We start from the raw sequence: 282,850 nt of genomic DNA on the forward strand, positions 1-282,850 counted from the left end.
AATAAAGAATTTCAATTTCTTTCCTACATAACAGCTGCATAAGCAAAGGTATGGTAACTTCTGCATACTGGCTGCATCTTAGCTGGCATTCAGAATATCATTTTATAGAGGTGTTCTTAAATGAAGGGTTCCTATCTGTCACTGCTTATTCTTGTGCTATCACAGACAAGTCACACAGTGGCTTTAGAAAGCTGTGACAGATTTGAAAGTACTGGTGGGATTCTGCTATAATACCATTTTTGAAAGGACTCTGTTCCAAGTCAGTGCCTTCTTCCTCCAGGGTTGCCTAGCATCAGTGCAGGAATTCTTTTGCCTCCCTGCTAGGTAGCAGGCAGATTTTTATGATCCTTTTTATTATTCTCTTGCATCTGAAACAGATAATAGATGTGGGGTTTTTTCATTCCTTGAACCAGAGCACAGTAAACTGGTTTATAAACTTCCAGTATATGTTTAAAGACTATTTGGAGATAATATTCATCATTGAAGGCAATGGGCCAACACTCTAAACTTCACTTGTTGTGTGTTTTGTTAGGGAGGGGAGTCCCTTTTTTCTTACACTAAATATAAAGATACTATAGTTACTACACAGTTAAATCTTCATTCTATTGCATTAATAAATGTGCCACTAGGACAGCATGTTAAGTAACTTAGCTAATCTTAACACATTATACAGGATTTATACTGTAGAGGAAAATCTCTGGAGAAAGCAGTGAAACAATCTAATGCAGAGAATCCAGATTTATTGTAGTCTCTGATTTTGTGGCACAGAGGGGCAAAAAATTGTAAAGGAGGAGAATTTGCATCAGAATGACTGTAGTGAGGTCTGTCATTGGTAATACAGGTGATCCTTTCTGGAGTCTTCCAACATTCCCTGTTTCTAAAGAATCTTTATTTCATTGTAGTTTCCAAATGAACCCCCCATTATAAAAAGGCTCATTTTAAAATGTCAGCAAATATGCACTGACATTTGAAGAGCATAAGGAGTGTTTCAGTGCTGCAGGTCACACGCTGTCCCTGTCCCCCCTTAAAGACCCTTGTCGTGCCCCTGAACCCGTCCAGGAGTCTCCCAGGACACAGAGAAAGGGACTGTTAAAGGTCTTTGCAGGGAGGCCCTGCAAAATGCAAAGTGGTCCCCACACGTGGAGAAGAGATGATGTACATCTTAAAATTCCTGGGTATACTGAGACTTCAGTTGAGGATCTTGGTATTGAAAGGTGAATTTCTATTGCTTTGAGCTGCTGGAAAATGTATTGTTAACATTTGTCTTTCCCAGGCATTCATGTGCAACAAAGAAACAAATTTCTTTGTGTTCTATCAGCTCTGTACGTCCATGTTCTCCCAGATCTGATCTGCCCAGGTCACATTACAGCTGCAGGTTACATTCAGTACAAAACATTATTAGTTGGCCACTTTGGCACACTATCTATCACCTGATCACAAAGCAGTCTCTACTGCTTCAGCCAGGACAAAATGTATTTTACATTAGTTGTTTCCTGTAGTTAAATCTTCTTTACATATATCTGGATATCAGTGAATTGCACTAATACAAGGACCTGTCAGACAGGCATTAATGCAGCAAAGAACTCATGACTTCAAATTGCTATATTTCAGTAACCCTTAGAACCCAAAGGCAAACATTTATTCATGCTCTAAGAGAATAAAGTGACTTTTATCTCACCAGTGCTTCTTTTTTCACTCCATTTCTCCTTTATCCCTCCATTTCATATTTCCAGCTTTTCCCAAACACTGAAGCCTGTTGTCCCACAGATGAAGATGTCTCCATAATCCATAACTCACAGTTCTGTAACCAAGCAGTATTTTCTCTGCAACCAGCTTGACAGTGCTGAAGTTCTCTAGTAATCTCTGCGTGCCTGTGCACACCTAGGGACTTAAAGACTGAGCACATCACCCATGAAACTTGAAACATTCAACAAATGAGTTCAAGTGAAAAGAAAGGGCAAAAAAACAAAAAAGAAAAAGAATATTTAAATATATTAGAAGCTCAAGACATATAGATTTGACAGGGGGGACTATTTTTTGCTACATTAGTGTCAATTAGTTTAATTTAACACGTATTTGGATTAGAATGATCTATTATTTTCAGAATCAGATTTCATGTGGAAATTTAAACCAAATATACTTGCTTTGACTTTAGGCAAAAATCCCTTTGCAGCAATGAGAGAGAATCTTTCATGCAAGGCTATTGTTGTCACCTCCATATAACAAGGAAATACCAGTATATTTGTGTCTCTGCTGCCTCCTTCAGAACAAAAAAAAAAGCCATTTAAAGATTTGTGTCCGTCATCCTCCACTGACTCACAAACTTCCAAAGTGCTTCGTTTTCTTAACAGGAAGAAAAGTGGAGCTCTCCTGTCAGTTTTGACCTCCAGAAACTTGCTTTTGCTCAAAGACATTGCTTCTCCTGTTAAACTTAACCTGGTGTTGCTACAGGCAGTAGCTAACAGTGCACAACAGTAAATTTTGTTGATTCCATTCTTGAGTCTCATCTTTTATATTACCTGCTTACTGAAATACAGGCTGAGAACACTGAAATGTCCCATGGGGAGATTATATGGAGACATCTAGAGTGACTGCATTAACCACAAAATTAGAGTTGTGCATGAATGGCATAATCCATTTTATTAAAGTGATTTTCTTATTGAGGTTTTAATGTATTTCATACATTTCAAAAGGAAATTACAATATTTGAACTGAATTTTACAATTAATTAGAAACAAAGTACATAACTCTAGATCTCAGAATCTTCCTGGTGTACATGAACTATCCTGGAGTCATATGTTAGGCAAAAAGGGAGGATTAAGCATCCCAGGCTTTAATCTTTGGAGATTTTGCTCCTTAGTCTTATTACCCACATAATGGATAAGCTCTCTAGGATACCAGCCCTGTCTTTGCATTTGTAAACACAGCTAGAAGCATGCAGCTCACCCTTCACTCTATCCAGTACGTGCTATTACGAGACAAGCAATCATAAGAAGAAGTGGAGAAATGTCATGTACTTGAAAAGGACTATCCTAGACAATCTTATGGAGAGGCTTTATAGTTTTAATCTGATATCAGCTCTGCTCCTGTTCCTTGTCTTCTCATTTATGATTGCCAGCACTTTCAGACAGTATGAGGAAACATAGTAATGAATTTAGTGATCTTAACAAGAAGAGACCTTAGGAGACATGCTTAACCTAGTTTAATAGAAACTGAGATTTTAGTTTGGCTTGGTTTTTTTCATTTAAAATTTTATCAAAGTAGAACAAGATTTTACCTGTGATGTTAGCCAGTCTCATAGCTTCTTTATTAGAAGCACAGATCCCTAAGAGCTGATAATTTTTCTTATCTCCAGATTAGCTACAAAGGCAGTTGCTATTTTTTTAAGAAAACCCTCATTCTTTGCTCTTTCCATTACTCCCCTGTGCTGCAGTTGCTTCTACTTTTCTAGCTTTTGATACTTTAAAATTTGCCAGCTATTTTTCAGATAACTTCACTATCACTCCTTCTTTTTTGTCACTCTTCAACGTCTTAGAAATTTAGAAATCCATCTTTTCCATTTGAAAGGCTTTAGCAAGTTGTCAGTGACCACAACCCAAGAATTTTCTTTTGACTGTGAAATAAAATCATGCTTTACTGAATCAAGTCACAGACTGCCTTATAGATTATTATTTTATGAAGAATCTGATCCTGATATCCTCTTTCTTAGAGCACAGAAATCTGAAGTACTTAGACTAGCCATAGCCTTTCCTTGGGGAAAGCACTGTAGGCTTTGAGAAAGGATAGAAGTAGATACTCTAAATTAAGACAAGCATCTCTCCTTACAGTTTTTTAAGTATTCCTCTCATTGTTTTCATGCAAGCATAGCCATCTCACTTATTACTGAAACTCCATGGCACCAAAAACATTAAAAATATCCTTTGGTGTATTCCTTGCTTTCATCCATTTGCTATTAATCTCTTATACTCTGAAGTAAACTCTTGAGAGAGAACAACATGTCCTCTGCTCTTTTCACACATTTAGGTCATCCAGAGTCTTGTTTTTGCCCTTGTTAAACTCTTCTATCAATCAGCAGTATGTTCTTTTTAAAAGTGAGTTTACTGCCATCTTGAGCAGTAGACTGACAGCCCTGGTGACTGATGTTCATTGTTTATGTTCAGAGAAGTCTGAGCAGTGGCACATTTCTCTCTATAGACCTTCCTCACCTCCAATGCAGCGAGAACACCTCCAGGCAGTGAGATACTCTGGTCTCTGTGGTCATTCACTGGCTGGCATTGAAGGCACACGTTGGCAGGATTGTGTGGATGAAGCTTTTTTTGCAAAGGAGGTCAGTGTTCAGAGCTGCCAGGCTGGTTCCTTTTGCTTCCTGATACATACCTTTTTGAATTCCAAAGCCAAAAACTGCTGTCTTTATTGTGTGGTGAATAGCAATGTACTCAAGAGCAACTTCTTCAGCCTTGTACCAGAACACCAAACTTACATTCTGTTGCTTTCTTCTTGAATTACTAGCATTGCAAACACATTCAGGTCTTACAGAATAAGCACATTTTTCATCTTTGGAAGCTATATAATCACCTCAGGAGATCATAGCATGCACTTCAAATATCTGATTGACTTAGCTAAAGTAACAAAGAACACATAAAATATACCAGTGTTTATTACTGACTTCAAACTTCACTTACTGCTGAAAGTGCCTGTGTCATGTGTCAAGTTATGAAAACTCTTTTTAATGATTTTGGCAATTTATTGTTTTGTAAATTAATATTGGAACTGCAGTGGATGAAAAGGTGCCCTGTCAGCTGACACCTTGATTAGCAAAGAGCAATCCATTACTCCTTACACAGCCTACCGAACTATTTTTGACACTGTCTTCTCTGACAGTAAAGGGAACACAACCTAGCATATCTCCACTCACTTTGCATAAATTCCAAGCCTTACAGCCCGTGTAAAGAAATACAGAGTGACAGCAAATGCATGGATAAGTCATAAGATGGGAATTCTGAAGAACTGGATTCTTAGCTGGGCTCTTCTCAAGATTTCCTCTGTCATATTGGATAAATCAATTTCAGTTCTGTATAGCTCATTGCTGCAGCCAAGTTAAATTTGTCAAGTATATTAAGGTATGTAGGCTAAATCCAAGAGTGCCTAAAATTGCAAGATGGAAAGTTCTTTGCATTTGTCAAGTATTGATTTTCTTCTATCTATTTATGTTGAGAGAGCATTTTATATATATATATATATCTTTTACTATAACAGGAAATAAAAGCTTTGAAATACCTGGGGGGGGGGGTGATGGTTCATGATGGTCTACTGAAAATTGCATGTATTGTGTTTCTTTGCTGTTAATAACATAATTTATGAGATTTGCAGAGATGTAGAATTCCACTTCACAGACAGTACTTTTAAAAGTGATTAGGGGTTGATTCAGGACAAAAACCCAACTTGTTTAAATTATCTGGTAAATGAATAGACATCTGACCCCCATGGTCTTCACAACATAGATTCCCTGGGAGGTGCAGCCTGTGGAAGTGCTCTATGGGTTTGCTTGTCCCAGAAGTTGGGAGCCCAGACAGAAAAGCAGCTGAGGATTGGATGCCAGACTGTTTGTACCTTCAGCTCTGATCTGCCCACCAGATGGGATGCTGAGGTGTTCAGGTACCAGGGACCAGACTAAAAATCTGACAGTATCCTGGTCACATCACAACTCTACTAGATTTTTACAGTTACTTCAAGCCGATGTGAATGTAGTACGTATCAGTCATGTCCCTGCTTGTTCTCTTGTGCATAGATATTTATAAGTCACAACGATAAATAAGAGGGAATTGACCAAAGGATACTGTGGAAAGGAGTTTTACAAATGCTAATTTATATTGCAGCAACTTCCTATTAGTCATAAGGGTGTTACTCAGCAGGGACATAGAACTGGGCAGAAGATAGTTGTGATAGGGGTTAGTTTAGTAGAAAAACTGATTTTTCTCTGCTCAAGCTGGCTAAGACATTAGAAAGACTTCTGACAAATTTGGGTCTGCCATCATTTGTGGACTGCTTTGGTCTGGAAAGTGTTTTTGTTTTGCTGGTGAAACTCTTCCCACCCTGGTGGCGTGGCAGAGGAGCTGTGGGGCTGTGGGCACTCAGCTTGCCTGCTGCAGGAGTTGCAGGATGGCTACAAACATTACCTCATGAGATTAACAAACTAGCACAGGCACTGAAGAATGGAAATTATGAGAGGGTAAAAAAGATGGGAATGAACTTTATATTAGATATATAAAGTGTGTTTTGTTTTGATTTTGTTTTAAAAATCCTTAATCAGGCCTTACCAAAAAGTTAACATTTGTATACCAGTCACAAATTTATGAGTGCTGGCTTCTTCCTGGGCACCTGGGGCTGTTAAAATATCCAGTAATAGATTGAATTAATCTTGAAAAAAATAATTCTAGTTTTTACATATTGGTGACATTCATTAGATTTCACAGAAATAAAATATAGTGTTAATTCAATTTTATAATGACTGGACCTCAGCTGGGTGACATTACTGGAGCTACATGAAAGTCTGGTTTATGTAACTGGAGTTTCTAAAGCCTAACACGGTGTAAGACAGAGGTAGATGGGCATTCCAGAAATTATTTGTAATGTTTTTATTGATGTGTTTTGCCAGATCATAGGCTGAAATAACTCAGTAAGAAGTCTGAAGTCTTCTGACTTCTAGCCTTGCTTTACTAACAGTGTAACTTTTCATCCAGAAGAACTAGTTTAAAACATTTGTGCCTAACTTCTCCATGAAAAAGAAACTATAAAAAAAATCACCATACCAGAAGGTTATGTGTTTGAAATCAGGACATCTAAAACTGAAATTTCTAGAAACAGGAATTGCCATTGATATCTGTGCATGCTATTCAGAAAATCACTTCTTTTTTTTGCTATTTTAAGAACAAGAGTAGCTTATGTTTAAATTAGGAGATTACTTTCCCTACAATGTTTTTCAGGGTTTATGGATTTGTCATCAGGATTTCATGGCTGCTGTGATGAATTGCCATTAGGACACTATCCTCAAAAGAACAAAGAAGAGCTTTCATACCTGAGTAATTTTGGAATAGGAGCATTTCACTAAAGTGAAATGACTGCTAAAGAGATATTTCTTACTGTGTCCAGACATATTTTTTGGTTAAACATTTTAAAGCTTTCTCTTCCCTTTGACACAGAAATGAAGACATTACTCTGCATGTAGTGCACATGACACTGCAGCCTTTAGTCATGGAGATCTGTGTGTTCCTATACAAGTTCTAGGCCTGAGGCAATGTTATATTTAAAAATAAGCACAAGTCTGTAAGGATGGATCTCTCTCTTCCAATCTAGCTTCAGCTTGAACATTTATTCCTTTTTGTGGTTTTGGTCTGTTCACTACCATTTGTTATGGTGCACTTTCCTCAACAAGACACTGAGAATTATATGACTGATGCATATTTAAAGCCCTGTTAGTTAATGCCTGAAAAGACAATGCTGTTCACACCAGCATTACACATTGTTCATACCAATACAGCTTCACTCCTGCATTACATATTGTTCATCCCAATGCATCTTCATAGTAAAAAAATGCAGCTAGATCATCAAGGAGTAGCAGTTTTTCATGGAATTTCGTAAGTATGGTATGAAATATTATTTTAGTCCTGTGAAGGATGAATAGCTTGTGTTTAACAGGACTATCCAGCACTGACCCAAACAGAGAATGGCAGCATTCTGTGAGAGATCAGCTGGCCTTATAGTTCCCAGTTATTATTTTCAGCATTTCTTGTTTCATGCCGTTTATTGGAAGAGACGAAAAGACATTCTGAGAGATACAGAATTATAGAACAGGACAAAATGGGATTATACTGACATGGAAATAGGAGCTATTTCATTTTCTGCAGTTACTGGATCACTTGGGTTGTTGTTAGCAGTAAATGGACAACATTGCCACTTTACCACTGCAGATGAAGTTATGCAGCCATTCTAGCTGAGCCATACTGAGATAGTCTTTTGTTTTCTAAAAATAATCAGCTTGTTAAACTGAATCATATTTGTGATTGCCACAAAATGTCGTGTAGAAAATCTTCTCCCAGTTACAAAAAAATTGGGAATTGGTTGTTTTGTGTAACATCTATATTGACATCAAACCATCACTGGCCATTGTTTTTAATCTGATGTATGTAATTCTCACAACCATGGACCACAGTTAAGTAAAAAAAGGCTTAGGTGGCAATCATATGTCTGGATTACTTACCAGAAGATAATGAAATTTGTAAACAGCTCTTAAGTTCATTCCCACTGTTATTCACATACATAGGGAAAAAATAACAGTAGAGTTAATCAGGAATGATGTAGAACATAAAGTAGTTTTTTATTGGGTTGCTGCTTTTAGGCATTTGCATGCAAGTGTGTATCTGGGATACTCAGAACTGCTGAGAAAGGGAGTGCATTGATAATATTATTATGATCATATAATTCCTGCTATAGTAATAAGAGACATAAATCTGGGTCAGGTTCCTCTGGGCTTGTTGCTATTCAGACATAGGTTTACAGTTCAGTAAGAGGTATAGCTGCTCTTCAGATACAGAATTAGATATATTTTGTGATTTAATGTGTTCATATTGCTTATTAATTCAGAGTTTCACACTAATTATTTGCTAGTTAAAAAGTTTGCTGTTGATGGCTCAAGTGGGGTCACTGGCTTTTTTATTTGGAAGGATGTTAAATAAAACTTTAAAAAGAGAACACAAGGAATGAAACCAATTCTACAGTTTTCCCAGGATCCAAGATGAAAAATAACATGAAAAATGTTATTCAAACAAGAAGACAAAACCAGTTGTGCCCACAATGTTTGATTACAAAGTCCTACAGCTTGACACATTTAATTTAATACTCTTTAACTGGGGAAAAGGAAAGATGTGCATAACAATATTATGCATGGAAATTGTCTTTGCATTACTTTCAAATAATCAATATTAAGAGGAGAAGGGAGAAAGGAGAGAAGACAGTCCAGACTGTTTACATCATTTGTTTTGTTAATGTAGTGCTTCTAAAACAGAAAGAGAAAAGAAGATAAAGAAAACAGACAATTTCTCTGGCTTTCTAGTAAGAAAATCCTGAGACTCTGTGCTCTGTCACAACAGCTGTTACACAGATAGGCTTACTGAATCAAAGTCTATGTCGGGGTGGAGAGATTACCCTGACTACCAGTGTTGGGAGATAACCATCACCAGGGTGACAGAAGCACAGAGAGAGAGAGAACAACTGCAAGGACAATAAACTATGTGCATGTAGAGAAATTTCATCTTTCTATGCATAGGGAATGAGTTTGCTCTTTATCTCCCTGTGCATTTTTCTCTCTCGTCCCGATGAGCAGCTCTGCATTCCCAGGTGCCTGCAGCATGTCTTACAGGAAGGGTTATGATATCAAAGTATGGGAATAGCCCAGGGTATGGAAAGAGTCTCAGAGGCACACAGACATCAGGCCACTCTGAATGCTATCTGGTACAGCAAATGTCCCCAACTTCTCACCATTATCCTTGGAAGCAGTAAGACTGCAAAGATCAGTATAGGTATCTGTTCTGTTCCAGGAGACCAAGAGTTTCCACTTGTTCTCTATTGCATTTTTTTTTTTTTTTTGTGGCAGAGATTTCATAGCAATTACAGATTTTTAAAATTCATTTGTGTGATAGATAAACGAGAGAGAATGAGACAGAAGGGGAAATCAACATGCAGGCAGCAGCAGCCGATTATCTGGGTGTCTGTCAGCCAGAAATACTGCTCCAATCTACACAGCTTTCCCCTAGAAGGTTTCCCACTACCACTAATCTTTGGCAATGGCTGATGGAAAGCCAGACAGACTGTACCTCTCAGCATTTTCTCAGCAGCTCTTAGAACTAGGTCTTCAGAATACCACCCCCTGGTCTATGCTTACAGTTCTCTTTTGCCACCTGGCACTAAAGCAGAATTTTATGGTAGGAATTTTAAACTTAAACCAAAGTGTTAAAATAGGACATCTAAGAGCATCAGATCAAATCTAGCTTGCTCTCTGGTAGCAAAACTCCTGTTGAAAACTGATAATTTCACCCAGGTAAAGGTCATATAGGTCAGGGAAGAGAATAATAAAGATGCATAGACATACTGATGTGGACATACAGTTGGCACATCTACTTTTCCAAGAAGAATGACAGGTTGTACAGGAAAAAAAGAAAATCTGTGATATAAATTTACATTTCTGTCCTGCTAATAAATGGGGCAATGAAACAGCTGACTGCTCCCAGGTGCAGATGTGAGAGTTATTTACTTTCTAATCCTTTCCCTTTTAGCTCTTGCTGGACAGGAATGAAAATTCCTGGCATTAGATATTAAAAGAGATGGAAAAAGCACAGGAACCAATTTACAGGGTTTCACTTGACTAGCTTTCTTCATTTGACTCCTATTAGCTCTGATAATGTATCCTCACCATTAATCAGTTAGGGAGAGAAGAGGTGATGCTTGTTTTTTCACGTGCTCAGGAGGATGTATGTACACCATAGCAATCTTATTGGAAAAAGCTCAGTGCCTCAAAATGTCTCCTTCAGGACTGACAAGGCGCAGAGGTAACGACCCTGAGCACTGGGACAGCCTTCAGCAAGAGTAGAAGGTTTGGGAGGAATGTCTGAAATAAATATTTGAGTTAATAGTACCTTCAGCATAAACTCTATGGAAGTAATTTATGCCTGCCATAATCCCACTAGAAATAGTGGGACCAAAGGATTGTAGAGGCAGTTGATATTGTTAGATGGGAACTTCTTCCAAGGAATGAAATTCCCAGTACAGAACCCCAGTGACAGCAGTCTAATAGCTGCTGGGGGGGGTAACAAGAGCTTCTTCTGGTGAACTCATGCTCTGCCTCTTCCTCTTGGCTCCTGAGGAGAGGAAACAGGCTCTGGGCTGAGCAGCCCTGAAGTCTTCACCTCTTGTGTCTTGCACTATAAAAATCAAATTGTTTGCCCTGATGGGCCTATGCAAATATCAGAGCTTGATCAGTATGGAGCTTGTAAAATGTTTCTGCATGTTATGCCAGTCATTAGTCAAGCCTGACAGCTCCTCTTTGCTGGGTCATTACACAGAAGTGTAAAAAAAATACAAAAGGTGTCGGTCGATTTCTATGAGGTTTGATGCAAATGCATCAACACTAATGTATTTTTAAAGTGTAGACAGTAAATTGCAGTAGTTGGTTTCCATAGCAATGCTAGTGAAATCTGTGATTTTGTCACACAAAAATATGTATGTCCATAACGAGTGAGAACAATGGTCCAGCTTGATCAGTGTCACCAACAGTATCCTAGACAGGTTCCTAGGGCAGAATATAAGAGTAGGCCAGTGCCAGGAAATGTATACCAGCTATAGTGGATCAACACCCATGGGTCTGGAGTTCAGAAACTCTCTGAATTAGGGGTGGTTTGATTTTAATGGTCTCTGATGGATTTTTCTTCCATGAGTTTATTCTATTGCTTTCTATTTAATTTTCTTCAGCAGTTGTTTCTCTTTGTGCCACATCACTTCAGGAATCATTACCAATATATACATACCAGGAAGGAGATAGGTTAGCCAAAACTCAAGTCTGTTCTAAGACTTCTAGGACCACACTTAGCTTTTGCTAGCAGTTAAAACCCGACCTAATAGACTTGCCAGAAATTCATCTCTCTGGTTATTAATTAAATTATGATCAATCAGACCTGAATAGAATAGAATAGAGCAGACCAAATACTCCCCAAAAGCTAAGCTTACTCACAGGAATATTCTGTATTTAGATTATTTCCAGCAGCTCTAAGCCCCTTGAGGAGAAACTAATAAATTTTCATGTTCAGATGAATACTGACAATGAACAGAACTTCCACCTTGCCTATATCTACCTGATCTTAACAGGGCATTTACACCTTCTCTGCTTCATTCCTGCTACCCTGTACACCTGAACCAATTTCAAAGGAGGTTATAGAACAGAATCTGGCCCCTGCATCTAATTAAATGTTTGCTTTCCGTCACTTACTAGACATGTTTAATTAAGACCCCAAATTTGTTCCTGCATGTTTAGAGAAAAATTGGTTTTTCAGCCACTGCATTTTAGCCAGAACTACTAATGAACCATATAGAGCCTATAAGATGGGATAGAAAAATCCTAAATTTAAATACTTCATAGTATGGAAAGAAAGGAAAGGAAAGGAAAGGAAAGGAAAGGAAAGGAAAGGAAAGGAAAGGAAAGGAAAGGAAAGGAAAGGAAAGGAAAGGAAAGGAAAGGAAAGGAAAGGAAAGGAAAGGAAAGGAAAGGAAAGGAAAGGAAAGGAAAGGAAAGGAAAGGAAAGGAAAGGAAAGGAAAGGAAAGGAAAGGAAAGGAAAGGAAAGGAAAGGAAAGGAAAGGAAAGGAAAGGAAAGGAAAGGAAAGGAAAGGAAAGGAAAGGAAAGGAAAGGAAAGGAAAGGAAAGGAAAGGAAAGGAAAGGAAAGGAAAGGAAAGGAAAGGAAAGGAAAAAGACAGAACCACAAACAAACAAATAAAAAACTAAAACAATTTAATTTGCTCTTCCCAGTGCAAGAAATAGTTTTTTTCAAGGGAAAGTGTCCCAGCAGATTGTGAGCCCTCACTCTGCTGATGTAGGTAGCTGAACCTGTGTAGCCTCACTAGATTCTTACTGAAAAACACCCTCTAAAACTGCAGCATGTTTCCCCATCCAATCTGATTTGGGGACGTGTTCATAGTGTGTTCAAGGATTCACTGCCCAGTGTTTGCAATGGATTTTATAATCTGAATTACCTGGAATGTTACCTGTTTCTGAGTGAGTGGCTGCACAATCTTTAATAAGTGAATGAATAATAAATAACAAATATAAAGTTATGAAAACACATCAGGTATTCTTATTTCCCTGCACTCATCTTCTCTCATCTGCCAGTTTGGTCTGCATACAAGGAAGTTTATCCTAAAATTCGCCTGTAAACAGTCCTGGGCTGATGCATAATATATGAAGATTTTGGTCTCAGAGAACATTTCAGTAAAATATTTGTGTGACTGCAGTATGTTAAACCCACAGCTATTTTACTACTCCAATAGTTTGATTTGAGAGGAGATCATAGGAATAGATGGCTGGAAAGAACTTTTGGAGCATCTGGATAGCTGATGTTAGGAAGCAAGCTCGCATAGTTTTGCTCAGTTGTTATATCCTTTGTTTCAGTTGACTCTTGGGATGTGTGTCACCAGTGCAGTGGGAGCTTAAGAAAAGCTTACTATCCATGCTGTGTGCCTTTCCTGGCTTTTCCTGAGGGAGCAGGGCAGACTCTCTAAGATTAGCCACAGTACCACTGTTTTAATATGCTCCATCTAAGGAAATTGTGATTATTCATGAGAAAGAAAGGATTATTCAAAGTTACTGCACAAGCCTGGGTCTTCAAGTATCTGCATTTTCACTGTGACTACCTGCAATTCACAGAGTTTCCTGATAGATAAAGCTTCTATTTTCAGTAGCACTGGGTGAATAAATATATTTCAACTCTTGTGTGCTCAGATAGTGTAGCAGCAAGACTAGATAAATACCTCCTGTAAAGTGAGGCAAAGCCTTCTCCATTTTTGGCTCACTACATTCATTCCTTCCATGTTACCACAAAGACTGCTATGATGATTTAGGTTGCATAGCCTATAAGAGATAATGTTTGAGGGAATAAGAGATAATGTTTAAAGCCCCGATCTTTATAACTTTGTCCTTTTAAAGATTTTCAGGTTTATTTCAGGTTTTGGAGAGATTGACTTACAGCTACAGACAAAGGACATCAGGTTAATTTCTCCCAGCAATGTCTGTAGACATCCCAAAATCACAAAGCGTTCTGTAAGGAAATCAGCTGTTGTTTTTGTTCCATCCAAAGGCAAACAACTGAATCAAATTAAAAAACAAAGCAAAAACCAAAATTCCCCACCAAAACCAAACAGAGAAACATACATGATACATTATGAAGTCTAGGTATGAAAGTCCTGTGATTAATAGAAGTGGAAATTGTTCAGCACTTTGGTCTGTTTCCTTGTGAGTAAACAGCAATAAAATCATTCTGCCTTTATGATACACTGGAGCATACAATAGGTCTAGTGCAAAAGGCTTTGAATTTTTTATTTGTTTTTTTCTTTTGGATATGAAATTGCTACTTAAACTGATTTAGCCAATTGGAAATGTTGTATGGCTTTAAATACTTATTTTCTATTATGTTTTTCTCAGCCCTCATGTTCTCATAAAACTGTTTAGTGCAGAGAGCTGCTAAAACCGGGCTGTGCAAAAGGTACTGAATGTCTTACCTTTGGATAGCCAGTTTTGCTTTGAGACTGTTCACCAAAACTAAGGGTTAGGTGGCATCTACATCATTCGTTCATGTTGAGAATTAGTTGCACAATCCTAACATCATCCTAAGATCCCTTAGACCCCTAGAAGATGAGAACTGGAGGATTTTTGTGTGAGGTCAGTAACACTTGGGAAGGTTTAGGCGTGTGGGGAGTATTTGTCTGGCAGTGGCAGTTGCAGGACTGGGGTGAGGTGTATTGTCAAAGTGAATACAACAACAGCATCTGTGAGTCCTGAGAGTGAGCACAGCAGCGAGCTGGGACACAGCCAGTTCCACAGCACATAATGCATAATGGCTACAGATCAGAACTTAATTTCAGCAAACTGCAAATAATTCTTCACACTGCAGCCATTGCAGTCCTTTTTTAAAGAGTTGCCAGGAACTCAGAAAATGTATTATCACATCCCACTTACATTTGGGCAAGCCACTTAGAGTCTGGTATTCAAGATTTGAGGTTTGATGCCTGCAGATGCAAATAGGTCTCCCGTTGTGCATCCTGTCTATTTAAATTGTAAACTTCTCAGGGTTGGAATTATGTCCTGTCATATGTTTTTATACTACCTGGCAAAAATTTTCTAATTTTGTTTGAAATCTCCAGGCATTATTGTAATGAAAATAACTATAATTATCTCCAATGGGACAAAATCTGAGTGTCAAATTGAAATTGAAATACTAGAATGGACATAACAGTAGACAGGTGCCTACAGTGCATTGAAAACCCTTTGTATCATAGACACTTTAAAACCATTAAACTCTCCATCATCATTTTCCTGAATTACCCAAAGAAATAAGTTGACAGCTAACAGTTGATACATCCTTGTATCAGGTTTCATCTAGTTTCTAAACTCAACTATCCAAAATCCACATAAATGTAGAAGAATTTTCTTGGAAAGATTTCTACACCCCTAATTTATAAACCCCCATCCCCGAAATAAACTGATTCTCTAGAAGTAGGAAGAAAAATTCAGTGAAAAATAGAGAGCTGTGATGTGGAACCCAACCAATGAATCCTGGAACCAAAAATCTTCCCATCCATTTATGGTCTTTTCACATCCAGATCTCAAAGTTACTAGCAATACATCTATTTATTGATAAAATGCTACTGAAAATGTTAAAATTTTAATTTTCCATAGTTATTCAATGTTGTGCTGGAAGCTAACACAGAGCAATGCAGCTGTACATTGATTCCACAAGAGTGAGATCCTCAGTGCCTTCTGGAAGGAAAACAGTAACAGGAAAAAAGTAGAGAGGAGGGAAATGGAAGAGGAGTTCTCTCCTTGTGTCATTGGGTGGACATATGAGATCAAATTCATGTTTAGGAACAGAAAGAACAGCAACAAAAAAAACCAAAAAACAACAACAATTTAGATGATCAATAAAAGTGAAAGGAGAGAACAGTTTTAGCAGATCTGCTTTCAGGGTTTAATTCTGCTTCTAGAAGGAATGATGCCAAGCAGGTCACCAGGATTCCACTAGAATGGGAAAAAATATTTTTTACTAGCATGGAGAGCTGTGAGGATACAATGTTCAAAATGAGCATGTAATAATGCACATATATTTTCTGAGTGACTTCGATACAAGACATTAATTGTATTGTAGTTCTGCCTGAGTAATGCAGACAATAGTCTGCATTATTACTTTTAATAAAAACTGGGTTTAATTGTATTAAACACAATTATATTATTTTTCTGCCTGAGCAATGCAGACAATGGAATTCATTATTACATTTAAGCGAAAATGTATTTAATTTTCTAGCAAGCAATCTCATTGAAATTGAAATAGTCTACTAAAATATTTTCAAAAAACAAATTATCTTTGGCTGCAATATTTTTGCAAAATACAGCTGTCTATATTCAATTAAGTTAATTTCCTTTTAGGCCAAACTGCAGGAAGAAGTGATTTTCTTCTAATTTTATGTGGAACTGTTTCACATTCAATCTAAACATTACCTCTGTTTTATGCTCTAGTTATGAGCTTTCTCTATAATAAGAAAAAGCAGGAGTATCCATGTACATATGGAGATATATTTACAAAATTGTTCAATTAGCCAGTTCAGCGAGGAAACAACAGAGTTCTATGGTTGGGCTCTTTTCCAGGAGAAGAAAGCAACAGAAAAGAATAAAAGTGCATCCCAGGTGTCATGTGTGTCATATGAGTCTGAATGCAGCCAGAATAAATGCCTAGATCCAAAAATCTGGAGGGCCCAGGAATCTGAAGATCTCCCAAATCCTATCGATTAGACAGTAGCTGCATAAAGATGTATATATATTTAAATATATCATGGAGGAAAAGGGTGAATAGACTCATTTAAAGACAGTTTATTTACAGGCAATAACTGTCCATGTGCACAGAAACAAATGTGCTTGGGTCAAACAAATTGCCTGGGTGTGGTCACAATATCCACATGAATTAAGATGTTTATTTGTGACTAGAGCAGGGCACATCTTGGCCTATGTTCCTGCAGCCACTGCTGGGTTACAGAGTCGCTCTCTCTGTTCTGGGTGGACAGCCCAGTATTGAAGTAACTCAGGCAAAGAATAGCTTGAAGGTAACATGACCATGGCTGGTTTTCCACTTTTGATCTCAGCAGGAGCTCTGATGAACCTCTTGTTTGGTTTTTTTTCCACTCTCTTTCTATCCATCCCACTTCTCTTCCCACTGATTTAGATGCTTCTTAGAAAGGGAAAGGAAAGGTAGAGGGGAGGGATTTTAACTTTTAACTGTTAAAAGTAACAGAAAATATGAAATCCAAAAGTATAAATTCCAATTAAAAAATCAGTAAAAAATAATGCATTTTCTTTTGGAAGCTCTCACATAGGTACTTTGCAAACAAATGCAGAACAACTTGTTCCTTATGCTTGCATTAAAAAACTGGAGAAGGAATGGTTTATAAAAAAGTTTTATAATTATTTTATTTATAGTTTGGTAGAATCGAGGACTTTCTGATGTGGATCAGGAGCTCATCATGCCAGACATTGTAAGCACAGAACAAAAAGCTGATCTGCACCTCATGGAATTTATTATCACTGTCGAATTTTGGCAATAGCAAAATGAATCTAGCTTGGAAAAGCAGCCTTTGCTAACGTATGTGCTACATCCTTATTTTCTTAGGATCTAATGATAACTATCCATTGTGAATCATTACAGCTGTTTTTCTTTTTTCCCCATTGTCAAAGTAAACCTACTGGATAGGCATGCTTTTTATGGGCAGCAAAGGTTAGTAGTGAGATTTGTTGGGGGTCAGAAAAGTGGGACATTTCTACTTAAAATTCACATCTTGCTTCTGCTTGCTTTGCAGTTCTCAGAACTTCATGTGCCATCAGATTTATTGTTGGAAATCTGACTCAAACTTGATCTTCATAAAAAATTATTCTAATTACATATAAAAAAAATTCTAAACAGCTCAGCTTGCTTCTTCCTGCCAGGCAACCCATGAAGCAGCAAATTACTTTGGATGGTGCTGCATGTTCATAACCTAGCATTTATATTTGTCTTAAACCTTAAAAAAGTGGTCATGTGTAGCCACTCTTGCCTTCAGGAACTAAGGAAATTTCTTTTTGTCATGAGATAAAGGCAGGCTGAGCTTTTTTTGCTTTTCTGAAATCAGATGAAACCTTGCAAGTGATTCTGGAGGAAGAGAGAAGGGTCAGTACCAGTCCTCCTCCACAAGTCAGCTGTATAAATCCAATGTTGAAGGGAGAGAAAGAATTTTACTTGTAGGTATGAAATGACACAAAGGAAAATGATATGTGAAATTTAGGTAGTTACTGCAGTTTTAGTAATGGGATCATTAAAGAACACACTACAGTTAGTAACACTGGTGCACTCAGAAAGTCTTGGAATGCCAGATGACATTTGTGTCATTTTATGGTAAATGAGTGCCATCTACTTAACAGCAGCAGGAAAGCAAAGTCTGAGATAAGAAAAATTCTGAAACAGCCTTCAGCCCCACTCTTCTCACATCCCTCCACCACCATGGTGGCACTTCACAGTGGAGATCCATGGATGTACAATTCAGCAATTACCTTTCATGATTGATGGGCTCTTGTGGCTCCCTTCTCCTTGTAACCCTGCAGCCTGGACTGTGACAGTGAAGAGTCCATTAGTGTGACCCTGAGGACCTGTAACTTCTTCACTTGCCCAGGAGGGTTTGAAATGGTGAGTTTCACTCTGTTTCTCATCCTTCATCTCAGCAGAGATGAGACTCCATGCAGAGACAAAATGCATGTCGAGTCTATCCCCCTGCAGCCCTCACTGCACACTGTATGCTGGTCTATATCTCCAGCTCCTTCATTCCTCCCATCTGCCTGACTGTGCATGTCTCAAAAAGGAGATAAACCTGGAGTTCAGTCCAAGAGCCTTTGAGGGAAAGATGCAGAGCAGAATACAGCTGCCAGCACTCTCAGGTAAAGGGAATTTGAAAAATAAATATCAGAAACTAGCCTACAGTACCTGAATAGATTTCAGCAGCATGGAAAGAGTCTTGAAGTTGGTGTCAGATAGGAGAAATCCCAGATCTCACTCCCACACACTTGCAGTTATGGTGAGGCACTGAAATTGAAGATAGGCACAGCTCCTGCCTCCAGCATCACAGCTTCCTACTCAGCAGAAGAACCAGCCCTTTGAATGAGAGTTAAACCAGTTCCCAAAGTTTTGCAGCAAGGCAGAGATTCTGAAGCAAATCTAAACTCTGCAAAACTAAGAAACACATTTCTTGTCATCCCTGGGATGATGTGACTCCAGGGTAGTTTCACAGCAGCATAGGCCTCATCACATCCAAGGTTATCGAAGAAGAAGAGCAGAAGACATGACAGGCACCATGGGAGAGCAGGAGGGATTCCAAGCAAGGCACAGGATTCCAGAGCACCAGGTGATATTTCAGTTTCTCTCTTGCTTTGGCAGCATTGTTATCAATGACAGACCATTCTAGTATTTTTCTGTGCAAACTTCAGACAGTGTGCAGTAAAGGTTTTGAAACAGTTTCTTACAACAGAAACAGTCTGTCCTGTTGTCCTTGGCTGTAATTTTTCTCTCTCTCTGCACTTTCTGCTAGTGCAGCATTTTAGTGCTGCAGTTGTATTAACATAGTCTGCAAAGCATTTCAGTACCATTCAGGTTGAGAAGAGCTATATGAATGTAAAATATTCTTCGAAGAGTAACTTAAACAGAAAACCCTATATTGATTCAGTGCCTCACAAGGTCTTACAAGAATTAATTCAGATAGGCTTGGATGTAAGCCTTTGTTGCATGGACTGAAAAGTGGCTGAAGGCTTGTAAACAAATTGCAAAGATTAATGACACTGCAACTTGCTAGGAGCCTTCTCAAACACATTTTCTGGGTGCCTTGAAACATTAAGTACTTATGCTAACAACACTTTTGAAGTGGGGACTTACTGTGGGAGGTCACCCAATTTTGCAGATGGGAAACAGAGGAGCCTGGAATGTCTGTGCAATGCATCAGCCAGGATTTTGGTAAAAGTTCAAATCCAGTCTAATACTCTAGTTTCAGGACCATCCTTTCTGATAATTTTTCCATACATGCCTTTAGAGATGCAGATACTAAATAATTTTTATTTATGTTTGGTTTGAATTAAAATATTTCTCAAGCTTTAATATCAGTTAAACCAAAAATTAGTGGTAGTCTCTCTTCATAACATTTCCATCATTTTCACTGCTCTTTTGAGTCATACAATATTTAACATTATTGTATTAGGTGCATCTTATAAAGTCTGTTTTCCCTACTGACATTTAGAGGAACATCAGAAAGAATAGCAGTGGACAGTACCCTCTCACTAACACTGATTAGGAAATGCTGCTTATAGAAAGAACATGAAAGGAGACCTATACCAGCCCATTGTATACAGACCAAAGATTAACTCAGTGTTTAAATACACATTTTATGTTAATAGCTCATGGTGTGCTTACACTTTATCAGTTTTTATAGTCACTTTTTAAACCTTGTAATGATTGATTTTGGTTTCTTCATTCCATGACTGCAAGTTCAACAGTTTAATTACCCATCGAGTAAAAAGATGGGGGTTTTTATTCCAAGTTTGTTAAGCTATTTAAGTTAATAATCACAGTTTCTTAAGTTATAAAAGTTAGTGCATAATCATTCCCTATTTACCTTCTTCATATGTTTGACATACTCTCTCAGTCTCTCTCTTTTGATGAGACTATGTTCTTTTAAGACCAACAGACTTTTGGACAAGAGCATGATCAAAAGTGTTTTGGAAATCAAAATGCATTATGTCAAAAGGATGAGACATGCCCAAAGATCTCAAGAGTAGATTACTGTTGCTTTACTGAATCTGCTTGAGAATGTCACATTTATCCACATCTGTTATTTTATTCTTTATCACAGCTTCTGTATATTTGCTTGGTAAGAAAATCATACTTTTTTTGTTTGTAGATTTCACAGCCTGCTTATTCCCCACCTGCACAGATGCCAGAGGTTCTTTAAAAATGGGCGTTCTTCTTGCCACCTGCTCTTTCTCTGGAATAAACACTAATTTATTCAAGAGTTCACTCAGAGCAGTTAGTAGTTCAGCAGCAACATTGAGAACTCTTGGGTTAATACCATCTGCTTCTTATGGTGTTTGTTATGATACATTTTATTGATCTGCTCTAAAGCCCCTTCTGCTGACACTTCACTTTGAGGCAGTTTTTCGGACTCCTTTCCTGTAAGTAAAGGCAGAAATGTCTCTAAGCCCCATGTGGATAACACTAATGCAAGCAGTTCTCTCAGCCTTTCTGCTATGGCCACAGCATCCTCCAGTGCTTTCTCCATGGCTCAGCCATCTGTCAGCCCTACAGACTTGGGAAGGATGCTTGGTTTTCATGTGTTTTAGAGAGACTATATTACCAATTTCCATGCCTTTAGCAGATTGCTTCTCAGAATCAGTTTTGATATAGGTTATTATGTTTTGACATTTTACATATCAGAATTTTTACACATTGCTTTTTGAGGGATGTCAGTTTACCTATAATCGCCTTCGTTGTTTAACCACATTCTCTTTTTTTTGGCATTTAGATGATTTTTATACAAATAAACATTTATGTTGAGGATGCAATATGGTGCCCTTAAAAGCTCTTGAAGGTATTTTACCTTTCTTATTACTCCTCTTCATCCTTTAAAAAAATTTCCTGGTTACCACAGTTTCTATTCTGAAGTTAATTTTTACTGCAGTGATTTTTTTCCACTTCTATAAGGTTGCTGAATCTGAATCTGTGGTAACTGTTCTTCCTTTTGAAGACAGTTGCTTCAAGGGACACTCACCAGTAATTTCTAAGAATATAACTTTTGCATAGTGTTTTACCTTGACACTTAGCAAACATTAATGGCAAGGGAGAGGTTTCATTGCAGATGTGTTTTCAGCCCTTGCAGGTTCTCTTTTCACAGACAGTATTGCATAACCAGCATTCCCCTCTTGATCATGATGTCAAGACAACTCATAATATTCTCCCCATTTAACCATGAAATTTTAATGTGAAGAATTTCTGTGGTGCAAATTTAGAGATTTTGGGTTTTAATGTTAATTTATATTAACCATGTACACCAATAATGTAGGCTTTCTGTCCCTGTGTTTTCCTCAGCATAAAGCTTTGGTCTCTAATTTGCTCTTTGATTTTCTAGAGTTCCACTATTTATTGCCCTTCCACAAAGTGCCTGAGATTTATGTCATGCCAATTCTTTCACTCATAGCTGTAGGTTTTCCCCATAACTCTGCTGTTACTTCTCCCAGTGCTGCTGTTATCCACATGAACATTCACCAACAGCTCCAGAAAAACATTCTCTAGGTAATTGTCCAGATGGCTCATGAAATTTGCCACTTCTGCACCTGGCAGAAAAGTCATCATGAATAATGTAGTTATGTGGAGACATTTTCTATAAAACATATAGTTTTTTAAATAAACAAATTAGGAATTATAACTGGGTTTTTTGCCAAATCTTGTTGTTACAGAGAGTGTTTATAAGTTGTTTCCTAAGAAGCATGGGACAAAGAGTATTGACTCAAGAACACAAGGATGAATGTTTACAAAGCTACTTGTCTTCATGCAAGTGTTCCTTCTAAGCTACTATTTGCCACATTTTTATAATAGTTCACAATTGGTAAGCTGTGAATATGTGATCACTTTATACCAACCTAGTGTCCAGTGGTTTCTTTGCTTTATACTAGATTTCTGTGTGTCCAGTCTCTTGTCTTTGAACTGACAGCCACATTTCAGGTCTTTGGTTCAGAGTTGGAAGGCTTCCATTTTATTCTGTAATTCCTGAGCTACTATTAAAGTCCGGTCATAATCCACAATCACCAATTCTTCATAGGCTGCACCTTCATCCTGCCTGCCTGTTCCAGATTGATGGCCCCTCTTTACGGGACAATCAGCACATTCCTGGTCAGAGCTGAGTCTGCAGGGAGTGCCTGCAGTACACAGAGAGTTCCTGTAGTAGGCAGGGAGTGTTGTGATGTTACAGACACGCACCACACACACAGACCCCTTGCAAGAGCGAACTTACTGCGTGACAAATACACAGAACGTCATTCATAGACAGAACTTCCATGATGCAGTGCCAAGCCTCCGTAGGGACTGCTATAAAAGCTAGTGCAATGCAGTCAGAGACACTGTAGTCAATAAAAAACTTCTATTATTATCTGGTACACAGCTGTAGAATGATAAATTCAAACACCTTCCAAATCCAAGATACAACATTTACATAGAGCTTTATATTCATTCAATGTTCTGATTATTAATAATAATATTATTATGGGGTCTAGTGGTTTTTTGTACAGTGTCTTGGTCTTTTTTTTAGGTAGTTGAATGTATAATTGAACAAGTGACTTAGAACTTACCCCAGGAAGAATCTCAGTTGTTTCATTGGCATTGACAGATCTCCTGAGTGGGATGATAACAACCAGAGGCAAACGCTGTCATAAACAGTGATTTTACAGGGCTTACAGAAACTCACAAACAATTCAAACAGTCCTGTAGCATTAGTAAAACCTCTTTCACCAGCAGGAAAAAATGCACCTTCTCACATGCATTTGGAGACAATAACACAGTCTAAGATCCATTAAACATTAATTCCTCTGATTTCTTGCATCTAGCTCTATGCAGCCTTGCCGTCTGTATTCCTTACTCCATCATTCTGTGTTCCTGCAGTCCTTGTATGCATAAAGCATCTGAGCAGTCCCCTTGCTTCCTTCATGCTACTTTTTTCTATCACAGAAGATAGGAATTCCCTTTTGCTTTGAGTCACTCGCTGTGAGAAAAAGGAATTTTCAGACTTAACTGCAGCCTTGTTCCATTCTATGGCATAAACCCACATAAAAGATTAAGGAGGATGACTCATGTCTGGGTAAGTTTATTGCTTTACAGAAACTTAATAATTCTCTTGGAAAAAGTATTGCAAAAATGGTTGGAAACTCAGTTTTAGAGAAAGATGGTTCATACCATGCCAGGAAGAAAAGGACTCCATGGTGACCCAGCATGCTCTGGAAATCATTTTCTATAAGACATCAGAAAAGCTGTGCTTTCAAGCTATGCTAAAGCTCCTCTTTCATTTTCTTCTAGTGTATCTTTTGGAGTACATACATTAAGTACATGCAGATGAAAGCATTAGAGATGTTTCTGGGTCTTTGCTGTACACTTCAAAGGTACAACTGTAGAATTTACAGACAAAAACAGGCCAGGGTACAGTAATGGAGAGGATAATATTGCAAACATATAAGGTCTCAGTCATTCCTTCATTTGTCTTCAGCTTGATGGAAGAAGGTCTACAATAAGTGAAGGATGGTCCTGCTGTAATGAAGCTGTCAGCAGTAACGAAAGTCGTTTGTGCATGGCCTAGCACACTAAATTACTGCTGACTGCCCTCAGCACAGCTCTCATCAATCCAAACACACCTCTGCCTAGGACGACGTGGACCATGGGGGAAGATATCATTATTCTCTCAGGGATGCCTCTGCTGGTTCTTCATCATCTCCCATCCCTCCTCTACATAAGTTATCATTGATCAAGTCCTGTTATTTCTTCAGGTATAGAGCCATGGTACATACAGTAACACCATTACTCTTCCCTGCAATTCACAGACACCTCTAAATTATTTCTTGCCCTTCCAAATGAGTTATTGTCCAGCATCTAAGCATCTAAGCACTTCTTTTTTTTCCACTTGTGCCCTGAATATCACTGTTGAAAATAAAAAGTAATACTCCACTTAAATCCATGCTTCCTAGAATTAAGTCAATCACTGTATCTTCTCTAAAACGGATCATTGGACCACTTCTAATTAGCTTTCATTAGTGGTTGTTCATATACAAATTTCCTGCACAGTGGGCCCTGAACAAAAAACACATCCAAATGTTGCCAGCCTGAATGCATGGGCAACCTTCCATGTCAAAAAATCAGGGTGGTCATGTGGGTATCAGAAAAATAAATTTAATCATCTTATCCCTTGGCTATAAATGTCAGGAAAAATCACTGAGAGAGAGGAAAATTTGTTCAAACGTAATTCTGTGGAATTAATTTTTCTGCAAATGAAAGAATGATGATATTTTGTTTACATAATCAGCACTCTCTAATTATATTCTTTCTGATGAACTCATCACACCTTGACATTTATTTTACATCACTCGTACTGTATCAGTCACAAAATTAAACCAACACTGAAATGCTTACCCCTGAATCTGTCTCTCATGGATTTGCCTGTCCCAGGATGGTTTCTTCTGTAAAGCTATAAATGGTATAAATTCTGTTGCACAGCATATTAAGAGGATTCACATTTCTAGTGTTTACTAAGTAAACTTATGTTCAGTGCTGTTGGAACATCAGCTATAATTTTCACTCTGTATATAAAGACTGGCTACTCCATATCATCTCCAGACTATCCATCCCTCAACCCGTGCTCCCATCCTCAGGTTCTGCACAACACTACGTCCTGCCTGTGAGTCATACAAGGTTCTGGATTAAAGCAGTAGCAAGAGGATGCTCTGTCTGTGAAATATTTTCCACGCCTTTCTATGCATTTTTTCAGAGCTGCATTCAATGGATAAACCCCCATTTGTAAAAGGTTAGGCACATCAGTGTAAGTTTTGCAGAAAAGTTGAACTTTCTGATTCTGGTGAAAACCTGAAGTGAACATTCCATAAGACATCCCAAAAAGCTGCCCTTTAACAGGAATCAGAAGAGATCAGAACAACAGTAAGGTAATTTTTGTTGCGCATCTTAAAACTGGTCATAAGTCAATGACTTTCTTAAGATATTGGCAGAGCATGGAGTACCCATAAAAATAAAAACCACATCTTATATCTGTATCTTATTTGTATATGCAAAATAAGCACTGTCTTCTGTATAAAAGTGATTCACACTCAATATTTTTTGTGATGGCAACTCAGTTTTATAATATCCATCACTTCTAACTTGCTGCACTGCTAGCTCTGTGTCTTTAAAATGGCTCTGTTACCTATATCAAATGAGCTTTTAGAGTCCAGCACTAAAAGTTATTAGTATCTTGAAAAAAACTAACACTTTTCATTTGCAAATGTAAACCTGGCTCTATCATAAACAGCAATGAAAGGAATATATCAGGGAGAAATATGGGAAGCTGCCAGGTTAATAATTTGGAATATTGCGATGAAAATGTTTCTGGAAAAATGTATTTGGTTACTTACAAGAAGACATTCTTTTATCTATTAATATTTTTAACTATTTAGCCTTCAGATTTATACTCAGGTATAAGTCATTAGACACAACATCTACACTTACAGTTATGAACCAGGTTGGATGCCAAAATGGTAACAGAAGAGTACGGAAAAACAAAAGAAATATATAGAAAAGTATAAAATAGATTGTGTTCTGCGATTGTGTGTTTATGAGAGGATGTGTGTATATATTAATGTGTACATCAAAATGAAATTATTGTGTGCACAATTTTAGGAATTTTATCAAAGATTCAAGGGTAGGAATTGACAATTAGGAAATGACAGGACTAAGGGAAAGCAAAGCTAGTTTAGGCTCTAGTATGTATGCATCACGAAACATCTCAGTTCCATGATCACTCGCTTTTATTTACAGAGAACTGTTGTCTCAATCAGTGCTCAGAATTCACTGGATGTACCTAATGAACAGCTCTTTAATATTTGATTTTCTTCTTATTGTTCAGTGTGTGCTCTTAGTTCTTATTTACTGCATTACATTTCAACCCTGCCCTGAATACACAACTGTTCATTTCCTCATGGACTTTTCTATGGTGCTGATGACCAAAATCTAAGTGCTTTGCAAACATTAATGAATTTATCTTCTCCAACCCAGGTGAGGTGAAGGCTCTCATTATCCTCTTATTGTAGACCTAAAACTGAGCCACAGAGGAGATCAAGTCAAACAAGCCACTTACACCAAGCACACTATCTGGGATATGTAGCACTCCATTTTCAGAGTATTTAGCAGTCGATCTGATTTTGTATGCTGAGAGCACATCCCTGATTGACTGCAGCTATAGTTGTGAGAATTTTACAGTCCTGCCAATCAGGAAAAGTGTCTCATGCTGGGCACCCTGGGAACAAGGAACAAACTGTTAATGGCCCCATCTGAAAACCCCACTTGGATTTGAAGTCACTTGCTAAGCAACACATCAGAATTCATCAGAAAAGATAAGACCTAATTCTTGAGTTCAGCATATGTCTGCTTTAGCTGTGAGACTTTATTTTCTTAAATTCCTGCCTCAAAAAACAAGCAGCTTCTAAAAATGCACAACCAAAGAAGGAAAATTCCATGCAAGTTACTGTCACCATGCAACAGGGATTTCCCATACTTTTTTCCAAAAACGGTCGATGTGTTTTATCTTAAGTCATAGTTTAAATGGCAGACATCTGGAAGTCAATTTAAGACAGCCCAGCCAAGTCTTTTGACCTGATGTAGTCTAATTAGAAAATCATTGTTGTGGAGGGAAAGACAGGTGTATCACCTGGACAACAGAAGCTGACTGGAGACACCTATCTTATGAGCAGTTACAGATACATTTAGTTTTCGGCCCCTTTTGCATCTGTGACCTCAGAAACACATCTTTGTCTCATGTAACAGATGAGAATGTGCAAAGAGTCTCTACCATGTAACATCACCACTTTTATCATAGAATCAAAAAGTAATTGAGGTTAAAAGGGTTATCAACCTTTGCCATTTTAAGAATGCCCTCAACTAGTAGCAATTTAGAACCTTGCTACTACTAATTTCTGATTCCATTCAGGACTCATTCTCTGGCCTGCTGATTGCCAAATGAATGAGCAATATTATCTATCCATTTTCTATCTAAGTACCATAAGTGTCTCAATTACCTGTCTAAAGACAGTCCCACATAAAGAACCTGCACCTACAGCTTTATTGCTCAACACAGAGCACTGGTAAACCTTCATAGTCAGTGCAAATTATCAGTAAAATATATGGACAGTTTTTCTAGGGCTCATGATAATGTTAAGTATGGTTAAATATAAATTATTATATAAGACTAAAACATGTCTTAGTGCAGCATCCGGATGACAAAAGGTAGTTTCAGTGCTACTAATACAAGTCTAATCAAGAACAGTCAGCTGAACAAAGCAGCCTCAGAGGACATTTTCCAAATGACTATTTTAATGTCACTTAGTAGATTAAAAACAAAGGGCAGCATGCTTAGTTTTGGAAGGAAAGATATAAGTAATTTCTAACACTCTATTGACCGCAATTCTTTATGCCACTGCAAGGAGTTGTCAGAATGAGCATTTGAATTATTATAAGCAATATACAAGATAAATTGATCTATTTCTCTATTTATCTTGATCATAATAATACTGGTCAGTAATTTTTGCTGAAGAACAGAACACAGTAAACGTTGTGAACACACCCAGGAAAAGCTAAGAGGTACAACAGCCTAATGAAATAGGGCAGAGACTGAATGATCCTGCCAATAAAATTACCTAAGGTGTCAACTGTAATTTTAAACCTGGATTTTCTTTTAGTTTTTTTTCTCTTGCTCTTTCTTCTCCAATTTTGCCCTACTCCATCTATTCTTGTTTTATCTTAGTGCTAAAATACTGCTTATTTTGTAAATACCCAAGGCAAATACTTCAGAGACAAGTGCTGTTATTTCAGTGATGAGATGAGGTAGTTTCTAGCCTGAGACAGTCACACAGATGAGTATATAGGTATTTAATGACCATCCTACAGAATCAAAGAGTTCATTATGGACCAGAATGACTTTCTGTATCTCCTATGTCCACTGGATACATAAGCTCTGGGAACAAAAGTATTGCAGTGCTCTGAGTTTCTTTGTTTTCCCCTATGCTTTCTTTACTCTTTTATCCTCTTCCTTTCTCTGTAGTATATTTGTTGCTCCTAATTATTTTCTCCAAAATTTCATTGCTTTTCTAGTCTTTCCTTTTATTCTTTCTTTTCCAGGTTCTTTCTCACCTTCATTTCTTTCCTTTTCTTTCTTTCTGTTCTATCTCTTCTTTTAAAACTTTTTTTGCTCTGTACTCAGTTCTACCCTCCTGTAACCTCAGTCTCTGAAGTCCCCATTCCCATCTCTTTTTCAGTATAACCTTCCTTCTAGATATGTTCTGTTCTTCTTTTGTAGTTTTTCCTGTCTTTCTTCTCTGTGATCCTACTGACCAGTGGCCATATAGCTAAGTGCCAAGTATTCATTATACCTCCCTTTCCTAAGTGAACCAGATTCTATTTATGAGTATTATTTGTATTTCAAAAGAAATGAGACATCCTCAGTGATCCCAAAGGCCTTGAGGGGTAGGAATAGTGCATCTAGGAATACTACATTAACAAACAGTGCTCATGCAAAACAACTTTCAGTCAAGTAAACAAGACCTGCAACAAGAGAGGGATTTTAGAGAGACCAAATATAAGTGATTTGAAAATTATTTTTGGAAGCCTAGGGAAAAACTCTGCCAAATTTTGACTGGACTCAGATGTCCTACACCTTGATCCCAATGCCTTGAATATAAGGCCATATCTGTCAGTCTGCTACGATTTGCTCTGTCTACTTCTCCTTCAGTTTGGATTATAGCCTTTCTAATGGCTTCTGGTTGTGACTGTTACAAGGAAGAACAGGATCTGTCTTTCCATTCTTGCATATGAATCTCCTTTCTTTAAAGAAGGATCAAGTCCCCATGAAGAAGTCTGCACATAGCTCAAAGAAATAGACTGTTTTCCTGTGTTTGGATTTTAATTGTAACCTAAAAGTGATGAGAATAAAACAAGTGGCATGTGTAGTTCATGGTTAAAAATTCACAGCTAACCACAGCAAAACTCAGAGAGCGAGTTCTCTCCCTGGAATGTGTGACCTTCCAGGTCAAACACTTTCTCTCTAGCCCTCCCTTCCACAACTGATGAATACAAACCTTACTGCAGAGACAGTAAAGTTCCATGCAAGTAACTGCTGACTAGGGAGAATGGCAATTTGTGATGAGGAATGAAAGACACTTCTTCTGTGCTTACATGGAAACAGTCAATATATTTTTCTTCTGTCATCAAATGGCAACTAAACAAGGCTGCTTTTCTAGCCACCAATTTTTCAATACAACATCGCTGGTACAAAGATAAAATGAAGCAAACATAAAATGAATCAAATATATGTGTAACCATCTTTAAGACCTAATAATTAATAATTTCTAACCTGTTTTAGAGCTCATCCCTTATCAGCTGTAGGAGTTATTATTTAAGGGTGCAATTGCAACATCAATTCAAACTGAGCTTTCAATTGCTAAAGTACTTAAATCTTAAGGAATCTTAAAGAATGTGATAGAGTTAATAATTTCAAAAAGGAAAAAAAAAAAGGTAGTAAGATTTGTTTTAACATATTTTTATATTAGCAGAAAACAAAGAACAGCTCACAGGCTATAAGCATCCCTTCTCAAGCAGCTAGACCCATTCAAACTCAAGGTCCATACCTTTACTTTGGGTGCAAATTGCCAAAAGTTTCCTTATTTCTTGTAATTGTGCCCTGCAGTGTTCTAATGCTACCTGTACCATAACTGTAAATTTTCACATGTGATCCTAGCTGCAGGAGCAGCCACTATTCTGTGAGACATTTAATGTAACAATTCACCCTGTGTTCAGATATTCTCAGCAGTTTCAGCTGCAGAGGTATAAGACATTATTAAACCTCACCTAATTCAGTACCACACGGCAAGGCCAGCAGAAGGAAAGGAAAGGAACCAGTTGTGTGGGTGATCCTCATCTACTGCAGCACAAGGAAAACATTATAGCTGAAAACACCCGTGAAAGCTGTCTGTGCTGTGCCAGCTGATTTTGCCCTGGAACAGGAGAATAACAATAAGGGGCTGGGAGTCTGTACCAGCTCTCATTATGCACTGAGCTGTGCAGAGCAGATGATCGCAGAGGGAAGAGATGTGTGCTGACTTCATGTTTTCTCTTCTGGATTTCATTGTCCCCATGACTAAACTGAGATCTTGTTCAGAATGAAAGCACCAACGTGCTTTCCATGCAAGAAAAATATAATGCATAAATGACCTTGATTTTGTATAGGTGTAGACTGTGGTTTGTACTGCAGAAATCACTCTGAAAAGTTAGTTAAATGCATTGCAATTTTGGGTAAAATGTCAGTTAGATTTATATACTTTTGAAATGCTTTTGTAAGTACTTTGTTGTATCCCCAGGTAATAGAAATTCTTGTAAAAGACAGTAGCAATCTTGACAGGTTTCCAAGATGTCAGCCTGTATAAGAATGAAAACTAGCATACAGTTTGTGTCAAACTGGTCAGTGCCACCTGCACCCAGACTCAAGATAATAGTTAACAATTAGAAAATGTATAGTTTAAGAATTGTATCTTGTTTTCTCTTATTCCCATTCCTGCTCTACCTTAGCACAATGTAGTCTGCAAAAACTCTCCTCTAAAAATCACATTGTGAGAGGTTTTGATAAGACAGCACTTTGTTAGAACATCTCTCCAAGGAGGACCAGAGGGAAATACACAAAGGGTTTGCATTAATGCATATGAATTCAGTAATGTATGGAGCTGCCTTTCTCCTAGGATGTGGAAATTCAAACAATGCAGACATGGCTGATGTGACTGGAGCTCACAAACTGTACCTAAGTTCCCAAAGCCTTGGAGCTTTCATTTACTAGTAGGTCTAAGGGGTTTTTGCCCCTCTCAGTTTTCTTCATCAAACTTGAAGTTCTGACTTCTGGAGATTGCTGTTGAAAGGTGTCAGTACTGTGATAAAATGTCCAGTTATTCATTTCACTGTTTGCAAATTGTTTCTACATTGAAGATAGATAGTTCACAGAAAGATGCATTTTTGTACATTAATAGTAAAGAGCTGTAAGCATGAAGGAGAAATTATTTTAGTAAGACTTTGACTCTTTACTGTGCTCAGCTGAAGAGAAAATATGTGACTGAGAAATCCATTGTCTGGCCCCTTCTCAAGGCTATCCAGCAAAATCACTTGGTTCCATATTTTCCAAGTGCACTGTCTGCAGGGTGAGATTTGGCACTGGATTTTCCTAAGCAGTTGCACATTTGCAACTGCCCATGAAATCAGTGTCTGTAGTGTCTTGGAAAAGGTGCACAAGATTAGAGGATCTTTTGAAGAGTCAGAAATTTACTTAATTTCCTTGTGAGATGGAAAAGGAAGGCAAGCATAATGACACAAATACTCCTCATCTCATTCTAAGATGAACAGTTTATATCTTAATAAAAGAACCATGAGCATTTCAGATGAACTGTAAAAGTGAAATTCATTGACAGTTGCTCTTTAGGGCCTAGTTTCCCTCATTGTTACATAAGCAGATTCACCTCAGGTGCAAAAGACCTGTGTTTTTTCTCATGGAAATTTTGTTGTGACTGGATGATTCTCAAATTGCAGGACAGATAACTCTGGATATAGAGGACACAGAGTAGTACATTAAGGCCAGTTATTTCCTTTATCTAGCATAAATAATTTCATTTGGCAGACGTGTTTCTGGATCCAAATGCTCCTGAGATGCATGCTCATAGTGTTGATATCTTTTGTAGCTTGAGAATCTTTTTCAGAGTGCCTGCTCAATGAAAGTAGAGATATTTAGGGATAATGCTATCTAAAATTTTAAGTAAACAGTTTATTCTTCCTATATGTATGCAGAAAAATATGTGCTCATGACATTTGTTTAAGGTATGTCTATCCTATAAATTATAATTGAGGAAATACCCACAAAACTAAGAGTATAGGATGTGGTTTTATCTTGCATCACCCCACATACCATCTTGATGGTTTATGAAGCCACAAATGAAATTCAGAAGATCATTCCCCAGGTAGAAAATTTACTTCAGGAAGAACAGGGCTTTAGCTGCCACCTTGGTAATTTTGCAGAAGAATTGGGGTCAGCAGTGGGAGCAGTTGGCTTGGCATGCAAACCTGCAAGTGAGATTGCAGTTGTATTGTGGCACATCAGTATCCTTCCCTGCACATTACACCTCCTGAGGTCAAGTCCAGTCTTCAATAGTGTGGCTTTCATCTCACTCCTCAAGAATGTCACTTCTCAAGAGTGTCTCCACAATAGAGATGCAAACCTATCTGGCCAAAATCCAGCATACACAATAACTTTTTATTGAGTAATCCACTTTCGACATTTTTCATCATTATTTTTCTTAAAGATTGAGTATCTTTGAATGGTGTTGAAGTTGCTGTCACATTCAACACTAGAAATGGCAACTTAGTTGTTTAAAAAAGCAATTTTACTGAGCTAAGTAGTGAAGTGCCAAAACCACCCAAGGGCTCCAATGGAATCAGCATAAAACCAGTGTAAAGCTGAAAAGCAGAGAGTAATTTATAAAGGCAGAGCAATTATCAGAGACAGGATTCCATCAAGGGCATTGCAGCACAACATCTTGATCCGTATGGTAAATTGCAAGACCAGCTTTAATGACCACAAAAGGCTGGGACCTTTGTTCTGTATTTTTGGAAATGTGGAACTGTAGCAGAGCAGCAGCTGCTTGGTGCCACCACACTTAGTTAAGATAGATCAAAGTGATTTCTGTGATACAAGGACATTGAAAAGATGGAGAGAAACCATGCACACAAAATAGCTTATGCAAATTGCCTCTGGTGATGTTTCAAAATGCAGCCTGGGTGGATTAATCAGTGTTAAAAGAAATAGCCAGCAAAATAAAAAATACTGTGATGTGTCTAGACTTCTCTTCAGGGAAAGAATATTTTGGTCCTGGGCCATATCTCTTGATTTGTTTATGGAATTACAGGATCAGCTATCATTAAGCACTGTTAAAAGATGAAAAGCTCAGTTTGGAAGCTGGGAGCTTGGATCTGGAAGGATGAGTAGTGGCAGGTTGCTTGATTTCTGGAGCCAGTTTTCAACAGCATCTGGAGTATATCATTAAATTTATCCCATGTGGACAGCTGTTTGCATCAACCTAATAGTGGTGACTATATCCCTGTGTTTTTGTACACCTGACAGAAATATGCTTGCATTAAGTATTATCTGATAGCTATGAGGACTTAATATTCATGGGATAAGACTAGTGGAAGATGATGTCCTTTACCCTACTTCTGTTGGTGCCATATGTTTCATGTAACATTTTGATTAATCGATATGTATGAAACAGCAGCTCTGACATGACTCTAATTAAGACAGCAATATGGGACAGATTCTCATTTGGCACAAGTGGGTACTGTTCTGTTGACTTCAAAAAAGTCATCCCCTATTCATACCAGAGCAGTATTCAATCTCACAGTGGGATTGGAGTAAAAAGCCAGAATAGGCTGAGTCAGCCTACTATATCTCAATCCAGAGGCCACCTGTGAAATAGTAACAAACCCTGAGAGCACAAATGTATGGCAACCCTGGATGATGTTACATGCTCAGCCAGGCAGCATATGATCCTGCCATCAGCTAAGAAAAGCATATTTGCTACTCAGTTGATATTCCTATTTTTTAAGAGCTAGATTTGACGGAAACAAATATATCCAAATTAATGTTATATTGTAACTGTGTTAACACTGTAGGTAATAATTCCAGTACATAAACAGCGATTGTTGTTGTTGTGGGTTGGGGTTTTTTTTGTTTTGTTTTGTTGTTGGTTGGGGGGGGGGGGTTTTGTGCTTGAAGAAGAGGTAGCTCAGGCCATGGGGAAAATACTGTAAGCCTTTCATCTCATAGTTATGATACTGGAGCAGCACTGAGGTATGTCAGTTCTTGCCATTTGATAAATGATTTAGAGACTGCAGAAAATCAGTGATCAGCTAGTAATCTTGTCAAGTGAAAAGCTGTTTTTTCTTGAACCTTCTTTATGTTTGATCAGTGTGCCAATGCCCCAGAGAGGATGAGACCCTTGTGGCTGATCAGTCTGTCAGTGTCCCATTATGAACAGCTCACTATACTGGAGGCCAGTTCAACTGACTTGTTTAGAGACACGCACCAACAGCACATCAGAGGCAAACCCTTTATTGCAATTCAGGAAGAGAGAGTCCCTACCTGAATCTCCCCACTCCTAGCTGAGTATGTTATCCACTGCCAGGAACTGCTAGCACCCTTAAGGGATGGAATAACACACTTTATTAATAAATACACTGGCAATACAAAATTGTGCTATCTTGAGATAATAATTTAGTATACACAGAGTAAGGTTATTAACCAATAGGCATCTCTACGGAGGAGAATATCAATTCAGCCTGTTAACTGATTCCTGAAGTTATCATGGAGTCCTCCCTAATTTCTCCCCACCCTTACCTCACTTTTATACTATTTCTTTACATTTGGGTGGGGCTTGAGTGACTAGTCATACATGACTTGTAACTGACAGGTGTAAAATTCTCTGGTTTCACTCTTTAAGATGCAGTCAATGAAATCTAGAGAGCAAGCTCAGTGAGGGGCAGTCATACCTTGGAGGCAGATAACTTTGGCTTTAACTCCAGGAATTCAGGTGTGCACTGACATTGCAATGGGATTACAATGAAGAAAATTAATCCAAGGACAGTAATTTTGCCACAGTTGCTGGTTCAACAGCAAGACCTGTACCTTGGCTGACAGCTGCTATGCGATTTGCTGGCTACATGGTGCCATCATCACAGGAAAGATTGCAAAAGAGCCTGGCCATGGTGTTTCCATTCCACTCCACTCTCCATTTCATCTCTCTTAGCACGTTATTAAGGATGCAGGCTGTGGGGGGGCAGGGGGAATCCTTGAAGAGATTTTCTGCATGCCAACTGCTTTCCATCCAGGAAGTAGCAGCTGCATTTTACTATAATTTCTGTGCTCTTATAGCTTTTGTTAGAATGTGAATTTAACTTCCCAGTTTTCTCTAATTTTACTGCCACTCATCTTCCCACAGATCTCATTGCATTTCTACAAATCTATAGATCACATCAGAAAAATTTGTATTATATAAGTCTCTTACAGGAAGCCTTGAAAGGAATGAAATCTGATGAGAAGTTAAACTCTTATGTTACCTTGACATCTTGGAGTAAGTCTGCAGTGCCATATGTATTTGTGCTCCACTGGGAAACCAGCTTGAGATGAGCCAGATGACAGTGATGTCTACTACTAAAAACCCTACAGTTTTTAGGGGTGAAAATTAATTGATAATATCTCTTAAGAGAGTGGAAAGGGCTATTATAAAGCTGTAACTATTCCAGATACTGGCAAAATCTTTAAGTGGTTAAGCTTAAACAAAAAGTTTGGGAATACTGAATTAAGATTGTGAGCTTAAATATCTTCTCTCTTCTATAATGAAAAAGATTAATATCTGTGTCTAGACCTAGATAAATTTAGTTAGGATAAACTGAGATATCTTGTTCAGATTGTGTTCAGACACATCCACATCTTCATCCTCACTTAAAGTCAGTAAAGCAACTCCAGAAAAATCTGCCAACTTGTAGCTTGTGGTCCTTAGACTTGGCTTTGTTGCATACTGTTCAACATCCTATGGAACAAGCTAAATTTGCAGAAAATCAGTTCAATTTCTCTTCAGGACTTTGCTCATTTGTTGTAGTTATCCGTTTTTATGACTTAGTTATGCCAAGGTCATAACAGGTAAATTTACACCATGGTAAGCTTCATTTCCTCCTTCCATGTTGTCAAGTACAAGAAGGTCATCATGGAAGGAAATTAAATGGGGGTGAAAGCAGAATCTCATTCTTCATTACAGTGTTACAAAGACGTTATTTTTCATTATTATTTTTTTCTATGCAACACTTTTAAATGCAAGCAGTTCTGCTTGATGGCTACAGTGAAAAGATTCAAGATGGCAACTTGAAAAAGAAATCCCTACATCATACACCCTCACAACAAATTTGTGTTTGCTTTCTGTTTTTCACTGGTTTTCTTTGAAGTAAAGCAAAATTATTTAGACTGAAAGTGCCGATTTCTTTTTGCATGGAATATGAAATTCAGAAATGCAGAGTAGGTCCTGAAAGAAAGTTCAGGTTTTAAAATTATTCTAGACAAGTTTGCAGAGGTATGAAAATCTCTCTTCTGTAAAATTGTTAGATTATGTGTTAGAGTGTGATTGTAAAATGTTGAAGCTTTTCATATGTTGCCCCCCTGCCTATATCCAGGGACATTTAGAAGGGCATTACACAGTTTTTCTGAATTCATTGTTTATCCTTGGATGAATTTGATTCGAGGAAATTGTCTGAGAGTAAAATCTAGCCATCCCTGACCTTCCAAGGAAGCGTGTCTTTGTTCCAAAACAAAATCCTCATTAAACAAGACTTGTTACAAAAGCACAGCTTGTAGAACCTACAAATGGGGGGGAGAAGAAGAAATCCTTCTAAGCAGCCTATGAGAAGGTTGATTCAAGGCAGATTATAAAGAGTTATGGGCTCTCATTTTCTCTTCTGCTTATACAAGTTTTGCATCATTGTTGTTGCACCTTACCAACACTAGACTAAACCTGATGAAAATAATTAAGAACCAAGTTTAAATTGCTTCAAGATGCCACAGATGACAGGTACAGCACAGGTGCTAAAGTGATGTACCTATGGTTATCTATCACAAGCTGAAGGAGGAAGAGTTAATTTTAAGGGTTTAGATGTGGAGGATCTCTGTATGTGTGGACACCCCAACATCTGCCTACACACTTCAAACTGCAAACAGAAAAAGAAGCAGCTTCAGAAAAGAGTACTGTGGGTGGGGGCTGGGGGATGATGCCTAGGGGACTCCTGTAGCTAGCTGTGACACTGCCCTGTAACAGGTTTGTTCTGGAGGTATCAGGTCAGCCCAGGCTGCAGCAAAAGGAAAGGTGCTGATGCTCACAGGCCAGAGAGGGAGGGAATCTGCCTTTTGCTCGTGTCCTAAGAGCTCTGCATGCTGGCACCAGGGACCACAGAGCACCCTGTGGGCTGTGCCCCGTGCAAGAAGTAGAAGGGGACACAGCTCTAGCTAGATTTCTTAAAAAATATTTAAGGCTAAATGTTATTAGGGAGAGAAAGATGAATGCAACAGGCTAATGTGTAGTATTTATGAAGAACTCATAATTGCATCAGAGAGTGAAGGCAGCTACAGATTCTGTGTCCTCAGCCAGGTAGTGTGACAAAGTTGCTTCTCTGAGTGCCATTTTCCATGGATCATTACGATAGGCTAGACTAGATAGAAATCCCAAGAAGCCATGACTAATACCAGAGTTCAGTTATGATGAGAAAGAAAAGTAGACCAAGACTTTGATCTAAGGTGGAGACTGCTGAAGAAAAAAATGTGGAAAAAGAAATCTTTGAACAGCTCTTGAACATTCTATTAACTCAAGAGAAAAAAAAAACAAGGACATTAATTCTTGTGAAAGGAGATAGTAGCAGTCCTTTAGGAATGCTGGACTAAGTGTGTGTATCTTCTACCTTTTGTTTGCAGGTAAGTGTCAATCAGTGCAAAGAGCTGAAAAATCAAGTATTGCTGATGCAGGATTAATTAAACTTCACGACTTCATGAGATCATTGCAGTCAACGGGGGAAAAAAAGCAGCTCTACAGAGGCATTGCTATTTTTTTTCCAGATAACCCAGAGGTCATTCTTCTTACCTCTCTTGTGTCTTTAATGGTAATGGTAGGATGCTTGCACAAGGGGCTGAACAAGCAGTCTTCTCATGTCCCTCTTTCCATTTTGATTTGTCATTTTCCAGAAGGGATGCAAATGTGCTTTGCAGGCAAACTGAAAATTTAAGTGTGTTTGCATTTGACTCTTGGAAAAAACCCTTTAAAAATTATAACAAATATCATGAAACTAGGAAGATGGGAGAAGGGAGAGTGGGGAAGTGGAGAAACGCATTATATTGAGACTTTTTATTAGGAGAGGTATGAAAACACTTTCCCTGTAGACAAGATGCTTCAATCATCAGACTCACCAAAGTCTTTTTGACCACTGTGTTTTATCAGGCTTAGAAATAATGCTTCAGGAATATCCAACACAGGTGATGTTATCAGAACTAGATAAACCAAAAAGCTCTTGCATTATTGCAACAAATGTATAGTAAGAATGGGGCTACAAGTAAGGATTTAGGCAGCAGGGCTTGCCCACTCCTTCTCCAACTTTGACTCATCCATTCTGGCAGTCTGATCTGCAGCAGCCAGAGCAACTCAGGCTTATTAACCTTCAGCTGGTGTCCCTCTCCAAGGACCAGAAGGAAAAGCAGCCTTCTGTCCTTTCTGTGTTAAAGCTACTGACAGAAAGCTGCTCCTGCACCTCTCAGTTCCTACCTGCTGTCATAGAAAAATGCCACAAAGGAAACAGACACTTTTACTTCTGCCTCATACTCAGGGGAAGAGAGGATATTCCCTCTGCTGTTTTTCTATCTTAAAAAAACATTTCCCCTGTCTCTCCACATGTAAAAATTGGACTTTTTATTCACTACTGTACGTAGAAATGTAATATTTCTGTTTGCAATTCCAATTTCACAGTTGAGCAGGATCTGCAGAGACAGAGAATTCTAATAAAATTGCAGAAACATTTAATGCAATGACTGGCAGATGGGGAAAGGGTTTGTGGCAGCTCCATTTTTCTGATTATGTTAACAAAACATGGCATGTGCTTTTCTAATACATAGACAACGATTCCATTTACTATTTCAATCTGATGACTGAAACTCATCAGGTGACTTTTTTGAGAACGTGTTTATCACCTGAATGATCTAATAATACAAAAGTAGTGATTATTCTTTCCTCAAATTAATGTTCCAGATTTGAAGTTTAATGAAGTTACATGAGGTAATTTCAAAAATTGTCTAAGTGCAACAATGTAATTTCAGTAAATTATTTATGCATACTTGATTCAGCAATTAGAAGACAGCAGCCTATAGTGATCCACACTAGGAAGCTGTTTAAATACAGATAGGTTCAGTGCACTAATTCAGTAGGGGGATAGTACTAATAGAAAAAATGGAGAATCTCTGCAAAGTCAACTACATGAGATAATGCATAAAATTTTCAAAGTTTGTTCCAAACTGCTGTTTAATAGGAAACTAGTCTGAAAGTCTGAACATCTGCATAAAATCTGCCTAGCTAGCATCTCTTATAAACCTAGTATCACAAATCCTGGATCAACTATTCCAAGTTCTTCCCATTCTTGAACACGGACATCTCAAATATCACCTGTCCAATGTGTCAGGTGCTCATTTACCATGTTTTCAGATTTGTTGGAATTGGAAATATATATATCTAGTTTTGTTACCCTCAAAAATTGCATCTTTTAAGACAAAATTATAATTATCAGGTAGGGAAAATTATCAAATATCATTGAGAGAGGACCTGGAGAAGGCACTGGAAGTCAGGCTACACTGGATCACACAAATGCAGACCTCAGAGAGAGCACATGTGTATTGGTTTTTGTTTGTTTTGCTTTATGTTTTTTCCTTTGCCTTCCAAGGCTGAATCAAAGCTAATTTGTAATGCATGTTTAGAAACCAAGTGAAAATTACTTCAGCTGACTTTAGCTGACCCCGATGAGTTTCAATTATTGAAGGTTGCAAGGGAGTTATCACATGATTTGCCATGTGATTTATTCCTATCAATTATCGCGAGGTCTCCAAATGACTGAAAATGTGAAGATAGTTCTTGAGGCACAGTTTAATTGGTGGTGCTGAAAGTCTGTGTTATGATCCCTCTCATTTATAAACTCATTCTTTCTCCCTCTCATTCCCAAATAACACCACTGCAGCTGTGGTGAAGCTGGCTAGAGTCTAGGAGCATTATCTTCTATCTCTAATTAGTGGCCTTTTAATAATAGCACAGAGGAGTTAAGGGAAATTTGCCTCACATTTTATTTAATCTGGCCCCATCCTAGGCTTACATATCAGACTTCTGTTTCTAGCACTTCCAAGTCTTGCATGAAAAGCATTTGAAACTATATTCCTGTTACCAAGGAAATACCTTACTGAAAATAGGCCCTGAAACACCACAGACCATTAATGCAATCAAAATAAAAGCGGGAATCATCGTCCTAGTGATTCACAAGCCCTCGTCGCCTTCCTAGACAGGACTTTTTCACCACACCCCTGCTCTCTTGGCTCACCAGCAGGGCCGTGCTGGAGTCACATAGTGAGACGGATCTTCTGATGCCATCCTTAATCCTCCCTGCCTTTTTCTTACCCGGTGTGACACTGTCAGGCAACTCTTCATTTCTCCTCGGTAATCATGGCTCTGTTCACTTTGCTCGTCTGTCTCCCCTTATTACGGACGAGTCCTGCTGTCCTCCCAGCCACCACAGTGCAGCAGCCGGGGCTGGCTCCTGTGACACTTTGGATCCTCACTGAGCACAGATCGAGTTGATGCACTCTTTGTCTTTCCTGGCCTCCGCATGTTATCTAGAAATGTAGCTATCTAAAGACTGCACCTTCTAATTCAGCAAATCTGCTCCCTGTGGAGGAAATTTAGGGGTGTGTTGCAGCAATTTATGCCAGCAGCTGAGGAGGTCAGCTAGCAGTGCTGGCATAAACTGGCAGCAAAATAGGCTTGAATGCTCCGAGGCAAAAAGCCAGTCCTGACTGATGTGGAATTTGTATAGCCAGTTTTAAGGCTATAACAGCCCTCCCTGGGAGTCCTTTGTGCAGTGTGACAATCAGGAATTAGCGTGGCTGGGCTGTTTGTACATGCCAAGCAGGCTCAAGGTGCACGGCGGGCTGCCCAGAGTCAGAGGGGAGAGGTGTCCCCTCCTTCAGGGTGTGCTCTGGGCACAAGCACAGTGGGAATGTCCTGCTGGGCTGTGGAGTCCTGTCGCTGCACCCATCTGTGCACGTTCTTCCAGTCCCATTGATCACACGATGGCAAGAGAGGGAAGTCAGAGAGATTTATGCTGGTGGCTTTTCTGTGAGTGTGGGGAATATATGCCTACTAGCAGTCAGAAGAAAGCCAGGAAATGCCTTGGTTTGGGAACAGAAGGAGCGATGTGGTATCAGGGTTGCTGCCTCTAGAATTACTTTCCAGATTAGAAAAAAAACCTGACATTTAAAACTGACAAAGCCTGTCTTTAAACTGACATCCGAAGCTTGTAGGTCTGAAAAATTGTTTAGAGCAGACTGTGAACTGATATTGCAGGTTTTCACTGTGCACTGTAAAACAATGAGCTAAATACCAGCAGCACAGCAACTCTGTGGGAAATGGTTTTTTTTCTTTCTGGAAGAGGGAGGATTCATAATATCCTTTCAAATTGATGAAAATAGGTTAGTGTGTGATATAAAAATTACATAGGATTACCATGCATGAGGGAAATTGCATAATACATTATCTAGTCTTTAAAACATTGCAATCTGATTTTATAGGGCTTCCAGACAGAAAAAGACCAATACAAAGAAAAATAAATTAAGGCATACTTTCTGCTGCAAACATTTATTTTCACCTTTTTTGTGTGCTGTTTTTCTTTCTGTTTGGGCTTTTGGGTTAGTTTTTTTCATCATGGAGATGTTATTTCTTTGTTTTGGCTTTTTTTTTTTTTTTTTTTTTACTTTCATGGCATTAGCAAGACTAGAAATATCACAGGATTTTGTGTTTATGAAATTTTCATTGTTCTCAAGTGGGCAGTTCAGATATCTCTCAGCTCTTCTGAAATTGGACTGAACTAGACCTTTTGAACTCACCCTATAACTGTGCATGAAATGATAGAACTATCTCCTAGCTCCAAAGAGCCATGGACAGCCCTGATAATGATTTCCCCATCCTTTCCAAGGTAAGGCTGAAGTAAGAATTCTCTTTCTTGATTTATATTCTTCTTAGGCATTTACCTTCTTCCTAGACAATCTGTGCTTCTTATCAGCCTTGCATAAAGGTCTTGATAATCAAGGCTTCTGACCATACCCATTTAAATGTAGCACTTCTGTAGCTTTTACTCTGAGTCAGTGTGTAAAGATGAGTTTTCTCCACCTCAGAAATATTTTATGGGTTTTCTAAAAGGGAGGTGGAATATGATTTTGAAAGGTATTGTTTTCATCTTATGCAAAGTTCACCATGACAGTCGGCTGGTAAGGATCAAAGTTTCATATGGCATGTTGAAAGGTCAAAGCGTGTATTAAATTGTGCACTGGAAAATCAAAGCTTTGTAATTTACAGGCAATAGCTCAGAAATTCATACTTGAGGAGCAGGGTCAAAAGAAAGCTCTTATCCCTCTTAATTCACTTGGCAGCACAGTTCCTTTCCGTGTCATAGCAGTGCCTCCTGCTGCTGCTGCCGTGCAGGGCTGGTGATGTTTCTCCTGAAGATTTCAGGGCATGTAAGGTTCTGTGCTCTCCATCTGCCTCCTGCTATGGCACAACTGTTTCAGGACTTGAGAAAAAAAGTACTTTTGGAAATATTTGACAGAAATTTTTCTGTATCTCAATATCCTCTTGGTAACATGGATAAAATATTGTCTGTAACATGAAACTTGTAAGGATTTGTGTTTGCAAATAAACTGCTGTATTTTTAGAGATGTCTTTGTGAAGAATCTCAATTACATACTTCCTTTATCCATGTATACAATAAGTACATCATAAACAATAGAAGTTCTAAATTTAAAAAATCATTTCAGTAATATTGATTTGCTTCCAAAATATCTTCCAGCTTAATTGTAAAAATTTGAGAGGATAATGGGTTATAGCTGCCTTGATGACACAGAATAGTTGCATTGCTTTGGTTACAGCATAGGCATGGGTATGGATTTAGTTAAATTGTTCCATATCCCATATGCATAGGTTTGGTTTATAACTGATTTATATGGATTTGCCTCAGTTCAGTTATTGAATTAACTGGATCCATAAAGGATTTTTATTACTTTTAACTACATCAATTTAAAAAATAACCACAAGTAAACTTGTGCAACATGCCTTTATAGACAAGACCTAGGACTAGGAAAATTATCTTTTCTTTTGTACTACTTGAGGCTTTGGTCTTAGCTCACTTGTAAATACTCTTCTGTCCATGAAGGATAATTTTGAGAAGTTTGAGGAGCCATAGGATAAGAGCTCAAAATCGGTCTATAATTCCAATGATCTCTCTCCTACTATTGTTTTCAGTGCTAAATGTAGTGCTTATTAATGCAAAGCTTTGGTGAGAGCCTGGCTAGGGACACTCTGAGGGAGTGGACATGTATTGTCTGCCTTTGTCACCCACAGAAATGCAGAAGTGCTTCATCCTGAGGCTGTTACCTTGCATCCCTGTTCTGCCCTTGTTACTCAGCTCATACTTGTGTGTCATTGGAGTTCCATTTCTGTCCTGTCACAATCTGGAGATATCCACAAGCTCTTGATACTGCTGGCAGAGTGGAGACTATTGGAGACAAACCAGAGGAAAGCTATAAAAGCAGGAGTAAAAAACTGAAAGAGAGCAGCCTTGGATTAGACAGAGTGTGGCAGAGTGCACTTACTATCCAAGCTCTTGTATAGTCGTGCTACAAAATTTCAAGGTGCTTCACTAGATATAACAGTGGTTTTAGACACAGCAGTATAATTTTAAATTTAATGTCCTGGATGTTCATCCTTACAATGTTCATTGAAATTAATGTACGTTTTTTGAGTATTAAATAAATTCTGACACCAATTATTGTCCACCAAGAACTTCAGAATTGTCACTAACCAACTTAACTGTGAGGACAATGAGGAAAATCACTTTATCTCTGAATGTGGAGGACCCACAGGAGAAGTGGATAGCTTTGACTGAGGTATGCAGAAGCGAGCTGTGAATACAAAGTCTGATCAATTTATTATACTATTAAGCTTACATGGTTCCCGTATTTATCCTGCTCCTGCAGGGACAATGTGCTTTGAGTGAAACACTGTGAGACTTGTAGTCACCCCTGCTAATTTGGTGTCACAGCAGAGAAGTCAAGCACAACATGGATGCTCAGATTTTACCACCCCTTATCTCTCCTCAACTAGAGATTTGAAACCTACTGACGTGAAAGGCAACCCTGCCCACCTATAATTAAGCAAAACTTTATGCCACGGAGGTTGTCCCAACACCATGTCATTTCAGATAACCCTCATTCACAAAAACAAATTTCAAATTGTTCAAAAACAAATTGCAGATTTCTTTAAGAATGAATAGAAGGAAGCACGGCCCAAAAAGCTAAGTAGTAATACCAAGAATGTTTTCTAGTAACAGACAGAAATAATGGAGCAGAGGATGGAAGGGATTTCTGTATGTAGCAGTCATTTTGAACATAATTTCAGGGTGCATTCTTCTCATTGATCTCTGCTTAAACAAGCTCAGAAGCCAAAGGATTTAGCTCAGAGGTGAAGTTAATAACTATTCTTCAAGATATTGTTCCAGACTACAGTGCCTACCAATTAACTATTATCAATTCAGAAAAGGAAATAAGCTTCTACTTTGTCTAGTGAATGAAATGAGGGGCTGAAGCAACCATTTTTATTGCTGTATTTATATGAATAATATCAACATAAGGCAGTCAAAATGAAGACAATTATCTCTTCATTTTCAATCACCAACTGTACAATGTCCCTGGGTTTTAACATCCGACTCAATCCTATTTCACTATTGCAAACATGAACTAGATACCAATTGATTTTTAAAATGAATGTGCTACAATTCAACAATAGCTTCAGGGCAGTGAATCAAAACTACTCACATGCTTGTGACTCTGTCTCAATAGTGGCTGAATCCCTACAAAGAGGATATCAGCTCTAATAATGCACAGCTGATCAAGGTTTGGTGTAGACATCCCTGTGCATCCCAAACTCACCCTCAGCATGTCTGAATTCCCTTGGTGGACAGAGACTGCAGTTTAGCAGCAGGACAGGTTGTCAGTTTTGATGAACACAGAGATAGATCAGATCTGTGTAAAAAACATGATAGTATTAAAGCTGCAGATCAAAGCAGAAAGATCCTCAAGTCTTCCTAAAGGAGCTAAACATCTTTTGAGACAGAAACAAACCTCTCCAGACCTACATTTTACCACTAATAAGGCAAAAAACTTTGTGTTCCTCAGAAAGCCAGAAAAGGCTTTCAGAACAGTAAGAGTAGACCTTAAATTATAGGCTTTTTGCTGCATCTCAGCACAGCATGTCCATGTGCAATTTCTTCTCAGCAGCCCTCTGTCACTTCCTTTAAAATAACAGTCTGGAGCTGTTCTGTGAAATTGTTCAACCTTTCAGAAGCGTGATGGTACAGACAGCTGCTTCTCCCCTGTCCTGTGTGAACCTGCCCCACTCTGCCTCTCCCCATCTCAACAAGCACTACCTGCTACCAGGTCTACCACAATTTCACTGGAACTTAAGTCATTTGCATGCAACATGAAATAAATTGGATGGGGAAGACTTTATAGATGCATTTTCTGTTTCTTTTCCAAAGGAACCAGAAAGAATAGGTACTGTGCTTCTTTCAATGGAGAAAATTCATCTCTGAATTCACCAAAGTTATTTCCCTTGTGACAGGACTAAATTTAGCCCAAAACATACTTTCTTCTTACTTTGCAATCAGATTTATTATGACTTAACACTTGCTTATAGAAATGAATTATACCTGCTTGACTTTTTTTTGTAAACTCACATACTCCACACAAGTATATAGAAAAGAAACCTTATGTTCATTTCTCTGCTGCGTGTGGCTCTTTAGCTCCACTGTCTGGTGGTGATTTAAAATTTTATAAAGACAACTAAAATAATTTATTTTCTCATCTAAGTGAGATGTCAGTGTTATGCTTCACAGGATAAGAGTACTTAAGGTGCCTGGGTGGTATAGCTGCCTGTCAGTTATAGTAGATGAAAAACACATATTGATGTTAAATGCTTCTTTGCTCTTGAATTAAGCATGTCTAACATTTTACTTGTTATATTAATTGGATATTAACTCAAGTTATAGAACTCAGATCTATTACTTCCAGAGCTTTGTGTATTATGAATCAAAATCTTGGATTGTTACATTTAAGGAGAGGAACATTCAGAAACTTAAGAGTTGCCCTTTAAGTATTTCCTTGTCCTGCCTTTCCTTTTCTGTTCTTCAAAGAATTATCAAGAGCTCATAAATGAACAATTTACAAGAAATTAGTTCCATTCCTTTTTCCATCCCCCTACTGTTTAACTTCTTTTGATGAGGGTTTGATTCTTTTTTAGCCCTTGCTCCAAGCACGTGCCCATATGTATTCTGGCAGGTGGTGAGAGGCAGAAGACAGAAAGGTTTTAACTTTCTTCTTTAGATCTGGTACTCAAGATATCATGGTGAGAACCCTGGTACACACAGTTAGTCAGGTGGGCAGACAGAAGTCGACTGAGTAAGCAGACTGCCAAGTGTCCTGAGAAACACATTTTCTTTCAAACCAGCACTGCTGGCTTTGAAAGAAGTACTAGGCAGCTACACAGTCTTGACTGTAGAAAAGATGAAGTACATTCAAAGCCAAAGCCTGCCCTGCTGACTTTCTTCTATCAGAGGACCTGATGAAAAGGCATAGTCTGAGTTTGATTCACATGCACCCAGTATAACAGCTTCAACCCACAGACGTGGCAGAAACATCACCTGCCTTCTTGCAGCTCTTGCCAATGATGTCTTCATGTTCTGCAGAGAGCATCTGTGTTCCTCAAGCCAAGACCTCAGTTGATTTGAAATCTAGCGAATGTAGAGCAACATTTTGTGAATGTTTTCTAAAAGGAAAATGAAAAGCAAATATACAAGGCATGTGATATCATCCCTTGTAACTTTGTCCACCCTCTACTCCCATACCATATGACATGTCACTTTGCTCTTGAGCTTTTGTTACGCCTAAATACATTAGAATGCCTCAGCTGACAGAGAAGCATGTCTTCCTATACCTGTTTATTTGCTACAGTTCAATAAAAAGAGAAATGTTATGCTTGGAGGAAACTAGAGGAACTAAATTAAACATGACAGAGAGTCCACTACTGAATTAAAATTGTTACAAGAAAGGCCTCTTGTAGTTTCAAAGGAGTCTTCCTGGACTTAGATGTAGTAAGATAGGATTTTTTTTTTTTTAATTGTGGGCTAAAGGATTCAATGGGACCATTTTTCAAAACCAGTCTTCTCTAGGAGTTACATGGGGATAATATTTATTTTATTTCTTAACAAAATACTCTTAGAAAAGTAGACACATATTTGTAAATAATCATTTGAATCTGATATGTTGTAGCTATAGGTAGGATTATTCACACACCATTTATTTATATTTTCACAAAATAGTTACATTATTCAATGCATAACTGCAGGTTTGCTCTAATCTATAGAATAGTTCCTCACCCTTCACATTTGCCAATTAGTTTTAACTGTGGGGTTTGATGTGGAGTGTGGGATCTTCTGTGCAAGATGTCCAGCCTCTCATTACTGCATTTATTGAATGTCTTGGTCTCCAGTTCTCAGACCCTGCTACTATCAAACACCATTCTCTCTTTTGAAGCTGACAGCTGCCTACCAATAAGAGACAGGTTTGATTTTTTAGATGAAGATATCAGATTCAGCCTACAGGTTCTCCTTCTTGCTGCCACATTCCTACACTTCTCCCCAGATCTGGGGTCCCTCTGATGGCTCAGGCTCTCTCTGTGTGCCCATGCTCTGTGCTCAGCTGGAAGGTGCTGCTCTGCCCCCAGCATTGGGCTGTGTTTTCATCTTTCACCTGCTGAGCAAGGTATGCACAACGTAGCTGCTGCTCCTGTCTCTTCTGCTTCTCTTCCAAATTTCCCTCCTCATCTTTCAGCTCTAAAGCCCACAGAGGAGGACTATGCAAACACCCTGACAAGTGTTCATGAATTTATTTCTCTGATAGCTCAGGAGATTCTTGACTTACCCTTCATTTTTTTCTAAACAAAAGCACAAACAAGCTAGGAAACATGTGGAGGGAGCAGAAACCATTTCTGAAGCAGAAACCCTCTCCAAGCCCCTGGAAGGAGCCCCATGGAAGACAGTACCTTAAAGATAAGAAATTGCTTACTTAGAGTGACAAATACCAAGAAGTATTTTGCCCCCCCTTGTAGAACCCTGTGTTATCTTTCTGTAATATTAGTGGTTCATTTTCCTTTTGTATTATTGGTTAGTTTCTCAACTAAGGTCATTTGTAGATTGGTTAGTTTTAGAATTCCCTTGGTAATTGGTGCAAAATGGAAAACCCCAAAACATATAAAAAACCCCTTAGAAACCCCCCCACCCTTTTGGATATGCTAGACTGGATCCCTTCATAGAATAAACTTCATGGAACTTTCCTGTCTGCTTATGTCGATCTCTGTCTCTGCTGGCTCAGAAGGCACTTGGCAAGCAAAATTCTATCTGGGCAAGCCTTGCAGACGTGCCTTGTTGCTGAGAACTGCTTAGGCAGTTTTGGGGGCTCGCAGAGGCTCCCCAGCACCAGCGACAGAAACCTGAGGACATTTATTGATACCCATAAAAATAATGTGTCAATCACAGTGTTTACAAGTCATTTTTTGGGCTACCTTCTAATCTCTGCCTCAATTTAGGACCTCAAGGGTTAAACTGGGGATGAGTTTCAACCTTGTAGTCCGTTCTGTTTGTAGGTCATTTTAAAATGTCAGCACTCATACTGCTAAATTATTAAATCTGATCTTAAACAGTCAAGTGCTTCCCAGTTTTAAAGTGGGCCTTTCAGTTCACCTACAAAATATGCCTTTTTTTTTTTCCCTGACAGATGAATAATAAGCATACAGGAAAAATAGCTTTTATAACTGACTGGTTGAACTTGAAAGTGTATGTTTTGTATGCATAAAAGTGTACACAGGCCAGCAGCGTCAAAGCCTTAAAAGGAAAGACCATTATGTCTTCTGCTAAATGCAGCTATGCTGCTAAATTGCCTGTGATCCTAGAGAGCAAATCTTGCAAGAATAATCTATGTTTTCCTACTCAGTGGTAAAAGTCAGGTTCCCTTGAACACAGACTTCCTACAGCACTCCCATCTCCATTACCTGACATGCAGTTTTTCAAATATTAAAGCACTTTTTCAAACTTTTTTTTGCCTCACAAAGGACTACTTGAACCTGTGTAAAATACAAGGAAAATAAAAGACAAACTAAAAGGATATGCAAACCAGGAAATATTCTAGCTACATTGGCCATGTCAAACAGCATCAGACATGCAGAAAATAAGACTTATTATATTAGCAAGTTTTAACACATTCCCACTGAGTTTTTGAGTTGTTGTTGAGACTTGTTAAGCTGAGCTACTGTGTGATCTGTTACCTGATTACAGCCTGGGCATTCCTTTCAAGTTCCTTTATAAGGCAACTTTATTTGAAATGGGGCAAGGAGTCTTCCAGCCCCATATGAACAAATCATAACTATGGAGGATCATAGATATAAAACTGTATCAAATGAATTTTACTGTCTGATGGTTGCCTGCTGGTTGTTTAATTTTTGCTTTTCAACAGAACTGTTGGGATTTAGTCCATGATGTTGGAAGGCAAATGTCCACCACTCCAAAGCTACTTTGCCAGCCATTCAGTCTTAGGAAAGACACTGAAACTGTTATGAGTACAAGAATTCCTCTTTCATCCTATAGGCTCTCAAGGCTAATGCTAAGCCAATACCACACAACATCATGCCTAACTTTTGGGACCCAGCTGTAATTTTTATACTGTCATTTAATAATCAGTTTATACCTCCTGCTCAGCATGAAGACATCTATTTCTTTGATTTACAGACCAGGATATTAAGAACATAGATCCATGATATACTAGCATTGTTTGCAAAATGACTCAAGTGTTTAAAACAAAGTTTTGCTAGCTAACTTTTTTTTTTAACTTGGAACATTTTAGTGATCAGATTTATAGAGCACCCCAAAATAGCTAATTCTAATTACTATTAGAATGAGGGTTGGGAAAGCAAGCCATTGCTGCCACAGGGCAAGAATGACTGAAAAATGACAGGCAGAAAAACCTGAAAACAGCTTCCTCACAGTAGGAAACATCTATTTTGGAACAGATTCACAATTCATGTTTACTGAATTTCCATCTTGTTCTGAAAGTTGTAATTCAAAACCAGTCAAAACCAAATGCTATTACAAGTTTATTTGATGGACTGGAAAGTAGATGGATTTCACTGACAGGTGCATGATGAATGAACTTGGGAAAAGAAAATTAGAATAACAAAGTCCAATATATTGCTTACTTCTCAGAAGATAGATGCTTGTAGTCATTTATATTCAAGATTCACAGGCAGTAAATAGCCTTAATTATTTAAATGAATTTTTGTCTATTTTAAGGTTTCAAGCAAGTCATGTATTAAAAAGTGACCTAAACATTAGATTTAGATACGAATTTTTACAATACCCAAGGACTCACCTGCACAGGAAAGAATCCTACTTAGTTAAACAAAAGTCTGCTTCTTTTTTTTTTTTTTTAATCTGTACTTATGAGATTTTCTAAGTCACAAAGTTTTAAACAAAGCTAGAATCTGTTATTTCAAAATTCTAACTTACAATATAAATGCAAATAACATCACAATCAGAGGAATGAATTCATCATAAACAGTGTCTTTATGGAAAATGTTGAAGAAGAGCACTGCAGATAAAGGAAGAAACTCTCATTATGCCACTTTGAGAGTGTGTGATTGTAATAGTTCTTGACATCAACCAGCTATAGATCTTATGGAAAACCACACAGGGAGTAAACACAGAATCTCTCATCAGAAACAAACTGATACTTAAAACTCTTGCAGGAAGCACTCAGAACAAGTGTCCTGAAGATGCAGTTTGAGAAGCTGTGGAAAGGAGCCCTCAGTGTTCTAAAGGCAGTGACCAGACAGGGGACACATTTTTATATCATCATCTGTTTTCCTGTCAGTACTAGACCACTCCAGGTAGACCCTCAGCCTCCTGCCTCCAGTGTAGTTGTTCTGCCAAGCATTTTCCTCTTTTCCTCTCCTCTTCACACAGAGAGGAAGAGCCAAAATAATACAGAGGAGAGATTATACAGTCTCAGAACAACAGGAGAGGTTTTGTGCCCTGACATACATATGCTGTTCCTGGGACCAAAGCCCTGACCTGAGAGGCTGGAAGAGATTTGTGTGCCACACATGTTACACATGGGTCACCTCACAGGGACAGAAGGTGACCAGAGCACAAGTTGCACAAGCTGTGCCTGACTTTCCTCTCAAAGTAATTCTCCCATTCAAGAGAAGGAGAGGACATTTCAGACACAAAACTTGGTGAGGTAAAAGAGAAAACCACAGAGATCAGGAGTCTCCCAGTCTAACAGGCGTATGCAAGATATTGGAAATTCCAATTTTAAGGTACCACGTCAGAAGGATCACGGTTAGGGGTGCTGGAGAAGCCCAGTTTGAAGTTTCATTTGATGTCAGAATTAGTTTGAGTTTTGTTTTATTTTCAGTTTTGTCCTTTTTTACAGACTTGTTGAGTTGCTTTCTCTTAAAGGAAAGATTTGTATTCAATGAATAGATAAAACTCTAAACTAAGGAAAGATCTATGCTCCTACCTAGGTTATCTATAACTCCTTCAGCTCTTAAAAAAAAGATGTTACCTTACATAGCTAACATTTTCCTCGATATGTCTGCTTGTGTCCCAAAACCGAGGAGATAACATCCTGATCTTTTCCTCCTGTTTTCTCCTCACACTCTAGAAGTGCCCCCAGTGCTGAGTGGTTTGGGCTGTCTGTATGTTATATTATGCTCAGCAGGTTTGTCACTGTCTGCAGCATTTTCCTCCAGTATCTTCAGATTTCCAGACCACAAACGTATTCATCAACTGTTGTGGAATATATGATAGTCATTATATGATGTATAATAGTGTTAAAAATGGAAAGCCTTAGCCATTGTCTATCCAGCTGTACAGGGGATAAACCAACCAGTTTATATGTAACACAAAACAATTCCAGCTCTGGTTTATTATCTGATATTTTCCTCTGTTGAAGACTCTCCTCCACGACATATTTGAAACAGTCTAAAAATTAAAAAAAAATTTAAAGAAGCTACCAAAACAAGTGTGCTAAGGCATTTATAAACATCAAGTGAAAACCAAAATTGGCCATTATTACATTGAACACCTGGAATTAAAAAATTTCTCAGACTTCTGCCAAAAAAATTATTAGCTCCTAAATAAATATTGTTGAAATGTATTTAAAGACACCATTTGCAATTCATATCTGATTTACTTTCTAATGAAACAGTTCTCAGAAAAGTAGTAATAATGAAATGCAAAATTCATCTGTTACTGATACTCAGAGTGATACAATGTCTTCACATTCCCTTTCCCTACTTATATCCAGAGTCTTTATGAAATCCTGAGCTTCCAACAGCGTTTCTCACATTATATTCAATTTGATTGAAGGAGGGGTTGAAGGAGGCTGAGGAATTAATATGCATGTAACAATAACATTGATTTAAAGAGATCCTGTGAAATTATTTTAGTAAATTTGATTCATTGTTTAGAATAGACAAAGTTCATGAGTAAGGCAGGCTCTATTAGAAAGGTTTATCTGCAGAGACATGCAGTAGATTTCTAATATAGAAAATATCTCTTTAAATGTCGTGTACAACTGCCAGAAACCCACTCTTGAAACACATCTCCAGACCTTATCCAGCTGAAACTGCATACAGCATGCAGGATAAAAGTACACTTTTTATTTCAGGAACAGAGCCTCAGAAAGTTGAAACATATGACCTTGCTCAGATTTGAATGTTCTTTGTAGCAGTTTTATCATCCCCATGGTCTTTGCACCCCAGTTGGTAAAAGTTCAATAGAACTTGGTTATTATTTATACTAATCACATAGAATAAGTGTTAATAATTAAAAAGGTTGATATTTTAAGCTCAAATCTTTCTTCTGATTTGTAGTGCATATATGAAACAAATACACTGAGCAGAGAGAACAAACCAGACATTTGAAAATTGTTTGGACACATTGTTTGAATAAAATCTATTATTCCTTTTTTTATAGCACCTGTGGACTAGTTGCATAGGAATTATTAACTATTTGCATAGCTTTTTTATGCTCACAGAGCTATTTCTAGAAAGAAAGGGTCATGGGTATACACGTGAAAACATTTCTATCACATTTATGCAATTGGCTTGAAAACAGTGTGGCTTTGTGGAAAAAAAACAGCCAACACCTGTGACTGACACTCTTTAGTAACCAAGAAACTAAAGTGTGTTAATAAACCACTGAATTTGTTTCAAGACATAGGTAAGAAGGAAGTCATTTCAGAGATGAAATTAAATTGAAAACATCTAGAGTTCTGGCTGGATTCATCTGTGTTCACATCTTTTCATATTCATAAACCTTTGGAGGTAATCTAGGTAGCAAAGTCAAAACACTTATTTCATCCTGCTGTGAGGCAGGGACCTTGTTCATCCAGTCAGGTGAACAGTAGCTAAAGTATTTGATGACAAGTCAGGCTCAGAATTGAAAATTCATTGGAAAGCCATCTTATTTCATTATTCTCCTTTATATTCCCTTGTGATATTAGCTGGATATTTTCAGGCACAAAGATATTCCCCAAACCAGGTCAAGGACACTGCTGAGAGAAGCTAGCATTTGGCAAATTCTGTTTGACCAGCTCTGCAGATTCGAACAAATCCAAGTCTGTTCATGAATAATCTGCAAATACAGAAGGAGGCTAAATTTGTCAAACAAATTCTTAACTCTACATTGTTTGCCCAAAGCTACTCCCTTGTTCCAAATGCCCATTAGTCTCAGCTGGTGTTCTTTATGTACTCACTATAGGAAAAAATCCATACTGGGAATAATTGAGGTGCCATGAACCTCAGAGAAAAGAAGCTTACTGCAAGCTTCTGTGTGTGTATCCATGGATTTGACCCTGGTGAAATGCTGGTGCTTCTGCCATCTATCACCTTTATACAACAGGAACAGTTTCACTTGAACAAAGGAAAGTCACTCTGAAACAAAGAGGTCTCAGACCCTGTGGCTCAGCTATCCCAGGACTTTTCCCTTATGTCTGACCCTCAGACCCAAAGGCCAGTCAGCCAAGCCAAGCAGACCCTCTCCATATCTCAGTATGTGCAGCAGTGTCCCACGTGTCTAAGTGTGCAGTCAGCCACCCATGTTTCAACTGGCTTCTCCAGGCACTGTCTTATGTTGGAAAGCCAGTATCCATCAGCCTGTATCTGTCTGCTGAGGAGGGACACAGACCACAGGCATCCTCCTTATGTTGGTCCCTACAGTGATTGAAGCACAATATATGACACCCAGTATTCATGTTTCTTATTTTTATTATTTTTTTTTATTTTGCTCATGCTTGACGGGCACTAGGAAAACTAATATTTTTATTATTTACTGCTATGGAGCTCTCCAATGCAATTTTAAGTTGGAAATGTATTGCTTCAACTTTAGCAGTGAGTATATAATCCATCTCTCCTTTTTCTTACTTTGTTTCTTCTCATTTAGCTAGGATGTGACTCTAATTTGGGGTAGTTTTCTTGCCTTCTGTGATGCCTGGATAATGTCTTTAATTTGGGTATTAGACTGATTTAGTTAATTGATCATAGTACACTCTCAAGGCCTCACTAAAGCTTTCATGGACTTCTTACATAGTACTTAGCATAACTGTTCAACTGGCAGAAAGAAAGTCTTATCTTCTCTCCCCAGAGGTAACTAATCTAGCCTCTAAATCTAGTAAAGCTTGCAGCAACTATTGAAAAACTACACAGAATGTCATAAGATCCACAAGCAAACTTTTCCTTTCTAGTTTTCAGTTACTGATTAAGCCTTGTTTTCTATTTCTTTTTTTTTTCCCCAGTAACAAATGGTGACTGATGAAAGCTTTTCACTGCAAATCAAGGGCATTCATCCTGTTTTCTGTAAAAATTGGGGTAGTGACAAATCCACAAATGCTTTGCCTGAATCTGTTCTTTGGAAGAGCTACAGCTTGGCCCAATGTATGTGTTTGAACACTAATATATTTTATCCACAGCATGACACTAAATAAGTTTAGGAAGAAGTTTAGCCTAGTGCTTAAGCAGACTAGACCCCTGCTTTCTCTGGTTTGGCTCTGCCACTGAGGTTTCAAAGGTAATTTGCAATTTTGGAGGCATTCATTGTTTAAAAGCTAAAGGGTCTCTGTGTTTGGAAAGCAGAATATAAAATGCACATGAAGCTAAAGATCAAATTTTAAGGCTGCTCTAAAGCTTCTTCAAAGCACTGCCACTGATTTCAGCAATCTTTGTGTCATTTTCTCAGGCCATTACTTTTGTGCCTATCAGTTGGTAGCAGAAGACAGATGAAACGAATGCTTTGGACAGGCAGCACAGTTAAGTGGAGCTACAGGTCAGAAAATTTATGTTCTGACCCTGCATCTGCCACCGATGCAAGCCCTGACAAATCCCTACATCCCTCTCCATCTCAGAGGTAAAATGGGATGATACTTATCCACCTTTTAAAGCACTGCACTTTGTGCTCCACCAGCAGTAATCATTCTATGACTGGGAGGCTCAATTATTTGAAATACTTTGAGATGTAAGATGTTCTGAAAGTATGAAGTGTTATCATTAATAATAATAATGCAAGTGGAAAAAAAAAATTTCCAGTAAATTAACACAGGACCACAAATCAGTTCTGATCTTGTGGGTTTTAAGCATAGCATTTCTTCCCAAGGGCTACAGTATGATCTTTCCCCCTTCATTCATTTCAACCAACAGTTAGGTTCAGATTGCTTTTTAAATATTTAATAACTGCTCGGGACATTTTATTTTATGGTGATTCCACATCATGCATCCCTGGGCTTCTTAATTCAGCACCAGATTTTAGAACAAACAAAACCAGTTAATTCCTCTGTGTGTAGATCAGACAACCAACCCTCCCTCGGAGTCTCCTGAAGGTCAAGTGAAACATCCAAAGGGGATTTTTTTCATTTTTCACACCCTTCTTTCCACCCACCATCAAATCAAGCAAAGCTTCTCTTAATCATTATCAGGGAGACAAAAAGTTATAGTGTAGAGCAATGGACCGGAATTTCACACTCCATTTGCACAATAACTCTGAGGGCTGCTAATGTGCTGTTTGCTTTTTAGCAGGCATCTCTGCAGTCATCACTGAAATGCATTTTGGCGCTGCTCCCAGGGCAACTTAACTATTTATGACAGCTTGTCTTGAAGTGCCTACATGAACATTAGGATGTCCACAGCAATCTGCAAATTGACCCATCCACATGGCATTTGAGATCAGATAGAAAGAGCTTTAATAATGTAATGAAAGTTAGGGTAGACATCATTTTTGATTTATCTTTTTTACTTTCTCTCCAATTTTCCATCCCATCTTTTGGCCAGGATATGTCAAATTATTAAATCCTCCCATATTAACTGAGGCTAATGATCTCTCACTTGGACTGTCTTTTATTACACATTCAGTCAGACAATAAAGGGGAAATATAAACTCTTACCCTATGTAAACCATTTTCCTCCAGAGAGTGAACCTGCTCCACCAGACCCAGCTGTTTGCTTATTGTCCAAGTTGAGTGATGCATGAGTAATTTAAAAGGCAGACATTCTTCCCAACAGCTTTTATTTTCATGCTGCTCCAAAGTTCAGAGGTGGATTTTATTCTTCAATCTTTATTTCAGCTTTTTTTTCTCTCCTAGAAGCAAAGCCACCTAATAAAACAACATTTTCAGGCACACCTAATAAAGAAGAAAAAAACCCATTCAGCTGAGACCCAACTTCAGCCTCCAACAGGAGTGACAAGTTATGTCTGGAAGGTTCACCAGGATGAGAGAGGTCACAGCTCCCAAATCTGTTGCTGATTTATTCACAGAGCAGCTGGAGTTAAGCTACCTCACCTCATCAGGCCATACTTTCTCTCTTAAAGATTGATGTGTACCAGGAGCTGTGAGAGAGGCAATTTGCTACAGAAAGTTAGAGCAGAGGAAGATAGAGAAAAAGAATGGGTTACTTCCCATCTTTGCACCTTTGTTTCCTTTAACCTGCTTTGACTGTAAGTACTTTCTGTAGATATTGGCTTTAAATACATGGCTGTGTAGTGCACATTGGAATTTACCTATGATCCATCTCCTGAGGTGATAATTCTCTCTTAACAATATTCTCACATCTGTCTTTGCTAGGACTTTTCCTTCCATGGATACCAGTCACCTTTTCCCTCCAGTTCTCAATCTGATTAGCATAATTAAATAACATTAGAGTCACTGATCCTAGCTTGCTCCCTGAAGTTTGTTGCTTTTATTCTAATGAAAAAAGGGTCTGTGTATTGCAAAATTGTCAGTTTTTCTTGTTATCAGGAGATTCTAAGAAAATAGTCTCTAATAATGGTCTTTTTTTTATGATCATAAGCTACAAACACACATGTTTAAGTCTGTATTTATCTAGATGATTTTTACAAGGGTCCATAAAACATCCAGCAAAATGTGACTTCAGGTTCTGTAAGACCTCCATGTCCAACACTGCTGCAGATATGTCCATAATCTGAGAAATACAGAGGCATTCAGGAATAAAGGGAATTTTATTACCATAACCCCGTGTATATTTCAAGGTGTGACCAGTTTCCAAGTTAAGGGGTAGGTCTGTGAAAGCAAAGTAGAAGAGCAGTGTGCTTTGAGACAGACAAGTTACCCTTAACTTGTTCTGCCATTGCTGTCTTTGGTGCCACTCCACCATTGCTGGCATCACCTGCAACACAAATGGGCTTCATGTGACTGAGAATGGGAGTGCTGTGGTTAAAATGCTCACCAGAAGTCTGGTCTAGTTTTTCTCTTGTTCTTGTGACAAGAAGGCTTGCACCAGTAATCGTAGGGGCTGGGAGAATTCAAGGAAAAGGGGTTACAGTGTGGTCAAAGACAAACACTACTCAGAGTACCATGGCAGTTTGCTGTGCATGACTTTAAAAAAAAAAACAGCCAGAAAGCTGGTAACAAAAATGATAACTCAAAAAAAAAAAAAAAAAAGCATTGGTTTTGCTCTTCAGAGAGAAACAATTGAATTTTATTCACTATGGAAAGCTTAATTTATTCCTGATTGTATGTGTGCTACAGAAGGCTAAGCAATACACGGCTCCTCATGCCTGAAGAAAGATGGCAGAAATTCATAGAAAAAACCTCAGCTGAAGGCAGCTGAGGAGACAGGAGCCTTGGGAGGGCAGGGCCCCTTGCTGACACCCTCCACAGGGTAGGATCACTCTCATCAGCACTTTACAGCTTTGCACAACTAAAGATGCTCTTATACCATTGCTAAAAACAGTGTTCCTGGTTTTTGAAGAGTAAAATATCAGTCTCTTCAGCCTTGTCTTACAATGGGCTATAAGCTATAACCATTAATTTGACACAGATTTCTTGCATGAAGTGTCTTTTTGTAAAGTTTCACTGCATTCAATATCCTAGAAAAAGACACTTCTGAAATGCAGTATTGGTCTGGAGAAGATCATGCTGGAAAGGTTTGGTTGGTTTGCAGTTTTTTTGCTTCAGTTTTATTTGGGTTTGCTTGCTTGTTTGTTTAAAGACAGATGGGCAAAGAACAAGAAACAGAGTTAAGAAAAGGAAATTGTTGTTGCCTTAATCTCAGACTTTCGACAAGAGGCAACGTTTCCTGTGATTTAGTATGGCGGATGGAATTGTATCTTCTGAGAGAGAGTGTAGATTACAAAACTTTCCTTCCTTATGGCTGCAGACATTAGTCAGCCCTAGCTTACTCAAGACAGCAGCAGGGATTCATTCCACAGCTGTAATAATTCACAAAATAAAATGTTTGTTGGTTTTGTTTTTTTTTTTTCCCAAAGACCTGATCTAGTGTGGGTAGTCTCAGCAATAAAGCTTTCATTGCCTAAGGAGTGGTGTATGAAACAACAGCTACAAAGAATTCATCCCATTCCTGTCTTTCTGGACTGACAAATATGAGATCTATTGTGTCTGAACAGCATTCTTGAACTTAGCAATGTGAGTTGTAGTGGCTAGTCAATTTGCTTTGGTTGCTTTCAGTCTGTTTTAAAGGGAAGTGTGGCCTGACAGATTTTATTTGGATTAGGTTTTGGTTTTTTACTACTGAGCCCTTGCTACTCCAGAGAAATCACTCCAGCAAGCCAGGCTAGTCAGCTCACTGCCTAGTCTTTTATACAATGTCCAAAGTTACAGAGAAGATAAAGGTAGAGGAAATAAGGAAGATTGTTTCTCACATCTGAATAGAGTTTTAGTTGCAAAGTTTACATCTCCATCACATGAAGAATCACTTTCATTGGAGAGTTTGGAGCCTGCCAGGTGATACATCATTAAGACAACTCTTAGATCATCTCTTGGAAGACAAGGCAGACAGCCATCTCTGTGACACTCATGGTTTTATAGACCTCAAGTCATCTCTTTTTCCAGGCTCAAAGAACCTCTGGACTCACGGTCACTCATCAAGCGAAAACAAATCCCAACAATTTTCCGAATATTTTCTAGTTCTATTATATATTTTTTAAGATGATCAGAACAGGGCTGCACACCACACAACTGCAGCGTGGATTTCTAGAATGGTACAATGCTTCTCCCTATTTCATTCATTCACTTGGCCCTAATGACTAGAATATATTTAAGACTGTTGCTCAGCGCTGCCATAGTTTTCCCAAAACTTCTTATTCTGAGTGAAACATCTCAATCTTGCATGATCACAATAAGCTTAAAGCCCATCCTTTTGTATAAGTCAATATCAGCCATATAAATAGTGAATTTTATGTCATGAAAGGAACTACATAAATGAGAAACTTTGTCATCTCTCTGAGGCATACCCATAACGTCAGCTCAAATATGCTCCAACATGCTCTCATGTTTTGATCTATTATTTGAAGGTCATTCTCATGGGATGGAAAGTATATATATATGTGTAAATAAAGAATAAAATACTTCAAAAAAACATTTTTTAAGTTCATGTAGCATTCATGGAGAATAAGGGCTGACAGTTCTGGGTGAAGATGAAGACTACTACTTACAGAATGGAAGTAGAGCAAATCTTCCTTACACAGCCTGCCCTCAATTAGAGCCGGGTGAATATTTTAAAAGTGTTTTAGGTTCCAGCCTTACCTCCTCATTTATAGAAAATGGATCTGATACCTGTAAAGGACCTTCATCATATCTCTGGGACACCAAGCTGACTCAAAGGTCTGCTGGTTAAGCTCAAAATAATATCGGCTCATCTTTTCTGTATGAAAATTTTCGTTAGAAAGTTGTGGTTATCAGCATGCTCAGATTCCTGTTATTGTCCATGTGAAATTAGAAAAATAAAATCCTTCTGGAGCCCATTCCATTCCATCTTCACACTTTATCAAATCTGGAAGTAGCCAGTTTTAATGCTGATTTTCCACCTGTCAACTTTTGCAAGTCCACCTGTGCACATTCATAGTGTTTTGCCCATCTTTCCTGCATCCCTCTCTGCTTTTCCCAAAACATGTAGTATGCATCAGGCTTCCCTCACATGCAGACTGGAAGAAAAATGCACTCTGATCCTGTGACTCTGTGTAGGAACAATTCCCATGGCCAGCTGATGGTAGTCTCCACCCACTGCTCCAAGAGCCTCAGGGACACCAAGAGCTGCCCCAGCATCAAGTGAATGCAGCTAAGCCCTTATTGTCTCCTTTGGACCTCGGTAACTTTTGAGAAGATAGGACTGCTTGCTTCTGCATATAGATTTAAATTCTTTTTAGTCCTGAAGGCAGCAGTGAAATTAATAAAATTCTCTCAATTTTTTAAAAGATAAAACACTTTGTCGTGTAGGTGTGCACTTACTGTGCACAATTTGAGCAATTTAAATTTTTATAAAAGATAGATATGTTTACTGGTTCTTGAAATTGACAATGTCAAAATGTGCATGATGAAAAGCATGAAGGCTATATATATATCTAGAACTGAATATAAAAACAGCCATGAAAAATATGTGAGTATAAATGTTAAACAAACCCTTGCAATCCCCAATTTCATAGTACAACTTTGTCCTCAATTTATGCAAAAACCTCCTTGCATTTTATAATCTAAAATCCAAGAGGTGATGACATCTCACTTGAAAAAAAAAGCCGACCAAAAAAAAAAAAGGGGTGGGGGGGGGGGGAAGATAAACTAAACCAAACTAAATTTACACCAAAATGTAAATGTGCTACTTAATTTAAACTATTAGAAGCCATATTCTTTCAGCTGCTGAAAAGCCTTTGCAGATAAAGACAGGGGAGGTGAAGGGGGATTAAGTACTGAAAGAAACTAAGATGCCAAAAGAAATGTAGAGCCTGTGTGGGGATCAGGGACTCTTTTCTCAGCAATGTGTTCATAAATTTTATCCTGAGTGTATATCGTGAGCAGATAGTCAGGGATTTAATATTTCTGGCAGTAAGCCAGCAGCATGTTAGGAAGGTTTTGTATTAACTCTCTGTATACCACTCTGCTGGTGCACCTGAAATCAACCTGCACAGTGCCTTGCTCCATTCCAGCTCCCCCTACCCAGTGCTGTTGGATCAGAGGGGGTTTATACAAAGCCTTGCTACTCCAGCCCAGAAGGTCACCAGTGACTGCCATCCACACCATAAGTCTCACTTTCTTCTGAAACACCCTGCAGCCTCTTTTGCTAAAGCTCTGCTCCTTCATGCCAAGTCCCAGTGACTTTTTGACTTTTCATCCCTGTTGCTTTCACAGCAGCCAGTCCTGTTCCTCATTTATCAGAGGAAGAACATTGGAAACCACTCACCCAGGCTGAATTTGAATTAAAGTCACTTGAGCCATTCAGCCTGTAAGAACTATTAATCTCACCTATCTGGAGTTCCCATTAATTCTCTAGACAAGAAGTTACTCATTAAAGTTATGCATATTATAATATGCTATCTCATAGCATCAAAATGCTGAAGTGATGAAGGCCATATAAGTAATCTGCAATATGGGGAGAATGCTAGCTCATAGGAGTATGAAAACTGAATAGCATTATATATTTTGTCAAAGCTGAGCTTGGAAGTTGCCTTGTTGCTTTAGGAATGTATTCTGAATATTTCCTTAACCACAGGCATATCATTCATGTCATAGTGCCAGATTCAGTCACTTAAGGACTGACAAATGTATTACCCTGAAGACAGTTCCAATGATTTCAATGGGGGCATAGATCATATTTTGGGTTTCTGAACTACAGTGAATTCACCTGTCTGCACAGTGAAATGTAAGATAGTGCCTAAAAAGAACAGGAATTTCCAGTTTAAAAAGTTTGCAGTCAGTAACATGATTCTCTTTGTACTGAGGACTAACTTTGTTTCGTTAGAACTCCAGTAGACCTCACCCATTTAGGCATGGAGAATTGTCAGTATATGTGCTTCCATCAGGGCTGGTTTCTAGGTCACCCAGCTTAAGGTACAGCCTAATTGCACAGGGAATTGTCTAATCAAGATGACTGGGCTGGAGCAGCTTGGAGGCATCAAAGCCGACTCCCTGCCTTAGGACATGGTTTCCAGCCACAGGATTACTGTGTTAGCTATGTTTAGCAAAGCTGAACAGAGTGAGTCACAGCAGAAATTACTGTATTTGAAGTGAAAGTCCTACTGAGTGATGTTTTGTTAAAAGAAATGCTCAAACTTTGTATTTGAGAACTGAAGAAAGCACCTTCTGATTTTGAGAAAAAGTGAAAGAATATAGAAAAGGAGAAAAACACTTGCCATGAGACTGCAAAGATTTTCAAAAAGAAATACATCAGTAACTTTTTTCCCAGTTCAAATCCGAGTAAAGGTTAGTTGCAATACTTTAGCTTAGAAGTAAGCACATAAATAAATTATGAAACTGCACATATTCTTTATAATGTTTTCATATGAAATTTTAATAATAAGACCATTCTTCCTGCCTTCTTTGTCAGTAAAGCCTGTCTTTGGCCAATGCATGTTTTATTATTTTGAGAAAAACAATTAGCTATTTAGCTGGAAGTGCGAAACTCAAGTGTCACTGAGAGGAGAACGGGAAAATCTTCTCTCTTAGGAGCAAGCAATCTAGTTTTTAACAAAGACTGAATACTAAAACTTTAGCTGAAGGCAGCAGAATCTAGCTTATACACACTAATGGTTTTTGTCACCTGGATTTCCATTTTCCAGTCATCAACTCTTCATTCAGCCTCTTTCAAAATCATTTCTTAGTTATATGAAACACTGATTCCTGAAACATAAATTTTGTTATTTATCCTCAGGAGGCAGCTCAGCTAATTCTGTCTGAATCAACGAGTGGAAACAGATTCTACACGAATCAAACAGGTACCCAAAGATTTTTCTAATGATATGATAATTATCTGGTGTTTGTATTTTGTATGCACGTTCTGTATGCATGTACAGCAGTGAATGCAATGTGTATGTGCCCGTAACCACAGGAGAGCAATGCCCTTTAATGGACACTATTAGAAAAATGCAAGGCTTTTGTCGCCCTCCTTATTAGTTGGAGGTTCTCCACCTCACCATTTATATTTAAGAAGTTGTTTCAAAGCTAGGTTTATACCACCAGTGTCTACATAGGGCCTAGGTAATGTTTACAAACTTAATAAAATATATAGTGATCATTTTGTTTGCCATGGCAAACCCATTACTGGGGAGTGCTCATAGGAATCCAAGGGAAGGCTGGAAAGCTTTATAGAAAAGGAAGAAAAGGAGAACATTGAAAACAAATAAAGCTGAATAGACTCCCCTGAATTACCCAAAGTGAAATTTTGGCATGGTACAATTATCCACCCACAAATCAAGTGCACTATCTGCAATGAGAGCCCTTCTAGACTCTGCTAAGGTACAACAACTTATCTACCACACAACTGATTCTGTGTCAGAAGGAAAATGCCACCTACAGATTTCTAACATCCATTCAGCTGTAAATGTTCTTTCTGGGCCTCCTCAGTCAAATACTCTCTGCCTGAGCCTGGTTATCTAACAAGATTTGATGAACGTATGCTGCAAGACAGTACTGCTTAAGAAAAAATGTTCTTGATACTGTTACAAATGTTCCACAGCTGTGAATTTTCCCAAAAGAGAAACTATCTTTACAGTAACTATTGTGAAAAAATCCTGACACATGTTAAGGTTTTCATATCCTATTTATTCCACAGTATCTTTCAATCTCTTTAAAATTCCCTGCTTGCCTGCTCGCAATGTATTTTGCAGCCAGCTCCATGAAAGCACTGTCATTTCTCCTTCTGCCTTTCTCCTTAAGGCTGCTGGTAACCATATTGTATTAACCTATGTATACATTCAGCTGTGATATGGTTCTCCACAGACACTACCTTGATACACAAGAATTCTCATTTATGTAAAGCAAATATATTAAGATTAAAGATGCATCCTCATTTCTCCTCACACACCATACTAATTTAATCAAGTATCTTTTTTTAATTACCTCTTATTCTGGAAAAAGAAAAGTTATACTGAATTTGATGAAGTCTTGAGATATATGTCAAGTGTAGGCTGGAAACAAACTTTTGTAATCCTAGGAGTTCCAGAGTGCTGTGCCATGCAACTTAAAATAGCACCACCAATGAATCATACTAGTTCCTTTCAAAATGATGTCATTCTTCAGTCCAGTGACATTATATAGTACCTTTAAGGAGACACTTAGCAGGATAAACTACTTGCAAACAAGGTCCCTCACCTTCTTGGGTTCCAAACAAATAATCTTAGATTTGTTGACTATTTCAAGATCAATCTACATAGCCTCAGAATAGCAGAAAATTAATTCATCAATAGGAATTGACCAGGGTATGATCCCAAAATTGTAGTTATATAAATTTTAAAAGCTATTTTGTGTGTGTGTGTCTGTGCACACACATAGGTGGATGGATAATTATGTGATGGTTTAAGATTTGATCCTTGATGTGCCTGATCATGAAATTCAGAACTTTTCATTTCAGTGCAAAGAAAATCTAAGAATACTGAATCTATTAGAACTGAGGAAATCAAAGGCTGAGATGACACAGGCAGAGGATTGGAAATTATGGCTCCTTTTCTAGATCTCTACTGCACTGAAAATTCAAACCCATGAAAATGGAATTTTCATGGGATCTTTTTACATTCCTTTAATGTCTGGGTTTGAAAAATATTCCCTTATAAAGGATCAATCCTTTGTACACAGTGTGTGCATTGCCATGTAGATTAGAGGGAGAAGAGAAAGGAAGAAAAAGAGAAGCAGTATAAAGAAGATAAACTCAATTTCCCTGAGAAGGAAAACATCACCTGTGAACCTCTCTGTGCACCCTCTGTGCTCTGATTGGAGAACTACTTATTTCCAGTGTGACTGCTTTAGAGCTTTCCATGAACATGCCATGGGATGGCAAAGAGCAGCCATCCCTAGACATGATTATGCAGGCTTTCCTTTTCATGAGCAATTCATTGTATACACTTTCAATTTGCTGTCAGTATTAAACTTTTGTATCCTGCTTTAAAAAGAATGAAAAATGCTTTAAAATGTGTGTGAAAAGCTAAAATACCTTTATTAAATGAAAGATCCTCTGAATATCTATAAAAATTGTGGATAATTGCCATGTCTTCCATAAAGCATTAAATTGTCAGAAAAACAATTATTCAACTTAGTGGCTCAAGCACCATGAATAGCAGGATTTGGATATGAGTTCTTATTCTAGTTCATCCCAGTAATTTTATTCACTTAAGCCTATTGGAGTGAGTCAAGAAATCTCCTGGAAGAAAGGGTTTGTGAAATGTCTGGCACTTGCTTCTTCTGCTTGGACACTCTGGGGGTCGAGGAACAGATGTAGAATTTGACCAGGAAAAAAGGAAGCAGGAGAATTTTCAGAATGCTGTCAACATTCATGACTTATTAGAAGTCCTGCTTGAGATTGAGTTGTATATGAAAGTTCAAGATAGATCAACTTTGAGCATGAGCAAGCTGAAAAAAAAGTTCAGCCTGATGCAGGAGTTCATTGAAGTCTCATTTTAAAAGTTCTAGATAGGCATCTTATTATGGCCAAATCAGAGTATTTCCAGACAAGACCTCTGAACTAAGGCATTCAAAGCACCTAAGGACTTTCTGAAAAATCTATCTCTTTGGACCTCAATTTCCCATTCCTTTTAAATATGACTATAATCTAGGAAATGCTTCAATTCAGGAGTAAAATTAATTCTCTGCAACTTTCTCCCCTACTATATGTACAGAATATATGTTGATTTCTTCATCAAAAAGCAGTATTACTAAATAAAGCCCCAGATAGAGATCATTCTCCAAACACAGAAGCCATTTCAGTGGCAGCTTTGTATTCATTCTGACCAGTGGTTTGAAGCTCAGAAGAACTTGTTTTTCTGAAGTTCTTCCATTATGCTTTTGATAACATAAGGCCATCAGCAGAGAGGCAGCTGAGAAAATGGTGAAACCCAAGGTGAATGTCCTAACCACCAATGCCATGCCCTTTGGTGTCTAGATTTTTAAGCACTAATTGAGAACAATCACTTCAGAAATTATATTCTTCTATTCACTCATTTTGTGTTGATCCAATTGGATCAACAAGCAAGTAAATTGGTTTTCTGTACTCGCTGCTGCTGGCCCACCTGTCTCCACTCCCCCATAATTCAGCAAGCAAAGCAAGAAGTCAGTTATTTGCACAGCCCCATGTGAAGCTGTTCACACCAGGCATAGTGCTTGTGTTTCACTGCCTAAATTGTTCTTAAAGTTCTTCCTTTCAGGAACCAGACCTCATAAACCTGTAGGATGCTACTGAAATGGCTTAAAACCAGTAGCTATTAAAACAAGTTGGAGTATTAATCAAATTGTCTCTGATTTTTTCCATTTGGAAAGCAGAAAGGTACAGTCTCCTTCTTATAACTGTGTGCCAGTGTATACCAATGAGCTTTTAGCCAAATTCCATGGTCTGTCTTTCTGCATATGCAATTGTTTGTCTTGCATTCCACCTTTATGGGCACGTGTAAAGATTTTTATGGATTATTATGGATACGATACCAGTATCCATAGACCTCACTCTCCAAAACCTATTCTATTCTATTCTATTCTATTCTATTCTATTCTATTCTATTCTATTCTATTCTATTCTATTCTATTCTACAACTTATTCTATCAGCCAAATATTATTCTATTAACAGAATATAATTCATCCTACTGCAATGGGAAGCCACGAGCTGGAGCAATCCTTGTCAGATCTGGCATTGTCATTCCAGCTCTTTCTGGGGCTCATTTGCCTTAGCCCTCAGTGACAACAGGACTAGATGATTTGTGAAGGTGCCTGATGGGTCCAGCTTTTGACACCTATTTCAGGACTGCCACTTTCCCAGGGGCCTGCAGCACAGTGCTCTCAGCCCAACACTACACAGTTCCCACCAGTCTGAACCAATTTGTGGCTCCTCCAAGTCTCAGAGTAGTCTCTGACTGCTCTTTAACCCTCTTTTCAGGAGCAGAAGCCCACAGAGGCACCTAGAAGCCATAAATCCTTTCTGACAAATAGGTATCCAGCAAGCCTCTGATAAATGATGCCTATCCATAGTGACACTGGCCTTCTGAATGGATAATTAGTGATATTGGATTTTCTTGGGTTCTGTGTGGGTTCATCAAAAACTTCAAGCTGGCAGTTTAAGTTCATTCCAGTTTCAGAAAAAATAACAGTCAACAATCTCAATCTTGGATTTGATTCACCAAATCTCTTGTAGAAGAAGTAAAACAAATGTAAGAGAAAGATTTTTGTATAAAATTCTTTCTCTTTCACAAGGTTTTGTTTCACTGGCTTAGTTTTAGTCTGAAACCAGATGCACCTAGACGTGGCAATGAGTACTCTGACCAGTTAACTCACAGAGCCTGCCTCTGGCACTGTGTGCAGTTAAAACTCCACACCATGGAAGTTGACTCTTCCCCTCAAGGAACTGGGAACACACATTGTTTGGAAAGCCAAAGAAGGCAATCACAGTGCACTGAAACATAATGAACAAAACCTCATTAGTCACATCTGTCTTCAGGACAGCTCCCAATAGTAGGAGGAGGTTGCACTCAATATCAGCCTTCTTCATCCGAGTACTGGAGTAAAATCAGCAGGACCATCTTTTCCCTAAGCAAATTCAGATGTTTTAGACAAAACAACTTCTTGTACATGTTGCACTCTATCCCTGCCTGACACCCCTATCCTGCAGACAAGGACAGAATTAATTTTCCGTTCTCCATTCACAGCAAATAAAGAATACAATGTTCGCTCTGCATCATTTTCATCTTTCATCTTAATTATCACTGCGGAGACTACAGAAATCATTATCTTTATTATGATGAATGTCCAATTAGCATTTCCCATATAAATTTCAGATCATGAAGGAGGCTGTAATGGATAATGGAAATTCCTAATGGTCTTTTTTTTTCCTAGCTGAAAAATTGAGGTGCTTAACAAAATGAAATTTAATCTGAGCCATTTTGAAACAAGTCAAGAACTTTAATTACTTGACAGGGAGGAGGGAAAGAAGAGACTGAAACTAAATCTTAAAAATGGGCATATTTTAAAAGACCTTGCTTTTCCAGCCCATTGCTCAAGCTTTCTCCTCCAGATAACTAAACACTTGTCTGGCTGTGCTCAATAAGTTTTAAACTATTGTGAAAGCTGATAGAAGCAATTTCTTTTATTAGTTCTATCATTTACTAAATAAAAAAAATTATTCCAAGTAAACATCCTGTTGTCTCTAATACAGTATTTTAATCGATTCCCATCCATCACATGTAGTGTGAAATTGGCAATAATTACATCATTGCCATTGCAAGGCAGTAAGAGACACAACTCCTCCATGGTGCTGGGTGAGGCACAGAGGTGTGGGCAGAGATATGACAGTTGAATTCCCTTAGGATGGTTTTGGGTTGGGCAAAATTAATTCAGCTGGCCATTTCAGAAGTGTCTCGAGTACTATTTGCACATAGGAGCAAACAAATCATGGGGTCCATATAGTCTAGCTTGTCATCTCTAATTATGAATGGTAACTATTTCCCTGAGCCAGGAAAAAGTAGACCTTTGCAGATGCCCTTCTATCTAAGCCAGCAGAAAATTTTAGTGACACAAAGGAAAACTATACCTGGTCCAAAAATGAAGTAGGAACCAGCTGTCTAGACCCTTTTGCTTTTTTATCTCCAATTTCCTTCTTTTTTTCCTAGAACATTTTTAGCCCTTCTTCTAGCCCATGTCGCTTGGAAATAGCTCTTCACACTTTCCAAGAGCTCTTATCCCACGGCATGAGTGAACACACACACCTGCACACACACACACCCCCCCATACTCTCCCTGTCTCCTTCCCTCTTCCCCCCACACTTTCCTATCCTTCAATAGGTTCCAAGACAGAGGTTCAATATCTTGATGAGATAGAGGTGCTGCATTGGCTTCATGAATTGCAGTGAAAGGACTTGGCAACCTTGGGATGATCTCCTTCAGAAAATGCCATTTCAGTCAGCAGCCAGGGTAAAATTGTTCCTAGGAAGTAATGACTTACAGCATAAAATTTCTCTTTTATAGCAAAATATTCTGTTAATTACCAAGCAAATTGTCTTCATAAGAAGGTATTCTTTTCTAAGAAGAAGCTGTTCAATTATTTGTAGTGTGATTCTCTGTAGCCTGTTCAATTTTTGTTCTGGTTAGGACAGGAAACAGAACTCTAAGAATTTTTACTTGGCTTTGATACTAGTGCAGGCTGCTTGTCCCACATAGTTCTGTTGCATATAACAACTTTTGATATATGTCAATCATTTATAATTCTTTTTAGGCCTTCTTGGGTCCATTAAGTGGAGGAGTATAATTATTAATGTTTTGTTACTGTATTGTAGTATGGTATAGGTCTAAGTTCAATTCTGGCACATGTGGTAGATGCATGATATTGAATTAGAAGAACCTTATAAGCTCTAGTTATTCTAATTTAATTCTGTGTGTTTATTATTCATATAAATGTGTAATTCATTTCTGAAACCTCCTTTAAGCTTCATCTCAATCATGTCTAATGGCACCAACAATTATTATTCATCTTAAAAAGCACTTCTTCATATCTATTTGCATAATAATTTTCACTATTTTTCATTTGTTTCTCTCTCTGAGAAAGAATCAGGGAGGATTATTTGACTGGCTCTGATTTCATCCTTTTATATTACCTTGTTTCTTTTGTTTTCTGCAGCTGTTGAATAGACACCATGCCTCCTTACTGAGGAGATTTTTTGTGTTTCTAATAATTCTTTTAAGCTCTTTTCCTGACCCTTTTTTATATGCATTTGGGTGTTAAGAAGTATAGTCCATCTTTTAGGTGTTTATGAATTTCCTTAGTCTAGGGTCATGTCTCCACTGCTCCATAATTACACACGACTTCACCCTTCCTTCACTTATGAATTCCTTACAGGTGGGAGATCTGTGTTTTGGATGCACAGTGACAGATTTACAAAAGCTTCAACTGCCTTAGGAGTCACTCAGATCAGAATCATACATATGATGTACGTAACTGAGCTTTACAGAAAATAATTGACATCTTTACAAATTAACCATGGGGAAAGCAAGTTAAGATAATGAACTCCTGTGGATCGTTTTCACTTCTTTTTAGACTGTTTTCTAATGACACTGTGCAGCTTTGCTCTGTGGACCTTTTTTGCCCACTATTCTACATCAATATAGTTAAGAGAAAAGTAGAATTATCCAAGATTTAAATTTTGCTAAGTTTCATGACAACAATTAGTGAGGCAACTTATTAGTGCCATTTAGGCTGGTAAAACTGTAGTCTTCAGTGAACACCAGGGAAAGATGTTATAAATGACTTAAACAGAAAAATATCTTGTCTGGGTAGTGAATTCCCTGCTGTCTACTTAAGAGCTCCTTCCAGTTGAAACTTGATTCACTATTTCACATTTCATTTTTTTTCCAATTCATTACATTTTCAGTTCACTCCATGTCTGTACAGATTGTCCAATGTTAAGTATAGGTTATAATATTTCTTTGTCTTTAGCCACTGAGATAAATTATTTTTCTGAATAAAGCCTCTCTCTATGGTAAGGTTTCATTATCGTTGGCCAGAACAACATGGATAGATGGGTATAACAGAAAGGACATGAGCTCTACAAACAAGGAAGAATATATAACATTAATTTAGGGTCTGGTTATTAAATAATGAAGGAAGATGGCTTTATAGATCTATAATTCTAAATTATGGTCTCTTAAATGCCCATCAGAATATATGAGAAATTGAGACAGTTTTACTACCCTAGCAGATAAATAACCCTACAGTCAAACGTTCCTGATGGAAAGTGCAGGAGCAAATTGATGGATGGACATCTGCAGCACAGCAGCTGATTTTTCAAGTTAAACTCATTAAGACACCTTAATAGTGATTGGCAAGTTCCCTCAAACAGAATGGCAAATAGGTGAACAGGAGTCTGCTTAAGAAGCTGTCATGTCCCTGATTAGGAGTGAAAGCCATGTCTAATCTGTTTGCTGGTAAATCTGCTTGTTGAGAAAACAAATTTAGCTATTTCACATAGAAAAAAAAAGTACTCCAATGAAGCCAGGTGTTATCTGAAACATTCTCAGCTTAAGCATCCTGGGCACACCTGTGTGAGACAGTTTCAAAATGCTTGGAGTCTACAAGTAAAAAAAATCTTACAGACTGTGCAGCCTAATGTTTAGAGCCAAGGGAAAGAGCTAAGAATCATTGCATTTGTTTACATCTCTGTCCCCTCTCTTTTCTTGACATTTTGTTGTTCAAGCTTGTCCCACTGTGAAAAACAGCCCAAATGATGACAACCTATCTGTGCTTTGATGAGAAATTACAAGCTTTAACCTGTCAGATCCTGTTTCTATGCAACTGAAGCGAAAGGAAATTTATTACTGACTTTCATGGGCACAGGAACAGAACATTAAGGATTTTAAAGTTGCTTCATCCAAAATACTTAAATATACATAAGTAAGTGTAAAGCAGACCACAGTGAAAGCTATTTTGTTGAGAATGGTTGGTTCACCATACTCAGTCTTCAGATGCTTGAAGAAATCTTCTCAATGGCTTTATAAGCAATTTTTTCTTATAAACCATCTTTAGTAAAAGAAAATAGTTGGCCTAATAAAAAATATTTTGCTGCTTTTTTCCCATCAGAATAATAGTATTAAAAATAACAAAATGCCTTTACATCACCTTAGCACCTCCCTTGAGCAACTGTGTGCTATTCACACAGGCATATTTACATGTGGAAAGAAAAATTTTATGGTGGAGACAGGGAAGATACTACTAGCAGGGAAATTGTAAAGAGTCTAGTTCTTAACAAGTGTCAGACAATTTTGAAGATGCCTCTGAAACAATTTTCTTCATGACTCCAACAGCTAATAGTTTACTTATGTGCTGGAGTGCAATCGGTTTGGATAGCTTTAACAGTTTTCATTCAACTGAATGCACCCATAGATATTCTCCCTATCCATATTTTAATTGTAGCTAATTTTTGGCCCACTGACAAACATTTTACTGCTTTCTTCCCATCAGAATAGTGTGTCAAATAGCTTTTCTCTCTCATGGAATGCCAATTGAATTTAAACATTTTATAAAATATGTATTTATAGGAGTGCAACATGGTGACTTTTTCACAATATTTAACAATAACCTGTAACAGAAACCTCTCTAACAGGTGTCTGCTGTGTCAGTGTAGGAGGGCATGCTCGTTAGCAGATGATAATAAGATCATCTTCCAGTAGTTTGATAATTAAGATACATTTTTGATGAACTATACAATTTGGAGAAAGAATTTCTGTCCTGTGGAAAGCAATATGAGCTCTTTAATGAATGCAAGCAGCCTGGGTTTTCATTGTATGTTTCCTGGGAAAGCTCATACTGCACACAGACCCCTCACTCTTTGCTTCCCCACATAAATCACACTTTTCTGAGGCACAGGATTTGCCTGGTTTTCTGAAATTCCTGCCAGATGTCATTTTACTTTGTCACTCGAGAACATAAACAATCTGGTGCAAGCCAGGCAGACTTTTCCCTCTTTTTTTTCCTGACTAAAAAAACCAAGTACTGCAGAAATACCCCTGTTTCACAAAACTATACCAGTGAAAACCTATTCTATTTAATATGAAAAAATGCTCATTTTGTACAGTAGCTGCTAATAATTATCTATCAAAAAAAATAATCTGATGCCTTAAAGTTAGCCATCATGAGGCAGATGGTCAAATATTTAGCAGAATATTTTTCTTTCTAGAAAATGTTATTTTCTAAACCTGCAATTTTCTACAACAAATATCTGATAAATTTTCAGGCATAAAACCTATGTAAAACATTTTGTGCCTGTCAGCCTGAATCTGTATATTGTATCTTCCTAATAATATTGTTCATAATTTTCAATAAAAGAATGATTTGGGAAGGATTCTACTTTAACAGTCCAAAGCTAGAAATATATCTGACCATAAAAAGCATTTAATAAAAAACATGACTCTTTCAAGCAGTCTTCTCTAGTTGTCCTTAGTGAACTTGCACAGGATGCAGAATCATTTTATTCATATGAGAGAAATGAAAAGATACAGTGTTATTCTAAATATTAGGTAAACATTAGAAAAAATTAGGTAGACACATCATGCAGTGGGTGAGCAATTGTCCCATGTTTTTAGTGCAAAGGGTTATAATAAATGGCTTTCTATCAGCTTGGTGAGCAGTCACCAGTGAGATTCTTCAGGGCTCTTTTCTAGGGCCAGTTTTCCTCAACTTCCTTATAAGAAGTTTAACTAAGCCAAGTGCCAGATTCTGCACCTCTGTAGGGACAGCCTGGGTGTAGGGACAGACTGGGGAATAAGATGCTGAGGAGTGACAAAGGTAACTTGGCTTGTTCAGCCTGGAGAAGAGGCTGAGGGGAAATACTGCAGTCTACAACTCCCTTACAAGGGGAAGCAGAGTGGCAGGAACCAATCTCTTCACTTTCTTGACCAGTGGCAGGACTCGAGGACAGGGCATGAAAGTGAGTCAGGGGAGGTTTAGGTTGGGTATCAGGTAAAAGTCACCCAGACGGTAGTTGAGCACTGGAACATGCTCCCCAAGGAAGTGGTCACAGCACCAAACCTGACAGAATTCCATAAGAGTTTGGACAACTCTCTCAGGCACATGGTGTGACTCTTGGGACAGTTCTGTGCAAGGACAGGAGTTGGATTTTGATGATCCTTGTGGGTCTTTGCAACTCAGGATGCTCTATGATTAGTTGCAGCTTAAGTTAGCTACCTGTTAATAACTGTAATTTGTTCTTGTAAGTACTTGATACCCAGTTGTTACAGATTATGTATCAGCCCCAGTATTATACTCTCCTCTGAAACAGGAAGCTCAAAATACCGTGCAAGACTAAATAAATTATATGTCCTATCACTGCATTGAAATCAGTAAGTGGCTAAAACCTGGTATTTCAAAACTAAGCAAACACTACAGACAAGGCATCAACATGAATAACAGGCTGACAGCTTTGACTTTAGAATGCAATATCATCCTGGCAGCACTCACAGCCAGCTAGCCATTGCTTCTTGCTTTGGACTGGGAGCTCTTTCAGTGAGTTCAAAAATGAGTCTGATCCTTTGCCCATTAAGCCTTTTGCCCATCAGACCTGAATAGCCCACATAAAAAACCTCTAATAACCGAACTCAGCATCAATGGTGAGTTAATGGCTAGGGGGATTATGTTGGTTTTAAGACTGGTCCAGAGCAGTAAAATCACTTCCTAGGAAAAAAAAATTACAATAATAATTACAGAAACAATAATAATATCCACTTTTATAAAGTTTTTATCTATAGACATCTGGATAATTTATAGTCCTTCATATAGTTTTAATATGTAGAAATCAAAGTACTTTATAGGAAAAAAATGTCTTTTCAGTACTATTATTTGTCTTCTCTAATAGCCATGCAGTGCACCAGCTGAAACAGACTTTTTGGTTAAAGGCAACATAACTGAATTCAGGTTGCAATATTTAATCCATAAATAACATAAATAAATAATGCCACTACTGTGGAGTAGGGAGACATCAAAAAAACCATAAAACATGAGTAACTTAAAACCCAGTTGACCAAGCAGAATTTTCACTCAGAATGTGATTACTAAGTGAGTCTGGTTAAGCAAAGTTCTATTATTTTATATTTTCTTAGCTTCAGTATGTTTTGCTCGGTTGGTTTTCTGCTGAAGAGAAGAACAAGCAATGTGAAATCACAGCAAGAAAGAATGACTTTGTGATTTTGCCAAATCCAGGATTTTCAGACAGCTCTCAAGGATGTTTAATTTCACTTCAAGGTCAAAATAGTAAAACTTATGAAAGACAAATTGCACATCTTCTTACAACTCAGAGCTGTGTGAGAAAACTCTTGCTTTGCTGATCTACATCAGCTTCATTTCATGACTTTCAAATATCTTCAAAAAGCACCAAAATTTATTTGAACTTCATCTAGACCTTAGATAGCCAAATTGAATCTTCTCTTTCTTCTGTCTTCTTTTCAATCTTCATTAACCACCATGTAAAACCATAATCCTAAACAATAAAGAAACAATGAATTTTTAGACATGCATGTTCCTTACAAACCTCTGATCATAAATGGGAACTGGAATTATTATCCTAGGAAACCTTATGTTACCACTCAGTAAATAGTGATCACCTGCTTTAAAATCTCGTATGGATTATAGAGTTTATTCACAGTAATATGAGCACTTCCCAAGGATTCTAAGGAAATTTGAAAGCATGCCACCCTGATGGTATCCAGAAACATACAACCTTTGCAGAAAATGTGTTGTGACCTGTCAAAAAAAAACTTGCACTGCATATGGTTAACATGGAATTCTCTTTTTTCCTTAGAGGAGCAATAAGAAAGACAGGTTTCTCTTTGTCTCATTATTGTCAGCTTCAGTGCTGGTGAATCACAGAGCTTCAGTAGGTATTGCTATGGAAACCTACAACTAGTACTGTAAAACTTATCTTTGTTAACATATTACACTGTTTGCAAGATCCTTTTTCTGTTCAGGGAGTTTAAGGGATAAAAGAAATATCTTCAGATCAGTCTCAACAGGAAATCATGTTCAGACTTGTTTTTAAGTCAGTAGGATTCTGGTTTTCTGGACACCTACCCAAAATGAATTTTTTAGCTTTGAGCCATATCCATTACTAAGGTCCTAATTTAACCCCGACATTTTATTTGCACATCTTTCAACATGTTTCAAGACGGAAATAATTTGTTGAATGTGGACTTTGTCTGATTTGTTATCATTTGCTACATCCAAATCTATTCTTGGCTTTGTCATCACCTTTAGTTACTGTCCACAACTGTAAGGTTTTGCAGCCCTGGAGGGATCACATGGAATATAAATGCAGTGCTCTACACTCTCATTTCTATGAAATAATATGCACATAGTAGTGTTATACAAGTAGAAAACCTGCTGCATCCACAAATTTTCCGTGGTTCAGTCTGCTAAAACTTTAATGGGCACAGTATGGAAACTCAATTAATACTGGAAGTTACACTGACTAATGTCACCCAAGTTGCATTCAATTATTTTTTCATAACACCTTTTGTTTAATCTCAGGCTAACCTAAAAGAGTGGGGCCAGTGTCTTTCCCCTTTTACCAGTCCTTTGGCAGGATGGCAGGGATCTGCTGGACAGTCTCAGCACTGGCATAGAAACAGCTGCAACCCTTTTACCTTTCCTAAAAGTGGTTCTGTTGCTCTGATGCAAACTAATGAATATTGAAATTTGACTGTTTAATAGATTTTGCTTCACAGTAGCCTCATTCAAATTAATCATCTTTATCTTTAATTTGTTTTTATATTGGGATTTCCCATTAATTTTTCCTGGGCGCTGGGTTCCTGATCTCACAAAAGAAAATGCCATCATGCTAACAAAAAGCACCATAGGGAGCGTCTGCCTTACACTTTGTTACTATAGAATATGGTGGAATAATGCACAAAAAGAGATCCCAAAATCCAAACACAAGCCTCCCCCAACCTTACCTTCCTTCAGAGTTTGGTTTAACTGGATCACAATTACACAATTCTATCCATAAATCTTTACAGGTCATTAACTCCCAGTTATTGAAGGGAGTGAAAATCCAATACTACCATCAGCTCTGCCTAGGAAATGATTAGCAGAGGACCTTTAACACTGAGCTGTCAAACAAATATCCAAAAGGGGTTCATGTTATCTTTTCCTATAAGCAGAAGCTTCCGCATAGTAGGAAAAAAAAGTTTAATTGCAGAGAAATAGCAGCACTTTAGCTTCTATTCTGGTTTCAGTTAGGATAGAGTTAATTTCTTCTCAGTAGTTGTTACAGTGCTGTGTTTTAGATTTAGAAGCAGAAAGGGGTTGATAACACACTGATGATTTCGTTTTTGGTAAGTCATGTTTTTCCTAAGTCATAGACTTTCACTCTTTGTCTCATACTCTGCCAGTGAGGTGGTCTGTAAAAGAAACTGTGAGGGAGCACAGCTGGGACAGGTGACCCAAAGTGACCAGAGGGGCATTCCAGTATATAAGCTGAGGAAGGGTTACCTGAAAGGGTGGCTGATCTGGTTAGAGAAAAAAACCCCAACTTTTAGACACACTAACAAAAACTATGTGATACCAATTAAGCCCAGCTGAAAATCTGGTTCTATGGGATGTGCAGTGCTTCAAGAGAACAAGAGTATTGTTTAAATATAATGTAAGTTCTATGTCTGACATATGTGCAAGGTCTAAGCTATCTGCAATGTGGAGAATTTGTCTTTTGCCTTTTTATAAAGTTCTCTCTGATTGCTCCCCTACTGGGTTGCTATTGGTTCAGCTTTATGCAACTCCTTCCTTACCAATTTATTGATCTCAGCAGCAGCAAGGCTCTTCTCAGGCTCTTTGATTGAAAGCTGATGCCTGTTAATTAAACCCCATATAAAATGAAAGATGACCCCAATTTGCATGTAAAATCTGCACATTTATTCTGAGATTCTTGATATTTTATGTAGATTTCTCTGTCTAGTTAAGAGCTCGAAAAGTCACAAAAGAACTTCCTTTTATTTTGGTGGTAATTGATTGCTGTATGTCAAAATGTGCAATACAGCTATTAGCAATTTTGGTCCTGAGATTTTTCCCAGCATATTTTACTCCCATATTCTATTTCTGAATCCTCAAGTTTTAAGAAGTTACTTACGTACCTCGAAAAGTTTAAATATTATTTATTTCCGACATAAAATGATTGTAGGAAATTGTTTTCTGCTGAATCCTTGACTCATTACTTAATATACTCATCCATGTCTTTTTTCTGTGATTTATAATTGGGGACACAATTTATATTAAAATTGACACCTGTTAAATACATTTATACACCTTCACAAAGGTGTAGTACAAGAGCAGAAGTGAACACTTCCATCCCCCACATCAGGAGTCTGGTCACCCCCTTCCAACTGGTGGACAAGGAATAATACAGAGAGTATGTTGTAACAGTGGCTCAGAGGAACTTGCAGACAGGCTTAAATGCCCAGGAGAAATATCTGTGAGTGTTCAGACCAAAAATCCATGTACCAAAGTGACACAGACTCTAATTTCCCAAGGCGATAACTTTGGCTCCAATTGCACTTCCAAGAACTGCTGCTCATTCTCCTCCTTAGCCAGGCATCCCATTGAGCTACTAAGTTACCCTGACACAGCTGCTGAGGTACCTGCTCTATATCAGGTGAGTAAAACCAGCTGTAAAATAATCCTCTGGGACAGCATCATAAGGCTCCTTAGGATGGAGCTCCTGGAAGGCTCCCAAAAGCCCTGCATGTAATGATTCCAGCCAAGGCACCACTCTTCAGGGCCTTGTACCTGGAAGGTACTATCAGGAAGAACGAATCAAGCAGCAAGAGCTCCTTCTAAAATTTCGAAGCCAGGTTAGAGAGGGTAATTTAGCTATGAAATTGGTCCAGGAAAATAGTCCCCTGGTTGCCTCACCTTGGGTTTCTGCAAAGAACAAGCTTAGTGCCATTGAAAGAACCTCTTTGCAGCAACACTGAGTCTCAGAATGGGGGGGAGAAGAAAGGGGGTTAAATTTTTTTAAAATTATATTCTAGCTAAATGTTCAAATTATATTTTTTAATCATCTCATAATAAAACAGAAATCTTACATAAACAATTTGAACAACTGTGACATATGGAACAATGACTGATGTGTTATGTATATAACACACATGTCAGTCTTGGGCAAGTGCTTAATTCTAATTTCCTTTCTCAGCCCTGTAGCCTGTTTTTTGATTTTTACAGTAACATTTGTATTTTTCACCGATTTTGCAAGCTTAATATTTTCTGATGACATACGTTATAGTTAATAAAGTGATAGTCAGAAGCTCTTGAGTAATTTGCCCAAGGCATTTAGCAATAATTTGCTTGTTCTGTAACCTAATAACCATTTTACCTTCAGGGTACAATAAAACAGAAGTGCTAATTCAGTAGTGTTAAAGAAAGACTAATTATACTGAGGACACATCCTCTTCTGAGCTTAGTCACTTGTGACCTATTGTGAAGCTGCCATAGAAGAGCCAGGCACTCTCCTGTGCTGAATTATTCATGGGCTTATCTGCTTCAAGGGGCTGATGGAAGCATTGTTCATATGGTTCTGCTCATCATCTGGCTACACTCAGCTCAGCACAATTTAAGAAGTATTCAAGTCATGAACATCCAGATAGGGAAACATAGATTCATATTCTATGTGATGTTCATCTGATTTTTTCAAAAAAGTCAATCTATTCTGTATAAATGAGACATAATGTGTGAGAAAACAGTGAGAGGGAAAATCTCAGGAGCAAATGCGTCAATGGATTATCATCATAGGCTGTACTAAGATGAAATTAGCTGTTCAGCTAGAAAGAGAGCCCAAAATCTCCCCTAATTTCATCCCTACAGGTGTGTAAAAGTCCCTTTAATTCATGAGCCATTTATTGTCATCATCACAGGAATCCAAGGACTGCACAAACAAAAAAAAGTCTTCTGAAATTGGATTTATGTATTAAATAAAGCTAAAATGTACATTACCAGCTTCAAGCAGAAAACCTCTAAGTTATATCAGCAGCAAAACAGGATTCCTTCACACACTGTCACATCCAGTGCACAGCAGGCCTTACTTGAGACGCCAGGAGGAAATTCAGTCTCTGTGTACATTCAGTTCTTGACTCAAAAGCTGAACCAGGTAAGTATGGTACAATTTTGCTTTATATTAAGGGATGTGAGTGCCCATAAAAATAATTTCAGATGGTACCAAACAGTCATAATGTAATAACACACTTAAATGCTATTAGTGTTGGATAAAGCTAAAAGCAATAATGAGGAGGAACGCTGTTTTACTGCACTGTGTTTAAGCCACCCAGACTCAATTATGCAACTTTATTCCCTGTGAAAATTGAAGCATAAGAAAGAAATCTTTATTCCCTTATTGTGCAGGGCTTTCTGTGTAAAAGCAACTGAGGTATTTCCTTGACCATGCAGAGTGATTTAAATCTAGCGAGTTGCTTCACATTTTTATACACACTTTAATTTGAACAGGATGAAAAGTACTGGGCACACGTAAACCCTTCATTTTAAGCCTGTTAACACATTGTGTGCAAGCAGTTTACTGATGCTGCCATCTCGGGCATCACACTCTTTAGTTAATCAGTTCTTTCCAGAGGCAGCCTGAAATGAGAGGCAGGCAGGAGGGATCATCTGTTCCTCTCAAATCTCACATGCTGCCCAGAACTGCTACAATGAAGAAGCCATCATTTTAACACATGCACAAACCTTTTTTGTAAAATGTGCTATCTCGGAGAGATAAGGGAGATAAAGCTACAGACTCAGTCTGAATAGAGTTCCAAATTGAATGGCAAACCAACAAAGTTCACTCTACTAGAACTGTTTTCTAGCTCAGATAAACTGAATTGGAAATGTGGAGGCAGAGGAGGAGGACTTAGCCCCAGTGGCTACATATGTCTGTACATATATATGTATAATATTTATATCACAGTACTAGATTTACAACACATTGAGCTGGTATGTTCTAAAACAACCCTTATGTTTAAAAATGAGCTAAATTCTTTAGCAGATGCAATCATACAAATGCAGCTGTCTGAATGTCACCCTATGTTCCAAATATAAGCATTTATATTTATTATGGTTCAAGGAAAAGAAAAAGAAAAGCTCAAAAAATAAGGGATTTTTTGCTAGGTGTTGGTGTGTCTAAATACACAGCAATCCAGCAAGTCAATACATACCAGTTGTACCTTTCTCTCTGACTGAACTGACTTGCACTTCACTGTGAAAATGTTAAAACTCCTTCTCATTGACCTTGTTTAGTTTTGAATTTGTCCTATTAACAGATTCTCTGTTAGCCTCCTAATGAAACAAGGCACTCACTAAGAGAAACAGTAGAGGGTTTCTCTATGAAATTTCAGAGCAATGCATAAAAGAACTGCTCCCACATGGTGAGAGAGGAGAGCAGATGCTTCCTTATGCACACAACTCTCATGATCAAAGGTGTTTTATAGGGAGAGCAATAAAGGAGCTTGCAGCAGAGAATAAAGCAAGCAATGGAGACCTCTTTGCTCATCTGGTTTTTCTACTCTCAAGGTGGACTAACACGGCTCCATCTAGATATAGTCATGTCAGAGTAACAAATCAGGGTTACACCTTTGTACCTTGATGGCACTCTGTTCCAAATAAACATCACAAATGTGAATACTATTGCACTGTATCACGTACAAACCTGAGGCTCTGCCACTACCACAAGGGTGGGGCTAGGGAATAAGAGGGGTCAAAACAGAAATCCAGAGATACATTGTTCATGGCTCAATGAGGGAATAAATATCCCCTTCTTTTGAAGCATCCATGTTGGATTTTGCCAGGCACACATTTACCTGAGACTATAAGTTATACAAAGGTTACTCTTCTTTCTGTAAAGAGCAACGCCACAGATGTTCACATGCTGCATGATGCTGCCTCAGCTCTGTAGTTCCCCCTCTCAAATCAGAGCTCCGTGTGTAGGAAGAAAACATGATGGACAAAAGCCCAAGTAAAAGTAAAGTCTGTCCTAGTTCAACCTCTTTTAGTGCAAAATGTCTTGAATATATAGTCAGCACCAATACTTGCCCTTATTGTGAAAACCCAAATGAAAATTCTTCAGGAAAATACCTATATACAAGGATAATAATAAAGCTTCAGATCAAAAATTCTTGTGTATGGGAACAGACCCATGAGATGTACATTGCAATCCAAAAGGTTCTATGATTAGAAATCTTCTGTAGTCTTGTATGATCTGCAGATGAATTTACATTCCTTCCATATTTTCCCTTAAATGAATGCTCTGCAGCTGGAAGCTTATCTATCCATCTGTTTCTGTACATACAGAATTAACTTTATGGCCAGAAAGTGCCAAGCTCTGCACATTTAGTGCAAAGGTAATGGAAGGCACACTAATGCTTCCACTGCCCACACTGGATTACCAGACTACCACTGCCAAAACTCTTCTGACATTTGTCACACTGTCTCCCACATGCTTGCAATTGTGACATTCCTCCTTCCAGCACTGACTCTCTCTTTACCTTTCATGGGTACATTCAGCACGCTGTGGGTACCTCAGCTGGCTGTTTTTGTCACTGTGTTGTAGCACTTTATAGCTGGCCACTTCAGTGCATTTGGACAGATAGTCAATCATAGATTGCAGATGTTTCAGTGCTCTATTCCCTTATTTCTTAATCCTGGTGGTTGCATTGGTGTTTTGGAATAGGTTGCTATATGGTCTCTGTGTCCAGACAATGGATCTTCTTTGAAGCCTCTGAAGAGGCTTCCCAGCCTTTCTCTGTGTGTTTTCCTGCAAGGAAACAAGGGCCCAGGAGTGAGGTGGAGGGGACCCATGGCCCCTCCTGGCAGAGAGGTGCAGTGCCAGATCAGATCAGATCAGGCCATGCCACAGAGGGCATCACAGTGTAGGTAACATCTTCCTGTGCCATCAAAGCACAAATTCAGCTCCCTGTATGCCCCAGTACCTCCTGGGGCATGTGCCTCCTGCAGGACCCTTACAGAGCATCCTTCCATGATTTTTCTGTCTCTTTTCTGTCACAGTCTTCTCATTACATGTTGAGTCCTGCAAATGCAAAACATAAGTGAGCTGTGAGGACAAGTGAGTTGCTCTGCTGATCTTTTCAGCTTCACTTTGAAAAATTGAACAGCTGTATTTTGTTTGCTTTGTTAGAAGATTATATTTTTTCAAATATAGGAAATTTTTCATGAATGAAAATTTGTGAAAAGCTGCAGGTGCATAAAATTTTATTGTTCTTAGAAAATAGAAACCACATCAAATAACTCAGCTGACCAGTCAGGCAAAGGAGATTATGAGCTTTCTGTGGTGATTACTCTAAGGAATGGTTGTTATGAGCAACCTAAGCCGTTTATCAACTGAGTTATGTCCATCAAGACCACTCCTCCTTAAAAAAAACAGCTGAAAAAAAAAAAGCCCCAAAAGCCAATCAGTGAAAAAAAAATACCTGGCTATCTGCAATTAAAAAAACAAACAAACAAAAAAAACACCTAGCATCTCACGTCTGCATTTCCTTCCTAGGCAGGCTGATCTTCCCTGACTGGAACATTCTGCCAGCCAAAGCCTGTTCAGAACATATCAAATTTACTTCACTCCTTGAGCCTTGCTGATTTGAGCTGCAGCTAAGTAGAAGGTATTTATTAAAAAGATGCAAATAAACAAGCATTACTCTAAGTATTATTATTATTGCTACTATTGGTGGTGTTGCTGTTGTAATCACCATCATCATGATTTTCACTATTAACATCCATATCATTGTTATTAAACAAACTGCTATTTATTTCTACCTCCATAGTTTTTAAGAGCTACAGGCATGGATTAGGAGTACACTGTAGCAGCTTTAGCCAGTCAAGCAAAGTGCACAGGGGTGTTTATGGCCCTATTCACACCTGTGCCCAGCTCTGCAGGAGAGGGATGTAGGGGGATGTCTAACTTTCACGCTTGGTTCCCTGAAGAAACAATAATTTTGTATTTGACCTAAAAGTCAAAGGGGTGGTAAATATTAGTGAATGGATCAAGAATGATTTTCACATGAAAATCTCACTGTAAATACTTCGCAGTGATGAACAGATCAGTATTTTAAAATGTCTGCTCTGACAACTCTTAATAAATTACAAAATGGCTGAACTACCCAGAGCTGCCACTACCAACCTGTGCACTTACAGCAGGAAATGTTTTATTGCCAGACAAATGGTTGTATTTATGCAAGAGACCACAGCACCTTGTGAGAAGTAAATCACCCATGTCTATACCAGCCCCTTCTCCATCTTCCCTGAAAAGAAATCTTATCAGGGCACCAGGTGCTGTGTCAGCCCCTGCCAAACTAAGAAGCGTTTGAGGTTACCCAGCACCAAAGTTAAGCAGAGATTCATATTATATGAGATGATGAAGCCTTTTCCAAGAGGTCCTTCATCTTATGCCATCAGCTGTAGTCTAGACCCAAGCATAAGTCTTTCCATGTGGTCTGAGATTTCACTGTGAAACAAGGGCTGTCACTCACATACCTCCTGGTAGATTATATTTTCACTGCAGGTGATTGCCTGTCAGGCACTGCTGAATTTACAAAGCCATAAATGAAACCTCCTTCAATCTCTTTGTGATTGCAGGGACGTTTCGTGTTGCAAATGCCACATTCTTAAAATGTGAGTGTTGCTGTCCCTGTTTCCTGAATCTGCCTTAGCCATTCTGCCCAATTTTACATGGAAGGACATGAGCAAATGAAGCAGTTGGCACGTGACAGGCTGTGATGCAGACCCATGGCTAGTAATTCACTAAAGGGCAAACAGCTTCAAATACCTCACATTTACTTCAGTCTTAGGCATACATGTGGATAGTTTCTGAAGAAAAGCTTACTAACTCCTGTAAATTGTGAATCTGTTTCTTAAATGTACAGACTGATAGGGTGGTTCAGGTTGAAAGGGATCTCTGGAGCTTTCTAGTCCAACCAACTGCTCAGAGCAGGGCTGTGCTCAATCAGGTCTTGAAAAACTCAAGAATTTTTCTGTTATATATTGGTATGCAATTCTGCTGCTACTGTGAGGCTGCATATTGACAATATTTGGCAAAGATCTATAGTCAAAGAAATTGAGAGTATCAATCAACAGAGGTAGAACATTATTCTTCTCATCCTGAATTCTGTCACAACATGGGACAGTAAATATAATGAGTGCAGCAGCAACACACAGCATATTCTTGTTATCAAGAACAGGAAAATAAAAAGGAATTGGAAAAATTATGACTGTCATGAATGAGTGGTTTAGGTCACTTAGAGAATCATCATCAAAAATATTAACAAAGGCAGGTTTAATACAAATTTGAGTGTGACAAATTCTGATGGCAAGGTTCACTCTGTTGCTACAACATGGATCAAAGATACAAAGGAAAAAAATATTACAGTCAATTTTGAATGGTTTGCACAGAGACTGTAGATGCTAAAAAGTAAGGATGCAAAGGGTAAGGGTAAGGGAGACCCTCCCATTGAGGCACAAGGTTCAGAGTTGGCCCCTTTGTTTTCCAAACTCCTGTTAAGGATTAGGTGTGGCTAGGTCCAGTCCTAGTCTCAGACTTGGACAATGGCATATATTTAAAGGATTTAGCTGCACTTTATCATTTACTTTAACATCTACAAAATTATCCAATTTACTACAGTTACAGGAGGAACTCAGCTATAGTTCAAGACAGCAGCATCCACAGTTGGATATACACAGTAAATGTTCTACAGGCTGCCTAAATTGATTCACACACAGACACACAAAGATACAAAGATATACGTATGTAAATGTACAAAGGCATGCCAGTTAAAAGTTCCCTTCGAGTTCAGAGAAGTTCTCATGTTGAATACCTTTGAATTTCTCAGTAGTCAAGGGTTGAGCCTCAAGGAGTAGGGTATGAGGCCAGGCCCCATCATCAGCTTTTGGGTAGTTCTGAGTATTGCAAAACTGAGAGATTGAAAGCTCAAAGAGGCATCCCACTCAGAGAGAGATGCTGGCACAGCCTGCTGTGGTCCAGGAGAGCTCAACAGGCCTAACTTAGGAGCACTGTTTGTAGGATCACAAGATCACCTGTCAATCTCTGTCCTGGCCATAATTCAAGATGGTAACTTTTTAGAAGTAATTATTTTAGAAGTCCAGTAACAGTGGTATCATTCCTCTTGTGCTATGATTCAGGCAAGCAATGCTCTCTGAGGGTGACTGGGTATCTCCTGTCCCTCTCTTTAGTTGGGCAACCGAAGTTGCTGGTATGGACAGTGCTGTCCCCACCTTAGTCATGCAAGATTTTCTGATAAACTTAAGGAAAACTTCAAGAACTGCGACTTCATGGCCCCGTGATGTCCCTGAGTCTCACTTGCCACTAATACTGATCATCCTGACACTTTACTGCTTCATGTTTTAAGCCAATAAATGTTTATTGTGTTCATAGCCTTAGAGGACCATGGAAATGCATTGCTACTGATACACTTTGGGGCAAAGACGGATTTCATCATAAAATAAAAACAGAACCATAACACCAAGAAAAATCTGAAAGAAAGCACAGAGGGAAACAGACATATCTTCTACCTTAGGATCCTGGCCTGTCTTTATTTTCAAGTCACAGAAGTTAGGAGGTGTGTACTTGACTCCACCTTATAGGATATGCACTAGCAACAAAATCATTTCTTTATTAAATTATGAGATTTGTGTTTCTGTACAGAATACTTCAATAATATAAACCACCAGCTCAGAGACTTTGTGACCAGGATACATAACACCCTCCTCTTTCATCTTTACAATAAATTTAAGGCTTTTCCCTGCAGGTCTTAATAAAGTAGGAAAAGCTCATATGGCTTTCCCCTAATTTCTTTAGCATTTCTCAGTGGATATTTATTTATGGGAGGCAGCTGTCACACTCAAAACATGCTAGACATTTCCTCCACAAGAGAAAAACTGCGAATGTGCACACAAAAACCTGCCTTTCTCTTTCATCTGTGTTCAGACCACTAGGCAAGCAGCCAGCCTGATATGCATCTTATATAAGAACTGGGCAGCAGTGGGTGTTTAGTTGGCAATTAGTGATAAGGTAAAGAGGTGAAATCACCTACTTTACTCAAGAAAGTCTACCTATGAAAAGACATTTAATTTCATTCTTTTCAGTGGTCCTGCTGGACATTTTCATTTTCAACTTTAGTTTTTATGATGTCTTTCATCACAAAATATCTTCAAAGACACATCCAGCTGCATAAATACCTTCATCTTGGTATGAGGTTCTGCAACTATTAAATGACATGTATAAATTACATGACAACTGTCTTCCTGTACGTATTTATTGGAGTAAATACTGCACACCAGCACAGTGAGATATCAAAAACAGATAGAAAGAATTTAAGGGTGTCACTAAAACTCATTCTGCGTTGCATTTTTGGGACTTGAATTTTTATACTGAGAGCATTTTCTCTAATTATTTAAATGCTGTGATGAATATTCATTGTACACAAATCGAGTTGGACATCATTTCCATTAGGTTTCTACCTTTCTAACATCAATACGTAGTGTTTTGCTGATTCTGCAGGCTGAAACCATTCATTTCTCTTTAATTTTGATTATCATGCAGGACTTATAGGTTTGTGAGGAAGTTAGCCCATAGATCACCAATAATATCACTTTACTCAAAAAGTTGAGTTTTTCTGGTTAGTAGCGTGCAGGCAAGCAGCAGCTCTGCAGATTTAGGGCTTAGTTTTTAACCAGAACATTTTTTGTATTTGTCAGATGAGCAGATTTAATTTAGAAATACAGAAAGGCAATAAATCTAGATCTCCAGGACATTTTACCACATTTTTGCAGAAATGCATGATGAAAGATAATATTTTCCAAGCATCTGATGTGCCATAATATTTCTCATTTTACTGATATAAACAAATGGCAAATATTTTACTATTTAGAAAGGTATTAGACTTGAGCATCCCTAGCAACTTTTTCTTCATTCAATTTAAGCAGATTTCCTACAGTCAAAATGTCATTCACAGGTTCTGAGTTGCAATTCCCAAAACAGTAAATAAAACAGAGCCAGAAATGCCAAATGTTACACTGTGAACCCACAGGTCACTGGTTTGCACTCAAGGGACTCAAAAGTCTAATTTTTCTATCCTGTTAGGGAATATGAGGAAAAGGAGTAAGTCTGCAACAGGGGCCAGAAGACTTTGCAATGCAGTCCTCAAAACATGGGTGATTGTGTTAGGAACATAATTATTCTCTTAAAGGTTATAGTAATTACATCTCTAATTTTGTTTGAACGCAGATTAATTCACTCTGCTAAGATCTATGAGAAGAGAGACCTCCCCAGAGTTCATTAAGAACTGTTGGAAGAATTTTAATTGCGACAAGGTTATGCAGAAACATTTCTTCCTACAGAATAAATAAAATAATGAGAAGTTACTAGAAATTTCCTTTCTCTTGTAGAAGGATAATAATTGTGTGCCCCATGAGAGTCACTTTGGTGTGTATAAGTGCAAAAAAGATACAAGTTTTCTAAGCAGGTTTTACTGGATGCATGGAAAGCCAAAAATAGCAGTCTCAAACAGCCTAATAAAAGAGATGGACATACTGAAAAATAAGAGTATTTTCATGAGCAGCACAACCCAAAAGCACACACTTGAGAAATTAAAATGATAGTCCATATTAGACAGTTTCATCTTCAAATTGACTATAATCCATAATTACCATTTTCTCAGTATTTCAGTAAATCAGGATAAATATTTCATCAGAGATATACCTGTCTCTAGGAATTAAGTCTATAACATTTGGCCATTAAAAGTAAGAAGAATTTTTTTTAAAACAGTATTCTTTCCAGTGACACAGTTAACCCCCAGTATACTTTTTTATCATTTTCACAGAGACAGAAAATACTGTAAGGAGAGAAAGCTAGTCAGCAAGCCTTTCATTTCTTAAATTGAGTTGATGTTTTACTTTCTTAAATGAATCTAGGAATGAGAAACCAGACACTTTGACAGTACAATTTTAAAGACCTGAGCTATTTCATTTGAAGACCAATGTGTACATGTTGAACATCAAAAGGATTTCCAAAGCCTTGTACAGAGCATTAGCTTGTCATAGGTGACATGAGAGAAATTTCATCTGTTGCTTTTTCCTTTTGCTTTTTCTCAAGGTGTCCTGCTAGAACAATGACCACACAGAGCTATCCTTGTTCTCCACAGGGGAACAGTGACAGGTGGGTCTTTTCTATTATATGAAGAAAAATATTTCCCTCTGCAGTGGCAAGTACCTTCCTTCCCCCTTCTAAATAAGAGTTGGCCGAGATACAATCCCTCCCTGCACAAGATTGTATAAAAACAAATCATTATTTCTAAAGTATTTCAAGTACTTCTGCAGATATCCAAGTAACAAAAAAGATGCTCAATCTGTTAATATCCATATTCTAATTGGATACCTCATTTGCAACACTGGAGTTGCACAAAACATGTATAAACAAAACAGCAATTAACCTTTAGTTCTCTGTAATTTTTCTTCTACCCAACATGGGTCAGTTACCATAGAGATTATACCTACAAGATCTGCAGATGTGACTCAAAACCAGCTAGAGTCTTCATCTCAGCCACATCTCAGTATGGCATCAGGATAATTAAAAATCTGCTAAAAGAGAAATGAAAGTGCATCTGAAACACTAAGAAAAAAAAAAAGAAAAAGAGAGAAAAGAAAAATTAGAAAAAACAGTTAAAAGGAAAACTGCTGGGGTGAGGAAAGGACTTTGAAACATTGGCCAAAAAAGTGTCCTTTCATCAGGCAAGGTGTCCTGGCCAGACCTCAGAGTCTCCTCTTGGAAGTCAATGCACTGTGAACTTTTAGTGCCTCATGTGATTCAGAGCTCAGCACAGAGCAGGGCCTGCACTATTCACCAGCTCAACTCCAAGTGTTGGGTTCCTTAGAGCTGAACCACACACAGCAAGGCCAAAAACTTATTCCATGCAGCAATTATTTTCAGCTGCCTATGTGTAGAGCTCTCTGGAATGGTCCAGGGAGTACACTCAAACCCTAAATTAACTGTTCTAGTCAATGCCTTATGAAGAAAATATTAAAATTGGCAGGAATTAGCATCTTGTCCTGATGATATTTTCTCAAGGGCTTTCCTGCAGTTTCCTTAAGAGCCAGAAAAAGAGCAAAACCATTGTGTAAAGAATGAAAGAGAAAAGAGACTTCAGGCTTTGATTATCGTCCTAATTTAAGGTAGGATTGCATTTTAGCTACCCTTCCAAAATTGTCTATATAAGCATTCATATGATGCACTGACCAGAGAATTTGTATAGCACCTTCAAATGGAATAGCTTTTTGTTCAGTTACTTTTAGGCATCATCTGAGAGGCTTTGTTAAAAGTTCTTTCTGCAATGTATTCAAAAGGAAAGTTGTCTGCACGGTGCTCACCATGATGGCATGGAGATTTCACTGAGATAAGAAACATGGGCTTCAGAAAAGTGCACAGAATCCTTGGAAAACACACACAATCTTTTCCTCTGCATTAGAAAGGAAATGAAAAGTAGTGTGTGTGTGTCCCACAGGTTGGATCATTACCATAATTTTATTGGAATTATCATCATACAGTTCATGTAGCATCACTCAGGTTAATGCATCACAAAAAACTTTACAGACTGAAGAACATCTAGAGAATTAAACAAATCATAAAACAGAAGAAAGTCAAATACAGAGAGAGCCATATAGAGGAGCTGTATGAGTGTATAGTGGTACTCTCTATGTACACAATGTCTTCTTGCTGACAATTCCAACTTTCAGTGATCTGGGACTCTGAGGTAGGGAGATCTTATTTCTTTCTTTCATCTCAAAATAACTCAGTCAGAAATACAACCCACATTATCTGTTACAGCCAGTGCTTCGCACCAATGTACTGCATTACCTTGAAGTTAAAGCAGAAGAGATGAGAAAAAAAGACCTGAAGAGATAAAAGCATAGAGAAAGCAGGGGATTTTTACCCAAAATATGAGCAAAGTTATTGATTAGATAGAAGTACAAAGCAGAATCTTGGAGAAAAAGCCTGATGTATTTTGCTTTCTTGGGGAAAAGATGAGAAGAAAGTGCACCATAATCCCAGAACTCCAGAAATGCTAATAGGTATCTAGAGGAGCAAGAGTCAATGGGGTACCCCAGCAAGGGCATGGAACTCAGGTGATTTTCTTTGGTTGCAGCCACCCAGAAAGCATTATGGAAAGGACTGGAGCCTAATGCATCCTTCCTGGCTCTTTTTTCTGAGATTATGGCACTACAAATTATTATGAGTTACTGTTTGTACAGTACTCTGGCCATGTAAATCACTGTTTCTTTGTAAGTCATATGCATTATTAATGGTATCATTCCCATGAAACCAAACATCTTTATTCTACTGGGCAAAGCATGTAGAAATTAACAACCAAACCAGAGCAGCATTTCTGTAACAGAGCAATGCCATTCTTGCCTTTGAAATGAGGCCAGGCAGTAATCCCAGCTGAAGCTGGAGTACATGACATGGGAGGTTGAATATCACTCATGCTACCATGCTGTGTCTGTGTGCAAGAGACAGAAAGTGCCATTACCTCCACTTGTGCATGAAATCCTATTCAGAATGTTTCAGTGATATGGATAGGAAGGGTAAACCTGCCACCTGGGATTGCTTAATGAACACTGTAATTAGCAGCAACAATTAACTAATTGTTAACCTGACAGGAGACACTGCAGAAGCAGCCAGTCTGCCAGCCTGTCTAATCCTGAATGCTGTTTTAAAACCACCAGTCTTGCAGCATATTAAAGACTTTTATTTGTGGTTGGAATGTGATGGATAGATGCATTTTTCCTAATGCATCTATCTTAAGTGGCATACAACCACTGCCTTAAACAATTTCCAACAAAAATCACAAATTAGCAGTTTGCCAGCATTGACAGCACTTCTGATCAAAGGTAGATTTTTTTTCTCCCTATCTCCTACTTTCCCCCAGGGGAAAAATTAAAAAAAAAAATTTAAAACCATCCAAAAAACCCTAGCCAAACAAACAAATAAACAAATAAAACACAACAACCTGAAGGATATTGAGATCCTAAGGGTCAAATTTTTAGAGTAAGAGGAAATTTTAGAAAGATCAGAGCAGACAGAGGTCCAGTATCCTAAAAGTGACTATGGCTTTTTAGAGCAACAGAATGGAAGATAGTTCCAGACCATGAAAGCAGCTGGTATGAAATTATAGTCTCACCCTAGGTGCACAGATGGAAGTGCTGATCCTCAGGTCACCATGGAAAAACCTGCAGTCCCTGACCCTACCATTAATTGCACAGTGGCACTGAGCCCCCTACTGTATCATTGAGCCCAGCCTGCTGCTGGGGATCTGCTGCAGGATTTTCTGGGCCCTCTGATCTTCGATGCTTCTTAGACCAAGGCCCAAATTTTATAAATACATTGTAAATGTAAATGCTTGTCAGCATTCTTGAAACAGATGGTTCTATTTTAACTACAGCTAACCACAAGCAAACTTCACAGTAGCTACTGTCATAATATGTAGTAATCTGGACCTTTGCCATGAAGGAATTAAAAGAACAAGAATTTATGAAAAAGTCATTTGGGCTTCTACCTTACTTGCTCCAGATTTTTAGTAAGACTCGGATCTATTTCTGAATTAATAAATTATAAAATGCTGGTTGAAATAAGGATACACAGCAATGTTAGCTGTTAGATGTTAGCAAGAATTAAATAGTTTCTCATTTCTCTTCATTTCCTAATAATTTCTTCCTTAAATTTTACTCAGACACACATTAGTCAATCAATTAGCAGAACTGTATTCCTCCACAACTTGGCTTTTTAGTCCACAGCCACCTCCCACTGTTCTACTCATCTCTTCACAGCTGCTTCCCATGCTCCAGGCACCATATCCCTCTCAGAGTGCTGCCAGCTTTAGCAGTCAGGATGTCTGAGGCCAAATGTGTTGTGTTTCTTTATAAGCCAATAGACCTTCAGCACTTCTGTGAGGCATTCCAGTGGGTTTCGAGTCCCTGTATTCATGTCACACAAAAAAAAAAAAAATGCAACTTCTCTCTGAAAACACAAGTAGAGGAGGAAGATGTATAACATTGAGAAGGAAAGAAAATTTAAAATTCAGTCGACATAATGTTAATTACAGTATCTCACCCAGCATATTTAGATTATTTCTGACTTGTTAACACTACATAATGGAATGGCCTAACATTAAGTTTAAATTTGGCAGACGTTCAGTGGTACAAAGGACTAAAATCACCATCCCAGAATGTTCAATGCATTCTGATATTCCAAGTCTAGTTCTAATTATACGGCAGGGATATTTGTAGTCTGCAGAATTCAATGTAGCATACAAAACCTTAGCTGGCTGAAAAAAACTACCTTAGGTACCAAAAATAGCTTAGCTGTGGCAACAGAGGTGTCAATTATGGTTAATTTACACTTTACCCAGGCAATCTTTGCTGCATTAGGAACACTCTTTCTGATGAAGCACTTACCAAAAAATGTGGTCCCAGGAAATCAGTCCAAGGAGAGCTCATGGAAGAGTCCTGACTAGGCAAGATTTTGCATCTCAACTGATGGACCCACAGACCACTGGTGGGGAATCATGAATCCTTCACTCTTACCCTCTACAGCAGCCATCACCTACAGCCCAGCTCCCACTGTCTGGGCCTCTCTGCCTTTGCAAAGCCAGGCAATAATGGGATATGGCCTAAGCCATGGCCCCTCTTCATCACCTTACCTTCTGATTCCTGATCCACCTCCTGCATCTATCTAAAACCATTCCAGGTTCTTCATATTACAGCACAATCTGACCATGATGTCTTCTCTGAGCTTTGACACCTGGTTCATTCAGCAGCACACATTCCTGTTCTTACTGTCCACAAGCCCCAGTCTGAACATTGATATTTTCACTGAATCATGACAACAAGCTGACACCAGACAATTCCTTTGGTGGCACTCACACTGGAGATTTCCTCTTCTGAAGGGCTAGATGGTGTGAATTGCCCATATGCTTCAGCAGAGGCTTTTTAGGCACCCTGGCAGGCTGCTTCCTCTGACTGCTTCAAGCTCCACTATACCTGAACTGACAAACTGAGAATCTGGGTCTTCAAGGATATCAAGAAAAGCCAGCACCTTCAACTGGCATCAAATTTTCTCAAAGTGCTGTAAATAGATGCCTTTTGTTTGACTTGTTCTTAGGAGTAAGATGACATCAGTGAGTTTTACAGAGGTTAGAATTCTCTTATCTACCCTTCAGTATCACTATATGTCCTATATTAGAAATTTCTAATAGGGAATGCACATCATCACTTTATCTGATTTTACCCCACAATAACAATAAAACAAAAATCTGGACCACCTAACTATGTGCCAAGAGCACATCACTACTTATCTTTTCTATTTTACTGTGTAAGCCTAAGATTCTTTCATTGCCTAAAGTACTTTTTACAGCTTATCTAGCTTCAAATGTGCTTTGAAATACAAACCTATGGCTTTGCAATAATGACACTTTCACATCTTCTGATCACTTTTGGGAAATCAAAACTGAAAAGCACATTTGAATGGCAACTTTGGGTCATGTGCCCATGCAGTCAAATTCTTAGCTGAGGCTTCAGGATGCTGAAAGGCACAACAAAGACAGAAGAGCTGTTTCATTTTGTAAGATGTACTTGGAGGACAAGAAAGTTGGAAATGGCATAACACAGTTATTCGAGGATAAACTGTTATATAAGAAAGAAGCTTTAGAGAGGAGAAGCAGCAAAATTTAATACAAAAGGCTAAGAAGGGATAGAAATTTTTTGAAGTTTTTCTTTGTGTTCTGAGCATCTTAAATCAACAGATCACAGTATCGTGGACAATGGAGATTTTTATTCTTCATTCCTACTCAGAAAAGGCAAGCAGACACATTTTATTTGTCCAGGATTGCATAGCTATTGACAAAGGCAAAAGAAGACCCTAGCAAAGAATCCATAGCATGATGAGGGAGATAGAGGCAGATTTTCCTGACTCCAAGTATGGTGGTGTACATCACCTCACCACAAAAATTTCTGTTTCCTGAAAACATCAACTGTTTGTTGGGAAGCAGCAAAAATTAAACTTGAAATAATTGAGATGTTTTTCAGTTAACTTTTTTGAGGGTTCACACAATTAAAGTCAGATTCTTCTGAAAGTATTTCAAGATGAACCTCCATTCATGGCTTGAATGCAAAGCAATAAGAGTTTGCATTTTTAAATGGAAAAATGAATGGCATCCTTTGTAACTAACCTCCTCATTAAGTTTTCCTCCTTCTTCCTTTGGGCTTCCCAATTCACTAGTTTACGTTAAGTTAAGCTCACAGTGCAGCACACTTGAACAATCTGTATTTTCATCATCTTCCATTGGAACTCTCAAGGTCAATCTACTAATCAGTTCATTTTTCTCAGAGATCCACAAGGGTTGATTACCCCAAGGGCATCACTAATTAATATTCAGATTTGAAACTGAAGACAGTTAAGTTTGATGCTAATTAAAGCTGGAAAGTTTCATCCCAGAAGTCCACAATGAAATCAGTTTTAGTGTTAGAATGTGTTTTGCACCACCTATTTTTTTTTCACTTTTACTATTTCAGAAACTCTTTCTGGAATCAAATATGCCAAACCTCTCTTCTGTCCAGTTTAATGGTCTGAAACATATTTGTTTAGCTTTAAAAACCTCTGCTTTTTCAGAAGTCATCAGACACCCTACACATCTTCATGCAATCTGGAGGGACATTTGTGAACATCTAGCAATTTCTGCACTTTAAATCGTTTGCAAAATGTAGAGTTTTATCTTGCAGCCTTGCCCTTCACAGGAGATCTTAGAGGGCATGAAGGTGTTTGGAGGATGAGAGAATTTTTCTTTTACCTCACCCAAGCAAAATTGGATATTATGTCCCTGCTACACATACAAAGTTCACTGAAGACCTCTTGTAAATCCTGTAAAATCAGTGGGAAGACTACCATCTATTTAAAGAGACTTCAGCTCACATTTTACAGAGACATGAGAAAATGAAGATTTAAGCATAATCATATTTTTAGATATCTTTACTGTATGGAGTTCCTGCCTTTTCTCATTTACCCCCAGATACACAGAATAATTAGTCTTGATACACTTCAGGAACTATCAATAGCCTATTAACTCGTCATTTTCAAATTTATACACAGGGCACTGCATCACCCTCCTGATGTCCTGCTATTTTCTTTTCTTGATAGGGCCAGGGTCTCTGAGGGACAAAGGATTGGAAGCAATGTGCTGCACCTATTAAAATTAATTACATGCAAACATTAGAAGCCAGACACCCATTTCAATCATGAAATATGGATAAAGATTTGCTGAAAGCCATTTATATTAAATTACTTTTGTGATAATATTTAACTTTTTGGTATTAAATATTTAGTGCCCTTCTGCTTCCCCAATATGATGCACCTTAAAAATCCCATATTTTTGACAGAACTGTAGAAAGTTGAACAGGCTGACTATTACCTTCAATGCTAATCTTTGAACCAGAGATGGAAAAATAAGTCAGAGCTATGAGCACCTGCATGATGCAGAACTGGACTAGGTGCCAACCAGTTGTGGCCAAATGCAGAACATAAAATTTCAGAGACAGATCCAGACTCATTTTCATGTTACAGCCAAGAAGAAGCCAAGATAAAGCTTGGTGCCACAACAGCAGCACCATTTATCTCAACTGGGAGCTCTTACCATAGTACAGTCAGGATTGTCCCCTGCCCTGCCCTTACAGAGGAAAAACCCTTTCCCTCATTGCTTTTTTCCTTTCTGCTCCACAGTAATTCAGAGGGAAAAAAGCCCCAAAACATCAAAAGCAATTGTGCATTTAGACTCGACTTCTCTTTCCAATTTAGGTAAACTTGATATTGACTTCAGCTTCCCGGGTAGATAACATGGGAACTCTCTGTGTACCAGCTGCTTCTGCTCCTAATGATCAAAACCAATCGTTCAGATTATGTTTCAAAATACAGCAAAAGAAATGCTTCAGCTGCTTGTAAGGGAAAGACTGGAGTGGGATCAGCAGTTATGGCCTTGAAATATTGGCCTCTGAACAGCCTGGAGCAACAATATGATACACAGAAAAGCACCCAGCTGCTGGTTGTGAGCAAAATCTCAAGTCAAAGACCATGCAAATAAAACCCAACTTATCGCTGGCAGTAGCAAAGATTATAGAAGGCACATTCACTATGCTCCACAGAGGTGCTCAGTCCTGGGGAGTGAGAAATTAACCACAGGAATATTAACTATCCAGGGAAGTGGATGGTACTTGCCCTCTTGCTAAAGAAGTGTATTTGGCTAGGTGGTTGAAAAGTTGGCCAGAGCAGTTTAATCATGCCTGTGGCAAATATTCCTTGTGATTCATAAGCATCTATGTATAATTCACATTTAATTTCACCTAAATGGAAAAATAAAAAAGTACTGTATATGATTGAAATTAGTTCCTTCCCCATTCACTCACACTGAAATGGGCTGCCAGGTTTTTTCCTCCTCTCTCCAAAGATAAAGAAAAGCTGGATATAGCTCTAGAGAGTAGTGCAGCACCTTTTTGGAAGTATCCATCAAGTTTCTTCATTTGCTCAAGTGCTTCAAGGAGAGTTTAGACTACACATTCAGTTATTGTCAGTGAAAATCAGAGGAGCAGCTCAGTTTCTTTTTTCTGCATTCAGCCAAAGCTCATGGATGAAAAACAGGTGCTTGAAGTTGAATTCAAGCAAGTTAGGCCAACTGGCAGAGTGCACAGCCCACGGAGTTGGCAGTTCTGGTGCAGGCACCCATGGCTACTGATATAAAAGCCCATTTGGTCAATGCTGTGCATAAATTGGGTTCCTCAGCTTTCAATGGCAAGCTCTCACAGTGCTTCATAGGAAAACCCAGCTAGTGAAGAAAGCTACAGCACATTAGTTCAGCTACAGGGGTTATGGCAAATGCACCTACCAGTCTCCAGCTCTGTACATGAGCTTCCCAGAGGATGTGAAATTAAGTTCTTAGTCTTGGTCTCTATCCTCAACATGTTCAATGGCTTGAGGCCAAAATAAGCTAGAAGCTAGGCACCCAGAAAATGAGAAACACACACATGCTGTGTTTAAAAAAAAAGCTTTAAATGACTTGCCAACTTCCTAATAGAAATCTCTTACAAAGATTTTTTTTCACAATAGATAAAGCAATGGAGAAGCAAGCATAACACCTATGTCTGTAATACATCAGGCATCTGCCAACTCACAAGAATTTCCTTCTCTTCTGGACACTCCTTATCTTATTGGCTGCACATTGTTTAACATCTCCAACACACAACAAAGGCATCTCACACGAAATGATTTCACGCCCTGGCTAAGCCTGGCTCAGACCACAAGCAGGACCCATGCTGTGCTGTGAATGAGGCTCCATATGGAAAGGTACCACCTCTGCATCATCAAAGCACACACTGTGAGGCATAAAAGGACAGCTAAGATTTCAAGGGCAAGTTTGGTCACATCTACGTTTCTTGCTCAGGTTAAGACCCTGTTATTCTAGCTGTCCTACTTATATTGCCCAGATGGTGCAATGACCTAGAGTGAAAAGGTGAACAAACACAACACATCATGCAAATCCACCAGTTTGGGCTTGAGTGCCACCTAGGCCCCTGAGCTAGTATAAAAACATAACATTTCTTAATACAACATTTACTGGTTCTTGGTTAGGGGAATTCACTATCTTAATGTTATTCCTGTTTTGTATGAGGCTTTTCTCAAAAGATGCTACCCAAGAGTGTGAGCTGAAAAGCAAGCTCTCACTGATTTCTGTGGAGGCAAGGCCAGATCTCCTGTGAGAATGATGATCCCTCAAGCATGTCAATCTGCTCCTTAGGACCTAAACCCAATCCATAAAATCAAAATGTTTGTAGAGGTGCCTTTCCAAGCATGGAATAATGTTGATAAAACCTTGTTTGACTAAAATGTTTAAAATTTAGCTTGGAGGGTATACACTGAATGCTGCTGCTGGATAGGATCAGAGCTTCCTGTTCCTCCTGTCCTCCATTCCCTAGGTTTTCCTTTGTACCATCTCTATGGTGTGTCATTGTGTTCATAGAGCAGCGAGTAGAAAATGGCCTGGCATCCTAGGAGTCTACAAATTCTTACCACAGAAATAGAAGGTAATAATTATGCCTCTGCATGTACTGGAGCAATTGAGTCCAGGGGATTTATCCATAGAGGAAAAAGGTAGTACACTGCCTGGCTATGTAAAGAGTTTTGTGTTCTACTGACAGTACATTAAAAATAATAAGATGTTGTCTGTTCAAAACTGGAATTTATTATGAGCATCTTCTTTCCATCCAGTAGTGTGGGCCTAAATGTTGAGCTGCCTTTCAGCCTGCTGCAGGTAGGAGATAGCAATCCTCACACCCTTGGCCTCATCCTCAGAACCATCATGCTATGGCCAGCTCTTCTGATCAGGCTCTGCCAGATTCCAGCAGCTCCTTAACTCTGCCACTGGGTATTATTTTCTCACTGGGTGAGTGCAAGGCTGCTGTAATTGCCCAGTCCTAGGCTGCTAGTGTCCAAGGTCAGGCTGAGAGCAAATGATCCAGTGTAGGCTCAGCACTGGCAAAAGCACAACCTGGGCTTGTCAGGTAGCAAGTAGCTTTGGCTGTGAGTGGTGTACCTTGGCAGAAGGAATGCCAGTCATTGGAGGCTGGTGACATTTTGCCTGCCACTATCTACAGATGCTCATTTGTTACGAGTACATGCTGCAAGTGGCTCACGCTTTGTAGCAATCAACCCTTTTCTTGGATTTAGGTGAAATGGTCTGAAAAGGGACAAAAAGGGACAAAGGTTCACGGTGTGGGAGCAGCAGTTTAAGAAGTGGTTTTGATGCTTGCCCAAACAGCCATTAAAGACAATAGAAGTGTCAATCCAAAACTGGCAGAGTATTTCTAGTGCTTTGAGTGCACAAAACTGTGATGGAAGTGACAATCACATGATGCCCCAATCATCTTTTCCCATTGGAAAAAGCTTAAATGCACAGTCATTTTCAAGAAGATAAAACTGGTCTAAGGGGAAAAGGTTTTGTTTGAGGGCTTGAGTGGTGTACTGAACAAGTCAAAACATATTTTAAAGCAATTGTTCATAGCCGGTGCTTGTATTAGAAATTTCCAGGGGAAAATGAACCATATCAGGAAGGCAGAAAGCATTAAAAGCATAGACATGACTTTAAGCCTCTGTTGAGAAAATAAAGCAAACTTTTAAAGAGTGTAATACCTGACATAATTCCATCCTTTCATGAAAACTAACCCCTAAATAATTTTGGTTACTTCAGTTCCAGAAATGGATGAGAAAGAAAGAATTTTAATCCTCAAAATAAAATTATACTTTCTAATCAGCCTAACAAAGATTTCAGACCCAAATGCTTTTATACTATCACTTTAGTGTTTCTAAAACACCTCATATTTTGACTTAATTATCCTGAAAGACTATTCCTTCAGATAGCCTCATCAAACAAGGGCCTTCTAAATCTATTACTGTTCTTCTGTTGACTCTGGCAAGGTATTCCTGAACCTGCTGCCATCTTCACTGAGCTTGCCCAGGTGTCACTGTGGGGCACTGTCCAGTGAATGGCAAAGGAATAGATGCCCCCATACGTCCTTTGTCTATGTTGCTATAGGCACAGCTGTGGATGAAGCACACAGCAGGGATAGGCAGGTTCTTACTTGATTTAATACAGCAATTTTATGAGCAGAAAAATATTCTCATGTAAAAATGCCTTTGGCAGAATCTCACCCTGCAATGCCAGTCCTCTTTTCCATCCCCTCACATCTCAAACAGCTGTGGTGCTTGCTCGTGTTATTCTAATGCCAAAAATGTTTGTTCATATCAGAGAGATTTTAAGGATACAAGCAAGTGTGCATGTGTTTGTGTAATGGTTTTGAAATATTGTCCCCACTGTCAGTGGAAAGGGACTCAACTTTAAGGAAAAACTAAGTGCCAGAAATTGTCTTCTTTAACACTCCACAGACCTCTCCTTCCCATCCCGTGTCACCAAAATACACTTAAAGGATCAAACTGCAACTTTGTAGGATAGCAGGTGCTCATTTTACAGATTTAATAAATTAAAAGCCAGATCCAATGGACAATGGGTCTGGTAATGTCAGACGTGAGTTGCTGCAAATGCATATGATAGATCTGGGCTGTTATATGATCATTATTTTCCAAGAACACAGGCCAAGAACTCAAGTTAAATGACCAGCCATGGCAGTAGTGAAATAAGAGTTTGTCAAAATCAGTAGAGATTGAGCTGAGCTCAATAAAATATATTTTATGGCTTCAAGCAATAGCCCAGGTTAGGGGGAAGAAAAAGGTCTGCGTTTATTCAGCAAAGGACTTGTAGTTGTATTATTGCTAGTGGATTTGGAAAAAATAAACGTTGCAGAACTGCCTGAGTCTCTGGTTGTCCACTGTTGAACCGGGCTCTTAGTCATATAAGTCAAGGTGAAGTATTAATGACCTTGATCCAAGGAAGCAATCCATCACATTCCTAACTTTGGTTTTATAACTAGTCCCATTGGAATCTATTGTATAGATCCAATACTTAAAGGTACACATAAGTCTAAGTACTCTCCTGACTAAATCTTTCAAATGAGGAGTTAATATTTTTAAACAGGATACAAGATGAATAAAGTGATTCAGACCAGGCAAAAATGGAGACCAATAAGTGCAATTGCAAAATGTTTCTAATTATGGGAGGAAGTTCAGAGGCACTAAAAGAATGTAACTCAAAATTCTAGATACAAACATTAGATATTGTACATGAATTGCAATACTGAGCAACAATGTAGCCAAAGGATAGCTTTCCCCAAAAGCTTGGACATAATATTGCCACTGAGGAAATTAATTTAATTAGATTAATAAGAGTATGAAAGTCCCCTTGAAAACATGACTACTCACATATATACAAATGCAATTATTTTGTGTTTAACTGACAGGGGAAATTTCTATGTCAAATTAGCAAGGAGAAGAACTATTGCAAAGCAAACAACATGGGAAAGAGCTAACTGCACAGTCAATGCAGCAAAGATCCTGTGTTCTGTCTATGACTCAAGGAATGAAATAGAAAAGTTAAGAGCTCACACCGTGAGCTCCCAGCAGTGTGACTGTTTATGTGCAACAAAAGGACTAAATAAATACAAGGAAATGGGGAGAAAAAAGTTCCATCAGCAATTTTTAACCATATGGTTTTTAAAGAAATAACCTCTCATGGAGCTTTAGCTCCACTTACTGGCTGTAAATTAAAGTCCTCATATATACTCAAAGGACAGCTCCCAAATAATTTTTACTGCCTTCAGTCTGATCTTCTTTTTCTTCCATCTGAGCTCCCCTGACTGACCTTGGTGCAGCTTAAATATGAGTCACAGCAGTCAGAAGAAGTCGGTGAACTCTGCATGACCGACCACACCAGCATTCACCACATTCCTGGTGCTCTGAACTCCCCAAGGCTGCCCAGCTGCTTCTGAGTGGGTCCACTCCTGGCAAGGCTAAAAGGGATACTGGGATGTGGAACACAGCAGAGGCAAGGCAGAGTAAATGCAATTGTGATTTGTGGAGGAGAGAGATCATGTACAAGTCTTTGTAGAGTTGCAAGATATGAGTATTTATCTGCATGAAGCAGTGGCCCTGCCACCTCACTGCCAGTGTCTTTTTAAACCTACTACAGAGGGTGCCTGCCTCGTATCACAGAGCGTGGAGACTGCTAGGCTTATCTGGCTTGGCTCTTCCTCGGGATCACAGCTGGATTTGCAGATTGAGTTACTTTAATCCTCCTCAGTCTTATCACAGAGTGCCTGGGGAGTGTGTGAGCACATATACTTAGGAAGAACAAGAAATGCCAGACATAAGATGAGCTGCAGTGTCCAAACGTGGGCATGGAAATAGCTGGAATTCACTGAGTTACCCATGCACTGAGGCAAATGGCAAATGGTGGACTCTGTAGGAGCAGGTACAGCAGTCCCTATAGATGGCTGATCAGAGAAGAGCAGGCCTGAACTTACACCAGCAATATTCAGGGGATCTCAGCAGTTACCCATTCAGGCATGGGGAAGCACATATGATCCATAGAGTTACAGAGGATCTCACTTGAAGAAGGAAGAAAAATTCCTTCCAAACTAGGGGGAAGACAGGCTATGAGTGGTCCATTTACGGGCATTAATTAAATTTGAACAGCAAATGGCAAAAATTCCTTTACAGAGGCAGAAAGCAATCAAAGGAGGACTCAGAAAGCCATAAGTCAACTGTCTGCCAAAAAAACTATACATTCACACTACCCATAATATCAGATCATCAAGAAGGGAAGCAATGTTCTCAGCCAGTCCCTTATTCTTCAATACTGTAGATTCTGGGCATATGAATAGCTTCCCAGCTGCCAATTTTCACAAACTTTTTCTGACCATAAGCAGGGTGAAATAGACTGGGGATTTCCCTACATATTTCCTAGCCATGCCCCAATTCTTCTGGGAGGAATCTCAGGAGTGTGAATTAACCACCTGCTGTTGTTCTTGCTCACAGTCATGTACTTCACCCAAGCGCCTGCTGCCCGTCACAATGTGACAGATTGCAGAGGTATGTGCAGGCAGTGGGAAAGGCAGAGGCACAGGTGGTTGAAAACACTGTTTCTGTGATCATTCTGAGTCTGCAGGGAGTCAAGGCTACCCCTTGACCTGCTCATTTGAGACATAAAACATTGCAGCACAACTATACTAGCAAAGCAGTCATCTTTAGGTCAGAGTTAACTGAACCCAACATGACCTTACTTCAGCTTATTTTTCTAGTGTAGAAAAGCCAAAGGCATAATGCAAAGTAACACACTTTAAGAGGGACTACCTTAGAAAGGTTACCTCTTCATTTAATCATACATTTCATTTGTTGCTCAATTAACATACCTCATGCATTTTCATCCCTCTATTATAGCTGCAGTATCTTTAGACCTGGAGCTGTTCAGCTCTCTGCAAGGCATTTACTGTTATCTATTCTGATAGGTAAATCATTTTCTTTAATACAGGCTGTCAGCATCTATCCTTTCAAAGGAGATGATAATTTATATGGTATTTTATGTATGCCAGGTATATATCACAGTAAAAATACCCTTTTTTGTCTCCTTAGCTCCCTGCCTGCCCTAGGGTTGAAGATCTGCCAGGCTGTGTGCAGGTCCAGGACCCAAGATGACAGCACAAATCCCCATCTCTACAGTCTCCTGCTCATCAGAGCCTTTGGTCTCTATACACCAGGTATCACCTAATTTATCCATGAGTAAGTGCTGCAATATAAGTTTAGAAATTCAGAAGGAATGATCAGGAACTTCATAAGTAGACTGTGTCTCTAATACATCAAATTTTTTCTGAGCACAGGGTGGAAGATTTTGTTCATTCTTACAATAGCTTTCCATCCTGACTGTATTGCACCATCCATCAGAGATACACATGCAAAGAGCTCCTCAGGCACTTCAGTCCAGCTCAGGTCCAGAGACAATTACCTACAACTTGTACAGAGCTTCTTGCTAAGCTGATCACACTGCTTTCAGGACAAAAACCATATCTCCAGGCAGAGTTACTATCCTACTTGTGTGTAAGAACCTACTTAGTGAGTATGTGCAGAGACCTCAGTCCCATGCTCCAGTGCCATGAAGGTGAGATTTCTGCTGTTCAGGATCTCAGTGAAAAGCATTTTTAAGGCATGTGAGTCACAGCTTTTGTGCAAAGTGAATTCTGTAAACATAGAATGGCTTTAGTGCACCTCTCTTTTGCCTCTCCAGATAATGCCCACCCAGCACTTCACATTCTTTACCAGTTCATACACAAAACAGCTGGTGCCTTCACTGTTTGTCACTGTAAGTACCTGAATCTTAAAAGCAGTGTTGCAGAAAAGATGAACTGGTTTTGAAACACAAATACTGTGTGTCCATCCTTTTGGGACACAACTTTCTGTATCTTCTGTATCTGTCGTCCATATCTAAGAAACCACTTATTAAACAGTAAATGTACACTGGTGTAAAGATACTTTGCACAAGCAACTGCAATGTTCAGTTGACTCAGTTGATAAAGTTGAGATGTTCCTGGTTTTTGTGAATGGGAGAGTGAGTTTAAGCACCCCTGCCTCCATACCTGGAGCTCAAGGTCTATGTCTTATGTCCTTTTCCAGTATGGGACAGAAAGAATTTGTGCTGCTACCTCCATAGGGAAAATCATTCACAGCAAAAGTCAGGAGAAAAAAAAATAGAGTCATAAGAGCTCTTCTAATTGAAATACATTGCCATAAAGAACAAGGAGAAAAAGCTTTGAAACTGGAGAGGCGTTTGCTTGCAAAGAAATGTTTATCCATTTAATATAAAGCCTCGAAAATGAAACACAATAATTTACAATATTATCACAAACTGCTGAATTATCTAAAATACACAATAAAAAGTCACCTTGTCGTGTGAAAAAATAACATTGGTTTCCTGATCTTTAGAGCAGCCAATTCCTTCAAGGGATATCTAATTTTAAAGCATATCATACCTTCCTTCAGCTAAAATGGCTCTGTGCAAAATTTTAAAAATGAAAAAACCAAACCAAAATCAAGCTACAAAAAACTCCCACCCATGTCTTTTAATAATCATGATAGCTGAATACTTTAACTGAAATTTCTGATACTTCCATACTTCTGAAATGGAATAATTACACAGAAAGAGAAAAAATACATCAAGAAATTGTCTGTCAGTTTTGAGGTAGAATGGGATTTTTGGTTTTGCTTTTTCCCTCTTCCTTCCCTATACATCGATTCTGGTGTTTCAGATAAAGTTAACAGTCATGAAAGGGAACTAGTCAGAGAACCCTCAGGAGTAAATGGATACCTATATCCATTTATCTCTAGGTGAAAATTAGTGAAATAGATTGAAGGATACATAGTTCACAATTTCTGTGTAATTATTTGGAGTGGGTTTCTTCTTGTTCAGAAATTGAGCTCCATGTCTCTCTGTTGCTTAGTCCTACAAAGAGTATCAGAATGGTGGTGCTGTACTAAAAGAGGCCTTGAGTTGAGCAAGTGTACAGTTGCTCATTCCAAGTAGTGAGCCTTGTCTAACATCAAGTGATCCATTCAATTTATGGCAAATTCAGGTGAGATTGCAAAAGACTAGGGGATTAAAAATCAATTTAACACTTAATTGTAAATTTGAAAATAATTCTTACTAGGTCCTGAGCTTGATGTATTTGACAAACGATGGGGGCATAGGAGATAGACTCTCAAAGATCACAATCCATTTCTACTTGCTGAGGGTGGAAAGAAAAAAGCCTGTGGCAAAATAGTGGCAGCACTATTCAAGAATAGGTGAAGATCAAAAGATCATGGAGAAAGACCTACATTTCTTCTTTTGTCCAAAAGATTCATTCTCCTGCAGTAAAGGGGATAGATTTTTGGATTCTACCTTCCTTCCATGGGATTTATTGCCTGCTCGCCTACTCCAGCATCATAGACAGCACCACTGCTTTCCCAGCACACCCACTCCATGAACAGCGTGCCTTACACAAGTACAAGGGAGGAAAAAGAACTCAGTATGAATTTAGGGTCACTTTTCCATGAAGATTGATCAAAAATTTTATTATACAAAAGGATGCTGGATTTGCTTTTATTAGTATTGCTAATGTAGAAAATAAAGTGGGATGTAGATAAAATAACCAAGAACAGGAAAAGAAATCTGGGCATGTATCTTCTCTATTCCTTAAAAAAATGGTCTTTAAAAGCTCTTAAGCATATATATAATTTAAACTTCTGAAAAATTCAATGCCAGTATAAGGTGCTGTTTTACACTGGCCTGCTTTAAGCTCTAGGTACCTGTAAATATCTCTTTGTTTAAGGAAGTTTAACTAACACAATATTTAGACATCTAAGAGGTCTGTAAATCACAAGCACATAAAATAATCCCATGAGATGGATGCCAGATGGCCCATGTTATGAACTGACTGAAACTTTAGATCAAATTTGCAAACATACTGTTTTCACTGACTTCTCCTCCCCAGCATGATACTAGGTGATATTCATTAAAACTGGCAATTGAAGTGAAGGGAATAATGCAGAGGTAGTTCAAGAGAAGGCTTCAAATAGCTCAGAAGCTGCAGCAAGCACGAAGAGACCATCCTCATATCCCACATGACAATGCACTTTGCAGCAGTCTTGTCACAGCCATGCCACAGCACCAGGAGTTCTGTCAACTAAATGTGAAAGCTCTTTTCTTTCTCACTTCTCAGTCATACTTAGGAGTAACTGTGGCTCTGCCTCCTCCAGGCTGAGATCTGACAGCCAAAGTAGGGCTATGGAATGAATCTCACTTTTCTTTCTGCTTAACTCTCAGCGAGTTCTCCTGTCATGACATTGGGACTTGAGTGGTAGCTAAAGCTTGCAGTGGCTCTCTGCAAAAAAATGAATTTCACTCTTTGGTACTGTATACTTTTAAAGTGACTGATTTTGCCCTTCATCCAAGAAACCTGTTACAGAATTATTAACATTGGAAATATTCATGTTGGTATAAATGACATGTGAATAGAAATGTGGGTATATAAAAGCACCTGGAGAAGAATGTCAGAGCAAGTGCCAAAGGATTGGTTAGCATTAATTGCCCCAGAATGCTGTATCTGTGATTTTATGCTAATGACCAAAGACAGGAAGAAAAACTTAACATAAGGTGAAGATGGAGAACAGTGCTGGAGCCATAAAATACTCAGGTAAGGAAAAAATGAAATTTACGAATTTTATCAAAAACATATATGAAGACAAGAAAATATAAGGTAACAGGTACAAATACCTGGAACTCTACATAGAGGCATGTGTATTTCTCACATTCCTTGTTTTTAACTACAATATGCTACCACTGCAGAAAGATTCCAGAATGAGTCTGCATATACTTCCTCCCTTTTTCATAATAAGTTATTTTCTTCATCCCTTTATTATCTGATCTCATTCTGGCTTACTGGCATACCTTCTGGGATGTCAAACAATGAAAGTAATATTTCCAGGGTGTAATATTTACGCCCTCTTCAAAAACTGGACTTTCTGATCCACTTGTATAGTTGCTGTTTGTTGTGTGAGTCTTATAACAAAGTACATAAGCAGTTTGCAGCATATAGAGCAGACTTTCTTTGCTGGTTGTAGCAGGAAGCTCTGCCCTGGAATGGGGTCAAACAACTCAGACAATACCCTATTTGCAAGGCTATAAGTGGTGGACTGACAGGGGGGTGTCATGCTGAGTTTGGTGTTGAATTCTACTAAAATCAATCTGATGTATCAACTCCCAATATTAATATCCTGATGGTGAAACAAAGATTTGGCAGATAAACTGCCAGGCTGACTTGGAGACAAATTGTCACCAAAACTGCAGGATGAACAAAATCAATATGACTGGCAGTCATATCACTTTACACCATAAAAGTCCAATCCACTTTCATATGATCGGTTCTTCTGACATATTCCTTTCTGGAGAGTGTGTATGGAGTTTTCTCCCTTGAAGTGGGGACAACCCTTCAAGGATACTCCTCAAGGCTGAGTGAAAGAGATCTGGACACAAGCATTAATATAGTGAGGTACATCAATCTCTGCTTAATAATTACTTCTTTTTGATAGCTTTAGTATTATTGCTTTGATATAGTGCATTATACTATACTATACTATACACTAAAAGTAGTTTTAGCTTTTACACTGTGTAGCAATTAATTTAGATTAATATTTTGGTCTAATAATTTGTCGTAATAAATAATTTATTTTATAGACATATCTGATTTCCCATCTTTACTTAATCCATTGACACTCTAGGGCTAATATTGGATTCAGCTATCCCCAGACTCCTCTCTGAGAAGGAGTTTACAGTGCAGGGCATCCTCTCTGCACCTCATGGTGCAAAGGGACTTCTCTAATAAACTTTGTCTGAAGCCCCCACTATCACCCACGCCACAGGTCTGATGTTTCTTCTCTAAAACAGGGTCGAAAAAAGAGTGAATTCTCAAAGTTGCTTAAAGCATATTCTATGGCCTCTGGAGTGATGGGCATTTCTTCACTAGGAATATTTCAACACCTGAGACAGATCTAGGGCCACTACAGCTCTTTGCAGCATTGCTGGAATAGCAGTAGCAGGATACTTTGTCTCCTCTTCTGGGAGGATTTATGGGTGCAACCCCCAGCCCTGCCCCAGCTCATTGTGAGCTTTTAGGTGAGATGTTGGCACAATCATAGCATGGAGTACACACCTATCCTGAGAATTGACTCTGATAACCTGCAAGACTGCAGTGCCTGCAGTAACCTTGCCAGAATAAAATGTGCAATGTACAACTTCTACCTGAGGCAAGTTTGGAAGAACTACTGTTGGTCCAAGAACAGTGAGTCTTTCTTTTATCCACACGAGAGAACATATAGCCCAAATTCAAGTTACAGCTGAGTGAAAGACAAAGAACTACACACAATAGGTAGGTGATGCCGAGTAGCTGGCAGGGACAGTTTGTTATCATGCCTCTTGTGACTAGTAGCAACAAACAGGTCATTCTCACTTCAGCCTCATCTTGTTGGGAATGACACAGAATTTAAATTTTTTATATAACTTTAGTCAGGGTTCTGTTCGCCTTTGGCCAGGGGCAAAGGAATTGAAGTTTCTTTTCAAAGGAGAGTTTCACCACTCCAGGCCCAACGAGCTTAACCTCTCAACAGACTGGGAAGTACAGACAATACACAAAAGATAACAACCATTAACGAGCATCAAACATCAGCCTGGCATGGAGACACCTGGAAAAGACAGATAAGAGACCAAAGAATGAGAACCTAATTAACATCAAAGGCGAAGGGGTCAAGAACCAGTAAGAAACCAAGTACTAAGACCTGTGTAACTTGGGACCAATAAACATTGAACCAATGAATTTCTCTGGGTTTTGACTGAATAAGTATGTGAAAGATCTAGTAAAGAGCATTTGTGATGGAATGACTTTCTCTGCACAACCCAGGCAATGTGTAGATGAAATTATTTCTGTTGCACTTCCTGGCCAGAAAGACATCCCAGCCAGAATAAAGTAATGTCTTAATTCTCTAACACTAAAAATTGTTGTTGGGGAGTTTTTGTTTTTCCGTAGTTTTGGTGACAATCTCATCAACAGACAAAGCTGCCAGCTGCCAAGAATGTGGAGGCAGGAGAAACACTCTGTCCCCCACTTTGTGTGGCAAGTGGCTGAGCTGCAGGAGGCAGTGAGAGAGCTGCACAGCATCAGGAAGGCTGGGAAGGAACTGGTTAGCTGGTTCCAAGCACCGTCTTGAAGTGGAATCAGCCCACCGCCAAAACCTCCTTCATGGGCATGCACAATAACACACAAAACTGCAAGCTTCCAACCAAGGACCTGCAGGAGGAAAAGAATTCCCCTGAAGCCCAAAGTGCCCTTGCAGAATCGTTTGATTCTGCTCTGCAGACACGAGGAAAGACTCATCACATCAGAAGAGACTGGAGCTAAGTAAGGCAGTGTGATCTCCTCGTGTAATAATCACCACAGCTAAGAAAAGGCAATGGGTGGAAGAAGTAGACAACTGTCCTCTGAGAGCTGCATACCCACTTGCTGACCTGACACACTCTCTAGAGAGGTGTGATGCAGAGGCTTCTGTCAGGGTTGTCACTGAGAAACCATTGAGCCTGGTACAGTCCAGACTATTACCCACTGCTCTTGCTTCCTGTGGGTGCCAGTGACACAGCCAGGAGCAATATGAGGTGGGTCAAGGGTTACAGGGCTCCGAGAGTGGTGGCAAAGGACTCTGGAGCGCAGGTAGTTTTTTCATCAGTCCTGCCAATCAAAGGAAAGGAGTTTGAAAGGGTCAGTCAGTACTGAAAATTCAATAAAGGATTATAGGACTGATGCAACAGCCTACTGAGGTGTTTGCCTACTGAGACCATGGGAATTGTTCTGAGAAACCTGGTCCACTGAGGGGACAGATGGGGTCCACCTGTCACAGAAAAGGAAGAGGATCTTGAGTCATAGGCTTGCCAAGATGGTGAAGAGGGCTTTAAAGAATTGATGTGAAACAGGAATCTCAATTAATCCCTCTCCTACCAGCTTGGAGAGGGTAGACAGGTCAGTGGTAGAGTACCTGAAGAGCAGCACTTGGCCATTTCACTATCTGCATCTACTGCAGTTTACCAAGTTTGAACACCATGTTGTTTTTCTTTTTTCTTCTGCCCCAGACTAAGCCAATAGAGAGACAGTATGTTCTTAGAGAGCAGCAGGGGCCATAGAAGCAGATGGGGACAGGCCTGTTCCCTGCTAATCCTGGTACACTCTTCACAACATCATTTCCTGAGCTTTGCCTTGTGCTGTTAAAGTTCCTGCAGGCAAGGGAGAGAGTATTGCTTGTAACATAAGCATACCATGTAAGTTGTGACTTCTGTCTTTATTTCTAGTCCAGGTCTTTGAGTCATAGAATATATGTTGGTTCCCAAGGCAAGAAGATATTCCTCAACTGCTTCAACAGTCACATTTTTTGAAAATAAATCTCGTCTTTCCCCCATCAGCTCACAAACCATTCTCTCTTTAGATTATTGTATGTTATTCTTATTATTGTTCAAACCAAGCCAGCAATTTATTGGCACCATAAACTGGAAGACTGACATAGAGACCCACACAGAGTACTCATTTTGTATGTTCCACCACACCTGGGCCAGACTGACTGCATCCTCCCAGAAGTAAAGGCTGTTTTGCTTGCTTTTGTCAGACCTTTTTCAATACAAGATTATACAGAGTTATACACACCACCCCAGTGGAGCAGCTCTCATGAGGAAAGCCCATACTGAGTATCATGGTATGCTTTCTGCAGGATTATCCAGCCAGTGCTGTCTCCACACTTCTGCAGATTTTCCATGACCATAACAGAATGGCAAATCTAACAGAACTGCTTTCATTTCTTATGCATTAGGAACATGGCCATTGTGCAGCCTAAGCTCCCTCTTTTTTACACACTTGAAGACAGCCCCTTCAACTTTATTCTGAGAAATATGACAGAAGGGAGAACACCAGATGAATTGCCAAATGGAGAGGAATTAAACTATGCCAAGTACTAACTGGAATTTACTCACAGACACATACACCCATGTCACAAACTGTCTTGCTGTAATATTTTTCTACTAGAACTAAAAGTAGTGCAAGGTGCGTTATTGTGCATCTCTTCATGGATCACAAGTTTCCCATGTACTCACTCCAGTGTGTCCAGCTGTTTCTGATTCCTTGGTACATCCCAGCCTGTCTGCTCTCTGTCAGCAGTGCAAGTGTTAATGCATCAGATACAATAAAGCTTCATAAAAATAGTATCCTAACAACTAAGATTTATTCCTTGGGAGGCAGGTAACACTTTTCTTTATTGTTTTGACTAAACTCCTCTGAGTTCTCTTAAAGTGCTGCTGATTTTTTACACGGCACCCCAGCACCAGCCATTCATATGTAGTGGGCATCCCTGTGTCCTGCATCCCTGTGTCGTGCAAACAAAGAGCATTTGCAGGTCTGTAAGTGTATTAGAAATAGCTGGGCTTTCAAAGCTGGCCTTGTTCGAATACATAGTCCATCTTGTAATTGACTGTCAGCTTGATTTACAATGGCAGTTGTGATGGGCTTGGAGATTTCAATCCAAGAGGCTCTCTGAAATAAGTGAGGACAAAAGTCAATCCAGTGAGGCAGCACAATTTGTTAATATCATCAAAGAACAAGGAATGGTTTAGGCAACACAGCAAGCCAAAACAAAATGCACTCAAGACAGAAGAAGCCCAGACAAAGACAGTTCACAAAACAAATCATAACTCCTGTAGAAATTATAGAAGCAGATAGAGGAATGAAGGTCAGGAAGGGGGAATTAAAAAATCATTCTATTCAGAAGAAAAGCAAGGAATAAGCAAGAATATTTAAGTTATGATGATTTTGACCCATCAGATGCTTTATATAACTTGTTTAAGAAAGCTTCATAAGAATCTAAATTATATATTTTGGGTGTGAATTGGTGGCATTATGAATCTTCCAGGCAGTTTGCTTCAGAAATATTGTGCTTGATCATTAAGTTTTTTTTTAAATCCTGAAACTCTGGTTAAACATTAAGAAGACAGGTAAAGGGTAAGGGAAGAAGACGCTGATAGAGATCTCCATGTTCCTCGGTTGGTCTCTGGAACAACAGACATTACCTTCAATCCCCAGGCTCTGAACACCTTGGATTTTGCAGTTATTGCCCCTCTATTTTTAAAGTGAATAGAGACACTCCAGACAAACTAAGGTTAATCAGAACTGAGAGGACTGAGGGAAAATCTATCTTTCACCTATGGCAAGAGATTGTCAGCAGGTGGACAATGTTAAAACCTTGTTTTCCAGACACAATTTTGTTAAGTTTTACTCCTGTGTTTAGGCTAAATTTCTTTGTTTAGACTGACACACCTGAGATTTTCACTGAACTAGAATCAGAAATATATTGATCAGATGTAATAAACAGCAATGAAATGCAAAACAAAGCTGACTTCAAAATGTATCATATATTTTATACAGAAACATATATTAAAATAGAGCAGTTTTTGAAGGAGACACAACAAATTAAAATATGAGTTGTGATCTTGATTCTTCATGTAGACACAACTGACTGATTTGGATAAATTATTACTTTGCCACAGGGATCCTTCCATCTCTTACTTCTGAGTTCTGTGCTTTGCTGTTAGCAAACAAATTGTTAGTCAGACAATTAGCCACATCAGCAAGCAGCTGCCTGGTAATAATACTTTATGCACGCCAGTATTGAACCTGACATTGCAAACCACAAGTGCTGTGGTCTGTCCTTAGGTGTGTCAATCCTGCTGCTCAGGCACATTAACCCCTTTGTAATTGAAGAATGCTCAGACAGGCATTTGGTTCAAAACCAAAAGCTTCTCCCAAGTGAAATACAGATAAATCTCCAGTTATTAGCAATGTAACAAAGTCACCTCTGTCCTCTTGCTGCAGGAGAACAAGGACTTTTGAATGTTTGCTTGCAGTGAGCAAGAGGACCATATACCTATGGCCAACATCCAGACCAAAGTTCTGCTCCGAGTGCTCCAATTACTTTCTTCCCTTGTATAGCTAAGGCACTTTTCTTCACTCTTTGAAAAGGTTTAATTATTTCTGGTTTTCAAACCATTTTTTTCTGTTGCGAAAAGATATCCATACTGGTTTTAGTAACGATATTTACAGAAACTCTCTCCTTTTTTTCAACTAAAATGGAGTATGTTTTTTAAAGAATATAACTCTGTTCCAATTTCTGTTGAAAAATATTTTACCTTGGAAAATCTGAGGAAAACATAAAACAATATTTAAGTGAAAATATGTGTTTCAAGTAAACCAACATACAAAAAGACAGATGGTGCTTTTCATCAACCTTAATTGTCTTTCCCCTCAACTTCACTCCTGTTTTCCTCATCTTCAGATCTTAGTAAAAGCTTCTTCAAACACATCATCATCCTCCTCCCAGTACTTCACTTCTTGATCTCATCATTGTAATCTCTCTTACCTTTCCATTCATATGCATCTCCTAAACTCAGCTTGATACCTCTTTCCTGTTTCCCTGCTACTGTCAGAGTGGCTTTCAATCCTGCATAAAGCAGGATTCTATCTTTAAGTCTCTTTTACAGGTTCTTCACATATAACAGCTGCGCTTCCCTGTTGCACAAAATCAGATCCATTAATCAGACATTTTATTATGATTCCCTTGACTTAATCTGATGAATTTTCTCTCTGGACATTAACACTTACCTGGAAAATAACCTATGGGAGCTCATTAAAACTGTGCTTTTTTGCCCTTCTTCCAGAAGAGACTGTAGTACAATGATATTAATTAAAATACAGATATATCCTAAAATCTCAAAAACATTCCCTATAAGAATTGTGCTCACAAAATTCCATCCATTTACATTCTCCAGAATCTGGATTTATATTTTGGCTGTCAGAGGGCTGTAGCCCTCTTGGGATTGTTGGTTTAGGACTCTGTCTGGAGAAAAAGAGGAAGTGCTGCAGCTGCATAATGCTCCTGAGATAAATCACTTAGCACATTTTCATATGTGGATGGCTTTATTAAAGTCATTTAATTAGGGTCAGAAATGTTGAAGTTCAAAATCTCCAGCGAGTTTAAAAATAAACCGAAAATTAATATGGGATTTGGCAACAGCAGTTGTCAGGGCACTATTAGAGAAAGGGACAATGCAAAAGAGATTTAAATATGGCGTTTTGGTATGATAGAGAACCAATGGAAATAAGGAATTAAGAAAAAGAATAGGAAAGATGATATGGCTGAAACAGAAGATTCACAATATTGGAAGCCTTTGAAATCAACCTGCAATGAGCAGACAATAAATATTATATCATTGGTGTGTTGGGATCAGGGAATTGACTTAAACTAGATTAAAACACAAAGAAGTAAGTGCTGTCTCCAAAGTAGCTGTTCATTGAAATGACAAAAAAATCAATTGAGAAAGGATAAAACATTGAATAGCTGGAGTTCCCTGAAAGATGAGATGCAGCAAGAGAAGGTTTCTCTGGTAAAGCTTTCTTTCCAGATTTCTGAAGACTCACTGCTTTTCAATACAGAACTCTGCTCCACAGGAAACTCCACTCCTCAGGACTGTCAAACCCACAGTCTGGGTAGCAAATGCAGTAGTTTGGAAAGTTTCACTCTGGTACCAAAGGAAGAAAAGGCAATTGTTTCTACTTTGTGCCTGCCCTGTTCAAAGATGCAACGTCTTAGACTGAGAAAAGCTCCTGTGAAACAGTGAAGTATTTCAAAAGATGACAAGGGAACACAATGTAAGAAGGAAGGGATGACCAAAGCCAGCTTTCCTCAGAGTAGTGGAAACCTTTGAAATAAACTTGGAAATTATATTCACCAAGTTCAACTAACATTTATATGCTGAGTTCTGTATAGACAAAATCATCCTTTGAGTTCTACATCTTCTTTGGATCCATCTGTTTCTTGACGACTACTTCCAAATTCACCTTTGAGTCTGGGATTTTACGTGCTGAAAGAAAGATGAAATGAGAGATATAAACTAATGCATAGCCTCAGTAGAAAGCTCCTGTGAACATAAAGGAGGGAAGACTGAGGGCTGGAGATTTGCTCAGTGTTCAGGAACAAATCCAAAATTATGTTACTGGCATCAGAACTCCTATTCAGTTTTTGCTGCTGTAACTGAGAGCAGAATCCAACTTTATTTAGCTCCGGCCAAAATTCTTTCATTATAAATGTGTGTGCCTATTTTGTGTGGTCTAGCAACTTCAGAGAGAGACTCTACCTGCACTGTGGGAATCCTGTCCTTGAGATGGAAAACTAAAAATAATCTGAGGCTTCTGAAGCATCAACATTCATATGCTATCCTGCTACAGGAGTCATTGTTCTCCAGCTGAGGTCAGACTTCTTTTTGCTAATAAATGTGAGCCAGCACCCTATTTTCTCACCTTCTGTTCCATCTTCTCTCTGTCAATCTGTATGAACTACAGTAGAAAATCCAAAATGAGAAGGCAATGCTAGAAACATACTAACAAAGCAAAGTTCTCCTGCCGAGGCTTTGAAAGTGAGAACCAGGAAACAGAGCAAGTAATAAATGTTACAGTGCCCTGTCCCTAATGTCGGGAGAAACACAATGCACTGGATTCCTTGCTCCAGAGCCTAATTGTCTCTTAAATGCCTGCGAGAATTTGCAGTTGCACAGCAGCCAAATGTCCTGTAGGACAGCCCTTACCTGGTCAGTGTGCACATGCTGTTCTGCCACCCCACTGCCTACCAGGGGAGCATCCCTGTAACATTTGGGAGCTGCACACCTCCAGCATCCTCAGAGGGAACTGTTGGAGAGAGAGCAGGGAAAAGACACTTGTATCTGCCACTCAGAAACAATATACCACGTGTGAGCTTGATTGCAGACCTACCATATAATTTTTTTTTTCCTAGCTGCTGAAAACATTTTTACTCTTCTTACAAAAGAGAGTGGAGTTTATTCAGCTCTTGTGAAAATCCATTGACTCACGTTAGAGATAAATTTGCCCCTCAGGACTCTAAAGAAAGCAGTCAGAGTATTCTGGCATGCAAAGAATCATTCCTGCTCCTAGAATCCATCCGGAGGCAGAATGTTTTCTCACCCACGCAATGAGCAAACTCTGCGGTTGGTACTGAGTAGGAAGCAGAACAATACCTCTGCAGCTTCTCCCTTTCACTCTGCTTTTTTCCAATTACCATCCCACCTGACTCTATGGGAGCTGTCTGTCATGTGCTGTTCAGCCCTCACCAGACATGGAATGGAGGAAGACAATCTCCTGGCTTTTCTCCCCATGCCTGAGCCAGCCCTGGTCTGTTGCCTGAACAACACCAGAATCAAGCTTACCATCAGAGTGTAAAACTGCAAAGGTTCTCTCAGCTGACAGAGTCTGTGGAAACATGCCATCAATCTTAACGACCTCCTATTGGCAGTATCTGGGATCATCCCTGCTTGCCTGCAAGCATTTATTGAGGTCAGTAAAAGCACTCTGACATTTATGTGTTGTTTGCAAAAGGAAAGGAGTGGCTAGACATTACATTGACTTACAAGACTTACATTGGAGGTTGAGTCTTCATTTTATCAGGAGCTATTTGAAGAATGCTATTTGAAGAGTCAAACAAGATTTAGTGAGACAGTTCAGGAGGGATCAATGGAGCTTTATTTCATATAGTCCTAACTTGAGAGCCAGGATTCCTTTGCCTGAAATTGCTGTCAAGCTGTTTCTCAGCAGAAATGTGGGGTTTATGTAGTTTGCCACCATCTTCTCTCCTTAAAATCCTTTATCTGACATCTCAAAATTCCAGCCTTTGAGGATGCATTATTTGACTTTTACATAGTGACCTCTCTGATTCATCAGGATGCACAGGGAAGCCTGTTAGTTACACTAAAGCCCAAAGCAACAGTACAAAGTAAGCTCAAAAGCCAGGGTTTTCTTTGATATATCAATAAGAACTACAACATTTCCATGGAGAAGTTCCTATCTTTATTTACCTCCCAAGCAGCCCAGGCAATGGCAGCCCTCATCAAGTTGTCAGTACCCAGAACAGCACTCTGTCATTTCCCACCATCACTGCAGAGTAGCACAATCGGGTCAGCAGACAAGAGCATCTGGTTCCATCACAGCAGCAGCAGCAGCTCAGCCAGGCTGCTCTGCAGCTCACTGAGGCCAAAGCTTGCAGAGTAAGCCCCCTCCAGACTTTTTTGTTTGTCCTTTTGAACACCTCAGAGTGGCTATGCCAGGCCAGCCCAGCCTCCTCACCACGTTGGTGAGGTTTAGTAGGTTTTCTTTGCTCAAAACAAGGAAAAGGAGACAAATCAGGTTATCACAGATAAATAACATTTTCTTCATCTTTCCTCCCCAAAGTGTCAGAGTGCAGAAACTGGGATGTAAGAGCTCTCTTGTGGCTCAAGTTCTCTAAAAATAACAGCTGGGTTTTTATCAAGGAGCTGTAAAAGTCCTTTAACTAACATGAGGCTTAAAATATTAACTCATTGCTGAGACCAGACTGTAATTCTCCTGATTCAGCAGTACTCACTCAATGTGTCTGAAAATGCTTATAAATTTAATCACTAAGAGCCTGTGTGGATGACAGATGGAGATAGACAAAGTGATGATGACAGGGGTGGAGGGTTGAGTATTCCTTTTCCCTATTTGTTTCTTAGTCAAATCAATGGCAGCCAAATAACACTCTCCAAAATCCCCCACCTCTGCACGTTCAGGACAGCTACAGGATGTAACAATGGTATGCAATGTAACTCAGGGCTCAGCTGGTACTTTTCACATGAAATGAGGAAAGAAAATATAATTGGAAAGCTTGATGGCTGCATGATGCTTATTTCTTATTTCTCCAATTGCACCTGAGAGTTAATTGTGAAATTTTTCACTTAGAAAATATATATATATGTTACAGTAAAAAAAACCTACTTACCTGACTATAGAGCTTTTGAAGAAATAGAAAGCAATGAATCCTTAGTACTCGCCTGTAGGAGTATTTTAAGTAGTCCTTTTATCTAGCTATTATTCTTGGCCACTTTTTCCAATAATTTTATTTTTGTACCAGAACAAGAATCTTGGAATCCAAAGTCCTCTTAACAAAGAGTAACTGTAGCACATGAAGCAGCAACATAATCTCTCTATGTTTCATTAATATTGCCAGCCTCCTACTCTTGTAAGAAAGCAAAGAAGAAGCAAACCAACCTACATCTTTTTTTGGGCCATATATATCTTCATCCAGGTCTTTTGGTGTGGAAATAGAAATGCCTAGTTCCTAAGTTTTCACTCTTAAAGCACTGGCTTTATTCCATGGTCCAGCTTTGCTGGTCTGTTGTCTTTATCCTCTTTATTCTCTATGTCAAAAACACTTGTTGTAGGGGCCCAAAATAGCTCTATATGCTTTTTCCTATTCTTCTTTTTTTGTTACATTCTCCCAGCTTCTTCTTCTGTATCTGCACATTCATTATCATTGACCCTGTCATCTTCTCCATTTCATTCACGGTGAACACATCCATCATAGAGTTATGGCAATTGTGTCTCTTCATATCCAACAGCTGCATCTCACCCCAGCAATGCCTGCATTTTGCAATCTGTGTTTATGAAAATTCAGTAGTAATGGACTATAGTAAAAATTCTGTGGCTGCTCATAGTGGTTTTCATTTTCTGTCCTTCAACTGATTTTCTGCTCCTGAAGAAATTATTTTCTTTGCCAACTTGGAAGCTAAAACTTTGCTGTTTTTTACAGTATTTTTTTGCTTAGCTCAGAAATGGCATGTTGTTATTGTCCAGACAGGAGCCCCAGGTGGGCTCTAGGCCTGAGACATCAGCTGTTTAAACAAGTGGAATGGCTGTCGTTAATCTCTGCTTCTGGAGCTCATAACAGGAAAATGGAGCAAGCAGGGAATTGGTTCTCAATAAAAGAAGTGTCCTTCAGCCTTGCACAGTTTCATGTCCAGCCACTAGTCAATATATATTGTTCCCATAGATCATGGTAGCAGCAGGTGAGAAATTGCTTGGACTGGAGGCTTGTGTAGAGTGGACATGTGAGGATTTCCCATGCACACTACAGACAAATCAATCTTCTAGAATGGGACTTGAAAGAAGGATCAAGAAAAGGCAAGAAATTATACCAAGGATGTTTGGGAACAGATCCTTTGTGAGGAATATTTAAGACAGGAAAAAGGCCTGGTTCTTGTCAAAAGGGTTTTTCTTGTACTTCATAGATCAATACAAACATGTTAGAGGTATGTCTTTGCAAAAATACTGATAGCTGAGAGCTAACTGCAGTGTCACCTGCCTGCACACCAGGCTTTAACTTGCTTTCCAGTACCAAAAGGAAGCCAAGAGAAAAGCCAAAGAGGCACTTTTTGACTGCCACTACGAGGTCATGTAGTGATAGGGCAAGGGGGATGCTTTAAACTAAAAAAGAGCAGCTTTAGATTGGTTCTAAGGAAGAAATTCCTTACAGTGAGGTTGATGAGACATTGGAACAGGTTGCCCAGAGCTGCAAATGTCCCACCCCTCAAAGTGTTCAAAGGCAGGCTGGAAGGGCACTGAGCAGCCTGGTCTAGTGCAAGGTGTCCCTTACAATGTCCCAGAGGTTGGAACTAGGTGATCTTTAAGATCCCTTCCAATTCAAACCTTTCAGTGGTTCTGTGTTTCTAATGCCTCATTCTCAGTGTCTACACTAAAAATCTGCAGCTTCAGAATCATGTTTCTTATTAAAGGCTTTAGCTACAAGAAAATCACTTTTCTTCAGAAGCGGAGTGAAACGTCAGGAATATATAAGTGCTGTGGTGTTCATACCCTGTGTAAAGGCTGCTATTTCGTGGTCTATCACAATCTTCTCTTTTCACTGCTGGACAGTAGGGCAGGCTAGCTCTAGCATGCACCTGACTGGGCATCTCTGAAGGAATGCTTTATTGGGCCCAACAGCTGTCTTTTCTGTTCAGAACAGAGGGTACCTGAAAGTGGGCCACAATGGAGAATAGAAAGGTTTTAACAGCTTGGACTTTGCTCAGTAGGTAAAAGAGCCCCAACGTTTTCAGATGCTGGGCAGGTTAGAGCAAGAGGCATTTCAATTCCCAGAAGGAGGAAAACACTTCTGGTTATATTACCAAGACAAATAGTGCAGTGAAATCAGTTTGAGAGACAAGAATTGCTCTCGAAAGATTGACTGAGTAAATTTTCAGTACAATTCAATTCATATGCTCCTTTGGTACTTTCTATTTTTTCCTCATAAGCAGGTGGTAGGCAGTGCAGAATGTGGCAAGCTCTTTTATATGATTGATGGTTTAAACTTTTCAATTAAAAGCATGTTTGCAGGTTTGAGGAAATCTTTGGGATGAAGGAGAAGGGAGGGCTCTGTGTGAAGAATAAAGTCTTATTTTCTCTGTCTATTAGCATGTCCATTCCTGTTCAAATTCACTCATTATTTGACCAAGGGGACAAGGCACCACAGCACATTGTCGTTGGGTGGAGGTGTGACACCCATCTCCTCTCCAGAACAGCATTCACAGCACCCTGCCAAGGACACGGAGTGTGAGCTGGAAGTTTTGCCACTGTTGATTGAGTCTAGATGCCACTGTCACACGAGGAGTGAACACACTGCTGTGCTTGATCCTTTCTGTCACCCATCTCATCATTTTCTAAGGGCATGCCTAGGGAGGAATAAACTCAGGGAAGCTTTGTGTCACTGCAGGTCTGAGCATTTTTTTGAAAGTGTAAAAAAAAATATTTCTGCTCTGAAATGTTATCATCCAGTTCCTTTTTCCTCTTTGAGAACACTGGAAATGCCACCACTGGTGTACCTCCTCCTTCAAGATGAGGAATGCCCTGCTTTGGTTTGGCAGATCGGGGGTCACAGTCCCCCCACTGTGTCCCTGCTGACTGCCAGAGCTGTGCATGGACTGAGTAGATGCTGATGGGCTGCTCCTGTGTGCTCCCACACACTGGCTTATTTTACAGATGCTATAATAAACACTGAGACCAGACACCTTGGATTGTTCTGCTGCCTGGCTCCTGACAGATGTTTTGAAAAAGACATTTCACCTCTTTTTGCTGAATTCAAATGATTCATTAAGGATGACATGAAATGAATATTCAGATTCACCGTGATTCTTGAGATAATTAAACTTTCTTTTCCTCACAATTGGTAGTCTGTAACATGTCTTTAGCACGTTTTTTTTGTGGGATTTAGTATCCTTGATACTCAGACATTTATTTTGCCATCTAAGAAATAAGATCGTGATTGGCTCATCATATAAAATTGTATTTTATTATGGTCACGATTGCTGAGAGTCATAACAAGCAAGTTTTTCTTTTATTTTCACTAATTTATTGCAAATTACATGAGGGAGCACCCCATCAAATGGCTGATACCTTCACTGCTTAAACAGTCATGGGATGAAAAATGCCTGCTGTCTGCTAGCAGAAAGAAAAGCAGACTTTTGTAGCCCTGTTGCCATTAGCTGTATTTTGAGCTGTGAGTTCACTGACACTTATTTGTAAGGTACTGAAAAAACACTGTAAATTGGCTTGGCTCCAGCTGTACTTTGGAAGGAGTGCATGAACAGTGTATATCATTCAAACCCACCACATTTCAGAGATGTGCTTTTGTTGTAAATTTGGGATACAGAGCCATGTTAATGCAACTATAAGACTTCCAGACTACAGGGGTTCCTTCAGTTAGTTGTCATGTTCTGTTAATCTAAGGGATGTTACTACAAAACAACCTCTCACTAGCTAAATCTGAATAATCCTCAGGAGGTGCATCTCTTTCTTCCCCTTGATTATAGATATCTTTATACCTTGATCTCCAGTCAAGTGCTTGACTTAAACACCCCAGACTAGATGGAATGAAGCCAGTCTGTGCATCCCCCACTGAGAGCCATAGAAACTGATGTAATCCTGATATCAGAAATATAAAGGCTGTGAGATTTTTAGCAAGATTGCTAAAGCAGGCAGCATACAGAATACATCAGGCTGGATCCACAATTTATGATGCTGAAAATATTTCCATCAGAAGAAGCATTGTTGCCAGGTAGAGGTGGAGTGGCCTGCCTATGTTAACTGTAAATATCTATAAAGAGAAATCAGGTGAGAAGTCCTTGGCATGGGTGGTACTTGGAGCAGGAAGGTGTTTTAATCAACAGAAGCTATCAGGGAATATAAGACACATTATTGTACCATGTCCACCAACTCCCAGCCCCTTGCAGCTTGACATATTCTTCTCAGAAAGGTTTCTTTTGACCACGGACTGTGTTGTGGGACAACAAGCCTGGCCCTTCCCCCTTCTACTGTCTGCACTGACTTAGGTCTGAAACGTGTATGCCCAAGCCTTACCTGAGTTTCCCTCTATGGCAGCAAAGATAAACCCTAAGACATGCAGCAAGGATGTAACATTAAATTATTTTGACAGAGCTAGGATTACTTGCCCAGAGAGTCAGTCAGAAGAAAGCAAGAAGACAGCATGAGAAGTACACTGATAAGGCAGCCAAGACTGGAGTCCAGAGAAGAGTCATCTGAGGTGAAAAGTCAGTAGACTGGGCTTAGAGCATTTTAGAAGAGGCAGACCTGGTAGCAGCTGCAACACTACGCCTTGAATCCTGCAAGACTCAGAAAGCCCCTGTCATTTGAATGTCTGTGGCTGTTGAAGATAAGCTGGACATGAGCAATGGTAATTAGCATCTGCCTATCTTTGTGTGCAGTAACTCGGTTCCCAGTGCCATGGTACAAACACCTGAAAACATTGCTGTTTAAGAATGACTAAATCAACTTTTATCTGCATTTCCATATGTTTCTTATAAATATTCATGTATTTATTTTTACAACACCCTTATTGCTCCTTCAAAGCAGGAATTTAAGAATCTGAACAACATAAACTGAGAGCAAAAAGGGGAGAGGCTCTGACACTCTGAAGGTATAGGTTAATGCCCCAAAAACTCACTGTACATGAAGGTCTATATCAGCACAGAATTGTGCAGTATGGAGAAGGGGGCTTTCATGATCTTCATTTTTTGTAACAGTTTTTAGCCAGAAAACCATCCTTTCTGTGTATTGTCCTAGTATAAACTCTGAGACTGTATCTTACTTTGTTTAAATGAAAACTAGCCTTAGAAGTGCGTAGTAAAGAAACAAGTGAAAAGTTCTACCTATGTATGGCTTATGGCTTGAGCTCTACCTGCATAAATTCATTAAATCTTTACCAAAAAAGGTGATGTGGGAAAGATATTTGGGGTTTTCTTCAAATTACCTCACTAAGGAGACAATCCTCACTGCAGCCTGTGAAATTATTGGCTCCTTACAAAACTCATCATAACTTCAAGCACACCATCTTAGCCACAACTTTGTTCACTTGAAAAATCTATGTTAAGTCTTCAGTGCCTTGATAATCCAGTTTCTTTATCCTTCTTTGGATGGACGAGGGTGTGAAACCAAGGGACTATGAATATTTTTTACCTATTCCTAAAGTTAGATTTCCAGTTCATAGCATTGCCACTAGAATAATTACTTATTAGATTTGTCATTAATTCTAGTTATTTTTAATGCATTAGCATAGAGGCTGTAAGAACCAAGGGAACAGAAACATTGGAAACTACTTCTCACACATCAGTGAAATAATAAAACACTATGAACTCAAAGTGGAGCATGATCTTAAAAGAAAAAAATTGCATTTGGAAAATTTATTTATGTATCAAAACTAATTATTGCAAGTTCCACCTCAGTAGTACTTGAGGATTTCATTACAAGATCTAATTGGACTTATATGTGCTGTAAATTTTTTTTATCTTTTAATTGGTAGCAGAGATCAAAGTAAAGAGAATGAAAGACAAACTTGGTATTTGTTTCATAAACTCATCTTCTGACTTCATTTGTATTTATATGGTTCCTTGGAGCTGCTCGTAGCAGAGGCTTGTATTAGCATGCCAAAAGAGAATCTGCTCCTGTTTTTTCAGTTCAGTGCTTCAGAAATTCGTCAAAGTCATTCAGCCAGTCAGATTTTAATTACCAAAGGATGCTACTTCAAGTCAGTCCTGTGTATCCAGCCTCTCCTTATGCCTTTCTAGAACAGGTTTGGAAAAAAAGACAAGTAGGAGCTGTTGTGCCATTTTAGTCAACTTTCCACAGCATAACCACAAGCCTACTTTCCCAATGGTGAGTGACTCCTTGTAGTAGCTCATCTGAATCAAACTTGTGGGGCCTGACCAGAGCCTTTTTAAACTTCACCCAGCCTGGTAAAGAACATTTTTGGTTGATTCTATCTTAAATGCAGCCAAGCTGAAATAGCTCCTTCAGATCCCATGGATGTAAAAATGACAATGACTGAATTCTGTCTGTACTGCCCAATGCTGTTTTGTGAACTGACTCCCACTAATGCCAACCTGGCTGGCACCAAATCCAGAAGCAGTATAGCTGTTCTGTCATAATGGAATAAGTTAAAAATGAAACATATACAAAAATTAAAAGCCACTTTTTTACAGTACCATCCAACAGTTACCAGAGTTGAACCAATGTGAATAATGGTAAGGAAAATGCCTCTTGAACCGAGGGGGAGACACTTCTGGAGTCAGTGATGAAAAAGAGACCTTAACGCACTTGAGAGGTGGGCTAAGGCAAATGTCATGAAGTTCAACAAAGCAAAGTGCAAGGAACTACACCTGGATAGCTGCAATTCCAGAAACACCTACAGGCTGGGTGGAAAAGTGCTTGAGAGCAGCCCTGCAGAGCACTGGGGGGAAATGGCTGATGAAAAACATGCCATGAGCATCCAGTTCTAATGTCCCCAGCACAAGAAGGAAATGGAACTGTTGGAGCAATTCCAGAGACCACCATGAAGTTGATAACAGAACTGGAGCACCTCCCCTATGAAGACAGGCTGAGAAAGTTGGACTTATTCAACCTGGAAAAGTAAAGATTGTGTGCAGACCTCATAGCATCATTCCAGTATCTGAAGGGGGCCTGCAGGGACGCTGAGGAGAGACTCTTTATCAGGAACTATAGTGATAGGACAAGGAATAATGGGTACAAATTGAAACAGGGGAAATTAAGCTAGATGTTAGGAAAAAATTCTTACTGTGAGACTGGTGAGACACTGGAACTGGTTACCCAGGGAGGCTGTGGATGCCCCAGCTCTGGCAGTGTTCAAAGCCAGGTTGGATAAGGTCTTGAACAATCTGGTCTAGTGGGAGATGTCCCTGCCCATAGCAGCAGGGGTGGAAGTAGATGATCTTTAAGGTCCCTTCCAACCCTTAACATTCTATGATTCTACGTGGATTCTTTCAGTTCAGTGAAAAAATGGGTCTCTTAAATGTTAAATATTTAAGCTGGCAAGTTCAGAGGCAGAATGAGCAACAGCTGCCAAAGAGACTGTAGAGTTCATTTTGTACTTACCAGTCACATGTTCTTGATAGTCTTTCAAAAATACAACATGATTTGTTGTATTTTGCCAAAGACTAGCTTTGTTCTTTCTTTTGTTACACTTTTATTTTACATGCAAATTCAGTATTTATGAGAGATGTATTGCCTGTCAAAGTTTCCACTGGGAGGTATTTAATCTTCCCAATTTTTTGTGTGTTTGAGCTGTGTGTGTCACAGATGTAACACATTCCAGTCCTGGCCACCCAGCCTGGGAGAATGGTTTTATGTGTCCAGTGTCTTCACTTGAACCTGTGAAAGCTGCCAGTCCAACCTTCTGGGTGTCCAGCAAGACAAAGACAGGGTTTTCTTCTAAATTTGAAAATACAACTAACTGGCAAAACTGCACACAAACCAAAGACAGAAGGGGGGAGGGTAGAGGAATGCTCCTTTCAAAGGCTCTTGATCTCCTTGCTGTGTCATTTTCCAGTGCTGTACTTTGCCAGGTAGAAAAAGGAAACCACAACCTTTACACACAGATTTCCAGAGGGCAGAAGACCAAACTGTCATTGCTCAGTTGCTTTGGGAACCTTCAGAGAAAGTGACTCAGGAAAGATAAAATGTAATGCTGACCCAAATGACACCATGATTTGCTCTCTGTGTTGGTTCTGGAATGTCTCCTCCAATAAAAAATCATCCTGTTTCCCATGGCATTTGGACATAAAGTGAGTATCAAGGAGGATTCTTTTCAGAAAGCTGCTTTATTTCTTTTTCTCCAGCTAATTCTAACTCTCACCCTCTCCTTGAGATGGCCCAAGGGTTTCAGTAGTAGATCCTTCCCTTTCTTTTCCAGATATTAATTAAAGAGCTCAATCCTCAATGCATTTATTATAATAAAAGAGCTATGCAGTGCAAAGCAATCTAATTTTCCCTATCTCACAGAGGCCAACAAAATGCCCACTTTGGGGCCTTAATAAAATAAAAGAGCTGCAGAGTTATTTAGAGCCAATCTGAAGATTCACGTGTTTGAGTGGGTCATGGGTGCTTTATTATTTGCTTGTCACTACAAAAAAAAAAGCTTATTCTGTAATGAGTTCCAGGGTGACAGAAAGCAGGCAGAGGCTCTTGTAGGAGCAGCCAACATCTCACAGAAAGTATGTGCAGCCCTGCCTCTGAATTATTAGCTTCTCACAGCTAAACAGCTGCAGAACTGGATGTGGCCCATGAGGCAGATGGGCTGCAGAGCAGCACATTCCTTCCTGAATCTACCAGTAGTGCACTGTACCAGGCCATATAAATGGACAGATGGGAGGAAAGGTTGCAGCCCTGGCAACAATGCTGCAAAGTAAGTCTTGCTCTTACCTGGTATTTTTTCTGTCTGAGAAAATTAAGATTTTTGAGATGTGATCAACTTCACTCAGCATTAGAGTTCAGATGAAGAAACTTGCCTGAAATGCCTCACCTGCAGTGTGTACATTACAGGATACTGGGAAATCCAACTACAATATACAAAACCATAGGAAATCAGACATCATTAGTTCATTTGGTCTCAGAGCTACATGTTTATATATGATGGTAATTCTCTTGTAAAGAAGCCTTTCATTGCATGAAAGTTCCCTTGCATTCATAATCTTCTGCCTGGAACATCCTAATCCTCTGTTTGCACAGGCGTGTCTGTACTTTGAAGTGTTAAACCATTGAAAAAAGTTCACAGACCAACAGTATAAAAATGGCTTTGGAGTTTTGGTATATCAAAATATACGTGGGCAGTGATCTCCCCCTGCCTAGGTAATCATTTTACATCTGTGTAAAATGAACTTCAAGCCTTTCCAGTCTGATTCAGATGAGTTCTAACATCCTTTATGGGTTAGTTCAAATGACAGCATAAGCAGCAAGACAACAGAAAATCAAGCACTGTGATTTGGACAAGCTAGCTCAAAATGGATAAAGCAATAATAAAAAAGATTAGCATTGTGGCTTTCATGCCAGCAGTCCTAATATTATTTACGTAGTCTACAGAAAAATAGAGATATGGGATTGGCAGAGACTGCCTGGGTCATTGAGTCTGGTCCTCTGCTACCACAGGCAACAATATCATCTAATCCCTTTCATAAATCCTGTGACTTGCCAATAAAACACAGGAAACACATGGGAGAACACTGCAGCTGTTCAGAAGAGCACAGGAAAACCCACAGCCTGTTTACAATTAAAAGTGCAATTGAAGTTATACAGGCTTTTAATAGGGATAAATCAAAAACTTTGTATTAGTTCAGCTCCACTCTAATATATTCTGGTGTGCAGGTGGGAAAGGGTTACATGTGAGTATCATGCAAGAGATTCACATACCTCTTTCACATATAGAGAGGTACTTTGAGTTCTGAATTTTGATTTGAGCATCAGCATGGTCAAAAAGTGCCCATGGATCTTGAGTAATCAAGACTGGTTCAAAATACCCCTTAATCTATCACTTGATGTATTTCAAGATGACATTTGAGTAGGTTGCCTGTTGATTCCAGGAACAGCTAAATAAATCCAGAAGTGAGAACAGCCCAACTTAATTCCTCCTTTGCTTGGGATATCAGAGTCACTCATCTATGACATGAAGAGTTCTGAAAAAATAACTGGTGTTTCCAAGAAACTTGTCTCTGTTCCATTTGTGATTCAGACATTTAATTTTGTCTTGTTCCTTCGTAAGTTTCATATAAATAATCTATTGCTACTTCAGTTGGCTGCCCAAAGGGACAAATTCAATGGCAAGAGAAAGGGAGTAGTTGGAATGCTTCCCTGGGACCAATAAGATTAATGAGGAAACAGTTCATATTGTAAACTTCTAAAGAGTGATGTCCAGAACTTGAGCCTTTTGCTGTTTCCTTGATAGTGGCTGATATTTCTGTCTGTATCTTAACAGGGGAATCATGGGTCTCTCTTTCAGAGCTCTTCATGCTGCAGACTTTATTATTATCCAAATTATAAGCAGTAAATAATCAATAAATTTGAACTAATGCCAGAAGAAGAAGTCCAGACTGTCTCTTAAGCTAAAGGGAAACAGGCAGTTCCCTGCTTGTCCCCTACAGGAGACAGTTCTCAGTGTTGCATCAAGCAAAGCAGGAAGGAATACATAGCTGCAGAGAATCTTCTTACCAAGTTTGTTCAGTTTGGACTGAAAAATAGATGGTTTGGGCAACACTAGATCAAAGCCAAGAAAGTGTTTCGGTGGTCTCCTGTTGTCACAAATTCAGAATGAAAAGAGGAGTGAGTTGGTAAGGGAGAAAGTTTAGCCAGTCCACAAACTGCCACTAACTCTGCTGACCCTCAGATGTCTTCACTAGTCACTGTTTCACATCATTTTAAAAAATACGAATTGAGGCCAAGCCTATGCCTCTTCCAAACTGTCATGAGATTACATGATGTCTGCAACATCATTCTAGAGTGAATTTGTTTTTCACTTTTACTATATATTATACTCAGCTTTCCATAGTATGTGTAAGATTGTATTGCAACTGCAGATTTCCATTATGAAAGGATATAATTATACTAGATAACCCTTTGCTTGGGATTCTCTAAATGATGCAAAGATGGCCTTGATGAATCAAGGTGTTGGTCCTCATTCAGAATATATTACAGATGAGAGGTTAGGAGAGAGGAAAATGGCCAGTTTATAGAGTTGAGGGATAATTTATCAGAGAATAACAAAAGGATGTACATAGTAAACACCTCTGGCTTCAGAGCCTGGGAAAAGAGATGAGAGAAACAAAGAAGGAATGTGAGAATTACATGCTTTAAGCACAGCTAGCAACCAAGGCCCCACACAGCTGCTCACTCACTGCCTGCTATGGCACGGGGAGAGAATTGGAAGGGTAAAAGTGAGAAAACCCATGGGTAAAAATAAAGACAGTTTAAAAGGTAAAGGCACATAAGCAGAGAAAAGCAAGGAATTCATTCACTGCTTTCCATGGGCAGGCAGGTGTGCAGCCACCTCCAGGAGAGCAGGGCACCATCAAACCCTGGTTACTTGGGTAAAAAACACTATCACTCTGAACATCCCTGTCCTTCCTTCATCTTCTTCCCCCAGGTTTATAAGCTGAGCATGCTGCCATAAGGTATGGAATGTCCCTTTGGTCACTTGGGGTCGGGTGCTGACTGCATCCACACCCAACTCCTTGTGCACTGCCAGCTTCCCCACTGGTGGGGTGCAGTGGGGAGCAAAAAAAGGCCTTGAGCACTGCTCAGCAGAGCTCTATTATCAACACCCTTCCCAACACAAACCCAAAACACAACCACATGCTAGCTATCGTTCTAAAATGTTAAAAGTACTTTCTTAGAAGCTTTTTTTAATAAGGTTCTTTTGTTCTCGCTTCTATTATTAGAAATTAAGACATCTTCTTGTCTTCAAGGAGGTGTATTCATCACATACCTCCAAAAAAGTACTTTTACTCCCTGACAAACATGATATGCATATTCTCTGTCACTTGCTTAGGTGCATATTTTAATTAATTCTTTCTCTTCGAAAAAGCAGAGAAACTCAGCTAGGTACAGTGTTCAAAATAGTGTGACAAAATCTTCACAATTCCACCAGAGCAGGTGCAGCTGGTGAAATGAGTGCCCTAGAACTTCCATGTCCTGGCATAAAACCCCTGAAAATACCAGATGCTACCCTCCTTTGCTTTGATAAAGGAATTTTTAGACTCCTCTTTCCAGTAGGTGCTGTGCTGATTCTCCTGACCATTACAAATACCAGTCCCTGCTGCCAAAACAGAAAATGAAGGTGAGGAAATAAGTGCTATGGGCTTGAGGCAGCACTGCTCATCCCAGGGTCTGCTCTGAGCCAAGCAGGGATTGAGGAGCTGGTCAGGTGATGAGCTGAGAGGCATTTGTCCAAGGAATCCTGTGTTCTCAGGGATACACAGACAGATGTGAAAGAGCATCTCTAGCATAGGGCCTTGAAATGCAAGAGAGAGGGCAGGTAACCTACACAGCACATACAAATGAGCACAGGGACGGGCCACTCCATACACTGGCTAAAATAACATGGCATAGCCATGCCAAGACGTGGCAGGGCTGATATTTCCTGAGATCAGAGGTAAGAAAATTCTAATTCTAACGAGAACAAAAACAAGAAGCAAGAGAAAGTGAGAATGGAAAGAGAAAATGAGATAAGGTAAGGACGTCATCTAAAGATTCAAGCCAAAGTAACGTAAGCAAACCAAACCAAACCAAAGGTACACTCACCCTCATGCAGAAATCAAGAAAAAACAGTCAATTCTGCCCATGTTGGAGGATAGGAAGACTAAATTAATAAAGGGCAAAAGAAAAACAGGCTAATTCTGGTGTAAATCATGCCTCTGTTCTAGTAGTTAGCAACTGCAGCAACAAATAGCGCTCTGCTCTTCCTCTGTTAGGAGAGAGAAATACTGACAAAATGCACACAGGTAGTGAATGGTCCCCAGTGCCTTTCCTGCAGACTAGCACTCTCTATCCATGTAAAAACACCTCCCACATCAGTGCTACCAAAGACATATTGAGTTGCTCCTGAAGGAATGAGGTGTCACTTTGGCCATTCAGTCATCCACTTCCATGTTCAGTGCTCTCCCATATGAACTGGTGGATAGTAAAAGGAAGGGACTGAGGAGAGAAAATACTTGTCCCTTCCCTAACTTTGAGCCTGTCAGCAACATTCAGCTCTCATACAGTGCATAGACACAGCAGGCTGCTGGTTGTCTCAAGTCTACCTCCTGCTGGGCAGAGTTCATTTCTACCTGAAGTACAATAGCAGAGAGACTATGGGAATGTCACCAAATTACAGCAAGGTATTCACAAGGGAAAAAAAAACATGCTAGTCAGCAAGTGTTTTCAAGACATGTTAACAAATCCAGTTTATCTCACATGCCAGCTCTCCCCCACCTCATTCCCCTTCCCACTGAATAGATACTAATTGAAAATTATGTTTTCAATGTGAAAGCTTTTTCTAATTTGGTCTTGTTTAAAAGCATTTAGGGATCTTATTGTTTGTTGTATTTCAAAGTGATTTGCATGAACTCCCCAGGGAAGCCAACAAAGGGCACTACCAACATTTTGCTGGCAGATAGCACAAAATATTCATGTGCTCAAAGAAACACAGATTCTTGAGGTAGAGGAAACACTGAAAAGCTCCAGTGCAAAACATCTAGGAAACTGTTGTAATATCTATTCCTGTTCAGCATTATTAGCAATCATGATAGACACGGAGCTCAGTTGAAAATATAAATAATTTTTAAATATTTTTCATGGGAAAGGTAGAATTATCTGTACAATATAGACATGCTCCAAAAGATGCTTTCCAGGCTTTAAGTCTCATGTATGTGTCACACTGCCCACTCTAAAATATATATAAATATAAAATATATACACTCCCACGCATTTATGACAAATGGGTATACAAAGTATAAAACATTTTGTATTTACCCAACAAAAGATGTAATCATGCACTCAGGCATGCACTATACACATGCTGATATATTTGACACATGCATGATTCCAGACATTGTGCATATGCACATATTTGTGCATTATGTTATATGAATGTCTTTGCAGACCATGCAAAGCACAGGAACAGCCTGCAACAACCTTACAACACATCTGCAGGACCTGCACACAGCCAGAGATGCCAATAAAGATTACTTATATCTGTGCATTAACAAAACCTGTGTTTACAACGTTTTCCAATTTGTATATATGCAATACATGCCCATACATTCATTTATTTAACAAAGTATAGTACTGAGGAGGGAAAAAAAAAACATTAAGGCATACAGTAAAGTCTTCAGAAGAGAATTTGTTAAACAGAAAGCTCAGTTCCTATTATGAGTATTCAGATTGGTATAAGACCTGGTCTGCATGCAAAAGCTTAGTTGGCACAGATAGGTTAAGAACATAAAAAACAACCCCATTAATTGACATCCCCATGACAACAGAAGTCTTAGAGCTATGCCAGAAAAAAACCTCTCTAGCAATCTAATTTCTCTAGTTCAAGAAATGGGAGAACGAAAAAGAATATTTTGCTTCTTTTTCAGAGTAATTGGAGATTCAACTTGCCATCAATTTTTTTCCATTATAACAAAGGCCTGCATGTACTTAGGATGATTTTTCACATTAGAGTGGCTCAAAGTGCTGGAGGAATACTATTTCATTCTAATCTAGTCAAGTTCCAAGTCGAAAAGAATCATCTGCTTAGAGATGCTATTTCAACCAATAATTGGAGCACAGCAAGTGCTGCATGCTGTGGTTGCCATAGCCGTGTTTACACAGTTTGCTACAGCCCACAGTGTGTCATCCAGGTGGCACAGACCATTATTAAGTGCTACTTGAGCATATATTCCAAGTATTCCAGGTATTTCATCCACAATGCCGTGATTTTTCTGAAGTATGTCTGGATAGCATTGCCGGAACCAACTGAAAACAAGCCTCAGTCCTCAAAATTCTTCTGTTGCTTTTGTCACCGTCTAGCTCCTTCTGCCTAGCCACTGTCATTTTCATACTCTTATCAGCCAGCACAGACAAAAACAGTGCTCCTTGCCATTGCAAATGCCACTGCAAATACACAGAAGCTGTGGAAAAGTTTCCACAGCTTGCTGCCATGTGGCTTTAGCACTTCCAATCTGTCACTGTGCTGCAGAGCAGCTCTCACGTGTTTTCAGAAGCAGTGGCAACAGCTGTCTCACCAGCAGCAGCCTCGGGAGCAGTGGAAGGTACAGGATGTCAAGCTGCTCAGTGTGGCAACTGGGTCAGCATCCGTGGCTGAATTCATCAAGCAAGAGGCAAGCAGTGGGGAATTTCACAGAGTCATAGAATGGGTTGGAAGGGGACCTTGAAGATCATCCAGTTCCCAACCCCCCTGCTACGGTCAGGGACACCTTTAAGCACACCAGGTTGCTCAGAGCCCCATCCAACCTGGCCTTGAACACCTCCAAGGGATGGGGGAACAACATCCCTGAGCAACCTGTTCCAGTATCTCATCACTCTCACGATCAAGATTTTTTTCTAATATCTAATCCAAACCTTTCAATCTGAACTCCGTTCACCCTTGTCTTGTCACTACACACTCTTGTAAATTCTCGCCTCATCTTTCCTGTAAGTTCCCTTCAAGTACTCTAAGGCTGCAATTATGTCACCCCAAAGCCTTCTCTCTTGCGTGCTGAACAATCACAGCTCTCTCAGTCTTCCCTTCATGCTTCAACTTCTGGCCAGCTTGGTAACCCTCCTCTGGACTCACTCCAATAGGTCAATGTACTTCCTGTGTTGAGGACCCCAGAGCTCCAGGTGAGAGCAGAGCAGAGAGGCAGAATCCTCTCCCTCGCCCTGCTGGCCATGCTGCTTTGGATGCAGCCCAGGACAAGTCTGGCTTTCTGGGCTGCAAGTGCACAGGGGTGGCTCATGTCCATCTTCCTATCCCCCAGCACCCCCAAGTCCTTCTCAGCAGGGCTGCTCTCAATCTGTTCATCCCCCAGCCTGTGTGGATACTGTGGATTGCCCCAGTCTAGGTGCAGCACCTTGCACTTGGTCTTATTAGACCTCATGATATTCCCATGAGCCCACACCTCAAGTTTGTCCAGCTCCCTTTGGATGGCATCCTGTCCTTCATGCATGTCAACTGCACCACTCGGCTTGATGTCATCTGCTGAGGGTGCTCTTGAGCCCATCTTCTATGTCATTAATGAAGATAATAACACTCATCTTAATACAGACCCCTGAGGAATACCACTCATCGCTGATGCCCATTGGGACTCTGAGCCATTGACCCCCTACCCTCTGGAGGTGATCATCCAAGCAATTCCTAATCCATCTAACAGTCCACCCATCAAATCCTTCACTCTTCAGTTTGAGGAGAAGGATGTTGTGGGGGACCGTGAACTAGCAGCATGAAAATGCAAAAGCTTGGAGGCAAAATTCAGAGGTGAAACCTGTCCTGAGTGAGCCCAGAGAAGCAGCAGACTCACATTTCAATGTCCCAGGAGTTAGGAATCATGGCATGGCAAGTCAGTGATGACCACCACAGCAGAGAAGCACAAAGCATGCAAACTTCAGCCTGTAGAAAAGTAACATCCAATCATTTTATGTTTTTTCAACAAAGGATGGACTACCCATTATCTGTCCTATTAATTTGTCCTAACCAGCATTGTATACATGTGGAACTTTTCAATGAAAGTAGAATAAACTCAGTATGAACCAGTCATCTGTTCCTTTTCTATAGATGCTCTTTGAGCTAAACAATCAGTGGATGCTATGTCTGCTTTTAAGTCTTCTTGCCAAATATCGTATTTCACAGTCCCATTTTCTTACTCTTCAAGATGTTTTGTCTCTAATATTGTATGAATGTTCCACACAAACAAGACAATCAAAGACTCTGAAGAACGCTGGGTTTTCAATCTTTTCCCAGCGTTGCCGGTGTGGAGAGCGCCGATTGACCGCAGTTAATACGCACGGCACACGCTTTGTCGGGGCTGTGGGAGCTTCTGAACTGCAGAAGAGAGGAGCATTATTTACACGTTCACAAACCATTTAAAAGGATGTTCTACATTTCCCACACACTGCGGCAGAGTAAGCACTAAGAGGGGTACAATCAGACTGCGCACAAAGGCAGCAAACTGGGGAAAAAAAATACAGAGGGAAAGAAAAACCCGTCTCTATTTCTCTAATCCCTTTTTGGGGCAGAACCGGGATAAGTGACTCGGAGCAGGCTGGGGGTAAGGATTTTTGCGGAGGGAAATCGCGCCACCGAGGCCGGGCGCCGTGCGGCTGCCGGCAGCGGCTGCTCCGCGGGGACCGAGCGCCGCCTGCCGGCACGGCCCGGGAGCGCGCCCCTGCAGCGCGGATTGCCGCTCCGACGGGAAAAATGCCTCGCCTTGCCAGGGGAAAGTCTGCAACAAAACCCCATCGCTCTAGAAGGAATCAGTGGAAAATCTGCGGTTGTCTGAAGACAGCAGCTAGGCGCTTATAGCCATGCAGGATACCTTTAGTGTGTGCCAATAAAAAGCTTTACATCTGTGAACATAGCTATGCACGCGTTGTATTCCCCTGTGATAAATGGATCCCATTTTCTGAAAACTCTCCAAAGATTTTTAAGATGGATAGGGTAATTGCTGTACCCCTTCACATATAAAACCTGTTAGTGACTCAAACCCAATTCTAAAAAGTGAGATTAGAAGAAATCAGGATCAATTGCTCATGCAGTGTAAGCCAACAAACGGACTCTATTTCAGTCACTTTATTTTTCACAGAAACCTTCCAGGTTTGGTTCATGGCATTTGGCCACTGTTCCAGTGTGAAGTTTTCATTAAGCATGTATTCTCCTTCTGTCATAATAGAAGTCTTTTCTTGCCCCATCTATGGGCTTTGTCTGAAGCCAGTCCTCCACCAAAGACAGGGCCACTTGTGGGATAGAAATAGTAATCTTTTTCCTCTGAGGAAAACAAAAAACTTCATTAATTTCACAAGTAAATTAATTTTCCTCTGGAGAACCTGCAGTGATTCCAGAGTACTTGATTTATGGGCAGTGCACAGGAATGGGAATCAAATATATAATTATACCACTTCATTATCAAATTTACCACAGGGTTATCTCCACATGCTTGGATTTGCAGAGATTGAGAAGAAAAAAGAGAGAATAATCCTGATTAATGGGCAGATGAACCCTGTTTTGGGAAACGATGAGAGTTGCATTGCAGAGTCTGAAAAAAGTGTGTCTTTCTCAAATGTGCATTTCAAGCTTCCGAGTTCCTAAAGATGCATTCTCAAAAATATCACAACTTTAACAAAGATATCCATGACTAACTTTGAAAATTCTTTTGGAATTACTTTGGGTAAACGTGATGGCCACAAGCACGTGGAGGGGCAGGATGTGGTTAGAGCTCTCTCGGATCTGACAGCAGCCACAAGCTTCCACACCCTCAGACCCCATCACAGTGTGCAGGAATGACATGAATCCACCAGGGGACAGGGAAAGGCACTGGGCCTCAACTTAAGGAAGGGGAGAAAGGTGACTGATGCTGTCACTGCTGCCACTGGCTGAAACACTGAATTGAGAAAAAACAGAAGAAGAGAAATGATTGATGCTGCTGTACATCCCTGCTGTATGTGGTCTACCGGCATGGACTCTGGAGACAGACTGGAGCTTCAAATGCATCCAACAGCATCCTTCGTGCTGCTGGGAAGAATATTTAAGAAAGGTACAGCACTTTGCTTAGCTCAGCCTCAGATTCACATGAGGGGAATCCTCTTTCATTTTAAGTGCCTGTGAAATTTGCAGGATGCTAAAGTGTATTGAGATATGAGAAGAAGACACTCCTACAGCCTTAAAACATTTGCACAATTTATATTTGGTGATTAGAGCCTAATGAACACATGCTGCCTTCATTGGCATGAGTTGAAGATACTTCAGTTTCTGGAATTTGGGAGCATCTTCCTCTGCAGGAAAAGATGCAAGTCACCAAATCACAGGAAAGCAGTCTCCGTCTCCTGCTAGGAGCTCTGCATGCAACAGGCACTTCCCGAGCATCTTCCATTGTAGTTGTATGGGACAGACAAAAAGGGATACAGAAACGAGGCGCTGGGGGAAAGCATCAATCAAGGGAAGAAGGAGTGTGAACAAAGGCCCGGAGAGGAGGGAAAAAAACCCCTGCAATAGGTAAAAGGCCATGGCACATCTCCGAGCACAAGAACGCACCCGTAGCGCGGCCCCGGGCAGAATCTGCGGCGGGGCGGATCACGCAGAGCCGGGCGCTCAGAGCGCGGCGCGTTGTGCGCTCCGCCGTCCCGGTCCCGGTCCCTCCCCACTCCCCCGTTGTGCGCTCCGCCGTCCCGGTCCCGGTCCCGCCCCACTCCCCCGTTGTGCGCTCCGCCGTCCCGGTCCCGGTCCCTCCCACTCCCCCGTTGTGCGCTCCGCCGTCCCGGTCCCGGTCCCTCCCCACTCCCCCGTTGGGCGCTCCGCCTTCCCGGTCCCGGTCCCGCCCCACTCCCCCGTTGTGCGCTCCGCCGTCCCGGCCCTGCAGTGCCACCGCCCACCGCCAGGGGGGGCGCGCGGGCGGCGGCGCGCGGCCGCTCTGGGACTGGCGCCTCGCTGGTGCTGACGACGCGGCCCGAGCGGGAGCGGCGGCCGGAGCGGCGGCGGCGACGGCGACGGCGGCGGCGGCGTCAGTGGCGGGTTCGGTGTTTCGGCGGCTCTGCCCCTTCCCCGCCGCGCCATGCCCACCGTGGAGGAGCTCTACCGCAACTACGGCATCCTGGCGGACGCCACGGAGACGGCAGGCCAGGTGCGGTGTGGCTGCGGCCTGCAAGGCCTCGCTAGGCCTCGGGCTTGCGTAGCGCCGCCGCGGGGAGTTCCGGGTCGAGGCGGGCGCGGGCCGGGGTGCCGGCAGAGGGGCTTCTCGGCTCGCCGCACAACCGGCCAGCCGCCGGGGCTGTGCTCGCGGTGGGTTTCCTCAGGCCCGCGGCGGCTCGGGCCGGGTGGGAATGAGCAGCGCGCCCGCGGATCTGCAAGGACCGCAGCAGCTCCCGTCGCTTTTGCAGCATCCGCGTCGTGTCGGCAGCTCTCCTTTAAATGTGGCGTCGCGGATATTTACCGGTTCTTAGCTAGGGTCAGGCTGTTTTTTGCAAGGGCGTGGGGAGTTTCGCCTGGCGAGTTCAGGCCTTGAAGTCTTTGGCACCGCGCTTGCAGATCTAGCGCACTTTCAGATCTGGAGGAGGTCTGGCAGGCTGTATTGCTAAAAGGCTTGCTGAGGGTAGGTGAAGCCTGTTATGGTTTGAAAGCTGCCCGTAGCCCTTTGGTCTTTTCTTCTTTGAAGCGAGAATGTAATGTCGACCCTCACGACTGAAGAAGATTTTTTTTCTGTAAAATCTTGGCAAGATCTGCCATTTGTTTATACCAGTACTGAATTGTTCAATGGACTTATTGAATATTAGAATATTTCTTTGACTATTACCAATAGAAAATATTATGGTTAGTTATAAGTAGTTTTGGAATTGCATTAGTCCCTCATTTTCCCAAATAGCCCCCTGAAAAAGCAGAAGGTACTTTTTTTTTTTTTCTTTTGGTTATAATGTCAATAAGTAGGTAAGTAGTTTTGCCCTATCTGTATCTAACCATGAATTTTAAACTAAAAGAGAACACTTCTATACAAGGCCACTTAGAAAATTCTTTAAGAGTACCAATAATTGGTAGTTGGATGGGGGCAGGGGTTGTTGAAGGTTTTTTTCATTTTAATTCAGGTCCATTCAGTTTGCTTGTGTGGTTATGCCCTAGTGAACAAAGCATCCTTGCAGACAGTCCAACAAAAGCATCACCTCAGAACCAAAATGCAAACAAAATGTAGGGAACTACGGGGAGAGGTGCAGAGTAAAACATGCTGTTACCTTGCCACTTCAGAAATGCGCAGTTCAGCTCCCTTTGATTCTTGTGAGTAGCTTTTGTGGAGGAAGGAATGGCCATCTTAGGGAGAGCAAACTCCAGCATGCTTAAGAAATGCAGCCTGTGGCAGGGTAGATGTGTAAGAACCTCTGAGGGTAAGTATAGAATGGTGATTCCTGAAACATTCTCCCAGCTTTGCCGCCCTCCAGCTTTTGGGTTCCCAGAGCCAGTGTCTGTGTAACAAGCATAGCTCGCAAGGTTATTCTTCGGTGAACTTTTCTGATGCTTTGTTGCACTGATTGTGCTTCTGGCATATAAAGGTTCTGTGCTAAAATGTTTCATTATTTTGTTAATTTTTGTGAAGGAGTTACCTCTTTGAATCTGTCATTTCATAATCCTGCTCGGTTGCTCCAATTTCTGCACTCTGAGAAGCCATGAGTTCCTTGTTCAGCAGTTTACTTACAGCTTTATTATCTCTTAACACATTATGAATATGATCTCTTACTGCAAAACGTCACCCTATCTCAAATGAAGAAATATTGAGCATGGGCATGAGGACTACCAGAAGTTATGACGTCTAGAGTAGTTTAAAAGACTTGGAAGTACTGAGCTTATAAAAGAGTGTTTCGGCTGAGGAAGGGGCTCAGGTGTGAGGTGTCTGCAAGTGGAATGAAGGTGAGATGTTGAAAAACAGCTATTAGGAAGCTGGCTGAAAATAAAGAGGAAGACAAACATTTCTTCATAATGCATTGTGAAATTTGTCACAGAGCACTGTAGGGTATGAATTGGCTCAAGAACTAACCTAGAGAAGTTAGTGGATGATTGGGCAATTAACAGTTATTAAAAACAAAGGTTTGGACACTGTCTCCAGGTTAGGACATTCCTTTGTTACAGATGGGAAGGGACTGCATGAAACAGAAGGATCACACGGCTTCTGTAGTTACCTGTGGTTTTTCTAGAGCATTCCATGCTGCCAGGTACAGGTAAAACAAACTCCTGTCTGAACTGTACTTTGCCTACATGGTAGGAATAATTAGCATGGAGGAACACAAACGCAGGGAACACAGGCTGCTCTGCTCCATTGCTGCATGAATGCTTTTTCATATGTATTAAGTTTTATATTACGTGTTCTACAGCAGAACTTGTTCTTACCATGCAGCCTGAGAACCCATGTGTGTAATGATGTGTGTTTTCATTGCTAGTTTGTGCTGCCTCATTCCTGCCTTTGCTGCTGAGCACTGCATTGGCCCAACTACAGAGTGAACTGGGTGGTGATGTAGTTCAGCTGAAAGGCAAATTATTCTTTCACTGCTTATTTTTCATCCAGATCTCTATCCCGTTCCAGTTCAGATTCTGGCAACACAGAGCTATCAACAGGCTGTAGGAAGTGCTTCAGGAGCATGGGCACTAAATTTTAAAATGCAGCTTGCTTTAGAGGGTGTTAATGCAATGTACTGCTTTGTAAATTAGTATCTGTATTCACTATGGGACAACTTCCGTGTGGAGTAGTAATGATGATATATGTGGCTCTGGGAAATTTAATGCAAATAAAGCAAAGAAAGTGTCCTGTGCTGTCAGGGTTGCTGTTCAAAGTAGGATAAGCTGTTTTAAGCATTCTTTTTCACAACCATGAGGAAAATTCATCTTAGAAGGTCCTGATTTCCGCTAGTATCCTAATATTCTATTTCACAAACACACAGCTAACCACAACAAAGACTTCAATTAATTTAAAGTTTCAGTCCTGCAGGCACAGAATCAGAAGCACCTGTATGATTCTAGTTGGAGCAGCTTGAGAATATTTTACTGTTGCTGGAATGTTTGTTCCTATATTTGGAATATGTATTTCTGTATTTGAAACTGGAGGTTTCTGGGATTTTATTTTTAATCTAGTTTCCCTTAACAGTTCTTCCAAGCACTGTCTTTCATCCCAACTACCTAAATAGATACCAGAGATTCCAGATGAAGTTAACTACCTGAATAGATGCCAGAGATACTTTAGCACCATATATATTAACAAGAATTCATGATCCACTGCAGTGGCACAGTTACTGGGAAAGGTAATCTCTACTTCAAAGACAATACATGAGCATACAAAAGGCAGAAACTCCTTGAAAAGTTGGCCAAGTGCAGTGGCAGTGATCACAGAATTCCTTGCACTAATCTAATCACAGTGTGCAAGAGGTGTTACCGTTAGGGCCAGCAGCTGGAGTGGTACACACTTGAACAGACAGGATCCAGAATAGCAGTAAAAAACAGGCACCAGAGGCAAATATTACCAAATTGGCATGGTTATATCAGTCTAAGAGAAAAATATATCCCTTTGTAACAAGCTTCTGTAATATAGTTGACTTAAATAGTTTAGGAGAACGGGAGAAAAAAGTCCTTCCTTATCTTCAGAATAACCCAGGATTTTAACATTTATGTATTTGGTTTTGTTCTTTCAGCATAAGGATGCCTACCAGGTGATCTTGGATGGTGTGAAAGGAGGTGCCAAGGAGAAGAGACTTGCAGCCCAGTTTATTCCTAAATTCTTCAAGCATTTTCCTGAGCTGGCTGACTCAGCTATCAATGCCCAGTTGGATCTCTGCGAGGATGAAGATGTTTCTGTAAGAATAAGAACTTTGTAACAAGTTGATACTTTGAATTTATATTTTGCTATTGTTTCCTCTTTTTGTTTAATGGGCTGTGTCTTTTGGGAGGGTTGGTCTTTGGAAAACAAAAATTTAGTTGTATTCTTGCATTTCATTCATTGTGCTTGAGAAGATGCATCAGTTTGCATTTCTCTTTTTTAGCTCCCACCACTGATCAAAGGAATAGCTCTGTAGAAAGAAACTTAGAGTTTATTTGAATAGCATTTACATGTATTCCTATCAAAACACACTTTGTGGTAATTGATTCTGATAAATAATGCTGGGAGACAGAATCTTGTTTGCACCTGAGAACCACAGGGATGTGATTCTGACTGTTATGCTTCTTGAGATGCTTCCTGCTGCTGCTGTGATGCTGTACCTTTGAAGCATCTCCATTTTTCAGGTCTTAAGGGATTTGGACAGATCTTCAAGGATTTTTTTCAGTGCTGGGAGCAAACCCTAGAGTTTATTTCTGCCATATGTACAACTGTAGAACTGTCCTTCCTGTTAGCAAATAAACCTCCTTAGTAACACACATTCCAGCCTTTATTTTGTTGATCATATGAATGATTTTGTGAACAGAAGTGCTGTTTGAATTTGATTTTTCTCCAGTTCTGCCTAGATCTAAGAAAAATATATTCTTTTCATCATAAATATGTCAAAATAAGGGGATTTGGGGTGCTATGTAATTCCTGAAATTTTAAAAAGTTTTTAATTTCTACGTTGCTGACCATTTCAACAGATCCGGCGACAAGCAATCAAGGAATTGCCTCAGTTTGCCACTGGAGATAATCTTCCTCGGGTAGCAGACATACTGACCCAGCTTCTGCAGTCAGGTAGGACACACATCCTGATTGATCTCCTCATGGCACACCTAAATATGTATACAGTTTGGCTTCTGTAAAACGTTTTCCCTTGATTCATAATTTTCTCCTTATATTTATATGCTGTACAGTTAGGCTGCTGGTTCTGCTGAAAGGTCACTAATTATTCTAAACTAAACTGAAAATCTTTCTTTTAAATAAAGCAATTTTTTTGTTCAAGTTCTCTGAAGGCATGGACTGCAACAAATTGCTTTCTGAAAAAGAGTTACTGAATTTCTGATCTGGTTTCTAGAACCTGAAAAAGCCTAAGGGCATTTTGCTCCATACTTTTGCATTTTTGGTGCAAAAGAAATACTTTGGGGGTAAATTCAGAATTTGACCTCAGTAAGTTATAAAGTGCTAAATATTAGGTGTTCAAATTAAAACTGCATAGTTAAGACTTTGAGCTTCTCAGAATATAAGTTTCGGTTTTTTGAGATTTACACATTTCTCCATTTTGTTTAAGAGAGAAATAGTTCCTGCCTCATAGAATTACTGTAGGTTAATTAAGAGTCTAAAAATAAATAACTGTATTTTACATCAATTAAGTGAAAGTTAGCTTGTTTATTAAAATAACTAAATGTACTGATTAATAACTTTCCTTCAAGTTTTCAGTCCTATCAAGTTTTAAGGTTTAGTTTTGGCAGGAGGACTAAAGTGACAAATAGCTTTTTTTTTTGCTTCCAACTTCCATTATCATAGCTTTGAACTTCCTCAGTCTAACAGTTTTTAAAAATACAGGTTATGTTGTTTACAGTTAAATGTGGAGGACAGAACACTTCTTGTGCAGTATTAGCAATCTTTGTTTTTTTGCTCTTACTTTTCCATTTCAAAATGTATGTATGTATATTAATTTTTTTCCCTTTCCAGATGATTCTGCAGAATTCAATTTGGTGAACAATGCCTTGCTCAGTATATTTAAGATGGATGCTAAAGGTAAAGGACCTGTCTTTCTATACATGGCTTTTATTAATACTTCCAGCCTGTAGTGGGATGAGAAGAGGACTCAATTTTGTGTCTTCTTAGTACAGTGCAAAAGTGAGACACACACTAATTGTTAGGTTTTGCAAACAGTACTGAACTTAATAATTGTGGATCTGAATTATGCAGACTAATAAGAGTGTGGATTTTTATGTCAAGATACGTAAAAATTGTCATTTTTAAAGTAGTTTAAAGCAGTTATTTTAAAATATGTCATGGAATCTTAAGAGGGAACTTCTTCTTGCTGCATAAAAAGTCCAGGTTTTTGTCGTCCAGGCTACTGTAACTTCTAAAATAATTTATGTTACCTGATTTATTCTTCTTTCAGGGACTTTGGGAGGTTTATTCAGTCAAATTCTTCAGGGAGAGGATATTGTGAGAGAGCGAGCCATTAAGTTCCTTTCTACAAAACTGAAAACCTTACCAGAGGAAGTGATGACAAAGGAGGTGGAAGAATTCATATTGACTGAATCAAAGAAGGTGAGTGTCTGATTTCAATTCAAACTCAAGTATTGTTCAACCATCCCTTATCATTGGTGTTGCTTTGGAGGTTTGTTTGAGCCTTGTACAAACGTGATCTTGTACTTAGCTATTCTGATACAGTCCAAAGTTTGCAGCATTTTTTTGTAGTAATGTTAAAGTCATGGCTCTTCTTATTTTATAAGAGTGGCTTTGATTAGAATTGGACCCAATCGTTCATATTGGAAAGGATCTTTGAGAGATTGATCAGCTCAATGAATAATGCTCAGCTGAATTCTGATTAGACTTCTTGGTGCTTTTTCCAGTTGCTTTTGAAAACCTCTAACAGAGGAGAGTTCCTGTACTGTCTGGGCAACCAGCTTCAGTGTTCAATTGTCCTCGAGAATTTTTTTTTCCCTCTATCCAGTTGAAGCCTCTAATTTGAGTTTAGTGTCGTTTTTTTCATTCTGACCATATCCACCTCATCAAAGAACCTGGCTGCTGTGGGTGGTGTGTTGCTCTGAAGTGTTGGAAGATTAGTTTGCCACACCCACATACAGCTCTCTTTCTTTAGGTTCTCCTCACAGCTCATGTGCACTAGACACAGATCACCTTGTTGATTTGCCTTCCTAAAGCTTATCAAGCACTTCCTCATACAGGAGAGCCCAGCACTAGGTGCAGCATTCCAGATTTGGTCAGGTGAGGGCCCAGCCCAGGACTTATCAATCCTCTGTCCCTTTGTTTCCCTTAGTCTGTGCTCTTATCCTTAGCCCAGAACTCTGCTTGTCACCCAAGGAATGGTGCTGTCACTTGTGTTTAGCCTGCTGTCCCCCAGAACCCTCAAGTCTTCCCAGCAGAGCAGTTCCCAACATGTGCTGATGAAGGAAAGTTGGTTCATCCCAGGTGCAGGACTTGATATTTGTCTTTGTGGAACCTTATGAGACTTCCATGCATTCCCTTAGCTGAGAAAAATGCAAAAAGTTTTTAAGCAACCAGTAATGAGTAGATACTTGTTTAACATTTATTCTGCCTGAAACATTTGATTTTTTTTTAGATAGGAGTTTGTTCCTAAGTTTAGAATTAAAACTTGTTTCCTATGCACAACTTGATGACACGTGCATTAATTTGTAGGTGCCTTCAATTATACTGAATGTCTTCATGTGGTTCTTCAAACTTGTGTCTTTAAATAACTAAATGTTAAATTTAAATGCTAAATATTTGCATACTTTACCTTTTTAAATCCAGTAGGTTTGATGTGGGGGTTTGCAAATTACCACCACAGAAATATGTTTTCTGTTTTTCTGTTAAGGTTCTGGAAGATGTGACAGGCGAGGAATTTGTTCTGTTCATGAAAATATTGTCTGGATTAAAAAGCTTACAGACAGTCAGTGGGAGGCAGCAGCTGGTGGAGCTGGTAGCTGAACAGGCTGACCTGGAGCAAACATTCAATCCATCAGATACAGACTGTGTGGACAGACTTCTGCAGTGCACTCGGCAGGCAGTGCCATTGTTCTCAGTAAGTATTTGTTTGCTTTGCATGAGGAGTACTGAGGAAAGTTTATGGCTGGAAAGTGTTTGAAAGACCACAAATCAGTACTTCTCCACCTTTAACCTCTAATGTATGCAAATGTTGGAAAACATCCTTAAAGCCTCCAAATGCAAAGATACCTTGTGTTTTTCTCTTCTTTTCTCAAATTTGAGATGTTACAGTGAATTGCTACAAGATTCTCACATTATTTTACATTAATTTGATTATTTCAAGTTTAGTGCCAGGCAATTGCAGCACTTGCAGGCCTGTTCTTGGGTTGCAAGCAATCTTTTCAGCTGCTATTGTGGACATCCTTTGAATTTAGGCTACCTGCGAGGAGGTCTGTATCTTAGGAATAAGAGGGAAGTTTAATAAAGCTTTAAGGTACAACTGTGAGGCAGGCATTTATAAGGGTGGAGGGGTGATGGGAGAAAAACATTTAGCTCCTTCAGACTCAAGAGTAACGTGAATAATGTGTGATTGTTTGTTTGTGGGGTTTTTTTTTTCAGAAAAATGTTCATTCCACAAAATTTGTTACTTATTTCTGTGAGCATGTTCTGCCAAACCTGAGCTCTTTGACTACTCTAGTGGAGGGTCTTGATATCCAGTTAGAGGTAAGCAAAAGCTAAAACATCTTCCAAATAGTGAAATATAAACATCCTAGATAAAGACAGTTATTTAAAAAATCACAAGCTCTTTGCTCAAGTAGTTTTCATTTCTTGGCTTGTAGGAAAAGTAGCTGCACTAGAAAAAACATTTGCTCTATTGAGGCATGACTGAGCATTGCCTTTTAAAGCATGTGTTGTCTGTCCCAAGCTTTCGAAGCAAGATAGAATAAGTAGATTAGTGTAATCATTTTTATATTACTCTAAATTTTTCTAAGCATATGGCATTTACTGAAATGATGGTTGCATAGTTTGTGCTAATTTAGCCTCCTAAGGGAGTGGCTTAATGCCTGTCATTTTGTTTACATTAATCAGTGCTACAGCTTCAGTTAGATCTCTGTGGCTCCCACTTGAAGGTGAGCTGTGCTGCAGATGTGGGAGATGAAGTTTTGTTTACTTGTTGACTAAGGTTTGTTGGGATTAGACACCAAACCTGTATTTCTCTTTACAGACAGGAAAAACAAATTAGGCATGTTCTTCCTTGTATTCCTTCCTGCTCTTTGGGAGGGTTTTAGTTGTAATAGCTAACCTCTACTGTGCCAGCCATAGTGATGTGATAATTGATTTTAGGTTGAATATTAAGCTTGTGTACTTTCAGTTAACACACAAAAACCTTGCTATCCTTATATGTAGGTTTTGAAGCTTCTTGCTGAAATGAGTTCATTTTGTGGTGATATGGAAAAGCTTGAATCAAATTTGAAGAAGCTGTTTGATAAATTACTGGTAAGACTAATTCAATTTTTATTCACGTAAAACACTAAGAAATTAAGTTTTTGTCAAAACAAGTTATTTTTATGTATTAATCTCTTTATCCTTTTTCTGAAGTGGCTATTTCAGAGACAGTCATGGCCACTGGATAGAAAGTTGAACATAATTTTGCAATTTAAAGCCTCTGTAGATAGAGAGCTGTTACCTGAATAATGTTTTTAACCCAGTAAACTCAAGTGTGTTTCTTCTTTTTAAATTTCATAGTCATCAGAGACTCACATTGATCTCATCAAAAGCTGTACAATTCTAAGTAGATTCAGCACTATTTCAGAAACATTGGTGCAGTACATTGTTACTTCCTGTGGTAGTAGTGCCATCATAGTATTTCCTCTGAGCCGAGTCACAGAAGTGTAGGCAAACCACCTGCACCAGGACTTTAATTCAGTAGTTCATCCATTAGTGTAGAGATGGTGGATACTTCTCAAATTGTCAGCACAGATAAACCATCCAATTCAAACACTATGAAAGAGCAACCAGTCAGCATAAATGTGTCTCATGCATTTGTTTTCCTTTTTGTTCTTCAGGAGTATATGCCCCTTCCTCCAGAGGAAGCAGAAAATGGGGAAAATGCTGGCAATGAAGAGCCCAAGTTGCAATTCAGTTATGTGGAGTGTTTATTGTATAGCTTCCATCAGCTGGGTCGCAAACTTCCAGACTTCCTCACAGCCAAGCTGAATGCAGAGAAGTTGAAAGACTTCAAAATCAGGTAATGATTTAGAGGCAAGTGTTAATGTTCTGTTACAAGGTGTTTGTTAAAAAGTGTTAGTGGAGTTCCCCCGGGCTCAGTACTGGGGCCTGTCCTGTTCACCATCTTTATCAATGATTTGAATGAGGAGATTGGCTTTGTCCTCAGTAAGTTTGCAGGCAGCACCAAGTTGTGTGGGAGTGTTGCTCAGCTGAAAGGTAGGGAGGCTGTGCATAGGGTTTTGGACAGGCTGAATCAATGGGCTGAGGACAACTGCATGAGATTTAATAAGGTGGAGTGCTGGGGTGCTGCAGTTGGGTCACAACAACCCCGTGTAGCACTGCAGCCTTGGGCCAGAGTGGCTTGAGAGCTGATCAACAGAAAGGGTTTGTGGGTGCTGTTTGACACCCAGCTGGGTATGAGCCAGCAGGTTACCCAGGTGGCCAAGAAGGCCAGTGGCATCCAGACCTGTATCAGGAATAGTGTGGCCTGCAGGACCAGGGCAGTGATTGTCTGCCTGCATTCGGCACTGGTGAGGCCTCACCTCGAATATTATGTCCAGTTTTGGGACCATCCCTTCAAAATGACACTGAGGGGCTGGAGTGTGTCCAGAGAAGGGCAGTAGAGCTGAGGAAGGGTTTGGAGCACAAGTCTGATGAGGAGTGGCTGAGGGAGTAGAGGCTGTTTAGTCTGGAGAAAAGGAAGTTGGGGGGACCTCATTGCCCTCTACAACTGCCTGACTGGAGGCTGTAGTGAGGTGGGGGTCAGTCTCTTCTGCCATGTCTCAACTGAAAGGACAAGGAAATGGCCTTATGTTGCACCAGGAAAGGGTCAGATTAGATACTAGAGAAAAAAGTTTTACTGAAAGAGTGGTTGGGCACTGCCAATAGGTTGCCCAGGGAGGTAGTGGAATCACTGTCTCAGGAAGTGTTCAGGAGGCACCTGGATGTGGCATTTAGGGGTGTGGTTTAGGTGTAACAGTTGGACTAGCTGATCCTGTAGGTCTCTTGTAACCTTTATAATGCTCCAACTTTACGAAAAAGTGAATTATTATCTGGATGCTAAAGAAGCACAAATCAGATTGATGGAAGACTTATTTTGAGCATTTTTCCTGAAGGGGCAGAAACAAGATTACAGCTTCCCTTTGCTTATGCTTTTATTTCTACAGGACTATGTAAATTTTACTAAGGGTTTGCTTTTAACTGTTTTAGGCTACAGTATTTTGCTCGAGGGTTGCAGGTGTATATTCGACAGCTTCGTCTGGCTCTTCAAGGAAAAACAGGAGAAGCTTTGAAAACAGAGGAGGTAAGAATTGTTCAAGAATTCTGATTTTTTTAACTGAGCCTACTGAAAGAACCATTGGCACATATTAATAGGCTGCAGTCAGTTTTAAGTATGCAAATAGATTTAGGGAGTAACAGTGCTACCATTACTGCAAGTGCACGTTACCTTGTGCTACATTTTGCAAGTGAAGGTGATCTAGTTTAGACTGTTAGCTGCTCTCTGCAGCCACATGTATTTGGTTTAATTGTGCTCTGTGCTTTGTTTTGAAGAGGAAATTTTCATATGTTGAGCAAAAAAAATCCCAGTGAGAACTACACTGGAACATTAAAAGCAACTAGTTAGTGTGAAACTACAAGAACCTTAAAAGCAGCTGTGATAAAAACTTGGAAGTGTACACACCTTTCACTATCACTGTTACTATAGCAATTCACTAGGAAGAGCAGTCAGTTTAATGTTATGACTTTATGAAATGGCATTGGCATAAAGCTACTAGATGCTCAGTGATGTCTATTTTTTTTTTTACAGAACAAGATTAAAGTGGTTGCCTTGAAAATAACCAATAACATTAATGTTTTAATCAAGGTAAGTCCTCACTTTATGAAGGACTAAATTCTCACAGCAGAGTAACCTCTGCAGAAGAAAGGAATAGATTTAAACCAAGTTGTATTGTGTTATTGTGTATTGTATTAGTTGGTGGTAGCTAGCTCAGAGTTGGTGCTGCTTTACTTTTTCTGAAGAGAGGTGGATCTTGCTGATCCTGCAAGCAGCTTCACTTTTGCTGCTACTGCTCTTGAGATAGGGTGTGGACACACTCTTGCAGCACTAGTTGTCCCCAGGAAAAGGCCACCTTGCTTCTTTAGGGGTCTCTGGATTTTTCTTGTCATTTCCCTTTCCTTCAGTGTCAGGGAGGAATACAGAATAGTTCAAAGAGGTGCAAGGAGATGTAAAGGAGGGAGGAGGCAAAGCAAGCTTCTGTACAGAACCTGTTTCCTCTGTAGAGAACCTGTTATTTCTGTACCGAAGGTAGAAGAGATGGGCTGTAAGAAAGAGACTTGCATCTGGAGCCCATGAAACCATTCTGATGTCTTCTAACCCCCTTTCGGTCTCTCTTCACTCTCACTCACCACAAAAAACCAAAAACTTGGCCCACCATGTTGAGAAGCCTATCTTGTACTATCATGGGGATATGTCTTCCAGCAGGAGCCATTGTAGTTCATTGTAAGATGCTTGATGTGCACAGGCAAGGAGAGAAAGCCTGTGCTTTCTCTGTAGATGCCCCATTCCTTGAAACATTCAAGGCTGGATTAGATGGGGGTCTGAGCAACCTGATCTAGTGGAAGATGTTCCTGCTCATTGCAGGTTCATTGAAGGAGATTGTATTTAAGCATCCCTTCCAACCCAAACTAGTCTATGATTCTGTATTTGGTCGGTGTAAGATGCTGTTCTGCTAAGAGAAATACTACTTGAATTTCCTAATAAAGGCAGCCAGATAAGGCAGTAAGCTACTGCCTTCTCTTTCTGCCATGGGACTAAAGGATTTAGAATTACTGGAAAGTAGTGGTTATTCTAGAGTCTCAGTAAGTAGCTAAAATTTTGAAGTGCAATCAACATGAATTTAACTGTAGAATAAACTGTCCAATTCTGCCTCCATAGGATCTCTTCCACATTCCTCCTTCTTACAAAAGTACAGTTACATTGTCCTGGAAACCAGTACAGAAGGCAGATGCAAGGTAAGAGTTCTTCATATAATAAAAGCAAACAGTGGGATTTATTTTGTAAAGAGTAAAAACTAACCTCCCAAGCCGTGTCTGTACAATACAGACAGCATGTGAGCTGAAAGTTTCACATCAAAAATAACACCCATCCTATGGCTGTGGAGAGATGCTCTTAGTCTTGCTTTAGGGATACTAAAGACTGAATCAGCTGGAGGATCTTTTGTGATACTGTTATTCAGGGCATAGTCACTGGCTGCTGCTGGCTTCCAGTGATTAATTTTTGTGGCTGAACTACTATTGCTGTACTTGTCACCGCAGGGGTGTAATGATATGTTTTTGTTTTCTTCTGTCAGTCAAAAAAGAGCAAGTGAAGATACAACCTCAAGTTCACCCCCAAAGAAAGCTTCAGCAGGACCAAAAAGGGATGCTAGGCAAATATATAATCCTCCCAGTGGAAAATACAGCAGTAACCTGGGTAGTTTTTCTTACGGTAAGTTAGGCAGCTTGGAGAAATTTTATCTAGTGACAGTTGTGTCTTGGGGGGGGTGAATAGATACCACATTTGTGGAAGATCAAACTGTACTGTCATGAATTTTTGTTTGTGGTGGTCTCTTCCTAGCTGTTGATATGTTGCAGTGTTTGAATGTTACCAGCCTATGACATGTCATTTGCAAGTTAGTTTCAGTAGTGTTGTAATATCAAGAGTTAGTAGTTGAACTGTTGTGTTCTCTGTTACAATGCACAGTGCACCAATTTCCCATTGAACAGGCCGGTGGCAGCAAGTGGCAGAGCTGGGTCACCTCCTGTCATACCACTGGACCTGTGCTGCATTCCTATTACAGCCACTGCTGATGTTGCAGACCTGATCCAGAAGTTCTGGGAATTGCCAGGTTCACTGTGCATGCACACAGTTATGTCCTCATGCTTCCAGTCACACTGAGTCTGCCCTTCTGTGAGTCATATTTTTGGGTGAAGCACAAGACTGGATGAGTAGGCCTGGCAATGGCAGCAGCTCGTTCCTGTGTGCCTGTAGGCACTTACCTCTGGCAAGTAAAGAGTGTGCTATGACAAATTGTCACCCACACCCACGGGCTGAAAAACTAAGACAAAGCATTGGCAGATATATAAAGCAAAGAGAAAATACAATCTGCAAATTTCTTATTCTAGACTTCAGGTGATGCACCTGTGTCTTTTAAGATTGTAATCCTGCAGGTCTAAAGATTGGGAAGCTTTCAACCAGGAATGTTTTATTGCTTGCTACCGTTTCTTGTTAGTGAGATGCTTCAGTCTCATCAGTCAGCTTCTGATTTCTGTAGCCTTTAAAACCAGCATGCAGTTCTCTCTGTAGATTAATATAAACTGTATTTTAATTCTGTACATGAAAAGAAGTCATGAAAGGCAAATGAGAGTTTGGTACATTTTCAAACAAATCCAAAGAAACTGTATAAACTATTAGGGTTTGTTGTTGGGGATTTTTTTTGCTGTGGTCGAATTTGTTCTTAACAAAGAGAAACACTTTCTGCAGTATACAAATAGTTTGTGTAGTATCCATCTCTAGCTAGGATTTGTAATTGAATTTTGATGTCAGCCCCAGAAAAAAGAATAATATGCAGGTGATAACGTAATGTTAAGGATAGGAAAGGACAGATAGAAAGACAAAGTTCTGGTTTTCCGTCCTTTTATAAAATCACTAGTAGCAAGTCAGACTGACACCTTAAGATTGTGTTACTGAACAAGAGGAAGAGCTAGGCAGCCAGTTTTCAATTCTGTGGTGATGGATTGGCCCAAATATAGTCCTAAATTACAGGGACAGTTATGTATCACAGTATTAGTACTGCACTTAATTTAGATGGGCTTGTTCTCCTGACCTCCTTTTAAAATCAGTGGGGTCCATTTTCTATCAGAAAATAACTCAGCAATCTCAAGGTCCATAAGCAGGCATAGCCTGAGAGACTGAAGTTACCCTTCAGTACTCCAGATCCTGCTGTTCAGTTTGGATCTGTATACAGCATGAAACTTTCCTGAAAAGTTTTAACTCTTATTTCAGAGCAAAGAGGTGGTTTCCGGGGTGGACGAGGAAGAGGCTGGGGCGGACGTGGCAATCGCAGCCGAGGAAGAATCTACTGAGAAGATTGCTAAATCTTCCATGCCCCTGAAGGGCTAAAGTGAAAGTGCTACTCAGCAAGTTTGCTTGGAGCATTGTTTTCTTCAAGGACTGCCTTCCATTGAGACTGACTTAAATGTTCTTTATACCTTTGTATGTATGATCTACTTTTCTAACGGACTACAACTTGTCCATAGTGAAACTACAACTGTATTTTTGGATGCTTACAGTCAGCAGTTCTGGGTTCTTACTTTTGAAGTGTCTTCAGGATTCAAAATTGGAAAAGAGCATAGATGTTTCATCAAAAGCTGCATCTTGACCGTTTGTATATTAACCTAAAAGTCAGATACTCCATAACTGAAACTATATAATTGAGTTTATGTATTAAGTAATGGACAGGAAAGGCATGACAACAGAAATATGTGTTAGATAAGCTTAGCAGCTGAAGTAATCCTTTCCTCATCTGTAACCATATTTTGCAATATGTGGAGAAGAGTATCATTGTTAAATTTGCTTTGATTTATTTTCTTTAATTGAATTGAATTAAATACATGCTGGTTTTCTAAAGTTTGCAACATGGCTGGAAATCTGTTCTGCTTGTAGCATGAAGCAATCTTCTTACTTAGAGATGTGGAGAACGTGGCATTTTTTAGTTTGCACATCTTACTCTTCTCCGTGCATTGTAATACAAACGTGATGTTTTGAAAATTAATTTTTCATGTTTAATATGAATATGTGCATATAGTTATGCCGTGAAAATCGCAGTAAATGAATAGCATAAAAAAACAAAACAATAAATGACGAATTATTTCAGGGATGGGTAAAGACTGATGCAGTGATTAAGCTTCATAGGCTGGAGCTGGACCATAGAAGTTTCTGGCTCTTTTCTGTTTTATGCAGATTTCTGGATAAGTTGGCACTTGAGGGTGGGTTGGTTGGTTGGTTTTTCTTGTTTTGTGATTTTTGTGTGTGTGTGTTTTGGTTCTTTTTTTTTAACCAATAGTTGCATTTAAAAATATATAAATAAAATTGTATTTTGGGTAACATTGAAAAATTCCAGCTACGTAGTTTGATTCAGGTGGAAAAGTTAACAATTCGATGCTATTTTTTTCCATAGCAACTTGAGATTTTTATTTACTGCTATGCACCCAGAAAATACAACATAAGAGCACAATGTTTGTTTTTTTTTTATTTTTGCCACTCAAAATTTTAACTTCTCAGGTCATTCAACATTGTAAAGGAATTCGTATATAGTAAAAAGAAGACACAACAGGCAAAGAATTTTAATTAAGTGTTCCAGAGCATGTTAATGTAAAATATCTTAGGCTTTAGAAGAGTGAATAATACTTCTTATCCTCCTTTTTTTTTGCTCAGCGATATCCACAGCAGGTGATGTCTCCCCATCCTAGTTCCATTTGTATTTGCTTGTGAATCTGATTCAGGTGTTTTCATTAACACTCTTTGATATTTATCACTACAATCAGAAGGCCAGAATACCAAAATTATGTTAAAGTTATAGATATTGTTGATGATGCTAAATTCAAAGTCTGTTTTTGCTTAACTCTGGAGCAACAGGTAGGAAACTTTGGACATTCCAGGACATAGGAGCTGACTTTGTATTTCTCAGTACATGCCAGCTGCTAAACTCTGATTTGGCATTAAAACCATGAAACTTGACTAAAAGCTTTGAAGGAGAAATTTGAGAGGTCAAAATGTCACTCTGAAAATAGGCACTAGATATGTAATAGGCTTCTGTTGGTAGGAAAAAAAAGGAAAAAAAGACATTTTGCACTTGCGGCTATAATTGGTATTTTGAGGGGTTTAATAATGTAATCCCAAAGCCTAAACATAGCTTGTATTTGGACTAGTAACTAGGTACTAGCAGCTTCTTTTCTCACTGAATTTTGAGTGAGTTTTCTTTGTGTGACTCCTGTATTTCAGAGGTGATGTGCAAAGTTCTTGTGGCCTCAGAGATAGTTAGATTCTTTTTTCCCAGTTTCCTATCTAATTTTAACACAGCGAGTTCTTGTGGAAACACCTGTTTGCCATCTTGTTGAATTGTAAATGTTCCCTTACAGCTTTGGAATAAATTCATTTTGTAATTTTGTTTGGCTCATTGCTTCACAGTTACTCTGCGGCATTATGTCACCTTAGTAAAAGAGGTTATGTGGTACCTTATTGTGTAGTTGAATTACTCCTTAGATTGCTCTAGATGCAGAAAGCTGTTTGCCACTAAGGAATAATAAGACTGCATTAACTGTTTCAAGTTTTAATTTAACTTTCCTATGCAGAATGTTGATGAGGAATTTAAGTATTCAGCAAAAGCTGCATGTTACACATCTTATTTGGAAATTTCGCTGATAAAGAGTCAGTCATTGTACTCAAACTCCTCGATGTTGACAGTGTGATACAGTTTGTTAGTACTTTATGAGAGGTAAACTAATGTCGTTACAGCTTGATGGGTGAGGGTGTGGGTGTTAATGCCTTTGAATGGGTCCCAATGTCTCTCCTGACTTTGGGCAGCAGGTTCCTGTCAGAGCCCAGACAGCTCCCGAAACAGACACGGCTCTGCCCAGCCTGAGTTTCTGAGCTTTGGGGTAACACAGCGGGTTCAAGGGGGGAATTTGTGGTAGGGGTTCGGGAAGGCTGGACCTTCCCTGTGCCTCAGGCAGTGGGGAAAGGAAGAGAGCAACACGCGGCCGGGAGTTCAGGATAAAAGGAGGCTGCGCCCCCCGAAACCCCGAGAGAGAAAAGCCCTTGGGCGTGTGCCCCGCTGGACTCTGCCTTGATTCCAGTGAAGCTGCAGGACCTTGTAGGACTCCTCTGTCTCCTTTTCGGACATAAGCCTCCGGCGTTTGTGGGTTTTCCTGACACAACAGAGCAAGAGCCACTTGGAAGGGAAGCCTAGGGTTTTTTGTGGAATCTGTAATACGCCTGATTTGAAAACTGGCAGCAGTAAGGAACTATCATACTTATGCGATATTTTCTCTCGCTGGTAGAAACCAAATCGCTTGAACCACTGGCACACCATTTGTAAACTTGTTTCTACTAAATGAGTTTGAGTTGCGGCCAAATCTTGCTCTTTAATAGGCGCTGGAATTCTGATGTTCCCAAGAAGCAGGACTGCAGAAAGATCGAACAGAACAAAATTTGAACGTGGCACCTTTTAGATTTCTCTCGGTACTGGGGAAACAGGCTCTCGCTGCTGAGTTAGTATTTACTGTCAACTAGAACAGGAAAGGAAAAGTTGGGGTTTTGCTGTGCAACAACAAGAGAAGCATTAGAAGGGAAAAGGCGCGGTGTGTCCTTCAGAGCTCTCTTGAGCCAGCTCCTGGGGGGGCTGGCATTAACGGAGTGTGCACGGCTGCAGGTACGGCTTGGCTTACGCTGAGCACAAACTCGTTCCCTCGAGCCGTCGTGGCAAATGTTCCAGCGTGCCCCGGACAAAAATCACGTCCTATAAATTGAAGCGTTCAGCGTGCCGCCCCACGGCGCTTGTTGGCATTCAACGCCGGCCTTGTGCTCGCCGTCACCGGCGGCTGCCAGGGATGCGGGAAGGCGCCGTTGGCCGGGCCGGGCTCCCCGCGCGGGGCAGTCGGTGCGCGGTGCTGTAACGGTGCTGCAAGGCCGCGCCCCTGCTGCTGTGCCGCCCCTCGGCCCGGGGCTGCCCCGGGGCTACCCCGGCACAGAGAGCGCTCCGGCCTGGGAGTCCCGGCACCGCCTCGGGCACCGGCCCGGGCCCGCCCCTGCCCCGCCCCGCCCCCCGGCGCGGCCGCACCGCCCGCTCCCAAAATGGCGGCGGCGGCCGTTCCGCTTCCGGGGAGTGCGAGCAGGCCGGGATTGGGGAAGATGGCGGCGGCTGGAGCGTCCGGGCGGGGCGGACTGGGGCGGGTATGGGTTTTCTCCGGCTGGGCCCTGGGTCTGTGCTCGCTGCTGGCCTCAGGGACGCGGCCCGCCGCTGCCACCACCCACTGGGTGGTCACCGAGGACGGGAAGATCCAGCAGCAGGTGAGCGGCCCGAGGGACGCGGGGCGCTGCCCACCCGGCTGCGGAGGCGCGGAGAGCCCGTGTCCGCGCCGCCGCTCGCCCACAGCCGCGGTGTGCCCCGAGCTGTGCGGCGCGGGGCAGGGGGAACCTCGGCCCGCTGCGAAGCCCCGCCTGTGCCCGCAGCCGCCGCAGCAGCCGGGCGGCGGAGCCGCTCGCTCCCGCGGCCCCGGCACGGGGGTCTCCCGCGGCGAGCTGGCGTCACTTGTGTAACGTGGCTTGAATCCGCCGGAGCCCCGGGGCGAGGCAACGGGGAGGGGGGGTTCGGTGGGTCTGGGCGAGCCGAGGGTGGATTTCGGCTGGAACTCTGTTCGGAGCAGCGGCGGTTCCTGCCTAGGGGCCGCTCCCGGGAACCTCCGGCACGAGTCCGGGTCCCGCTTTGGTGGCGAAGGCAGCGGTACCGCGGCCCCGGCCCGCAACCGGGACCCGAGCGGGGCCGGCCCCGGCACCCCCGGGGGAGGAGATGTCAGTGAGTTTGCCCTTTTTCACATCCAGCCGCACCCGACCCGGCCGCTTTTCCTTCCTGCTGGAAGTAGGAAAGAGAAACGGTGGCGTGTGTGCTCGGTGCAGGAGCACACGCACGCCCTGTGGGTTTAGTCAAAATGTCTTATTTTGGTAGCGAGCTGTGCCTCACGTTCACTAAGCGGCTTGAAAGAGTCGCTGTGTATCTCATGTTTAGGCTTTTTCTTAGCCTAAGAGCCTTCCTGCTTGCCTTCCTCTTTGTTGTAAAGGGAGCAGCACGAGAAATTTACTTTTGTGTCAGATCTGTCGGTTTCCTTGTGGAGTGTAAGAACTGATCGCTGTAGCAAGCAATGTGGCCTTCCCCCTGTACATCAGTGTTCCTTATCACCTTCCATTTGTGAGGATTTTTAGTCGGGTTTTCCTGTCAAAATGCATTGAGGTCCTCAGACAGGTGCAGCAGACTTTTCTCTGCAGGAAACTCCTGCTGACTTTATAGTTCTTGGGCACTTCGGCTGTCTGGGTGGATCCAAGCACTCTAACACCTTCATTAATAATAAATTAATTAATTACAGCGCTTCCAGTGCTATCTCATCTCCTTTCCCTACTTAACATGGTGGTGCATGTATATGATAATGGTCTGGAAACATCTGTGTGTGTATACTGAGTGTATCTTATAAAACTTGGGTCAGGTGTTGATTTTGATTATTGCATGAAAAGCAGTTGTGACTTGGAAAGAACCAATTGGATAAAATGGCTTGAAAATCTTATTAGCTAAATTCATTACCGATTTTAAGGAATGGCATTTCATGATGCCATCTAACTGATGGTACAGGTAGAAGCTTCTGCTGTACCATTGCTATGCATTAGTCTTTTCTATTACAGTTCCAAATGCTTTGTAAGCAGGGACATTCCTGTGTTCCCTCTGTCAAGTTCTCAAAGCCTGTAGACGAGGTGAGAAACAGTATCTGTAGAATAACTTCTCTTATTTGCATGGTCAAAATTAATTCACCCACTTCCAGCAAGGAAATTCCAATTGTAAATATGTTATTACTTGGAATATGAGGGCCAGATTCTTTGGTACTTGGAACGTAGTGCTGCAAATTGTCCAGTGAGCTTTTTGTAATTAGATGCATTTTGGCATCTGTCACTGTCATGTCCCTGGCTCTCATGAAAATGATTTTTAAATTTGTGGTTATTGCTGTTGCCAACTGTGCGTGGCACCTTTGATTTTCATTTTTTCCACTTACTTGTGTTTTGAGGAATCACTGGACAAATTTTTTAATGAACTTCAATGTTGTTTTAAGTGCCAAAATGTAGTAGTGGTTCAATAGTTAACAGCAAAAGTAACAGTCTCCACCAGTCCAGCAACAGGCAGGAATTGTTGTCCCACTCTACACTGCACTGTTGCAGTCACACCTTGAGTGCTGTGTGCAGTTTTGGGTGCCTCAGGATAAGGACATTAAACTCGTAGGCTGTGTGCCCTCTCAGAGGAGAGCCACCAGGAGGATGGAAGCTCTCAAGGCTTATGAGAAGCAGCTGAGCTCACTCAGCTCGTTCAGCTCAGTTCTCAGGAGACCTCATCCAAGCTTACACCTTCCCCAGGCAAGGCCATGGAGGGGCACGTGCTGATGTTTTCTCTCTGGTGACTGGTGAGAGGATACGAGGAGATGGAGTGAGGCTCTGCCAGGCAAGGTTCAGACTGGACATTAGGAAAAGGTTCTTCCCAGACAGATTGGTTGGTCACTGGAACACACTCCCTGGTGATGTGATCATTGCAGCAAATGTGTCAGAGTTCAAGCAGAGTCTCGGCAGCACTTGGAGGATTCATAGGTGATTTATCAATATTGCAAAATATTTTAGCTCTCCTCCTAATACCAAGAACTTACTGACAGGACAAAAGGCTCAAACTTCACTGCATTCCTTTGCTCTAATTTTTCAGAATATTTTTCATTAAGTTGTTGCATATCATGAGCGCTCATAGGTCCATTCCAACTTGAGATACTCTTGTGATTCATCAGCAGTGAGAACCTCTGGCACGTTGTGTGCTCCAGGCCCTCACCACCTCAGATGGGCTTTGCTGGCCCTCAGAGAGAGGGCAGGGAGCTGAAGCAGGCACCTTCTCATGGGTGCCTGGTGGAGGGACACGATCACACCCCTTGCCCAGCTGGCTCCAGCCTTGCTGCTGCAGCCCGGGGTGCACTTGGCTGCCTCAGCACCAGCTTTCTCCCCTCCAGAGCCCAAATGCCATTTCTGGAACGTTGTTTTTCATTCAGCCCCAGCCTTTGCTGCTGCATGGGGCTATTGCATCCCATGGGCTTGTGGTTGCCATTGTTGACTTCATGACAAGTTGACTCCCTGTCAGCCCATTCTCCACCACCTTGTCTTGCTGCAGCCTGCAATGGCCACTCTGCCCCACGTTTGCAGAGGACACCAAGCCTGTGGTTCTTTTCCATTGCTGTCAGTAGTAAAGAGCTGTGTTAGTAACCATGGGTATTGATCCCTGAGGGATGTTGCTGGTGGTCAGCCATTGTTGGACCTTGCACTGCTCATTGCAATGCTTCCAGCACAGCATCTCTGACGGGAAGGGGCTGCTGGTGGCAAAGAGTGGTGATATTAATTAGCATCTATATTATTTAATTTTGGAAATATTTGCATTCTTAACGTCTGAAACATATCTTAAAAGATTACCAGCTTTTTAGAGAGGTACAGGCGTGGTCTTCTCTTGGATTACTTCAGTTTATCTGAGTGAAGCCTATCTAATTAAGATATAGGCAAAACTTAATTGATAGAAAGATGCAGACATTCCCACTGCTAAATGAGCCGCTATCTGTGGAAATGCAGATGAGCCCCAGTGAGAGCTGACTTCCTTGTAGCTTTGAGTTTGCTCCTGTGAGCTTTGTTTTCCTTGTTACCAAAGCACACTGTGGATGAGGAGCTGACAGGAGGAGTCACAAATCCTGACCTAAATACAAAATAGAGTTGCTGGAGTGTGTTTGAGGGAAGAAAGGTGAGATTATTATACATTATTTACCTAAAATCTTTCTTAGCTGTTTCTCCTTACAGCACAGCAAGGGTGCAAGCATTTGAGACTACATTCAAGCATTCAAGTGAGATTGACTTTTCTGTAACACAGGTATACCCTGGCTCAGACTTGATTTCCTAGTGGTACAACAACCTGGCAGCAGTGGCAAAATTAACCCAGACTGAACAATTTTCCATATATCAGCAAGATCTCCTCTAGTAAACAGGAGTACTTGCTAAGTAGGCGCTGTTGTTCAAGTTTCAAGTGAGCATTTCTAAATGACAAAACAAATTACTAGCAGTGCATATAATATTTCAAAGTCTGAGCCATCAAGAAAAAAAGCTAGCAAGCTGTATCTATTGCTCTAGTAGCTGGTTTTCAGCTCAAAGACATCATTCTCTGGATCAGTTCATGTCCTTCTTTTAGTCTGAGTCTGACTTCAAATGTGTGCTCTTGCAAAGCCAGGGACTGAGTAATCGTCTCTCTTTAATGAGATTATATCTGCTCAGTGCACATGTTTATAAGCCATTTCACAACTCAGTATAAAGTTCAGGCTAATACATAACTGATTTTAGACAGTGCTTGTCTGCCAGTAGGGAAGCTAGGCACTCTACAGAAATATTAGTGTACTTCAAGAAAAGAGAGAAACTCGGCATAAAGAGAGGACAGACAATTGTCAGAATAAATGCAATGCAGAATACAGTCATTAATGGCTTTAATTGTGGGGATCAACTGCTACCATGTCTCAGAGACCAGACATACAAGAGCTGAGGTTGGGTCTTTCTAGAGATGCCTTGGATGGAAGTGATTAAAACTGAGTAAGCTAGTGGGGAGTGCCTTTTTGTGGACTGCTGTAAACTCTGAAGAAGTTAGGTCAGAGTAATTAAACTAAAAGAAGCACAGAAACCTTCCAGGCAGATGATCCAAAGCAGGATTGGGAAAGTGTTGTCAGGAGCAAAGAGCCACTGGCAAGGAATCCGAGTTGGCAAAAAGTTGTTTTAGTTTTAATGTGTTGTCGTATGTTTCAAAGTTCATAAAAGATTATCTGGAGAGCAGAGTCGAAGAGCAGTACTGGGTAGCTTATTTGGGACTAGGACATCCACTGCTCAATGAATGTAATATCTGAATTTGCTGCAGTGTGCTTCACTCTGGCTTAGTGCAGTAGAGAGGGGAGGCAGTACCTACCAGTTGTTCATGTGGTTGCAAATTTGAGTGCAAGTGCACCTCAAGCAGCAGCAGGGCAAGCTGATTCATGGATGGCTTTAGAACTAGTTCATGCATTACTCTGTCTGGCATCTGGGTGCAACATGTGTGCTAACAGGCTAAGATGAGAGCAGTGGTCCACGTGCTCAAGAAAACAGGAAGAGCAGCCATCCAAACCCAAGGAAAGCTGAGATTCCAGTGCAGCCAAATAAAAAGCTATTTGCTGCTTACAAGAGCATCTTCTGTAATACCTTTAGTAGTCTCTCAATCCTGTCTTGAAAATGACAGGTGAATGTTTGCTTTGCTCTTACTCTAAAGGTTTGTTTGGTTGTATGAACTCTTACTTGACTGAATTTCTTGTCCTTCCAAGTCTATTGTGTCCTAAACAACAACAACAAAAACCACGCATATACACAAAAAAAATTTGTTCATTTTCACTGAAGTATGTAAGGTGGAACCATGCCTTCCCCAAAACAGTTGTCAGTGCCTCCTTATGAGGGTGTGCAAAGACAGCTGGGCTGGTTGGTTTGAGTGTTCTGTAGTTCATTAGATGTTATCCAACCCCAGGGTGATGAGCAGAAGCAGGATGGTTCTGAGGCATAGGTAAGGTTTTCTTCAAGAAAAGGAAAACTTGTTCTGGTTTAGAACTTCTGTCTTGATTACCAGAGGACCACAAGCATTCATGTGGTATGAAAAGCTGTAGTTTAAAAACAAAAAAAGTCTTTAGATTTTCTGCCTTTACATAAGAAATTTTTGAATCTGAACGTTTTGTATAGTGAATGGCTGAGTTGCTTAATGTCCTTGTCCCAGGTGGGGATTTAGAACTGCACTTCACCAGCACTGCCTGCTCCCAGGGGAGCACAGCCTGTGTATTTCTGTGTCACTGTGAACCTCACGACTAGATCCGAATTTATAAAAATAGGCTTTGTGGTAGCCTATATGTGACATCAGAAATGCAAATGTTTCATTCAGTGGAGAAGGAGCTTCCACTGCTCTCAGCTCAGCAGTCAGAGATTTGCATCTGAGGTGGAGGAGCTGAGGCAGTTCCCAAGAGCTGCTGAGCTGCAGCTGTTGGTGGCCCTGCTTTCCCTCACACCTGCCACAGCCCAGCAGGTAATCTTCTGCCAGGTTTGACTGCTGGCAGAGAAACTTTAGTGCAAAAATGTCTGGATTTAGCTGGGCATGGTAATACATGGCAAGGTGGTTCAGGCTGTAAGTTCAGAGTGCTGTAGCAGTGGCTCTGACCACGTGTAAGCGTGTCCTGCTCATTCCTTAGCTCCTGGGGTTTTCAAACAGCCTTTGTCCTCACACTTCTATTTCCTGGCCTCTCATCCTGTTTACTGTCACCTTAAAAATAAGGGTTGGACAATCTGAAAAGATGATGTGAATCAGCTGTTCAAAACTGGTTGTTCTGTGGTGAGAATTATGCTGGGTGCCTGGAATGTCTTCCCTGTATTGTGTGCTTCACAGATAAAGGGTAGCCTTGGAATTGGCCCAAGCACATGTTTGCATGAAGACTCCACCAAAGCCCAAAAGAGCAGTCAGCAAGACTCTGAAATCCACTGTTATTTCATGTACTTTCCTGCTTTAAAAATACACTGCTGGATAAAATAATTTCCCTCAAAGTTGAACAGAAAAAAATCAATGGGTTTTCTGTTATTCTGTTTTATGTTATTTGCTGAAGAAATTACTGCTCAGGGTTAATCTTTTTTAGGTATCTTGTAAGTCTAATAATTAGTCTTCCTATCTGTGTTTTCAATATTAGAACACTTGAAATTTTTAGGATTTGGGAGTGAGCAGATGTCAAGAACCAGTCTGCTTTTATGAAAAAAAGTACTTGCTCATTACAGATGTATATCTGAATGATCTCTCCATTTCTTGTTTTGATTTAACTGAGTATATGGCTACTGAAGAATTAAACCTTACCTAGAATATACAAGTTGGAAATTTATTCTCTTAAGTATGACCAGCAACACATTGGACACATGGTGCTCCAAGTAAAGTCTTGTTTCCCTTTGATGCATTTAGATCTATTACCTAGGATATTCATAGCTTGTATGATATCAGTTGAGCAGAGCTATTCAATAATACTACAGCTTTGTTAGGTTTTATTTCTGAAGTGCTACAAGTGTTTAAAATTTGTGTTTTCCCTGTAGCACAGCTAGTATTAATAATATCAAAATATCTAGTGCTGTTTCCTAACAGCTTCTGCAGCAGGAAGCTTTTAAATGGCTCAATACTTATAAAGACTCATTTCAACATCATTTTTCTGTGTGAATTTTTCAGTGACATCCCTTGGAACGAGTATCTTCTGACACTGCCTGCTCTTCTCATTTGGATGAGTCAAAGAATTTATTTTCCAGTTTTGTAGTTTGTCTTGCACTGAAACCCATACAGATTTTTTTGTGGCTTCCTCAGAAATGCTATCATGTTGGAGTGCAAAGTATCTCAAGACAACAAGAATATACCAAAAGACAAGCACCAGTTTTCACATCCTTGGCTCCTACTCAAGACTGAAAGAAGTTGCAGCCTGTTGGAGGGGGGAATTGCCTTTATTTTGTACAGTGACAAAATATCCACTGCCTGTAAAACAAACATGGGGAGCCCATTTTTCTGTACACCATCATTTGATACTTTGTGTTTTCCTGCTTCTTGCTCTAATAATCTGCCTTCTGCAGGTAGCATAATGTTTTTGGGATGTGCAGAGGCACCAGCAGGTGTTGTGATTTCGATGTGCCTGTGCCTCAGTTAACAGTGGGGTTTCCACAGTACTTTAAAAAAAAAACCAAAAAAACCCCTTACTTAAAAATAGTTGACTGAGGCATTCATGGACCCTCATTTAAAAAATTTACTTCCTGGCGCAATGTAACTGGATTGTTGGGAAAAATCTGCTGGAAGGTTTGGCAAAACTTACAAGTCTAATTGCTGAGAGACTTTGATATATGGAGGCAACATAGGAGACTCTAAAACTTCAGGGTTTGATTCAACTTGATGTCTTTTTTCATTACATAAATTCTGTGTGTTTCTTGCTGAATCAGGTTCTTGGTGTACTTTGTGACAGTGAATAAATTTGAACTGTGCTTTATAAAGAAACTTTCACCTTTGGGCAAAGTTGAACAGAGAACTTATTCTAAAAGTGTTTTACTGGCAGGCTTTCTGCAGTGTAACTACAGTAGCTGTCAAAGGTTCAAAGAAAGCTTTTCAGCACAACTTTTTTTCCCCTGTTTACTGTGTTGGAATTGAAGTCAAATTCTTGCATTTCAGTTGCTTCATCTTGCATGTCACAGTTTCAGCACTTTGGAGAAGGAGTAAATGAATGTGGTGCTTTGCCATCAGCCAAACACTTTGAGTTGAAAATGAGTAAGTTGGACAAAGCATCTGTTGTGGTGCAGGAGTCTCCACTCCACACCATGAGGCTGTGTTTGCTGTGGAGGCTGATGCCTTTTCTGTTTCATTGCAGAGGAGCCTTGTGGAGAGTTGCTTACATTTTGAAAAATGTGATCTAAGTCACAATATCTGTATGTTTTTCACTCTGACTCCTGAATCAGGTGATGATGCACAACAGATTTTGCATGAAGGTGTGAAGGTGGCAAGTGTTTGCAAGTCTCACGACATGAGACTGAATGAAACCAGTATCCTCTGAAATCTACCTAGAGTCTTGTTGTGGGAGGGAAGGGCCATAATGAACAGTCCCTAGGTATCTATCAAATACCTTTTGTTTGGACTATTGTATTTCTGACTAAAGAATTGTTTGACAGGTGAGTGAAGCTCTGAGGACCTTTCCAAATCTTTGGTCATCTCTTTGAATTTTAATAGGCAGCAACTCACAAGAAAGTTCTAAGATATTTTATGTTTTTATTTGGGGTATAATTGTCCTGGTTTGGGGATGTGGCTGCATAGGAAAGCAGGAAGATGCTCTGTGAACCTTGAGCTTGGGTTACATGAGAGAAGTGTGAGCATCCATGTGACAAGCCCTGCAGGGCTTAAAGTGTTGTCTTCCTGATTCAGCACATCCTCTTCCCACTTACCTTTACCATTGCTGCTACTCATACCTGTGCTGTGCAAGTTATGCAGATGCAAACCTTCACTTGCAACTTAGTCACTGTATTTTTCATTACTGCTCTCAGTGGCACACACAGTATTGGTGCTCCTCACAGCTGAGTACATCAGCTTTGTCCTTTTCCTGCCGTGGAAATGGCTGGCACTGTGAAGAAAATGTGTTAGATGTAGGGAGGTGTGTTGTATAAAGCTGGATAATGTACTTTAAGTCTTGACAGTGTTGCTGACTGGATCTGAGATGAATAAGTCTCAGTTCAAAAGCCATCTGTCTGTCACTACAGAGAAGGGGATAATGAAGAGCTTTCCAGATGCCCACCAAAGCTGCTGCATCACTCAGCTGCACAGGAGAGAGAGAAAATACAAGAGAAAGTTCAAGAGTTTGGATAAGAACAGGGAGAGATCACTCACCAGTTACCACCACAGGCAGAACTTGAGGAAATAAGTCAATTTATTACAAATCAGATCAGAGTAGGGTAATGAGAAATACAAGCAAATCTTAAAAATACCTTCCCCCAACCCATCCTTTTCTTCCTGGACTTACCTTTATTCCTGATTCCCTACCTCCTCCCCCCGAGTGATACAGGAGGACAAGGAATGTGCCTTGTGCTCCAGTGTCACGTCCCTTCCACAGGAGAAGCTCCTCCATGAACTCCTCCAGTGTGGTTCCTTCTCATGGGCTGTCACAAACTGCTCCAGCTCAGGGTCTCTCCTACATGCCATCCTTCAGGAACAGGCTGCTCCAATGTGGGTCCCCTGGAGGGCCACAGGTCCTGCCAAAAATCCTGCTCCAGTGTGGGCTTCCCACAGGTTCACAACCTCCTTTGGGAATCCAGCTGCTCTGCTGTGAGGTCCTGCCTAGGCTGCACGTGGATCTTCTCCCTGGTGGGCTGCAGGGGACAGCCTGTGTCATTGTCTTCTTCACAACAGGCTGCAAGGGAAAGCTCTGCTCTGGCGCCCGGAGCACCTTCTCCACTGACCTTGGTACCTACAGAGCATTCTTGTTTCTCTTGCATATTCTCACTTTTCTCTTTTCTGGCCACAATAATTCTTTTCCCTTATTAAATGTGCTATCACAGCAGCACTGCCACAGTCTCTGGTGGGTTCAGCCTTGGCCATCAGCGAGTCTATCTTGGAGCCAGCTGGAGTCTTCTCTTTTGGACTTAGGGGAGCTTCTGGCAGCCTCTCACAGAAGGCACCCCATGCCATGCAAACCCAGTACAGCTACTAAAATTCTGTGTTAGGAGCTGTGTGTTTACACACTGGTAAGGTTAACTTTCTACTAGGCTGAAGGATTCTGCTGCTATTAAAAAGTACTTACTTGCTGGTCACCAACTGAGTCAGATGTGGAAGGGAAAAGTCTGAAGACTAAAGAAAAATATCCTTAACTGGGATGATTTCCTGCTGGATCACCATAACTTTATGAATTAATGCAGTGATACTGCTGTTTGATTATTGATTACAGAAACTTTGCTTTCTGCTGCCAGATAATAGTTGATGGGAGTGTGGTGCTTACTGCATTGCTTTCCTTTTAATTCACACACACTGGGTTGGTATCATAGCACTCCAAATTCTCCAATACTAAATTCAGACCTCTCATGAGACTGTCTTACCAAAAGTTAAAAACAAGCCAACTCTGAATATCATTCTGTTTCTGAATGAATGATAAGCCAAGATCTTTCATCTTTCAGAATAAGGTTTTCTAATTGGTGACGCCTGAGTAATTTTCTCCAAAAATGTATGCCCAGATGTTGTTTGTCATTGAAAGTGGAGCTGATTGTTGACTTTGCCCTCAGTGACAGTGTAGTATCATGCAAGCAGCCTTTAGATGTCAAATGAGCAGTGCTGTTTTGGAATGAGTGATGAAGTGCTTTAAACACAGTGAAACTTATTTTCTTTGCAAATTCATCTCTCATTCATTTGCACATACCACGGTAGTTTCTTTACCAAATGAGGCATAAACCAGTGCTACATTCAGTGCATAACTCTGGCTTTGTGTGCAACCAGTTCAAAGTGAAGTAGGGCCTATAGGAGGAAATGGGAAATATGACCATGAATAAAATGCTGTAGACTTTTAATACTTGGACTAACAAATTCATTACTTTTTTTTTAAATGGTATTTTCTGTGCTTCTCTGCATCATGGTGGATGCTTGGTCATCCTTTATTTGCAACAGTTGAATGCATAATCTCCAAATTTATAGGGTAAAAATGGACTAGTGTCAGTAGCACTCATTATTTTATACTCATCTGGTGATATAAGAGAATTAGTTTGCTAAGGAAGAAAATGAGTTATATATACTGTTTGGACTGTATAGGTAGCCACCCATAAAAATGGCTCTCTACTAAAAGAAGCACTTCAGCTTTTGCTTTGGGAAGGAATACTTAGCCAAATTTAGCCAAAACCATACTTAGGGTTTAGTAAAAGGAACAAGTGTTTATTGTCAGAGGACAGGGTCCTCACCCAGTCAAGAATCTTGCAGTGAATGTAGACTTCACAGTCAGTAGTCCAAAGAAAGTAGATTTGAGCTTCTTACCCTACTCACAACCAAGAGAGTACAGCCTAAGATGTAATCTGTTGACAGGACACATTAGGGTGACCAGAAAACATTCTGGAGATGCAGTTCTCTGCAGTAAGAGAGTGTAATAGAAGTTTGTCCAAGCTATTCAGAAAGGTGACAAAAAAGGAAGAACTGGAGCTCAGGAGGTTCTCCTGCACTGTATATATGGCAAACTTTGCATTAAATTGTAACGTCATCAAGTTTGCACAGATGTCATGGGGGTGGACAGCCCATTTAGAGGTTTCAGTGCTAACAAACAGTTAAGTGCTCACATCTTCATGCAGCAGCTGGTTCTGTATCCTGAAAGCTTGAACAGGAACTGAGCAGATCCAGGAAAAACACCTTGATGTAAACCATCGTGTAAAAGTGTGAGATGTTGCCTGTTCTTGCCACCTTGTCTTTTCATACTGTCATCACATACTTCTATTTCCTCATTTCTTTTCTCATGCTCATTGAATCCTTCATGAACTAATTTAGTTTACTAGTTCAGACAAAACCAGGAGGAGTTAGGTTCTGTTCAGCCCAAGTTTGAGTTAGCTTCCAAGAGACCCTGGTGGTTGCCACAGCTGGTGTGCAGCCAGTGTACTGCTCTCACAATGACATATGGGAGGAAAGGGCTGCAAGGCTGAAAGTGAGCCTTTGCATCAGCTCAGCTGCTGCTACACCACCTCCTCCACTGGAGGGACTTTCCCCCACCCAGTGAGACAGCAGAGTTTGGCAGGATGGCAAGGCTGGGGTGTTGAGCCATGGGCTGAAGGTTACTGAGCCCAGCTAGGGGCTGGTGTGTAACTGCTCCATCTGTGACTTGCCTGCCATGTCCCTCTTCATGGGGCTGTGAACTCTTGTGCATAGCTATGGGAGCTGTAGCATGGTCTTGTATAAGAGTTTCAATCTTCACCTGCTTCCCTCTTGATTTTGTTCCTTTACTTACTAATCCTGAAGGCAGTAGATCCTGATGGTAGGCTAGTGTGTTAAATTGGTTGCAGAGAGGAGTTGAAGCTCGACTACTTTATGCCTTTTGAGGGACATGGTGGAGGAGTTTTCAAGTTACAAAACAAAATAGTTTCTGTGATTGCAGTTTAAGGTATCTGGTCTTTCAGCAGTGGGTACTCTTAATAACGTTTGTTGTGGAAATTAATTTGCTTCTTATATTTAGAACTTAGGTGCCTGATGAAAATATGTTTAAAGTTAAAGCATGGGTTGAATTGGGTTCTCAAATGACAATGTTGTTTGAAGTATGGATTTTCATAACGGACATATTACAAAAGTTGACTGGACAGAAAACCTCTGAACAGACAAACTGTGATTGAATGAACATAACTGCCTTCTTTTAAAGTCATTGTAATTTGATGAATGTCTTAGATGATGGAGTGTTAAAATGTTTTGCAGGTGGATTCACCAATGAACTTGAGAAACCCACATGATTTGGTAATACTAATGAGACAAGAAACAACAGTTAACTACCTCAAAGAACTGGAGGTAAAGCATAACATTTAAGTACTAACTAATTTCTGAAAATACAGATTTTTTTTTTCCACAGACTTTATAGTGATAGTTTTACGTGGGGAAAATAATTTATTATTGGCCAAGTTCTCCTTCAATTAAAGGATGAAAAATTTTTCAGATGTCAAAAATTTTTTGCCTCAAGTCTGCCTAACTTGTCTCCGGTTTTATCATTCCCTGTTGTTAGCCATAAATCCTGATATTTTTGCATAAAGTCACTAGATTCTGTTGTACTGTATTTCAGAAGAGCACAGAGCAAATCATCTGTTTTTCTTCAAGCCCATTTATTATTAAGTAGGGGTCCGAGAGCACCCTTTTGAAAAGGGCTTTAATGAACTTTGTAGTGATAAACTGAAGTTTAAATATAACAGGGGTTAGGTAAGCAAACAGCTCACAGCCCTTCTGGCCATGCACCCTTTCCTTGTGCCAGCTTTGGTTTTATCAGATTGGGATAACTAACTAAGTGGAAAGCTAGATGAACACCAGAGGTGGCTTTAGGTGAATGGGAGAAGTAGGAGAAAGACTGGCAGAACACAGTCACACCAGAGGCAGTCCTGCTTATTTTCCTTTCTCATCGGGGTATACTCTTTTTTTGTGATGATAGACATTTTACCTGTCCATAGAATAATACTTGCAAGTTTTTTAGGGTGTGGACTATGGGTTTGGAAATTACTAATGTCCAGTTTGTGGTGTACCATTGATTTTCAACTGAAGCTACCCATTGCAATTTCATGTACAAATTGCTACTAGTGTATGTATCTCTATTATTTCACAGTAACATGTAATAAAATGTGTATGGCTTTAATTAAAAATGCAGGTTTTCTCATTTCACAGGTATGTATGTGCATTGCTATTCACATGTACTCATGTTCAGTTGTACTTAGCACACTGAACAGTTAAGATGATGATGATCACTTGTTAGAATGGCTGGTATTATTTCCACAAGGTCTTAGAGTGGAAAAAAGGGGGCCAAATGTGAAAGATTTGATGTACTTGCAGCAACTATTTCTTCTTTTCCTAAATGGCCTACCATGGATTTGGAATGTTACTAGCCCACTTTTTAGGCACAACAGGAGAAATAAAGGCTCATTCAAGTTGTATTATCTCAAATGAAAGTATTTATATGCGATCAAAATCCAGAAGAGTCCTACAGAAGTTATAAAAGATGAGGAAATATTCCCAAAATTTAATGAGAATTTTTTAGATTTTTTTCAAATGAAATTTGTTTTAAGGAAAAAGTTGGGCTGTTGAATCGTTTGAATGTTGAAAAGTTGGATTGTTGAATCGTAGCAACTATATAGCGTTTGCTTTGTCAGTATTATATGCTTCTGTTTCCTTTTTTTCCTACAGAAACAGTTAGTTGCTCAAAAGATTCATATAGAGGAAAATGAGGACAGAGACACAGGGCTGGAACAAAGGCATAATAAAGAAGATCCAGACTGCATTAAAGCAAAGGTGCCCCTGGGGGACCTAGATCTGTACGATGGCACATACATCACCTTAGAGAGCAAAGATATCCGGTAATAAGATGCTTTAATAAGGTGCTTTGTATTCTAAGATTTTTACTGAATGAGAAAACAAGTCAACAGTACCTCTAAATGCAACTGAAAAATTGCTAGCACTGACTTTGTTTAAATGGCAGTTTTTGTTTTGTGCTGCTGTGGAATAAAATTGAAACAACATCTTGCCACTATTTGTGAACAGGTACAACGTATAAATGCTGTTTCCCCCAAACTGTCTGTGCTAGCCCTGCTTGAAACTTCCTTTCTGTTCCCAGTTCTACCACTGTTACTCTGTACTGATACTACCAGACATGTGAATTAAAGTGAAATACGTCATGTAGAAGGGGGTTGAATTTGCCTTCAAGTGCTTTGTGTTTTGAGCTAGATATTTATTTTAGTAGAAACTGTCTTGACTTAAATTTGAATGAAATTCCATTGATTACCAAGCTGTTGAACTTTCTGGTTATATTTTATCCCCTTTGTTTAGAAAGTAAAGGATGAGCAGACAGTGTACTTGACATTCAGCTTCATTGGTAATTCATCTTCAGGAATGACTGTTTTGTTTTAGTTGTTGTTTTTTTTGAATCATAATCACATGAGTACTTGAGTGGGAGAAGATCAATTTTATCGTCATACAGCTTCATTTGGACTTCTCATCACCCGTATTTGAGATTGGTTTGTTTGTTCCAGTTGAAGAGTCTGCATGCATTGCCATTTGCCTGGCAGATACATCAATAATCATAGCAGTAGTAAACACTAGGTTGACACTGATACGTTTTGGAGGCTATCCAAATGTTGATATTTTCTCTAAAGCAGACAAATTTATTTCCTTTATCCTATAGTCATGACATCCTGATACAACTGAAATCTGGGAATACAACAGAAATGGGCCAATATGCCTAAACAGGGGATTTCTGTAATGATTAAATCAGAGCACTCTCTATATTAGCTACCATACTATCTCTTAGGAACTTCAGCAGTATTTTAATCTGCAGTCTGCTGTGTTATGTTATGTCCTCAGCCCTGAAGACTATATAGACACAAAGTCCCCAGTGCCTCCAGACCTGCAGCAGCCAGACTGTACAAAAGTTCTAGATCTTCCATACAGTATTCACGCTTTTCAGCACTTAAGGGTAAGTGAGCAAATGCAAGTAAGTATTTTTCCCCATGAGGAAGAGGAGTAGAAAACTGCTACTGGCAGTTCTCACTCAGGGTTGAAAGCTATTGTAATCTTCCAAGACTTTTCCACGCTTTTTTAAAACGAAAGTACCTGTGTATCAGAGGTTATACCTATTCCATCTGGTATACAGTTTCTCTTTTGTTATTTTTTGCCCTATTTTAGAGGACATTTTTAGGCAAATTGAGTACTTTGTTTTCATAACACATTTCATTAGCAAATTGGTAGCTTTCATTGGGACTACTACTAGCTTGTGAATTGTGTCAGTTGAAATTTGGAGAGTGCTGAACAAGATCATGAAAATGTATGAAGTTTCAGGATCAAAAATTGTTGGCAGTTTTGTTGGTAGCTCCTAACAAACCCGAGTGTCTATTTGGTATCTGAATGCCAAGCCCTAACCCAGAGGATGAGATAATTGTTCCCTGCTAGTAAAAAGTTTAGCTGCTTTAGAAAGCTACAACAGAAGAGTGGTAGGAAAATTAGTTCTGTCAACAGCATTATATGAGCAGATTTTCTAATGCAGATGCAGCTTTAGTGCTTCTATCTTGATATTTATTTTATTGCAAGTCTTTTCATCAACAAATAAGGATTTTCCTTCAGCTAAACACTAAATGGAGTTTTTTTAGCTCTGTACCTGCGTCTGGATGTGTTTTTGAAAGGAATATGTTTGTGCTTGGGGAAGGAAGAAAGAGAAGAGGTGTAGGGATACGTCCATTGTGTGCATGTGACCTGACAAGCCTGACTTAAGTGCTTCACTGGTCATTAGTGAAATCAGTAGCTGCCAGATGCACAGTACTACCAGAACTGAGTATTTCCCCTGTAGAACTCATAAGCAGAGGCTGCTTTTGGCTGCTTCTACTGTTTTCCTATCTGCAATAGTATATATTATTATCTGTCAGAGGTGAAATTGTTCTATCAATTCCCAGAGATCTTGAAAGGAAGATAAGATTGTAAAAGCCATACATTTTACTGGGAGTCATGCTTTTGTTTATATTTCTCTACTCTTAAGTGTCAGCAAATACCTGTATTCAATTGTTTATTTTAGGGTGTTCAAGAAAGGGTTAATCTTTCTGCACCTTTGTTACCTAAAGAAGATCCAATCTTCACATACTTATCTCGGAGGCTGGGAAGAAGCATAGAGGAAATAGGTCACCGTATTTATGAGGGGCTCATGAAGGTATGAAACTGTAATCTTGCTGGATACACAAAAAACAGTGCTGGAAAAGGCTCACGAGTTTAAATACACTTTGTACAAGCAGTCAGATCCAGTTTTGCACGTGTGTTTTTGGTTTACAGTTCGTTTTCAAAAGGCAAACAACATTTTCTGGTAGGCAAGCAGAGGCAAGAGAAGGCATCAGCAAAGCTACTAAATAGGTACTTACTGTCAATTTTAAGGACTTATGTTGTCTGGCAAGCCACATTCATTGCTTTGTAAAGGTAATAAGAGTTTTTAAACAAAAAATACAGATACTTGAAGAGCAAAGAGGGAACAACAGTACTGAAGTGTCTATGTTTTCTTTAAATGTCTTCCTGCAAAATCTAGGAACCCTCATTGAACTCCAGCTAAGATGCTGATGCTTAAACTACTGTCACCTCTCATTTCACCTCATTTTGTATTTTTACCTGCCTGAAATGCAAAAATTCCGTTCCTTTAATACATTAATATGCTAGTTCAGCATTCCTAAACATTGACAGCTGTTGCCAAATGACAGCTTTCCAGTGGAAGAGGATAACTTAGAGCAGCTGAGCACCACCTTTGGTGCTCAGCTTTTCATCCTGTAGTAATTAAAGCCCCGATTAACCTTTTAGTTCATGTGTTAAGAGTTAGTGCAGTTCATGTGTTTTTTCTCCTTACTGCAGAACTCTTCTTCCTGGGTACTTTATAACATGGCTTCTTTTTACTGGCGAATAAAGAATGAGCCATACCAAGTAGTAGAATGTGCCATGCGTGCCCTTCATTTTTCTTCAAGGTAAGAATTGCTAATAAGGAGTTCTTCTCAGATTGCTTTTCTAGTTATCCTAATTAGTAAATCGGTTTTGGTTTCTAAGACAGTATCCTAAGGAATAATCCACGTTACTTGTTCTTGGTCTGTACTATACTATAGGCATATAAATTGTTGAGACATTTTTCTAGCAAGTGATACATTCATTTGCCAGTCACACATTAAAATATATCCTTGTGCGTGATTATGACACAGTCTTACGTTCCTTTAATGTTAGTTTTTAATTTTTTTTTCCTTTTTATTTTCTTTTGTTCTTTTAGGCAAAATAAAGACATTGCACTGGTAAATTTGGCAAATATTTTGCACCGGGCTCACTTCTCTGCAGATGCAGCTATTGTGGTTCATGCAGCTCTGGATTACAGTGACTTCTTTACCAGCTATTACACTTTAGGAAATATATACGCAGTAAATATAATCTTTATTTTCCAAGACTTGAAGAAAATTAAATATTACGTAATCTTATGGGGTTGACTTGTAATGCTTTACTCTTTTACAGTGTGAATTGTGCTCTACATGAATCTCATGCTTAATGCTTAAGATTCTGTCAAGATACTTTTATTCAAAAGTCTGTTTTTTAGCAAAGGCTTTTATCTACACCTGGAAATAAATTCCAATAAAATTATTCTGCAGCCTTTCTTTAATAGATAGCGTGGCTTGAGTGTCAGAACTAACAGGCTGCTTGTTACCATAAATTAGAATTTAAGTTAATGGCTTCTTTAAAAACTGAGTATTGTTTGTCAAATATTACTGCACCATGACTAATTCTCTCTCTTGGTCATTCTTCAGATGCTTGGAGAGTACAACCACTCAGTCCTGTGTTATGATCATGCTCTACAGGCCAAACCAGGGTTTGAACAAGCTGTAAAAAGGAAGCATGCTGTCCTATGTCAGCAAAAACTTGAGCAAAAATTGGAAGCCCAGCATAGGTAATTAAAGTATCCCAGTGGCAATGCATAGACTTGAACTTCTGTAGTTCTGTTGCAGCGATTATTTGCATTTCAAGAAGAACTGTTTTTAAATTTCTGTATTTCTTTGATTATGCAGTAGAATTAAGTATAAGAATACTTTAAAAAAACCTAGAGTTGGAAATGTGTAATAGTGTAGGAAAAGGTGATGTTTTAGAAAGCATTCAAAGTAAATCTTTTCTGTTTAATTTCCAAGATCACTTCAGCGAACATTAAATGAATTAAAGGAATATCAGAAGCAGCATGACCATTACCTAAGGCAACAAGATGTTTTAGACAAGTACAAGCTCATCCAAGAGGAACAAATCTTGAGGAACATCATTCATGAGACACAGATGGCAAAAGAAGCTCAATTAGGTACAATTTTTTAGTGTTCATTGTCATTAAAGGGGTGAAATATGGCACATACTCAGATAAGTGTCAGGATATAAGTTGTTCATATATTAACATGGCCCTGAGTGGCTCTTGTGTTTTGCTTATTTAAACAAGAGATTGTAGTATAATCTTGAACAGGGAATTATTTTTGAGTCTTTAGAAGTTTCCTCTGGGCTGATGGAGTAAATAAATAAAAAGGATTGACCAAACTGGGGGCAGAGGGGTTGACTGTGTGCTGTCTTTGTCTTCTCAGAAACCACACTTCTCTAGTATAAAAAAATGCTTTGTGCTCTGCAGGGAACCATCAGATTTGCAGATTGGGCAACCAGCAGCACAGCTTACACTGTCAATGGGATCAGCCTGTTCGTTATCACCGTGGAGACATTTTTGAAAATGTGGAATATGTTCAGGTTTGTCTGTGAATTGATACCACTGCTTCAAGTTACACCCCATTTGCTTTATTAGCGAAATAGTTTCAAATTTTTCAGGGTTGACAAAAGGGCTGCATTTGGGGTGTGATAATTATAGTGAGAAATCTCTTAGTCTCTTTCCAGAGTTAAAAGTGTTTTAATGCACATTGCTTTTGATGTTAATACAAGATGAGAGCCAGTAACTGTAGAAATACAGAGGGTTTCTTGTGAAAGGCTTTGTTTTACTTAGAGAAGATAATTACTTGAATTCAAAAACTTCATTTTAGTCCAAAGCCTTAGTTTTCTGTGATTGCATCAAGAAAATTTGGTACAAGAGTACTAAGAAGTTTTGGAAGCAAGGTGTGTACTAATACTGAAAATCCAGAATGACAGCCACCTAAGCAACACCTCTGCTGTGGTAGAACTACAGATAAGGATTATGATTTCAGTTATTTTGCAATGTGGAGTATGTTGTAAAGTTTCCCCTTAACTAGTTTAAGAAATAGGAATAATTATTTTTAATTTTGCTTGTCTTTGTTTTTCTTATTATAATAATTTAAATTCAGATAAATGAGATAATTGTAAAAGTCACGAGTCTTATTGATTCTGACTTGATCTCGAGCTGTGCAATCTAGATAAGTAGATTCTGTTTGTGTTCTATCACAAGTGTCTGCTTGGTATCTTTTAGCATTGTTTCCCTTGATTTGCACTTGTGTTTTCATTGTTGACTTATTTACAGTATGAATGTTACTCTTGCAGGGCCTGAGTGGCTTAAATCCCTTTTTTTTCCTGCTACCCACATTTCAGCTTATCAGAGAAGCTTAACTTCATAAGTGGGGAGGGGAAATAACATGGAAAATTTCAACAAGGAAAGTACCATCTCCTTTATTAAAATGTGTCTTTTTGTTGTTTCTAGTTTGGTGAAGACTCTTCAACTTCTAGTATGACATCCATGAATTTGGATCCTCATGCAAACCAAAGTGTTCACAGCCAGTCCTTGCAGTCTTCCCCCGTGGCTCGTTCTGTCGTTTCTGTGTGGAGTGTGGAGCCCAGCAGAGTGAGTGAAGAGGATGAGCTTTGCCCTTTGACAGAAGAGGGTGAAAGTCAATCCTCTCCTTGTTTATGTGAAACTTCTTAGCGTTTGGGCCACAGTTTTGATGTGTGACTGCACTGGAAAATGTAGTATTTTGAATTTCTTCAACATACAAGCATCTGTCTAGTTTCTCTGTACTGGTTTCCCATCCTTTGAAACTACTGCAGTACAGAGGGAGTTGTTCTGTAAATATCTGCTGCAAGTAAAGTGGTACAGCTAACTCAGGATAGAAATTTCAACTGCTAATGTTAAAAAAAAGATGGAAAATAATAGTTTTAAAGATCTCTTTTTTTTTTTTTTTTTTTCTTCAGACTATCCTTTACTATCCCTTTTATTACCTTGTTCATTACAATACTAAAAATGTTCAAGGCATAATAAAAAATATTTCCTTTCCCCCTTAGGACAAACAACATATTCTCTGGCCTCAGCGGTCAGAATGCATGAAATCTTTCCCCAAAATTCCTGACCCAGAAGAACTGCCAACTTATTTCTTGCCTCCAGAAAACAGAGGATTCAGGCAAGTGTTGATTTTTAAAAGCTGTATTTGTAGATCTTTACTGTATGAGTGAAGAGTATTTTCTTTCTGGAGAGGATGGATGCAATTAGTAATCAGCAGCAGAGAGGTGTTCAAACCTCTCTCTGGCCTTTCCACAGAAGGAAGGCACTTTCCTTGATTGTTGTCTTTGCTATAACAGCCAGATCCAATTTCATAGTGATTCTTGCCTGACTGTTAGTCCAGGGTGAACACATTAAATGCAGACAGAATGAGGATTTAAGCACAAGTCTGAATGTCTTGTGGACTATATCAACAAAAAAAAAAAAAAAACTTAGAGAATGAGGTGAGCATCTGTTTAATAACTACAGTTAACTCTTGTACATTACATACATCTCTTAGCTTTAGTTATGATGACAGAAAATTATGAAGGCCAGAAAACACTAAAAAAGGATTAGGAGTGGAAAACTCCAGCTCGTTCCTTTGGGACAGAGGTAGAAAATCAGCTTAGTCATTGAAGAGTCAGTAATATTTGTTATTATATAGGATAAAATAAATGTGACTGTACTGCAATAGCTAGCTTACATAGATCAATGCAATGTTATAATAACCTAGTCACTTAAATTCTAACAGTGGTAGTGAAAAAAAGCTGTTTTGTTCTACCTAGTCAGTATAATGCTAGTATTGAGCTTGTGTTAAAGGTTCCCATCTACAAACATCCAGCAGCTTCCTTTGGAAAAAAACAGTGTTCATCTTAGAATGGTCTTTATACATCATTTAGCTACCTCTTGATGGTTTTGAAATCAAGTTTTAGTGTAAAAAAATTAAACTTTTTTGTTACATATCTGTTTAGTCCTAAACTTAATAGAATCCTTTTTAGCATAATATGAGAACTTTCTGTTATCTCTATTGCACTGTACATTGTTCTTGTTATTTTGTGCTTAAAAATGGAAATTAGACATTACAAATTGCTTTTCAAGGGAAGGGTGGTCCTTGGGTTGTTCATGTTTGCAGCTCGTGTCTCATAGCAGTCTGCAGTATGAGGCTTAGCAGATTCCTGTATTTCTACATGATGACATGCAGCACATGCTGTTAATTTGTCTTGGTTCTCCTTATTGCTAGAATCCAGCCAATACTGAATATCCCAAGAGATACTGTTGAGCATGGAGAAGCACAGGCACCAGATTGTTCTTCCATTACTGATGCTCGTAATAATGAATCTCTAAACATACTGGTCAAGGAGCTAGACACTAATCTAGATTTGAAATTCAGCATGCCAGACGATCAAGCAAGACAAGTAAGAGATGATTTTCTTGTTGGTTCTCTTCTGGTTTAAAATCCTCCTCTTTATTGCCTTAAGCATGTTATTCAGATCATGAAAGATTTTGATATTTCAAGGTAATCAGTACATCTGAAAAATATGGGCAAATTCTTTCTAGTAGTAATGGAGAAAGGGTTAACTTGTCTGACTTCTTTCAGATGCTGACCAAAAGCACACAACATGGGAAATATAATTTACTCTTTGAAATCATATCTTTCTTTTTAATCTAACAGTCACTTGATACGATTTATTTCCAAGAACCTACTGCATTCTGCCATGCTGGTAACTTAAGGCCTTCATATTGCATTTTGGAGAATTGATTGCTATAAGTGTTACTCTTCTTAGTAAAATATCTTTATCTTCCTTATGCTAAAGAGAAGATTTAATGAAGCAAGTGTTGAATGGCCCTCGTAGATCTTGACTGTAACGTTGATTCAGTAGTTTGGGGAAAAACAAATCTTTGTGTTCCAGGTTTTGCATTCTCGTGTCAACAATGAAACTATTACACTGACGAAGATAGGAGCATTTCTAGATCATGCCATGAAAAAGGTAGGTCAGTCTGTCACATGAGATGAATTCAGAATTCTTACTTGAGATTGTTTTTATAGTTCTAAAGTAGTCGGTGACACACTAGAAAGGAGTTTGCTGCCTGTCACCGAGATGAAGCTAACTTCAAAATCCATGTTTACAAGTAGAGCAGAAATAAATAGAGAAGTATCTAATTTAGCATAATGTGGACCAAACAGCCCTGCAGTTGCTTTTTCTTGTTGCAAGGATATGGAGCAGCAATATATTAGCTAATTCTGGCAGCCATTTGCTTAATTGGGAGAAGTAGCTTGGAACTCCTCCACCGTCTGCCACCCCTTCCTGCATGCCTGCCTTTTGCTCTTCCTCCTCCTTCCCACGACCCTGCTTTTCCCCCTACTCTCCCTCCAAAGAAACCAACCCTCTGTCAATCTTCTGTCAGGATAATTAGCACTCTGGGGCAAAGAATGTACCTCTGTATAGAACCCTGTGGAATGCCACCTCCATCTTGCGTGGGGCCTTTGAGAGTCAAATGACAGCAAGCATTGAGAGAGATGTTGACTTTTTTTGACATGTCAAGCTGATATTTCTCAATTTAACTTTCTTGCAGAAATTGTGTCAAGGTATTCTATGTAGATACTTTTTTTAGTCTAAAATCTGTACCATTTACTATGTGCATCTGTCTTAACCAGGAGAAAAATGAGCAATAGGAGTTGATTCCTGGTATTATGATGTTCAGAACAGTCTTATATTTGTCTAATGTCTTACTGCACAGTGCATGAGTATTTTGGTTTTACCTGTAGTAATCTGTTGCTGTCATGCTAAAAGCCTGAACTTTTCTGTCTGCTGATGTACGAACAGTCTTGTGTCTTGATAAACTACTTAGAGCAGGAATGCCACAGTTTGTATCTTTGTATTGGGGAAGACAAAATGCTAATACTTTGCTGAGGCTTTAGTTAGGGAGGCCCTTGAGACCTGTGAATGGAGAGTAATTCAGTGAGGAGTTTGGAATCGAGAACATGCAAGTAATGTTATGTATGTGCATTGCAAAACAGGGGTCATTAATAATCTTGAAATCACAGATTATGTAAGGTACTCCAAAGAAATCAACATAGAATATTCTATCTTCCAGTTCATCTAGAACCCTAACCATAGTTAGAACCCTTCTGTGGGAGGAGTTTTTTAACACTAACTCAAAGCATTATCATTGTTTTGCTTTCTTAATCCTAGCTACATGTTTCCTACTTAGGCATGCATTTGGGCTTCTGACATGTAGGTAGGACTGAAGATCCATTTCAGATGTTGCTTTTATACTGTAAATGTTTTTAGAATTGGGTAATGCAGAATGATGAAAATAGTAAAAACTAGAGCATGTTTCTGAGTAATTTTGAAGTGCATCTGAAAGTGGATGTTTTACCTACCTCTGTTAACCTGTCAGTATTTTTCAATTTTGCTATTTCTCCTCTAGGGTGAGTGCTTGTTTTTGCTGTTACAGGTTAAAGAGGAGGAAGGAACATTCAAGGTGTATTTGACACCATTCTTTCACCTGCTCTCACTTATTGCTTACTATTTTATAATCTTTAAACAGTTATCTAATGCATGCCAGTTGGCAACTTTCACAAGACAAATAGGTAACTAGATCTAAGAAAAAACAACTCTGAAACCTTAAATTGACAAGGAAAGGTAATGTTAGACACAGGACCTGAAAGCACATCTAACTGTAATTTAATAGCTGCCTGACTTTCAAATTCTAGCATTTTACATAGATGTGTGATCTGTGTTTGTATAATTTTAAGACTCTGAAGTGGCCCACAGGTGCTGCTTCCTGTAGTGAACTAACCGTTATCATTTGTGTATTTTAATGGATTTTGTGGTCATGATACAAAGCATTCATAGGAGTAGAGTGTGAGCAACAGCTGCTACTAAATTACAGTTCAGCCTGTAAATCGTGTCCATTTGAGTAGAATGGAGCAGATTGAATAATCTGCTAATAGTCACAGCAAAGTCTAATTTGTATCTAGTCAACAATGTAGTATGCAAGAGTGAGTTCTGTTTGCTTCTTATTAAAGAGCAGGCATTTCTGTCTTCCTGAGACACCTCTTTGTTTATATCCTTTTCCCTGCCTCTCCTATAGCCAGAAGATCCTCTATGGCTTGTGCTTAATGAAGCTGGATTATACTGGCGTGCAGTTGGAAATAGCACCTTTGCTATCACCTGTTTGCAAAAAGCATATAATTTGGCTCCCCATGAGGATCAGGACATCCCTCTGGTCAATCTTGCTAACCTCTTGTTCCATTATGGTCTTCATTCGGATGCCAGCAGGCTCCTGCTGAAGGCTTTGGCCATCAATGCCTCTGAGGTAAGATGCTGGGGTTTGTGTTGGCTCAGCAGTGAATGTGTTTTCCCTCATTATAGTCTAAATACATGTTACTTGTGTTTACCTGTGCATGCAGTTCTTCTTCCAGCTTGTGATTTGCAATGGATGTTAATTTTCATATAAATTCTTGACTGCACCAGGAGTGATACTGATTGTTGAGAATACAAACATTAAGAGAAGTTTTTTTAAATCAGTGACAGAATTTTGGTCTCCCAAAACCTGTATTATCAACAATGCCTCCAAGGAATTTAATCCAAGTGTTTGGCAACATTTTAACCTAAAACAGAGATCTGTGAAGCTGTCAGCATTGTATCTTGATTCTTAAAACTCTTAGTGTGTATGCCATCAAGATCTTTGACTGTATAGACATCTTTCTGTGATACTTGACTTTTTGTCTGTACGGTTTTATTTGTCCCTAGATTTTGTCTATATGCATAGAGGAAAACATGTCCTCGTTGTTTGGTGGCTTTACTTCCAACCATAGATTCAAACCAGGTTTTTGTGTTTCTGAACAGTAACGTGATAAACGTTCTATATGACCTGTGTCATGTAGACAATTTCTGTATAAGCTGTTTGAACTACTGGACTGGCTAGAACAGTTGTGAAAAGAAAGGGGGGAGGATGGATAGCAGGGAACACCTTTACTCCAGCAGATCATTTTGATCTTAAATTTGAGATGCTTCAGTGAAGTTCAAGTGACTTCTTTCCTGTGCTTCTGCCTCTATAGTTATATTAACAGTTTAAACCTGCCAGGCCATCAGTCACCTAGCACATTAAAAAGCTAAAATCAGGATAAGCTTATTCAATGTAGCATTCAGAAACAAATTTTTAAGTGTTGGAAAGGAATGTCGTCCATTTGGTGACAGGTAGGAATGCAAAAAGAAACTTCAGAAATATGCTTGATTGATGTGCCTTAAGAATAACACGTGAAAACACAGCCTTGGAGGGAGGAGCCTAGGAATCCTTAGGACCATGCTGTGTGAGTAGGGCTTTTCTTCAAAAATACTTTCAAATCCTGCCTCATTACAGTAATGCGTGCTCCTGTTTTTTTCAGGTGTACTCAGTCCTGTTATACCTATTGTACCAGAAAAGCTAGCAGGAGGCATTGTACTTGAATGGTATTTCCTGGAATATAATGGAAAGTAAATACAAATTAAAATTAATTACAGCTACTGGGAGTAAAAGATGTGCTCTATCAGAAAAAGCAAAAAGAAAAAAAGAAAAAACATCCTGTTGCTCAGCTTGCAGCATTTTCTAAATGCAGTTTAGTACTACAAGCTGAGTTAGAAAAATCTTCAGCTACTGCTCAGTCTTCATATTTGTAGACAATCAATGTAAAAAACTGTTTCAGTGGGAAAAACGACTGCTAAATTACAATGCTACAGTCATTATTCTAGCAGCATATTGTTAATTGCAGCAGATTACTTTGTCCAAGTGAAAGACTTTTCAGTCAGTCAATAAATGTAATGCTTTACTGTGTGCCTGTATTAAAGTGTTGAGTTCTACCCAGTGAAAAAGGTGTTCATAGTCTTTACTTTTCAAAAAAATACATACTTTAGGGATAGTAGCTAAAAGCAATAGACAAAAATATTGTTTTACAAAGAATTGAAAGCCATAAATGTGCACCCCTAGGCCAGTGTGGCATTGGTGTTTCCAGTAACCTGGCTTTGCTGAGGTAAATCTGAATACTCTTGGCAAATGCAGTGCATCTGTCCTGCTAGAACACTAGTGATATTTGTACTTTTTTTTGGCCTGCTAATGATTCTAAATTGTCTTTACACATTTCTGTTTAGTCCTGTGGTATTCTCTGCGGTAAGGATTATGTTTCTGATGGTTGTAAGTAAGTACTTAATGCTTCATTTCAGTTTGTGTGTATTTAACAGGTGTTGTTTTTGTTGTAGAAAGATGGAACTCCTAACACAACCCTATGGCAAAACAGCTTTTGGTTACCAGCAATGCATCAAGCTGTTAGCTCTCCATTGTAAGAATAGGGGCAGTGCCTGTTCAAGAAGTTTTCTAAATTCTTTCCCATCGAATTTGGGAGGGTGTGACTTGACAAGGGATTTTTCTAGTTTACTTCCATCTTAAACAATGAACTTATTTATGCTGCAGTGTGTTGCTTTTCTCTTCACAGCCCCTGACTTTTCTGAGCCTAGGAAACGTGTACCTGGCTCAGAACAACATAAGTGGAGCACTGCAGGCCTTCAGACATGCACTGGATTTGACAACCAAGTGCTTGGAGTGTGAAAGCAGCCTGAAGATGATCCGCTGTTTGCAGTTTTATCCTTTCCTCTACAACATCACCTCTTCTGTGTGCAGTGGTAAGCAACTGCTGAAAGATGGACAAATAATGTCTGTCTGCCTTGGGTGCTGGAGGTTTATTTTTCTTCCAAGTTTCCACCCTTTTGCTTTACAGTGCTTTCTACCTTTAAGGATCAAGGTTGAGACATTGTTTTTAATGGGAAAGTTACAGTCCATTAATAATTGCTTGAGGATGACTTCTTGAATATCTAGAGGGCTTCCACTGAGTGCAAATTACTTCCTGACTGGCAGTAATGCCTTTACAGCACCACCAATACCTCTTACTGGTAGAGAAGAATGCTGGATTCAGTATTTATGGAAGTGCACATCTACTGCTAGGCTGCTCAACAGCCCCTTTGTACATCCCTTCAGGTTTACAGTCAGCTGGATTTGTTTCCTTAAAGCTGAAGAATTTGATGAAGAGCTATTTAGTTTTAATTCATATCCTTTCAGTGTGTTCTGTACTTTGGTTGTCATTTTCTGGAGTTCAGTCTTCAAGGAATAGACTGTCTTGTGCCAACATTATATTATTTGAATGGGACCTGTGATCACTGCTCTTAACACTATAAAAATCTGTAAGAATGACTTAGACTATGACCCAAAAAAAAATTTAAGTATTTTCAACAGAATTATTTATTGTCATTAATGACTATTTATATTAAAAAAAAAAATCATAGCTTTTGGAGATGGATTCTTTCATTTTATTCAATCCCACTTAATATTTTCAGTACTTTGTCTGTACTTGAATATGGCCAATATGATACTCATGCACAATCTTGAAGACGATTTATTAACATATTTTCTAATCCCTTCTGTCTCAAATTGTTACTAAGGTATCTTTCCATTTAATATTTTCTTTATTTTCAAATATAAACCTCACCAGATAAATACTTGTGATTTTTAGCATTGCAGGGACTTCCTCTGAGGTTTTTTAAAATTCCCTCTCCGTGAAAAGACATGGAGAAACTTCCTCTGATTTAACATCTAGAATTGTGCTGTCTAAACACAGACCAGAGCCTATCTCCTGATACAATGTGGGTGATGCCATCATAGCTGAGATTCCAGGACTATGCCATTAAAGTAATCCTACTTGTTATGGCACTGTGAGTTTTGCTGTGACTGAGAGCCCATCAGCTGTGCAGAGAAATGCAGTTTGGCTGAGTGGGTGTAGTGAGTGGTGTAGCAGCCCAGCTGATGGATCTCTTGCTGATATCCATAATGTCAATTTGTATGCTGGTACCTCACAATGAATCTCTTAACTTTGGATTGCCCTGCTTAGAAAAATCCTAGGAGATACTGTAAGCAGTAATGGAACTTGCACATTTCATCCCAAGAGACACGCTGTTCTAAGAAAAAAAACAGAACAATGTTAGTTTACTTAAGGTCTTTTAAAAGTCTGTAACTTTTAAAGGTTTCAAGTTATTCTAGTCAAACCTTAGTCATAGCTACTGTATTTCAAAATAGAACAATTAAGCAGAAAGCAATTTAAAAGTACATTCACAGAACAGAAACAGTAACAAGCAGTGGTTGTACCTGAACTCCAAAGTTATCTTTGCAATCTTTTGTTTTATACGCTTTTCTTCCTTAAACTTGTCATAATGTGGTTTGGTTGATTCTTGGCTTCTTGGCTTGCATTGGTTCCTGATCCCAGATGTTCATTTTGAGGTCAGCTGTTACAGCATATGCTGTTTAGGAAGTTTGTGTTTCTTAAATGTGAGGGAAAACCCTTCTCAAAAGTGCTTAAGAGAAAAGTCTTACTTTACCCTTTATTTGCCAGCTTGGCCACTGGTTAGCAAAGTGAGCATGAGTATATTCATCTGGTACACTGGAGTTGGGTTTTGGTCAATAAGGCATTTGTAAAGCTGCTAAATAAAGAGGGAGCTGAATATGCCTTATCATCTTAATGTGCTCATTAAATTTCAGTATTCCATTATTTAAGTATTTTATGCTGTATTTATATTATTTGCCTTTTTCTAGGACCTTTCTTATCTTAATATTTGCTTTTTATTTTTATTTATAATGTCTTTTAGGTCATCTTTCGTTTTAGTGCAAGAAACCTGAGAACATAAACCTGACAAATAGCATAAATATTCTTTATACATTGTTGTGCAGAATGTAAAATAAACATACTGGTTAATTGAGCCTTGATGACATTTTGTGATTTAAGTCCAGACTCAACATTTAAAAATGGAAAGGTAGATTTGCATAAAGTTTTGGAAAATATTTTTTTCTGTAAACTTCAGCTGACTCAAGGAACTTTGAAAGGCTGTACGAAAGTGAGGTTAAGTCTCCAAAATCAGAATTATTTCAGTAATGTGTACTCAGAAGTCATATTTTGCACTTAAAAGTATCCTGAAATATTGGGAGTCCTCTGATCCTTCAGTCCAAGCAAAACAGTTGAAAAGAGATTATTAGTCACTTGATGACATGTCAGAAAAGTATTTGTATCCTTTGAGATCGATATCTTAGGCTGAAAAATTTACCAAGAATTTGGAATGTCAGATGTTTCTCTGGTTTTAATATCTTGTTTTGATGAGCATTCCTTCAGCATTTCTGAAAGTAACAGCAGGAGGCTTCCTGTGCTTTGGGTTGTAGGCCCATGTGTGATAGCTGTGTTTTGGCTTCGCCTGTCAAAAGCCTCTGTTCATGAGAACTGAACTAAGTAGCGAGACCCGGAATTCCTTGCTCTGCTGCCGTGAGCCCTCGGCAGAATCCAGCAAATGGTCAGTGGGAGTTATATGCCAGCATGAGATGGAATATGGGATCAAAAATCTGAATTCGTGGCCTGATTTTTGATTACAGTATGTGCTTGGTGTTTATTTCAAATAAGTGAAATAGGCATTTTCTCAAGCATGTTGGGACGTTTGCTGTTAGCACAGGGCTTTAGAAGTGTGACACACTAACATTGACTTTTTGGATGCTTGCTTATATGTTCCTGTCTGTACTGCTGCCTGGTACTTTTTTTTAGTAACTCACTTCTGGTATAGATAGTTTATATTTCAAACCCAAGTCACTTCATGCACATGAGAATGAGAATTTAAAAATCTCAGATCAGTATTTTTCTATTTAACTTTTGCCTCCTGTATTCAAGTTCGTATAAATTTTTCTTATGGAGGATGTATGTGAAGTGTCCAAAGTTATTCCACCCCTGTCATCTGTGACATGCATTTTAGACAACTGCAAGAGTTCAGGCAGTTGAATCTAATACAGATGCTATACAGCAAGAGCTCATGCAGTGCCTTATTCTCAAATACCTGAGAAAATGACTGGAAGATTTCATTCTTCCAGCATTATCCTGTGCTGATCCTTCTAGAGGTGACTTGGCAGTGTTAAGGGTGTTACTACATCAGCTGTTAGGTTAGTGAGTTCCAGAAGCAGGTTGAGGAACTTCAATGAATGTTGCTTGACAGATAACTTCAGCAGCCATGTCTGACATACAGCTAACAGGACCGAGAGATGGGTGTTAACAAGTGTAAAAAAGTTAAGTTCAGCTCTTAAAGGTGCAGAAATGAAATATTTGGACAGCTTATTAAGCTAGTAGAGAAAGCCAGCATCATTTTTGTCTGGTACTGAATGATGCATTGCTGAGATCTGTCTTGCACACTTTATGGTTTAAAATATTGCAAGTAGCTTTTATCAGGTATTAAGGTCTGTAGGGGACTATCCAACTATGGGATTGTTCCTGTGGCACTTCACTGGCTGATGTAAGCATTCAGATGTTGCCAAGCCTTATTAGAAAGGTTACAGAATAGGAGAACAATATTTTTAGTGTGGTGGACAGCTGGCCATTGAAACATGCTGATTTGTTAGTTGCTGTTGGATTTTTCTCTCTGTGTGTAAACAGAGTTGTTGCCTGAGCAAACAGAAGTCATTTGTACTCATAATATTTTTATCTGACTAGGCATCTACCACTGACTCACAGTTCCATTTGGTTAGGAGCTCGTGCACTTCACATTCTTTTAGAAAAGGCCAAAATTCAGAATCTTATTAGTAGGCTGATGCTGTTCAAAGCATAAAACGTAATTTGTTTCAAGCTTCAAGTTCAAGTCTCACTGTCTTTCATCCTTGGCAGGATAGTGCTTTTACAAAAGGCTTTGTGCTGCTCTGTAGGAAGTCGAGGGAGTGTGAGTTCATTATGAATGTATGTGCATGCCACCAAGAAACCTGAATCCATGTACGTAGAGGCAGTGTTTGTGGAAGCAGTTCATCCTTCTTCCTCAGAGCGAGTTCTGTAATGTGGATCCGCTTTAGGCATGGCTTTAGTGCCCTCTTGTGGTCCCAACACTCTGTGCCACATGAAATCAAAACTCCTGGTTTATTCTGTCTATTCCCCCTTAAAATAAAATACAGGAAAGGTGCTTCAGCTTATATGTGTATGGATTTCCCTTTATGCCCCAGCACATAGGTTCTTATAAGTTAAAGTAAATTAAAGTTAACAAGCTTATACCTTTAAGCGAATTGACCTAAGGGGAGAGATTGACCTGAAAGGAGAATCTCTGCTTATAACTCTAATAGCAAGCTTATGACACAGCAAATAACTTCCTTGAATCAACATCCCAGTTTAAGCTTCTGACACTAGTTTGACAGCTGTAATCACCTGAAGTCCCTTTAGTGATTTGAGATACACAAACATTAAGCAAAAGCATCATATAATTTTCTTCACAATAGTGTAATAAGACACAGGGATGTGAAATAATTTGCATTCTTAAATGCACCTTTCACTTAACTCATTTATTCCCTACCAGTTATGACTGATTTGATGGTCCTAGCAACAGACAGATAATTTTTTTGTTCCCTTTCGTATAGCATGAGGTCTTTTTGACATTTTTATCATAAAAATAGTTGCCTCCTTCTCAAGCTGCTGTATCTTGTTTGTCCAAGGAATGCTTATCACTTACAGTGTTAATGGTGTTACATTAATGTTAATGGAATAAACATCTCCTAAGATCTTTACTCTTGGAACAGTTGAGCTTAGCCCAGAATTTAATGATGTTTAGTTGAAGCAAAAGGCCAGAATCTATACCAATAATATGGGATTCTGAACTGAGCACTTCTGCAGCGTTTAAAATTCAGCTTTGTCTCACCTTGATTTGCATATTGGCAGAATTCATGAGTGCTCCTGAACCTTATTGAGAATACTGCATATATTGGTAGTCTTATTTATCTTTGAGTTTGGTGGGATCTGTGACCATTAGTTTCTCTGTTGCTTTTACCCTCTCTCTTGCCTTATGGTAAAGTTCATCTGTATGAACAGAAGAGTCAACAGCAGTAGGGTTTTTAAACAAGCAGAATTCTATGGAACACATGAACAGCTTGTCAGAGCTCTCAGAAACACATCATGGCAATATCTGCCTTGGTCATTTAGCAGTAGCATAGAGCAAGTGGGTTCTGTGTGAAACAGTGGCAGTTCTAAGATCTTTGTTATCCTTTGAAGTTAAATACTCAATTGCTTATTTCTGCCCTGTACATGCACAGGAGTGCACCCATGTGCCTGTTCACCTTGCAAGTTTCTCCTGGAATCTGAAAATCTAGCTGGATTCTTTCTCCCTCTGGCAGGGAAGATTGTACAGTGACCATCCATCTGAAAGATACGGTGGGTGCCACACAAGTGGACTCTAGGTCACCATATTTGGGCTCTGTAGTGCTAAAGAAGTAAGAGGAGGTTAAATTGTACTTGTGTAGAGTGAAAACATCTTGCAGAATGCTGGCAGATGGGAGATATGGAGAAGGAGGTCTGCTTTTTGTCCTGGTGGAAGCCAACATCCCTGGGGAAGTGAGGGTGTAGGGAAATGTCAGATGTGCTTCTGAGTGGAAGATCTCGGAGAAATCCATGTGAGAATGTGTTCTGTGAGAATAATGTGACCCAGTTATTTTGGGTTTGTGCTACTGTTTCTGCACCACTAGCCTATAAAGGGAAGAAGTAGTTCCCACAGTCCACTTTTGCTGCAGTAATCTTAGAATATTAGTGATATGATCTTGAAGATAGTTGACCAGTTGCAGGCTTCTTGGTACTTTTCGCTCCTTGGAGCCTGATTTATAAATCATACTTTTCCCTGAAAAGTTTTCAGGTAGTGTTTCTTGAGTGGCTGAAGGAAGTTGAAGGTGAATGACCTTGCCCGAACATTGCCGTGACAAGCTTACTTTGAAACCTGTCTTTCCTTTCCATGTATTTTTCTTGTCAAAACTATATAAAAATGTGTAGATGGAGATTCTTAAATTGAAAAATGAAAGAATGGGATACTACGTTAAACGTGGCATTTTTAGCTACACCAGTATCCAAAGACTGTGTACCCATTGCTTATGCAAATTGCTTTCAAGCTGCTGCTTGCTGGAAAGCCATTAAGAATCTTAAAGGTTTCTGTAAACAATGCATGATTCCTTAAGTTTATCTCTGTTGCTCAAATGTCATTCTCTTTTGCATGTGTTAAATATGCTAATGGGTGAGTTTGTTTTGCAGCTTCTTTCATCATGCAAAGTATGTCTTGCTATCCTGTGTACATGGCCTGCTTATTTCCTGCATGGCAGTGTACCTGACAGCTTCTCCCAGCAGTCATCAGTCTCACTTTGCACCATGATCTGTTAAGACTGGTATTCTTGGAATATTTAGTGTTGTGCATCCATTCTGTCTTTTCCCAAGATCAGAAGACCATTGTCTAGCAGAGGAGAGAGGAGAAAATCGTGGCTTCATCTGCTGGAGTAACTGAGGAAATTAGAATTGCACTGTGGAAGGGAATTTAGAACTGTAGGAGAATTCAATGAATATAGAGTATTCAGAGAATTCAGTAAATATAATGTGACATTTCCCATTTTTATCTGCCTTTACAGTGCAAAAAATTCTTCTTCTTAAGTTACCTGGATCTTTCCTTTACTTGAGCAATAACTACGTGTTCATGTAGGAGTAGAATTGTCAGGCACTGCTCGAAGGGAAAAGATTCTCTCTCCAAATAAATTTTCAAAAGTTGATCCCTTCAGTTATCAGATGTATTAACATTTCTCTGCAATGTGTGTGGTGCTTTTCTGTGACAAGAATGTAGAGAAAATTTTAAATTTGTGATTTGTCTTCCTCTCTAGGAGGATCTAGGAGGTTTGAGAGGCTGTCTTTGCCAGTGGCAGTTACTTACATGTAGCTGCTAAAATTTCTTACTGAACCTTAATTGGACAATTAGGACAAGAGCTGCACCTATTAAAAAAGTTCCAACAACTGCATATGTTCAACGGCCTTTTTAGGAGGAATAGTAATTCCCCAGCTACATCTGCAGGGAGATGTAGTTTCACAAACATGTTCATAGTTGAGCTGCTCACACTGAATTAGTGAGTTGGTTAAAGCATGTTTGGAAGAGAAAAGAACATGTGTTCCCCACGTTTGGGAAAAGTGACAATGTGTAGTTTTGTGTCACTAGCAAGTGGCTGAGACCTTGAAGGCTGTATTCACTTGGCTTAAATCTGAGAACTTGTAAAGTGGTGAAGTGTGGCCTCAGCCTGTAGTGAGTCATGTGGAGGTTGTCTCAAAGCAGCATGCAATGCCATGTGCTCAGATTAAAATGAGCACTGCACGCTGAGCTACGGAGTGCCAGGCACTTAACTACCCTTGCTCTGTCTGCTTTATTGATTTGTTTTTTCCTTTTAAGGTTGGTTGCCTGGTTCATGTGAGTTTGTGTTGTGCTCTGACTGTCCTCAAAGCTTTAAATCTATCATCTGTTCTGGCTACTAGAAACTGAAACTAGGACAGTTCAGCATTTCCCTAGAGGAAGAGATTGAAGCTTCTTGAATGTGGCCATTTTGGGGAGAAGAGACATTCTTTCAAAACTTTTTAGTCTTTCTGCAGTAACTATTCTGTAGCTTTGTACTGCTCTGGCAGTGTGAGAAGACTGTTTTCTTGTTGAATTCTAATCTAGAGTGGTTGGCAGTATTCTTGTCAAACATAACTTTCTGCAGGTATTCCTTACTTAAGAAAAGACTAATCTTGATCATCACAACCATCAGCTCCAGGATTTTTTTTTTTTTTAATTCTATTTACAGCAACAATTCTGCTCTTTAATAGATTTGTGTAGAATGTGCCTTGTCAGGCAAACTGCCAAGCACTTAAAAGCTCTCTCAGATTAGTAAGGGACAGGCCTGCCTGGCCAGTTTACACTGGTTTGTTGTGTGTGTCAGTACCTCTACTTTGATGTCCAGTTAGGAGGAGCAATTGCATGGATATCTATTCCAAACAAATCTAGAAATTGTCAGGGATGAAGTCTGACTATGAGTCTGCTTTTGCTGAGCAGTATAGCTTAAAGAGATACAGATCAACATAAATACAGCCTCTCAAAACAGTTTATCAGAATAAAAAGCATGTAATCAAGTCCCTGTGGTATATTGTTTAAATTCCAGTATATGATGCAAACCTTACAAAGTGGTAATCAAGACACACACACACAAGGCCTTTCCTTGGCTTTGGAGTTTCAACCCCATGCATTCAGAGAAGTGGGAAGCTAACATAGTCCATAGTGGAGTTATTAACTCTCATAGAGCTCAACTATATGGTGCTATTTCTCAGTAGAAGGTTACTGTTGTACTTAAAGTTCTTTTTAGGCTTGAGCTCATAGATACTTAGGATCTAAAAAATATGTGAGGTTTAGAGTAACAGATATGTGGAAAAGAGGAAAGATTAGAAAGAGCAGAAAAATGCAGGCCACTGTAGACTTTGCTTATGGTAGCAATACTTAAACTGGGAATTGTCTTTGGCTTAATCATAAACAGATTTCAGAATTGTGTTGTGTACAGGGATGTAAATATTAGAAATGTAATACTCATAGCAAGCCTTGTATTGGAATCTACTGTGGGTGAATGTTTATTGTTAAGAAATTCATAAGTAACTATTTTCTTGTCTACAGTAAAAAAATCTGGCCCAAGGAGAAGTCACTGAGGACAAGCCTTTGTCTTCAGAACTTTTATGTGCTTATTTCTCTTGCTTTATTTTTCTCTCCCTAAAGGAAACAAGAAGAAAAAAAATCATTACCTCTGAGGCACAGACTGAAATCAGACTGGAAGGCTACTTACCTTCCTGCTCTATACATAGAAACAGGCTCCTCTGAAAGAGATATTTTTCTAGTCTTCTTTTATTCACTGACAGACTGGGAAGGTTACATATAGATGTTTAGGTATTTCTATGCTTTAGGCCCTATTCCTGCCATCATAGAATAAGTTTCTGCTCCTAGATGTGCATCATGAAAAAAATAATCTCCTGTTTTAGAGGGTGGAGAGGAAGGAGGAGACTGAAGACTTTAGGCAATCAGTCTCTTTGATTTTCCCCTCCCTGTTGGTGGGGGGAAGGTTGACATTTTCTACTCTCTTACAGAGTAGCCTACGGAATTCTTCGGGATATTTTGCATGCATGTCCCTTGTTAAACTGCATTATATTCTATTTTAAATAGGTTTGTCTTTCTCTTTAATTTTTTCCCCATGTTTTATTTAGTACTGCTTTATATTTCATAAGGAGAATTTTTGTATCTGTTCATCAGGGACTGGTCTGTTACACAGTGGTGTGAGGTATTTCTCTCAATATGATCAAGAAATCTGGTTATATATTGTTGGCATTTGTATGTTTTGAAAGGTTTAATCAGAACTGCTGTGATGAGACAGATAGATAACCTTTAAATCTATAGTTAAGCCAATGTAGAGGCAGCTTTTTTGCTACAAATCAGATTTTGAAACTTCTGACAAGTGAGAACAGTTTCACCATATAAACCTCTTAACTGGGAAGCTGTTGTTGCAATAAATAATAAAAAAGAACTTCTGTATGCTTCGTTTCGTGCACTTTGGTCTAAATTTTGATGGCATAAATTATCATCCTGGTTTGTGCTATGCATCAAATGAAAGCTTTTTACGTAGTGTTTTCTTTGACTATTCCTTTTTGAGCACACCTCTCATCATCTTTGAAGAAGGGCAGCTGGCTATCAAAGGCAGAAATTGATGAAAATCAGCTTTTAAAATACTTCATTTTGCTTTTCATTATTTGTATTCGATACTTCACTTTTTCAATCAGCAGTTTGTCCTGTCCTTTGAAAATGTTTATTTTTGGTCTATAAATTCTGGCTTTTCAAAGGAGGATTTATATTAAAGGAAAAAGCTAAAAATTATCAAGTAGTGTTTTGTGTGTAGGGAGAAAACACATTAAAAGCTTAGTTCAGAATTTGGATGCTACACTCCTTATTATTTTCTGGTGCCCATACAGCTACTTATTTTCATCAGAGTGGGATCTTACTGCAATCTGTCTTTTGTTATCCAGAACTGATTCTATGATGATATATGGGTAGTAGCTACATCTTTTTAGTGGTTTATCCAGTAAACAACTGTAAAAGGCACTGGAGGTGTGCTGGTGTTCCTGCTCTGGAGCCGAGTCGTGCGTGGCTGAAATCAGAGTGATCCTGTTAGGTTCAGAGAGAGCAAGACTGGCCACTGCTTGGGCTGCTTGCTTTTCAAGTCAGCAGCAAGGCTCTGTAGTGTTTTATGCTTCTGCAGGTGTTGTGTACAAAGCCCATCTGCTTTGTATCTTCCCTGGGTCCTGTAGTGCACAGTGGATATATGGTAGATCTGGTGTATTTTTCTTGAGATAAATACAGACCTAGCCAACATTCACAGGTCAGAATTGCACAGCCAGCTAATTCTAATTATAACTTCTGGTTTTCTTCTCCTTTTACTTACCTGTTCTATCACTTTTGGTGATCATTTTTCACTAAAAATTAACTGAAAATTCTTTAGTTGTATTTTTTATATGCTTGTGTGTGTGGAAAGAAGAAATTCCTTTGGCATTGCTCCTGGAGTTTTATTGCAGCACTGTTGTACAGTTTAGCAGATATGGCCTGTGACCTTTCTGTAACATTTTTGATGGCAGTGCTATTCAGTCCTAGCAGTTTCTGCTTTCAGAGCTCAATCATGGGATTCATTTTGAAGTATAAATACATATTTTTTTATTAAAGAAAAGGATTGCTTTAATTTTAGAGCAAAATCTAAAATAGAACCATGTTAATTTATGATCAAGGTAAGCAGAGCAGCAATAACTGCTAAAGTTATGTCTCTTCTGTAGTTACTGCTCATCCTATTGGTTTTAAAACTCACCTCAAAATAGGTGGGTTGGATTTTTTCCCTTAGCAAATGTTTTGCAATCAAATCTATGTCCATATGTGATTGGAATAGCATGGTTGCTGTTAATGTGTCAGAAGATCTTTAGGAAATTACCATGTTCACCTTGAAAGATCAAGGTAATTAGAGTATGCAGTGTGTTAATCACCAGTGTTAACATTGCCAGGAAAGTCAAAGTTCATGTTTTTATATTGTCTAGAGGATGGTCTCCCAACCAGCACTTCCCTGTGACACTGCCTGGCTTGTGAATGTCAGATTGCAACAAAGTCACTGTGGTGCAGAACATAAGACAGTTCTTAAGGTGCTCATTTAGCCCAAATATTGATGACTGGGATCCCAGTAGTTCTAGATGTACAAAAGATTCTGATAGGTGAAGTCTCTCATTCTAGATTGCAAACCCTGGGAAATTATATTGCCTGTGACACAAAGCACTAAACAAGACTGGTTCTATAAAAGTGGTGGGTGACCATGTGCTGGGTTTCAGTTTAATTTCTGTAATTAATATATTTTAGCCTGATTGTAAATATACAATGTCACTCAAGTAGTGAGCACACCCAGATTTTTCATGTGACCACTGAGCAGCATTGGTTGCCCACTGTCATATGTAAAGTGGTAATACCCCACCCCCTCTGACTTATGTGTCTCTGCATGTGTGTAAGCAGTGACTAGCAAAAGCAAAGAGAAGAGTCTTCATTGAAGCTCTGCTGCTGACGTGTCTGTAGATGAGACTTCATCTGCGTGCAGGGATTGAAACTTATTTCCATTAAGCTCAGTGATATGTCATTCCTGCTGTAAAAAGGAAAAAAAAAAAGACCTGTCTTTACTGAATTTCACTGTGGGGAATGCTAGTTTTAAGCATTCATAAAAATAAGTATGGAGTTAATAACTCCTGTTAGCAGCTTGGTTTCAGTTTGTTCTCTACTCTGACAACTCAGGTATTAGAGTGACTTACATCTGTATTAAGTAGAGTTCTCTCTTGGCTGTGTTTACCCATAAAGAGGCAAATAATTTAAGTGACACATATCTCTAGATAAACATGCATTTTGCCTAACCTAATGCAAGTCACTGGCTACAGCAACAGTCCTTGACTCTTGTAATAATTCAGGAGATAATGCAGCTCTGTTTATTCCAAACGGTAGGGGAAAAAAAAATCAGTACCTAAATTTAAAATGACTTGATTTTTAGTTCTGAGGCATTATTCTGCCATTGTAATTTCTAAATATGTACCAAAAAAATTTAAGGGAACTAGTCTGTACAACATTAGAAGTTAGGACTGAAAAAATTTCATAAACCTAGGATGCTGGAGTTAGAAATGCCATATTTTGCAGTCTCTGCACTGAAAAAGAACTAAATGTCAGTAAAAATTTTGTGCTGACCGAAGACACTTGGAGATAATTTTACTTTTTATTTCTAATGCTATTGATTACATGTATCTTTAGTTGGTATATAGGAATCAAACAGTGAAAATACTTAACCTGGCCTCATTCTCTATGCCAGAGAGAACCACAGGAAACAAACAGCTACAGTGGCTGTAGCTACATTTTTAGAACAATCAATGCCTAACTTAATGGTGAGGTTTGATTACTTAGAAGACCTTACTCGAGGTACAGCACTTCCATGTGGTGTTCTTGGGGTGTTGTTTGTTCATCTTTCCTCTTTTCTGTACTTCCCACATTTCTTTCCTTGCCTTAGGTGAGTGGCTTTCAATCTGAGCATCTGGGATCACCCAAATTAACAGAAATTTGCTCTTAGACAAAAAAAAAACAAAACCCAAACACGTAGCACCGGAAAAGTTCATATGTAATGAGGAAAGTTCATAATGGTTTCCAGGTGTGACTTTTGCAACATTAAGTATGGTTCAGAATAAGGATTTGTTACCCATTCATAGATGGAGCAAGTCATAAATGTCAGTTACTGTATTGTGTCTCCCTCCTAATATTTCTCCTTCCTTGTGACTCATGTCAACACTGGGTGCTTCCCTCCTTATGGCAAGTGGATTTCTGCTTAAGAGTTCAGAATCGCCCCATTCCTAAAGAACTTGAGCCTGACTTTTTTTCTAGTTTTTTTTTGCCCTACCAGCTGCAGTAGTTACTGCAGCTTTGGTGGGCATATAGGAGGGGTCCTGAAAATCATGTAGGTGGTTGATACTAAATGGCATGAATTATCTAGCAAATGTTTCCTGCATTTAAAGTTTGGTTTGTGCTAATGCTGTACAAATGTGTTCACACTGGCCAAAAAAATTACAAGTTATAACAATATGGGAGTAGAGTCCTATAATAAACAGTTCCATGCTCTGCTTTTAATCTCTTAGGTCTCAGTGCTTCACTTTAGAGTTTGTATTTGCTTTTTTCTCCAGAGGATTTCCTTTGCAAGTTAGGAACTATTCTGTGTTTTTTTCCTGCATTTTTTCTACATTAACCTGGTACAGACTACTTGTGTTATTTGCACCACTTAAATAAAGGCCTAGACACTTGTTTGTATCAGCACTATGATTTTTGCTTCAATGGCTGGAATTTGGTAACCAGGTCTCATAATACATATGGTAAGGCAGACTCTGATCCACTTCCCTCTGAGCTTTCTTAGCTCTACAAAATCAATAGGAAGAGTGACAATAGCTGCTCTCAGAAAATAAATGAGCAAGAAAGTGATCCTTCTCTAGTAAATTTTTTAGGCTGGAGTAAGCTGAACTTAACACATACAGTGTAGAAATTTTAGACTTCTAAGTTTTGTAATATCACCGTGTCAGGACTTTACACCTAATATTCATATGTGCAGATTTAGACAGCCAGAATATATGTGAAATATATGTGAAAGTAGCTGAGCATTTGCAGGTCACTGGTCACTTTTGTCCTTCACATAACAAAGGTGCTGTAAGTATTGCAGTGATACAGCCGAAGTTCCACAGACAGAGGATGTGCCTGGAGTTTGGGGCTGTGTTGTTCCCTTGCTGGTCTCACACTGGACTTCCTGCTGGGTTTCAACATCTGCCTGACAGAGGCTGTGAAGTTCTGAATTGCAGTGTTTCAGTACCACTAGCTTCATGGTTCACTCACTAGACATCTTCAACTTCCATTGCTTTTTCAATTAGCATTTTTGTCTACAGCAACATCAGACAACTGAAAGCAGCAATTTGAAAAAATTAGGTCACTCAGGTTTCTATATATAGCAGCTCTCAGATCCCAAGAAAGCCAGCACAGTCATTTAGTCTGTTTTTAGCTGTCAGTGTTTGTAAATTAATATTAACGGAGTTGGTGTTAAGTAGAATTCTAAGTGCCATCTTTTTTTTTTTCCCTTCTGTTTGCACTTTCCAGCTTTTAAAATTCTTTTGGGCATTTTTATTTCAATTGAAAATATTTGTCTGGGTTTGAGCCCCTTTGCTTCTTTCTTTATACTAATGATGAGTGGATCTTCAGCAAAGGAAATTGTGGTCATCACATTACTGACTTGTATTGAAATCAGGCTGGGTTGGTGTCAGGTGGGGGCAGCTTAAGTGTTCTGTGTGCACCATTTCTCATAACTAAACTTGAGGCTCTCCATATATTGAAGTGATTGTTTTATCTTTTTTTTTTAATATGAAACCAATTAAGTTATTTTGGCAGAATGGGAGAGATGGGCAGAGGATTGAAGAAAGAATCAATGACTGATAGAGTAGGGAAGGCTGACTATAACTGTGTGGTAGATATTAGAAGAGTTTATAAGATTAACTACTTCTGTTTCATAAATTTCCTCATACCATTGTTTGTCTTCTTACATACAGCAGAAAAAGTAGGACAAGAAATAGTTTTCCCAAACGATTTATAAATCTAGTTTAATTTGTTTGGTTTTGGTCACTCACACCCACACAAACAGAGAAAATAATGGTCTGTTTCTCCTCTAGAGATGACACCTGAGTGTTCCCAGATGGAGAAGCAGAGAGCTAAAAGCTGTGGTTTCACTTGGCAGAGAAGCAGTGGAACAGGTTACATTTACATGAGAGTTAGAACCATCCTCTCATCCCACTGGCCTGATAAAGGTGTAAAACCTAGAATTATTCTTTTGTAACATAGGATCATTGTGTGAAGTAGAAAGGGGTCGCTGATCTACTTTAAGCACATTCTTGTTATTTTATGTTGCTGCTTGAAAAAAATAATGCTTCCCGTATGCCTGGGGAAATACAGTTTTAACTCAGAGAAGGTAAAATGGGAAATGTACTTGAGAATCTAATGCATTTAGTTTTTCTTTTATTCAGCTGTGTGCTTTTTAATTCATTTGGCTGTGTATACTGTTTTCACTCACAAGTGATTGAAATGATGGAAAGGTTTGAAAGCAGTAGCTGTGTACATGGAATATGTTTTTCTCAGCGTGGTCAGGTGTGACAAGTGTCCCCAGTCCGTGTCTCAGCCCCGTAGCTGCGCCTTGGGCTTCAGGGCAGTTCCCAGCCTCTCACACATGTGGAGAATGGTGGTAGTGCCTGTGTTCCCTAAGCACCTCTGCCTGTGGAAAGTAATTAGCATTAGAGAATCTGAGATCTGTAGTTAAAATGTAGTTATTATCATTATTACCAAGATGCAGGTGGCCACCCTTTAAATGTTTATGTGGCACTGAAGGATGTCAAAGGCAACTGCTGCAAGTGTTCACTTTCCTGTTTCTGCTTATTGCTTACTCTACCTTTGGGTTTTTCCCAATGTTATTCTTACATCTTTGCATTTGGTGGAATGTGAACTTGCAACCTGAGCACAAAATTATAGATGTTAAACTTTCAGCTGTATAAACTTCTGATTTTTTGCACAGATTAATGCTCGTAGCTTTTATCTTTCTGTTTCATGAGCTAGTCATGCCAACATACTCTGTCGCTGGCTAGGTCAGTCTGGCATTCCCAGATCAGTCTGCCTTGGCCTTTTTTCTCTTGCACGTGAGCATGGGGACCACTGTGGTGCCTTAAGTGAAAGTTCATGTGGCAGGCAAACCTCATATGGTGCATTGTCACTAAAACATGTCTTGGGAGTGTTCATTGGAGTGGCTACCTACACATGCTGATTTCTCCTGTGCAGCCTTCCCTTGAAAAGTAGCTGATTTTTCTTGCATTAGTAGTTCACAGCATATACCTAATACCATAGTTTCCTGTAACTGTTTTACATGATCTCCCTTGCCAGTAGGCAGATCAGTTTTTTAAATCACTGAATGAATCTTTCATACTTGGTAGAATTATTCTTTTAATCCATAGGTTAAAAACATAGAAAATCTACAGAAAACTAGAAGATGGTAGCTTCCACAATACAGCTTCTGCACTTGTATCCAGCAGATCCAGCAGGAGCTTTTTCTCATGGTATATCAGTAAATTTCTCTCTTTCAGGTCACTGTCATGAGAAAAATCCAGATGGCAGTTATGGCAAGGAGAAATACTTTGATGACCACTATGAGTCAGCTACAGCAGTGACAGAAGGACACTCTGAGGGAGGTACAGAAGATCCAGAAGTCCTTATTCAGAGTTCAGCAAGAGATCCCTCTTTCTTGAGACTGGAAAGTAAGTCAGCCTTACAAAATCAGTTCTGGCAAATGAAATGGTTTCTAGATTTTTCAGAAGAGCTGTCTATTTTTCACTGAAAAACTGTGTTTTCCGCTCTCTGTCCATAAAGTAACAAGTAACCCATAAACTAGTTTCATTCTCTTCACTGTTCTTCTCCAAGTACAACGGGGATGTTTATTTGCACTGAGGAGGTCAGCATTAACTAGTTTTCTCTTTTTGCAGTGTGCAGTGAGTAGTCAGTGATACTTGGGTTGTGCAAGTGGAAAAGTCGGGTCACAGAAAAAGGATTCTTTTTGTACAATTTGTAAAAGCACAGGGAAAATAATTTTTGAAGTTTGTTATGGTGTTCCCTCTTAGACACAGTCACTGCAGAAAGCAATGGTTCAGAAGGAGTGGAGGGTTTAGAAGACGATCAGATGTCTGAAGAGATGCTGGCTTTGGTGGATGAGTTTGAAAATTCTTGGCCTCAGGAAGGTTTTGAAGGGGCACTGGAGGTAAAAGGTCGTCGGATGGACTTGCAGGGAATCCGGGTCCTGAAGAAGGGATCTCAGGATGGACTTGCTAGCTCCTGTTTTGGGGACTGTGGTGATGATGATGATGAGGCTGAATGGGTAAGTTTGAATGAGTTTACCTAGGTCTTGTACTAAATGTTCTGGAGGATGGGAAGATGAGAACAGTTCAAGGGGTTTAACACTGGGAGATACAGACTATGAACTTCCCCTATGAGCCTAAAAGATGTAGTTATTGATGGATGGTGTGAAGTGAACAAGTAGTTTCAATCCATCAGCAACTTCTTGCTGACAGTTAAAAATTAAAAAAGATTTTAACCAAAAGTTCTGGTTAGCATGAAAACACTGAAATCCCTCTTGTTGTCGTGTTACCAGTAAAATAGATAATGGAAAATGCCTTTCAGTTCTCCAGCAGTTAAACTGATTTTCTCCAATTTTGGAGGTCAGAAGTTGTATACATGGTTTGCAGGGTGTGATGCAATGAAAGGGAGCAGGCTTTAAGAATGAGTTGAGATGGGGAGGAATGGAGAGAGACCAAGATCTCAGCTGTAACGTCTTTGGGCTGAAACAAGTAGTGCATTGGATTTGATAACAGTCATGGTGTTTCTTACTGTTAACCTTGCTAATACTGTTCTTTTGGTAGATCACTTTTCAGGTCAAACGTTTAAAGAAACCGAAAGCTGAAAGCTTGGATCTCCAGGAGCCAGCTGGGAGAAATTTGGAAGAAGGGACTAATGCAGAAAATGAAAACTTCTACCAAACTGCTCTGGAGATCAGTGGACCAAAGATACCTTCTCCTGGACCAATAGGTAACCTGCTACTTCTAGAGAAAGCCAATCATTTGCAGCTTTTGTGTTACTATGGTTTATTTCCTTTGCAGCCTTTATATTACACTGGTTTATTGCTGAAAATACACATCACAAAAACTACATAGTGAAATGTCTCTTCTAGATGAGTACATGGAAAAATAAGATATCTCTTCCATCTGCACCTTCTTGATGAAGTGCAGCCTAACTTGATGTGTTGAATGAAAACTTTCTAGTTAATTTCCAAAACTTCTGGAGATGAGGTGATGAGAGTGGAGAATGATCAAGGTAGATATTGTAAGTAGGAATTGTGAGAGAGAGAGAGAGAGAGAGAGGACTTAGGTCTCTTTTGATAAACTGAATGGGCAGAAGAGTTAATCAGGATGCGGAATAAAAATTTGTACTGACTTCTTGCTAAACGTAAGAGCTACAACTCAAAGAGAGCTGAAAGCTTAGTCTAATAAAAATAAAGTAAATAAATAAAAATCAAGTGTTCTGCTATAATTGTTCAGTGATATTATAAGAGAAAACTTAGAGACTGTCTTTGAAAACACTGTAGCTACAGAAGAATAGTATTGCACCAACACAGATGAGATTTTTGAGAGGCAGATGCAGTTTTTGCTAGTTGAATAAGAGGAACTGGAGAATAACCTGTTAATATGGTGCCAAATAATAAAACCCAAGTAATTGACCCCCCCCATACTTCTTGTCTTACCTTTCAATGGATCTAAAATCTTAATATTGTGGGACTGATATGTAAGCAAAATTCTACAGTGCATCTTAGTCCTTGATGATTTGATGACCTGGAAAGTGATTTCACATTTTGAAGGCTTTTACATTAAATCTTTAACAACCTCCTTTTTTTAGCAACTAACAAATGTAGGTTATTGAATTAAATATTTAAATGGGAGGAGGGAAGGAATATGTGAAAAAAGACTATCATTTGTGACCACACACCTGTCCTTTCTTCAGTGTTTATCTTCTTTCCCTCTGAGTTACTTTTGTGGCTTTAAAACATAGCATCCCTTGATTGTAAGGTAATCTTCCCAACATTCCTGTGAGGCAGGATCTGCTGACATCCTCTTTGCAAGAACTAAATAATCAAAATTTAAGTAAATTGAAGATCACCTGGAGAGTTCTCTGTAGAATGGAGAAATGATGGTAACTGTTGTATGCTTCACTCCTTCCCAGACTACTGAACTTTGTCTGTAGGATTTCCATACCTCTTTATGTCCTTTGCTCTTCATGCCAATGAGAACTTACAATCATATAGTTCACAGTGGTAGTGATGAGAACTGATCATTTCCCTTTGAAATTTCCCGTTGTATCTTGAAATTAATTTCCCCTTTATCACAATACTTTTCAAAATACATGGTATTGCAGACTTCTTTGTTATTTGCAAAATCTGATGAAGTGGTTGACTGTAACTTGGATGAGAAATAGACATTGCATCCAAATGGGCAAAATTTCATGCAACTAGAAATAAATACTGAAATATTGTCTACACAGCTAGTTTGATAGACTGGAATGTTGTTAAACTTGGCTTCCCACTGTGCAAATCTATGGCTATATGAAGGAAAATACAAAGTTTTCTTATCTTCCAGATAGTTTGGATGTTTCTGATACAAGAGGAAAATGTTTGCTAACATTTAACGCAGGCAAATTTCCTAGGACTTGATATAGTATCCATCAAATTTGAGGGAAAGATTTCAGTAGGCTTTAGTTCAGATGTGAAGATCAGATTCATGTTTCTCTTAATGATCTGTTTGTTAGCATAAAGTAAGTTATTTAAACTTTCCCTGCCTTGCTTTGCTTCTCTGCAAAATGGGAGAGCTGAAGTGTAATTGTTAAATAGTTTCAGGAAGGTTTCTATGTTGAGTGTAAGAACACAGTAAGAGCCACTGAGTGTCTTAGGCAATACTCATTGAACAGTATTGGCAGTATTTTTTGCCTGGAATTGCCAACAGATAGACCAATCAACTTTTATTAGTTTTTAATTGTATCTGTAGAACATTATTGATGGCTCACAAATTTGGTTTAAGGACATTTAAGTAGCGACATGACCTGTAAACAAGATTGGCAATTGTTCTTAATCTGCACTTTTGGGAAAAGTGTAATGAAACAGATTTTCAGACTTGATCTCCTAATCTGTCTTGCACACAATCTGGTTCTGCCTGTGCATGCTACCAGTCCCATTCAGTCTGTTTAGATTCAGGAATTTTCTTAAAGAAATGTGTCTTCAAGACAGTGACCTTTATAGTGTAGAGGATCCACTGGCATAAAGTATTTTAAGAATAATTGTACTGAAGGAGAATGTCTTTATCCCTCCAGAAAATTTCTTATATATATATATATTTTAAATTTTTTTTTTACTTTCTCAAGGAAAAAGGCGTGACTACCGTAGCCTTGGCTGGCCAAGTCCTGATGAATGCCTGAAACTCCGCAGGGTAGAGCTCACAACTGTAGCCAGCACGTGGCTTGCTGTTTCTGCTAAAAACATTGAGTGAGTATCTTGGATATGAGCCCTGAGTAACTTACTTACACAAAGCAGGAAGTTACGTGGTCTTCAGTGCTTGTAAACTGAAGATTTCATATTAGTAAGAAAGAATTTCCAGGATTTCTTAGAAGTTTGAAAACATCATGTGGAATTTCATCAGTTAGACTTGAAAAGTGCAAGTGCAGATGAAAGATCAAATTTCTCTTGCTCCTTGAGCTACTCAAATGAGATTCTGCCAAGTTCTGGGTAGTTTACTTTCACTAGAGAGCTTTCTAATGACTGTTCTGTTCTCTTAACTAATTTGACTTGTTTTATGACATTTGTAGCATTACAGAACACATTGATTTTGCCACACAGCTGCAGGAACCAGCCGTGGAACCCCTTTGTAACCCAAACCTCCCAGCCAGTATGCATACTCTGGACCACCTGCAAGGTGTCTCTAGTCGGGCCAGCTTGCATTACACTGGAGAAAGTCAACTGAAAGAGGTATGCCAGAGCTGAAGGCTGTCACCAAAAAAAGGCCATACCATGGCAGATTTAAGGTGCATTTAGCTCAGTGCCTTATCTCCAGAGGTGACTTTGAGTGAATGCCTGGATGAAACTGTAAGAACGGTGCAGCATGAAATTTTACCAGAATGTTTTCCCAGCCATCTACAGTCTGGCCTGAGGGAAATCCTAAAATACCATTAGTGTCTCTGTATTTATAGCTCTTCATGGGTGAATTAGTCAAAGTAAAGTCCAACTCAGCATACTGAGAATTTCTAGTGTTCTTAGTATTCAGTGCCATGGAGTTACAGCACTGTTTTACAGATAGTATCAACTCAATATAGCCAGTGATATTTAGGTTGAAGCGGGTTACAGCATTTGTAAAATGTGAAATGCCAAGCAAAAAAGCAACCAACAAGCAAGGGGACATCTCTTACCAGGTTCCAGGATCTAAGAACTTTTGCTTCTTCTTCCACAGGTCCTACAGAATCTTGGCAAAGACCACTATTCACCACAGTCACTAGAACAAGTTGGTACTCGAATAGCCAAAGCTTTGGAAAAGGTATGTGTAAAGGAGAAAATTACAAGCCCGGGCTTACTTGCTCATGACTGGCATAGTGGTCAATCCGGTCTCGAATCGTTTGTCTGAAATCCTGCTCAAGGAATGTATTAGTACTTGGACTAGGGATTTGTGTCTATTTAGCATCTGTAATGCCCTCACAGGTATTTTGTTGAGGTATATCCTGTGCTTATACCATCAAGTGTCTTCCATATCTCTCTGCTGAAACTTAAGCTTGTCAAATGTCCCAGTGTTTCCTGCCCTGTAGTGAGCAGCATTGCTGATTATTGATTTATTAAACTGTTCTCAGTTCTCAGCCCTCTTCTTTCTCTTTATGCTACATTGACTTGAAGCTTATTGAAAGTGGAATTAAACCATGTCTCCCTTATCCAGCAACGCTCCTGGCATGCAGTAGTCAGACAGCTGAAAGGGGCTTCCTGTATTTTCAGCCTGATGCTTCTACCTGGTGCAGTGTTGGCCTGAACTGTCAGATGTGTTCAGGCAGAGGTGTGGTACCATGTGCAAGCCTATGCTTCCTGTTCTCCCCAGAGAAATCCAAGCTTCCTAGCCAAAGGCTACTAAGGACCTCAGCTGTGAGCCCAAGGATGAGAGAATTAGGGATATAATTGTCATAGGATCCACAAAGCAGACAGAGATGCCAGGGATTGCTGTTCTGTATTTACAGCTAGTAGGGACAATATCCCAAACTACTATAGAAAAGAGGGCTTAGTGAAAACAGTTTGGTGGCCCTAGCCTGTTGGACCAAAAGCTGTCTGAAGTACTTACTGTGCTTTGAAATTAAAACCAATATAGCTTTTTCCATGCCCTGAAAGTAATGAGTTATCCTCATGTTACAAGATTGTTTCTTTTCACTTTAGATGTATACTAGCTTTTTTTTTACATGCTAGTTTCCCCTGCAGATACCAGGATTTATCCAAATAATCTGAACATTTAGTGCAGAGATTAGATACAGAATTCTCAGTATTTTTCCTTTGTAACACAGGGCATGGGAGTCAGCCAGCTAGAGGCTGGGCTTTGGCCGGCTTCTGGACCGAGCTGCATCCCAGGACATCCTTTCTCTTTCCAGTGACTGCAGGGAGCCTACAAGTCCAATCAGCTAATTTAGCTAAGTTTTTTTCCTTCATGTTGAGTAATGTGTGTGCACATATAGATGCTCAGCATCAGAGAGCTGGTTAGAAGCTGTTGTGGCTGTTGTCGTTGTTGAAAGCTATTTAACTGCTATTCCTTTCCTAAGGAAATGATGTTGCACTTGGAATTTATTTCATTTGGAAGTCTCATTTACCTGGATATTGCATATATGTTGTCAGAAACTTTTTGCTGCTTTTAAATAGTTTAATGCTCTTTTTAAGTGTAACATCCTCTACCTCAGTATATCAAATAAATTGAAAGAGTGAAAGGTAGGAGGAGTATTCAGTAGCACTTTTTACATGACAGTTTTTTGTGTTCTTCTTTTGCCAGAATCAGACTTCGTGGGTCCTCTCTAGCATGGCAGCTCTTTACTGGAGGGTGAAAGGCCAAGGAAAGAAGGCAATTGATTGTTTACGGCAAGCATTGCACTATGCACCCCATCACATGAAGGTGTGTACACGTGTGTGTGTCCACTACCCAGATAAAAGAACATTTTGCTTGTCATGGCAGAGCTTTCACAGACTATTGTTAAGGCAAACACTTGGTATCAGGTGTCTGTAATGTATTAGATATTAGCTAGTTGAGGTAAAACCAAGATTTTCACCATTTGTTTAGTATGGACTGTCTCTAAAAAAAAAAAGATAACTGATGAACGGCTCAGTGGAATTTCTTGCAATTCAGTGGGTATGACACCTCTCTGGGCATCCCAGACTTGAACTTCATCCTGATAGTTAGGACTTTGAGTCTTCATCAGCCTTTGTCTGGACAAATCTTCTAACCTAAGATGTGGAAGTATGTTTTGTGGTTATGCTTTTAGAGAGGGGGAGTATGTCTTCTGGTTGTGCTTTTAGAGAGGGTGGGAGGTGATTATCTAAAGGAATTATTTAAATGCTTGTATCTTAAGCATTTGGGCTGTGAATTTCAGTAGTGCACTCATCCTTGACTTTGTGCAGCAGTTCCTTGCTCAAAAAGAAAAGGCAGTACTTCGGACACAGTCTTGTCTTTAGTGTTTCAGCTGGCTGAAGTGCTCTGTACCCTTCACCTTGCCAGGTGCTGTGCTGAGCATTGTCATATCTGCTCTTAAACACCAAGCTCGCCCTTGCAAACTGATAAATGCAATTCAACATAGCAGACTTTTCTTTGGGACCTAAGCAGCAAATTGTGCAGCATAGAAAAATGTAAACTTCACTGGAATCTTGGTCTTCTACCTTTCACTGAAAATTGAGAGATAAAATAATTCATGCTTTTAGGATATTATTAGGAGGATTTAGCCATTAACAGCAGAAATGCCTCAACTAAGAAATGCACATCCCCTGTGCACATCCTTTGTATGTTTCCTATGGTTCTGTCTCTTTGCATTATCCATTTAAAACAAGGTTGGAACCAAGACCTAACACATAGAGCTTTTGCATATTTTCTGGTCTTTCTGTATAATGGGTTCCTCAGGAAAGGAGTCCTTAGCTGTGTGATTTGTAAGGGTCAGACTATGGATTGGAAACTACAGTTTGGTAAGATTATGGTGGAGCAGTGCTGTTTTCTAGAAGTATGATATAATGTTGTTTGAGATGTATGACTCTGAATTTGTGCCCTGTTTTTGTGCTCCATATTGAAGCTGCCTCCAGAGAAAATTCTGGATTTGGTTGTAAAGATAGAGCTGCAACTTTCACTCACAGTTAGCACTGAATTAAAAGCTGTTTTGTATATTTTGGTTTATCCTCCTCTTTGCTTTTATGCACTTTGGCTACTTTCTCTTGACTTTTCTCATCCAAATAAAAGGTAATTAATTTTCCTGTGAACTTCTCTTGTGATTCTGACTCCCATAATATCTGCTTTGCAAGCATGAATAACTTGTCCAGGACAGATATTCCTTGGCATGTGAAGATCAAGCATTCAGGGATCACGGACATGCAGAACTTTTTATTGTCCTGCTGAAGGCACCTAAGCCTTCCTACTAAGCAGTATTTTGTGCTTTGAAGAGTTGAGGCCCAGCTCCAAGAGAGGCTGTTATGGCTGCCAGGGCTCTACAGGTTTTTCAGTCAGATAAGGTCACAGCCTGGAAATCCAGGAAATAAAGAACATACCATCAGTGTCTAGCTGAGAAAATTTTATTTATAGCTATTACTCAGCATCAGAATAACAATTCTGTGGCAGAGGCAGGACAAAAAATGATGCATCTGTTGCACTTATGGTTAGACCATGTTTTCACTTCCCTGCTGTCCCCTTTGTTCATATTCCCTTTCCTTTTTTGTAAGAGCTGAAGGAGGGTACTCAAACAAAACAGCTTGTCTTGTCTCTAAAGAGTGTATCTCATCTTTGGGGAGAAAAATAATGTAAGAGTTTCTGAAAACTAGGTGTACATACACTTAAATGAGTTGATTTTTGAGTTGTTTTTTCTGTCCAAGAGTCACGTTTGTCACTGTTGTGAGTGGATGTAGATGGGAGTTTTTTTTTGTTTGGGCCATTTAGGCCCAAATGCAGTTTTATATTAAAATAGGTCTGGATCATCAGTCTTAACATCGAAAGAGAAGGAAGTGGGTAGGAACCAGATGGGTGCAGTTTGGTGGTGAATTCTTCTGTTTGTCTTGCTGATCCTGAGACAATTGCAATGGAAGGAAACTGTTGCTTGCTCTTCTCCTCCAGGATGTACCACTAATAAGCCTAGCTAACATCTTCCACAACGCCAGACTCTGGAATGATGCCATCATTGTGGCTACCATGGCAGTGGAAATAGCGCCACACTTCGTGGTTAATCATTTCACACTGGCAAATGTCTATGTAGCAATGGTGAGTGTGCTGTCACCCAGGTATGGCTGTCTTTGGGACACTGCTTACATGTATAAAAGTCTTATTCTCACAAATAATTTTGAAGGAGCAACGCTCAAGAAATTGGGGTATGATCATCAAGAAGAAGTATCTTTAGAAAAACAAAACTTTTATTCCTGATTTTACTCCTATTTCTATTTTAGTACTTTAAGGCCAACATTTTTAGAAGCTGGCATAAGAATGCTGTGTGCAAAGCTTTGTAAAGACAGTAACAAACAATTGGTAATTTGTGTTGTCCAGCCATCTAAATACAGGATATCTTTATAATACTGGAAAATTAATGGTGAATTTGGTCTCTATCTTGAAGAGCTAAGCTTGGAATAATGAGTGAAACCCAACTTGAAGTTGTGGTGAAGAAACAAAAGGGAAGTTCTTTTTCAATATCTGGATTATCAATGCCCAACATAGTTTGCGAATTGAACTGAAATTTCTTCGTACTGTCTATATATACTATTGAAATACACCTTTTTAAAAAATCAAGATTCACAACTCATCTTGATCTAGTTAGTCTTTATGATATGGCCAGAAATTCATATTGTCTCTACTGCATTACTAAAGTTACTGAGAAAAGGAACTTAAGAGAAAAAATAAGTGATGAAACTGACTGAAAACCTCAGAATGTTTTGGGTCTTTTCTCCTCTGATTTTTCCTCTAATGCACTATTGGATGTTGGCATGCTTTCCTAGTTAATAAAAAAGCAGGGTGGCATAGGTAATGAGATTTCAGCTATACAAAAATAGGTGCTATTTCCACATGAATGCTTCTAACTACCAGCCTGGAGTCCAGCTCATCAATTGAAATTGTCTAGCTATTGTATGCTCTTTAAGTTTTGGGGGGTTTTTGTTCAGATTTTACTCTTTTTATTGAATAATCTTTTAAAAATAATTTCAGGTTGTTTCTAAAAATGTTAGCTTTTCAGAAAAGTTGATGGTTTTGCATTGTCCATGATTTTAAAGCTTTGATGTACTCAAATTCTGAAATCTGTTTTTAAAAGTTACTTTCACAGCAAGAATACAGAGGTATATTAAAAAGAAAAGGTGAGAACATTGGTCAATAATTCTCAGCAATAACTTCTTTCCATGGATTATGCAGAATTGAGAAAAAGAAAAAAAAAAAAAACGGTTATTTGTGGGAGAAGGGAAAAAACCCTAAATCACAAGGATTGGTTCAGTTACTTTTGTGCACATCGTGCTGCACAACTGGTTGGGATGGGAAAGGCCTAGAAAATGTGTTCACTGCTTTTAGAATCTGACTCTTTGCACTCTGGTTTCTTTCTTCACAGGAGGAGTTTGAAAAGGCCATGAAATGGTATGAGTCAACACTAAAGCTTCAGCCGGAGTTTGCCCCAGCAAAGAATCGAATCCGCACCATTCAGTGTCATTTACTTCTGAAAAAAGAGCGACGGTCTCCTTAGAGATCAGCATCTTTCTCTTTTTTAAAAATGTCATTATTCTCTATTCTGCTCTTAAGTGTGCTAAGATAAATTGATGAATTGAAATTTTTAACAAGACTGTTAAAAAGAGATGGGATTTGGATCAAGGGTTCTTTTATTATTTTTTTGTCAAATAGAAGAGCATCTTTGGAAAATATATTTCACAGACCATAATTTTAAAACATCCGTGTAAATATTAAACCAAGAAACTTCCATGAGTCCATGACCACCTGTAACAGGACCTAGGCAACTGTTAGTTTTTCCATAATGCTCAGATTGGCATCAGCATCCAAAATAACTTGCTTCATGTCTTATAATCTAAGCCACTGGAAATGCAAAGCACACAACTGTACCAAATAGTAAGAAGAGATAATCAGCAATTCATCCTTGTGAAACTCATGCTTTCTCCAGTCTTGTTCACTCCATACCATATTACTTGCTTTTTTGGAAGGAGAGGAACAGACTTTTAAATATTTATTAAAAAACATGAGAAACATGAAGCATTTTGGAATTCTTCGTTTCTGTTGGGGGAATGAGGAGGAGGGAACATCAGGACCCTAATGTCAAAGTAGTTTTTAATCATACTTGCAGAAAAAAAAAATTGGTAAAATCCCAATGAGATGTTTTATATTTGTCTGTATATTCATAGCCCTCTGCCTCCCTGAGTGGTTGATTTACTAATTCTTTGTTCACTGTATTTCTAGCCGTTTTGGAATAAGGTGCAAGTTTATGCTCGCCCTGAGCCATACTTTCAGCTGCCAAGGAGGAGGAGGGACATGGTGTCAAGGTATCAACAACAAAAAAGTCAGGTGGAAGATTTCCAAATCAGTTCTGTCTTTGGTTGGTGGAGGACATGATTCTCCAGAATCAAAAAGGGCACATATTTGAAATAAAATTGTTTATGAACAACTCACAGCTTCTCCTGTTCTGTGTGTCATGAGCCACTTGCAAGAGTCCGGGTTAGCCTGGAGGAGCTACAGCCTTTCCTTGGGAGCAGACCAAGCTGGGAGCCAGGAAAGCTTTGACACTCCTGATAAGCCAATGATTTCGTGTGTACCCTTGGAAAATTCCTTGAACCTCTGTGTTTGACTGTGGCAGAAAGAAATACAGAAGAGTTAACTAACTCAGCTGTCGTGTAACCCACTCTGCATCTTCTAGTGTTAAACATGCTTCTTAGTGATTCTTTTTAAAGGACTAACAATGCATATAAACTTACTGGGTGTTTTTTTCTCCCTCCAATATTTTCCCTGTCTCATTGACACACATTAAGAGTATGGCAGTGGTAGAAACTATGACGTCAGTGTGATTTTTATAATACTGGAACTTAGTACTTCATAAAAGGATCCCTGAATATTTTTATATATGACTGAGGATGAGCAGTTCTAATGCAAATTTTACCTCTGTTTTATTGCAAGTAATTTCCATTTATCTAGGAACCCTGACAGAGGTATGAGCAAGTGCTACTGTTGGGTAGATTTTTATTAAAATGGGTGAGTGTGTTAAATTTTTGTCAACAGCATGTCAAATTTTATTCTCTTCCCAAGGCTACTGGAAGGCTGAATGTTGTTGGCTCGAGACAGGCATAGCTGTATCTCTGTATAAACTCCAGGAGGAAATCACTTCATGAAAGATCTAATACCTCCACTAGGATCATGGACTGGGATAATGAATTCCAGAGATTTCTGACGTAGAGCTGTGGGAGGGGAAAATAGCAAGGCAGGTGCAAGTAAATGGAAGGAATTTCCATTTGATCTAGGAAAGAAAGAGTAAAGGCTTTTCATTGAATTAATGTGCAGAGTGGCTGCTTTTATTCAGTTTTGTTAACTGGTCTGCTTCACTTTTTTAGTGGTTGATAAAAAGTTGGGAGTCACTTAAATACATCTGGTAAATCTTCCATTTCATGTACTAGTTTTAAAATGTAGTATGCAAAAACTTAACTTGGTACAGAGCATGTACCTTACAGCTTGGATTCCCAGTGTATCACAGTTGAGTGGTTCCCACGTGCTGAGCTCTTTTCTACTGCATCTGTCTCGCTGCTGATGGGAGATGCTGGGATTTAAGTGAACAGTAAGGTTGGTCCTTAAAAACCTAAAGCACTAATATGTGGAGCACAGGTGGTCATCCATGGCTTTGACAAAAGATGGAATTAAAGCAGACCTTTCCTGGATCAGCAAGGATTATGCTCATAGACAATATTGGTGGGCACTTGAAATTGCTCATTGATATTCATGCCAGCTTAAATCTTGCTTACTTCAGCGTTTACTAATTTATTTCTTTAAGAAATGCAGCAAGATGCACTGTACACAGACATCAAGCAAAATGTAGGAAGACTAAGTCTGTGTGTGGTCATAGTGTAAATTGTCAGCAAGGAGGTAGCAGGACATTGCTGTTCTTGCTATCTTCGCATTTTCAGAGAATTTGCCCATTAGAAATGGTTCTTGAAAACTGCAGTAGTCTGACAATGGGGTTTTTCTTCTGAATCTTGGGTAAGTACTTAAATGTGTCCTGCCTTAGTCCCATAAAATTTGTACATACAGATGTTGATTTGCTGCTTGGTTACTGTGTGCTCTCTGCCATACAGCCAATTTTAAAATAGCCTATGCTTCCCTCTTAACTATATTCTCTGAAATTTTAGGCAATTCCTGGATATGTACTGCACAAGCAGTACATCCAACTGAAGTAGGGAAGTAAAAAGGTCTACTTGAGAGCATAAACTTGACCTAATGCTAACAGCAGTGTGTGTCTTAAAGATTTCACCCAGTGGTCAGTCTGCTGGGGAATGCTGGCTTCTGCCCTTGGAGCAGGCTCATGGAACACTCCCAACTCCATGCCTTCGACCCTCCTGTATAAATGCCAAGAAGTGGTGGGTTTCAGTGGTTTGACTGTGTTCAAATGTTAGTCAAAATTAATAATGCTGAGTCCATGAACAGAAAACAAGTTGGGCAGCATGCTGAAATGGAAAGCACTGAATTTTTAAGAGCAAAGGTGTGATTCTCTGCAGAGTAAGTTACCTATTTAGAGAGTACATGTATCTCCTTCCATTTAAGTTATTTCAAAATGAGCTAAGGTGGTTATCTAGACTCTGTTTTTCATAAATGGAAAAGATTCTTATCTTGAGAGGGTGATCTACCCTTCCTGTTGTAGAGCATGACAAATTGCCTGCTCAGAATGCCTGTTCCTTTCCATTGACTGTTGAGATACCTTTGGCAAACTGAACTTCAATATGATTTCTAATAATGAGGCTTGGTAACTCATTCCACATTGACTGGCTCTCCAAGGTAGTCTGATTAAGGGATGACATGACCATAGGTAAATGGCAAAATCCTCTCTTCTCCAAAAAACGGGGGTTTTCTCAGTTGTTTTCAGAGTAGAAATTAAGTACTAATGGGGGAAAAAAAAAAAAGTCTCTTATTTGCTAAAATCCTCAGCATCCTCACAGATAGCCTCTAAGGCTCCTGACTTCAGGGGTTTTCGAGGGAAAATGGTACAGGAAAACCATCAGGCACTTCTACCTATGAAGTGGTTGGATTTGATTCACTGTTGGTGCCTTAGTTGTACTGGTCAGGACTGCACTGATGCCATACAAAAAAAGGAAACACTGAAATGCCTTATTGGCATCCAGTGTGACTGTAGGATCATATTCAAACAAGAGGTTTTAAAATGCATGGAGACTGAGATCACCTGTGGATGCCTTGCATCACCTGTGATAGAAAATGGCCATCAGAAGTTTCTGTTGCAGCTCACAACCTTCTTTCCCTCTCACAGGAAAAAGACTAAAAAAAAACCCGCAACCTCTCCTTAAGAATGGTATGGTATAGTGAAGATGCTAATTAATTCTGTTGCTGTATTGCAATGCTTTTACTTCCTACAATTTGCATTAACTTTTCTGGGTACCAATTTAGGAACCCCCAGATTTGGACCTAGGTCAGTAATGTTCCTACCTCTGTTGCTGTCCTCCTGTGTGACTTTAGGTTTAGGCAGCAAGGAGTTTCCCCTCCTTGCTGTACCTCTCCCTCCCACACCTTGTTTGATGTCTTTTTATAACATAGAACCCAAATTAAAAACAACCTATGAAACAGGGAATAGGCCAAGTTTAGTAGTTTGTATCAGCACTGAAAGAGTGAAAATGCTTTAGAAGAACTTGCTGAGTATTCAGAAAAACACAAGCTCCTCTTCTCCAGAGCTGCTGGATGTTGTTTGGCAGGTTCAGGTGATCCTCCCATCTCAAGCATTACTTAGATGTGTCCTTCTGGAGTGCTGCAGGTTGTCTTGATTCTTAGAGGATCAGCTGGCCATGTTTGAGTCAATGAGACTCTCTTAAAAGAAACATCCTCCAAGAGGCTTTGTCACGTGTGGAATTGGTTTTTTTTAGTTTATTTTTACTCTTGATTTGCTGAATATACTCAAGTGTGCCAGCATTTATTGAAACAAAACAATTTCGGTCTGTGAACACTGAGGCTTTTGAAACTTTCCTATCAATTTGTGGTCTTCTTGCTGAAGTTCAGTGGCTGGTCATCTGTGAGAGCCAACAGAAAGTTGTGCAAATTACTACCACAAAGGGATAGGCAGTGAGTTTAAAGGCAATTTGTTTTCACTATGATTTTTAGGGAATCTGCACAAGAGTGTTACAACCTATGTTCCACACAAAGAAAGTTAAGAAAGTGACAATCCGATTTAAGGAAGAGCATTCTTGTACTTCAAGTTTTTTTCATTTTTAAGTATTGAAAAGCTCAGGATTAATAAGGAGCAATGTTTTGATAAGACTGGCCGCTTAAAAAAGTGTTCCCTTAGACTTTTGCAAGTAGCTGTTTTTTAAAAACTTTTAAACCCAATGATCTACTTCCAGATTCTAGAACAAAAATAATAGTATTCAAGTTCAGTAGTCCCACAGGAGATGCAATGACAGTGCCTCGGAAGGAACGGTTTTGAATGCAGGTGAGCAGGAATTAGCTTTGTGATATTTATAATCTAGGAGTATTTTCTTAATGCAGGTGTTTTGATGTGTTGAGGGTTGTTGTTTTTTTTTCTTTAATCTGGTTTCAGGCTTCTCCTTCCATTTTCAGTCCTTTGGAATTGGGTTGTTACTAGACTAACAGTTTTGCTGTGCATGTTATTTGTGCCTATGGCATGCCAGGTACTTCACGGAAGAGCCAATCTGCTCTGAAGGACGTACAGCCCCAGACGTTGGCCCAAAGAAGAATTTCAGTGCTTGCTGGTGTCTTAGCCAGGGATCAGACAGCTGTTGAGTCAAAGTTTCTGGCCACAGTCCCTCCACGGTGACACCACTGTTGGTTTCAAAATTCAAGCCATCCACGTGTCTCTGAGAATAATACTCTGACAAATCAATGATCATTCCACTACAATTCAATGGCAAATTTTTGCCTGTTCTGCTTGTTGATCATGTCCAATCATGTCCTCTCTCTCTGATAGTCTAATTCTACTGTCGGTTTGGTTTTTTCTTTTTTTAAAGAAATTAAAAATTTCCCAGAGCTACAGCTGTTACAGGATTACAGTATGATAGCACGAGTTACCACTTTTTCTTAGGAGTGAGTTTTGCTGTAGCCTGTCTTGTGATCCATATGCTGAGGAGCAAAAGTTGATATATAAAAGTTGTTAAGGGACACTAACTTGTGGGCAGATGCAATCAAAATTAAATGGAGGGAGGAGCCAGTCTTATCCCACTACTATGCTAGGAGCTAATATAGAAAAATGTTATCTCTGAAAACAGAAAATAGGCTTTAAGGGTGAGACTTAAAGATGAGAAGAAGCTCCAGGTAGAAGCAGCAAGAAAGACAAGGATCCTGCTTTTTGTAGCATCAGAGACTTTCTGTTGGCAGAAACTAGACAAGGTAACAAGGGCAAAGCAGTGACCTGAATGGATAGTTCCTTCTGGTTATCTGGAGTCATCAGAAAACAAGCAGGACATCTGAGAAGCCGTGAGTCAATGCTGCAAAGCCATTGCAGACAGTGGGGCACCTGGCATTGCTGTGCCTTCCTGCACGGTCAGTATGTCCGTGGTGTTTGGATGCCACAGCTGCTCAGCCTCCCTGGCCAAGGGACAAGCCTAAGTGCAGAAACATCCTGTGAGCACTGGAACAAAAACTCTCATGGTCACCTACAGCCAGGAGTTCCAGAGGTCAGTTTCCAGTGAAGAAGTATCTGTTCTTTTTAAGCCTGCTACTTCTTGTATTATAAAAGATCATTAACAGCTTTTTTCTCTCACCTTTTCTGTGGCACGCTTATCTAAGACATGCCTTACTGACTAAACTGAGGCCTGACCAGACTCAGCTTGGCTTTTAGCTTACTGACTTCCTTTGGGAGAGTAGAATACTTGCTTAAAAGAAACTTCAAGACTTTTTTAAGATTGTAAGCATCCATAATCTGGTTTTTTCTGCCTTCTCGGCCTAGATTGAAGTTACCTCTGGAAAAGAAAGGTCAGGATGTGATTCCAGTAACTGAAGTGCTAACACCAGAGTGGCCAATCTGCACCTCACACAGAGAGAGGCATCTTCTGGCCCACTCACTCTTGCCCTCTTTCTTGGGAACCTGCAAATAGTGAGTTCTGTGTCTTGTGTGGCACGGGGACCTGTCTGCCTGTGGGCAGTTTTCCATGCAAGTGGATGGCATGATGGCAGGGTATGTCCCTAAGCAGGGCTGGATGCACACATTTGCACAACAAAAAGTACATGATGTACCCTACCTCAGTCATTGAAGCAGTTCTATTAACTATTAGACTGCCGTAATGAGAATTTGGTCTAAGATCTATTAAATCTCTGTGTTCTCTCTTGATTACAGTAGTGCCTTACAGTCTTTTTCAGTGATCTGAGAGAGGGGAATTGAATGATCTTCCAAACCCTACTTAATTAATTCCTGACTGTCATCATAGGGCAATTTTAATTATTTGGAGCAGCTTAGTCAGCACATCAGGTTGAAAGAGCTCTACAAGAGTTCTTATCCCTGTCACTGTGGGTTTACATGGGCCTTCCTTTGAATATCTATAGCAACATCCCCCTACACCTGGGTACAATAACCAACCTTAGCAGGACCATCACTAAAAGCTCTTAGAAAATTGGGTGGTTGCAACCCAAGTGGCAGCATTTCCTGAGGATCAGATCAGTGCAGCACTGCTACTGGTACCCTGCAAAGAACCCTCAGTCCCTTTTCATAAACAGGGTATTTTGTGCCTTTAGAAGCCTAGAGTGTTTCTTATGAAACACTTTCTCCTAAAATGTTTCGAAGACATTTTGACCAGAAGAACAAACAATTTGCTGTATTTTAGTGTAGGCAAGGCTTGTTGTCTTCAGTTGGAGGACCTGCAAGAGACAAAAATAAGGAAAAAAATCCAAATAGGTGGAAGTTCCTTTAGAAACTATTCAGAAGAGAAGCCAAGACAAACCCCTTCTATTTGCCTGTAGTTTCAAACTTCCTCATTTCTGGGCAGATGAGTAGAGCCTGCCCATTCCATTACCTGTGTGAATCCAGGGACAGGGCTTTTATTTTCTTTCCATCTTTTTTGTTTATTGACTTAGACCTGAGCTTTTTTTTTTTTTTTTTTCTTTTTTTTTAATGTTTTTGACTGACTGCATGGCAGTTGTAGTTCTTTCAGTCTGGGTAGCATGTCCTAGCATATCAGGTTACTGTGATTTCTTAGTTGAGCACACAACCCTTCAAGTGGGTGAAAAAGAAGAACAAGACCTTCTAATGTTGTCAGCATGACTCTATGAAGTTTGAGAGGGGAATGCGAAGTGTAAATGAATTCACAATATTCATTTAAAAGTTGGTATTACTAGAACAAACAGCAAGGTCACAGAAGATAAAACGGAAATGAATTAATCCCTGTGACTTTTTCACTTCCAAGTGTCACCAGCAACCCTTGATTGCCGTCTCAGAGCCTTGCTTGCACACTACTCATGAGATCTCCAGCAAAATGGATCCTGGGTGGCATGGCTTGGTTTTTGCGGGGAGAACCCATGAGTTTTACTTTTTCTTGTTTATATTAATCCCCCCTTACTTGCAGCAAAGTGGCTTTTTCCCAGGGCTTCAGTAACCAGCTGTAGTTCTCAGGCACCTACATTTCTCTGTGCCCCATTTGATCCACATCATGCAGCTCGGCCACCTCTGTGAGTACTGCTGCCAACTTGGAGCAAATGGAGGAGACAGTGAAGGTCGAATGAAGATGGGGCTCTGGAAAGAAACCAGGCAGTGGCATCTGTCAGCTTGTAAGTCAGCTTCCCCTGTTCCTTACTGTCTCCTCCAGCCTCTTAGAGCTGCTGTGTGGGAGGAAAGAGCAGCACCAGCAGCTGGAGGAAAGTGGGAGGAGTGGGAGGAAGAAGAGGGAAGAGCACCTGGGGGCTGAGAGCCAGCCTCGCTGTCTGCTCCCTTTCGCAGTCCCCTCCAGCTGTGTTTGTGTTCCTCACCTAGAGGTATCGTCAGAGGGGCTGAGGAGCAGGTAGTGGTGTGAGCAGTGGCTGTGGGGCAATGCCCACCGCCTCCCTCCTCCTTGCCGTGCTTCTGTCTCTCTACGCCGGGAAAAGTGCTGTCACTGGTACTGAAGTGCTCCAGCACCGTCATGCCTTATTCTCTCTGCCTCCAAGTTAATGAATGGGCAGCTGAAGCAAAGATCAGAAGTGGACAAGGACAAAATTAGTATTGCCTCCTCTCTGGACGTATTTGGACTTGGATGGATGGTCTACCCTACTAGGAGCAGGTAAGATTGTCTTATGCCAGTACACCTCTCCTATCCCATCCCACAGACTGTCCCAGCACCTTCCCGGGGGAAGTCAGTGTGATGTGAGCGTCTTGCAGCTCTTTGCCAGTCTGGGCACTCACCAGGTTCGTTGAGCTGTAGTCCTGCTACTTATTCTCCTCCTCTGCCACCACAGTCTTGGTCTCCATTGACAGAATCACTTTCGCAGGGCCCAGTTTTTGCTCTGCCTTTCTCTGTGCGCCAGCTTTGGCCCTATGACTTCCTTATGTAGTTCAGTTCTGTGCCTACACACCTGCAGCGCTGGAGCCTCCTAGGTACACCCAGAGCCCCCTTCCTGCACTCCAAAGGGTCCTCGTATTGAGCCCCTCGCTGCTGATTCATGGCAGCCTTCTGTCTGTCCCCTGAATTCCTTTCCCAGCCAGGCTTTGCCAGTACGATGTGTGCTGGCGATGGACACTGAGGAACGCGCCGAGGGTAACGCTGGTTCCCCAGTACCCCCAGCTTCGGGGTGAACTAAACACCCCGGGCAGGAGTTTTCCATGCTGGAAGGGGAAGGAGTTGTCCGTGCCGCAAACGTCCCAGTCTGTCTCCGTCCGGGAAGGGGGAATCATTTTCGCAGCCAGGGACAGAAGCCGCTCCCGCCGCAGCTCCGCGGCCCCGGGGGCGGCGAGGGGAGCCCGGGGCAGGCCGGGGGGAGCCCGGGGCAGGCCGGGGGGAGCCCGGGGCAGGCCGGGGGGAGCCCGGGGCAGGCCGGGGGCGGCGGCGGAGCCTGGCCCCGCTCGGCCGGCAGGTGGCAGCAGCAGCCCGGCGTGAGGCGGCCGGGCCGGGCGGGGCAGCGCCGCCGCCGCCGCCGCGGGACCGGGGCTCCCGTCGGGGCTCCCCCGCCGCGCTCTGCCCCCGCACGGGGCGCGGCCCCAGCCCGGTGGGCTCCCCCCACGGACACCCGGCTGCTCCCCGGCACACACCGCGGCCGAGAGGGCGCTGCCCTCGGAGAGCGGCGCCGGGTGGCCGAGGAGCGCCGCCCCCGCTGCCCTCCGTGTCCGAGGTGCGGCCGCGGGGCTCCCGCCTCGGCCCGGGTTCGCCGCTTGCAGGGCGGATGGGGGCCAGGGAGCTGATACGTTCTGGGGTTTTGGGGACGGAAGCCCCTATGGTAGCTCCGTGCGAGCTCCAGGTTTTGCGGGGATGTTCCTGAGCTCCCCGGCTTGGGGCCGCCCGCACTTGGCCCCGCAGCCCGGCTGGAACCCCCGGGTCCGGGACAGCCCTGGCTGCGGGGAAACCTCCGCCCCGTCCCCGCCTCCCCGCCCGCCGAACGGCCCCGAGGGAGGCCCGGCTTCCCCGCGGGCACCGCAGCGCCCCAGCGGCTGGGGGAATCTTCCCTCCCGCCCACACGGTCTGAAACCCGGGGGATGCGGGCGCCGCGAGGGGAAAGGAGGAGGCGGCGCGGTGTTACCGGCGATCCCCTCCGGGGCAGGTGGAGTCCAGCACTGCACTTCTGAAGGGTTTACCCACTTCAGCTCTGTGTTCTGCAAGGGGAGGGTTTGCCCATGGAAGGTTTCTCCGGGCGATCCTCCCAGCCCACGGAACGCTCCTTTGTGCAGCCTCACGCCGATCCGCCCTTTGGGCTGCGGTGTGCGGTTCCCTCGCCTTTCACTGTGGGTTGTTGTTTTGGCCAAAACTTCAGTCACAGCTGGGCTAATCTTTATCTAGTTCACGAAGCTCACGATCGTTGCTTTCCAGATGACCCTCCCCAGCCTTTTTTCCCCCCAGCTTTTTTCACCAGCTCAGTGCCTCACCTCTGCGTGCCCTCCAGCTTCTCATAGCAGCCTGTCTCCCCAGAGCCCAGGGGACAGCCCATTGTCAGGGAGTTCCCTGCTCACTTTTCTGCCTCTGGAGCGGACAGAGACATTATTCAGCACTGCATCTACCCTGAAATGTCTGTAAATCAGAACACAAAGCACCTCAGGCTCTGTCAGTTTCAAACCTTTCGGGCTGGATTGGTGTTCGGAGAATGACACCACTTTCTTCCAAACTGTTTTAAATTCAGTCAAAAATCAAACAGGAGAGTCAAGCTCCGAGCTGGACTTTACCTGGGTGCAAAACATCGGGTCTTCTCACCTGGTGGTCACCAATCCTGCTGGGACAGGTAACAGCTGCCTTTTGGAGACCTAGAGGGGCAGAGCTGGAGAAGTGGTGCAAGCATCCCCACCCCAAGTCCCACCACTATTTGCTAGTCCCTGCTCAGCTCCCTGGCAGGTGATGAGAGATGAACTGGGAACTTGCCCAGGCAGGGTGTGGCACTAAAGGCTGAAGTACAGAAGCCACAGCCATGGTGGGGACTTGTCCTGACTGTGTCTGTGATGTTCTTTAACATCTTAGGATAAACAGGGGATTTCAGACTATAGGATTCTCTGACTGCCCCCCATTTTCCAGCTTGAAATGCTCTTTAAAATGTATGAAAAAAAAAAGAAATCCAAACACTATTAAATGCAAAGAAATCATGAAAAACAACAAGGAACAAAAGCTCTCAATCCTAGCTGAGCACTGCACAGACAGGAACCTGCTCTGACGTACATGAGCACCCCATAGGGATTAACTCTCTCCTGCCCAACAAAGCCAGCCTTCTAGCTTCTACTTTGCAGCACATTTTGTGTAACTGTATTTAATCTAGCCAGATAGGGAGATTAAAATGTACGGGTTTAGTACCTATCTGCAGTTGTCCCCACCCAAAAAACCCTCACAGTCCTGATCCAGGAGTCTTCTGCCTATATGACAGATCAAAAAAATTTCCCTGTGAAGAAGAAACAAGAATCAGGCAGCAGAAGTCTAAAGGAAAACGACAAGGAAAAGCTCTTAGAGTAATTTTCTCCTTTGCTTTCCTGTAGTCAATAGGCAGAAGGGCATCTTTTGCATGTCTACTACCAGCCAGTTAATATTTTCTTACCCTCACCCCTTAAGTGAGGTTCCTAAAGCCCTTTGCAGTCACTGCTTCACTTATTTTCAGGTACCCCCGTGAGACAGCTGGTGTCACTAACCTGCTTATAAAAAGAGGGGTAGTGAGACACAATTGTCTGTGTAAAGCCACCTAGCAGACAATTCCTAGAACACAAATTAGGAGGTGGGATTCTCGGTTTTGACTTTAACCTTCAAGCTAGGTTTCCCCCTTTTCCAAACCTGCAGTGCCAAACCACTGCAGTACCAAATGTGCAACAGCATCCTCCATCTTCTTGTCATCTTTGGTACCACATCAGAGTGGAGGGACATGTAGGCTGCAAGCCTCCAGACCCTCACCTGCCTTTTGAGGAGATTGCCATTTAGAAAGCTGAACCAGGGGATTCATGTTTTTGGCTATTTGTGTTATCCTTCATTTCTATAATGGAGCATCATTGCTGAGGAGAGAATTTCACAGAAATCATTTGCTTTAGGTGCTGCATCTGTCCCATGTTAAAGCACAGTGAGAAGGTCTGATGCTCTTCCCAATGTACCACATACTTTTATTCCAATGTTTTTCCCTGCATCTGTAGGCAATTCAAAATCCCACCATGAGACCACCTGTGCAGGGATACAGCCCACAGAAGGTCTCAGTTGTTGCCACAGCAAGAACCAGCTTAGAAGAATTTTTCCATAGCCATGACAATTAAAGCATAGCATTGCCCAAATATGCTTGTCCTTCTCACCATGGTCCACAAATTTTGAGTTCTCTTGTTTTTTTACTTTCAGCTCTGTCTGGACACAACCAGAGTCTTGGGATGACTGTATGGGAGATATGTAGAGATTGTCTCTCTCTTTCACTGACAACCCATTACTGTGGTACAGCACAGGACATGAGCAGAAGGCTCCATAGCATCTGAGATGGCAGTGAAAAACATGTGACAGAGGCAAGACAGGTATGTCATAACAGGTTTGGTGTTTTCTCTGAGAAAGCCAAGTGCAAAATATTTGCTAGCTTACACTCTACTGCACTTCGAGAAAATCTAAAAATAAAATAAAATAAAATAAAATTTCTCCCTCAGAAGAAAGAGGGGAAATGGGTTCTTGGGAAGAAGGGATTTATAGCAGGGAATTCCTTATGTCTGCATCTGTTCTAGAGATGGAAAATGTTCATGAGCTCTATCCAATCACTTAATTGAAATCTTTTCCCAAACACCACATCTATTTTTTTAAATTCTGTGATGGTACCATTCTGAATGTATACTTTGAGTTCATCCTAAAATAAGATAAAACTATGTTGAGGATGCCTAGTTAGCATTGCAGGAGTGTGGTATGAGACAGCTTTTCATATATGACATAGAAAGTATGGTGGACCAATAGTGAACTCAAAAGCATGCCAGCTAATTTCTGGATGATGTAGCTAATCAGTGTGCCTGTGTTTCATGTGCCTGTGCTCTCCACATATCAGTGCAGTCTAGAAGTCCTGGGGAAAGCACCATAGGTGCCAAACTGGACTTTCCCAAGCCTTTTGTTTTTCACTTGACTGTGTTGAAGGCCCTTGCCCTCTGCAAGAATCTGTCTAGGAGCAAGTGCAAAGTTTGAGTGAGATATCTCTGAGGGTGTTATGGCATGAGATGGGTAAGAAAAGAGGGAGAAAGCATTCGCTGGTAATCAGATTGTGGAAAAGTTAATTTCAGTAATTTCAGAGTTGTGTTCTTAAAAGCCAGCATTCGTTGACATTTGAGAGGAAATAAGAACTTCTCAGTGAAGATCAAGCAGACATCAGTGTTGTTCAATGTGTCTTGAACACTACAGGGGATGGTTTAAAATCCCTTTAGTGCTCCTAATTCCTATGTCCTAAGAATTCCTCCTATTGTCTATCTCTAGAAAGTCCAACAAAGTCTGATTTTCATACTGGTTTAAGTGTCCTGTATCTTGGCTTGAAACCTAAAACCTTCCTCACCCATGGCCCTCCCGTCAGTGATGAGACAACAGGATCACAGATCCTCTTAAGCATCTTAAGTTAAAACCCCTTTCTTCCAGCACTGCTCTTCTTGCCTCCATTTGCTAATTGTGAACATGGGAACTTGATAGCCAGAGACCTCATGTTAGAGCCTTACAGATCTCCAGATTATATGGTCATAATTAAATTGAGGAGAGCAGAGGGAAAGGAATTAGTATCTTTTAAAAAAAGAAAGAAAAAAGAGAACAACAACAACCTAACCCCCAGAAATCAAATCCATGACAATGACTTTAAATGTGTAGTATGTGGTCAGTGACATATGAGTCACTTGAGCCTATCTTTATAAGAGTAGCAAAATATGAATAAAACACCCAGCTGGCATGGTGCCACTGTCCCTGTAGCTATATCAGAGCATAACAGCAGCCTGCATTGTCAGCTAGAGGCTTATTGTCATCAAGGCCAGTAGAAATCCTAGTCCTGAGGCTCAACTAAGAGTCATCCTATACCTCAGCCTCCTATTGCAAGTCTTCCTTGGAGCTGTCTTCCACAGCTGTATTTCTTTTTATACCCCCATTTATTTTCATGGTTCTGAGAGTTTCCAAAAGAAGGAGTAGAAGGTATGATGTCTTTCCTCTCATAGATATATTGTTCACAAGACTCACAGCTCTGCAGTGCAGGTTCAACCTACAATTGCCTAATGTTTCTGGGCTAACACAGAAGCTGGTTGCTGCCAGACTTAGCAGTCCCAGTCCACTTTATGTGATGTTACCATGGACCTTGGCCAGGTCCATCCAGGTTCTCCACTCGGAGGTGTGAGTGTGGCCAGTGCTGAACCAATCCACTTGCTGTCTGCAGCACGGAGAGGTCCTCTGTGAAAAGGAGATTGTGTGTAAAGGGTATTGGCAAAGCCTTTAAAAAGGTTGAACTGGCATCTGTCAGGAATGACGTTTGTTACGGCTGACTCTGCTCCGGATAGATGGATAGATTAGATAAAGCAACCCAGGTGCCCTCCAGCTCTGCCACTCTGTGACAACCCCCTGAGAGCAGTCTGTGCCACCATTAGCTTGATGAGCCATCACAACCAAAACATAAAGGGAAGGCAAGAGCCTATTTTGGTGTGGGAAGAGAGCTTGTAGTAAATTAGTGTACTTGCAAACCTGTGATAGTGTAGATACAGCTATAGCGCAACTGCAGAAGCTGGTAACCTGCCGTAGTTTAAAACCAGGGTCCATCTCATCCTCTGTTGCCAAGGAGCAGACTAGAGGGAGGTTGGAAGGGCAGGATGAGTTTTCCAGAAATGGCTGGTCTTCTATGCTCTGTCACTCTTTACCAGTGTGCTGACATTGCAGCCGCGTGGTACTAAAAGGTCAAATCCATTCAGTTCCCACGCTGTGGCCCCCAGTTCCCCCAGGGAGTCACACAGCACACATAGTTTGCTATTTATGCTAACTCACTCCCACCTCCAGCCCCAGGTGAAGCAGCTATTTCCCTCGGAGAGGAAACCTAGAAGAGGGAAGAATTTCCATGAGGTGCAGGATGAATGGTTGGGAACACAAGCCCAGTGACATTGCTCAGCAGCAGTCCTTAGCTCCCAATCCCCAAAAGAAGGGGTTTCTTCTTACTGGCTCTAAATGGGAGTAACACATGAATTCCCAAAAGAGTGAGGGCATTACACAACCATGAGGCAACTGATCACATGTTCATATCACTGAGGAGAGGAGCCCTCCCCCACATCTTACCAGAGCAGACAGCGAGCAGGCTTTCCTTAATGGAAATCCCTCCACTTCTCCCCCAAATCCCAAGCTCCTGTGTGTGGGGTGTGCTGCCTGTGCATCAGATGGGCGGAATGAGGCTGTCGACTTATTTTTCATTCAAAGATTTAGCTGAAGATAGATTTGAACTCCACAAATATATTTCAAGGGAAGTTTTTTCAGCAAGCGTAGTAGGCTTAGCCTGAAATGCCCACCTCTATCCACCCTTCTCCCTCTGGAGAAAGAAGGCAGCTCAGTTTGTTGCCTTTCACTGTATCTGTTTGTAAGAAAGAGAGAAAAGTTCAAATATGTGGGCTGAACACTCCAAGATAAAAAAATAACAAAGCCGAAAAACCACCATGATCCTCTTAAGCCATCTGACAGCTTGAGGTTCACCCTGATGTTGGTGAAGACCAGTTGGGGAAGGGCTTTGTCCTTTCGCAGCAGTGTGGTGTGTGTGCGTGTGTGTGCAGGGCAGGTTAAAAAAGACTCTGGTTGGGAGCTGTCCCGCATTCCCAAATTTTCAGTCATCTTCTATCACCTAACTCTCATTTTTTCTGAGTTTAGAAGCATTTACAAGTCGCTGATTAATCTCACCCCATGACTACCCCAGTTATTCCTGCTTTATGGTGCTGGGTAAGGGAGCATGACTTACCCAGATCAGGCCATGACAGAAGCAAGAGAAAGCCTGAGGAGCATCTGGTCTCTGTGCTTTCCTATCTGTCAGGTCATATCTGTTCTCTCTGCATGCAAGTTTGGGGAAAATTTGGTGCATGAATGGGTTTTCCCAGGAGACTGGGAGTTTATTTGCATGTGCAGATCTGATAAATTAGGTAGCTGCCACAGCTAGTGAAGACCAGCTCTGTCCTAGGAGGCTACAGAGGAAGATGACCTTCCCCATGTGGCATGGCTGGAGAGATGGGCTGAGCCCGGACCAGGAGGTGGAGATGGCAGACAGGTCATGGCCCTTCAGGAGTGGGTTTCCCCTGTGTCACCAGAACAGCCCTCTGGGAGAAGAGCTGAAGCTCCCTGCACTCAGTATCTGAGGAGCAATGCTGGAGCCTCCTCTGGCCTCTCCTCCCCAAGAGTGAGGAAGCTTTGGGCTAGGCCTGACTCAGCTCAGGAGGGGACAGGAGCAGAGACACCCCCTGGGCAGCCCTACCAGCACCAGGGCTGAGTGGTGGCCACCCCAAGCCCCAGGTGCCACAGCCAGGCTGGGCATAGGAGTGACTGCAACATGGAAGGGCCTTGGAGGCTGCTGGGGCTGCCTCCCCTCACCATGCTGGACACTGGATGGGGAGGGAAGCTCTGACTAGTACATGTCCCTCCATGAGAGAGTAATAGGAAGATTACTGGGATTCCTGCTTTTGTAAATCATCCCGCCTGTGAAGTAGCTAAGCAGAAACATCTAGGAGAAAGAAATGGAAGCATCTTCTTGATCATATGAAGGGTGTTGCCCCAAGACAGAAAAGCTGGCTTTGTGTTCCAGCAATGCTGCAGTCTATCTCTACACCCTTGGGTATGTCACTTAACTTCTATTTACCCAGCTATTAAGTAAGTGCAAAGGGTTTTGTCCTCTTCTCTCTATTATTATCTTTTTCTTTTCTTTCTCTTTTTACATACCGAGTTCCTTGGACAGCCTCTTAATACTCAGCATGTCTAGCTCCTCACATGTTATGGTGCAGATCTTATTTGGTTGTTTACTTCCTCCCATAATATAAACGAAAATTCACTATTTACATATCCTTGTAGGAATACTGAGATTGAGAAAGGCTATTTTGAGAATGACAGGATGGAAGAGAGGGGAAAAAAAGATTTTATTAAAATGCAGTCATTGCCATTCCTAAGCAAGGCTGAGTTAGCATCCTAGAATTGGGCAATAAATGCTACTTTTTTTCTGTGCCCATCCCTTCTTTCATCCATTCTGAGCTGAACCTTTATGCTGCAGTGTATATTCTGTCCTCAATTAAAAAAAAAAAAAAAAAAAAAGGAAAAAAGGAAAAAGCCCACAAAATAAAATAAACCCCTGATAATATAATTCCTCTTCCACTGTCTGAGTCTCTGCACCAGGGAACTGTGAACAATCTCCCAGTGCAAACAGCCCCCTGTGTAAAAATAGCAACACAACTGCAAACTTCAGGGTAATCACTGCCTGATTTCAAAATATTTGTTCTGCTCCTGCCCTGTCCTTTATCTCTCAGGCCTCTATATGTCACTAAAGCAACATTCGACAGCTCCTCGCCAGGTCTGCCTCCTCCAATGTGCTCCATCATTATTAATGGAAACAATCTCCATCTCAGAGTATTTAAAAATATACCCTTTTCTAAATATAGGCAATCTGTGTGTGCCTAACTACTACAGGGCAGAATGAGAGAGACCAAAATATTGACATGCACTGGGTGTGTATAATTTGTTTTGATTCCTGCTCCCCCCCACCCCCCCAGTGCCGATCTGTATATTACCCACACACCTTGGAGGAAAATCTGACATTATTTAGCATGAGGAATGTAGCTGCTGCTTGGAGCCTGGAGTTTCCTTTGTTTATTTTTCCATCCTCTGTCCAAACGGTGTCAGTGAGAGTGGAGCTTACGGAGCTATTTATAGCCTCTCGCCACACTAGGCTGCACCTTGCCAGCAGCAGCAGCAGCAGCCCCCCGGGGGGGAAGGACAGGGCAGTCCACGGGGCAGGGCAGGGCACAGGGCCCCGGGCAAGGAGAGGAGGGCAGGGGAAAGCCTGGAAGGCAACGAGGGGCAGGGAGCAGAGCAGAGAAGGTGTTCAGAGTGGGGCACCGTGGCATGCATGGTGGAGAGGAGCTGGGGGCAGGTGGACAAGGAGAGCTGTCTCCGGTGCTTGACAGGGGATAGAAGCTGTTTTGGAAGAGATTTGAGGAGGGAGATGTCAGGTAGCTATTTCCTGGCAGGTTAGTATGGTGGCTTTGAATGAAATCTTGAGGCAACCCTTGCCTGGGGGAGTACTTGGGAGCTGGTCAGCGTGAGACCTGCCTTTTTAGGAAGATGCAGAAACATCCCATCTCACCCAGTACAGCAAGAGAATCTAAAGGAGGAGGAGTTTGCCCCAAGGGGAGGGGGCAGCAAGTCCATTGAGAGTCATAAATGGGGCTGGGAACTCTGGGCTTATGTGGCCTGTTGACCCAGGGGATTGGGTGCAGACTGTGCTCCACAACCCTTCCGTGGCATCTTCCCTTTTTTGGGGTGCCAAGCTCTGACCTTGGCTGGAGCAGACAGGCAAAACCATGGCATGTGTGTTGCAATCCCCAAGAGGGTCTTGGTGTCTCCTCCCCAGCTCCCTCAGCTGTCACTGAGCCTTTGCTCTCCCCCTCCATGCCTGGCCCTTCTCCCTGGGGATCCTGCCTGCTTCCCGTACCCCACTGGGGATATTTTCCCTTCCCTGTTCGTGGGTGGATTTGATTCATGCCTGGCTTTATATGCAGATACGTGCTGGTGGCAGTTCCCTAAAAGGGGGTGAGGGCAATGTACCCACTGACAGAGGCAGCTCCGGGGCTCGGTTTGCAGCTGTGTTCTGTTGTTGTTAGCATTAATAAGCTTGCCCTTGATGCAGTCTGCAGGGCTTGAGGTGCTGACTAAGGAGCAAAAATCCAGAGAAGGTGGAGAGTGGGAAAGAGAGCTTGATTTGGGAGTGTGTGTGCATGCATGCTCTCCCCTGAGTACATGTCCAGAGCCTAGGGGCACCCTATTTTTCTAACGGGGTGCAGGGAAAAAGCTGCAGTTTCTGCTTGAGGTATTGCTTGAGCTGGCAGGGAGAGCTGGGCTGGCCAGATGGAGGGATGAGAGGGAGGCAGGGAGAGAGAGGCAGGCAGGGATGGGAGGAGGGAGAAGGGAGCTAGACACCTACGCAAACACAGAGTGAGAGGAGATCCTTGGATGCAAACACAGACACAGGCGTCCTCCTCCTCCTCACATGCCCCTGATTCATTTCCACATGCCATACACGTGACATGCTAATTCAGGGCTACTACAGAACTCCAGGGCGAGACAGGAACAGGAGAGAGAAATAAAACCCAGTAAGGCACCAAACTGCAGATTTTTAAAGGGGATTCAGCGCAGCTTAGCCGCACCCCCGCCCCGTGCTCCCTGCGGGGGAGGGGGCAGAGCCCGGGTGTCCTCGCCGACAGCCCCCCGCCTGCTCATGCCCCCACGCACCCCCACACCACCACCTTGCGGGAGTGGCTCCACGTGAGCCCCGCACACAGAGCCAGCACGGAGGCAGCGCACATCCCAGCGCCGGCCGGGACACACGCGGTTACATCAGCGGCACGCTCCGCTCCGCGCCCCTGCGGCACCGCCGCGCTGGGGCAGCCCAGCCTCTGCCCTCCTTCCCGGCACTCAGGGCCTGGCGAGCTCGGCTCTATTTTTAGGCACAGGCACGTAAGCCCTGCGTGCTGGAGGGGCGAATAACTCCGAACAGCACCGTTACAAACACGGACATCCCCAAGGTAAATGTAGTTACCCGGCTGAGGGGCAGGATATGTTCCCCTGCCGCAGCCCGCTTCCCCACCACCGTTCCCGGCGCTTCGTGCCCCTGCCCACCTCCATTCCCAAGCCACGGCAGGCTGCCTGCCCTGCCTGACTCAAACAGTCACATCCCCACTGTAACAAGAAGCTGAAGAGGAGGGAGGATAAAACACAAAATACAGCTGTGGCTGCAGTGGGCTCAAGTAACTCTGGCAATATGACTGCTCTGACCCCACAGGGGTTTACACTAGGGTAATGGATAGGACAGTTCTACCTTCTGTACGTGTACCTTTGCCTGGTTTATACGGTGCTTTCTTGCCATCCACTCTTCCAATGCTGGATCCAAAAGGAATGAACCACCTGGATTCATAATTTCTATCATGCAGAAATAACGTCAGTACAAAGAGCTCTGCAGCCCATCACCAGCCATCTTCCTCCCACTCTCTGTTTAAGGCTGCATCGATGCAAAGACCTGAAGAGTTTCACCCCCTCTCAGGCACCACCAGGTGTGCCAGAGACATGGGCAGGGGAAAGCAATTTTCCTCTTCAGAGCCTCCCCAGCAATGGTAGGCAAGGACTCTCAGCCACTCCAGATGAGCCAAACAGGGGACAAAATCCCTGGACCACACCAGAGCAAGAACAAGCACCCTCTGCACTGCACTTGGGAGTGGTGGTGGCCACAGCAGCAGCACTGGATCTCTCCCCTGCAAACAACCAGTGATGGTGGAGGCTCCCAGTGCCCTTTGGAGTTAGCCCTGATCACCCACAGCTCCCATTGTATCAGGTCAATTTGATGGGGACTCACTGGGCATGACACAATGAACCTAGCAGAATTTATGTCTTTATAGCACTGGGAGCCAAGGATATTTTGGGCTGTATTGTATTCTTAGGATGTCTTCACTAACTGGACTAACCCTCCAGACATTTCTAAGAGGAGCTCCAAATCTAGTGAGGCAAAAGCATCTTTGCCCTCTCCTGGGTAGAATCTTGTGTGTTTTACCTTTGAAAAGCATATTGGAGAAATTTGGGATGCAGTCCTGGTAATTTACTCCTGTGAAGAGGTGGCGGTGACAATTTTTCCACCTAGTGTTGAGTCCCCTTCTTGTTTTGGGAGCCAAAGGAGCTGGCCTCTTGCCCCAAGAAAGGTAAGTTAGCAAGCTGCTTTATTCTGCATTTCTGAGGAGGAAAGAGAAATCTAGTGTAGTGGCTTAGGTCTCCCCATGTGTGAGACCTGTCCCATCAGTTTGCTAGACTGAACATTTTGAACCAAGACCTACGAAGGAGAATACACAGTAATTCAAGTTTAGCTGACATTGCTTGTATTAGAGACACTCTGCTCACTCAGGAGAAGAAACTTGTGTTGGTTCATGCAAAGTACAAGAGAAGAGGGTGGTAAGCATTCAACTGAAATATTCCAACTCAAGTATTTTAAACTGACAGTCACATGAACTAAAACATCCCACAAGCTATATAAGACTGTGTAAGGCTTACTGAAAAACAAGGCTTTCTGTCTAAGGCAGAGGAAACAAAGGTCATTAATAACGCCTACTACTGTTTGTATTTTTAAACTTTTATTATGTCCATTCTCAGCAGCTCTAATCATGATCAAGGTCTTTGTGTGTACAGATATAAAGGTAAGATACCAACCCAAAAATGTTTTTAATCATATAGACAGACAGTTACACTGAAAAGGGTTGCAAATAGACAAGTGTGTCTGTGTGGTTTATGTCTAGCATCCTGTCTTCTCATGATACTATCCATGGGCACCACCGTGATAGCTGCTCCCCCACAAAATAACAAGGAAATCCGTGACCAAAGAATGTGCAACTTCAAGTAGGGACCAAACTGCCTTGAGTGCTTAGTTTGAGCCCTGCATGCTGCCACACACATGCCAACATTGCAGTCTGGGAGTCCTGCCTCTCCCTGTCTCCAGAAACCATGAGACAGCAGTCCTTCCCATATTTGCAGAAACAAAGATTTTATTTTTTGTAATTACATTAATACCTATTCTTCCCTCATGCTAGCAATTTGGTTGATTTCTTGTTTATTGCTTTTCACCTTCTGCCATCTATAATTCAGCCACATAGCCCCCAGGAGGTGGAAAACTAAATCCTCATTTTACAGAGACTTGTCTAGGAAAGAAGGGATATTATAGCTGGAATTGGATCTCTGGCATTCCTAGTTCCTAACCCAAGACACAATCCCAGAGACAGCAATCCCACAACTTGTGATGCCAGGGCTCTTGCTGGCTTTTGGAGGTTTGTTCTGGCTTCTGTCTCCTTGGATTTTGCCATGAATAGCAACTGTAGGATGCGACCTTGGTTGTAAATGAGGTCCATGGGTGGGTTGTGTACTGTCAGTCTTGCTTATTCTCCTCTGGTCTTTAATCGTGTGTTTCCCAAATCAAAGTGTTGTACCCAGATCCTCTCAGGAGTCCCTCTGTGCATTAGGTCATGGGATTCATTTCAGTTTTCAGTAAAACTGGTTCTTGTGACTAAACTGCTACCATAATCGACCCCAGAAAATCCTGTGTTAGGGACTGGAAGGGGTGAGGAGAGAAAAGGCTGTGAAGAATCAGCTCCACTCATGCTCTCTAGCGAGTGTCTGAGCCATATAGGTCAGACAGAAGCCATTTGCTGTGCTGTACCTGCTCCATGGAGGAGCAAGGGACTGCACTTTGCATATGTAGCTGCCTTATTTTTCAGTTTGGTTCAATTAGCTAAACCCTTCTTAAAACCCTGTAGAAATATATATCCCTCTACTGCTGTTTTGGGGGTTTTTTCTGTGTTTGGTGGTGGTTTGTTTTTGGTTTTTTTATTTCTTTTTCTTTGCTGTGTTTCTTTGCATGCTGTCATTCCAGCTCATCCTTCAAACACCCCGGCCATCTCTTCGGGTGCCGTGGGCTATTTTTAACCTCTGTGCAGGTTCGAGCGAAGCCTTCCCGTGCCCGAGTCCCCCCGCCGGGGTGCGGAGGGGGCTGGCGGCGTGGAGCAGGGAGCGAAGTCAAGCCACAAGGGGGCATGTGCTCTTCTAATTCATAAAATGTGCCTTCATTGACAAAAAAAGCTGAACAATTGGTGAATGGTGTGTGCATAAGTTAATGCTGCTGGAGAACACACGGGTAGTGACGGGGGAGCTTTGGCTGGGGGGCTTGTGCCCAGGGAAACAGAGAGATGGAAAGAAGTGGTGGGGGTCTAAAGGGCACCTAGGCTCTCTCTGTGCCTCTCTTCTGCTGAAGGAGGGAGCTGTGGTGAGGGGAGAGTCAGAGAGCCTAATTCTGCTCCCGGATTCCACTGAAAGTAATGACAGCAGCAACTCTAAAGCCAGGAAGATCTTAGTGATAGTCACGGGCTCGAGCTGGCTCTGGGGATTCCTTGTTGGCTTTTTAAGGTTTTGTAGTAAATGCTCTCAGCTGCCAAACATTTTTAATTCCTTCACTAGGTGACAGTAGAGGAGACTAATGGCTAAGAAGAATATTTACAAGCAGAATACCTGTTTCTAAGCAAACTCGACATCAGCATCCATCTCCTAGTCTGGTGTGGCTGAACCCATCCTCACCATGGTAAGTTCCCCCCACCTTTTGCTGTCTCTTCCTGCCCTACAGCACTGTGTTGGGGCTGGGGTGGTTTCACCAAAGGGCAACCAGTGTAAAAGAAAGAGAGAGAGGGACTGAGCACTGAACAGGAAGCACGGACCCCTGGGGATGCTTTAGCCCAGCCCTTCTATGGTCTCAGGTGTGTGAGTATTCTAATGAATTAAAGCACTAGGAACTCCTAAAGACTACTGTAAAGTCTTGCTTTCAAACAAATTTTCCAATGAAATAGATAAAAAAAATATGAGATGAGCAGAAGCTTTTCTGTCTGAGGACCTCACAATAAATGTTTGGTTTAATGGCTTCTTAGAGTCCTAATTTCTCAGTCCAAAATGGAGCCAAATGTGCCAAGAGTCAGTTTATAACTTTCCAGGGCATGAAGTTCAGCCAAGGATGAATTTGACGAAAGAGAATTGATCAGGATGGTCCTAAGCAGTATCAGGCTCGGGGAGGCAACTTCATTCAGCCTGCCCTGTGAGCCCACGCCCTTCTTCTGCAACCCTTCCCCTTCAAGTGTCTGGGCAATGGTGTCAGACCTTCACCCATCATGGGCTGTGACCAGCCAGCACAGTCAAGGGCTCTGCCCCCAGTCATTACAGACTGCACTGAAATAAGTGGCAAGATTGCAGTCTTCCCCTGCTCCCTGTTTTATTTCCTGCTTCTCTTTCCTTCCTTTCTTTGATGGGGAGGAGAAAAGCCAGGCAGTAAGGAGAAGTACCAGTGCTGTCCCTACAGCATGCAGAGGGAGATACTGGATTACTCCATAGTGACAAACTGGTGTGTCACAAGGAACGCCTTCTCAAGTAACCAGGCACGGGAGGACCAGGCCTACAGTCACTACTGTTTAACTTTGATTATTCAGTCTTAAAGCCCCTTCATCTCATTTTTAAAAGGCAGAGAATGCCCTCATCATGCAGGTCAGAAGGTAATGCTGCCCTCTGTGTACATCTCTGCCTCTGCACAGGAACAAGAAAGACATAGGTACTGCAAGGTTTTATACAAAAAGAGACAGAAAAAAGAGACAGACAAAAAGAGGTGAAGCAAGCTGGTTTTACCTGTAGTCTGAAACAGATTAATGTCTTGGACGAGTTTTCCAAAATGGCATGTCTGAAAATTTTGAGTATGATGCAGCAGAGGTAGAAATAACCCTGCAAAGGGCTCTCTATCACTTAAGATGCTCTGACAAAACAGTGGCATGTGTGTATGATAACATTTGTTGGAGAAATCGGCAAAAACAAACTCAGCCTGAAGTATGCTAAAGCCTGGGACATCATATCCAAGGCTGCTGCATAAGGGTCTGCTTTCAGAAGCTAATTCATGAGGCTGACAGCAACACCACACCATTCAACATTTTGTAGTGTATAGTGTGTAGTATGGGCAAAGCTTTGGGAAGCCTAGCTTGCCCTTGGGATGTTTGGTTAGGTGAGATGCAAGACAGTCACCTCTCACGGTGTTACCAGTTTGTCAGGCCTTTGGTAGTACTTTTTGCTTTTGCTAAATTCCAGATAAATCCTCAATCCATTAGACTCCTTACCCTTTGTGCAGACCAGAAATTTCCCTTTGGACATCAAGTTCCAAGGGTAATCCTCCTGCACATGGGAAAAAAGACATTTTCCTTTGACTTGAGGCTAGACACAGCCACTTGCTCGTGTGCTCTCTGTATCCTGTGGCCTCTAATACCCCTAAAGCCATGTGCCATGAAGCTTATCCAGACTGAAAATCTCCTGGTTCCAGGACTGAAGCTCCTGCAGTAATTCCTAATAGTCTTTAAATACAGGATGCCAATTTGATTTAAAAGCTGAAAATAGCAAGATATATCTGTCCCACCCACAGTGAAATTTGGTAACTTACTTTGTCCATCCTTCTTCCTCTCTTCTAATTGTTCTTCTTTGTACAGTTCCTCATTTAGACTGCAATCTCCTTGTGTACAATACACTCTCTTAGACTGAACATACAGCACTGTGTGCACTGAACTGTCTCTTTTCACTATTATTTAGTGCTTACAACATTTGCTGCTGCACAGGTAGTGTGGTAACTCCCTGCTCTTCTAGAAAATTCCTATAGTCACAGGACTGCAATGCTTAAGAAGTCAACAATGAAATGCTAAAAGAACTATCCCTTCCCAACACCATTTTAACTGTGAGCTACTAGAATTAGCTCCTGGAAATGGCATGGCAAAAACTGAGGAGCCTAATAAATAGACCTGAGGCACTCTCTTTGGGTGTGCTATTATTAGAATTACAGACAACAAATTGGAAATCCAGCGTTTATCTGCATCTATTCTGAGTGTATTAACGGTGCTGACTGTAGCTGTATTGATTGTCTGTCAGAGTAGCTTGGTAAAGCTGATATCGTGATACACAGCGAGGTCTATGTTGAGAGATGGCGTGTGGGTTATTTGGTTCACCGGCAGAGGTTTGGCCAATGTGTCTGCAGGAATTGTCAGCAGCCTAGTGGTGTGATCTCCTGGTCACTGGGAGAGGTGAGCTAGGCCATTGCACAGAAGGAATCTGTATAGAAAGGGAAAAGTCAATACATCTTTTTATGTGATAGGTGTAGGCTCAGCACTCAGACAGAGGCCAAGCCTAGCCTGCACTTGTTTGCTTGTGTGACCCTGCCTCGTGTTTTGCCACAGCAAGGGAGACATAAGACTCTGTCCAGGAGTCCTCCATACTCATTTCCAATGTGCATGTAAAGGCAGGTGAGGGCCTTGCTGTGGCACAGCACCCAGAGGGCAGAGTGGAGGTCACACTGCAAACAGTAATGTGTGCAACACAGTTCTGGTTCTCTTCAGTTTCCTTGCTTGCTTTCACCCACTCTCTGCTTCTCTACTTCCTGAAAGGAAATGAAGGAAATTGAATTCCTTCTAAGCAAAGTTTTGGGATACCAAGTCATCCCAAATCTTCTTCAGTTCACACAAACATACACACCCCTAGAAAAACGTAACCTTTTCCATGTCCATAGCCCAGCTCCCCACACTGGATTTCTTTCACTGTCTTCACACAACTTTCCTCTTTATGCTCCTATGTTTGCAGGTACCAGTTAGAAGCTCCAAAGAGGAGCTAGGGAATGACTGTGGAGCAGCCTGGGCCACTGACTACACTTTGGAAGATGGAGAGCACAAATGTGAAGGAAGCACATACGACAAGCAGGAGACTTGAAACAAAGTGCCCCAAAGCCCTGTGAGGTATGGATGTTGATTCTAAAGCTGATCAGCTTCTCCCATTTTTTTTTCCACTGCTGCCATCTACCATATTCCTTTTGGGCTCTTTTTACTTCCTGCAGTGCTTCAGGTCCTCTGAAATCTCTTTCATTGCACCCACACTTTGTACCTCCATATCTTCTAACACTTCCTTTCCATGCAGCTCTGTTTGCAGCACTCCTCCCTTGTTTCCTCCCTCATGTCCATCCCAGCTTTATCTCTCTGCTTCCCACATCACTCTTGAAGGTTATTTGACATACCTGTGGGCAAGTAAGAGCATGGCAGTGCTTTGAAGTGTGAGTGTACCATGTGCAGAGTGGCAGGGATGAGATGAGAGCCAAGGTCCAGCCCCAGGCTGCTCCTGGTGCATCGGGAAGGGGGTTGACAGCTCTGAAAATTCAGAAACTCATTCTTGGTCAAACAACAGTGCCACATGAAGGAAAGCAATGTCTGCAATAGCACCGGGTGGCTCTGGCCAGAGACAGGCTTGGTGCCCAGCAGAATTCCCCTCTACTGCACTTACACAGAAGGAAATGAAAGGTGTTTCTAATTTGTCCTCTTAGCTGCCTACCTAGTCATCATTCTGCACCAGGCCTTTCACCACACTTCTGAGCTAGGGCCTCAGCTCTACTTCCTTGCTTTTTTCTCTGTTGTCTTCTGGCCCTCTCGCTCGAAATGTTTTTGTGCCTCCAGAATCCTATCCTCTCCTTCCTGTGCTCTCCTCTAGACCTTTCTTCCTCCTGCATCAAGCCAACCTACCCTGTCCCTCTTCAGCCAGTGCACATGCCCCAAAGCCTTTCCTCTGTCCACTACCCCCAGAATGTAAAAAATTTAGAAACTTCACAATAGTTTGTGTTAAAGGGATTTTTTGTCAGTGACTTATTGGAGTAGATGACCAAATTGCTTGTTTTTTCTTCGACTGCATTCACTTTCCTTGCTCCAGGTAACCTAATCCTGTTGTTTTTAACTGTCTTCTATCTTCCCTCAGTAAGTCATTACTGATTTTTCCTGACTACTTATGTTTCTAAAACAACATTGGACTGTTTATTTTAGAGAACTCACAAATGTTGGTTTAAACCAGAGATAGTGAGCTTTGGACAAAAGGAGCTCTTGTAAAACATGAGAAGCGTGTATATCACTCTGTTCCCAAAAGCTGTCAAGAGAAGTCACCTGCACAGTGCACGGGTGCTGCTCAGGCTTAGCCAACAGCCCATGGCACCCCGTGATCCACGTGGATCACTTAGTTATTTTCCCAGCAAGCTGCCTGGAAACCTTCTTGCCTCAGCACATCTTCCCTCTCACGTGCAACTCACTTTCTTTGACTCGATAGTTTGCCACAAGCTCGTGTGGGGACCTAAGGTCAAAGGTGAATCACTTATGCAGTAGTGTGTCATCACTGGTGCTGAGCACCAGCAGAAATTAATATTAAAGAACAGACCTGTCTGAACAGGGCCAAAACATCTTTTGCAAAAAAATGATGAGGATGATGATGATGACAACAATAATAATAGTAGTAGTAGTAATAATAATAATATCAGTAGCAATACAAAGACGAATGGTTCATACAATGGCCATGCTTTCAATCTTTCTCTGTTTCTCCCTTGGAATTAAGAGTGGAGCCTCTGTGCACACAAATGACATGTGAGATGCCCATCTCAGGCAGGCTGTGCATCTGCAACTTCTTGCTCAAATGACTCCAAATTTGCCCCAAGTGGTTTTAACCAGGGCCTCTGGGAAGTTCATCAGTATTGCAAAAATCAGATCGAGCATAGGAATATTGGGGTGTGTTGCATACTTCCTCATTCAGTAGAATATGATGTTCATTCTTCACTACAGCAGAGCAATGCACACTCTCCAGGCTGGATCTGAGTGTATACAGTGCTGAAGTATTGTAAGTAATAAATGGTGTACCCAAAAGTGCCTAGCTGCAGTGATGATTAATCATTTAGGCCCTGATCCTGCAAACATGCATGAATTTAATGTTACTACTATGAGTAATCCCCTTGATTTCAAATTAAATTAGTCACAGTCTTAACACTTGGCACGTGAATAAATGTTTGCAGGGCTAGAGCCCTATTTATGGCCTGATCTTGCAAATTATTACTGTCTAGCACTGTGCCTCTGTTTCTGAATATTTTCACCAATGCAAGAAAAAAAAAAATCCTCACTCTCCTGCAGTGTGAACGTTGCAGGATTAGATCTGCTGTTTGGTACGTATGTACAGCTCTGCATAGTGTAGGTCACAGATAGATATAGCTGTGTCTGGCCATGGGTGTGTGCCTTGATGCAAAGCACTCAAAAGCTGATTGCCATCAATGTTTTTTACTGTCCTTTACCACTGGTTCTAAGATTTAGGTCTACCATCTACAGTGTAAATGGAATTTTTCTCCTACTTCTTTTTTTTTAAAAAAAAGGAAGAGAGAGAGACATTAAATCAGTTTTGCTAACTTAGGATGAAGACAATAAGGAACCCAGTAAGCAGCTTGCAAATTTAAGTCACCAGTCTAATCAAATTCCTCTGGGCTGCGGTGTCCTTTCTGTGAAATCAACCTGCATTAAAGCGACTGGGTTGCTGTTTGTGAATGTACCATCTCTGCAAATTACCGCTGCTCTGTTGCATTGTGTTTGTATGAATGGGGGTGACATGTGCTTGCCCACAGGTCCACGTGAGAGAGGTGGGGTGAGGAAGGAAAGATATTTTTAAAATGAATCTAGAGGGAGAAAGTGGAAGGTGCAGCTTCATAGAATGTGAATGGTATCCTAAAATAACCCCTGTCATCTGCCCACCCACCCACTGCCAAAATCAAGGTGCAGCTCTTTCATTTAAAATTAATTCTTGGCCCCAGAGGGTATCGATAGATCAATATCTTGTGCTTCTGATCTCTTGCGGGCCACCCTTCAATGGCTCATGCAAAGGCTAAAAACAGAAAGATGCAACACAAAAGATACTGCAGTCAGCTCAAGCAAAGGGGATATTTTTAGATCAGAAAAGGGAAAGGAGGGGAGAGGGAGAGAGAAAGCAAAGAGAGGGAGAGAGGCTGGTCTAGGGTTTGCAATCTAATTTGGTCTCCCTCTTCCCCCCTCCTTTTTTTTTTTTTTCTTTCTCTTTTTTTATTCCATCGGTGGTATTTTCCATACAATCTGATTTCTGCCCGCTTGGCTGGGGGGGCTGGGGGGAGGGGGGTGGGCTGGCACAGCAAAGCTGGGCTGAAGATTCTGGAGTTTTATGGCTCATTCCAGCTAGTGGCTTCTCTCTGCCAGTTGAATTAATTTGATACTATTTTTGAAAGTCAGTGTTTCTAAGGGAGACCTAATGACGCAATGACGTCAATGCAGGTCAATAGCACACACTGGAGGAACTGACTGTGCTACCGGGAGCCAAGGGCTGGGAGCCCGCTCCAACACCCCGGCTCCCGCACACCAACCCCGCCGCCTCCCCAGCCACCCCCGCTCCCCCACGCACCTGGGGGGCTGTTTGCAGTCACCCCCCGCCCCCCCCCCCCAAAAAAAAAAAAAAATTAAAAAAAAAATTAAAATCTGCGGTGAGAGGCAGTTGAAATAGAAGCCCACCCTCACTACCTGTGAAAGGCAGCGTTATTGTGGCGGTGCAGGCACACGGAGGGAGGCAGGCAGGGACACGCGTGTGCCCGGCCGGGGCCGCGGGCTATAAATAGCGGGGGGCGGCGGGGGCTGAGCGGTTCCGTCCCGCGCACCCGCTCAGGAGGTGCCGGGCTCGGCTCGGCGGTGCGGGGGTGGTGCGTGGGCGGCGGGGCGGGGGGGCGGCGGGGGAGGGGAGGAGGGGGCTGCTGCTGCTTCTCCCTGTCTCCAAGTCAGGCTCTGAACACGAACTGGCTTCTTTTTTTTTTTTTTTTTTTCCCCCTCTCTTTTTTTTTTTTGCCTTTCTCCTGGAAGAGTGCAGGCACACATTACGCGAAACCCACAGCCTTTCGCGATACACAGCTCGAAACGCTCTAGTTTATTTATATAGCCCCTCCACCCTCGGCTCTTCCCACCAGTCCCCAAATTCCCTAGAAATCCAGCTAAGGCGTGGGGAAGAGGAGAAAGCAGTTTTGGAGGGGAGGGAGTTATTTATTTTTGTTTTGTTTGGGGATTGTTTTGCTTTGTTGATTTTTTTTTTCTTTGCATACAAAAATAAGTGAAGAAGATTTTGCAAGGTAGGTTTCTCCGTGCGTGCGTGTGTGTGTGTGTGCAGGTGTTTTCCTTTTGCTTTTTGCAAAGTTTTCTGATTTCAGTTGTTAGATGCTTTTACAAGAAGTAGACTTTTCAGATTTGTTCGGCTGCCTGCCTTGGAAAAGACTGGACAGCGTTGCATTCCCCCTCCTTGTGAAGAGTTCTCTAGGCTGTCGTGTCGTGTGTCCTGTGCATTTGATGTTCCTGCAGGAAAGCATGCTAGTTTGCGAGCTCAAACTGCAGGCAGGGAGCTATGCATTTAAGACCCCCACATACTTTTTATAGAGGCTGCAACTTTCATTTTGTCTCATTTTGGGATGGGGGGAGAAGAAAGGCGTCAAGTCACTTGGGAAACGAGCTTGCAAATGAAATCTTAATTGCAGAGAGGGTCAAAGTCAGCAGCGTTGAAGCTTAAGGAGGATGGGAGGGAGTTGACATTTCTTGCAAAGAGAATTCGCTACCACTGGGAATAGACTGAAAGTCCATAGTGGAGGGGGGGAGAATAGGTAAAACAGTAACAAAGTAAATGATGAGGCAAAATACTAATTTCAGTGATGCAGGAAAGTGAGAGGCTGTTACAAGCTCTAACCACCTGTAGAGGGAAATCTTTATACATAGTAATTTCTGATAGCTGATCTATAGAGAAACTAAAGACAATTACATGTTCCAAACTTTGCTGCTCTGCAATGTGCAAGCCAAGATGCCAAAATTCTCGATTAATTCTTGGTGGCTTGCAAGTTGCAGATACTGTTAGCTTGAGAGAAATGGGGGTTTAGCAGCTGCTGATTCTTAGTCTCCACCTTGGCTGCAGCCATCTGTGGTGCACATCCTGGTTTTCTTTACTGCTGCCACACTCGACGTGGTTATCAAGGGATGTCTTGCCTGAGAAGAGTGGGTTTGATTTATTACTAATTTCAAGCAGGTTTTTTAATTGGAAAAAGTTGGATGCTCTTCACTGTCTGAGGGGAAGGTTTCCAAAGTAGCTGCAGGAACCAGCTGCCATAGCCAGTGGAAGGCATTATTCCCTTCAGAGGATCCTGCTCAAGTTCTGTATAACCAGAAGAGTAGTACCTCGTGCCAACTGACACGGGGTATAATGTGAGGAATGTGTCACACCTTGGGCAGTGCCTTTTCTTCTGAGGAACCTCAGGCCACTCAGGGGAGCAGTGAAGCAGCCTGAGCTCAGAGGGGACGCAACATGCAGCTGCAGGGTGATGACCAAGTGCCTCAGAAGGGTGAGGTGGCAGTGGAAGTCAAAGCCGTGGCAGGTGGTGCAGAAAGTCAAAAGTGAGGTGGTTAGGAGGCAGCATTTTCCCTTCACACTTGCTCATACACTATTTTCACCCCTTGTCATGAAGGACAGATCTGTCAAGAATGGGCTGCTGGTTACAAAGCACTCAATTCTTAATCATAGAGTCACAGAATGGTTTGGGTTGGAAGGGACCTTAAAGATCATCTAGTTCCAACCTCCAGGAATACTGTCCACTTGACCATGTTGTTCCAGGTCCTACCCAACCTGCTCTTGATCACATCCAACACTTAATTCACTTAATTCTTCTGATGCCTGCTGCATCATTGGTCCACCTCCCTTACGGAAATCTGGAGATCTCAAGTTAATTTGGACTTGAATCACCTCTACTGCCATCTGTTGACCCCTCATCTCTCATTTGCCTGTCCAGCTGAGGAAACATGGAAATCCTGTGTTTTATTCCTATGAATCTTGATGCATTATGTCATTGGGGTCATCTGAGGTGTAACACCATGGGGCAGTGCCACTCTCTTGTTTCCTCCACATAACATTACAGCAGCTGCAGTGTCACCTTGGGGTGCTGTTTTGGGTCCAACCCACGCCCTCATAATCTGCATTAACACCTCTGATTTTTGGTTCAACGATCTCTATCATCTTCTGCCAAACCCCCAAGCTGTTCCCAATCCTTGTTTACTGAGGTTTGTGCTTCATCTTTTCTCTGCTCCTTATCCCAACCTTTAGATCTTCGACTGGTCTGGATATCTGAACGTTTTGTTATGTCACCAGGTTTAAAAGGCTTCAGGAGCTCCTCCCTTGACACTTCAAGAAAGCAGTCTGTGGCAGGATGACTCTTGGTAATGGGTTTTCATTAACTCCTTTCACTTCCTCCTCTCTGGCAACTTCTGAAGTCCTACACATGGTCTTCTCCGTACAAACTCTCTTTAACCCAGATATTCTCACATCCACTTCACCTATGAGTCACTGCACTTTCTAGCCTACAATTACATTTGCATAGCTTGTGCAATAGAGGGAATTCTCCAGCTTGCACACTGCTCATCTACCCTCCTGCAGCTTTCCAGATGCTGTGTCTTTTCATGTCAGGTTTAGAAGGACTCTCTGTGCTGAAAGAGCTAACCACTACCTCTTTTTCTGCCCTGTCCTTTCTCTCTACTACCATCTCCTCCTAGTCCAACAGTGAACAGGACTGCATCAACACAGGATCTTACCCTGAAAATGCTTATGTTGTTTAGGTTGTTGTGCAGAAGGATATTCCCTATTAAGACTCCTCCTGATTTGTATGGTCTTCTGCTACTCCTGCTGATTTTCTCATGTTAAACGATGTCCTGTGATGCAACTTATCTAAAGGAGACTGCATAAGATAATTCTAAAGTGAAGTTTTTATTTAAAATGGTGGTCATTTATGTCACCATATAGCATATTAAATGTCAGGTGGACAACCATATAGATGAAAATCCTGTATTTCTTCTCACAGTACTTCTCCGAATGGTCTTACCAAGAATTGCTCAGGAGATCTAGATACAGCCTTCTTCACAGTAAATGGGCAATGAAAGTACCACCTTCTTAGGACAAGCCTTCAGAGAGGCAACCCCACACCACCCTATAAACTCTGGGCACAAGAAGCAAAACTCTTTCTTCTACTAAACTATACATTCTGTAGAAGGATTGGACAAAAGGTCAGTGCAGGTGAGGTAGAGCAAAACAGTTTATTTCTTGGACTCCCTTTTACTTTATGGAAAAATGAGCAAGAGGACACAAGTCCACAAACTGTCTGTCAGAAGAACTGCCCTCTCTCAATTTCACTGCAGACCTCTCTGAAAGACACTCCAAAATTCAGTGACACCTATGTGCAGTCCCACTACCCAGTCAGTTCACTTCTGCTTTCTAAATTGAAAACCTAGTATCAAGCCAAGATGAGTGGCTCCACTCATCCTCATACTCATTGGACTATTTTTGATATTCTGTGACATTTTTCCCCTTGAAACACCAGGATTGGGAATAAGATTTAAAGATTTTCTCAGCCCTCATATCTGCTCTACTGCAACACATTCTTGCAGATTCTTGTTGTATAGAACCTTCAACTCCTCCTGCTTTTAAGGCTCAGGCACCAGTTTCCCATTGACTCCCACTGTGAGTATGAGGCCGTGCATCTTGCTCTTACTGCTTGCTTACCTTCCATTTCTCTTTGTACTACCCAAGATCTCCTGCCTATGAACTTGTCTGTCACTTACTGTAATCCTATCAAAATTATCTGCACAATAGTTTATTATTAGATTATAGTTTATAATATAAATAATGTGTTCATTCCATAAGATAATTTATAATGTAACAATAATATTTCTGCAAAATATAACTATTCCAAAATATAAAACCATGCTGGGACACAAGTAATTTCCCTCTGTTTTTCATGGGACTCTGTTCTGTGCCCTTCCATCTGAATTGTAACATCATGGGGCAGGTACAGAGTCTTGTTCATTTTGTCCAGTACCTGTCACATCACAGGTGGGTAGGTAACAATGACATCATCTGGCATTATTTTTACTTTTTGTCCTCCCTGAATCAGGATCCAGCTTTATTTTAATGCTCCAACCTGCTTTCAAGTGTTGGCTCCCAGCTAGAATGTTCTACATTGTCACTTTTTCATTCTGGGTTTGCACAGCATAGAGTAGGATGGGAGATTAATCTGAGATTGCCAGCATATGATAATGAAGCTCATGTTTGAAAGTTTAACTTGTGACGCATTGCTAATGTAAGGAGCAATCAGCTGATACAATATTAACGTTAACAAAAATTAACACATTTCTAAATTTAGCTAAATACTCATTGTCAGTCTTGAACAACAACTCAGAATAGCTTTTACATGCAAACCTTGAACTACTCAGAAAATCATTACCTGGAATGTAATTCAGACTTTGTATCTCTGTTCATATAGTCCTATAATAATTGCAATTACTGCAAAAGCAGCACAAAACAGTGATCTGTGAGGTATTTGCATAAGTATATGGGTTTCATCCCCTGGCTCTGCAGCAGGCATTTATAGCAATATGATAATAGCCTGCACTTCTCTGTTGCTGATCCATGGATCTCCAGATATTCTCCTAATACTCAGTGGGTTATGCATGATACTTCTCCATCCAGTTCACATCATGAGCTGGGTAAGTATTAATACACATCTCTTGTCATTAAAAGGATGTAATACAGCCACAGCAAGGACCAGAGACAGAGCTGCTGCCCATCCTGTGCTTCGGAGGGGACAAAATGGAGAGAACCACTGTAGTTCCCCTACCTGCATTTGGCCATATAGTGGCTGGTGGTAGTGGTTTGATCAAGTGTGTGCAATGCAGTGATGTTTCTGAGGACCATCTAAAGAGCCTACACTCTTCCAAGTAACGAAGTGTCGCCTTCTTCCTGTGAATTTCATGGCGTGTCTTGTCTTCTCAGTGATAGCTGTTAGTCCAGCAGCTGCCACAGTTTTCCCTAGGGGAGCTGAAGCATGTCTTCATGTCAACAGTAAAAACTTGGAGATGTTTCCACTCCCATGCCCAGTCACGTGAATTACCTCCTCCCACTTCATGACCAAATAACACCAGGCACTAATTGACACAGTCTCTTATTTGGCAAAGTAAAAGAATGTGAAGTCCAGCTCATTTCTATTGAGAAGATGCAGCATCTGGGGAAGTAAAAGCCATTGATGCTTGCCCAGCTGGTCCTCCTGGGACTTCCACAAGTTCTGTACATACTGATGGTTTGCCAGTCACAGTTAGGGAACCAGTGGCTTAATTTGTAAACTGTGCATAGAAAACACAGCTTAGGTCCAAGAAGAAACAACTTGGATCTTGGTGCCATTTATAGGGTTGCTATTAGCACACAGTGCATAAATGTTAACTGAGGATAAAAAGAGATATTCAGACAAAAAGTCATGTATGATCTAGATCTTTTGATCCATTTGTGTTTTAATTTTCCTTCATGTTATTGGAAACTGCCAGATGTTTCTGCTTACTGAATGTGGATTTCTGGAATTTGGGGGTCTAGAGAGATAGGAATTCCAGGACTACTGACCAGTGTGAATTTGAGACTTTTTGTTACCCCAAAAGGTAAGTAGAGAAGTGAACGATGAAATCACCATCCTGTCCTTATTTGAATATGTGTCACATTTTCCGGCTGAGTAGCAATTTTTTGTTGCAATTTTTGATAGCCACATTGAATTACATTATAAGGAAGAACAAATCAGAAGCAACACATTAGGAAAGAAGTGTTACAAGAGCACCATAGGTCAGGACAAGAGCTCACAAGCCATGTCTTCATAACCCTAGGCATCTCACCTTGTTTTTTACCTCTCCATCTAAGAAATGAGGCAAAACTAATATTTTTTCTCAACCCACTGTCTTCTGCCTTGAGAGAACTTGACTTTTTTTTCTTTTATGGATCCTTCGGCTTCATGTTTTACTATCTCAATAAATAAATTCTTCCTAAGTTACCTCAATATCACCCTATCCATATCCCATTCTCTCATACTGACTGTAATACTGGATAGCTTGAGGTAAAAACTGACACAGATTTTTGGCATTTCTTCATCATAGCCTTCCCTTATTTTCTACCTGTTCAAGTTCCTGTATAATTTACCTTGAAGTGTTGTCTTATCTTTTTGGTCTTGTTTATAACTCTTTCTTTAAGGTGGTTGCAAGATACATGTGCACATTATGTTAAAGGTCATGGGTCTTATTTGTGACAAGTTCCATTTTAAAGGATAATGAAAATCAAATCTTAGTGTAAAGGCTCATCAAATTTGTAGCAGGATTCCTCAAAGGTTATGCTCCTTGTATCTGAAGTATGATGCCTATTCACTGTATTTCTTCCATAGGTTTAACTTTTATTTAGAAGTGATATGATTTTCTTTTGATATCATCCTCAATATTGAGACCTTAGTACTCTTTTCCACCAGCTTCATTATGCTAATGCTTTTCTTCTTTTCATCCCTGTTATGCAGAAGTATGTCTCCAGGGCCTGACTTTGCAGCCATTGGAGGAAAATCCAGTTTCTATCCTTTTATATGTTATAGTAATGATATGTATCTATAATGTAAACAGAAAAGCTAATGATGACAAAGCAACCCACATACTGACATTTCAACCCCAAACTATTCGAAGTGTTTATTAATACATTCTCTGTGAGATGATATTTGCAAAAGTTGTCTATTTTATCGGTGTCCTGGTATATGCATTCAGGTTCTCAAAATGATCCATAAATTGAAGTCTTAATAAGTCCTTGATCTTCTGACACAGGTGAGATTTTCTTTACTAATATGCTGCAGTTTCTTGTTCTGATGTTGGAGGTAAAGTGTTCCTTTCCTCCTTTTGCTTCTTTGCATGTTCTGATCTCTGATTATTTATAATATTGCATCTTCTTACTGATGACTTTTATTGATTATCTCAATGCTATAGATATCTTCAAGAACATCCTGTTTAGGTAAGTGAGTATTGTCTTCTCTTCGTTTCATAAGTAGATATGCCAGGCATAAAGTGATTGGCACTTCATCTAAAATTTGAGCAGGACCTCAAAATTATTCAAGGAAAATGCCTTTCCATGAGAAATTTTAGATCAACACTTGTTGCAGCAAATTTGTGATTGGAAGAAGAATATCTAGACTCTAACCCTCTGCTTTAACTAGCAATTACTCTTCTTCAGTCCTTTCACTAGCATATACTCTACCACCTATAAAAACCAGCAAATTGTTGTTGCTCTATTTTATTTGATCTATATAATAGATATTGCTCTATTTTATTTCCATTTCAATGCGATTGCTCTTTCTTCGGTGTTCTACATTTTCCTGTAACAAGGTTTAACTAGGATAAGTTGTTGATTGACCTGATATCAGGTGAATTTTAATCAAAAAGTTGAGGTGAGTTTGTGAGACCCTAGTATATCCTGGTGGCACTTCACTCTGTTCCTGTTTGTCTTCTGTTCTCCTTCTGTTTGGAACATATCACGTGTCTTTCAGCTGCTTGGGTGAACTAGGCCAAGAACAGACTTGAAACATTAGTGGGAGTAAGACTGGGTTAGGAGAATATTTTATAGCAATTATGTTATTGAATGGCTCAGAGGTGAGCAGAACTCCAGGGCTCTGAGGAGGTAACAGTCAAACTACAGCAAAGCCAAATTGAGAAGGAGGTGGTGCCTTGAATTTGCAGGGTCAAAACCCCAAACAAATTATGAATACCACTAAAATAGTTTTATTCTCAAAATACACTACTTTTTAAGTCTCAGATCATAGTTGGTTTCGAGCAGCAATTTTGTGTGCACTAATGTTTTACTATTAATAGTAGTATCCCAATCTGGGACATTATCCATCAGGGCAATCTGAAAGGGGAATTTCCAAGAGTCAGGACAGTTCAATATGTGGAGCACATGTGTCAGAAACTGGGCTGCCCCCTTGGCATCTTCAGTAGCTCTAGGTGAAAGGACACGTACCTGCAGCTGATAAGGACTCTGTTGCTTCTGTCATTGTCAGGAATCACTTTGCAGTGGAATTAAAAACACAGGATCCATTGCTTTCATTAAGACTTCATTGGCGGGGATGCTTAATTGTTCAAAAATGAGATGGCTAATAACTAAAATATCGAGATAGAAGATAGATTTTCTTTTTAGTGCTTCTAATGATCAAGAGAAACAGGAACTGCTGTTTGGTACATGGTCACCTGCCAAACATTCTTTTCAGTTTGGATAGTTTCCATTTCTTTTTTTTTTCATGAGAGAGATTCTGGGCACTGGACCTCACTTCAACCAAGCCTTGAGCAGCAGGCAGGGAAGACTGAAGATGATTCTGCTGAGATGGAGATGATGCATTGGGCTGGAGAAGGAGGGGAGAGCAAAGAGGAAGGCAGGCTGGTTTTTTGAAAAAGAGGCTGAAAGATGGTACTACAGCTTCCATGAGAACATGTTAAACCCATTGATAGGAAGATCCAGTTCTTTCTCGAAGACTAGAGAGCTTAAGGAAAAAAAAAACAAAAAAAACTCACAAAAAACCCCAAACCCCCATCCCTCAACACAAACAACCAACCAAAACCAAACCTAAATAACCCACACATGTGACTGCAAGGAGCTGCTCAGGATGTGAAGCAGGGAGGAAATTCTAGGCATCTTTATGGCTGGAGAGGGCCTGAGATCTGGGAGTTGCAAGGCTTGCCAGTATGCCCACTCTTGACCTGCCTCGGAGATCATCCTTGGTACACAACTAGGTTGATACCCTTTTCTCTGTGACAGAATAAAACTAAAGCTGAATAGCTTTTCTCTGTTCATGTGAACAGAAGTAAACACTGCTGAGAAATGCAAAGCTCTTGGGGTGTGTGTGGGAGGGAATAGAGCAGATGATCATCCCCTCCTTCCACAGTAGGCCATGGGGCATCCTAAAGCTCTTGGGTCTGAATGACAGAAGATAGTTTAGGTGTGCACTCCTCCATCCTCAAACTCTTATGTTGCCTAATGTTTTCATTAACCCAGGACGAGCTTTGTTGCAGCTCCTCAAAGAAGGTATGTTGTGTGTCTGGCACTCTGTCTGGGCTCTTGAGGTGTCTTGATCTGCTGTCCTTGGTAAAAGGTCTTTCCCTACAGTGGTATTTCTCTGCAGCTGACTGGCTTCTGAATTGCTACTGCTGTAAAGGCCAGCTTCTCAGGTGTATATGGTGAAAACATGGTTTAGGCTGGGCTTTTCTCCTAGGTCTGAAGCACAACATCTATCCCAGTCCTGGGAAGATGGATTTGTGGCTGGCATGCCAGAGATGTGTGAATGAAAATGGATCTGCTCACTTCTACCAGAGTGTGTGTAGTCATTTTAAAATGCCTGTCTCCCCAAGCCTGACGGTGCCTAGGATGTGATCTCATATAGGTGTGTGATGTCCCCCTCCCTGCATGCTGCTATATCACCACATAGTTTGCAATGGCGTTGTCTGGCTAAGAGACAGAGGAGGAGACAGCCTTACCTCATTGATTGCAGTTTATTGACATTAGGAAATTCATTGTCTGCAAAAGAAGTTGGTAATAATTAAGAGAGTTAATAAATAAGGAATGTGTGTGTACAGATTAGACAGTAAATAACTTACTGGCTTCTTGATTGCCCCAGCATTTTGCTTTTCTCTTCATGCAAGGTGTGAAAAGGGCTGATGGTGGGCAGGGCATGGTAGGATATTCTCACCTGGTGAAGAGATGGTCCCATAAACCTTGCTTTTCCCTCAGGTGCTGGCGTGCGATCCTGAGCCTGTCCCCGGGGCAGGGAGGTTGTTTAATGCTTTTAGTGCCATTTTCCAACAAATGAGAGATGTGTCTAAAAATAGCAACAACCCTTTGCGCTTGCCTTTTTTTAGGCATTTTAAGAAACAGCTGCATCCCTTTGACTGGGAGACAGGGAAGGCGATCTGCTCTTCAAGGTCCTCATTAGCTCCTCTGGGACTGTGGAAGGGCTCCTGGTGCCCTCCCCTCCCCGGCTGCATTTGTTAATTGACCCCTCTTCACACACTTAGTGGCAAGAGAGGTCGTTTCAGAGATGTGTTTTGCTTAATGGGAGCAGGGAAAGGTGTGGTGCTTAAAGAAAATCCCTCTCTTGGCCAGATAAACCCCGGATTTGTCAGCAAGACAATTCTCTTTTGTCTGGTTGCTATTGATGCCTGGATTTGAGGCGGGGGGCTCGGGGGTGCGAGTGTGTGTCTGTATGTACCACTGTGCAAGCTCAGGTTTAGCCATTTGCGTACAGACAATAGCAGCATTATAATTTTTAATTGCAATTTCATTTGATATTCTCTCCCTTTCCCCCACCCCTCTCTCTGTATAATCTGGATCATTGCTCTCTGTAGCTGATTCCGTGGGAGACCAAGCAGAGTGCGTGGGTGCAGAATATAGAAAGCCAGAGCCATAGAATCTGTTATTTGCGTCATTCTAGGAGACGGGGCTGTTTGCCTGACAAATATACAGAATTAATCCTGGTTTTATCAATATCTGTCTTTTGCTACAGTAGCCAAATACAAGTGTAAAGTGGTAGGGGGACTTGCTGCTGGTGTTTTTGTCGCTATGGGGAGGGGGGGGCACGCGGGGAGGGTGACAGGGAAAGGGAGAAAGTAAGGATGCTAAAATGTATTCAGCAACCCCCATGCTGTTTGCCTTACAAATATTCAGAAAACAGGCTTATGTTTCCAAATTGCTTTTCGTTAAAACTGGTAACCACGAGAAGGGGGCTGGAGGGGCGGGGGGGCGAGTGGGGGCTAATGTTCTTGCAAGGTCTGGCTATGCAGATTGCTCTCCCTGCCTGTGCTTCTGCATGGGATATGTGTGTGGTTTTTAAGAAATATCTCCCTGTCCCCAGTCCATATTCCTCCCCACCCCCCCACCCCCCCGCCCCAGCCCCCTCTGGATTTTTGTGCAACTGTGCAGAGAACCGCACTACACAAAATATGGGGCTTGCTAATTAACTCTTTTCCTCGAATTGAAGTGCCTTACTGCAAGCACAAAGCTCCAAGCACAGACATCTTTTATGATGAACTAGAGCCTCTGAAGAGGAGAATCTGAACGTGACGTCAATAGCTGATAACTGACGCAGCCTTGCAAAGGAGTCTCAGGCTGGCTCCTTGCAGCCTGCAAGCCCTAATGATTCTATTTTTTCCCCAGTCCCCCCTCGTAGTGAATTACTAGAACGCAAACACACACACCCCTTTTTTTCATATATGTATTTATAGATCCTTTATTCTCCAAACAAAGGATTTTTTTTAAAGGGGGAAAAAGCAGTGGGTGGGGAGGGGAGATTTTTTTTTAAAAAAAAACAACCCTTCTTGGTGCTGGGTGCAGTTCAGTACATGAAACCATCTCTGTGTCTCGGCAAATCAAGCATCCCTGCCTGAAATCCACATTTGTGCATGATGGCAAACTGGTGCATGGTGGTTGTGTTTTTTCCAAAGCCCACTTTATAAAGACTCCGGAGGAAGACAGACACAATAATGCTTGCAAGGCAACAGGCAGAGAGGCACAGAGACAGACTCAATACAACTGTGGATTAGGGGTTTGTGCAATAGGACAGCATGGAAGGCGGTCAGTTTGGGTCGTTTGCTGTGGGGTTTGTTTGTTTGTTTGTTTTTGTTGTGGATTTTTTTTCTCTGCAATGGTGCACCTAAAGCAAGTGTAGATGGTGTTGCAGAAAGAAGCTGGGGTATGGGGGTGAGTGTTTGGGGGTTGTTGTGTTGTAGGGGGGCAGACTAAATGCACATTTAATGTTTTGGACATAGCGTTCCAGCAAAATGCCTTTGTGTGTGGATTTTTTTCCCCAGTACCTGCTAAAAATAGCATCAGGGTTTTGATCGCGTTCCAGAAATAGACAGAGGGTTGCACTTGTATAAAAAGCGAGCGCGGGTGGAAGAAAACCTGGACATCACCGCAGTATTTTTTTTCCAACTCCTGTCTGGAAATTAATTGTTGGATTCTCCCCCCCCCCCCCCCCCCCCCCCTTTCCCCCTCCTCCCCTCCCTCCCCTAACCGAGGAGTTCCCGTTCGGGTAAGTAGTGATCTTTCCTGTGCATGATGCAGAGAGTGGCTGTGAGTCTTGTCTTTATTTTATGCATGCCTGGATTATATTTTCCTTCCGTTCTACTTTTCCTCTAAAGCGAGAGGGGTATACTCGTCTACATAATGAATTTGGTGCATGCCCGGAGCTCAGACAGAGGGAATTCTTGCAGAAAGGGGAATCACCCTGTCGGTAAATCTCTGAATCAATAGCGAGCTGCAACTCTCTCTCTCTCTCTGTCGGCGCTGTTGAGCCCCTCTCCCTGCCCGCCCCCCCCTCTATTTTCGCCCTCCGCGGGGGGAGAGGCAGAGCCGGCGGCGGGGCCGGGGGCGCGGGCGCTCCCCGCAGGGCGGCCGCCGGGAGCTGTCCGCGCCCCGGTGCTGAACCCGCCGCCGCTCCGCCGTCGCCGCCGCCACGGGCGGGGGTCGGTCCCGGCCCCGGTGCCCGCCGGGCGGGGGCCGCGCTGCGCCGCCCGCAGCGCCGCTCCCGCGGAGGCTTCCCCGCAGCCGCTCCTCCGCCCGGCGCCGCCTGCCCTTCCCGCCCGTGCGTTTGAAAGAGCCTGTACCTGATGATGGTGCTCCGCAAAATAAGAGGCTATAGGTTGCTTTATTTGGACTCACCCCTTCTCCTCCCACCTCATTTTTCCCCTCTAAGTGCTCACACTTTCTGCAGATCGTGTGTGTGCGAGCGTCTGTTTTTATTATTGCTCGTCCTTCGCGTCCTTAGTCATACCCTCACCAGAAGAGTTGGTGGAATGACTGAATTAGAGGAGAAGTAGCGGGGGATTGTTGTGGTGTGTACGGAGTAGCTATGTAGGGTTACCTCGGTGCTGCAACCACCCGTCACCCCCTCACCGCTTCTGAGAGCCGGGGAGATTCTCGCTAGGCTACCAGCATGCAGGTTCGCAGGCATTCCGGCTAGCAAAGGCATGTCATCAGATTGCATTAAAAGAGACAAGGAAACACCGTCTGGCACTCACATGCACCACCGCGTTATCCCGGACAATGGTATTCCCTCCGAAACCGCCGTGAAAGGGGGCTTAGCCGCAGACTCAGACCTGCAAAGGATGGAAACGCACGAGGCAGACAATAGCCAAGGAAGGAGCTTCCCCCGGAGCACGTTTAGCCATAGCCTCGCAGTAAAAGCAAGCTTAGAAAATGGTGCACCTACCACACAAAGCCCAGCAACAATTGCGGATCCTGCAGACAATGGCATGATGCAGCCATGAACATCAGTATAGCACAGTACACTGGGCTGGGGTGAGAGCACCTCCTGGCCAAGACCGCATGCAATGGCTCTAATCTAGGCATACAAAAGACATAATTTCTTGCAATTAATCAAACACCAGCGTCTGAATTCACAGCACGGTACTCCACCCACGGCTCCTTTTAATGTCTAAACCGTCCCTTCCCCGAGCTTGCGTGGTCGTATTTACAAGCGGACCAGATATCTATTTTTTTGGTTGCTTTTTTAAAGCAAGAAAAAAATCCCCCTACAACACGTGTAGCCAATCGTTGCAACTCTTAATATATCTCTACAAAACAGGCATTAAAAACAAGAAATGCCCTCCTTCCTCGCCCCCTCCCTCGCCTTCCCAGCCCTCCCCTCCTAGATCGTTGCCTCACTTGACACAATGCATAAGATTACCCTTAACTGGATCCTATTAAATAATTCAATGGTGGCGGTGTAATTTTGGTTGGAAACTGCACGGATTTCCAAGTCGTGACTGTAAAAGTGAGTAATGTGCTCTGGCTGCGTCATGGCTCCAGTCACAGATGGTTCCAAACTGAGGAGAAATCGTGACTTCGACTTGAGACGTCCCCTCTCCATGAAAAGACCATCCAATCACAACGGCGTCGGGGGGCAGCCGGACTCCGCGGAGCTCGCTTTCTCCTTGCTCTCCCGTCCGTGTGTGTGTGTGTGCGCGTGTGTGTGCCCGTGTGCCCGTGCCTGCGCGCGTGTGTGTATAAAATCCTCAACAAGTTGCAGAAGGGGTAGGGAGAGGAGGGGTTAATCCTGGGGAATCTTCTGCACCTAGTGAGATCGTGACCCTCCCACACAATACAGTAACTTATATACACACCTGAAGGAAGGGACGCTTTGCTTTTGGGCTTTCCAAAAAAAAACCAAACAAAAAACAAACCACCAAAAAAACACCAAAACACTGTTGGTGATGGTTGCACCCCGCGCGGGACTCCCCGGAGCGGCCAGGGACGCGCCCCGCCAGGTAAGTGCTGGAGGTTTTCAAACTTCTGCTGCCTGCGCTGCCCCGGCCGCCCTGCCCGTCCTGCCTGCGCTCCGCTCCGCTCCGCTCCGTCGCGCCGCTGCCGCTGGTCTCGCCGGGGGCTCGGGAGGCGCGGGGTGTCGTGCCGCCCGGCGGGCAGGAGCGTCGGGAGGGAGCTGCGGCCGTGCGGGATGGGACGCGCGCGGGGGCGTCACGCGTGGGTTTCCCGTGCCGCTCGCGCGGGACCCTTTGCCGCCGCGGGGCAGTGGTGGAACTGCAAGTTCTGGAGTTCGGGCCGGGATGCGAGTCCCCTCGGTCCCCTGCGGGTCTCCGCCCCAGCTTGTTCGGGATCCCGGCGGGCGGCCGGGCCGCGACGCGGACGTGTTTGCCTTGTTCCCGTTGCCGCCGGGCACTGGCGGGGCCTCTGGCTCCCCTCGGGCTTTCAGGAGAAGACCTCTGGAGTTCAGTGACACGTCCTGGAAACTTTTAGAAAGCGGGTGTCCTCGGCGGTGGCGGGTGGCTCGGCGCTCAGGACGGCGCCTAGGAGCGGAGGGGAGGGGACGTCCCGCGTCCCCCGCCGACCCGGAAGGGTCGCCCCTCGGGTCTGGCTGGCTCCCCGCGCTGAGGCGGGGAGAGCAGGGGAGAAGGCAGCGGCAGGTCCTCGTGTCCCCGGCTGCCCGCCGCGAGGTGGCGGGCGGCCTGGGGCGCCCCCGCCGGGGGGACCAGGGGCTCTGCGCCCGGGGTAGCCCGCGGCGGGGCTGGTCCTTAGCTTAACGGCGCCCCTTTGGCAGAGGATTCCCGGAGAGGGGATCGGGGAGCGGCAGAAGCGAGAAGGGATCTAGGCTGGCCCAGCCACACTCTTAGACGTGCGTTTGTCGCGGATTTGGCGACTAATTGAACATGGAGAGGGCCTTTTTTTCCTCTTTTTTTTTTTATTTTTTTTTCTTCCCCCATCCTTCTTTCCATCCATCCATCCATCCTTCCCTCCCGCTCTTCTCTCCTCTCCTCTCCCCCTTTCGGGAAAAAAAGGAAAAAAAAAAAAAAAAAAAGGAGGAAAAAAAAAAAAAAAAAAAGCCGAGCGAGGCAGTGTGAGGCGCCCTCTGATTGGTGGGTGACGATTTTAGCCCGCACCAATGAGAGGCCCGCCTGCTCTCTATTTATTTAGCGCTCAGGGGGGAGAGTTTTCTCTTTACGCAGCGCCCGTGCCCAGCGTCGGAGCCTCCGCGCGGAGCGGGGCCGCGGACACGCCGCGCTCCGCCACGCTCCCGCGGCCCCGCGCCGCCGGCCCCGCCGCGGGAGGGGGGGGGTGGCGGGACACCCCTCCTTTTCTCTCAGCGCCGCCTCGCCCCGGCGGGGTCCTGGGTTTCGGAGCGGGACTTGGCGGAGATGGGGGGTGGGGACCCGGCGTGGCGGGGGACGGCGGAGCCGATCGCCCGTGGGTCGTGTGGATGTTATGGTGGCAGCCGGATGGATGGATGTAGGAAGCCGCGGGAGACTTTGTCCTTCGCGAATCTTTTTGCGGTCTGGGCTTGCTGTACATAACTACCTACCCGGGAAGCCCTTACCCCAAAAAGCATTCGCGGAGGGCGCATTCGCCGAAGGAGCAGCAGCTGCGATCGCCGAGCCTTGGACTTATCTAGACTCTCTGGGCTTCTATTATTAATTCCTGGCACCTTTCCTTTTCTCCCGTCCACCCCCCCCCCCCAACCCCCCTTCCTCTGTGAGTGTATATATGTGTCTCTAGATATATATGTAGTGAGAGAAATAAACACCCTTTCCCTCCTTTCCTACTCCGCTTGGTCCCTCAGACGTCCAAATATTCCCCGTCGCCTAGTAGCCTAACTTTTTAATCGACTTTTGCCTAAAGGAGCAAATCACACGTTTATTTGGATAACTGTATTGTATTTTTTATTTTATTAATGGAAAAATAAAAATAGAATTAAAACTTCCTAAAAGTTCTCCTATCCTCACCTCCCCCCCACCCCCGACCCCCACTCCTTCCAGGGCATAGCCGTGATTGAAAATATGGGTGTCCTAGTTGATCGAGATTAATTCATAAAAAAAAAAAAAAAAAAAAAAAAAATCAGAGCGATTCATTAAATGCTCTGTAATCGTGAGCCTCGGTTTATTTCGAGGTGGGGAGGGTGGGATTTACTGGGATCGCCCCATAAATAATAGGGAGGGAGGAGGAGGAGGGGGAGGTGCACGGATCCGCCGCGGTTTGGGGGAGACCCCAGTTAGCAGGAGATGCACCATGGAAGCGCTTGCCAAAGGCGCCTCCCTCCCCCCTGCCCACTTCCAACCTGATTTTAAGCAACTTGCAGTCCGGTGATATCTCCAATCACTCTTTCCGCAAAAACTAGTGCCCCTAAAAAGGGTAAAAAAGGCAGAATCCGAGGGAAAACCCAGCCGAGGCGATGCTTTTGGACGAGGTGATTGCAAGCGAGCAAAGCAGCATCAGCACCAGCTCTGTGGTTCTGAAACTGCCTTGTGCATGCACACAGCACTGAGAGCATCTCAGGCAGGAGTTAGGGAAGCTGCATTTTCCCTCTCTTTGCTGTAATTACCAGCACGGATTCTGTGGGCAAGAAATAAATAGCAAAGAGAAATCCTCCCTGCCTGCCGCCCCCCAAAAGAAGGAGCGATTAAGCGCAGATCTGTCCGTGCAGATCAGCCTCGTGAAAGAGACAAGATCTAAGCAGCAAGTTGGTAGCAGAGTGGCCGCTTGACGCAACAGAGGGGCCTATGGTTCGCCCGGCTGTAAAATAAAAAGGAGGTGGGGGTGCGATTTAATGTCTCAGCTGTTAGAAAATACAAGGGATCTCCCATCTGTCCCCCCCCCGCCCCCCCCCCCCCCCCCAGCGGCACGGAGGGAGATCCGGCTGAGAAAGGGCTGATCTTGCATTTCAGGGAAGCCTGCATTGGAGAGATCGGGTGAAGACCACAGTCTAAAAGTTAGTATTTCTCGAGAGATAAAAGATATTTTGAAGATTTGCTCGCACTTTAGAAAAGAGTAAAAGGCCGACTAAGGGACAAGTGAGGAAAGAAAGCAAAGCAAAAGCACCTCGTTGCTCCCCTCCCTCCTTTCCTTCTTGCTCAGGACACGTAGCTTGAGCACTAGCTGGCTTCATGAAAACAAAGGTGGAAGGGTCACAATATCTTTTAAGTAGACTCGCATTTTCATAATTATTTATCCTCTTCTATTTAGAGGAAAAAAAAGACGTTTGTACTTTCCGGTCGCCAGCAAACATCTTTACGGGGGTTTTATTCATGTGAGCATATTCTAAAGGGAGAGACCAGGTAGAGAGAACTTGGGAAAAAAAAGAAGAGAGATGTGATAAGAGGGATAAGGCTAAAAAAACATCATCTCTGTTCCTTGCCTACTGTCGTCCCTCAAGAGGATGGAAACCTGGAGAGATCTGGGGGGGCAGCTCAGGCTCAAGGGGAAATCCGAGCCACGGTGGTGCAGCTCCCCGTCTCTTTACCTTGCCAGCCAACTGTTGCTGCCATGCTCAGGGCTGCGGCCGCTGCGGGCGGAGCGGGAGCCGCTCCCTTCTGCTGGGGGGCTGCCCCTGGCCGGGCTCCACGGCGGCCGCAGCTCCACAGGGCGCCTCTCTCCAGCCGCCCTGCCCCTCTCCCTGCCCTGCCCCTCTCCCTGCCCTCGCTCCTCTCGGGTTCCTATCGGCTGCAGGACACTTGGACACGTCGGGCGGTCCGGGCCGCTGCCGCACCCGACCGGGCACCCACCCCCGGCAGCCCCTCCGGGCTGCCCCGGGGAAGCCCTGGCCCTCTCTTCCTGCCGTCGGGCTCTTGTCCGGCCCTGCCAAGGCGCGTCCCGGGCTGGCCTCGCCTCCCCCGACGTGCTGTGCCGGGTCTGGGCCTGAGGCAGCTGCAGGGGCTCCTCTCTGATACTCTGTGTGTGTGTCTATATGTGTGTGTGTATCCCCACGGGTGATAGGGACGTCCGGGTGGGGCTGTGAGCCAGTCTCCGCTCCCCTCGACGCTTCAGGGCAATCCGCAGCCAGGTGAGCCGGGGAGGAGCGGAGACCCCTGCGGGAGCCACTCCGCTGCCATTAACCCTCGTCTCCCTCTGCCTTTCCCCGCAGGTGCGGCCGCGCCGTCGAGGCCGAAGGCGCCGCGGGAGCATCGAGGGCGGCAGGCAGGTGAGAGAAGCGACGGGCTTTCCCCATACCCCCGGGATTTCCTCACACGGGGACCCCTCGAAAGGCAGGGAACCCTTCGGGTTCCCGGCTGCTGCCGTTCCCTCAGACCCGGCGCTGGTTACAGCCAGGCTTGGCCTAACACAGCACTAGGCCACAGCTGCCCACGGACCCCCAGCACCGACAGGGCCCCAGGCAGCACCTGCTGCCCCCAGGCACAGGTAACAACCTCATCCCACATGGCAGAAAGCCCAGGATGGTGGAAGGGAGGTCAGGGCATTGAAACAGGGGGCAGATCCACGTAAAAGTTCATACAAATTATGTATAAACAGGCCGTCGAGTTGATTTCTAGTGAAACCTGACGTCTTAGGAAGGTGGGGAAGGAAAAAAAAGTTAGTGAACATTGCCTGAAATCTCCTTACATCTTTCATCTTTCCTTCTTCATTCACCAGTTAATACTCTTCCACTTCATGGTTAAATGCATTGTCCGATATTTGCAGTTCTCGTAGTTTTTGTCTGGTAGATTTCTTTCTTTTTTTCTTCTTTTTGTTTTAACCCACCACCCTTGAGACAGATAGTACAAATTACTGTCTACCACTACAATCGTGAGGTAGAAAACTGAGAGGCAAATTAATTGATAGCACATGTTTTAAAAGCAAAAGGACCCTCCCAGTAAAACAACCGAACATCCTTGTTTCAGTCAGGTTTAGCCATTGTCCCCTGCTGTTTCCAGACGTGGCAATTTTAGAGAAAGACAAAGTACGTTCCAGTTATAAAATGAAAAGTTTACAGATAAGTAACTATAGAAAAGTCTTTTTATATTTTGAATTTTAAATTCATTTTTCATATTTTAAATTTTAAATTCATTTCACGAGTAAATGAAATACATAGGAGGGAGTTTTGCAAGAAGTCCATTTTTATCTTTTTGTTTTGGCATCTAATTTCTTGATGGACATTATGTACCCACAGATTGCAGTGGACGATTTGCTGTAAAACAACAAGAATGTCTTCCTTCAGAAAGCTGCTATTGTGGGCAGACGTCTTCAGAGGTTAGGAGATCCTAACCTGCCACCTGACTTACATCAAACACTCTGTTAGGACCCATAAAGCTTAGCAGTGCTTTACTGGTATCAGCTTGTTTGCAACCAAAGTAGACAAACTCTGCTTACTTTAAGATATGAAAGAAAAGCAGCTTCTTGTAGCCAAAGACTGGTAAGGCCTGCTACAGCCTCGAGTACATGCAACTCCTAGACCAGCATTTAATCTCCCCCAAAAGAGGATGTATCAAATACTAAACTAGTACTGCTCTTGAGGTTTCTTAAAAGGTCAAGGCATACATTGCTAGGAGCGAGGGGTCAGTGCATGTTAATTTATGTCTGTTACTACACTTAACACAATTATATAAAGGCTAAGGGCCTATGAATAGAATTGCTGCTTAAGGCCTCTGAGCCTCCTGTATTCCTGTCAGTTAAGGGCTGAGAAATACCTCCAACCATCTGTAAAAAATTGCTTTGTGAATATGGGCCTCATGAAATAATGATTTAACACTCTTACCCCACCCTCCTTCTACCCTCCTCTCCCCCAGTTTTTATTAGTGTTTGAGTCTTTTACAGATCATCTGCACATCAGTTCTCATTCTTCCTCTTTTAGATGTGTTACCACAAATATATTTAGCTATAATATTTGCATTAGCTGTAGTATGCTGCCATCTCATTTCTGGATATAGAGATTGCTCTTATAAAGGACTCATGTAAATTACCTTTTATTTGTATTATTATATTTTCAGACAAGTTGTGTAGTGGTTGTTTTTCACGTAACTTTCAGTAACTCTCAGGCCTTGTTGAAACACTACATGTTTTTAAATATATATCTAAAGGGGCTTTTCCTATAAATTAAAATACATATCTTTCAGCTTTTCTACTACGGAGCAGGTTAATATGGTTGATGTCATGTTGTTGCCCCCGCCCCGTCCTCCCCCTCCCCCCAAAAAAAGGACAACAAGTTATTATATCTCTTTCTTTTTCTGAAATATTTTGTGGGAACTAATTATGGAATACTAAATAGGGTTTGTTGACTCACTGGCAGCGTCCACAGGAGCATGTTTTGTCAAAATGTTCCCAGTGTCGTCGCCACTAGTTTAGCATGACCAGTGGAAGTGCCCTGATAAGCAGTTATGCAGGTAGTGGTGCTTGCAGCATGCTTAGTTGATGCTACGTTTGTCTGACGAGAGAGAAACCCCAATGAAGCCTAATTAGCAGTAGAAATGGTAGGAAAGGTTGGCAGATTTATGGTACTGCAGACGTGATATGTAGTCTGGGGGAAAATACAGGATGTAGACTTACCAAGTTCAGAGAGGAGCACTGCAGCAGCCAAACTTAGTCTGAAATGTCACAATGCTGTTTCTGTTTATGTTTGTAAATATAATCCATTTCCATTTGTAAATATAACCAGAAAAGAGCAGCATTGTCCATGGACTTTGTTTAGAGCAGGGAGAAGCTGCACCTTATTTAAAATACATTCAGTTTTCTGTGTAAGTGACCAAGTACTGTTCAGAACAGCACACACAGGCACAGGGTTGGCTGCATGCGTGCACAAAAAATACATATGCATGTGGATATAAAATGGATTTTTTTTCTAGCACTTTGCTTTAATTTTGGATAGTCAAGCTCCTTAATTTGTAGAAGAGAGTTACAAAAGTAGTCCCTGTGAAATTCAAAGTTTCCACTTAAATTAAGAAGCACTACCCGTGTTTTGTAGCATATTTGATGCTGTTGTTCAGATGCGTTTGGAAGGATGATACAAGATGCTTTATTAATTTTTCTGTGTGCACATGGAAAAATGCATCATGGTAGTAGCATGACATGAGTCTCATTTCTAATACATCTTTAGTCTCTGCAGAACCTCTCTGGGGTTAGTAGACACCATCTACTCCACGTGGCCATGGTCCAAACTCCAGCACAGCTCAAGTGCTTCCCATGACCCACGTTCCTGTCCATGTGCAGGTAGTCACGGGCTGAGCCATAAGTGTGGTGGCAAGGACGTGCATTCGGGCACTGGTGCTACCTGATGGTCACCAGGATGCAGCATTAACTTCTGCAGGAGAAAAGAGATGATTGCCTCGAGTCGAGCCAGAGATGAAATGTGACTCCTGTGTTTGTCAATAAGCTTAGGTGTTTCTAGTGCTAATGTCTAGGTACCACGTTGTTCTCTTCCAGGCAGGCATAGATGGGAGACGTGAGAGGAAAAGGGAGGTGAATTTAATTTTCTGTTTATTTTATTAGAGGATTCCCTCATCCCCAAAAATCGTTGCCTGAATTTGGCAAAGCCATGCTCTCCCATTGCAGCAGCTCTGTCTCCCGAGAGGTGGCCAGGCTGTCTTCTGAAGTTGCCCCCTTTGCTCACCAGTGGAGATATTGAAGGGCTATTGTCACCTTCTCCCCACAGCTGAAAGTGGGCAAGCAGTTTTTTAAAAAGGGCTCAGAAAATTGTGAGTTTCTAGGCCGAGAGCATAATAAACAATTTACTAAGAATAAATTCAGGGTGTGCCCTGAAAAAGGTGTTCCATCATGCCTTATTTTCAGCAAGCTATAAGTAAATAGCATGGAATAATGCCATGCTAAATAATGAAAGCTATCATGGGCTTCTGCCCGAGTGGACAAGGTTCATCTGCCTGGGAAACCTGAAAATTCTCAATTTGTGTGCAAACCTCTCTGAAAAGGGGAGTTGCAAAAAAAATTTCTTCTGAGAATTTGATTGTTTTAAATGATGCCTTTTCAAAATGACTGCATGGTTGAAGGAAAAAAATGGAAAGCAGTGGGACATTGCCACGGAGAAATTATATCTTTTTTAAAGAATGTGATTATTCCATTTTTGTTCTCTTCAAATTATCTGCCCTCATGTGACTGTTTATACCAGAGGGGTGTGGGAGGCAGAAAGCACTGCCGAATCAAGGCCCACCACACCCTTGAGTTTATAGCTTACTGAGGGAAATAAGGTTATTTTCCAACGGAGGAATTGGGACAAGCAGTGGGAAAACATGTGCTGTTGTTCACCTCGTCACAGCACAGTCCCAGCTGTACAGATGTAAGTCAGCCCATGCAGGTGTCCACCCTCACTGCAAACAGGAGGGAAAGGAGGAAGAGAGGGCATTTGACCTTGCACTGAGTGGATGGCACATAGTGTCCACTCTGGAAAAAACATCAGCATTTCCTGGGAGAGGAGTAAGGACAAAAAAGACTGGTTAATTAGGAGAAGGGCCGAGGAGAAGTGGCCAGCAGCCATGACGTGATCAGTTATTTAGCCTCAATATATAGAATACATAGCAGTGTTAATATAACAGAAGTACTGTGAGCTGAAAACACCTAAACAAAGACACAAAAGCCAACACAGAAACTTCTTAATGTCTTTGTCTTTCTGGAAAGTCTGGCTGGGTGACTCAATAAAATTCTGCATGTCTGGTGTAGCTGCCCTTGTCCTTAGTGACAAGCTGATGCCAGGTCTCTATCACTTTCTGGTTTCCTTTTTAAATCTCTTTAATTATATTGTTATATTTTAGTTATTTTTTTCAGCATTATGTTCATATGCTCTGTTTTGTCACGTTAAAAATAGCCAATGATTTAAGAAAAGACCTATTTGTCTGCTAAGAGGATGTGAAAAATCTTGACATACCTGTTAGAAGTTCCTAGCTGTGCCAATATGTTTGCCAGTTTTGATGTGAACGTGTACTCATTGCTAATTTGCTGTTTGTTGATCCATCTCCAGTGCAAGGATGGTGCAGTGAGGGGTTCCCTGCCTGGGCACAGTTCTCAGCCTTTGTCATAGATCTGCTCCTGTGGCCTCTCACTCCTCAGAGAGTCTCCAGCCCATGAGTCCCAAGTGTAAGGCCAGGAACAATTCATGATTGGAAAAGAAATTGTATTTCTTCTCAAAGAGGTAGAAAGAGAGGGACAGGTGACATTACTTTTGGGGGGTGCTGTTTTTTGACAATATATTTGGTAACTCTCTTTTCCTTCCAAATCAGGATTTATGAAGCCAAAAAAGAAACAAATTAGCAGAATGACAGGTAGGCTTTAAAAAAAAGACCTGTCCACTGTTGGTTCCCAGACTCATCCTCGTCAAAGCAACACTTCTCAGTCACTCTCCTTACCCTCACAGGAACATCTGCTGGGGAAGCATGATATGGCACAGGTAGAGAAATTACTAAATGCAGCTCATGATGGGAACATGGAAAGACAGTTTCCATTTTTCCTCTTTCGACCCTCCCCCCTTTTATTATATTTTTTTAAATTTCCTGGTTTTCCCTTTTTTTTATTTCATTGTTTCTTCTTCTCTGTCCCGACTCAGGCACATGCACACTGTCTCTCTGTTTTCCTTCCGTTGTGTTTCCCAGATTTTCACCCACCTCCACGGACACCTGTTCCTGGAAAGGGCCCTCGGCTGATTCCTCTCCTACACTGCTCCTCCCACCTTGTTTCCAAACAATGCACACAGGATGAGTGCTCCTGGTGAACACAGGAGGTGAAAATTTGGAGCCGGGGCAGAAGGTAGAAGAGTGAGCCTGAGCAGCCAGTTTAACAGATAGGATCAGTAGCTGGCTTGGCCACTGTTTTTGGGCACTTGGATGTTTTCAATGTTCATCACAGATGCCGAGTGTGCAGACATCAAGGCCTGTCAGTGTAAGTGTGAGAAATATTTCCCTCACGTGCTGAGTTTGGTGTTAGGGTTCCTCACCTGAATTACTCTGTAGGTAAATTGGAGAGGTGTGTGCTGCTGTGCCTGTTGCACAGGGCTGATGGGGACTTTGCAGGCAGTTTAGAAATGGATTATCCATCTGCAGAATGTTGCAGACGAGGATGGAAGTTACAGGGCATAGAGCAGGGCACATGCTCACTGCTTTATGACAAGGTGGGGCCAGAAAGGATGGGAAGGAAGAATCCATTACAACAAAAATAGGATTTATTGGCATGTGTTACACATTTTTATATAGAGTTTTGTAATTAACTGTGTGTGTGTACCTGCATGTTTTTATCATGCAGTTGTAGCAAAATGCCAACCTAACTGAACCAAATTAAGAAAAACAGGAGCAATAGAAAAACCCCAACTTTACAATACTGCTTTCTACTCTGAACTGTTCGAGTCCATATACTGGCAGGCCTCCCACACCTTCATCTCTGGGCTTTATTAGAGGTTGAAGGACTCGTGTACAGCGTGACTTAAAAAAACAGGGTGCCAAGTCATGCAGCTGTAACATTTGGGAGCTCTGCTCATCAGGCTTGCAGTATAAGGAACATTATGTTGAAGACTGACCCTCAAAGTAATCTTGAAGGATCTATGGCAATGACTTTTTAAAGTCTCATGTTTTTCTTTTAAAAAAAATTTAGAAGCTTGTTTGTGAAAAAGAAAAGAAAAAAACCTCTACTTTTTGTGTTAAAATTAAATTAAAACATTTTATAGTTATCATTAAAAACTAAAAGCAACTGATTTTTATTACTACATGATAGCAAGGAGGCTATATGGCTAGAACAGAAAGAAAATGATTGCTCTTTTAGGTTGTTGGGTTTTTTTTACTGGCCAAATTGAATGAAATGCAACAATAAAGAGCCTACAAAAGGGGAAATCAGGATTTCCCCTTTTGTTTGTTTGTTTTTTTAGTTTCTCCAAGTGCTTTCTGGTTTTGCTCTTAAAAAAAATTAATATCAGAAGCCACGATATTTTTACATAATAATTTTAAATTTACGCAATAATTTTAACTTATTAAAACAATTATAACAAGGTGCTTTCTTTGCTACTTCTTTATTTTTTCTTACCCAGTACTTGGGAATATATGAGTCTTTGTATGTGCATGGATAGATGTGTATGTGCACATATCCTCAAATACAGGTACATGCAAATCCATAGTAGAAGTAAAAAAGGAAAAATGTGATCCCTTTCTTGATAGGTATAAGTTTTGCAAAAAATTGAAGATGGGTTACTGATCCAGAGGTTTTAATGTACATTAAAAAAATTAGAGTTCACTTCATAAATATTTACTAACTTTTTAAAGGCCTATTCAGTATTAATTCTATTGCAGTATAGGGCTGACTATTTTATTATATCACAGTTTATGGAGTCAAGGACATTTTTAAAAATAATGGTTATTGACCAGTAACTGTCTACATTTCTGCAACTTCCATTCAGGTATTTTTTTAACACCCATTTTAACTATTTAGTAAAGAAAATATTTTCTGGCTGTTTGCATTTACCAGCAGTCTGTTGCAACTCAAAGCTTGGTACATAGCTTAAAAGCCCAGCAGCTTTTTCTTGAGAAAAGTAACTTCATACTGATCCAGCAAGGGCTTTCCTCCTCCAAGCAGACTTCTAACAGGACTTAGCCTGACCACAACAGGGCTCCTCACAGCAGTAAATGCTGCAAAGAGATGCAGATGCTTGCAGGGAAAGGCCTTTTGTTTTGCACTACTGCATCTGAGATTTTTTTTTTTCCTCTTCCTTTTCACAATGGGTAAAAATATCTGGCTTGTGTTGAAAATCAAGTTCTTGTTGAATTGTGCTTTACTTTTAATTGTCCAGTTACAGAAGTGGGTTAAAGACCTTGCAGCCCCCCCAAAGTGGTCTCTGTGAATGTCTATTTTTTTGTCAGTTTGAACAATTTCCATAAGATGCAGTTCTGGCATTGTGTGATTGACTATCTGTTCCCATGCTTGGTAAACCTATTAGCAATAGATATTCTGGCTTTATTAATTCACTGCTCCATGCTACATCTACTTCAAGGCAGAGGGACTATTCAAAGCCTGAGAAGAATATTTGGGTTTCTAGGTCCTTTCTGATTAGGTTGTCAAGATAAAAAAGTAGGGGTATTTTCTTTTATTATTTTTTTTTTATTTTTAATATTTTTTTTTTAATACCACTAACAATTATTGCCTGGCAACTGAACAGAGATCTTCCAAACTTGTATCACACAAACTATTTCTACCTTGCTTGTTTCCTTCTCTGATTATTCATAGCCATACTAAGCCTTTCTCAATGTAATGGGCTTTAAAAGTATATGTATAATGCAGCTCCCAAATTGAGAATGGAGATCCTGCAGTTTAGCATTCAGTAAACAAAATGTTACCAAGTCCTGTCATGCCAATAGCTTTAAAGATTCCCAAATGAACATGAGTGCAGAAACCCTTGTAACCTGCTATACTCTATCTTTTTGCATAATACCTTCATTTACTTTCCCATATGGTTCGTGAGATTATGGAGTCAGTTCTGCTCCTACAGTGAGGCCATTAGAAAAACTCCTTTAGACTTGTATGCAAAAAGTACTTGTTCAAGAGTGATAATTTCTTATTCTGAAGTTATTTCACTTCTTTTTTTGAGGGATATTCATCACTTTCATTTATTTTTTCAGTTGATATATATTTCTGTACAGTAGAAACTCATGGTTTAGGTATTTTAATTCTGCCTAAATTTAGGCAGATATTACATGCAAGAAAAAACATATTGGAAAAAAACCCAGAAAATTCTGATGAGGTTGAAATGGAAGAAAACATTGTTCTGCATAAAGTAACATTGCATTTAATCTTTATTTTTTCTTTTCAGATTAATGTGAGTGTTGTGATGTATAAAACTCCATGGTCTGTCTGCTACCTGCCCCCACATTGTCTGACACCCATGTAAGCCACTGGTACCACATAAGCATGTCCCCCTGTACTCCCCATACTCCATAGGTGAAATTTTAGCTAACAGTTTATCAGTTAAATAATAGTCATTGCTTTTCACTCTTAGTAACTAAATGAGTCTCTCAGTTCATTCTTTTTAGAGGAATTTCTTGTATAGGTTTGAACTAGTAGACTGTATGTAGAGGACTAGGTTTATGTGCATATATGTAGGCATATGTGCATTAAGAATACAGGAAAAATATAGCAACTTAAAATAACAAATTGAATCAAATTAATCTGTCCTTTACAAATTTGTTTTTAAGGCATTTGGTTAGAATCATAGAATATTAATTTGTTCATGAAACTGCAGTATAGTTCTCCTATTTAGTGAAACAGCTATGCTGGAGAGGGATTTCACAGCTGCTTTGAAAACAGGTGTTTGGTCATACCTGTCTACAAAGTGCATACCTAGTCCTTACTGAGTGTAACAAAATCTGATCCAAATCCCACTGAAATTAGGGGCTGTTTTTTAAATGACTAGGAATTGCATCAGTCCATTCAGTAGCCTTGTTTTTGGGAGGGTAACAGCTGTCAGGATTTCTGTGTGTGTGTGTGTTCACGTGTAGCTGTGTAAATTTTATTCATGTGTCAACATGTAGAAAAAAACTATGTTTTGTGTAGTTTTAATGTGTCTTTGTGAATGTGTTAGGTAGGCACATGACCATAAGGTAGTACGTGGGAAGAGTTGTGTTGCAGTGGTCTCTTATTTATGTACAAGTATTTTTTATTTTTTTTTTTTAGTATCTAGGGGATAGCCATCATCTCACCTTCAACAGGAAAAATGGCAAATTAATTTTTGCTAGGATTTTTCCATTTTAATTTGTCCTTGAAGGTCAAAATTGTTTTGGTGATCACTTTATGTCACGACTTTTATTTGGAAACAGACTGTAATGTCTTTGGCACAGGGACTGAGAAGTTAAGAGCACATATCTGAAGTGTTAACTTCTAACACATCAGAAGAGTTTGGGTTTTTTGCCCCACTCCATAGTGGTAAAGCAAATATGGGCCAATACCTGCTAACTTCATTATTCACATTTTCTTAACCAAGTCCACATGCTTAATTACAGAGCTAAAAATAGTGTTTTCTTTGATAGGTGACTGTAGTATCTGTGTGTAATGCATTGCAGTAAGTAATTGTTCTTTGATTTACAGTGGGGTTTTTTTTGTATTGACTTGCCTTTCCTGCTGCCTAGTTTAGGAGCCTAACCTCAGACAAGCAAGTTTGAAAATTTTGGCCATTATTTTCTAACCTTATAGATGGTCCCCAAACTATATAGCATTTATTTCTTTGTTAGCTTTAAGAATAAATGAGATACCTTTCAGATATCAGAAAGCAGTAACCACAATTAGGTCTGATGGAGTTTTGGGAAAAGATGGCAAGAAGGAAACAAGTCAGCTTGTTCTCTGACATTTCTAGCAGCCCTGAACGGTATGGAATTTGAGTAACAGAAACTCAGTGGAGTGAATAGAAGATTTTGGATCTAAGGGCATTCAGAACAATGCAAATTGTGCTAATAGAACACGATGAAATGGGAGCATTTGGTCATCTAAGCATCAACCTAAGGTGAAGCCCGTACGTGCAGTCAGTCCCCCTCTCCTTTAGTCCAGCAGACACGGGAGGCTGTGGCAGCCTGTCAGGCTGGGTGAGTGGGCAGGAGAGGGGACCTGCACCACCCTGCTGGGGACACCTGTGCCTCTGCCACCACACAGTGCTCTGCTGCTCTACCCACTGCCCTGCCACAACACTAGCTCAGCCCATTAGAAAATCTGGATCAAAATAAAAATGGAATGTATTTGGGCCTGACCTTTTGTCCCGAACAGTTTTTAACTTTAGAGGGTTTTAGTCTTGTAAACAGGCAGGTGTGTGGCATGTGAGAAGTCCCTTGGAGCTGTGGTGACCAATACTGGTCAGCTGAGACAGCAGCCTGCCTCAGTACCTGCTGTGTCAAGGATTGAGCTAATCTGTCTAGTGAGGATCAACAAAAATGAAGCAAACTATATGCTAAAAAGAAAAGTTAAACATCAAAAAGATAGCAAAAGTACTTGGGGGCTCTTTTTGAAATTAAAAGTTCTGGATGCATGATAAATGCAGGTGTGACTTCTTATTTGAAGGAATATTTTAACAGCTTTGTTTTATTTATTCTAAAGTTCAGTAATGTTGTAATGGAGACCTTGAAGATGTTTTTAAGTAGTTGCTTTAGAAGTACATTTGCCTAGCATGAGTAAGCTGTAGTGAAAGTTTTACCTCGTCTTTGCTTATTCAAGGGTCCAAGATGGAAGCAAGAGACTGTTTTGTAGGGGGATGAAAGATAAGTGTGTCTGTTAGGCATGATACAGTTTCCAAGCCCATGTGTGTCAAGGCCAAATGTAACTCACTTTTTATACATTTACAACAGTCTTGTTTCTAGTAAACGAAAGGATTTATCTGAATGGCCAGAGCAGAAACTTGCATTAAAAATTAGCCTTGAGTACTATTCCTTTGCATCCAGGAGTATTATCCTTTTGCATTCTTTAAAAAAGAAAATTATCCAAATTTATAATGAAGCTGAGAATAAACAACAACAAAAAAATTAAACCTTTACTCTGTTATTCTTTCTACAGCTAGTCAGGGGGCTATTGATATATAAAAAGCATCATGACTGCTACAGCTAGTAAAACAAAAACTAATTGCATGTTTAGGTAACAGTCAAATCCATATTGCCTCGTCCCAAGAATCTACTGCTATGACATGTAAGCAGGACCGAGCCCATTGACTTCATAAGGACAATTCAGATACAGAAAGGAAGCAAGTTTTGGCTCAGTCACGTGTAAACAAAAGTTCCTCTGCACATTTATAGCTAAAAAAGCTGTTTTAGTATGATTTTCTTTATACGAATGTAACCCTAAATAGGAAGGAAAAGAATTCCATTGCAGTAGTAGTGGAAACTAAATGTTGAACAAGAATGGATCAGGAAAAAAAAATGGTCAGAGCAGCATACAGCCATTTTATCACTCTCATCTGTTAATACACATGTTATTAAGTAAATATGAATATTAAAGATAAATGTTAATCATATTTTGGTATTTACTCCATGGTAACAGTCATGTTTCTCTCTTTAATTTTGAAGTTAAAAATATAAAAAACATTTTGCTCTTGAGAACAAAGGCTGAATTTTTATTCTCTCCCTCGTATAAACCACTGATTAACAATTTATTTACTTGTCACTTATTGTTGACCATCTCAATTATTGCTTTTTATTTGCTAATTTTCTTTCTGGTTTGGTTTTTTTTTTTTTTTTCTGGGCAGTATATGAAATAGGTTTTCATTTCTGTAAGATTCTAATCCTCTATTTCTACATATAGTAATAATATTTTCCTTAGAAAATATTTCCTTCTTTCAAATGAGAATTTCCCTCTGTAACTTAACCTTCATTACCCAAAACACTAACTAGTCTATGCTGAAATTGTCTTGTTTTGAGCAGTGAGTATTTGGGTTAGTCTTTCTTGCAAGCTTGGGGCTTCAGGTCTGAGGCTATAAGCACTTCTGTACGTATGAGTAATTCTAATTTTGTGAGTAGTCTAAGCCAGCAGGGCTCCTCAAACAAGTACGTGTTTGCAGGCTTGGGACCTGGAGATACTTGGATGGAGGACATGATAGGGAAGGGCTACAGATACGAAGTTTTATTTTTAATTACACATGCCTGTCAAGATCATCAAGAAATATAGTATATTTCATGAAATAGACTGTTAGGGATACATAACACAAATGAAGCTGTTTGCTTGATTTGATACCATTAGATAAAGTTAACCTAAATACTTGGTATCTTAATAAAATCTACCTATTGTGATAGCTGAAAGTTTTGGTCCTGATTTACTTACATTTTAAGCAGCATTCAAACATCGAAAAAATCTTCCCATCTCATGATTCCTGGTTGACAAATTTGCAAAAACAGGAGTCAGTTTCTAAAATTTGTGGGGATCAAAAGGCTTTTAAAAGATGCTATCAAATGAACAGCCTTTTGGGTTTTATATATGTTGTTATGACTGCTGTGTTTTTACACTAAGAAATTTGTTTTGATAAATTAGGTCTTTTTTCCCCCTTCACCACACCCCTTCCAAACTGCGGCCATAAATTAAAAACCACCTAAGAAAAAGCTACTTGCTTGGTTCTTATACTGCTCATACTTAATTTAATGGGATCAGTATCAGTTTTAGACGTGAGGGGAAATGCATAAAAGCAGAAGGACAGAAGTACATAAAAAGAGTATTTCACAACTTGGAGAATATTTTTAATGTAATCAGAAGCCTGGGCAATGAGAGAAAAGGGATCTGAGGATATAGTCAATGGTAAATAAGGAAACAAGAAAAATCAATGCTTTAGAAGCCATATTTGCAAATATGAAAAATATATCTACCTGGGAAATTATAATTAAGCTTAAAAAAAATTACTGCTTTTACAGTTGTGAAATTAAGAAAAACTGAGAGTCAAATTCTGCCCTTATATATACACCTATATATTGCCTGATGGCATCGAGAGGGAAGATTTTAACATCTCACATCTGACTTGGAACCAAACCAAAAAGACTATTTTCAGATGACTCTGGAGTGACTTCCACATCAGAGGATCCCAAATTGATCTGCCAATGTATAGAGAGATGATTTCATCAGGCATAGAGAGCAGTCTCTTTGGAGTTAAACACGATAGCTATTGAATAGTACATAGCAATGACAAATGGCAATTTTGGCTTTTACTTTAAAGAGGGAATTTACTCATATGTAGAACTTCACAGTACAGGAGACTGTCTGCTAAAATGAGTGACAGGAATACTGGCCATCATTCCCTGTTCAAACTGCTATGTAATGGCTTTGCTCCTCTGTCCTGTAAATATGACTAAACCAAATGAATTGCTAGGTTCTGTGATTCAAATGGAGCATTAGTAAGCAGGATGTCCAGGTCCTCCTCCAGGGTCCCCCAGCTTTCCAGTATAAACCTGGACAGACATCTCTTTTTCAAATGGTGTGTGGCAATTACGTGAAACATATTTCAGCAAAATGAAGGCTTCAACAAGCAGGCACAGTTTTGGGCAGACTGATCCTCAGCAGCTGGTTACCAATTTGGGGAGATTGGCATATACACCATTATTCTCCTTCACTTCTTTTATGAGTGTAGTTTGGTGATACTATCTGACTATCTTGGTTTCCGATAATTTCTGAAGGGTTCTGTCTGGAATAATGATTTGGTATCTCTCCACTTTTTAAAATTCTTGAGAAGAAGAAAGAAGGCAGCCTGTTGAGTCAGAAGGCTGTGTACAAGGATAAGTGGAAAGGCTCTGGTGGGTCTTCCCAAACCACAGACCAGAAATTAACTGTCATTTATCTGGCAGACACTTAACAATATCAACAAGAGTCAACACTTGTTTTTTTTTCTCAGAAGTCTTTAGAGGACCCAGCTAAGCTACTTATGATGTTTGTTGGCCCTTTGTTTTAGAAGGTAGTCATCAAATCTTTGATTCTAACTTATCCTGCAAGATATTTTATTTATGAGGCTATTGACATTCCACAGTCTTTAAAAAAATTCCAAATTGAAAGTTCTTGTCTCCTGGTTGTGAATCAGGATCAGCGTCCTGAAGACTAGCAATGGGGATGTCCTTGTACCTTTAACCAGGGAAAATAGGAAAAGGAATGTTGCCTGAATGTCTTATGTACAGTAGCACCAGACCTGAAAAAGCTGATTTCCTGGCATTGCTTTATGCCTTGCTGTAAATTTTGATGGATGCTTTTCCTGCAGTTGGGCCATTCGTAGCTGGCCTCTCCTGTGTGGATTCTCCAGTGCCTAATAAGGCATGCAGTCACAGTGCAGCCTTTGTGTCCAACCTGGAACATTTACATGTCTCTGTAAGTCTTGCTGGCCACTTGTTTCCACAAAACTTGCAGGAACTGAATTACCATTGGGACTTAAGTGCCAGGACTGACTACAAACTACCAGTGCACTCAGCAGTTATTGACCACCCTTACAGTCACTTTCTGTCTGTCTTGTCCATGCACACGTACACACACATGCACACACACAGCATGATCACAAACCTTGTTGCCATAGGAAACCAAGCTAAAAACAAGCAAGGTCAGAAGGCATGAGCTCATTGTTTTTCTTTTCCTGTTCCTTCTTAAAAACTCCTACCACAGGCTTTTGTTATTTTGTTATTATGTTATTAGATTAGACGTGGGTTTGGATGCTAGGTAATGGAAATCATACTTGCTGCCTGCTGGTTTTATGCTACATGGCATGGTGGTGTCCATCATGGAGTTTGTCTGGCTGCCATCTTTGTCAGGCCTTACCTCACTCCGTGGTCAGTCTCTACAAGATTTGGCAGTCATACTTGCTGCTTTGGCTTGCAGTTTCCTTCCTGGTCGCCTGCTTCTTGTTGAGAATGTCTCCCATAATCACTTTGATATCACTGCAGTTTTGCCCACCTCGAAAAAAGTAGCGGCATCACAGGAATAAAAGATATTCTAAAAACCTAAAGTAGGATCATCAGTGGTTAAATATTACAGAAATCACTAGTCTGGTTAGAACTAACTCAACCACTGTCATTACTTTAGAATAAATATTTATAGTGTGTTATGACTAAACCTTTATAACACAGAGGTACTTGACCTAGGCAGGAGTTCTGATGTATACCATGTCTCCCTATAGGGGGATGTGAAAACCATAGTTTTGATAACTGTTCATGGATAACTCTTCTTTCTTTGTCCCCTCTAACAGAGCAGCAAAGTGCTGCATGTTTGACCAACATGGTTACTTGTGGAGACTTATTTATCTTTTCAACATGAATTGTTGCATTCTCTTCCGTCTTCTTCTATCAAATACACTTGCAGAGTACAAGTCATAAGGAACAGGAACCCATCTGGATATATATGTGTAAAACCTCTTAGCTAATAATAAAGCACTGTATGTATTTCTTTATCACATGTAAACATTCAAATACGGTGCCTACAAATGGGCACAGTTATTTGTACATGTTTTATCACAAATAATTCAGAATAAATCAAGCTTCATATTTTCCATATACTGTTTTAGAAATACAGGAACCAGACAATTAGTTGGTTATGGTGGCCTGTCCCCACGACCAGGGAAGGCTTGTGCCTTGTTTGTGATTTTCTATGCTTTCACATGTACTTGCTCTTGGGTAAAATCAGAGAAATTTCAGCCTTGGAAACTATTTCCTCTTGTCCTGTCTGGATGCTTTTTTGCTCCAATGGGTGGAAATTATATCTTAAATGTATATATTATTAATGATTCCTTTGCAGTGACGATCAGTAAGTCCCAGAGGTACATAGCTCACCTCAATCTGCATTTCTACATCTTCTTTCCCTGGCATTGTCAGTGCTGCAGAAACAGAGTACCCAAAGTCACTCAGCAATGGCCTCTAGCCACCTCTGTTTTGTTAGGCCTTCTAGGGACAAAAGCTCTTCTCAGCATCCAGAGTTTTTTGAGGAGGGAGAAGAAGCCTGCTAGAGTAATGGTGGGAAATTGTAAAATTCTGAGCATTTCTGGCCACCAACAAGGGCACAGAAAATGTATTTTCTGAAACTCTCTTTTACCACCCTGTTCCCAGCTTCCCTAGAACAGTATTGCTGTTTTTACGAGTTGTATACACAGGGTTTTGGGTGCTCGTAGTGCCAAGACATGAAACATTTGCAATCTGGGAACTATGCTGATGTTATCAGGTCAGCAGAGAAAGGAACTACTAGAATATAGTTATTTTCAAAAGCCATCCAGGAGATTAAAATTGCCACAGCATACATCTATCGCCTTGCATTCTTTCAAATCCTAGACCTCTAGCTTTAAAATCCTTAAAGAAAAGGAAACTGGCAGCTCACTGAGAGACTCCTCAGACCTGGCACCACGGATCTTGAAGGCTCACATCACTGGCTGTGTCCATGTTAGTAAATTATATGCCTCCTGGACCATTCTCTGGCACTGAGGTCAACTGGCACAAAACCCCCAGTATCCATACTACTAAGCTGTCTTGATCTCAACAAGACAGGACAGCCATATGCAAAATGTTTCTTGAACACAGTCTCTGGCTCGTGGTAGCTTTCAGTTCTCACCCAGGAGCTGTTTGGGAGAGTGTTGTTTGGTCCTGGCCTCAGCCATGCCAGGGTTCTTCGAGAAACTGGAGAAGAGATGCCAACAGTAGTGTCCCTGGCACCATTTAATGTTTCAGAGAAGGTGTAGCCAGCAGACTTGCAGGTGAATTGTGGGTGCCTTTGCCACAGCAACAAGATGAAAGAGTTGATCCTTTTTACGAGGGCTGCAGTTCCTTCTCTGTGTCAATCCCTTTGTCCTCTCACTTAAATCTGAGATTTTATTCTGATGAATGCCGGAATGGTTTACTATTTTCAGCTGTTTCATAGTTTGCTGTTGTGATTGGATTTGATTGTGTTTGAGTTTGTATTTCCCCAAGGGGTAGGGAAAGGGATTCCATAAATATTTTTTGTTTTAATTAATAAATGCCATCTTCTTTTGTAATGTAGTAGGGCAGCAAGGATGTGCACTGGGAGAGTGACCAGTAAGGCCAGAAAGGCATTGCTGTTTTTATTCCTGTGCCACATTCACTGTAGTCCCTGTGCATCTGTTGCCAGAAACTCTAATGCCACCACGAAGGACATTATCTATTACAAAACCCTTGTTAAAGCCCCAAAGTATTGAAGGCAGACAATAAATTGTTTAATACCTTCTCAGGTATTCTTTTATGACTCGTAGTTTGCTTTCAGGATCCACAGAGACCCTGTAATGCAGGTCCTACTGAAAGGATGCTCTTGGTCAAAAGTTTTTGATTTGAGCATTCAGATTATTTTGATCCCTTGTAGGCTCTCGAGAAGATCACCAGAATTATTTTGTGCCAGTATAATCTTTCAAGGTATATCTTAATTCTGAAATATCCTCTGTAGCCTAATGCAAGCTCTGGTTGAATTTGGTCAGGCATGTTAACCAGGCTTCTGCTCACTGGGTCAGACCATTTGTTGGCTGTGGCCTAGGAGGCACACTGTTAGCCAAGGGGGAGAGGTTTCTTTCTGGCAATTATTTTGTTAATTGAGAAGACTTTAAACTTCTTGTTAATAATATTTTACAAATCTCCAGGTCAAAATCTGAAATAAAAGACAATATTTTAATTAAATGCTGATAGATCCTGGGCAAATCAGTGATGATACAGGGCCAGGAAGATTCATTGTAGTCTATTAAGGTTGTGTCTACATTCTCAAATGAGTATATTTATTCCTAGAGCTATCTTGGATAAGTAAACAAAATATCTGGGGTATTTTTGCTATTGTGTGGCTTTCTGTTAGACCGATAGTTGAGTGAAATATTCTGTGGGACAAATGCTGTTTGCTTAACTCATGGGAGCTAGTCTGCTTATTTCAGTGAGTTAGCAAAGTGAACTGGATTTTGTTGTTTGGAAACTATTCTGAAAGCTGTGCTGTATTGTTATGGAGGATCCTCCACTTGTGTGGATGTCACAATATTATTAAATCAATGGGAAACCTGTGGGGAAATTGAAGGTATGGCATTGAGTTTGGAATGTTTTAAGATTAACAAACACACCCTTGAAGAGGGGCATACACAAGGCAGATGGACCCAAATTCTGATACACTTTAAGTGGTATTAAGTAGTATTCATGGTTATTTATTATATTTGCTGTATATTTGGGGCTTCTGTAGATATACAGCACTGGAATTAGTATGTTCTAAACTAAGAATTTTAGAGTAGTTTTAACAAATGTTCTATTCATCTGTAAAATCTGGAAATGTATTCTGTCAATGGAGGTTAGTACATAAAGACTGATGACTGTTGAAAAAAAAAGTGAACTTTTGTTTGAATATAACTATTTGTTTTGATGGTAATTGAGGCAATTCCTTCACTTTCCACAAACATTCATTAGATGATATTCTGTAGAAAAACTGTCACATGCAAAGATGCATTTTTGTATCCATATGAATGCCTGAACTGGAAGTCTGCGTGCAGCTCTTAGGGAAGCCTTTGATGGGTTGTAAGTTTGCCAGCCAAGGGTAAAAAAAGATGTCAGGTGATTGGGGTGACCAACAACCCCCTATAAATACTAATCTATGAGTGGTGAATTCCTAAAATACACAAAACAGTCATTTTAGTGAGTAGCTTGTGAGCAATCTCATGGGCAGAAGTATGTTAGCAATTACTCATTCAATAATTTGTGAAAAATATATCTGCTCATTGACATTTTGAAAAACAAGAAGACAAATCTCTTAAATGTATTGCAGGGAAATATCTTGCCAGCTAACAACCCAAAACATACAACTCCACTTACAAATATTTAGCCACCTTCTGATTGATATTTCTGAATTTCTCATATTTTTTACTGGAAGAAGTCTGTCTAGATATACAGATCCCCCCAGTTCCCCAAAGAGCAGAAATGTAACCCCAGAATTGTGACACAATTAGTATAAAACCCCAAATCTATATGAGTGCCTTCATCCTGATCTGAAATTTGCAGCTGGATGGCTTTTTTTAAACAAAATATCAAATTTTTATACTTGGATATGTAAAAAAAATGGATTGCAATTTGAAATTTGAACCAAAATTCACTTCTGAAGGCTGTTACGCATGAGCATTAGGGATCCCAGTATACATTTGAAAATGCAGTTATTGGCAGACATTAGTTTAAACTCTTCTGCAGACCACAGGTAGATCCAGAACAGTTTATAGCTCGTGATTTATGATCTGCTGCAGCTACAAGATTTATGAGGGCCTATTCCTGCATCATTCCTTTCTCATTGGCCCTGAGGATCAGTTGTCCCATGCTGCTCCTCTGTCACCTCCCTTAGCGGTCCAAAGGAGGTTTGTTTCCTGTGTCTCTTCCTTCCCTGTATGTCTTTGCTGAAGCTCCTGAGAAGAAAGGTCATTTTTAGGGGTATATTTTTGTGATGTAGACATGGAACATGAATTGAGACTGACAGATTCATTTCATGCAGGATACGTGAATGGTGCTTGCAACTTGTGGTCCATATGTGCATGGCCTGATTTCAGATTGGTAGCTTAGCTGGCACAGCTACTTCAAATATCTTACTTACAAGGTTATTTGTGCAATTTCAGCCTCATTTCAGTAGTGGCTGGACAACAGATCCCATCATGTATAGACACGGACCTCTTCGTGTGTTCCTTTCTTGGCTTGGGGGTTGGGGGGGGTAATATAATTTCCTGACACAATTGTTTATTTTTTACGATTTTATAATTAAGACTGAGTTCCTAAAGCACTATGTTACTAAAATAGTTTCATACTTTACTAAAATTTCTTCTGGTTCTCAAGTATACAATGACTACCTTAGCATAGTCAAAACAGTGCCCTCCATTACAATTTGATAGTTTAAGATTTTCTTTAGAAATAAAAACAACTGAAGTAGAGATATTTCATTGAACTTCTTCCCGAAATATGCAATGTTTTTATTTATATTTTTGGATTTCAGCTTTCCTCTGAATGATTTGCTATCCAAAACAAAATCAGGGCTTTTCTAGTACACAGTAATTAAAAAAATGAGAACTAACAAGTACTAGAAAATTAGTTTTATTCATTGTAGATTGGTGACCTGTACTGCAATGCAGAACACAGATGATGACCTGAAAGTCAGAGAGTCTGAAAAGAGTGACAGAACTTATTACAAAATGATTACTGAAATTGTTAAGAAATTTGTGCTTTGAGGCAGTCATGTGTCTTTAAGCCTGTCACGATTCAATTCAGCTTCTTCTCTTTTAAAGTGTTCAGTGATGAGACTGAATAAAGCATTCCCAGCAACCCTGGTAATGTCGGTGCTGCTGGCCTAAAATATTCCACCTTTTGTTGTAGCCCTTCTCCCCACATGGCATGTGTTAGTACACCTTGCCCTGTGATCAAGTGTTCCCCTTCTTCTGCCCCCTCCTCCTTTCAGCCAATGGGAATTACAGTATATTTTTGTGAGAACAGGGCTGGCTCCCTTTCCCAGGATTTCTTTCCCCAAGAAACAGGAACTTTGCACAATGCCTGATTGGTTTGGGGGACTTGTTTATGGTAACTACTTGACTTGAACTGAGTTTTTGTGTTTTCTTTTATTGTTGCTAATTTGAATTTATTTTTAAAAGAAGAATTAAATTACCTAGACAGGAAGATATTGATGCAAATTTCCTTGCTGCTAAGTTAATAGGATTGAAATTAGGAGCATGTACATATTTTCAAGAAGCATCAAAAATATATAACTACAATTTAGGGACCTTAGAAAGACTTCAGTTTTAACAGAAATGTAATTCCTTGACTTGCTTAGCTCATCTGTTTTTAAATGCCATGACCAAGACTGAAAAACTCTTAGAATCTTTAGTGATTCCTCAGGATTGTGTTGAACCCATCCCGAGAACAACATCACTCTGTTTTCTTCAGGGTATTTCAAAGACTCCCCAAATCAAGCACTATAACAATTATACTTTACAATTCATTCCACTATGTATGTTCTTTATAATTTTACCTGGAAATTTTGTGAGGGAGTTCGAAGAGCGAAACTTAAACTAAGGAAGTGTTGTAACGTGTACTACCTCACATATGTACATGCAATTATTTTACAGCTCAAGAAGACTCAAGTCTGAGATTAGCACTTTTTAGCCAATCAAATGCAACAGAAATATAACCCTTCTATTAATTATTTCTCCTTTTGTGTGCAGCTATCAGTGCAC

General features: G+C 40.7%; 2 protein-coding genes and 4 long non-coding RNA genes across 8 annotated transcripts; 2 read left to right on the top strand and 4 right to left on the bottom strand.

Annotated features, from left to right (window-relative positions):
* The first annotated feature begins 104,866 nt into the window (after nt 1-104,866).
* API5 (apoptosis inhibitor 5) lies at nt 104,867-156,244 on the top strand. Of its 2 annotated transcripts, none has more exons than XM_088166811.1 (14): nt 104,867-104,947; nt 142,901-143,062; nt 143,829-143,922; nt 144,820-144,885; nt 145,259-145,410; nt 146,699-146,905; nt 147,427-147,531; nt 148,216-148,305; nt 148,875-149,056; nt 150,247-150,340; nt 150,845-150,901; nt 151,973-152,049; nt 152,388-152,524; nt 154,082-156,244. In XM_088166811.1, exons 1-14 carry the CDS (start codon nt 104,882-104,884, stop codon nt 154,159-154,161), a joined length of 1,569 nt encoding a protein of 522 aa, XP_088022937.1. In that variant the 5' UTR covers nt 104,867-104,881; the 3' UTR covers nt 154,162-156,244. The 2 variants fall into 2 exon arrangements, with proteins under 2 accessions (XP_088022937.1, XP_014729017.1); XM_014873531.2 differs by lacking the exon at nt 104,867-104,947 and adding an exon at nt 139,151-139,362.
* LOC148223299 (uncharacterized) lies at nt 137,285-138,902 on the bottom strand. The gene is made up of 2 exons (XR_015804412.1): nt 137,909-138,902; nt 137,285-137,513 (listed from the first exon to the last, which is right to left on the bottom strand). It is a non-coding gene; the product is annotated as an uncharacterized LOC148223299 (long non-coding RNA).
* Nucleotides 156,245-157,909: 1,665 nt separating the features above from the next.
* TTC17 (tetratricopeptide repeat domain 17) lies at nt 157,910-213,333 on the top strand. 2 transcript variants are annotated; one of them, XM_014873529.2, is made up of 25 exons: nt 157,910-158,146; nt 170,874-170,963; nt 172,338-172,507; nt 173,511-173,622; nt 174,712-174,843; nt 175,527-175,636; nt 175,930-176,074; nt 176,456-176,595; nt 176,831-176,991; nt 177,307-177,419; nt 178,336-178,476; nt 178,914-179,029; nt 180,128-180,302; nt 180,798-180,875; nt 182,986-183,210; nt 185,363-185,549; nt 201,986-202,156; nt 202,517-202,770; nt 203,312-203,477; nt 205,857-205,977; nt 206,298-206,457; nt 206,936-207,019; nt 208,496-208,615; nt 210,806-210,949; nt 212,271-213,333. In XM_014873529.2, exons 1-25 carry the CDS (start codon nt 157,931-157,933, stop codon nt 212,400-212,402), a joined length of 3,663 nt encoding a protein of 1,220 aa, XP_014729015.1. In that variant the 5' UTR covers nt 157,910-157,930; the 3' UTR covers nt 212,403-213,333. The 2 variants fall into 2 exon arrangements, with proteins under 2 accessions (XP_014729015.1, XP_088022938.1); XM_088166812.1 differs by lacking the exons at nt 208,496-208,615; nt 210,806-210,949; nt 212,271-213,333 and adding an exon at nt 208,020-208,258.
* A 24,784-nt stretch (nt 213,334-238,117) lies between these two features.
* On the bottom strand, nt 238,118-242,670 carry LOC148223300 (uncharacterized). The gene is made up of 3 exons (XR_015804318.1): nt 242,637-242,670; nt 239,318-239,447; nt 238,118-238,365 (listed from the first exon to the last, which is right to left on the bottom strand). It is a non-coding gene; the product is annotated as an uncharacterized LOC148223300 (long non-coding RNA).
* Nucleotides 242,671-249,693: 7,023 nt separating this feature from the next.
* On the bottom strand, nt 249,694-253,824 carry LOC148223301 (uncharacterized). Its single transcript, XR_015804414.1, has 2 exons — nt 252,492-253,824; nt 249,694-251,500 (listed from the first exon to the last, which is right to left on the bottom strand). It is a non-coding gene; the product is annotated as an uncharacterized LOC148223301 (long non-coding RNA).
* Nucleotides 253,825-255,639: 1,815 nt separating this feature from the next.
* LOC148223302 (uncharacterized) lies at nt 255,640-257,306 on the bottom strand. The gene is made up of 2 exons (XR_015804413.1): nt 256,700-257,306; nt 255,640-256,354 (listed from the first exon to the last, which is right to left on the bottom strand). It is a non-coding gene; the product is annotated as an uncharacterized LOC148223302 (long non-coding RNA).
* Between the last annotated feature and the right edge of the window lie 25,544 nt (nt 257,307-282,850).

The sequence above is a fragment of the Sturnus vulgaris genome, chromosome 6 (genome assembly GCF_052056855.1).
Source record: "Sturnus vulgaris isolate bStuVul1 chromosome 6, bStuVul1.hap1, whole genome shotgun sequence".
Classification (NCBI taxonomy): domain Eukaryota; kingdom Metazoa; phylum Chordata; class Aves; order Passeriformes; family Sturnidae; genus Sturnus; species Sturnus vulgaris.

Excerpts from the sequence above, each read along its gene's own strand:
- TTC17 (XM_014873529.2), top strand. The coding sequence starts at position 157,931 with ATGGCGGCGGCGGCCGTTCCGCTTCCGGGGAGTGCGAGCAGGCCGGGA. Across the intron at positions 180,303-180,797 it reads CAGACGATCAAGCAAGACAA|GTTTTGCATTCTCGTGTCAA; the intron begins GTAAGAGATGAT and ends TTTGTGTTCCAG. Across the intron at positions 210,950-212,270 it reads CAAATGTCTATGTAGCAATG|GAGGAGTTTGAAAAGGCCAT; the intron begins GTGAGTGTGCTG and ends CTTTCTTCACAG.
- API5 (XM_014873531.2), top strand. The coding sequence starts at position 139,294 with ATGCCCACCGTGGAGGAGCTCTACCGCAACTACGGCATCCTGGCGGAC. Across the intron at positions 143,923-144,819 it reads GACCCAGCTTCTGCAGTCAG|ATGATTCTGCAGAATTCAAT; the intron begins GTAGGACACACA and ends TTCCCTTTCCAG. Across the intron at positions 152,525-154,081 it reads CCTGGGTAGTTTTTCTTACG|AGCAAAGAGGTGGTTTCCGG; the intron begins GTAAGTTAGGCA and ends CTCTTATTTCAG.